This window comes from Hyaena hyaena, unplaced genomic scaffold (genome assembly GCF_003009895.1).
Source record: "Hyaena hyaena isolate Hyena2069 unplaced genomic scaffold, ASM300989v1 scaffold_321, whole genome shotgun sequence".
Classification (NCBI taxonomy): Eukaryota; Metazoa; Chordata; class Mammalia; order Carnivora; family Hyaenidae; genus Hyaena; species Hyaena hyaena.
Genome location: NW_024080953.1, coordinates 982,633 through 1,200,487, shown reverse-complemented (window position 1 = coordinate 1,200,487; position 217,855 = coordinate 982,633). Strand labels below are relative to the sequence as shown.

Genomic DNA, 217,855 nt, shown 5'->3' with positions numbered 1-217,855 from the left:
CTGCGTGAGAATCAGGAGAATAAATAAATGTTAGCTGCTGAGAGCAGAGTCTGATACATGATAAGCATCATCTACTATTGCAATTATTATTACTCACTACCCTCAACACACTTGCATTTTTAAATTTTTGTATCTTTTCTCAGTTACCAGTTTCTGCAATGCTCTTTCAAAGCTTCTCTCCACTCCTGAATTCTACCCATCTTTCAAAGTTCTGATAAGGCTTTTCCTTTTCTACAAGCTTCCCATAACTGTTCAGTTCACAGTGTTTTTTCCTGTGTACAGATTATCTATTCCAGTAATTTTGCAAATGGTCACTTGTTGCTTCATGGTACTTCTTGTACTGCTACCTTATGATATTAACTTTTTTTAAAAAATTAATTAATTAATTATTTTTCTTTATTTCTAGGAGAGAGAGAGAGAGAGACAGCGTGAGCAGGGGAGGGTCAGAGAGAGAGGGAATCATAGACTGAAACAAGCTCCAGGCTCTGAGCTGGCAGTCAGCACAGAGCCCGACGCGGGGCTTGAACCCACGAACTGCGAGATCGTGACCTAAGTGAAAGTTGGACGCTTAACTGAATAAGCCACCCAGGCGCCCCCCTTGTGACATTAACTTAAAATAAAATATCACCTAGTCTTTCCCAGTTAGCTTTTGAGTCCTTTGAACGTAGGGACTCAGGAATATCTTTGTATAGAGCTCAGCACCTCAACATGCCTTTCCAATAATACCTCAATAAATATCTGTTTATTTGACTTAATCTGATCCACGCGTTGAATGCAAGTTTGCTGGATGCTTTTGGAAGTGGTGAACTGGAGGCAGTATAGAAGAGTTGGAACCTTAGTTATTCACTTGTAGGGCATTTATGGGATGTCTGTGCAAGATGCTCAACTTCCACCTTGTGCCTAACAGGGTATCAGTCCCTTTGCTCCAGGAGGAGGAACCAGGACTGTCTGATGGGTAGAGATCCACTAGGATGAGATCAGGTACTGGGTTTGGACAGAGGCGCAGACCTGGCAGCCAGAAGGGCTTTTAGAACAGAAATTGCAGTTCTCTCTCTCCCTGCAGGATGCAGGGAGGCGAGGACAGAGTCCCCAAGGCTGGCTGCAACATAAAATGGTCTCGTAAAGAGCAGGAATTTCCATAAAGAAGTTTTGCAAATTCAGACCTTCCTTCCTTGGTTGCTCAGAGTTGCCCCTGGGTGGAAATCTTTGGCATCTAAAAGGGCCAGGGCAGGTAAGATAGGTGAAGGGCTAGTGTGGTATTGGGTCAAGACTTCTGGGTTCTGGTGCAGATTCTTTCACTTACTTCCTGGTTGGCTTGGACACTGATGTCATTGCCATTCTCCTAAGTCCCCTCATCTGTCAATGAGGGTGTTGGATCACTATGTAATAATCTCTAGGGTCCCAGTTCTTTGTATTATTGTATCACCTGAGAATTGTTCTCATAGCAGAGTCATTGTTATCTACAAAGTACAAAGGAGACCTCCTTTGTTTGAAATTCAGATTCCTCTTCTGACCAGTGAGGCTCAACTGAGTCAGTCCCTAGGGTATGGGATGATCTCATTTATTGGGAGTGGCCCCCGCTTACAACAGTCTTGGAATCCTTTTCCTTCTCCACCGAATCTGGGAAAGTAAGGACTTGAGATGCAGTGCAACAAAGAGATGGCAGGGTAATAATGGGGCAAAGGTCTTAAACTGGGACCATCTCTGTTTGTCTAATCAATTGTCCTTGACTTTGGGTTGTCACTGAGTGTTTCCTCCTTGTACCTCTGGTGAAAGAACTGGAGTCACAATTGCTGATGAGGGTAAAGTTCTAGGGAGGTGAAGCAAGACTGCACTGAGGCTTCGTGCCAAGTGTGCATGGTGGTCAGAGAACCGTCACTGGCCTTGGGCTCCACCTTACTGATGCATTCCCCAGGCATACTTACCCCTCCCACTGCCAGAAGGCACTCTCTCCTTCCAGTCACCCAGATGTCCTCAGCAGGTTTCCTTGGATGCTCTGGCCGCTCCAGCTTCAGTACCACCCCACCCTCTCAATTTAAGCTCATTACAGCCCCTCCCACGGACTCACCTCTACTCTCGGCTAAGACAGCTGGTATGCCTTCTTTATTTACATCAGGATCCAGGATCACTGAGGTCATATCTCTTCATGCTTCTGAACCCATCTTGTGCCTGAAAAATAATGTCAAGGAGGAGGATATTATTGTTGCCACCATGAGAAACTGCTGTATTCTAGGACTTGGGGAATACCGTGGCCGGCAGATGACTGTCTTAGACAGAACATGTGCAAGGATACCATTTCTTGTAGGCCAAGTGGTCAAAAGTGGAAATGGATATCCGTCCTGTTTACTTATTTTGCCTTCTTTACTTTGCCTTACCTCTTCCTGGTAATGCAACAGTCCTGGCTAAGTGCTTGGATCTGTGACAGTTGTGGGAGGGAGAGGGAGGGAAAAGAAAACACACACGCTGAACCTCCAAGGAAATTACAGTCTGATCAGGAAAGCAAGGCATATATACATTTGCAAGAATTCATAAGGGTGTCTGAGAGTATGGGAATTTTACCTGGAGTCTATGTTGAGCTTAAGCATCTAAAAATCCCAAATTTATCTTTCTGGAGAGATGGTCCAGAGTTTTTGGATTTCAAAGGCACACTGGACTACTCACAAGGATGAGAAGCTGAGCTCAAGTTAGAAGACCTGGGTGGAGTTCTGGCTTTCCACTTGCTATCTGTGTGATAGCACATTGTCTAACTGCTCTGATCCTGTTTCTTAATCTCTAAAATGGGGAGAATAATTTGTGCCCTACCTCTCTCATAGCATAATTGTGAGGATCAAATAAGACAAGTGTGTGAAAGTATTTCTTAAACCATCAAGCAGCATACAGGTAAAAGGTGTCATAGCCAAAACCAAAGGACAGCCTCCCCAGGGCCATGCCCCAGAACCACAGGGGAGCCAGGCAGCCAGTGCCCAGCACAGCTCTCTGCCTCTGTGAGCCCTGGGGCCTTGTTTGCTAAAGGCAGGGCCTCTTGCTCCCTCAGCTGCATGGAAAATACTATTCTGGCTAAACCTAGATTTTTTTTTAACCTCTTCACTCTCTTCTATTGCAGTCCCCATTGCCATTCCTTACCACCCAGCCAACCTCTATGAAAATGGTTTCCAAGGGGAATCTGGGTTTCCAGTTACATCACTACCAAATAATTTATTCCCTTCTGGAAGAGACCCAGAGATAAGTTGGGAACAACCTGTGTGGAAAATGAGAGGCCTGGGGACACCTGGGTGGCTCAGTCGGTTAAGCGTCCGACTTCGGCTCAGGTCATGATCTCACGGTTCATGAGTTTGAGCCCCGTGTTGGGCTCTGTGCTGACAGCTAGCTCAGAGCCTGGAGCCTGTTTCAGATTCTGTATCTCCCTCTCCCTCTGACCCTCCCCTGCTCACGCTCGCTCCCTCTCTCTCTCTCTCAGAAATAAATCAAACATAAAAAAAAAAAAAAAAGAAAATGAGAGGCCTGGTAGCCAATCCAAATATCGCAGGCCAATCTAAATACTGTAGACAGAATTTCTGTGAGCAAAGGCTTTCTAAAAAAAACATTTGCCAAAATGGCTCACATCTCTGTAAGCAAAGATCTAGGTACAAGTTCATGAAACAAATGACACAGAGGTGGCTTAATGAAGGGTATCTGGCATATAGGTGAGAGGTGGGCCAGTGGGGACTGTGGGTCTTTCATCTATCCATTTCTCTCTAGCAGCTGCTGAAGGCCTCTAATGCCATATGAGTTTTTTTCTTTCCCACTCTAGAAGAAAATCTGGGGAGCTAGCTCATCCATGACATGCCTCTGTCTCTACCTTGGATGTTATCTGCAGCATTGTAGAACACAAAGGCTCTTGTTCTCTCAATACATACCTCTGGAGGAGAGTCACAGCCATGGTGACAGCCATCCTCTGTGACCCATTCTAGTGTTTAACAGTTGTCACATCTTGAAATGTGGGTCTCACAATGACCTTAAGATTCCATCTTAGCAGTTTTTGTTTATTTCCTGTTTCCTCTGGCTTCTAGTGATTAGAGGTGGGGAACAGCCACTTCTCAAGTTTTCCACTTAAAAGTATGCCTTTAAATACTTGATCAAAGTGGGCCCCCTTAACCTACATTTATCTAGACCTAATAATCTAAAAAACATTTTATGTGCTCACTAACTGGATTATAAACTTCTCCAACTGTTCTGTAATCTCTGCTACCTGACCCCCAGTTCTCCCTCCAAGTACTCCCCTGCAGTGCTCCCCTCCCCTTATTATGCACCCACTTCTCTTCCCTTCCTAAGAACCTTTTCATCTTTAGTTCACCAACATTTGAACAGCTGTACAAGCACAAAATGTTTAATTTGGGAACGGTGTCTGTGGGAAGGAATGCTTTGTTAATTTCCAAAGTAATGCAAAGCTTAATTTAGAAAGTCATATAGCAATTGTTTTGGTTCTGGAAGTCACAGAGATTATAGATTGCACTGCAGAGGCAACCTGCCTGATGATGTTAGCACTTTGCAGTTCTGGGTTTTTCTGCAGCAGTTCATTTTTATTCCCCATCAGAGACACAGTGGGTCACTCCAATAGAAGCATTTGCTCCCTGAGGACAGGGCCTAGGTCTTGTTCAGACTCTCTGTATGGCCTCAGCCTAGCAAGGGCAAGCAAGTGGTAAATGTTTTTAAGTTGCATTGCCTGTCTGTCCCCCAACTCTCTACTTTGGTCTTAAACTTGGTTCCAAACATGTTCTGGAACCAGGAAGTGATGATGGTTACCAAGTATTGAGCAGGGCAGAGACAACTGTGATTTGATCATAGCACCACTACCATCCTTGAATCCAGGAGGCTTAAAGAAAGTTAACGTACGAGGACTGAAGAGTGTCATGTCCTGCCAGATCTAATATTAGAATCCACCTCTCAGGGACACATATTATTGGATCTGAAAAATAATGAGAACCTGGATAGAACAGAATAGATTTGGAGGTTAGGGACCTTAACGAGTAGAAATGAGGAGGGTACATCACTGCCATAGTCACATTACTTAGGGCTGGACCTGAAACAGCTCCTGCGGAGCAGCACTGCCCAGGAGCCATCTGTATGCTGTGCCTGCTCAGGGTCCTCTTTTGGCCTCTCTGGAATCCAGGCAAAGCTGCCTTCCATCAAATGCTTGGGGTACTTGACTGTCATGGGATGTTCTGGAACCTTAAGACATACACTCAGTTGCATTTCTTGATTCTCCAGAGCTCCAAAGCCCAGAAAAAAGATTTCAATCTCTGTTACCCCATGAAGTCAGATATACAGATTGTGTGATAAACTAAAGGTCCCCCAAGGTCAATCTGGAAAGAAAAGCAATGAGGAAGATCCCTGAGAGAAAGTCACCATGAATGAAGATACTGCCGCAGAGTGGGCCAGATCCAGTCCAGCACCTGAATATTAGATAATAAGAGGTTCCATGTAGAGTGCAAAGCTTAGTCCCTCTCTTTCTCCCCTGGAGCCCCTCAACCCCTGATTCCACAGGAATTTCAGTGTGTTCTGGAAATGAGGGAGCTGGGTCTTACTTAAGAAACAAAATACTGTGTCACTAGAGGTTCAACTATTCAGGTGTAGGCATCTTTTCTAAAAGACCTGGATAATCTTGTCCTGCTGGTCAGGGAGGTCAGTGGTTGGGGGAGGTGGGCAGCAGCGTAGCAGTAACCAATTGGCAGGGGAGAGACTATAGGGTAGCAAGGGCAGCCAGCCTGGAGGACAGAGACAAGAGAACAGACATGAAAGACGTGACTGCACAGCTAAGTGGTGTTAGGATTAGCCTATTTTGCTGCACAGGGTACATTTTATTCAAAGCATTAGTTTTTGTAAGATCGAAATCTTTCAGAGCTCAGCCCTTGGGTGGGTTCATCTCCATTTGGTTTTCATTTATGTTACTAGGGGACCTAGGATGATACAGAGAAATAACAAGAAAGAAGCACAAAAAGAAACACAGATTCAGAGAAAACCAGAATTACAGAGATACAAAGGGATATTAGAGAGTTTGAGAAAAGGGATTAGAGGTCGAACAGAACACAGAGGAAATAATTTGGGGGGAGCGAGAGGCAGGGAGACAAAGACCTATTAAATCAGTGTTCTGCGAGATGTTAGCTGAGTCCCCTAGAATGATGATCAGGCCTTTCTGAACTGCGCCTGTCTGGATTAAGAACCCAGGAGAAACCACAAAGGTTCATTGTTTTGTTTGTGCGGAGTTTTGGCTCCAGGCAACCACTGCGTTGGTGTTCTGACACACTGCCTGAGCTCCCCCTGCTGGCCACTCTGCAGAATTTCACCATTTGGGTCCAAGCAGAATCAGATTACGTAAGTCTTCTTGAGCTTTGCACACCCATTTTTTTTCCTTTCCTTTTTTGCAATTAAAAAAATTTTTATAGCCCTAGTTCCTGGTTTCTCCGAAGCCTGCTCTTTGATTCTGGGTCTTAAATGCCCTGGCTTGATTGCCATGGCCCTAAATGCCCAGTGAGGGCAGTCCTCAGAGACCCACCCTAATGAGGGTACAGGCAGGAGGCTGGCTGAGCAAACATATTTAATGAACACATGCCACATACAAAGTGCTGCGGAAAGGCCTGAAGGGAGCTCATTTGGCCTTTAGTCTTCTTGTCTGAAAAATGACTGCTAGAATTAAACTGGTCTTTTGGGGTTGGGGAGAGGGTCCTCCAACTGTACCAGCCTTCTAGAATAAGTCCTGAAAAGAGCCTATTGGGGCAGCAGTGATGGCGCCCTCCTTCTTCTTTTCCTTCTCTCTCTCCCCTTCATCTTCTCAGCACGAGGAAGAGGAATTGCAGTGGCAAAACCCCTGGGGCTGGAAGGAGAAAAACACAAGTCTCCCCAAATGCCAAGCCGATGTGACTGCTAAGAATAGCTTTTATCTCTGGGAGGAAAGGCAGAAGACCTGGTTCTCTCTTCCCTCCAACTGAAGGTTGATTTTAAAGGGGCAGCAGCCAGCCGTGGGAACACAGTAAGCCCTGTCTTTCCTAAAATGATTTGAGTTCCAAGTCATAAAGGCTAGAGAGGGGCGATGTGGGAGGAGAGAACATGAATCCAGAGGACCAGGGAAGGAGGTAAAAGAGGAGGCAAGAGGAAGATGGAAAGGAAGAGACAGAACAGGACACAGGAATATCCATTACACACTGAGCCCGGGCTTCTGCAGTCCCAAGGAGACTGACAGGGACTGTAGGACTTCTGGGGGTGGCCTTCGGATGAGCAGTGGGGGCTCTAGGCAATGCAGTCCCCACTATGGCTGTACTTTGGGGCAGGGGGACAGATTTCCAGACCTCTGGCTAGGATGTATGCTCACCATAATGAATCCCTGTGAGTCCCCTCCCTCCCAGCTACTCAGATGTTAGAAACCCAAAATGTCTCTCTAAAAATTAAGTTTTCTTTCATAAAAATGCCACCTTTCTCTCAGGACAGAAAGTTAAAATGTTTCCAAAACATGAGGTCAGAGGCATAGGGTTATTCTCAAGAACTCTAGATAAAAACATCAGAAAGGATTCCCTCTCCTTTGCTACCTAAAAACTAAACAGATTTTTACAGCTAACTGCATGGCAGAAAGCAGTAATGGTCCTCAGGGAAGCAGTCTCTTCTTTAGTCCCCTGCTCTGTCCTTGTGAAACACCTTCTCTAATCTAGCTTCCTTCCTTGCCTCCTGTCACTGCTTCAGCCTTTTGCTTACACTGTCTCCTGGTCTGTCCAGGCTCTGGCTTCCTTCCCCACTCATCTTTCACGTGTCTCCTGGATCTGCCTCTCTGGCCAGAGTGCCCACTTGGTTGCCGTGTCTGCTTGGGATCCCCAAATATCTGATGCCCTGCAGCTTTCCGACAGGGCAAGTGGGATATCCCACAAAACTTGAGGAGAATCAGTCCCTGAGTCTTTCTTTACTCAAGGCAGTCTACAAACCACCTCTGAAACACTACTAGACAGTTGATAGCCCACACCCTGTATTGTGTTCTATTCAGAATAGCCTTTGCCCACTTCTACCATGAAAGTGACTCATGAGTCAAGAAGTACAGAAGGGCCTTGGCAGGCACTGCATAAATACAAATAATGGTTATTTATCACAAAAGAAAGTGGCTCATAGGTAACTGAAACTTACTTTTGAATAAAAGGGAAAAATCCACAAACATCAAAAAGTAAAAAATAAAAGAGGAATACCCTGCAGAAGATGTCATTTCTCCTTACTGTAAATTGTAGCAAATTCCTAAATGCTCCAGGAGAAGAAATGATTTTGGAAGAAATCTGCTCAGCTGCTCAGGTCAGGGCCGGCTATCACCAGCAGAGGGCAGACTTCAGTTATAAACAAATCTGCAGAGCAGATGGTTGGGAAAGGGCAATTTAGGATTCCAAGGTTATACATTGCTTATTCCAGGCTACGCATAACCCTGAGATCATAGTCCAAGATTATGGATAGGATACAAGAGAATATATTTCAAGGAATCAGTTCTAAGCAGAAAATGGCATGATGATAAATGTTCCTTTGTTTATAAGATTAAAGCCTGGTCAGAAGAGGCTGATTCTGTATACCTTCTCTGGGTGCTACAAGCGGCTGTTTGTTTAATGTGAATCACTGCAGTGACTGGTCCCCATCCTGGGCCTGCCACAGTCACTCAAAGCTGCAGATTATGTTTGGGCTTTGCAACTGATTTGGAAAGGCAGGTACTGTGCCCAGGACTTGGTGAAGAAGTCTTTCTGTTGATCATTCCCTTTTGTTTAGTGAATATAGAGAAACTGTATTTCCTGGGAAACAGATAGGAATAAAGACCATTAGAGATGTTTCCTTAAGATTTTTGCCAGCCTATCAGTTCCACTTCTAGATAGATACCCATGAGAAGTGAAAACATATGTCCACACAAAAACCTGTACATGAATGTTCATAACAGCATTATTCATCTTAACCAAAAAATGGCAACAGTCCAAGTGTCCACTGGCTGACAAATGAATAAACAGAACACAGTCTATTTGTACAATATCATTTAGTCAAAAAGGGATGAAGTACTAATACACTTTACAACCTGGATTAACCTTGAAAGCTTCTTGCTGATTGAGAGAAGTCAGTCACAGAGGACCACATATTGTATGATTCCATTTATACGAAATGTCCAGAAGAGGCAAAGTCACAGAAATAGAAAATAGATTAGCAGTTATCAGGGGGAAGGGGAGATGGGAAGTGACTGTTAATGACTATGGGATTTCTTTTGGGGGTGATGAAAATGTTCTGAAATTAGATAGTGGCAATGTACAGCTCTGAAAATACACTAAAAAGCACTGGACTGTACACTATAAAACTGTCATTAAAAAAGAATATTTTGACCAGGGAAGATGTTCTAGAGGGAAAGTTAGAGCAGGAAATAAGGAGAATATAAAGGGAATGATTGACTTCTGAGAGACCCAGTCCAACCACAAAGCAAATATATATATGTAGTAGTTTAGTGCAGGCTGGAAATAGAGGTAACCGAACCCAGTATAGAAAGCAAGGAGAATTATCCACAAAGCTGAACTGACCCTCTATCTTCTCCAACTGACTGACTTGTAAAGGGTGGACACCTCTCTGATTGTGCAGGCATGGGAGCATGGGTGCTATTTCACTCAAGGCCAGAGGGCTGCATTTGTGTTGATGTCGCTGTGCACCCCTGTGTGGAGGGAAATAAGGGAGAATCACACTCCTCAGGCTATAATAACAGGACAGACTTTCTAAGATCTCAGGAGCTGATGAGGAAGGAAGGTGATAATAATTAAGTCACCAGCTCAGCTCACTGAGGGCCTCGAGGTCACACCTGAGTTCCAGGTATGTAATCAGTAAATGCCCATAAGAGTCTAGAAGCTCATACTCTGTTCTTTATGTAGCTCCCACAGCACCTTGCAGAGGCTAAGCCCATGAGAGCCCTTGGTCGATACTTGGGGAAAGTGGAGGGAGGAAGAAATAGATGAGCACACAACTGAAAAGGCCTAGTGAAGTACCCTCGATGACTGGAGCCATGCCAGGTATAGCCTTGGTCCACACACCAGACAGGAAGTGGCCCTAACTGCGAAGGACAAGAAGATATGACTTTGATCACTCACTCTATCAGAACCACCCACTCACAGATCACTGGGCCTGCCTTGCTAAGTCCTGAAGCATTAATCAGAGCAAGATCCCAGGCACAACTGAGCGTGCCCTTGACATGTCTTTAATTTCTTGACAAGTCTTGATGCTTTGACAAGTCTTTAATTTCCTACCTTCATCCAGTTCCTGGACAGAAACTGTAATATGTGACCATCCTTGTGTACTAGCGAGTCAAACTTTGCTTCATTTCTAAGATGTACTATGAGGAAACTCTATGAAAGTGTGCCTTTTAAAATTTGTGTTCACTGATTAAGAAAAAAAAAAAAGCACCTTTTTGTTCTGTAATTGCTTAAGGTGACCTGGGAGAGCAATGATACTGGGGTATGATAAAATATTTTCCAGTCCTTTGTTTCTCTTCAAGTGTGGTCCTCTGGGTGAATGTTACGCATTTTAGGGAACCTGGGACTATGGCTAACTATGTCTTTAAAAAAAACCTGCTTAATTATAGATTCAGCCAAGAGATGGGAACTCAGTAACAAAGGATGTAGCTAGAGCTTCAAACAGGCATAGAGAAACCAGAGCTCATAACACTTCCAATTACATAGTAAAGAAGGAGTTAAGAACAACTGGCTAAATAACAATTGTTTTTAATCAACTGTATAAGTTCAGTGGTAGTAGGAATTAGATTTGGGAGTTGAGGTGATCTGAATTTAGAGCTTGGCCTTTTCCTTCAGTTATTCCTTTAGTGATGTACACTGATCACTTTTGTACCAGGCACTGTGTTTAGCATTGACGACAGAAGCTCGAACGAGAAGGTCTGTATCCTGAGAGAGCTTACAGTCCCAACAGCTACACAAAATACCTGTTATCTTAAAGGAGTTGCTAAACTTGTCTGCATCTAGATCTGTAAAATGGGGAGAAATCATATAATTTGAAAGTTACAGTAAGTATTAAACTGAATAACAAAATGCGTGGGATATCGCATTTTTTAAAATGTTGCTTTTCGCCCCTTATGAACACTTGGTGTCAGTTTATCATTTGCTACCACATGCTACTATCTTTAATTGAAAATTCCTAGTTTAAAGTGAGACCACATGGCTTAAGACCTCGAATAGAATTCCCAAAGAAAGTCCATTAGGAAACTTTAGAGGACTTCAGGGTAATAGATGTCACATAAATCTCTAGGATGGATGCTGATCAAAATCCAGTCCTCTGATGCGTGAAAGGAGAGCCCTTTGCTTTTCTCTGCATCTGCTTCTCTCCTCCCTCTTTCCTTCCAACCCATAGTGTCTCCATATTGCTGCTTCTCTCTCCTCTACAGTAATTGTATTCCCAGACCCTCTGACTCAGACAGAGGCCTCTGTTGTGCATGAAACCAGCACAGTGTTGGCTGACCCAGCCCTGGGCAGTTCTGTGTCAGGATTCTGTTGAGTATTGACTTTTAATAACTCTAATGATTTCATCATTTTGTAGATTTCTGAAAGAAGATTGAGGTTTAGAGAGGTTGTGACTTGCTCGAGGTCTCACAATAGCCAGAGAGTCAGGAATCTGAAATGGCTTGTGCTCTGCAGTATGAGAGCTTTGGTTTATCTCCACCTGCCATGCATTTTAGATTCCTTTCTTACTATGCCAGTGTATTAAAAATAATTTTTTAAAGCTACTAAGCTGTTGTAGTTTCAGGTTGTTGTTTTCTAGAAGGCACAAACTGTTTAGACTTACCCTGGTTTAAGAGGCCATTAATTTACCAAATCTACTTGAATTTTGTGACTACTATGCTAAAAGTCCTAAAAATAAATGTAATAAGAAGCTGCACTTGGGTCCAGCGGTCAAGAAGATAGAATTGGATTCTTTCCAAAGCCAGTATTTACACTCGGATGCCTCTTTCCCATTTACTTTAACAAGCTATTTCATGAGGTAACTTTATCTTTAAAGATACTTTTCATTTTTTTTTTAAGAGGAGATAGTTTTTAGGAGAGAGCAAGAATTTAAACTCAAGAGGTTTGGACTCTAGTCCCAGTTCTGCTGGGTGACCTTACTGTAATCGCTTCCCCGCTTTGAGCCAAAACTCATTTGTACAACGTATGGGGTGGACTAGTCTAGAGGTTTTCACACCATGGTCAGTGGGGCATAATGATTTGCAGGTTATATTCTGGGCCACATTGGCAGATCTAAAGTGGAGGCTGGGGAGTGGGAGAGGCTGGGGAGTGGGAGAGGCTGGGTCTCCAGAACCACACTGTCCTCTCCTCTCCCCTCCCCTACTCCCAGCAGCATTCCTTTTGTTTGCCTTCCAGGGGGAGAGTCTGCATAAGATTTTACTTGAAAGAAAGGTTCTGCTCTTTCTTTAACATTTAAAAACCATCAGCACAGCTCAATGATCAGAAAGAATCTTTCATGTTCTAACATTCTCTAGTTTCTAAGTTCAAAGATTGGCTCCTGATTTTTCTTTTTAGAGGTTTCTTTGCTGTTACGGACATACTCACCAATCACCCCTTAATTACAAACACTGTCTCTGCTGACCCTAGCTGACTGCTAACTATGTATTATGTGGGCTATAAAGATCCTGGAAATCAGTTTGTCTGGTAATCCTGCCCTAATAGCCTTGCAACCGGCAGGGAGGAACATTAGCAGCAGTGCTCATTTGCTGACCAGGGATTTTATTTATGATTATTATTTTAACTTGCAGGCATTTGTGACAACCACTTTGGAAAAGCAGTTCCAGAATCATCCCCAGCCCTGGCTGGCACAGCAGTGCCTTCATTTGCATGCTACCGCTTTGTCTCTCGAAGGGCATTCTACAACGCCATTCCTCACTGCTCCCCACCGCGCGCAACAGCTATGCAGATGGGGTTTCAATCCTCTCCTGCACATTTCGTTTTTCCGGCTATATGTCTTGACGTTTGCTCACTAAGTCACCTCTAAATGCCAGCGATCTTTGGCTGCCGTAGGTGCTGAGCCAGACTGTGCCAGCCCAGTCCTTCCTGGAGTACCCCAGCCCTTTCTGGTATGGATTTATTTCATACACGATGGGGACGCTTGGCTCAGAATGGAGCAAGAGCAATTTTCCTTTACAAAGAATTGATTCAGATTTTCATCTAAAATCCACTAGTGCTAAAAGGAGAGAAAGCTGAACTTGCTTTATCATAGAAAATCAGCATTTTCTACTCACTGCAGGTCAGTAAGGTTCAAGAACTCTGCCAGATGAGTAAAATCAGGACATAGGATGGGGAAGGTGAACTGTGATGCAGAACCTCTTATGTAGATCACTGAGTGTTCTTTACCTCATTTAATCCTTATAATCACCCCCCCCCCCACCAGGTAGGTATTCTGATCCCCATTTGTTGTTATAGGAAGAAATTGAGGCTTGGAGAGGTAGAATAACTTGTCTAGCACACGGTTAGGAAGTGACAGATGCAGGTATTGAACTTTCTATCTGGCACCAAATGCCATGTTCTTTCCACTGCACCATGCTGCCTTCTTGATGAGCCTGCTGACTCATTTGGGAAGTTATGTAAGCTTGTAAATCACACTGAGATTCCCAGATAATGTGACTGCATAAAGAACAAAGTATTACCACAATAGTTTTGGTGCACTAGTGGAGAGCTAGGCACTCCACTGTCTTGAAAGGGTTATATATAACTGTTCACAGGTAAAGGTCTGCACCACTGGAATCCAAACCAGAGGCAATCATTTGTTACTTCCCCTCACAACCTGTTCTGTAAATAAACAAGGTTTTAACTATAAACATATGAATAAAGCTATCTATTCACTGAACTCACAAATAGTTACTCAAAGTCCAACCCAGACTTTGGCCACCTGCAACAGGTATGCCAAATGTGCTCAGGATCATATGGTTCAGTACCACTCAAGACAGTCACCTCCATTAGGGGAAATAAGAAAGATTGGTCTATAGCATTATCCACATACTCTTTTTACTGAATAGAGAAGTACCTGAATCAGATTTGCACTTGAGAAAGTTATGCCTGCTTCTGTGTAGGAGAGAGTGAGGCGGGAGGCAGTGTAGTGCTCTCAGTGCCTTGCCATTGTGACCTTAATATTCACCGTTATAGACCGAAGGCCCATGACCTTACATGTTCTGGCTGGCAGGAGGCTTAGCCCATGCACAGTGCAGGCCAGAAGTGCTGGGGACTTCTTGTCCCTGAGAGCAGCCATAAGGCAATGATGGGCAGAGATCTGATGGATAAATAAGAGCCCAGCTCGCTTGCCTGTTGGTAGGGATAATGCTGAGGGTTATTCTGTACTGTCTCCCAGACTTGTCCAGTGGGATGGAGCTCCAGTGTCCTTCAGTGCTTAACTGAATATAACCTGCAACACATCCCGTACTGGCTTTTCTCACTTCCCTGTCTCATTACCCAGGTCAGCTTCCAGGTCTCCTGGGATCACCAATAAATTATTTATACTCAAATCCTTGTCTCGGGCTCTGTTTCTGGGAGGAACACAAATGAAAATCTTTCAATAACCTCAGTGTAGAGATAGATAGCAGGGGCCCACAAAGACAAAAGGAGTGGAAGTGGGAATGGAGAGGAGGGGATGGATAGGAGCAATTTTCACCCTGAGTTTTAGGTCTTCAAAACTGGTTAAATGGAGTCCCAAAGCAGGGGTGAGGGCAGGGGGAAACTCTACAAGGACTCTTTCTGCAGCTTGAGCTCCTGGGTGGTTGCAGATGCCTTGAACTGAACTAGGGAATATATTTGGGGGTAAGAAAGTAAATCCAATTATGGATATGTAGGAGAAAGTGGCATCTGGCTCTGTGATGTCATTTGCAAGAGTGAAAGTACCCTCTTTGCTAAAAGCATCTTCCCAAACTGCTTACCATAGTGCTTGAAATTCTATATTACTCATTTCTTTGGCTTGCTTTTTCCAGAATCCTATTTTTAAAATGCTCCTGAGATTATTGACAATTTTGTTACGTGTGATAATAGCATTGTGGTTATGTAGGAAAAAAACCTTCCTTAACTGTTAGAACTACATCCTAAAGTATTTATGGGTAAAATGAAAGAGTCAGGGTTTCTTTAAAACAATCCAATTAAAAGAAAAGTATACATGTAGGGGTATAGATAAAATGACATTGGCAAAATATTTCCAATTGTAAAAGCTCAGGATGAGCATAAGGGGTTTATTGTATCATTTCCTCTACTTTTGTGTAAATTGAAAATTTCCATAAGAGAAATAAAAGCTACCTCAATATTTTAAAAGTGGGATGATATCATTTCCAGAGTAACGAAGACGATTATAGCAATGAAAGAATTTAGAGATATTTACAGTTTCTTGTTGAGAAGGTAACACAATTAGATAGAAAATCTGAGCAAGTGATGGTAAGTTGCATCTTAGCTGTCCTCAGTCAGCCACAGAAACATGAAGCAAACCTCATCACTGGGCTCTACCCTCTTTGCTTGGTCAAGGTACTTGTGACACAGTGAGACATCTGCTCAGCTGAAGATCACAATAATGATAACAGAACACAGACTGCTAGCAATATGTCCCTCTCTAGGCCTCAGCAGCTTAAATTCATATGGCAACATTTTTAGCCATCTCCTTGGCATTTTTAAAAAGTCACATGAGTTAGATTCTAACTCTCTCAGGAGCCCTGATTGTCTTTCAGGGGCCAGACTGTTGCTGCATTTTAGAAAGCCAGAGTCAACCCAAGCAAAGATGTCAATAGTATCTTTTACCTGGAGAGAGACTTTCTCTCCAAATTTGTTAAACCAGAAGCTCTACTATTCCCACCCACAATATGTACAGAGTTTATTCATGGGGAAGGAGTAGTTGCTAGCTGACTCTGAAATTGAAATATTGGATATCAGTAGCTTTCTCAAAGAGGCTTTGACCAAAATCGAATAAAAGAAATACAGAATGTTTTGTTGCAATTCTACCAGCACTGCAGCCTGCAGTGCAGAGAGTCCTGAGCCAGACCCTTCAGACCTTGTAGAGTAAGAAACAGAACTTGTTCTTAAAGGAGAGGGAGAAAAACCAACCCTGGCATAGCTTGTAATACCAAGAAGAATAAAAGAAGTAGTGTGCATTTTTAGAGAAGACCTCAACTTAAGGGTCTTATGGAAAGGTTTCTAGAAGGCGGGGCATTTGAATTGGACCTTACTGGATATAAGATTTTGGTCAGCCACAGACAGCAGGGAGGGCATGGATGGCATTGATGGAGGGAAGACTATCAGCAAGCAGAGGAAAAGATGAACAAAAAGTCAACACTTTTTGTTCCAAATTTTTATAAATGCGAGTGGCCCAAAGAACTAAGTACCCAGGAGTCATGGCTTGGTGGATGGCTGTGCTTGTTTTGCTGAGTACAGATTTGGAAGTAGGGGGAGGAGGAAGTAGTTTGGCTGGAGGGATTCCCAGGGTACACTTGGGGGGGGTGCAGGACACAGGGGGCACAAAAGAAGAAGGATAAGATAACTCAAGCTGCTGTAGAGACAAGGCTGGGGGAAGCAGAGATGTTAAAGGGCTTTGTTAGGGCATTTTACTTTGTAATGTACTCCCTCCTCTGCAACCACACAAAATCTTCAGTAAAAAGCTACATTACTGACTATGCTTTTGGACTTGAATTTTTAATTCCCAGCAGGAGGGGAGTGAAGAGGGGAGGAGTGGGTGAGTACGCAGTATTGCTGGAAGTACACAGGGGATGAAAACAGAGGCAGCAAGGGGGTGCAGGTATATTTGCTTAATATATTCACTTTGAAATGAAGAAAGGAACTGGTCCTGTAGCCTGTAACCACTGCTGAGATGGGCCAGGCACTGTGCTAGGGTCTTCAGAGAGCCTGCATTCTGCTGGGGGGGGGGGGGGGGGGGGGGAGGGAGGGGGGCAGGGATTAACTAAATAATAAAAAATGTAAAATTAGGATTGTAATTAGTGTAAAGGAGAGGTCTACAATGCTACAAAAGCTTGTAGAGGGATTTGACCTTGTTGTTAACCAAGGGGCGATAGAATTGAGTGAATAGGATGAATAGGAGTAGGTATGGTGTGTAATATTTAAGGCAGAATGAAGAGCAAGTGCAAAGGTTCTGTGGAAGGAAGGAACTGAGGAGAGGCAGGGTGGCTGGAGCACAGACGATGATGGGGAACATAGAGCCAAGCCCAGCTGAAGAGGCAGGAAACAGACTTTAGTGGGTCTTGGAGTCATGTAAGAGTTTAAGTAGGGGTGCTAGGATAATGTGTATTTTAAAAGGCCACTCTAGCTGCTGTTTGGAAAAGAGACAGGAGTATGGTAAGGGTGGACGTAGGTAAGAAAACCAACAAAGAGGCTATTGCTCTCCCCAAGCAAAAGATGATGATAGGGCAGCACTTTATACCATAGAAAAAAGCATGACATAGCCTCCACTAAGTGGATCAACCCTCTTTTATGTTAAATTGACAACCTGTAAGAAAATGTCACCGTACACTCTGTAGGAAACTTATTGTTCCTTTCAAGTACAGATACATCCTTATGTAAGTGACTTTAGTAATAAGAACAGATATATGCTAAGACTAGGATGAAAAGACTGTCTCTGAAGGAGAGAAATGCAAAATGTAATATTCATGAGCTTTTGGATATGTCTACATGACAGATGTGTTTCTAAGTGTTCTGTATATTTTAAGCAGAAATCTTTTTTTCCTGGTTGGTTTGTATACAGCACACTAAATGGATGGAATGAGCGAACGATTATGTATGAGTTGCTTTGTCTTTTGGTAAAAACACTTCACAGATGCATGTGCATTAAAATGTTTCCATATCACCTTCAATTCACCCTGTGTATTCTAATCTTGCTCAAGGAGAAATGGACAAACCACAATAGCACTGGGAAATTGTATGCACTTCTATATTGGAAATAGAGCAAGCAGACACAGGTGAATAAAGGAAGATATAAGAGACCTAAACCACCAAATTAAAAAACTTGATCTAACCTTGCACTCAATGACTAAAAAGTATACATTCTTTGTAACCTTACATGGGACTGTGATAAAAATGACTATGTATGACTAGAAGGCTTTGCTCACTTTGTAATAACTCATTGAACAGCATATGTATGAACTTGTGTATTTTTCTTTCTATATGTATGTTAAATTTAAAAAAAATGGTTTGTTAAAAAAAAAAAACAATCAAACAAAAACTGACCATATATGAAGCCAAAAGAAAGTCTCAGTAAATTTCATAGGACTATAATATACAATGATGCAATTAAATTAGAAATTAATAATAAAAAAATAGACAAAACAAAAAAAAACCTTTGTAAACTGAAAAATGTATTTCTAAATAACTTATGAGTTAAGGAAAAAGCATAATAGAAATTATGAAATACTCTGAAATATATAACAATGAAAATACTAATAAAGACTTATGGATATATACCTAAAATTAAATTTACAGAATTATATGCATAAAAAATTTAAAAATGTAAAAATAAAAATGAATGAGGTAAGTACTTTGCTGAAGAAACAAGAAATAGGACATTACAGTAATTTCGAAAAAAAATAAAAGAAATAAGTATAAGTGGAAAAATTGATTAGAGACGATAAAATAAAAAATGGGTTGTCTGGGGGTGCTTGGGTGGCTCAGTTGGTTAAGCGACTGACTTAGGCTTGGGTCATGATCTCACACTTCATGAGTTTGAGCCCAGCATGGGGCTCTGGCTGACACCTCAGAGCCTGGAGACTGCTTCAGATTCTATGCCTCCCTCTCTCTCCCTGCCTCTTGGCCTCCTACATGCACACACACTCTCTCTCTCTGTCTCTCTCTCTCTCAAAAATAAATAAACATTTAAAGACATTTTTTAAATGGTTCCTCTGAAAAAATAAGGTAGACAAACCTCTAGCAGGATGGATGAAGAAAAGGAAAGAAGCAATAAATAAACAACATTGGTGCAGCCATTGTGGAAAACTGTATGGAGGTTCCTCAAAAAATTAAGAATAGAACTATCCTAAGATCTAGGAATCGCACTACTGGGTATTTACCCCCCAAATTCAACACAAATTCAAAGGGATACAGGCACCCCTATGTTTATAGCAGCATTATCTACAATAGGCAAACTATGGATGCAGCCTAAGTGTACTTCCATAGATGAACAGATAAATAAGATGTGAGAAATATATATATATAGTGGTGAGTGAAATAAGTCAGTCAGAGAAAGACAAATACCATACGATCTCATTCATATGTGTAATTTAAGAAACAAAAGGAGCAAAGAAAAAAGAGAAAGAGAGAAAGGCAAACCAAGAAAACACTCTTAACTATAGAGTACAAACTGATAGCTACCAGAGGGGAGGGATAGGGGAAATAGGGGATGGGGATTAATGAGTCATGAAAACAAACAACATTAATGACAAAATGAGGATCATAATTATAAAAAAAGTGGAGACTGAAAAATCAGAAGACGAGATTATAAATTCTATAACACTCTTAAAACTAGATATTTAAGGGGCACCTGGGTGGCTCAGTCAGTTAAGCATCTGACTCTTAATTTCAGCTCAGGTCATGATCTCACGGTTCATGGGATCGAGCCCCATGTTGGGGTCTGCACTAACAGCATGGGGCCTGCTTGGGATTCTCTCTCTCCTCATCTCTCTGCCCCACCCTAGCTCACACATGCCCTCTCTCTCGCTCTCTCTCCCAAAATAAATAAACATTAGAAACAAGAACAAACATACTTAAGAGAGTTTAAATTACCAAAATTCATTCCAAAGGAGAGAGAAAACCTGAAAAAAACTAACAACCATGAAAGAAATTGAATCAATAGCCAAAAGTGTCTCCTGAAAATAAAAAGAGAAGACCCAGACAGCTGACAGTTTTAAAAAGATAATTTACAGAGTCTTCAAGGAAAATAGTTCCTGCCTTAAACAAACCACTTTGGAGAATTAAAAAAAAAAAAGGAAGTCTATTAATTTATCCAATTCTTTTCATAGAAATAAATTATCAAAACTGGACAAGAACAAAATAGGAAAAAGAAAATTATATAGTCAATTCATCAATGAACATAAATGGTAAAGTTCTAAATAAAATGCTAGTAAATTTAATTCAGTTTAATTATTTAACCAATATATTAGAAAAACGTATCATGGCCATGAAATAGTTAATTTCAGAATGCAAAATATTCCACATCAGAACAACCTACTAGCTAACAGACACATGAAAAGATGCTCAACATCATTCATCATCAGCAAAATACAAATCAAACCCACCATGAGACTACCTCACACCTATCAGAATGGCTGAAGTTAACACAGGAAACAACAGATGCTGACAATGATGCAGAGAAAGGGGAAATCCTCTTACACTGCTGTTGGGAATGCAAACTGGTGCAGCAAACAGTACGGAGGTGCCTCAAAAAGTTAGAAATGGAACTACCCTACGATCTAGCAACTGCACTACTAGGTATTTATCCAAAGAATACAAAAATAATGATTTGAAGGGGTACATGCAACTTGATGTTTACAGCAGCACTATCAACAATAGCCAAATTGTGGAAAGAGCCTAAATGTCCATCAACTGATGACTGGATACATTACTCAGCAATCAAAAAGAATGAAATCTTGCCATCTGCAATAACGTGGATGGAGCTAGTATGCTAAGCAAAATATGTCAGTCAGAGAAAGACAGATACCATATGACTTCACTCATATGTGGAATTTAAAAAACAAAACAGATGAGGGGTGCCTGGGTAGCTCAGGTGGTTAAGCAGCTGACTCTTGATTTCGGCTCAGGTCATGACCTTATGGTTTGTGAGAGTGAGTCCCTCATCTGACTCTGTGCTGACAGTGCAGAGCTTGCTTGGGATTCTCTCTCTCCCTCTCTCTTTCTCCCTGCACCACTCACTCATGGTCTCTCTTAAAATAAATAAAGTTAAAAAAAAAAAAAAAGAAACGAAGCAGATGAACATAGGGAGAGAGGGGAAAAGAGAGGAAAGCAAACCATAAAGACTCTTAACTATAGAGAACAAACAGAGGGTTGATGGAGGGGAGGTGAAGTGATGAGTATTAAGGAGGGCACTTGTGATAAGTATTGGGTGTTATATATCAGTGATGAATCGCTAAATTCTACACATGAAACCAATTTTGCCACATATGTTAACCAACTCGAATTTAAATAAAAACTTCAAATTTAAAAAAATCTAGCAAGCTTCTCCATGTTTTTTAAAAAATTAACAAACCATATGACTATAAAAAACAAAAATGTAGAAATAGTATTTTATCAATTATCACTCATTCATGATTAAAAAAACAATGTTTGGCAAAGAATATAAGACAATTTTCTCAACCTGATAAAGGGCTTCTACCAAATGCTATAGCAAACATTTAATGGTGAACAGATTTCCTATTAAGCTGGGAATAAGATAGGAGACTCTCAATATCTGCTACCATAAAACACTGTACTGTAGGTCCTAGCTAATGCAGTGATAGAAAGGGGGGGGGGGACCAAATATGAGACTTTTCTCAAGGTATGGCCAGCTACATAAAACAATCCAAAGGAAGGAATAGAAAAACGATTAGAAGTAATAAACAAGGATACTGGTTCCAAATCAGTATACAAAAATCAGTAATATTACAATACACCAGCAACAGCCGTTTAGAAAATGTAATAGGAAAAGAAATAACTAACAATAGCAATGAAATCTATAATGTAGCAGAATTAATCTAATAGAAGAGACAAGAATTACTTATGGAGACAGTTACAAAACATGATTACAGGACATAAAAGACCCGACTAATAGATTACATATGAGAAGATGCTACATGGTAAGAATGTCTGTTCTCCTCAAATTAAGGTACACTTTTAAGTGCAGTTCCAATCAAAATCCCAATGGATTTTTTTTTCATAGAATTTAACATCTTAATACTAAATTCATCTGAAAAAGAATAGGAACAAAAATAGATAAGACAATTTTGAACTATAATAAAATGGAGAGATTTGCCTCTTGAAATACCAAGACTTATTATAAAGTTATAGTAGTAACAAGTAGATAGTGTTGTATGTTTGTAATGCACAGGCTGTGTAGTCTGAAAGTGCCTGCTAGGTATACCACTTCTGAAGCAAGTATTTCTATGTGAGTCTTCTCTAAGCAAGATAAACTTCTGTGACTTAAGTGTATCTGTTGAGTAAAACCAGTAGAATCTTATTCATGACTGATTTCAACAGTGCCCAAATCAACAGAGCTGCAGATAAGTTGTATACCTTGAAAGCCAACCTCCCATGTGGTTGATGCAATCTAGATTGAATAGTTTCAAACTGATTTAATAATATCTTCTTTTGGAGGGAGAATAAATGCTAGTTAAACAAAGAAAAAGTGATTTACTTGAGCTAAGGTGGGACACTGAAGTCCTAAAATATTATTCTTATTCTCCCTTTGAACTGCTGTTCATTTCAATTTTGGAAGATAAATTCCTTGGGTGGCTACATAACCAAATGAGAGATGACTTTCCTTTCTACATCATATTCTTAGATCTCTTTGCAATTAAATTAATTCACATAGCACTTTGTATCTCTTCCTTGCAGCCTTAACAAGACTGATAAACAGGAAGACCAGGGTTTGATTGGACTTGAAGCTCATGTAATTTTGGAGTGGGGTGCTTTTTAAAGGAAAAATGCCAATGATGACTAGGAGAATTTCCACAGATTAGCTTCTGGTTCTGTATATTTCAAACCTTTTTTCTCCTCCTCTACCCATGTATTTCCAGGGCCAGAATTCCTAGGACAAGTTCATATCACAACCCAAACTTTAATCCTGCACCTTCATGGCACACTGTTTTGTGTTAATGATATCTCTGGAAGCCATTCCTATGCCTGGATGCCTAGCGATCATTTAACTCCACTTGAAATTTATGTGAATCAAATAAATATGCCCCACTAAATTCAAAATTTCATTTGTCAGATCCCCTAAATGCCAGACCACTGAGAAACCACCCACCAGGAGGGAAAATGAAAGAAGGGAAGTCAGGAGAGACACAGCAGTCTTAGGCAATTGAGATTTAAGTATCTTACTTTGTCTGATTTTACAAAAACAGAATGGCCATGTGAACACATTTCTAGGGCCCTTCCCAGGGTTCTGGAGAGAGCCATGTAAGGAGGGGACCCTGCATTAGCTTGAAAGTACATCATTTGCTGATATTCAATGTCAGCACAATATTTTTGAAAACGCTAATAAAGGAAAATCCTCACTAAATGTCCACTGCTGATAATCACTAATTAGTTAAATCTCCGGTCATTGGGTTTATTCTCGACTCAAAGTTGGGAACTTATTCACAAATTTACCTATGATCCTAGCCAATTAAGAGAAAGAATGATCTTCCTATCGCTGCAACTGGAACTCATTTGCTTCTTACAGTTTCTGTATTCACTTGCCCATCTTCTGTTCCCTGAAATTCTGTCCCAGTCTTACACTTGACCACCCCTGCATATTTGTATTTCTCTCCTCTCCCCTTTACCACTTCATCCTTCTTCCAGCCAAATACAGGTACATATGCTTAGTCCTGGTAATCCCTCTCCCAATAAATTCTGATATATTCTATTAGGAGAAGTAAAAGTCTTCAAAATATGAAATATTCATTGGTGAAATGGCCCCTTGTGAAATTGTTCCCCACTAAACACTGTTCGAGCTGCTAACCCTAGTGCCTACATCCACTCCTATCAAAGTCTTAGCCATCCATTTGGAAACATCCAGTCCTCAAAAACAATAGAAATCTACTGCAAATCTTGCAAAGGATGTGGACTTTCATAAAATTCATGAAAGTGATGTTTGCACCAACCTGCAACGTCACTAATAAAGGGGGATCTTAGAGCGTTGTCCCCTTAGCAAAGGGGAAAAAAACAAAATCAGTAAGAATAATGATGACATCAATGCTTCAAAAGGAAAAAAAAAATTAGTTTCAAAGGATTAAGAAAGGACCTTGGGTTGGGGCACCTGGGTGGCTCAGTCGGTTAAGCGTCCGACTTTGGCTCAGGTCATGATCTCACGGTCTGTGGGTTCTAGCCCCACGTCGGGCTCTGTGCTGACAGCTCAGAGCCTGGAGCCTGTTTCCGACTCTGTGTCTCCCTCTCTCTCTGACCTTCCCCTGCTCACGCTCTCTCTCTCTCTCTCTCTCAGAAATAAATTTAAAAAAATTAAAAAAAAAAAAAAAGGACCTTGGGAAAACTGGATAAAGGCCTCCAACATTTCTGCAAATATGACCCTTGCAAAAATCATATGCAAAGTGAAGGATAATGAGCTATATAAAAATAACTGTGCCCACAAATTAACACTTGATTTATCAGAATTAGCACATAGTTTTAATTGTGACCTTAAATGTTAAATATAAGATACATTCATTTTCATAATTTTTTGATTGCATTAATTCAAGATAAAGTCTCAATCAAGTCTTTTTCTTTCACTATAGGATCTGGGTCTTCATCTTAAATAGATTCACTTTGGGAGGACCCTTCCTGGAAAAAGGAAGAGGGAAAGGAAGACCTCTTCTACTCATCTCTGTTTTCCAAACACACAATGACATAAGAATCCCCTCAGGAAACTAAAACGTGCAGACTTTTGGGTCCCCTGCCAGATTAGCTCTGAATCTTTAACAGGATAACAGAATTTAGGACTCTAACTTTTTGACAATCATCTTAAGGGATCCTTGTAATAATTAAGCAGATGTGGAAATAAACACCTTAACTAATCCAAAGGGAAATGATTAAGTTTATTCTCTCTTTCCCTCTCTCTTACCTTTATGAAGTCTTTTTAAAATGTCATCTGTAGTGACTGCATTCCTTTCTTCTTTCTTTTATCCTTTTTGCATGCTCATTTTCCCAGATCTAATCTATAAACAAAAAGTTTTTATAACACCTTTGAAAACAAAAAACAAAAAACAAAACCAGAACTCCTTTTATTCTCATTCCTTTAAAATTGAGTGTAAGTGATTTGTTTCAAATTTCTTTTTCAGCCTGCATTCTCATGAGTGCATTTCGCTCTACATTCATTTGGACATTAAACTGCTTTGCAAATATTATCATATTCTGTCTGCTCTTTCTGTGCTGCCTGATTGTCAGCTCCTCAAAGACAAATACCACGTCCTTCATTGCTTCTGCACTTCCCCCACTGAGCCTAGAAGACGAAGACTGACTAGTGTGCAGTATGCTTCACGCAGTGGGTGCTTAATAAATGTTTTGAAACAATATTAAAATGTTGAATAAATTTGACAGCAGTGCTACTCCTTATCACTTCAAATGCCAACACTTTCTAGGTCCCTTCTCTGCCTAGCAACCATTTCCCAACATATCTATATGTCTCCAGGCGTTTCATCCAAGGTGCAGCTCTCTTTTGATCCAGCTTTCCTTACCTGAGTTATGGAAATATTGTTTACATGTTTTCTCTTGAGGAGTATCTGATCAGCACCCAAAGACTCTATTGTGCACCCTGAAGTTGCCTTTTTTCCCTTGGTGATAGTGGGGAAAAGGAGAAATACAGTAAGGATGAAGGTTTCCTTTTGGGTTCCCTTTTTTCTCCCCAAATCATCTTTCACATTAAGACACAATGCCTCAATGCATATTTTCATACCTTGAAGGATATTTTTCATTGTTAGCACTTGAAAAGTGCTAAGGAATTCAAGTAAGACGTATTTTAGTCACGGTATTGTTTCTTCACTAGTTTTATTATTTCATTTTTTAATGACTTACTAGCCAGGCAGGCAACATTTCTTTTATAACATCATTCTCCTATGAAATATTATTTCGTGCCTATGAAAAACACCCCTCAATTAATATTGTACGGATCTAATGCGGTAACGTAACGAAAAGCCTTCTTTTTTTTTTTTTTTTTTTTGCACAGGGCATTGTGTTTTGCAAAGCACTTTGGCACCCATCCATCAGCTTATATAATCCTCACAAAAGGTTTGCTAGGTAGATGGCATACGGGTCATTATCCAGTATGAGCAAAGGAAATGCAGAGACGTTAAATGACTTGTCCAAAGTCACACAGCTTGGAGGGACCCACAGGGCAACAAGACTCTACCTAGAGCCAGTCCCATTTTCCGTGTCTGCCAGTCTCATACAGTTCAACTTCTCATAAAAACCTCGGCTACGTCAGTTGAGAAAAGAAGGGCTGCTAGGAAACAGCAAGCACCAAGCAATAGATCCTGCGTAGGTAGAAAAAGGAAGCGGGGGTGGGAGAAAGGATCACATTGTGCATGCGCAGATCGCTATTGCGGGCCCCGGACCGCGAGAAAGGTTGAGGAAAGACGCCGAGTTCTTTGTCTCACTCTATCGCCTACCTTCAGCTAACGCGCAAGCGCACTTCCTCAGGCTGAAGGTCACAATAAAGGGGGAGGGCCGCGGAGTCGCGCAGGCGCGCCTCTCCGCCGGATTGCCAAGATGTCGTTCCCGAAGTACCAGCCTTCGCGCCTGTCTACCCTACCCTCCACCTTGGACCCAGCCGAATACGACATATCTCCGGAAGCCCGGAAGGCGCAAGCCGAGCGGTTGGCCATAAGATCCCGACTTAAACGGGAGTACCTGCTTCAGTACAACGACCCCAGCCGCCAAGGGCTCATCGTGAGTCGGGGGCCGGCCGGGCGGGAATCAAGGGCCACAGAGTCCGGGTTGTCCCCTCCGGCCGGGCAGCCCAGACCGGCCAAGGGAGACCCCGCAGCGGGGCGGCCACCGTTCCGATCAGCATCTTAGACTGGCCCTTTTCCAGGCTCAGAGCGCAGGCCAACCCACTAGCCCTTTGACCTTGGGCGGAGAGTTTGGTCATCCACAAGACGCTTCTCCATTCACACCGGGCTGGGTTTGAATCCTGTCTTGTTCACTTCCCGCTTGGGTAATCCTGAGAAAGCGACACAAGTCTCTTGCTTAGCCTCGGTTTTCCTACTTGAAAAATGGGATAATACAGTGTATCCTACTTTATGAGGCTGTTATGAGGATTAAATGAGACAAGGCACACCACCGGCCAACATAGTGCCTGGGCTGTAATGAGTGGTTCAGAAAATATGTGTATTATTTGTTTTTAAAGCAGTTTTCCACCTTTCAGTTCACAATTCATAGCAATACTGCTCTCTCCTGATGGGAATATAGTGATTTTTCAATTTATATCTTTTAAACACCCCCAAAACTCTGCAGCTGTTGAAGTTTTGGTCTTTGGAATCATATGCCAAGGCAGCACATATTGGTAAACTATATGATCTTAGGCAATTTGCCTATTCCTTCCAAACATTAATTTTTTGATCTTATGTGGGAATGGTAGTACACTCTTTATAGAGCCATTGTGAGGGTAAATGAGATAGTTTGTATTAACATTTCAGGCACTTAATATAAAACCAGTAGACTGATAGCTATTATTATTTAATGAATGTGCTTTTTGATAATTTTCTGTCCAAGAGCTGTTTAAATATGAAACAACAACAACAACAAAATCCACTTTTCCCAACAGTTGCATTCGTGTTCTGTAGGACTCTTTAAAAGTTATGAGAATTGAAGGAAATTTAAATTGTGCAGGCACTCTCCAAACCCTTTCTGAATATTATTCAAATGTTACAAGTATTCAGAATTAGGCCCTGTTATTAACCCCATTTTACAGACTAGAAGACAACATGGGAAGGACAAGTAGGTCACAGAGTGATACTCCCTAGCAAGTGATAGAGCAGAATTTAAACCTTGATCTTTGTAACCCAAAACATCTGCTTAACCAGTTGGCTGTACCAACTGTAGTTAGAACTGGAGAAGAAGGTGTTTACTTGAGAAAGTGTGGAGGGAGACGTTTGTTATTTACATACTCACACAGGTGGGTTTGAAGTTTAAACCCCAGATTGTCTTTTTTCCAGTTCTGTGCCCTAGGACAGTTTCAGTTTTGTCATATAAAAGAGACAGTAATACCTGACTCATTGGTTCTGTTAATTAAATGAATGCCTGGCACTTAATCATTTAGTGATCAATATATAGAAATTCCTTGCCTAATCTTTAAGAATGATTGATTGAGTAAATAATTGCTATAATAGGCTAGGCCCTGTGTTAGATGCTGAAATGACAGTGTAGATTCCCGTCCTTGTAGAGCTTTCTTTCCAATGGGGCAGGCAAGTAATAAACAGGTTTAAAAACTAAATAATTTAGGGGGGCAGATGGGTGGCTCAGTCAGTTAGGTGTCTGACTTTTGATCTCGGCTCAGGTCATGATCTCATGGTTTGTAAGTTCAAGCTCCATATCAGAGTCTGCCCTGACATCATGGAGGCTGCTTGAGATTCTTCCTCTCCCTCTGTCTGCCCTTCCCCCATTTGCTCTCTCTGTCTCTCTCTCAAAATAAATATAAACTTAAAAAAGTAAGTCAGCATGTTGGTGATAAGTAGTAAGAAAAATAAAGCAAGGAAGGGGATTAGGAATGTGTGTATATGGTAGGATGTATATGATAGGAGCTGAAATGTTAGATATCCCTAGGGAAGGCCTTCCGTGGAATGTGACATGAAGGAAGTGAGGTGAGGGAGCTAGCCACACAGCTCTTTGGGAAAGTAGCATTTTAGGTAGAGGAGACCGATGTTAAAGTCCTTAGACAGGAGTGTGCCTGATTAGTTTCACAAATACTGAAGAGACCATTGTGACCAAAGTGGAGACAGGTGAGAGCAAAGTAGGAAGAAATGAGGTCAGAAAGGTACTTGGAACTAGATCACACCAAGACTTATAGGCCATTGTAAGGACTTTTACTGAGTAAGTAATGTCCTCTTATACTTTAACATCTCTCTGGTTGCTTACCTGAAAATGCATTATGGAGGACAAGAGCAAGGAGTCTAGTTAGGAGGCTTTTGAGGTAATCAGGGTTTTGGCAGTGGAGGTGGTAAGAAGTGGTGAGTTCTGAGTATGTATTGACAGTAAAGCCAACCAAATTTATTAGCAGATCGGATGTGAGATGTTAGAGAAGGGTGAAGAATGACTCCAAGGTTTTTGACTTAAGTTATCAGAAGAATGAAGCTGCTTTTTACCAAGATAGCAAAGAATGTGAGAGGAGCAGAGATGGAGATGGAGTGGAACATTGGTAAATCAGTTTGGGATACATCACATTTGATGTGCCTGTTAGACAACATGACAGTGTTGAGCAGGTAGTTGGATATTATGTCTAGAGTTCAGGGTAGAGGTCTGTGGATGTAAAATTTTGGGAGTCCTCATCCTACAGATGGATATTTAAAAGCCATGTGACTGGAGGAGATAATCAAGGGAATGAATGTAGATGGTAAAGATGAACAAAGGGGTGCCTTGGTGGCTGAATCAGTTAAGTGTCTGACTCTTGACTTTGGCTCAGGTCATGGTCTCACAGTTAGTGAGTTTGGGCCCCAAATCAGGCTCTGCACTGACAGTACGGAGCCTGCTTGGAATTTTGTCTCTCCTCTCTCTGCCTCACCCTGTTTGCTCTCTATCCCTCTCAAAATAAATAAAAATAAACTTAAAATAAAAGACCAGTAAGGTCTAAGAGCCAATATTAAGAGTTTAGAGATATAAGGAAATAGAGAGCACAAGAGACCAAGAGGGAATGGCCACAGGGTTAGGAGGAAAACCAGGCAGGTGTGTGCCCTGAAAGCCAAAAGAAATGGTTTCAAGGATTGTTCACCATGTTGGGTGCAGCTGATAGTTCTTTGGCCACAGAGTGGTGTCAAAGAAGGAAAACTGTCTCCTATGGAATGTGTTTTGGAACCTCTCTTAACAACAGTACCAGGCTCAATAAACTATGGTCATGGGGCTATTGATATTTTCATGAAATGAAGTATCTGTGTCTGGAAGACAGATCTGGCAGATAAATATGTAGAGACGTGACTGGCAGATTGAGAATTCTGTCATGAGAGAATCATTCAAATACATTAATAGCAGAAGGGATAGATACAAGAATAGATGTATTTATTCTTTCAGGTATTGACCTCAGACATCCCCTTGTACCTATCTATCTTATGTCTTCACCTGTACTGTTTCCCTGCAGACATTTTCATTTAAAAATGGAAGACCAGTTTAATTATTTTAATCTTACCAATCATGACTTCCTTGGTGTTGTATAGGACCTTGAGTTCTTCTTTAGTATTAAAGTTTTAAAGCTAATTTCATTTGCTTATTTTTAATCTGCCCATCAGTTAATTGGAGCAAATAATTTTTATAAAATCATTTGGGGATTTTAGCTAATTAAGTTTAATTATGTGTTTGGGGCAGATTTACTATCTTATATCGTTATTCTAGTATAAATATATTAAAATGGATAATTACTTTTTTCTTAAACCAAGACAGTCTGATTTTTTTAACAACCGTGTCCTCACTATAAATTATTTTAATAGTGTTAAATATAATAGTTTTGCTTGTAAAATATATGCCAAGTCAGCTTAAGGAAATTAAAGTTCAGGGTTAGCCTACCTCAGTTTTCACCTTCCTGCAATTTATATGTTGCCTGGAAAGACAGGGCAGGGTGGGGGGTAGCATTAGGAAGCGTCCTGGAAACAAAGTACAAAGCATGACAGAGCATATGAAATCAGTCCTCATCGGGAATACTGTGGTTCAGTTGGTCACACTTTAAGAAAGAATGAAGTTTTAAAAAAATCCAGAAAAGAAAAAAAATGATCAAAGAGAAAAAGTTGCTTCTTTGACAGCTTAAAAAGATTAGGTTTCTTGGGACACCTGGGTGGCTCAGTAGGTTAAGTGTTCTACTGTGGCTTAGGTCATGTTCTCACCATTTGTGAATTCGAGCCCCATGTCAGGCTCTGTCCTGACAGCTCAGAGCCTTGAGCCTGCTTCTGATTCTGTGTATCCCTCTCTCTCTGCCCGTCCCCCACTCACCCTCTTTCTCCAAAAAAAAAGATTAGGTTTCTTAAATCTCAAATAAATAGAATGATGAAGGGTGACATAAGAATCTTTTAAATTCTGAAGGATTTGACCAGGATCATCAGAGAGCTATTAAAAAATACTAGAAATGAAAGATCTTCCCTGAAGCTATTTAGGAATATTCAGGGTTTACCCTTAACTATGGTGGAGCACAAAAGTCATCTCCTGTGCTGCCCGACAGAAGTTTTAATAAGACTGTTTCAATGTAGGCCTGACTTAAGTTCCTGTAACTTTTTGTTTTCGTGAATTTCAGGAAGATCCTGCCTTGATTCGTTGGACCTATGCAAGATCAGCAAATATCTATCCAAATTTCAGACCCACTCCCAAGACCTCGCTCTTAGGCGCTCTGTTTGGAATTGGGCCCCTTTTCTTCTGGTTTTATGTTTTCAAAACTGACAGAGTAAGTATTGGGGCCTGATGTTTCATTCCGTGTGATTGGTTCCCCCTGTGTTGGCGGCAGCTCTTTCTCTTGGCAGTTGCCACCAGCTTTCCTCCCATCTTGACCCTCTATTCTTTTATCTTTATTCCTTTCCAGCAAGAGTTAAAACAGAAAGTTTCAATTACATGTTTGGTTTTACGGCTTTATCGTTTCAACTCTTATTGAAATAGACTAAAATTCTGAGTCTTTCAAATTTAATTTAATGGCTGCTCTAGAATTATCAAGTAATAAATTGGTCAGTCTAAATTTCTAAGTCTTGAACTTCGCTCATGAAAGAGTTTTCCTGGTGTGTTTTAGATGATGTGAGGAAATTGTGCTGTGAATGTTAAGTGAGAGAATACAGAAGTAACTTTAAAAAGTTAATATAGAAGTTAAACTTTGCTATTTTGATTTACCTTTAGATATTATCTTTGTGAATTTTTTATTTAGTTTTCTTAGTTCATTTGTTTTTTAAAAAAGAGATGTTGGGGCGCCTGGGTGGCTTAGTCGGTTAAGCGTCCGACTTTCGCTTAGGTCATGATCTCGCTGTTCGTGGGTTCGAGCCCCGCATCGGGCTCTGTGCTGACTGCCAGCTCAGAGCCTGGAGCCTGTTTCAGTCTGTGACTCCCTCTCTCTCTGACCCTCCCCTGCTCACGCTGTCTCTCTCTCTCTCTCTCTCCTAGAAATAAATAAAAAAAATTTTAAAAAAAAAGTTTAAAAAAAATAAAAAAGAGATGTTTATTTGGGTTAAATATTAGCAGAATGCATAAACCATTTAGTATGTCCCGATTTGCATGAATTCTAGTTATGTTGGTCACATTTTGTGAATTAATGTTAAAACTTCGTAATACCCTAACAAGAGGAAAGCAGAAGCAGCCTGTGGTGGGACTCTGTCATCGGAGGCCATATGATCTCAGAAAGCCAAGCTCATCTTCTGACAGCTGGTATTAGACCCCTGGCAGGCCATCTGGACTGAAGCCCACTCATCTAGCTCTGCCTTAAGCTGGCCAATCTACTCCTGTTAGACCTTATATATTTTGGTTGTCTGATAAATTAACTGCTTCACAGAAAGGTAGGCCATACTTATCCAGGAGGTGTTTGCATTTTGCTTTTTTTTTTTTTAATGTCTTTATTTTATTTTGAGAGAGAGACAGAGAGTGAGTGGGGGAGGGTCAGAGAGAGAGGGAGACACAGAATCTAAAGCAGCCTCCAGGCTTTGAGCTGTCAGCAGAGAGCCCGACATGGGGCTCAAACCCACAGACTGAGATCATGACCTGAGCCAAAGTTGGACGCTTAACCTACTGAGCCACCCAGGCGCCCCTGCATTTTGCTTTTGACATATGCTTTTTAGTGGGGTAATAAAACTATTCCAACATGTGCATAAGATGTTTTTCTTTCCTTCTTTTTTAAAAAAATCTTTATCTTTTTGAGAGAGAGCGAGCGTAAGTGCAAGCGGGAGAGAATCTGAAGTGTCTCCGTGCTGAGAGCAGAGAGCCTGATGTGGGGCTTGAAATCATGAACTGTGAGATCATAACCTGAGCTGAAGTTGGGTACTTAACTGACTGAGCCCCATCTTTTTTTCTTTTTAATGTTTATTTTTATTTTATTCAGAGAGAGGAAGAGAGAATCCTAAGCAGGCTCAGCACTGTTAGCGCAGAGCCTAACATGGGGCTTGACCTCACAAACTGCAAAATCATGACCTGAGCCAAAACCAAAAGTCAAATGCTTAGTCTACTGAGCCACCTATGTGCCTTGCATAAAGATGTTTTTCAATAGGAGTGGTTTCTCCTTGTCCCTTTATTTCTTCAGTCATATTCCCTAGGCTTTAGACAGTGGGGGATGGGAATTAGGTTTGGAGTATTTCAGTCCCTTTTCAGAGTTGTACCGTGGGTTATACCAGAATACATTGGTCTTTTGTTTGTTTTTGTATCTTCTATTACCTTTTTACTTGTTTATATATTTTGCAAAATGGTCACCAGAGTAAGTCTAGTTAACATCTGTCACCATACATAGTTACAAACAACAATCTTTTTTCTTATAATGAGGGCAACTTTCAAATATTCAATATAGTATTATTAACTATAGTCACCATGCTGTACATTATACCCCCATGACTTACTTAATGATTAGAAATTTGTGCCTTTTGGTCCCCTTCACCCATTTTGCCCACTGTCCACCCCCTGCCTCTGTCAGCTACCAGTGTGTTCTCTATATCTTATATCTTTGAAATTGAAAGATTTCATTCTTTTGTTTTTTTTATGACTGAATAAGATTCCATTTTACATATACTATGTCTTTATCCATTCATCCATTGATAGATACTTAGGTTGTTTCTGTATCTTGGCTATTGTAAATAATGTTGTAATGAATGGAGGTCAGAATGTCTTGTTTCTAATGTGTTTTTTGTTTGTTTGTTTTTTCTATCTCTGCAGGATAGGAAAGAAAAACTGATCCAGGAAGGAAAATTGGATCGAACATATAACATTTCATATTAAGTCTGGGAATGATGATTCTAGGTATTACTGTTTAAATAAATCTATTAATCATTAAATAGTTTCGATTTCTTATTACCTTTATTCAACAAATATTTACCGGACATTGCATTATCCCTACTTTGTAAGAGTTCACAGTTTAGTGAAGAAACAAATTCATGTTCATGCATTCAGTCATTCAGTAAATCAGTGTGGTAAAAATAAAATATGATAGGGATTCAGGAAAGTGATATAGGAACTCATGGAGAAGCAATTCTGTCCAGGGAGATGGTATTTGATCAAGGCTCTGAAGATCACAGTGGCTAATAGGGCAAAATGGAAGTATGAAAGGGCAAGGTGTGTTGAGTATGGCTAGATTGGGGGCCATTGTAGGGTAAGAAGACAGATTAGAGGCCACATTGAGGAAAAGAAGTAAAATGGTTTAGCACATGGGATTTGGAAGTTAGATTGGGGTCAGAATCCTAGCTCAAGTTTAGCAGTTGGAATACAAGGCCTCTTGGTTCCCCATCACTAGCGTGGAGATAGTAATGCCTACTTCCGCATAAGGTTGTGAAAATGAAAATGAAATAACAGAGTATTGCTCAATAAAATAAAGCTGCATGCTTTTTAGTTCAGTCTTATAACAGTAGGGTGACGAGTAAGAAAATGTTATAAGAAGAACATGCTCTTTAGGGCTGATTTACTTTAGTATGTTGGTTTTAACTTCCAGAGCATATTCACAAGTATTCTCAGCTGATTCTTATGAGTCTGGGGTACTCAGAAACACAGAGCCTGAGAGACAGACTTGTGTGCAAGTTATATTAGGGAGTGATATGAGAGAACAATTGGGAGATTGGTAAGAATGAACAGGGATAGGACAGCCCATCAGGTGTGTGTGATTGGCCTTTTGCTTCAGAGTAGCAGGTTTAATTCCATCAGGGATTTTGAAGAGCCCTGCAGAACATACACAGAATGTGTACAAGGGAAAAACAAGTTTCCACCAGCTGGTCTCCGAGTTAGTTGACAGTTGTCTCTTGCAGTTAATTCCATTTCACTTCCGGGTATGGGTGTGCCTCAGAATGGCTGAGGGTTCTTAGAGACTTCTCACATGGAAGGGGAAGGAAGCCTAGGGCAGAAAGCAAGTGATGTGCTGCACAGCTGAGGTGTCCTGATGACAGATCACAGCTACAGGAGCCCGGAGCTGCAGCAGAAATTGGAGTAAAAAGATTGGCCAAGAAGAAACAAGGCAGTTATAAGAAGTAGACGATGTCCTCATCCACTCCATACACTTCTTGGATCTGGGGACACTTTAATCTGTAACATATCATTCAGGGTGGTGGGCTGGTACAATCGCAGCATAGGAGAGTTAGCAGAACAAGCTTCAGTCCTGCAGTCTGGAAATATCTGAAGCTGGAACTGACTTTCGTCATTTCCCTCCACCACACTTCCTAGGTTTTCCTTCCTTGGCCATCACTTTAGAAGGTCTAGAGTCCTTGCTTGATGGAGTCACCGGGACCTATATCTGCAAAGGTTAGAACCTTAGTTACTCCTGTATCATCAGGCCTTGAAGCAATTGCCTATTTACATTTATCACTGGATGTGGAAGCACCAAGAAGCACCAGTAAATCATCTGCATTCCAGACATACCCTTTAGGCCCCCATTGTGTAGCAGCAACCCTAGCTCCTTGTAATGAAGGTCATTTAATGCTGCCAATATGGAAACCTTTTTTTTTTTTTCCCTTTTTGTCCACTATTTCCTAAGCACAAGAGGCCCCAAATGACCAGGAGATAGTCACAGTTTCCGATTAAAGTGAAATCCTGTGATACTGTGGTTTATAATAAGAAATACATATTTGGTCTTTGTCCCCGTTTCTGTCACAGAGCTCCTAAAACCCTGGGGATTTTTTAAGAGATGAGATATGTTAATGAGATGAGTTTTGGACCACACCTAAGGCTGGGGCTGGTTTCCTAGAGAACCAACTGTCTGATCAGAGGGTTGGAACTTGTAGTTCCACATCCTGATCTTGCATTTGTATCCCTGATTTGCCGCTTACTGGTGAAGTAACCTGGAAAGTATTTACATTCTCTGGGACTTGGTTTTATTATCTTTAAAATAGATATACTAGTAATACAAACATTGTTATCAAACTCATTGTTTAAGGGGTTACTACGTACAAAGTATTTAGGGTAGTTAATATTTTTAACTTTTGGAGGAAACTTCATACTGTTTTCCACAGTAGGTACACCACTTTGCATTGCTATCAACAGTGCCGCAGTTGCTTATTTTTCACATCCTCACCAACACCTATTGCTGCTTGTGCTTTTGATTTTCTCTATTCTGATAGGTGTGAGGTGATACCTCACTGTACTTTTGATTTACATTTCCCTGATGATGAGTGACGTTGAGCATCTTTTCATGTGTCTGTTGGCCATCTGGATGTCCTTTTTGGAAAAAATGTCTATTCATGTCTTCTGCCCAGTTTTAAATTGGATTATTCATTTTTTTTGTGTTGAGTTTGGTAAGTTCTTCATAGACTTTGGATACTAACCCTTTATTGGATATTTCATTTGCAAATATCTTCTATTCCATAGGTTGCCTTTTAGTTTTGTTGATTGTAAAACATTTTAACATTGAGAATTATTGAGCAATTTGTTCTTAAGAGTTTAATCAATTTCTAAATATTTTTTATTACCACAAACAATGCCCCAAATCACACCCAGCAGTGGCCTGCTGAGAATACCAGTTGTCACCTCATGTGAGTGCTTAATGTTACCATGTGTCTGACTAATGCAGTTGGCCCTGAGCACCGGGCACAGGAGCCTACACTGGTATTGCTGCCTCTGTAAGCCCAAAAGCTAAAGCTTATGATAGCCACAGCTACCAGAAAAAGTTCCTCAAGGTTCCTATATCTTTCCATCCCTTGCTCCTAAAAAACTTCTAGTTGCAGGGGAGGCTGAAAAAGCAATCATACAGCATGTTCAGTTCAAAAGTGTGAGGCAGATATGGAATTCCCAAACATAAGAAAGTAGTTCAAATACTGAGCCACCAAAAATGACAAGGAACCAGAACCAGATTATAAGGCCTTGATCACAGTTAAAGACTTCATCCTAATGGCAATGGGAACCACTGAAGGTATTAAGCAGGAGTAACCTGATTGGATTTGCATCCCTGGAAGATCATTTTTGATCCTGGAGGAGGAGGATCTCAGGGCAAGAAAGGCTAGAGGATGACCAGTTATCAGGCTATGGTAAGACTAGGCTAGAAATGATTTTCAGTTTTTGAGATAAGCCCTCTCTGCACAACAAAGCAGTCCCTGCTAATTCCAGGATGACTCATTTGGATGTGAACTTGTCGAAAGCTTTATGAAAGTCTAAATATATTATCTCTATTAGATCCCTTTTATGCACATGCTTGAGGAGCCAGTCTTAATAATTCCTTTTCTGTGTATGACATCCCTTCCCCTCTCTGGGACAATATTGCTTCTGTAACAGGCTGGTTTGTTTATGTAGTATGTCTTTTTACCCTTTATTATGGATCCTGCCTGGTGAAAAAGATTACATTCATGCTCTGATTCAAATCCTATTGGGGCCATTCCCTGATTTATTTTCCTTTTTATTTTTTCTCATTCCTGGAGGCACTTGACAGTTTTCTCATAACTTTGGGGGAGCTACAGAATAATGGTTATCACTACATTTTTCAAGATCATTAATAAAGTATTTGAGGAGATTAGAGATCTGTATAAGAAACTATTTTGATCAAAGACACATGATTTAAAAATATGGACAGCACTTTAAAATTAGTAAATATATAATACCATAAATATATTAAAGGATTCTGAACTTCTCAAAGTTTTTGCTGCTGCTTTCTACCTTTTGTGAACAAATAGAATTTTATCATGTTTCTTTAAAATAAAGTCTTTTAGGGGCACCTGGGTGGCTTAGTCGGTTAAGCAGCCAATTTCGGCTCAGGTCATGATCTCACCCCTCCTGGGTTCGAGCCCTGCGTTGGGCTCCGTGCTGACAGTTCAGAGCCTGAAGCCTGCTTTGAATTCTGTGTCTCCCTCTCTCTCTCTGTGCCTCCCCCGCTCGTACTCTGTCTCTCTCTCAGAAATGAATAAATGTCAAAAAAAATTTTTTTTAAAGCTTTTAAAAAATGTCATGTACTAAGCATTGAGGATACTTATATAATAAAGATGCAGCTCCTTCTTGGAGGAATGAACAATGGAGAAAAACAATTATAGCAGCCAACACTTAATTAAACTATTGCTTGTATTCTAGTCACGAAGCTAAAGTAAGAGCTTTACACATCTCACTGCATGCCTTAAAATTCTCCATTATGCAGAGGGGATTTAGAGAGGTTAACTAATTTGCTTGAGTCCTCTAGCTAATAAGAGCTAAATCAGAACTTTAAATCTTGGCAGGCTGACTCCAGGGAGCATATCTTTAACCATTCTTTGGACATGATAAAGACTGATGCTGTGTGGATTCCAGTACTGAGAAGGAATACTAACCCAGCCTGGAGGGTTGAAGAGGTGGCATCTTTAAGAGCAGGGACTGCCACTTGTACCTTTAGATTTTCTAGCACATTCACAGGTATATAAAACATTAGAGCCAGAAAAATCTTTAAAGATCTGCTAGTCTCACAGACTAATTCTATAGGAAAGGTTTGGTCAGGAGAAATGATTTTTCCATTTTTTTCAAGAAATCCTGCTAATTTGAGGAGTAGGAATCTAGGGCTTTCTTTTTCTTTTTAAATTTTTATTTAAATTCTAGTTAGTAAACATACAGTGCAATATTGGTTTCAAGGGGGAATTCAATGATTCGTCACTTATAATACCCAGTGCTCATCACAAGTGCCCTCCTTTGTACTTGTAACCCATCTAGCCCATCTTCACCCTACCTCTCTCCATCAACCCTCAGTTTGTCCTCCATAATTAAGAGACTCTTATGGTTTGTTTCTCTTCTTTCTTTTTCCCCTTCCCATATGTTCATCTGTTTTGTTTCTTAAATTCCACATATGAATGAAATCATAAGGTGTTTGTCTTTCTCTGAGTGACTTATTTTGCTTAGCATAATACATGTTAGCTCTGACCATGTCATTTCAAATGGCAAGACTTCATTCCTTTTTATGGCTGAGTAAGATTCTTATATATATATATTATATATAAAATATATATATATATAAAACAATTATATGTGTGTATATGTGTATATATATGTATATGTATACACACACGCACACACACACTCACACCCTGTATCATCTTTATCCATTCATCAGTTGATGGACGGATGGACGTCCATAATTTGGCTATTGTTGATAATGCTGCTATAAACATTGAGGTGGATGTACCCCATCTAATCTATTTTCATATCCTTTGGGTTACCTAGTAGTGCAATTACTGGATCATAGGGTAGTTCTATTTTTAACTTTTTGAGGAACTCCATACTGTTTTCCAAGTGGCTGTATCAGTTTGTATTCCCACCAGCAGTGTAAGGGGGTTCCCCTTTTCTTCACATCTTTGCCAACACCTGTTGTTTCTTTTGTTGTTAGTTTTAGCCATTCTGACAGGTGTGAGGATTTCTTCTTTGGAAAAATGTCTATTCATGTCTTCTGCCCAGTCCTTAACTGACTTATTTGATTTTTTAGATATGGAGTTTAATAAGTTCTTTATATATTTTGGATACTAACCCTTTCTTAGATATGTCATTTACAAATATCTTCTTCCATTCTGTAGGCTGCCTTTTATTTTTATTGATTGTTTTCTTCATTATACAGAAGTTTTTTTATCTTGATGAGGTCCCAATAGTTCATTTTGCTTTTGTTTCCCTTGCCTTCAGGGACTTGTCTAGTAAGAAGTTGCTCCAGCTGAGGTCAAAGAAGTTGCTGCCTAAGTTCTCCTGTAGGCTTTTGATGGTTTCCTGTCTCACATTTAGGTCTGTTATTTGTTTTGAATTTAATTTTGTGTGTGGTATAAGAAAGTGGTCCAGTTTTATTCTTTTCCGTGTTGCTCTCCAGTTTTCCCAACATTTTATTTGTTGAAGAGACTGGTTTTTTTTTCCTCCATTGGATATTCTTTCCTACTGTGTTGAATGTTAGTTGGCCATATAGTTGTGTGTCCATTTCTGGGTTTTCTATTCTGTTCCATTGATCTATGTGTCTTTTTTTTTTTTTTTTTTTTTTTTTTGCCAGACAGTATGGCACAAAAACAGGAATCCAGGTTTTGATTAAGAACACTGGCTCTGATTGTCCATGTCAGCTGTTTGTGATGAAAAAATGAGACTTGGGATAATTGAAACAATCGCTCACCAACCTCCTTACTTCATACAAACAGAAGACTTGATAGGGCATATTAATAAGGTTGTATTTGGAGGAACCAGGCAGATGTTTGGAGCATTTCCTGTATAAAGCAAGTATTTTCAGGTGTCCCTTGGTGCTGTGAGAGTGAAGATGTTAGATTCAAACCCAAACCTGCTGTATTGTTCTTGCTGGATTCCCACAGGAAAGTAGCCCTGGCAGGCACCAGCTTGCCCACCAACACCCACTAGCCCTCCTTTCCTTCTGATAGAGCCCTGATTTGTACAGAAGGTTGCTGGAAGACCCTTTATGTCAGGCAAGGTGTACATGATCCCAGCTCCAGAGAATGAATTGGGGATTGGTCTAAGTGTGGACATGGGACCCAGTTCTGTGCATAACACATAAGGAGGATCTGCAGGGGAAGGCTTCGTTTCTTGAATAAAAAATTTTTCCAAGGAGAAATCCTTTCTGTTCCTTCCCCCTTTTGCTTTCCTCTTTTCCACTGACCAAGAACATGGATATGAGGCCTAGAAATGGGATGAAGATAAAACAATTTGCCAAAAAGAGTGGAGCAGAAAACCAGAATGAACTTAGGTTCAGGATCACGTGGTGTCCTGACCTGCCAACCTCAGACTTCTTTTATAAGATTAAGTCCTAGTTGCTAAGCTAATGCTAGATTTTCAGTTTTGCAGGGTTTTTTTTCCCCTTTCAGTTGGATGCACTCTTAACTGATACCATGTCTTTTTGTTAAGAAAAGTCATAAACTATACCTGTCCTTCAGGTTTTAATTTTACTCATAGGATCCAAAATAAAGGTAGTAAATGCTTGTGAATGAGCAACACTGCCCCATCTGTTAAATTTCTCTCCCAGGAAATGTACAGAATTGCATACAGTTGGTTTTTATAAGATATCACTGTTGATAGTGCTGTGGTGAGTTGTGTAGAAGCTTCTGGCAGAAGTTTAGATTTATTTATTTATTTATTTGTTTGTTTAATTTGTTTATTTATTTGTAAGTAAGTAATCTCTCCATCCAAGGTGGGGTTCAAACTCACAACCCTGACTGAGATCAAGAGTCTGTGCTTTTCTGACTGAGCCAGCCAGGCACCCTATAATTTTACATTTAAAAAAACTGAGACTAGGCTAATTAGAGTCCCAAAGGCCTACATGATTAGTCAAGATCCCTCCACAAAAAGCTCTGTAGCACGTCATATGCAAACTACTCACATCAAAGTGTAGATTCTGTCTTAACTTTCACTTTAATTGAGCTATTAATATGCACTGTTGAGATCTTAAATTGGGCTTTCATATAATTTTCATGGTTTAAGACCTAAAAAATGTCAAAAAGGAGTAGGTACTTCTAAATTTTCTACACTTTGGGCTTCTGTTACTTATTGCATTAGAATCATCAGCTATATGCTTATTTAGCGACAAGCACCTTGGCATAACCTTCCAGTGTTACCTAGGGCAAGTGGCACAACAGCCTTAGTGAGGCAGGAATGAGTAAGCATTCACCGAGTCACAATAGCAACAATAGACTATAACAACAATAATAGCTAATATTTTCCTATGCTTACTGTGTGCCAGAATTAGTGTGGGCTCCTTCAATGCATGGTTTTATTTCACCCCCACCAAATCATTGTGAAACAGATCATCTCCTTCATTCAAATTAGGAAGGGGAGGCTTAGAGAGGTTAAGTCACTTGCTCAGACATACTCAGCAGTCTTGATTCCAGATTCTTGGATTCCTTAGGGAGTATCTACATCTTATAGCTGAAGAAACAGAGGCTCTGAGAAGTTAAGTAACTTGCTCAGGGTCACACAGCTAGTAAGTGGTAGAGTCTGGATTTGAACCCAGGCAGTCTTGTTCTAGCATTTGTTCTTTTAACTATGCACTACACTGACACACAAAAGGATAAACTTTGGACATGCCTCAGATTTTTGATGCAATTAAATAAAGTTGATTATATGAAATTGAAGGCTAGTTGATCACTTAATGTAATGAAGAAGTTTCTATGTCAGCTCTAAAGCATTTTGTTGTTGTTGTTTAGCAAAGCAGTAGAATTTATTGAGAGAAAGTGTAAAGCTCTCAAGAGTGAGAGGGCTCCCAACTGGGTTGCCTCTTGGGATTTCTGTCCCTCGCTTTTTACTGGGACCTTATCAGAAAGTTTGTGAGAACCTATGCATGGCACTTAGCCCAGGCAGGTCTGGAACACGTTTATCTTATCCTCTTTATTCTCCAGACTCTGCTGTCACTGCTGCTTCTTCAGTCTCCCTCTTGTAGCTGCATTCTGCCTCCCTCAAATTCCCTTATATCCTTTCCTAATAAAACCTTTCCCTAGTCATTCCTCCCCCAGGAATAGGACCTCTAACTGCTGTTAGGGAACAGAGATGATGACTGCCTGGCTTCTTCAAGCTGACGAGGGACTGCGTAGGGGTATGGCAGTCTAAGTCTACCCAAGGATTGATCAGTCGAGTGGCCCACGGTATGGTTCCACAGGAAGGCTGACAGGCATCAGGTGGCACAAACATAGGCAGACACAAAGACTTCTCATTCTATGTTTACTGGAACATTGGGAGGTTTAGGAATTTTTTTCACCTTAATTCTTGAGTTCCTTTCAATCTAGGAAGCCTTGATTCAGACCAGGATGTACGGTTGGAAATAGAAGGTGTTTTAGATACTGATTTTAAAGTAGTTTCCAAAACAGTGGTCCTCAGCCTTGTCTGTGCATTAGAATTGTTTGAGGACTTACAAAAAAAATTCTCATTTGGGGCAAGAATATACAATGGGGGAAAAAAATGATCCCTTCAAGAAATGGTGCTATGAAAATTGGACATACTAAAAAATGAAACTGGACCACTTTCTTATACCATGCACAAAAATAAGCTCAAAATGGATTAAGGACCTAAATGTAAGACCTGAAACCATAAAAATCCTAGAAGAGAGCACAGGCAGTAATTTCTTTGACATCAGCTATAGCACTATGTCTACTGAGGCAAGGGAAACAAAAGCAAAAGTGAACTATTGAGACTACATCAAAATAAAAAACAAAATAAAAAGCTTCTGAACAGCAAAGGAAACAACCAACAAAATTAAGACAACCTATGGAGGGGTATCTGGTTGGCTCAGTGGGGTAAGCTTCTGGCTCTTGACTTTGGCTCAATTCATGATCTCACAGTTTGTGGGATTGAGCCCCATGTTGGGACCTGTGCTGACAGCACAGAGCCTGCTTGGGATTCTCTCCTCTCTTTCCCTCTCTCTCTCTCTCTTTCTCTCTCTCAAAAGGAAATAAATAAACTTTAAAAAAATCACTTGAAAAAAGAAAGGCAACGTATGGGATGGGAAAAGATATTTGCAAATGACTTATCTGATAAAAGGTTAGTACCCAAAATATATAAAGAGCTGATACAGGTCAACACCCAAAAAACAAATGAACCAACAGTCATCTCTCCAAAGAAGACATTCAGATAGCCAATAGACACATGAAAAGATGATTAACATCACTCATCATCAGGGAAATACAAATATATGAGATATCACCTCACACCTGTCAGAATGGCTAAAGTCAACAACACAAGAAACAAGTGTTGGTGAGGATGTAGAGAGAAAGGAACACTGGCTGTTGGTGAGAATGTAAACTGGTGCAACCACTGTGGAAAACAGTATGGAGATTCCTCAGAAAGTTAAAAACAGAGCTACCCTATGATCCAGTAATTGTACTACTCGGTATTTACCTAAAAAATACAAAAACACTAATTTGAAAGGATATAAGCACCTCTATGTTTATTGCAGCATTATTTACAATAGTCAAGATATGAAAGCAGCCCAAGTGTCCAACGATAGATGAATGGATAAAAAAGATGTACTGTATATACAAAATGAAATATTATTCAGCCATAAAAAGGAATGAAGTCTTCCCATTTGCAATGACATGGGTGGAATTAGAGAGTATAATGCTAAGTGAAATAAGTCAGAGAAAGGCAAATCCCATAAGATTTCACTCTTATGTGGAATTTAAGAAACAAAACAAATGAACAAAGAAAAAAAAAAGAGACCCCAAAACATACTCTTAGCTATAGAGAACAAACTGATGGTTACCAGAGGGGAGGACGTGAAATAGGTGATGGGGAGTAAGAGCACATTTATCACGATGACCACTGAGTAATGTACAGAATTGTTGAATCACTTTATCATATACCTGAAACTAATATAACACTGTATGTTAACTATATTGGAATTAAAATAAAAAACCTAAAAAAGAACTTTAAAAAATTCATTGGGGCTCTATCTCCAGCATTCCCAACTTAGTTGATCTGCAGAGTTCCAGAAGCTGCCAGGAGATCCAATGTACAGCTGAAATGAGGACCACTCTGGCTACAGCAGGGTTTCTCTATCTTGGCACAATTGACATTCAGCTCTGGCTAATTCTTTGTTCTGGAAACTGCCCCGTGTACTACAGAATGTTTACCAGTATCCCTAACCTCTTTCTGCTAGATACCAGTAGCACTTTCCCCAGTTGTGACAATCAAAAATGTCTCTAGACTTTGTCAGATATCTTGCAGGAGACAAAATCGCCCCTATTGAGAATCACTGATCTTGAGCCATTGCTAATGTCCAAGGTGTGAGAGAAGTCTCTCCAAAAGAAAAAAAAGGAAGTTTGGCTTCTATTTCACCCTCTCAGACAGGAAAATATATAATAATGCCAAGGAGATAATTCAGAAAACCCTCCTGCCATTTGAGGAAAACTAATCAGGGTGCCTTTTTTTTTTTTTTTTTTAAGAATTTTTCTTTCTCAGTAAAGAGATGGTATATTTCTTCAGAAGCATGGTAGAGGAAGGTATCTTCAAGAATAGGGAGTTAAGGAAAGGGTGCAGATCTTTCTAGCTGATCTGAAGCACAACAGAAGGAACCTAAATCTTTTTTTAATTAGTGTGAACGCCTGACCTGCTGAAATATTGTCTCTTGCTGAGAAGTTGCTGCCAACAAGATAAAGTGGAGGAGATAAAGCACAAGGGCTCGGACTGGATGGATGTAAATGCTGAACGTTTCTTCAGCTCTGGGGAGGCTTGGCCACCAAACTGATGATGGAGTGAACAGAAATAGATGAGAGTCTGGGTTTGTGGTTAAGAGCGGAGTTGGAGCTCATTCTGGAAAGGCTGGAGTTTGGGAATAAACTATTTGAGTGGTTGTCTTAGTGTGGATCATCTGAGAGAAGAGCTCAGGAAGCACCACAGGACAATGGGGAAGGGAGGGGAGGGAAGCTAAAAGAAGGACATTATTGGACTTTGCCACCATGAACAGTAGAACTTAATCCCTCTGGGAGCTGCAGGGACCAGAGCTGAGCACAAGCTTCACAGGTGTGGGGCAATAGAGCTGGTGTTTATCCATGAATTGATAGCTGCATCTAGGGCCATGCAATCCCAGCGCTTTTGCTGGGTTTTGGTTTGGGTCTTGGGCAGAGTTGCCGTTGTGGTACAGGCAACTAGAAGTGACTGGTCAGCACTGGATGGTTCCTGCAGGTGGGATATAGGTGGGTCACTAGCAACTTCTGCCATAGTGGTCAGTTTCAAAAATGTATTTAAAGGTATTAACTGCTTTACTAATGAACAATGTTAAATTAAACGTCTTTATATTAAGGAACATCAGGTAGGTACACTGACCTCTGTCACCCTCAAAGATATCCACCTTACTGTTTGAGACCATGAGATACTACTGCCAGAAGCCTACCCGTCATCTTGGCCCTGTCCTCAACTCTTCCCTCCCTCACCCCTTGCATACAGATCACTAACAAGGTCTTTCAGGTCTGCTCCAGAATACTCAGGATTTTATTCACTTCTGTCTCTGCTGCCACCTCATTAGTCTAGGACAGTGCTGTCTTTTGCTTGGACTATTGCAATGGCCTACTCCTGGGCTTTCCATACTAGCTTTTCTTTTAGTTCCTGAACCCACAAGGCTTTTATTCTGGAATGCTCCTCCCCTCTACCACACCCCAGCCCAACCCTACCCTTCCAATGATTTGCTTCTTCCAATCTTTTAGGTTTGGCTGTCACTTCTTCATTGAAGATCTCCTTTAAAGAATGATCTCCTTTCCCATCTGCTATTCCCATCTCAGTTCCTGTTTGGTTTGTTTTGGCATGTTTCACAATTTGTAATTATTTTGTTTATTTCATCAGTCTCCCTCTTCAGAATGTAACGTCTGTCAGGGCAAGAACCATATCTGTCTCCTGGACCACCATATCCCTCATAGAGTTGCCAGATTTATCAAATAAAAATACAGGTTTCTGGGACACCTGGGTGGCTCAGTCAGTTAAGCATCCCATACTTGATTTCAGCTCAAGTCATAATCTTATGATTTGTGGGATTGAGCCCTGCATTGGGGTCAGCACTGACAGCCTGGAGCCTGCTTGGGATTCTCTTTCTCTTTTTCTCTGCCCCTCCCCCACTCATCTCATTCTCTCTCTCTCTCTCTCTCTCAGTAAATAAATGAACTTTAAAAATACAGGTTTCCATGTCCATTCTTGTACTAAAAATTATTCAGATTTTATCTGAAATTAAACTTTACCTGGGCAGCTTGTGTTTTATTTGGAAACCTTGGTTCCTAGGCCCTTATACATAGCTGACTCTCACTACCAAGTTAACAAAAACTTGGTAGGAGCATATCAAAATTGCTATTTGGGCAACAAAGTGGGGAGAATGTGCCAAAACTACAGAACTAGAGTGGTGAAAATTCACTTGCCATTCTTTTCTGTTCTGATTTGCCTGTATTCTCTTTACAAGAGAACCTAATCAGCTCACCCCAAAAGTCTTGGACAGCCCTGTCCTTGGGAGGGATGCCAGCCACAGGAAGGGAGCTGTTAGATGTAGTGTTTGTACACCGCGCTGCCTCATTTTTGCTGTGTCTCTGTGCTGGAACCTTGATCTTTGCTTCTGATATCCGCAGACTGTAAGCTCGCTAAGGGGAGAGATGACTTTTTCCTTCTCAATCCCTCACCCCCAGGGACTTACTCTAGATGACACATAGCAAGGACTCATTGAATGGTTGCCAAATGGACTGATCAATGAATGAATAGTAGCGGGGGCTAACTACACTGGTTTGACCAGGCCTGAGGGTTTCCTGAGATAAGAGATTTTCAGTGGGAAAAACAGGGCTGATGGTCCCCTCATGAATGATGTTCATCCTTGGTGGCTGGGCTTCTTGTCCACAACCAACTATACTGGTTGCTATGTGACTATCATAATTAGCCTGCTGGCCTGGCTGCCCATCTGTTTTAAAAGATATTGGATGTTTGGAGCTCTGCTGACCCCCTGTGCTTCCCTATGCCTGGGACCTTGGCCTTGGCTTCAGCCTCAGTTCATGGTCCCTATATTGGCTTGTCCTTTCTTGTGCCTTGGTCTTGTGGTCTGTGGTAGATAGCTGGATTTGCACTCATGGAATAAAAGCATTCAGGCTAAACTCATATGAAAGACTCTCGATATTAAGCCGATCTCATGGACTGCCCCCAGTCCTAGCCACTAAAAGTATGTCTCATCATGACCTGTTTACAACCAATTGCTACTTCCACAGAATACCAGCCAAGTATTTATTGAGGAATTAAGCTGACATAAAACTTTTCAAAAACATTTCTACAAATGTCTGAGTTACTTGCCTGTGAAAAGATGAGTTCTCTTTTTAACCAACCCCCTCCCGCATACTGCCAGAGGGCATGAGATTCTAAACAAAACCACACAATCCATTTTCAATTATGATAGCACTGCTTCAGTCTCAGTTAGGTCCTGCTGGGTTCTTAGAATTGGGGGTGAAGTGGCTCTTGAGAGGTTCCCAGCACTTGTAGTAGTTCTCATCCAAACAATTAGAGGTCTTGAGCCCCCACTTGGTGACAGCCATACTTAGAGAAGACTCAAACATAAATGCCTGTAAGAAATGGGGGAGGGGACAAAAAGAAGTAAGGTGGATAATAAAATACATTTGATTAGATGTCAAGAGAAAAGATGTAGGTAGACAGAATCTTTGAATAGTAAATCATGTGTGCTAGCAGGGTGAGGACAACAGGCTCACACCTTGGGTTCTAGTTCCAGCCCTAGCACATATAAGCGAGTGACACCTGATGCAAGACCCTTAACTTCTCCAAGCTCCAAGTTTCAGTCTATACAATGGAATTGGGCATGTAAGCATCACAATGTCCTTGTAGCGTTATGGAGCTAAATATGCTAGATCCAAGGGCAGAGGTGGGAGAGTTTTAGGAGTACCCATCTTAGGAGCCATCACTTACTCTAAGTCCCAGTGGGGAGGCCATAATCCCCATTTTGCAGAGGAGGAAACTATGGCTCAAAGCTGGGAAGTGGCTTGTCTTAAGTGATGGTAACAAGAAGTGGCAGAGCTGGGATTTGAGTTTTCTTTTGAAGGACTCTGACCAGGAGATGGCCTGGGAAAAGGAGAAGGAGGGAAAGAGAAAGGAGGACAAGGAGGAGGAGGAGGAGGGGGGAAGGAGGGGGCTTGTAGCACTTTTAAAAACCCTATCCCAGGAGACTGATTTGTCAATGTCCTGCTGTGTTCAGGAGGCTTTTGTCCCCAACAGAAAGAATATGCAAATGCTCTGTGAAGCTTAGACATTCCAGCTTCACCAATTGCTGATTTTCCTACCATGTGGCTTTTAAAAGTAAAACAAAAACAAAAACAAAACAAAATAAAACCCTACAGTTCTTATGTGTTCACATTATTGGAAATTTTAAAAATATAGATGGACAAAAGGAAGATAAAAGTTGGGTCACAACCCAAAGAACCCATGTTAATGTTTGGTATCTAACATACATTAGTTTCAGGGAGATGATCCTCCCTGCCTGACTTCTTACCACAGTCTTGATGTGAGAACCGTATCAGATCATGTGGAACTACTGTGCACTTTATAAAGCACTATTCAGATAGTGCTCAGATATAAGAGTTGTTATTATGGCTGTTCTTGTCTGCTGTTGCCTCTTTGCTGCCTGCTTCTTAAGAAGCTTGGTGTCTGAACGGAGTAACAAAAAAACCACATCCCAATTGAGTTATGAAGACAGTATTGTACAAAGTTTATTCCAAACTGGAATAAGGATAAGGTGTATAGATAGGCCTGGGTCCAAATTATATAATGGGAAATGGTAATGGAGACCCAAAGTTAGGTCTAGGTAAAGTGCTGGACCCTTCCCTAGGTGGTCTGGGCTTTCTGGCTACCCAGGGCCTCCCCTGCCCTTAATCCCTTACACAGGAGAGTTCTTTCTGGCTAGTGCTCCAGGCACTAGGCATTTCCCAGACTCTTCTTTCTCATAAAAATAGCTCTGCCCTTGCTTCATTGATGTAGAATACTGCTCCCTGATAACACTGACATCCAAAGCCAAGTTGGGCACCAAAGGTTACTGAGTGGCAGGTGTGGGATAGCCCCTGTACCTCAAAGATCCCTTGGCTTATTTTTCATTTTTCTTATTTATTTATTTATTTATTTATTTATTTATTTATTTAGACAGAGAGTGAGAGTGAGAGCAGGGGAGGGGCAGAGGGAGAGAGAATCTCAAGCAGGCTCCATGCTCAGCGCATAGCCTAACATGGGACTCAACTTCACAACCCTGAGATCATGACTTGAGCCAAAATCAAGAGTCAGATGCCCAACTGACTGAGCCACCCAGGCACCCTTGGAAGCAATATCTTAATTGATACTGTCAAACCATGTCTCACAGAGATGTAGAGTTCCACGGATATTCTGCAGAGGCCCTTGGAAAAGGAAAGAGAGCCAAGGTCAAGCAGATGGGACTCTGTACCCTCCCCCTGCAGATCAGCTCCATCAACTCTGGTCCTGGAATTGTTCAATGCAAACTGCATTGGACAGAGAGACAGAGAATACTCTGTTTGCAAGCTGGGCATGGAGTCAGGAAGGCCTATGCTATTGGTTTTAAAGTCAGGTAGCATTGAAGGCATTTGTTTAAAAATGTAAGGCAAATTTGCATATGATTTAGCATAAAATTACTCCTTGTGGCCCATAAACTCCACCTCCAAGAATGCAAAAATAAAATAAAATCAAGTACCGCAGCAAACTGCAATTGTGTTCAGCCTCAATGTTTATAGCCTGACACAGGAAGAATACAAAACAGATTTTAAATCCCATCAATTTCATCCCATGCCAAAGGAGAGCAAAAGAAAATGAGAAAACAGCTGAGGACTACTTCTCACAAGCCCTGACTGTAGTGAGGCAAAGGATTTCTGATCCTCTTTGGCTTGAGAATGCTGCTGAAGGTGACATCCTGCATCCCTGGTTACTGTGGTCCTAGAGGATTACCTCAAAAAGCAGGAGATGATTTTGAGGCACAGCATACATACTCTGGGCTTCTTACAGATAAGAGAAGACCTCTTACATAGCATTAATAATATTCCCTTATATTTGAACAGTGCTGGACAGTCTGTAAGGTTAAATACAGCCAACTGCTGGGGTGAATATACTCATTCTACAGATGGGGAAAATGAAGCACAGAGAAGTTAAGTGCCTTGTTCAGGGTTATGTAGGAACTAAGAACTAGGATTTTTTGTTAAGCTTATATTTATTTATTTTGAGAGAGAGATAGAGAGCAATCAGGGGAAGGGAAGAGAGAGAGGGAGACTGAATTCCAAGCAAGCTCCACACTGTCAGTGCAGAGCCCAGTGTGGGGCTCAGACTCATGACCTGAGCCAAAATCAAGAGTTGGACATTTAACCAACTGAGCCACACAGGCGTCCCCTAAAAGCTAGGATTTGGTCCCAGGTCTGACTCAAGTCCAAATATCTTTCTACCCTACCACATCAGAAGTCTAGTATACACGTAGGGGTGTGTGCATACACACAAGGGCATATACACATACACAGACACACACTCTCCTCTTTTGACTTCTCTGATTTTGGAGAAATACAGAAGTAGCCCCTCCTCTCAACAAGGCTGCCAGAGCCTGGCATTAAACTTGCTTACCATGGTGCCATCAGCAATCCTCTCGGGTGCCAGCTTGGCTTTGCTGGCCTTCTCAAAGCAGTCAGCGTCAGGCCCATGGGGGGTCATTGAGCTGTGTAGGCTGGCTCCCCCTGGCAGAAATCCGCCTTGCTTTGCCTCATAGTGACCTTTGATAAGTCCCATGAATTCACTCATGCAGTTCCCTGGGAAGGTTGAAATAGTATTATTTTAATTATCTAAGGCAAGACCTGTAAAATACCGAGACCTCTCAAGCATTATTTCTGTGGACTGCCAAAAAGATAGGAGGATATGATACATTTTTTAGGATTACTAAAGAATACAGTTCGGGGGGAGGGGAGCCCACAAAAGATTAATTAATGTGGAACTCTTGGTAGGCAAAATTCTACCTGATGGCCACGTGGATTGTCAGAGGTCTTAAGTTCCACTGCCTGAAACAGATGATGCTGGATCTAAAGAAAATCATAGCCCAGACAGGAATTTTAATAATTATAATGAAAGTCATAATAAAGAGTAGATGAACTCTGTCACCTAGGCTTAAGCCCCGTATTAAAATTATCTTCTTTCCCATATCTGATCTGGTTCCCAATCCAGAAAACCGAGATGGAGTGTGTCTGTGTGTGTGTGTTGATAGAAGGGTCATATAATGGAAAGAATGCTGGATGTGGAGTCTATTATCAAATGATAATCTCTGTGATGTAAAAACCAGTCCATAAATGCTATATAGTCTAACAAATATTATCTTCTGGAGCCGAATCTATCATCTTATTTTCTACTCTCTAAAATGCCTCTGAGATTCATTCTTTTCTTTCTATTTCCATTGATATTCTCTTGATAGAATCCTAAAATTGGAAAGGATCACTACTTCTACTCAGTACAGAAGAATATTCTATGTCATTCCTGACACATTACTTCCTGGGGTCTGCCTGCATGCCTCCTGTGAGTGGAAGCTTTCTACTCAACAAAGCAACCTACCATATTATAGAAAAGCTCTGGGTGTTAGAAAGTTCTCTCATATTAAATGAAATTTTGCTTTAATATAAATTAAGTATGTTGATTTTAGTTGTGCTTTCAGGAGTCAACAAAATTTGACAAAAACTCACCATGTTCCTACTATTTCCATTATGTTTCTATTGAAATAAACCTCTTTATTAGAACAGCAACATATTTAGAGCAAGAATTAAAGAAATACAACACCTGAGCAAATTTAAGTGCCTTTCAATCCATTCGCCCATCTACCGATCCATTCCCCACCCCATCTGTCTGCCTAACCATCCATCCCACATATATAATTGGACACTGTGCTAAGTTCTGTGATAGAGTTGAGTAAGAAATAGCCCCTCTAAGTTACTTTCATTGTCCAACCTGTGACTGTGCTGAGAGTGCAGATCATGAATAGAGCAAAGAGCTACGGCATTGACAACACTCGCAAAGCTGGACATTTGGCACAATAAGTTCCTTACATGTGAAGTATAACCAAGTGCCAAAATATTTCTGTCATTGACTAGGCAGTCATTTTTATCCTGCCTAAGAAACAAAATTCTGCTGCAGGCCCCTGTAGAAAAGGTAAGACCTGGATCATAGCTTTGCTCATTTCTCCATGAAGCAGAAATAGAGGAAAAGAAGCACTGTAAGCATAAAGTGTCTATATTTTAAAAGCAGGTCTGTTCATGACTTAAATATGCTGTCACACTCTTCAATCTACTATGTGTCCTCAGGGTCACCTTCATGACTTAATTTTAAAAAGAAAGCAATACAGAATTCAGCTTTGATCTAAATATGAATTTAGGTAGCAATGACTTTGGTGATGACATTTCTATATCATTTTCTATATTTCAAAGGGCAGGGGGAGGGTAGACCTTGCTTCTCTGATTAATGCTGAATCCAGTTGACTAAAGTACATTAAGATGACTGGAGGCAATATTTCTACAGAAATAATTCTTCACTTCTCCTATAAAGTCACATCAAAGTAGCAAAGATTTTGATAATATTGCTAAAGCAATAGTTTTAATATCTCTGGAAAAAATAATTTTTAACTTAGGGTTCTGTGATTTTTCCAGCTAACTCAGGCAACCATACCTTTCTGATATCTCTCTATCCTGGCCAAATGTACTTGAGAGTTTTTCAAAAATTATAAGAGGCATTTCACAAGATCCTTTGTTTCAGGCAGGCTGAACTACAAACCCAAGTCCAGGAGTGGCTGGAGAGCTGTACCACAACAGCAAACTTGTCTAAGTTAGACAGTCCTATTATCCTTCCCCTGTGTGGGGAGATAAACCACAGGCCAGTGTTTTTCAACATGTGACCTGTAGACCTTCTGCATCAGAAAGTCTTGCTGAATTGCTAATTCAAAATGCAGATTCTGAGGTTCTACCTCAGAACCAACTAATTATACTCTCCAAGAGTGGGTGCTGGGGGTAAAAATTTTTTTAGCAGGCATTCTAAGTGATTTTTATATTCCTAATGTTCTCAAAGTGTGGTTCCTGGACCAGCAGCATAAGCATCACATGGGGACCAGTGAGGCAAATTCTCAGACCCCACCCTGGACCTACTAAAACAGAAATTCTGGTGGACCCCAAGAATCTGTTTTAACAAGCCCTCCAAGTGACACTGACATATATGAAAATCTGAAAACTACCACCTTCAGGTACACAGAGCAGCCTCAACACAAGAACTCTGTGAAATAGTGAATAATCAAGGACTAGCATATGAGGTACAGACTAGGCTAAAGCAGTTCTCCTGGACAGCAGGTCTTCTAGGGGACTAACTTCCAGAACAGTCAGGGCCTGTGATGGGCTTGATATTCTTCAGAAAAGATAATAGTTTATTTTGACTCTTTTGACCAAGTATCTGGTATCGGTGTGGTGGTAACTGTATCCTTTTCTCCACCATAATGATGTCACCTGAAAACGGTGGTGCTGGAATTTGACCATAAAATGGCTTTCTTCCATCCTTAGGGCCCTACTTCTCCACCTTCTATAAATTCCTAAATTACCCATTCAGTGCACTGTTATATCTTGCTGGTCTGAGGCACCTGGGAACTGGTACATATAGAAAGGAACCTTATATAGATAGAAGGCCCTGAGGCTGACTAAGGAAAGGGACTTATTTTTAAGAATGTTCCAGCTGGGGCACCTGAGTGGCTCAGTCGGTTAAGGGCCTGATTCTTGACTTCAGCTCAGGTCATGATCTCATAGTTTGTGGGTTAGAGCCCTGTACAGGGCTCTGTTCTGAGGGCGCAGAGCCTGCTTGGGACTCTCTCTCTCTCTCTCTCTCTCTCTGTTCCTCCCCTACTTGCTTGCTCTCTCTCTCTCAAAAATAAATAAATAAACTCTAAAAAAAAAAAAAGAATGTTCTAGCTGAAATGTACCTCAGTGTCTTTCCAGAACTCTATGTACAAAAATGCAATTTCCAGGAAGTAGAATTGTACATTGACCTTTTAGGTTGGATTTACGGCTAGCTATTGCACAATTAAAAATGCCAGCTTCATTAAATATAGCCATGAAATACCTTATGCATTCTTGGTGATGCATTTACTAATTAAATAAATGTTTATTAGATGCATATTTTGTGCCGGGCACTGTGCTAGGCACCCCAGTTACTGGTAATGAGTGTATGTGTGCTCTGGATTCAGATTGCCTTCAATTCAACTCTGACTCCACCACTTAACTAGATGTGGGACCTTGAGCAAGTTATTCAATCTTTCCAAATTACTTAATCCTTCATGTCTCAGTTTTACCTTCTGAAAAGAAGAGGATAATGATATTACCTCCCTCTTGTAACTGTTTTGAGGATTAAGTGGGTTAATACTTATAAGGAACTTACAGCCATGAAAAATGGTTAATAATTGTTAGCTGCTAGTAATAATATTAATAAAATAAAAATAGCGGATTTAGTTAGTTATGTTCTAGGCAACTAATACTCCACAGAAACCACTTTTGAAATGGGGTCCATTCCCTAATGTGGACTGCAGTCTGTTTTATCCCACCAAAATAATTGGAGAAGGCATATTTTACTGGCTTTCAAGCCAGACTTAGATCAAGAGCTTTCCAAAAACAACAAAGTAACCAACAACATCCCACCATTCTCTCTCCCCCCAAAAGAAGGGTCTGAGATGTAAAGAAACTTCTTGCTTCACACTTTATCAGCCTTTCTGTTTCTCCTCAGGGTCCAGGGAACAGAGCTATAGGCATTAATTACTTCCTTCTCAGAGTCAACACATCACTGCCATTTCCACAGACGTCTGTGGTGTTTCAGCAGCTACAATTCTGGGGAGAAGCACTGGGCCTTGGGGGGCAGGATCCCCAAGGCCAGCTGGAGCATGGTGTCTGGAAACATCTCAGTGGTATTCCCAATGGGTAAAGTTCACTGCTTTGCTGTCTCTTTGGTTTCCAATGTGGCTTGGGAAAAGAGAGACTTACTGTGGTAATAAGGAGGCCTGAAGGTCTTATCAGCAACTCCCCATCGAGGTGGGAAGATGACAAAATCAGCGACAGCCACCCCGGGGCGGACAGACTTGGCAGTCAGTACTGTGAAGATGGATGGGTCCTGTGAAAGCACAAGGAGACACTGAGATCATGATGGAAGAGAGGTGACTGGACAATGGCACAGGTGTCCCCCACACTGGAAGGGCTTTCTGAGTTTATGCTCTAATTTCTGATCAAACCACACAGGCCAGGCTAAGAGTTCTGGTCTTGTTGATGAGGTGCAGTAATCACTCATCTGACTTTCCCCTCTTTCTGTGCATGAAGCAAAATGAATTAACACCAGCTAAGAAGATTTGGAGCTGCTTTCTCATCCTGCTGAGCCCCCATTTCATGCAAGTATTACCCCACAGGTCTAAGAACCAGTCGTGCCTGCCTCCCAACCTCAGGTCAGGGTGAAGATCTGGGATGTGCCACAGGGAGTTCTCAGCAGAATAGATGCTCAGAGTGAGGTGGAAATAGAAATAAATAGTATCCAGCTTTTGGTATAGATGTGGAATGCGCTTTTCATTGGAGGCCTCACAGAGATTCCAGATGGTATCCTCATTGCTTTCTTACCCTTATTTGACCCTCAGGTCTAAAATCCACCACTTACATCACTAGTTTGGATGATGGTAGTGTTGAGGAGAACAATATCATGGTTTTAGAAGAACTTTAGAATTTTTCAATGGAAAGATCAAGATTCAATTTAATTGAAATCAATGGTCATGTTTGTTTTCACATGACATTCTAGGGTCTGGGATTCAAAGATGGTTGAGATCTATTCCTTGCCTTTAAGCATTACTAGTGGTGGTAGTGGTGGTGGAGGGGTGCATGAACAACTAATCCTACCAAGATGCCAAGAGCAATCTAACTTTATAAATAGAAATCCAAGGAGATATAGAGAGTGCCTACCTCCCTGAGCGGATCAGGGGAGGCTTCAAAGAAGAGATGATATTTGAGGAACATCCTGAGGAATGAAAGGAGAAAGAAAGAAAAAGGAGGGAGGGAGGAAAGAAAGATGGAAGTAAGGAAAGAGAGGAAAAGACATTTAAAGCACAGAAAACAAGAAAGACACCAAAGTGCACAGAGATTTTGTTAAGAGGCGAGAAATCTAAAGCCCAGGGTGCATTGGCAGAGTGGAGAGGTGCTAACTAAGAATTGGTACTGGAAAGATGAGTCCAGGGCCAGATGGTGGAGAACATCAGATACCATGCTTCAGAGCTCAGATGATCCTAAACCACAGGGAGGCTGCAAAGGTTTTCTAATGTAGTGGTAAAATGACCAGACCTGGATTTTGGAAAAATAACTATGGCAGCAGTACGGAGTTTGAAACTATGCAAAGGCAAGCCAAAAATCCAACCCTATTTCTATGAGACTTAAGACTTCTTCATTCATCATGAGAAATGATCTGAAACTGTTAAAGAAAAGGTAGTGAGGCTCAAATACAGCTCTCTCAGTGTCTCAGGATCCTTTTTCATGCTGTTTTGAGTTTGATGCCTCATTTTCTTTTCCCTTTTGGTTTTGTTATGAGTTGTTGCTCTTCAGTAAGGTAGTTTTGCCCCCCTAGAGATAAGCTGAACTGGCTCAGAGTAATCTTTCTGTCTCTGGTTCTCTGGCTTCTGCTCTAATTATCCCTCCAGCTTGTGGGTTAAGTTAATCTATTATGAACTAGGCTGCAAAATGAACTTTCCCCCAGGATCTCAGAGCTAGCACTTTATCATGAATGTGGGGCCTTGGGGGCTTGCCCTATGGACTAGGGACCTATTTGTGGGCCTCTAATTGAGTGAAAAACAGGACCAAGTTCACACTTTAGAATTTCTTTGGTTTGAATTCAAGCACTGAACATTCTGAGGAACTTTAGAAGAGAGCTGTCTGCTCGATCACTGCTCAAAACAGCCAGGAGTGGAGGCACTGGAATAGGCAACCAGACCAAGCAGACTCAGCATTTGTAAGGAGGACAGAGAACTTTCCAAATCCAGAGATGATCCTTTCTCATCACTGTATCACTAACATTAGCAGGTGGTTTTCTTTTGGGGATATGTTTTCCAAGAAGAAACTAAGTTTATAGCCATCTATGGGAGTTTCTGTGATACTCTGTGTAAGAACCAAGCTGTGTTCAAGGGTGAGTGTTACATGGCAGGCTTGGCTTTCCCACCAGCTTGTTATTTACTCCTTCACCAAAGCAGATGATTCAACTTCCTCTCAGCACAATAATGAATGACTACATCTTGGGCTTCCAAGGGTGACACTGGAAATGTTAAATCTGTGAACATCAGGGACCTACTATGGACCCCTCCCACCCTAGGGCTGCCCTACTGCCAGGCTCCTCCATGGTTCAGACTTACTGCGTGGTCAAAGGCCACTGAGTTAATGACCATGAAGTTCTCCAAGTTGTACTTGTAGGGGGTGTAGTTCCCATGCCAGGCCACAACGTTAAACGGAGAGACATCCTGATCACACACAAAGACAAAAAAAGCAGGAAAGGGTAATCTTAGTACTTAATGCTTTCATAGCTGTGATTCCACAGTTTGTACTTGGCATCACTGTCTCTTCTGATTTGATTCTGTTTGCATAATCTAATAATACCATCCTTTGGGAGAAGCATAACCCTGAATCATGTTGTGGTTGCTTCATATGCCTTCAAACTGTCCCTTGCTTAGTTACTAACCCTATTTTTCCAGTTCATAAGCTGCAGCTGCCTCGGATCACATGTGCAGCAGAAGCACAATGCATTCTCCAAGTAGTGCCTTTTCAACAATTTTTAACACAGTTGTGAGAATGTGTGCATGTCAGCAGTTCTCAGACAATCTGGGCCACCGTCTGGGTTTCCTGGTGCGGAGGGCAGGCAGGCACTTGCTGTGACTGCTCTCCAGGTAATTGCTGCCTAGAGGAGCTTCTGGTACACACAGTGCCTGGGTTGATGAGTGCAGGAGGGTGAGAAGGGTTATAAAAATTCCAGCCACAAGGACTTGAGTTTTCAGAGCAATCCTAAAGTGATGTTCCTGGGGTAGGAGATGATCGGTGCTCTATTACAGAAAGGTAGTCCCACTGCAGTTATGCATCTGTTCTGGAAACAGAATCCAATTCAGAATGTTCTAAAGACTTTACTGAAGAGACTACTCAGAGAGATATGATTAGAGTTAAATGAACTGACTAGAGATGGTGAGGTTTCTGAGTCTAGCAACAGTGGGATGACATTGCCATTCTTAGGCCTGCAGGATATGGGAAGAAGATGTTATAGGATTCCAGCAAGAGCTAGAACCATGGAGAAGGGGCTGCTCAGTGATGTGCTAGTATATATTTAACAACTACCTCTCTGGAAAAAATTAAAAAGCTCTGTTTTACAGCATTTGCTAATTTCTGGGGTATAAATACTCTCACTATGATCATTTTTGAACTACTCACGAGATTTGCTGAACACAAAGCTGGCAAGAATGTGTATATTGGCTCTTGCATGCCAGTATGAATAGGCACCAGCACACCACTGAAGCTACCCATCAGGAGCTGAGATCATGGAGGGATGAAGTCCCAACCAGGGAAGAAGCAGAGGAGGAAAAACCCCAATGTGTTTTTCTTCCTGCCCTCCAATTTCCTGTGAGTAACTCTCACTGGTTGAACCCAACCAAAAGTCAACTAACTGGCTAGGGAGCCCATATAGGTCAACTTCTCAGGTGACAGATTATGGCAGAGAAGGGATAATGGATCAATGTGGGAGCTCACATAGGGAATAACCAGCATAGTCCACTTAGAAAGTAAAAACCTATGGAGCTGCTGGCTGCCTCTAGAATGGTGGTTCTCACAACTATATATCAAATATAATATGGGGAACATGCTTAAAATGACTGTAGGTTTTCACACTCCATTCCCAGATGTTATCATTTTTGCCAGGCTGGAGTAACATCGAAGGATCTGCATTTTAAACAAGCCTCCCTCAGAATTTCTGATGCAATTGATCTCTGAACCACAGCCTGAGAAATCCTGACCCAGACAATATAAAGGTGACAATGTGTCAATAAGGCAGGCAATTAACTCTCAGGAGTTCATTTTAAGTGCCAAACTAGTTGGTTTCTTCTGCTTAGCATACCTTCTGAGTGCTGTCCTAGGAAAATAATATGCCTTGAAAAATATAGGCAATATGTCAAATGGGCAAAAATAATGCTAATAAATAATGATAAACAGAAGAGTTCTTTAGATTATTTTATATTTATATGATTAGCTTCTGCTAATATATATTCAGTATGTTATGTAATAATATATCTAGTATATTATAGATTACATGTTATGTTATTATTTATTAATATATCCCTAAGAAGAGATAAGCCTTTGCTTATCTTCTGAGTTTACAAGGCTAGTGGTATAAACTAAGTCAAGCTAATGAACTGAGTTCTACTTGTTTTGTATCAGTCATGGCTTGTATTTGAAATATGGTGGCCATCGGTAATATAAATCTTGGATGACCTGCTTGTTTACTCATTTCCCTTTTCAGAACAAACTGTCCTGCCTGTATATTATATTTTATACACCATTTATAGAGATATACATATTGTCAGTATTTTTATTGCTTGGTGAGTAGAAGGAGAGTGACCTTTGGAATCAAAGAGATGTAGATACTAATGCTTATTCTGCCATATACTATGACATTAGGTAAATTATTTGTCAATCCTTTTTCATGACTATAAATGAGACAAATAGTACTTTATTTAATATCTTAGTGGTATGGTAAAGATGAAAGTATATAATATATGTCAAGTACTTAACACTGGCCTTAGCAATCAATAGGTGCTTAATATTCCCTTCCTGTCTTCCGACCCTCTTACTTTACCTGTTTAGCAGCAAATAGCTTGCCCTGGTATTTATTAATCACAGTGTAGCCACCTGGCACTTGGCGATCTTCATACCAGGCAACAGGTATCAAAAAATCACGAGGATTGGCCAGGCCGTTGGCTCCTAGAACACAGCAACCCAAAAGTCTTTTAGACACTTGTGAAATCATATAGGAAAGATGCCTACAGTTGCAGAAAGAAAAAGAGCTCTCTTCCATGTCAAAAGCCATTCCATAATTTGTTTTCATTGTCCAAATGCTCATTGGAATCCCAGTCTGGTACCCTTTTACCTCCTAAAAGGAAGATAAAAGATTAGGAAAAAGAATCATGAAAATCATCATCGTCATCATCACCATCATCACCACCTAAAGTTGTAAATATGGCTTATCAACCATGTTACATGCGTTATTGCATCACAACAGGTGAGGGGAGAGGCTGAGGCTAGAAAAGAGGCAAGGGGGAAGTCTGATAGAATACTAGAACTTCTCCCTCAAGAAAACCATGATGATTCTAGAACTCATCTACAGTCCTTGATCTCAGAAAGGAAGGTTACATACTGTTGCCCCAGGCATGCCTCTGCTCCTCAGACAGAATTCAGAATCAATCCAAGTCTGCAGAACTCCTCTCCAGCCTGACAAATCTGTCTGCCACTCAGGAAAAAAGTATTCAGGACTTGCCTGCTTACCTTTGCTTAGGAGTGAGTGTTCCCTCCAGAGAAGGAAAATAAATCAAAAGACCAAAAATAAAAAGTATAAGTGCAAAAACATAATTTAACTCTGAGAGGAGAGACCTGGGGAGTGTTTTATCATTTCCAGTTCCTGGGGTTAAAAAATATAAGCCCCCAGCTGGTTAGTAAATTATATATATTTTCCAGAGGGTACGTGTTCCATGGAACCTGGAGGCTATGCTGGCTGTAGAGCAGCAGGAAGCCAGACTGAAGTGGGAAGAGCTGATGGTGAGCAGGATGACAGACGGCCCACCGTGGCTCCAGCTGCCTCTCTGCTGCCTCCCACCTTCCTCTGACTATTTGGATCTCCCCAGGGGAGTGACCAGAAGGCACATGCTGGCCTGTCCTGTTTTGCTCTAAAAAAGCTGTTGACAAGAAAAGGAAGAACTGGGAGGTGTGGTCACCACCTTCAGCGAACATGCCAAAGATGAAACCAAGGGCCCATTTTCCCAGCCACTCCTTTCACTCCAAGAGATGTTTTGAGAACAACTCCTCCTACCACCTTCACTTCTCTCCTGCATCTTCTGCCTCCAGTTTTCCAGAGGAATCGGGGGTGGGGACCTTGATTCACTTCTGAAAGTTTTAATCTGCCTCATAGAGGCTGTGGTTTCTAGCTCCTTCATAGTTCTGAGTTAACTGTGTAGATCTTGTGGAATGCGCTGAGTAGGAATGTGAGGTTTGTAGACTATCCATCCTTCAGCCTGTGTCCCCTTTCCATAGAGGATAGCCCTTGCTGTTTTTATAGCTTTCCCCTACTTTATCATCTACACACACCCTATTGACTTAAGAAAATGATCTCTCTCCTATTCACAAATCTCATTCCCACATGTATGTTTTTGCTTAAGCTGTTCCTTTTCCTTTTATGTTTCCTCAACTCTTTATCAAGGATTAATCAAGTCTCATCTCTTCTGTAAAGCTGTTCCTGGTGACAATCCCTCAGTAGCCCAAACTTCTACATCCTTCAGGGTATACACTGTGTAACCAGAAATCTATTATATACTGTCTGCTCTCCAATGGTCTATATACTACTCTAGAGAGAGATTTATAATGGATTGGCTTTGGTTGTTCACTTTTATGTATGAAATTTATGAGAAGAGGCTTGTGTTACCCTTGATGAGATTCCTGTCATCACTCTCAGCACAACATAGAGCCAGGACTAGCTGATAGACTGATACACTGATGAGCTAATTAATTATTTTATTTCATCAGTTGGGTCACCCATGGCACAGAATCCCTGAACTTAGAGGCCTGAAAAAAAAATGTCGGGGGATGCTTAGGGAGTTCTGATAGGTTTCTGAAATTCTCAACTACAGTTCGTCTAGAGAAGTTGTCCAGAAAGGAAAGTTGAAATTTGAGTGAGATAATGAGGGGAGAAGGATGTGTAACTCTCATGCGATTATCTGTCCTATCTCTCAAGGGAGCTTAAAAGCTTGTAGTGAAGATTTACCAATCGGTCCCAGGTCAGGCAACTCAAAGTGGTCACCGTAGACCTCCAGGATGTAGCCTCTGGTCTCCTCGAAGACATCTATGCTGAACCGCATTCCTCTCTGGAGCAGGAAGCAGACACTGGTGAGCACTCCCAAATCATACCTGTAGCTATAAAGAAGCTGCCCAAAGCCACAGCCAGCCCCACATGTAAAAAGCAAAGCTATAGTCTGTTGAGGTATGTTTGAGAGGTGACCAGCTCAAAGATGAGTTAAAATGAAACATTTAAGGGCATCTGGGTAGCTCAGTTGGCTAAGCATCTGCCTTCAGCTCAGATTATGACCTCATGGTTCCTGAGTATGAGCCCCCATTGGACTCTCTCCTGTCCTCATGGAGCCCACTTTAGATCCTCTTTCTCTGCCCCTCTCTCCACTTGCACACACTCTTTCTCTCAAAAATAAATATATATAAAATTTTAAAAAATTAAAAATAAATACTTTAAGAAAACCAAAACAAACAGACAAAAAAAAAAAAAGGAAAAATATAACTCCTAATCATATTTGTGACCCAAACCCATTCTAGTGTAATCTCTCATTGGACTCAGAGATCCTAGTGCTCTGATATAGCCACATTTTTAAGAAATTAATCTTCATTGCACCCCCTCCCCTAATCCATGTGAACAGAACCTTGTCTAAAGTACATATAAGTATTTAGGAAAGCAAATTGACAATGCTCTTTGCTTTGTGATTGTGTCTTATTTTAAAACAAATCAGGCACCCAAACCTACTTACCCTTCTGCACAAGAGCCTTCTGCATGACTAAAACTCCCTCCCCTTCCTCAGACACGATCCACCAAGAAATTTTAGAGTTGGAAATAACAGCAGCTGCAACATCTGATTGCTCCCAAATTAGGGAGAGGCAAGGGAGAGGGGACACATCACCAACCTGAATGACGCAGATCTCATTGGGCTGCACAAGCATCTTGCCAAACTCAGTGTAAATGAGAAGTTTCCCTTTCTGGGGAACTAACAAAAAAGACAGGGCAGCAGTGAGCAACTCTTCCCATGTGAGGGCCACTTCATGAAGAGCAAAGGCTCAAGGGCTGCGTTTGATTTTCATTCCAAAAGAAAAGAGCTTTACTGAATCTCATGGAGGGAAATGTATATTCTGACAACTTAGGTTAGCAATTTTACTACCTAGAAGAAAGTGAAAGAAAAAAATGGACTCTGTTTACTTTTGTTTGCCAGGAAAAAAAGCTTATTACGTGCACAGTTTTGTGGATTGACCAAAAAGGGCAGCAGAAATAGGATGGAAAACCACTCATTTCTGATAGTTCCAGCAAGAGTCTGGCATTTGCATATCTAATGTCTACACGAAAATGTTTACTACAAAATATCAATACTGAAACCATCAAATAGAATGGGCAGACCAGAGAAATCTCTAATACACATTCTGTTTTAGATGGCATCGTGAAAATTTCTATTTAAACTGCAGATATCAATGACAGATGGTCTATTATGGGGTGGGTTTGAAGGCAAATAGAGTTATCTTAGTAAGTTAATCACAGGTTGGTATTACTCTTTACTTCCTTTCAGTTACCAGATCTCCCATGTTAGAAAGGCCCAGCAGAGATAGGCAAAGACAGAGAGACCATGAAATGGAGTAGGGGCTTTGAGGTACACCAGGAATCTTTTCCAGACCACCAATGGCCTCTAGACCTCAGTCTGCAGATTGGACTACATAAAACAGACTGGAGGATAAAGGAAAATAATATGTACAAAATAGAAAAGTAGCTTGTGTCTGGGGACCAATTCACAGTGAAATCTTCAGAACTTACCAATCAAGAAGTCGCCATCTGAATTGTAAAAACACCTGAAATATAAAGAATAATTCCTGTGATTTTCAGTTTTAACACTGTCCAGAGAAATTAACTCGCACCGCAAAACTGTTTACTACCCACCATGTGCCAGGCTTAGTGCTGGGTATAAAATGGTGAGTAAAATGACCCAATCTCTGCACTCATGCAGCTTACAGTCCAGTAGGAAGTCAAAGAGCAATCAAATAATTACTGAACTGTATCATTATAAACTGTCATGGCACTATGAAAATGAAGTTCAGGGGAATGGAAGAGTAATGAATCTGATCTAATGTAAGGAGTCAGCAAAAGCTTCCCTGAAGAAGAGATATTTGACCTGAGATTTGGAGGAATTATCTAGGCAAGAGTTTGGAGAGGGGGGAGAACATTCAAGGCAGAAAGAACCGCACATGCAAATAAATGCTCTGAGGCAGGAGAACATACGCAGGTTGAAAGAACTGTATGAAGGCTACTGTGGCTCAAGTGAAAAAAGAGGAGGTGGAATGATATGAGGCTGGACCCAAAGATACATCTGCAGTGCCTTGTCATGGCTCAGGGAATTTAAATGACTTGCCCAAGATTACTCAGCCAGGCAGAGTGGAATTGGGTTTGGATGTAACATTCTGGTTATAGATGCAGTGTGCAAAATGGCCATGAGATTTTGCTTCTCCAAGAAAAGTCAGAATACCATTTATGTATTTTTCTGGCTAAAAAATTCCAATACGTAAGCTCCTTTATCAAGGAACGTTAAGTTTGCACAATTATTAGCTGAAGCCAAAGTCTATCAGCCTGACCCACCACCAACTTGTGGCCCTTAATGGCTTCTCATGCAGTATGACTTTGGACTCAAGAACAGCCCTGGGGAACTTTAAGAAATTAGAGATATTCTGACTCAAACCTGGTTAAAGTCAAGATGCGTCTTGGACTACTCCAGCTTCCCAATGCCCATTGTCTCTTTTCTATTTGCATTGTTATGTGACATTCTTGTTTATGTTACAGGAGTCAGTCAAGATTGGAGTGCTCACTTATTTTTATTAATAAATGTATATCAATATTGCTCTGGGGAATAAACAATAATATAAAACAACAACCTGGCTTTCACCCTCTGGTCAATAGCTCTTAGGGAATGGGGATGTTCTGCCCAAGCACTAAGCTACTTACCTGTTCCCCATGGAGGTGTTACAGAGGAAAATATGGATGGCAAGCCCATTGTTAGACTTTATGTCTCCAGCTCCACACAAAGTGTGCAGGCCCTAGGAGAGACCAAGGAGAAGGAAGGGTGAATATGAGCATTGTCTAAGAGGCCAGCCCTCCTCCTGGTCCCTGAGAGCCACAAGGCAAGGTTCTACTAGGGTCTTCCCTGTGGGACAAGTGAGACATTTGGGGTCCAGCCTGCCTCTGAAGAGCCCAAGATTTACTGTTTTATGTTTGATAGGTAGTGATTCACCCTAGATGCCAGCCATGGCCCTAGATCTGGACTGTCTCTGTGGCTAAGATGACCTTTCTTGGCATTTTATCAGTTTGGTGCTTAAGATCAGCATAGAGGGGAGTTTCTTTTGGAGGTAAAACTAAGCACCTAGGAGACCTAGGGAGGAAGGTTTCCACATTAATGCCCCTCAAATATGCCTTACCATGTAGGCATCCCTGTGCTTATACAAAGGGTCAGCCCTATTTTATCCAGAACAGGGAAGTGGAAGCATTCTGACCAACTGTAATTCTCTCTGCTGATAATCCACAATCCAAGAAACCTTAATGCCTGCGTCTTCTCAAAACTCTCAGCCACAAACCTGCAGATGGGAAGCCTGAAAGGAGGGAGCTCTGCTCCTTCAGATGTCCATAATTCACCCACAGTTGGGGATTTATTTTTGTATTTTAACTCAGTTTCCCAGTTTGGGGTCTATTTAGATGAGTCTACATGTAGCTTGGAGCACTGAATATAGATAAGGAATTTGCATGATCCAAACAATTTGACTTATGGCTGGGCACCTGGGCTCTCCCTAGGTAAGCCATATGCTAAGGTTGCTCTGTAAAGGCCTCCACTGGCCTCTTTGAGCCTCCTCATTGTAGCTCCCTTCCTTTTCCCCTACATATGATTTGCTCTGAGCACAAGTGTTCCAATACTCCCAGCCTTTATAACTACCAAGCAGAACTTGTGATCAGCATTGCACTAACTAGAGGTGTCATCTTGAGTTGATGCTATTCTAGCCCAATGGTCCTTTTCAGAAAGTTCATGAACTTGGATGGGGACAAAATTATATATTTATTTTGACTAATCTCTGAAATGTATCAGTTCCTTCAATTAATATGAATGTAAACAACAAACCACAGAAGTATTAGAAGTGCCTGTAAACTTTTCACCAATAGAAATCATGTTTTTTTAATACCACATTATAGTTGTTACTATAGTATAAAGTTGTTAGCTATTCCAGAATATCATTTATGCTCATATTTCTAACAACCACAGTTATTAGATATTTCATAGATCTTGTGATTTAGTGAATTAATAAGGAAGCATATATGTTACTATAAACCAAACCAAATTTGTTATTTTAATATTTTTATCATTGTATTTCAATATAATCAGCTTCTTTGTAATTTCATGTAATTTATTTTATGCATTTAAAAATACAAGATTTACCAGACTATTAAAGGAGTCCATGGGGGAAAGAAAGGCTAAGAACCCCTGTTCTAGCCAAAACCAAATCTGAGGTGGGTCAATGTTCAATTTCCATTGGCCATTCAGAGATGTTGTAAATAGCTTACCAGTGCCCTTTGGTGTCAGGGCCCATATGGTGCCTGTAAGTAAGACATCGCTTGGCCAGCCCTGGAAGCAGAGGCAGGTGGTTCTGTCTCTGCTGCCTGCCTCTACGTCGGCTTCTGCTTGGCATTCAGCCTGAAAATGGCTGGATCATTCACTGGGCAAGAAAGGAGAGCAGAGGGCAGGTGTGGATGGTATTGACTTACACTCACAAAGTCCACTTTCTTCTGAGATGCTTTTGGAATCTCAAATGGTTTCCATCGAAGCTGCAAAAAGATACAAGTAACAGGACAATTATTTTAGAAGGGGAAACCATAGGCTTTCTAAACAAATAGCATCGACTTCACAGAAAAAGGACAGCTGTTTCTTCTGTGTGGCTCTGACTACTTGTAATTCTATTCTTTTAAAATTAATAATTATCCATTATTTCCCAAAGGATCTCATTTGGGTTCTCTGTGTGGTGTGTGTGTGTGTGTGTGTGTGTGTTTAACCTATATGCATATATATTGTTTTCATTCTTTAGCACTTTAAATTAAAAAAAATAAAAAAAGATCATTGCTTCTTATTTCAGAAGCTGTTTGTTTCCTTTAACATTTTGCTCAGGCACATCAGTGAGTTTTGACTGATGCTGCTTTCTCTGCTATTTATAATCGGCTTCCTTTCCTGGCATGCCAGCCTCTCTGTGTGGGCTCCTGACACTGCAGGGGAAGGTTCTGCTTCTACTTCCAGCCCTGGGAGTTTTGAATTACTTCTTTAAGAAAAAGAAAAAGCACCCAACTGAGGCTGGATTTAGTAAATGCAGTACCAAGGTCCAATTTCTACACCAAACCCCACGTTTGTCTCCAGGTCTCCTGACAGTTCAGTTTAAATCACAACAATCTTTAATTTAATAATGAAATGATCTAAGGAAGTGGGGAAGAAAAATCAGCAGGTCTGGGACCTGCTAGAAGTGTCAGCCCAGGACTTATTAATCAACTTGGCAGCAAGCCTGACCCAGCCAGGCTGGCAGCTGATCAACTGAGCAGCCTCAGGACAATGCATGGGGTGGCCTGTGTCCCAATGGCTGGCTCCACTGGCCACGGCACCTGGTCCATGCAGGCGAGGCAGGGCCTCTGCTAGGTCATGGGGCTCATCTTATTTTGTATTTCAGAAAGGCAGCCAAGTGGGAAAGGAAGCAGCAAGTAGAAAAGTTGGCATTGGGATTATTCTGTCTCTCTGACATACATAGTCGCGCAGGAGTCTTTATTTTTTAAAAGCAAAGCAAGATTATCTCATCTGGGGACTACTTAAAAAGGATGTAAAGTGTTGATTTGAAAGACATTGTTGAAATCATGCCTCAGAGAGAAGGAAAAGGTTTAGGACTAATTCCATTAAAGATGATATTTCCTGTGCAGGAGGGGGAACCTGAGAGCAAGGACCTAGGAAAGGGTTTCTCAACCTTGACACTATTGACATTTTGCATTGGATAATTCCTTGTTGTGGGAGGCTGTCCTGTGTAGTGTGGGATGTGTAGCAGTATCCCTGACCGCTACTCACTAGATAGCATTAGCACTCCCCCAAGTTGTAGCAAACAGAAGTGTCTCCATATGTAGTCACATGTCATCTGGGGGACAAATTTTCCCTGGTTGAAAACCACTGACCTAGGACGATATTCTCCTGACATCAGGAAGGAACACAGATAAGCACCACTAGCTATTTGAGAGGAGGTTCTGATCTACTACTAACCACTACATGCTGCTTCCCCCTACAGTAGCAGTGTGCAGAGTTTGTATGCCCAGGATGACTGTCTGGAAAATTAGACTACTTAGCATGTTTGTCCCAAGAAGAGTTATCATTTCAGATTTCCCAGTGGAAGGGATTTAACCATCAGATCAATGGTTGCCTGGGCAACCTTTAGACCTATCCAGAGATTCTAAACCTGATTACCCATGAGTCACCCAGAAGATCTTTGAGATCTAAGACAAAATTAAATCAGAATCTGTTCAGTATTTTAGAAAAGCTTTATTTTATAAAAGCTCTTCCAATGGGGTGGCTACTGTTTAAGAATTGGCACATCCAGCCAGAGATTCTGTGATTCTTATATTGCTGAACTAAGCATCATGTTCAGAAAAGTCCATGCGGTCAACCAATCAACCAACTAATCAGTCAACTAAGTTGGGGTATCTTTGGCCAGATGTGACAGTAACATGCCAGCTACAAAATAGCAAGAATGTTTAAATAATACAAGTATAAGGATTTACACACCTAAGAAAAAAGAGCAAGAAAAGAGAAATAAATAAGAGAAAAAAGGAGAAAAAGAGAGAGACAGAAGAAAGAAAAAAAGAAAGAAGAAATAAAGAAAAGAGAAAGGAGAGAGAAGAAATTCCAGTAATAGGAGAAGAACTTTCAGATTTGTTGTACTGAAACAACAACTTTGTAGATCTTACTGAAAATGAAATACCTGTGTGGCTAGAAATAAAATCCTGACCCCCAAAGAAGAGGTTTGTCTTTTGTGAGTGGGAAAAACTGAACCAGAGAGGTTGAGAAGTTGGTTGGGTGGTTTGTGCGGGTCAGTTTTTCAGTTTTCTATAGCATATAAGCTCTCAAGTCATGAGGAGAGAGCCAGGGAGGCAGGTGTAAAGGTACCTACATGATGATGTAGGGAGCATGGCTTCAACAGGGCCTGCATACTAGATGAGACAGTAACCTTGCAGAATCTCTAATGCACAAAATGATACCCTTCAAATGATAGAGGTGGTATAAGGAGAGAAGTAATTTATCTGCTAAGTCTGATGGCAGCAGATTGCACAGGATCTATATTCAATGTATTACAAAGGATAATAAAAGCCCAAGCTGGTTCTGATAAACCCAATACCAACAAAAAGAAGCCAGCTTTAGATCTTCAGGCTAGAGATTTATGTCAGGAGCTTCAGTGTGATATGTTGTTGAATGTGAGGAGGGAGATTTGCGGAGAGGATAAACACGAAGAACCCATGAAGTGGAAGGTAGAAATTTCTCATGCTAAAGTCAGATGTTGAGCTTAATTGCATGGTGTGTAAAAGTAACCCACTGATCCTAAGCCAGCCCAAGAGGGCTCTGCATTGGGCTGAGCCAGGGAGGACACCTGCGTCCTGCTACTGCCTCTGTTTCCATTTATTCTGTGGCCTCAGTCAAATCATTTTCTTCCTCTGGATTTTGTATCTCTTTTTGCATATAACAGTGGGGTGCTGGAGGAAACTACAATTCTAGACTTCTCTTCAGAGAGGAGCTTCTGAAAGTGATAAAGGATACGTGTTAATTGATTTAGTCCTATACATTTTTAACAGTTTATTTTGTTCATACCATATATTATTATTAAATACCCCCCCAGAATTTAATTATTAAACATTTTAAAAACAATGAAATCAATTATAGTACCCAATGTAATATCTTGACTACAGAGGATATTAATAAATTTCTGTTGAATGACTGAATCTATGAATAAATAAATATAAGGCACTAAGAACATTGCCAATATGTCAAATAATAAGACTGAAGTATATTTGTGACATTACTTGGGGTCAAATGACATCCAGGCAATAGTTAGTAAATTGGCAAACATTTCTAAAAGTCCAAAGAACTTTTTTCTAGAATGTAAAGCAATTTTTATGTTTAAGAAATGATCTGTTCTTCCACATCCTTTCTCATTTTCTGTCTAGTTGAGAAAGAGAGCTATCAATTGTTGAAAAAAGCTTCTAACTATCATTGTGAATTTATCTATTTCTCCTTTCAGTTATAATATTGCTTCACATATTTTGCAGCTGTATTCTCCAAGTTCTATTGGAAAATAAACTTTTACTTACATGAAATGGGATGGCTAGAAATAATTTGAAAAGCATCAAAGGAATTAAACATTTAGAATTAGGCATTTTAAAAATGGATGATTTTGGGGGCGCCTGGGTGGCTTAGTTGGTTAAGCGTCCGACTTTCGCTTAGGTCATGATCTCGCTGTAGTGGGTTCGAGCCCCGCGTCGGGCACTGTGCTGACTGCCCCCTCAGAGCCTGGAGCCTATTTCGGAGTCTGTGTCTCTCTCTGACCCTCCCCTCTTCACGCTGTCTCTCTCTCTCTTCTAGAAATAAATAAAAATATTTAAAAATAAATAAAAAAAATAAAAATGGATGATTTTTTAAAGTTTATTTATTTATTTGGAGAGAGAGAGAGAGAGTGCAAGTGCCCGAGTGAGGGAGGGGCAGAGAGAAAGAATCCCAAGCAGGCTCTGCAGTGTTATCACAGAGCCTGATGTGGGGCTGTATCTCAAGACTGTGAATCATGACCTGATCTAAAATCAAGAGTTAGATGCTTAACTGACTGAGCGACCCAGGTGCCCCAGAATTAAATATGTTTTAAGGTTACCAAAGGAAAAAACAAAGAATTAGTGGCAACATTTAATGATCAAATTTAAAATGGGGGGGCGCCTGGGTGGCTCAGTTGGTTAAGCCTCCGACTTCAGCTCAGGTCATGATCTTGCAGTTCGTGGGTTCGAGCCCCGTGTCGGGCTTTGTGCTGACAGCCAGCTCAGAGCCTGGAGCCTGTTTCAGATTCTGTATCTCCCTCTCTCTCTGACCCTCCCCTGCTCACGCTCTGTCTCTCTCTCAGAAATAAATAAAACATTAAAAATTTAAAAAAATTTTTAAATGCACACTCAAGAGTGAAAAGAAAATTAGAGAATTGGCCTCAATATTTCTAGAGTCAGAAGATCAGGAGTTGGACTGGATTAGAATGTCTGAGTATCACTTTCAACACTAAGATTCTTTGATTTACTGAAATTCCTTCCAAAATTGCCTGGGACTCAACTAGATTGGATGAGTTTGATACTCTCAACAACAATGGCTGACTAGAGGTAGACATATCTTTAGAAGACTATATCATCTATCTAAGAATGTTGGAATAACTTGTAGATACAAAGTGACCACAATGTATAAGTAATTAGTAGTAGGTATGGGCTGGGAGAGGCCCAGGCTATTATACTACAGTGAGTTTTAGTCCAGACTAGGGAAGGTGTGTATATGTGTGTGGGGAGTGAATAAAATAAAATAGTGGCTCACTGAATTCTTCAGTAAATCTAGCAATTTAAGAGAAAAGCCAACATGATTTATGTGGATATAAATCAGGCTTTGAGTGGCCCACTGGAGTTCTTTGAGATAATAAGCAAGAGCACAAGTAAGAAGGATTCAAGACACTATACTTTAGACTTTCAAAAGTCTTTCATGAAGCCACAAAAATGATGAGACTTCATGGGATTTGAATGACATGTTTTCATAAATAGAAACATGGATTCCCATTTGACCTTGCCCTTGAGTGTAAAACTAAGAGCATTACATCCACTACTCAGCATCTCATGTAGAGCAGGAAACATAGTAGTTACTCAATTAATATTTCTTGGATGATATTTAATTCTTATGACAACCTTCTGAATCACCTATGATTGTCATTATTATTTTAGAAGTGAAAGAATAGATGGTTTAGAAAGGTTTTCTCTGCTAAGAATGGATACCAACATTCTCTCAGTCTCTTTTAGTAACCTACACCCTGAGCCCTTTAATCTCAGCCTACCTTGACTTGCTTCCCAAACTATTCATGATCTGCTTGGCTTCTGAACCCAGGCTTTGTTCCCCTTTAATGTCTTAGACTTGGTCTTCCAACCTTACCCTTATTTACTGCTCCTCCAGTGCTTAAGTTGCCCTGCTCCTCCAGTGCTAAGTTGCCCTGGCCCAATCTGACTCCTGGGACCCAAAACTTGCTAAGGTTCTTTGGTGTTAGTATTCTTGTTCAAGCCCCTTATATTAATTCATTCAAATGATTCATTGGACCTCTATGTGTGCCAGGTTTTATGCTAGGTGCTGGAGATAAACATGACAGTCTCTGCCCTTAGGGAATCTATTACAGAAAACCCTGGAAGTGCGGGCACTTTCTGATAGGAAAACAAGGAAATAGATAAATAGAAATGACTTTGAAAGAGAAATATAAACAGGAATGTTTACTCAGAGATATTTCCTGACACAGAGTCTATTTAACATTCTTATGCATGGAAAATAAAGGATATGCACAATGAAATAATCTGGTTTTCAGAAAGCTCTAACATCTTTCAAGGAATGAAATGTAAGTTGATGCAGATGTACTCTAAACAGAGCCAGCAAGCTGTCCCAAAGGGCTGAATGGAGCAAAGTGCACCGTAATATTGGCAAACACCAGTAAGTGAATTTAGGAAAATGCAGTCTAGTCTGTTTATAGGATGATGGGATCCGAGCTATCAGGGAGTCAATTCAACAAATTCTTGTGATTCTATTATTTGGAATAAAGCATGTGCTGAACAGTTCAGGTCATATGAAGATGATGGAGATGTAGATCCTATTCTCAAATACCCTGGGAAATATTGAAAGGGATCAATGAATAAAGTGGTATTTAAGATGAATCTTAAATTATGGGTGGGATTGGGATGAGTGAATATTTGTGAGGAAAAAAGAGAAAATTCCAGGTAGGTGAAAGAGCATAAAGCACTAAGGAAGAAAAACTTAGGGTATTGCCCTGAAATGGTAAAAGTTACAATATGACTGGTGGGTTGGGGATATTAAAGAAAGTGGAGGGTTTGAAAGATATGATAGTAAATGAGGGCTCTTGATTGCCTATCTTGGGAGCCTGTACAAGAAGAATAGAAGATAGTCAACTGTTTTTGGCTTTGGGACATTGAGGAGACAAGGATTGTACTTAGCCATAATGATTTATAATAGTAAAAATGGAAACACTCTAAATATTTGACAATAGAGGAATTATCTTATAAACATATATTGGATTATGAGGCCACACTAAAAATTATCTGGGTGGCTCAGTCAGTTAAGCATCTGACTTCAGCTCGGGTCATGATCTCATGGTTCATGAGTTGGAGCCCCGCGTTGGGCTCTGTGCTGACAACTCAGAGCCTGGAGCTTGCTTCAGATTCTGTGTCTCCCTCTCTCTCTGACCCTCCCCTGCTCACGCTCTGTCATCTTTCTCTCTCAAAAATAAATAAATATTAAAAAACAAATAGTAAAAAAATTCTCTATACTTGGGACACATGGGTGGTTTAGTTGGTTGAGCTTCTGACCTCGGCTCAGGTCATGATCTCATAGTTCGTGGGTTTGAGCCCTGCTGCATCAAGCTCTCTGCTGCTGGCACGGAGCCTTCTTTGGATCCTCTATCTTATCCCCTCTCTCTCTGCACCCCCCATGCTTGCACATGGGCTCTCTCTTTCTCTCTCTCAAAAATAAATAAATAAATAAAATTTAAAAATTATCTATACTCGAGTTTAAAAAGACATGGGAAAAGGCACAAAATATCATGTTTAAATTAAAAACACAATGTTGAACTGTATTATAGCATGACTTTCATTATAGTAAATATATATGTAGCTGATTTTTAAAAAATTGAAGTATAGTTGACACACATGTTACATTAGTTTCAGGGGCAGAACATAATGATTTGACAAGTCTATATGTTATGCTATGCTCGCCGCAAGTGTAGCTACCATCTGTCACCATATACTATTACAATATCATTGACTATATTCCCCGTGCTGTGCCTTTTATCTCTGTGACTTACTCATTTCATAATTGGGAGCCTGTATCTCCCCCTCCCTTTCCCATTTTGTCCGTTCCCCCCATCTCTTTCCCCTCTGGCAACCATCAGTTTGTTCTCTGTATTTATGGGCCTGTTTCTGCTTTTTGTTTGTTTGTACAACTGAGTTTTTAAACAGCATTAATACAAGATTATTCACAGCCCTTCACCTGCCCTTCCTTGCTCCTTTGGAAAATTCTGATTTGCCCATCCCCACTCTCGCTCTAGTGAACTCCAGCCTTACCATGCAGATCCATCTTTCCCGTGAGAGACTCCTTGGAAAGGGGGCGGGGATCTACACTGTAGGTTCCTGCTCCCGACGCAGAAGGGAGGGAAGGAGGAGGCAGCTGTGAATCAGCGATGGGTGGGGCTGAGGAGGAGCTTGGGGAGCGGTAGAGAAAGGACCCTGGGTGGAGGGGGCTGGAGTGTGGGGAAACTGGGGAAAGAGGAGTTTACCAAGTGTTCTTATAGGTCATATATTGGGTATTCTTTAATGCTCTCCAGAGAAGCAAATGAAGATTGGAATTCTTTTCAATTACTTTTGGCTTCTGGCTGCATAGGACCCCAGATCTTATTTACATGTGCGCGCGTGCACACACACACACACACACACACCCAAAAAACCCAAACTTCAAACCAAAACCAAAACCAAAAAACTGAAAAGAAAGAAACCAAAACATTAGAAGTGGTTAACTCTGTATTGGTGGGATTATTGGGCATTGACACTTTTATGTTAAGTTTAGGGGTGCATTTTTATTGTTTAAAATATATAATACAAGATATATGATATAAATAGTTTCAATCGAGCGGTCTGGGCAAGCTGAACTGCAAAGGGTAAGGACTGAGTGGGGTTGATTAGGTGGGTTTAGATTTCTTTCTCAAGAAGTATGGTGTGAATAGAAGAGACTTGGCCAAAAATGTAAAGATGTGGGAAACTCAAGACATTTTTGGAGAGGGGGGTTTATAGGATGGCGAGATCTGAATAGTTTAACAGTTTAAACAGCAAATACCCTAGAAAGGTATAGTTTTTGGAAACATTTTTGGTAATATGCATGTCTTGGAGGCAAAGGAAATTTTATGGTCTGGTCTTTAATTAGCTATAAGGTGTTTATCACTTGGTCCAAATTATACTGGTTGAGAACTAAGAGCTAATTCCCTCAGCTGAGGCTTAATTGGCTCCAGTCTGGCTCCAAACGTTGAAAGGTTAGAGATGTAGTATTAAGAAAGATAAAATTTAAAGGATTCTGATTTTTAAAGAGGAATGTTGATTCAGGAACATTTAGATTAGTCAGGATCGCTAATCTAAATCTGCAAAATCACAGTTAAATTGGATGCATATTTGTTTGTTAAATATTGAGATTCTCAAAGTTAGAAGGTACACGATGAACAAAATTAGGTATATTTCTTATGGGAGATATTAATGGATTGGATGTGTTATGTCCACAGGCTTAATCTAAGTACACTCAAAAAGAGTTTGCATTAATTCTTAGACAATTGATTAAATAAATGCTAGGGGAAAATAAAGGTTTGAGGTATATAGGCCTCAATCTTCCTGGGTAGGTATCAAAAATGACAGCGATGATAGCATATCCCATGATGCTCTCTTGGAGGAAACATTAGGCAATTCTTAAGTCTTCAAATTCCCGGAGATGACTAATGTGAGGAGTTGGTGAAGCTGATGAATTATTTATTTTGGTCTGACAGGTGAAGACATACCTACAATACAGACTTAAATGGAGAAGGACTGTCAGATGGGTACCTAATTATAATTGTCTCAGACTTTCTTTATGAGTCTTGTGTCCATATTTGGAAGAGGTTATAAGAGGGGAAAAGTGATGAATGCAGATTTCTGTGGTTATTAATGAATCATAAAATTGGAAAGAGATATTAACTTGTCAAGAAGGTGTAAATGGAAAGGCAAAAGGATCAATGTAGCATGAACAGCTAGGATATGTGTATCAGGGCAAAGGAAGCAGGATGGCAGAGGAGGTAAGTCACAGAACAAGAGAATGATAAACCACTTGATGGAGCTGGTGCTCAGAGAGGCATTGTTGAGTTCTGCGGCACAGCTGTCCCACTGTCTGTGAGCACAGGTCATAAATGGGAAAAGAGGAAATACTGGAGAAGAAACTCATTTGGTCTCCACTATAGAGAATGTGTTTGAAGGAATTCAAAACAGGGAAAAAGTAACAAGTTCAAGGAGAAGTGCAAAGGGATGCTAGAATGAGAAACGCAGAGAAAGGAGAGGAAACATATATATGGAGTATCTACTACAGAGTAAGCAGGAACTGTTGCTGAAGCTCTTTTGATGCCTCTATATTAACTCTAACTTTTTAGTGCAGTTGCCTCCAACTTCCCTCTCAAAGCGTTAACCAGTTATAAAACAATAAAATAATATACACAGATGGCATACTTGACGCTCACCTATGATGAGAGACTTCCATTTTCTACTTTGTTAATTTCTACATCAAATGAATTTTTATAAGTATATATTATTTTTTCAACAAGACAAAACCAGAAAAATTCTAACAGAATGCAGTTAGTTACCTGTCATGGATAAGCCACCTGTATCACAAAACAATCACTGCAATGGGGTATATTCATGTTAAAGAAAATGTATCAATAATTGGGGCTCGTAGGTGGCTCAGTTAGTTAAGTGTCTGATTTGGCTCAGGTAATGAGCTCACGGGTTTATGAGTTCAAGTCCCAAGTTGGGCTCTGTACTAATAGCACGGAGCCTGCTTGGGTTTCTGTCTTCCTCTGTCTCTGACCCTCCCCTGCTCTCTCTCTATGCCTCTTTCTCAAAATAAATAAATAAACTTAAAAAGAAAGAAAAAGAAAATGTATTGGTAATAGTTATAGAAATAATAATGTCTAATAAAAGGATGAGAATGTTCCATACCACAGTCACATTTTCCTTAAAGGTTAGGCTTAAAACCTAACCCCTAACCCCTAATAAACTATATAAAATAAGTGTGGCCCACTGTTACCCACACAACCATAAACAAATCTATAAAGATGTATTAAGGTTTCAGAGGCTTTGATGACTGATGTGGATGATATGACTTGTGGGCACTGAAACTTCCCACTTCTCCTTATTTACAGTTATTTGACAGTTATTATAAAGACTCCATGTTTTGAATTCTCAAACCTTTACCTATGGCCTTTTCCTGTAATCCTACTACTCAATTTAGTGTAGTTAGTTCTCAAATTTAGTGTACATAAGAATGACCATACAGGGTGGCATACACGAAACCATATATCCTATAATTTATGGGTGATTCAAAGATTTTTCAGAGATAATTCTATTTGCACTTAATTTTTATCTTACTTGCTAATTCTACAACCACCTTGTTCTTTTGTATAATATGAAATTTGGCTCTACTTGAGAGAACTGTCAGAAACTTAATTGGGTATTCCCTGTGCTGTATGAAGAAAATAATAGGGAAACTTCTTGTGGCCCAAATACCCTCTCAACTTTCTCAAATTCGTACATATTAAATGCTTAATTTATTTAGCCTGATCAGGCATCCTACCAAAGTACAGGCATCTGTCCATTATATTTTCTAACAGAAGATAGAGTTCCATTATTAAGTAATCAGGCCTATTTATTGGTCAGAAACAAACAAGCCTGACCATTGTAATTCTAAGAGAGAAATTAGAAAATTTGAGATGTAACCCACTGAGGAATCAAGTAGACTCCCAGAGAAAGAGCAGTAACTTTCGCTAGGATGATTTCTGGCACTTTCTGAGTGAAGGAACTAGATGGTTAAATGTGTGAGGTAAATGGCTAAATGAGAATGATTTGCCAGATGCATTCCTTTTTTTTTTTAATGTTTTATTTATTTCTAGGAGAGAGAGAGAGAGTGAGCAGGGGAGGGTCAGAGAGGGAGGGAGTCACAGACTGAAACAGGCTCCAGGCTCTGAGCTGGCAGTCAGCACGGAGCCCGATGCGGGCCCCGAACCCATGAACTGCGAGATCATGACCTAAGTGAAAGTCGGACGCTTAACTGACTAAGCCACCCAGGCGCTCCTGCCAGATGCATTCCTAAACTGAGAATGGGAGAGAAGCCGTCAAACGGGATTGGATTAGGAGGCCAGATGAGACTCAACGACGAGGCAGAGATGGGGTCCCCAGGTTGGTTGTGCAAATTGTGTTCTGCACAAGAGTCCTGACCGGAGGAAGCAGAAAGGGGCAGGAGAGGAAAGCCTGGCTTTGGGTCTTGGCAGGGGACTGTGTCTGCATGGATGGGGGTTGGAGCAGGGGCTGACCTTTCCCATATGCTGAGAGGCAAAAATAGGACAATGGTGAACAGGGAGGATATTTACTACATGCATTAAACTTCACACAAGCTTAAGAGTCAGTTATTTAGACAACATATCCTGGTTGCACAATGGCTGTGAGATGGCTAAACTTTTGTTAACTCACATTTTGTTTTCCACTCTGAATGCCTCCCTTTCTGTCCCTGTTGGAGAGGGGTAAGTAGCATTCAAACAGGTACTCAGTTCTCTAAGATTTCCATAATTAGGAAAGACCTGGAGCAGAGCAGGAAACCAGAAGTGATTATGGTTATTCTGGCTTTTGTTCTACAAAAAAAAAATCTAAGCATTTAGGAGAAAGGGATTGGTAGGTACAGACATAATGTTTTGGTAAACCAAGAAGAGGCCACAGATTTCCTAGAGCTGTGGGAAGGAGAGAAAAACAGAGAGAGAGAGAGAGAGAGAGAGAGCAAGTGGTGCAGGGGAAGAGAGAGGGGGAGAGAGAGAATCCCAAGCAGGCTCTGTACTCTCAGGGCAAAGCCCCATGTGAGGCTCAATCTCACAAACTGAACCAAATTGTGAGATCATGACCTGAGCCAAAATCAGGAGTCAGATGCTTAACTGACTAAGCCATCCAGGCAGTGTTAAAATAACATAAAATGAAAAAACTAATTTACCTGAGTATAAAACCTGAGACTTATTATGTACTACTGCTGCCTTTAAGTGAATATATCAAAATGACTGTATCAGAGTCATGGGTCTTGCCTCCTGTGTGCCAGGCAGGTACTGTGTGAAGCATGTTCATACCTGTTCTTTCATGTAACCTTCACAATAGCACTGCATGGCAGATGCTGTGATTACCCCAGTTTACAGGTGCAACACCATGGCTCAAAGGCCCAGCGAGTAAGTAGAGGAGCGGGGAAGCAAACCCAGGTATGTTTTATGTCCTGCATTTATACCTGGTATCAGTGACATGTACCTAAGCTCAGAGACGAAGGGAATATCCTGGAATTCTCAAAGGTTAAAAAACAAAAACAGAGTTCAGTCCACTACAGCACTGGATCTGTCTCATTATTAAAAGCTGAGCATATAAACACACACATACTCATTCATTCATGTGCACAATCAATTCCAAAATTCCCAGCCACGTATGAGCAAAAGATCAGACACATTTTAGCATTTTTTTTTTACAAAGTGTCTAATTTCTTAAAATTATAAAGGTTTGACTTAAATATTTATATTCAAGGCTTTGGATACTTGGTATGCTCCAATTCACAGGACGAGTTTACCTGATTAGGGTCAGGATCAACTTCATCCCAGTCATGAGTAACATGGCCTTGGTTGAAGGACTCAAAGGGCTTGTGGGAAACTGAAGGCAGAATCCTATACAGCCAGCTGGGGGAAAACAAGGACACATAAGCCTTAGGGTGGTGTTATTAGGGATACACAGACTGGCTCAGGAAGTACCATCAGGAAGATGCTCAAGTCAACAACGATCTGTGGGCTTTAATGTGAGAAGCAATGACACAGCATCACTTCTTAATAGCCACTGCCGCCCATAGCCCTGGCCTCTTTCTACCTTCCCACTCTGCCCATTACTCTTCTAATTGAGGCTCTGGCTCTTGGTTGTTCCCATACTGATAAAAAAATAAAGAATTGTCTTTCCCAATAACAACTATTAAGGAAGGGGAAGTATCTTGAGGGATATCTGTACAGGAAAATCCATAGAAAAACATTAGTGTATATACATCATTGGACACTATTTCTTACTCTGGAAGGTGAGGACAATGAATCCTACAGAGACTGAGAGAATGTAGGTAGTTTCTTTGTTATTTTTGAAATATGAATTTTTTCTTTAAAATTATAAAAGCAATACATGACAGTGGTAGAAATAATTCAAGTAATTTGAAAGTCTCTAAGGGTAAATGGCTCCTCCAATTTCTCCTCCAATTTCTTCAGGGCCAATTATCAGAAGCATCAGAGCCTAACAATGTTCTTATATAGTCTCTCAGATATTACCAGTGCACATATAAACAAAATTGCCAAACCACTGCACCACTTTATTCTCACAATACTATGTGAAAGCGACTGATACATCGCGTCGTCACAAATATGATGCATTGTTAAAAATAATTTGGGCCCTATAAGCAAAAAATAGAATCTCATTTTTATTTTGTATTTCCTTTATTATGATTAAGGTCAAAAATCTGTATATTTATTGGTCCCTTGAAATTTTTCTATGAATTACTTGCACAAGTCCTTTATCATTTTTACATTGGGTTATTTATCTTTTTGATACTAATTTGTAAGAGGTTTAGGACATTAACAGTCTGTACTCCAAAATTATAAGATGATCTGTCCATACAGTCTTACAGTACATTAGTAACCTTTCTTTCTTTCTTTCTTTCTTTCTTTCTTTCTTTCTTTCTTTCTTTCTTTCTTTCTTTCTTTCTTTCTTTCTTTCTTTCCTTCCTTCCTTCCTTCCTTCCTTCCTTCCTTCCTTCTTTCCTTCCTTTCCAAGTTTTATTATCTGTATATGTCAAGGTCTGAGCCAAAGATCTACCTGCCAGGACCCAGATCTCAGGCTTCAGAAAGAGAAGACTCTGATGCAGGAATCCTGAAGGATGCCAGGAGAAGAACTGTCCAGAAATTGAGAGGGACACTGGAACTTGCTAAGCGGGACCCAAGTCCTTTCAGAGGCCATTACACTGACAGTGTACAGAACAAAAAGGAATACTACTTCTGACAATGGAAGCCCAGACTAGCTTAAACAGGCTTTGGCCACTTAAGCCCTAGGACAGCCTACTTCAAGGGGTGGAGTTTGCCTGGCCCTACACTGAACCATTTGGGAAATAAAAGGGCTAGATTTGTCCAGGTTCCCTTTGATTCCTCCAGTTCTAAATGATTTTATCTCTGACCTTGGATTTCACACTATGAATAAACCAAGTCTCTTCAGTTTCTAGTAGTTAAGGGCATTTATGTGTTATCTTAGAACCAACTATGTGATCCTGGGCAAGTTATGTTTCTCATCCTTATTTCCTAGGATTATTGTGAGGGTTTAGAGTTTATGTATCTAGAGTGCCTGGAACACAGTAGGTGCTCACTTACTAGATGTGTGTTGAATTGTCTGTCTACCCCTTATCATCTGAGTTTTTATGATGGTCTAAATTTTCCACATTCTCTGTCCTGACTCTCCCTTCCTCAGTACCTGAGGGATCAGCTAACAATCTGATAAAAAGTAACCCTTGATAGGTATAATCTCTGAGAGTTTTGTGAGAGCCCTCTACTCTAATTTAAATGATAAGTGACTCACTGTAAGAATTCCAGGCTTGCTCACCTGGTTCTATCTTTCCACTGGGGATTTTGAGCATTTTCATAAAAATTATTGTGGATACCTTTGGAGAGTTCTAAACAGATGGGTGAGCCATACCTAGTGTCCCTTGTTTTTTAGCTGTTTATAAAACTCCCCAGGCAGCACTACATTGCCCTGGACAGAGATTTAATTCTGATTCAAGGAATGGTGCCAGCTTCTTAATGAAATGCCAACAGCTCCTTTTCAGCCTCCTGGAACAGAGCTAAGCTCCTGCTGGCTGAAGATATCGCTGAATAATGGGGGTAGGCAGCAGAATCTGGAGTCCAGGTGTCCTATTATTGAATGGGCCATAAAGTCAAGAACATAGTCATGGAGGCTAGGTTGTCATAAATTAAAATGGGCAGGAATTGTCAGTATGCTTACCTTACCTTGACTGGGATTGCAGAGAAAGAGAGAGAGAGATGATTAAATAACAATAGAATTAACCCCCAATTTTTGACAAGTATGGGAAATAATCTCTTCTTCCCTCCATGCAGGTATCTATCAAGACAGAAGCAGCATTGATATGTATAGACATGGTAGCATAGCATTTGCCATAGCTCACACTCAGTTCTCTGACAGCCTCCAATACAGCCTCCTGTATTGGAGGGAGAAACACTACTCTGGTGACAGTAATGGTGATTGGAATAATTAATCTTAATTGAGCACTCACCATGTGCCAGGCAATGTGCTACGTACTTTATATGCATTCTTGCCTTTAACCCTCACCACAACTACAAAATAGATACTATCATTATCTCTTTGACAAATGAGGAATCAGAGGCTCTGAGGGGGTAGCTGACCTCCTCAAGGTCACACAGCTGAAAAGAAAAGGAGGAACAATTTAAACTCAGAGGACCTGACTCCAGAGTGGGCATAATTAACCACTAAAGAGAACAACCTATCGTTCGTGTGGTCCATTGTACTCACTACCTCATTTGCTCCCCAGGAGGGTCTGTGGAGGTAAACCCAGTCCCTTCCACTAAGCAGTACCAGACCAACTGCCCTCCTCCCCAAGTCCCCAAAATTAGGAGCACTCCTCTGCACAGATGCCCTAAGCTGATATTCCTATAGTTGGACACTACTTGTTTAAGTCACAACACTTACTGCCTCTCCAATCCACAACATCTATTGCGTTCAACTTGCCCCATGGGAGTCAATCAAGGGAGTGAGTTCATTGACCCAGCTTGTGGGATTAGAGCAAACATGCAATATGACACATTGTGCTAATGAATGTGCCAGTTTCCAGTGAAGGCAAATTCCAAAGAGTAAAAACATTATTAATTTAAAACACAAGGGGCCATAATATACGACCTTTCAACTGCCCAAACTTAGTTATCCAACATTTTCATGCAGAGAACATAATACTTCTGGTCAGCTGAAGAAGATATTATAGTGAATCGTCTGTAATTTTGAGTAACTCATTACTTAAAAAAAAAAAAAAACAAGTGAATCAAAATTGAAAACTCAACTGGACAACCCTTTAGGAATGGCCAGTTTACTGGGGACATTTTATTTTGAAGACAAATGAGAATTTGTAAATGGAGCTGGACATGTGTGTTTTCCAACTCTGTGCAGCTGCTTTTTCACTTTTTTCCACCAGTCACTTGATCCTAGCTGGAGATGAGTTTTCCCCTCGCTACCACCCAGAGCGCAGCCTGTGAAAAGCAGAATCTTGGGCGGCCCTGGGGGGCAATGGCCTAGGTCAAGGAGCCAACTAAGTACTAGTCATAAGCCCCACAGTGTGCAGGTTGGAATTAATTTAATCCTGTACCTTCTCTTATTTGTGCTCCGTGGACAAGTGAAAGCAGATCCTGAGAGCTGCTCAGCATACAGGTTGTAAGGGCAGACTTGAGGATTGTTCTAAAACAAAGGAGGCAACAAAAAACATCACTTCAGTCAGAAAAGCATCCTGCCTTCCTGACAAGCAATTCAGTGAGGGAATTCTGTCCTGGATGGGGATGCTTTGGTCCACTGCACAGGACCATCTCCAACCCATATATACTTTTTGTAACAACTGTTTAGGTGACTTTCCCCCTGTTGAGAAGAGCAATATGTGCGTAATATAGAACATTTATAAAATATAATCCATGATCTCACCATCCAGAAATAACCCAATGTTGTCACACTGGTATATTTCCTTCCATTCTTATCCTTCAAAATGAAGATCCAGTGATGGATGATGTGTGTAGTCCTATAATGATCACGAAATTTTTTGGGGAAGAAACACTATATCAGGAGCAATTTTGTCATGCCATAAAACATTCTTTAAAATTTTTGAAAAAAGTTTTGTTTGCCATATTTTTGTTATTGTAACCAACACCAGAGTAAACATTTTTGTGGATCCATTTTTAGGACTATTATGCCGTTCAAGAGAACTATAAGGAAGTCCTCTTAACCTTGAGCCTAGGGGATGCTCCTGAAAGTCTTACAGTTAGTCTTACTATTTCAGATTGGGTGCTTTGCCATAGGTAACCACCATCTCACTTTAATCTTTGTACTGGCATTGTTGTGTATCCCAACTGTCTTGATTAGTGAAACTCCTAGACAGTTTCCAGGAACAATGGTGGGTAGATGCACTTTGGCCTGAGGGCTGGTTATTCATTCCCACAATTCAGAGATCTCTAAGCTAATATTTTATTCATCCATACCTGTCCTTCAGGCAGGGCACCTGGGCAGCGAGGGTCCTCTGAGGCACATTCATTCCCTAATCCAGAAATGTACTACATATGACAAAGACAAAAAAATGCCATTAACAATATTTAAAGAGCATTTCCGAACTTTGATAGTCTAATGAAGGCAATAATTTCTATATGGACATGTGTTTGTGCATGATGTTCCATATGTAATATGTTTGCTATGTCTTGGCATGTGGGCCATTTAGGAAAGAAAATATGCTCTGTGTGAATTTAAAGACCACCAATTAATTGGGAGATGAGTCCTGAATACTGCATAGACTTTCTACCCTTAGCTATACTTAGTTGACTTGTGGGCTTGTTCTTAATTATTCCACCCCAAGAACAGGTTCTTTAATTCTTTTTCCACCAGGGAGTTCTGGAGAAGAGAGGTAACTCAGGCATCACCTTGACTTCAGATTAGTAGGATCTTGTGGGGCCTAGACTGCAACCTCCCTCTGTGTGAAGCTCCATTCCCCTCCAAGATCTGAAACAAGCAACTAAAAATAGGCATATGGGTCCAGTCTATGGCAAAACTCTTGAGAAAAAGGTCTCCAAACTAGCCTTGCTGAGAGGCAGAAGCCTACGTTTTCTGGTTCATCTATGGAACACTTGTGTATATATTTATATTTTTGTGGATTCTTGGAAACAAAGTCTGAAGATATGGGTGGCTTTCAGGAGAAGTGCCAGACCAAAGTATGTCCACAATGGTACAATGGAGTCTATTTGATTGCCAGCTGTTTACTTTATACCTAGAGGGAAAAAAAATTAAGGGCTTTCTCAACAAAGTAAAGTATGGGAGCCCCTGAATTTATTCTTACAACACTTAGCATACCTGTGAGCTCTTACTCACTGTCTGGCTTCTCTGCTAGTACCAACTATCTAGCCCCATGAAATCTGTGACCATAGCAGTCTTGTTTGCCTGGATGTGCCCTGTGCCTGGTTTACCGGAGGGTATTAAATACCTATCGTTAGATTTAAACTTTCACTTACAGCCTATTCTGAGGGTATGTATGCTGCTGTAAGTGGAGTTAGAACCCCCTTTTCTCTAGCTTAAATACTAAAAATGGGTATGTTCTGCCCATAGTTGTTCCTAATAAACGGACTTAATTTTAGCTCAGGATAATGAAAGTGCAGCCTTGCTCTCTGAGTGAAATGCCACCATCTGAGCACATGTCTTTTAAAGATATAAGAAGGATGCTGGTGGGTGGAGGGTAAGCCCTCCAGAGTTCTCAGCAGCATGAAGCTGAATGCAATATGCCCGCATGTGTGAGCAATGATCAGGCCAATAACTGCTGTGTTTGGAAGGAATATCATATGTGAAATGTTATGACCTAGAAAGCAATGGAAGTGAAATTATTCTTTCTGCTTCCAGACACAGTTTTATTTGTGTATTTGAAAATCTATCAACACTAAAAACACTGAGTTATATCATACACAGGTTAACTGCAGTGGCATGCAGTGTGGACTGATTTCTCTTGGGAAATGGCAGGACACCCAGCATTCCGTGTCTCCACTGAGTACAATTTTCTTCTCTCAGAATGGATTTCACGCTCACCATCAACAGGATTGAATCTGAGCTGCTGAGAAATGGTAATGACCCCAAATTATCTCCAATTCTGTAGAATGGCATTTTAGACCAATCTGTGACTGAAGGCACTGAGCATGACAGCGCCTTTACTTTGTTCAACTGCCGCATTGTTTCTCTCTGCAAGAGAGGCCGGGGAGGTTAAAGTGCTGAGGAATACTGTTGAACCTTTTCCCGGCATGGGTGGGTTTCCTTATTAACCTTTCCCATTCTTTGCAACTGCTGGTCTCAGAACAAAGTCCGAGGGTTATATGTATTTTTGGCACAAGGGAAAAGAGACTTAGTATATGTAGTTCTCAAGCGTTTGCTTCTGACTGCTTTAAAAAATAGAAAAGAAAGTAGAAAGAACAGCTGGTGGTTTGGAAGGGAGCCACCCAGCTCCAAGAGAGGTGTGAGTTCTGAGCCTGTTTCTGCATCTTAGCTGTGGTGCATTGGCTGAAGAGGAGGCGGAAAATGCTGACTCATTCTCTAGTCAGTTGGTTTTCCTAATCCTCGGAGAGAAGAATTATACAGATAAGTTTATTAGAGCTTTCAAATGCCATGTCCCTTACTGCCAAAGGTATCTGACTTGAGGAAGTAGTATTCAGCACCTGCTTTCCCAAGGCGCTGAGATCAAGGGCAGAATCTGAACTCTGCTTATATCAGCTGTGAAAATCCAAGCGTTCACCTCCAGCTGGTTCAGTGACTATGTACAAATATTCCTTATGCAAGAAGAAAATCTAACATTAAGCAAGTGAGTTTCTATGTTTTCTTCATCCCAGGTTTCTGAATAGCTTGATCCAACATAAAGAAGTGATTTCACTTTTTTCCAAGAGAATGATATTAACCCTTTTTAAATGAAAGAACAAATTCCCAGGCTCCATGTAACTTCAGTTGTCTGGCAGCTGCCTTGCATACTGCTTTTTAATCCTCGCCTGGTCCCTGGGACGTGCTCTGTGTCAGAGTAGGTTTATGAGGTGCCTTCTCCCGACTCTGATTCTGGGTAACACCCTGATGGGACAAGCAGATGGTGCACTTCACTGCCTTTCACTGAGCATAAAGGAAGGAGAGAGAAGTCAGCGTAGAGATGGAACAATAGCTGCCTTTTTCCTGCGAAAGAGTCCAGCATTTCTTTTTATTTAAAAAAATTTTTTTTAACACTTATTTATTTTTGAGAGACAGAGACAGAGCAGGAGTGAGGCAGGGTCAGAGAGAGAAGGAGACACAGAATCTAAAGCAGACTCCAGGCTCTGAGCTATCAGCACAGAGCCCACTGTGGGGCTTGAACCCACAAACCTCAACATCATGATCTGAGCCAAAGCCAGAGGCTTAACCAACTGAACCATCTAGGTGCCCCAATAGTCCAGTATTTCTTTTCTTAAAATTTTTTAAAAAATGTTTATTTATTACTGAGACAGAGAGAAACAGAGCATGAATTGGGAAGGGGCAGAGAGAGGGAGAGACACAGAATCTGAAGCAGACTCCAGGCTCTGAGCTGTCAGCACAGAGCCCGATGCGGGGCTTGAACCCACAAACCGTGAGATCATGACCTGAGCCAAAGTCAGACACTTAGCCAACTGAGCCACCCTGATGCCCTGAGTCCAGTGTTTCTAATGAACTGTGCTGGAAAAAGAGAACAGAGATCGTTGGGCACTTGAAGCTTCTTGTGGTAGGGCTGAATAATGACAATGATATCCATGTCTGAATCCCTGGGAACTTCCTACACTCAAAGAGACTTTGCAGATGTGAGTGAAGTAAGAATCTGGAGATGAAGGATTATCCTGGGTCATTTGGGTGAGCCCCAAATGTAATCACAGGGGTCTTAGTCGAGGGAGGTAGAGGGAGATCCAACTACAGAAGAGGAAAAGGCAGCACCGTGACAGGCAGAGGCTGGAGTGATGCATTTTGAAGATGGAGACACAATCATGCAATGAGGGAAGCTTGAGGAAGTTTGGGTTTAGCCCTAGGAAACTGATTTCAGGGTTCTGACCTCCAGAACTTCAGGAGAATAGACACGCATTGTTTTAAGTCACTAGATTTGTGGTAGTTTGTTACAGCAGAAACAGGAAACAAATACAATAATAATATTAGTGGGTCCCATCTCGGGCTGATCATTAGAATCACCCCCAGAAATTTGTCAAACACAGACCCAGACCTAGTGAATGAAATTATTTGGCAGTGGGGCCCAAAATCTGGATATAAAAAGCTCTTCATTTTAGAAATGAGGAAATGAAGACTTGTAGAAGTGAAGGGATTTAAGAATGTGGAGGGGTCTATTTGAAATTTAACTTTATTATCTTTTGAATTTTCTTCCCCCCGTTGTGCTGCTTTTATGTAAATGTGATTTTTTTGGAGGCTTCGTGTTGATATATCTGTTAAAATGAAGAAATAAAAGCTGAGAAGTATATTTTTTAACTTATATAATGTTTATTGATTAGAATGATGCGATCTGGCTTTCTGTGTTTGGATTCCTGATCTCTAGAGCTAACCTTTGCTCGTAGAGATTAGACAGCGGGCAGGGAAGAAAGCTTTTGAAATTGAGAACAAAGACCAGCATGCAATTTGCATTGGTCTGCTGGTGCTGTGCATAATAAGTTGCTAAAAATTTCAGCAGGATAGGATTTTAGATATAATTTATTTATAAATGGTAAGGATGTTTCCAGCCCCTGCTGAACTCGCCCATAAGATTTTCATCGGGAAACAAAGTTCTGCTGCACTCTCTCTTTCCCAAGACTTCAGCTGCCGTTATTGATATGATGACCTTCTGATCTATTCACCTGGTCCTACCCACGCCCCTGAGATCCAGATCCATATATTCCAGGGCCTCCTGGGTATGTCAACTTGGCTGTCCCTGCAGCAGCTCAAATTTAGCTGAAACTCCCTTGGCTCCCAGAACATGCTGGGCTGTGCCCTTGCACTTGCTTTTGCCTCTGGCCTCCACCTCTTTTCACTTAGCCAATTCCAACTTCTCTCTTATGACTCAGCTGAGGAACAGCTTCCTTCAAGAAGTTTCTCTTGACCCTACCCACCCCAGACTCAGTTCCTTTAAGGTATTAATCTGTGGCATCAGTACTAACATATAATAGTTGCTGAATGAAAGAAAGAGAGTTCTTTCTCAGCATTTCCAACTCTTGGTCACGCATGAAGGTAAAGAAACAGACTCATTTACCTCTGTTTTGAGTGTTTTCAGGATCCCTATCAACTGGGGAGATAGTTGATTCTTCAAACTCAGCATCGGTTGAAGGGCATTAGGGAAGTGCTCAAATTCTGCATTCCTGAAAGAGCCTGGAGGGTGGCTCGCCTGGCTTGGTCAAAGTTCTGGAAAGTTCTACTCAGTTCCACATGCATGTGTTGGGCACTGATATAGCCCAGGCTGGACACTAGGTGTGGTTTTAGACACTGGGAAAACAGTCACTTTCCCTGGACTTAAGGCACGCATTCCAGTAGATGCCACTAAATCTCCTTTTGGAACTTGGGATTTGGATTCAGACAAGCCAGATTCTGATCCAGTCTCCGTTGCCTATAAGTGGGCAAGTCACTTAATCTCTCGAAACTTTCTTTTCCTTCCTGGTTAAATAGAAACAAGAGTGCCTACATCCCAGATCCATTTTGAGGATTACAATATGAGTTAGTTCATTAATAGCACATAACCCACACATATTTTTCAATTGCACATTAAATCATAAAAAGGAATTACTTCCTAGAGGAAGTGCTAGGCCAAGAGCCGATTGTGGATCCTCAAAATAACTGAATAGATTAAGCAAATCTAATTGGTCGGCTGGAGGAAGTCCAGGAAGCTGCAGCAACAGGAAGATATCAGGGAGTAGGGGCTGGGAAGCAGGCACTGAGAAATGTGTCTGTCCATGGTACGGAGAGGGCCCTTATGATGTCTACAAATTCCCAAGACAATATTTGAAATGAACAAAGGCAAAAGATGGACAATGAAGGCTTCATCTCTTTTCTTTATCACCTCTCCCTCAACACTCTCAGCTCCAGTCATGCCTGTGGACATCATGACAAGCCTTTTAACACAGAGGTTTAGAACAGGGCCTCTCTAAGACCTTCCTGACTCTGACACTCTGGGGTTCTCAGAAGCTTCCATAAATTCTGGCTGAAGAAGCCACAGCAAACTTGGCAGATAGTCTCTTACCTTCAACTCAGCCATCTTCCCTCTTCTACAGGCGTGATGACTTCAGGAAACACAGGCCCAGAGAAAGTATGAAGCTAAAATGCTTCTGTTTCTCTCTAATTCGCTCTCTGGGTGTTATTCCCACCACTTCACTGTGCTCAGTGATTAGCAGGCAGCTCCAACTAGCCACAAAAATTGCCTAACTGATTAACTAGGGAGAAAGTCCAGCACACTTGTTTTCAAGCTGCTTACACAATTGCCTTTGGTTTTTACTAAATCTAGGCTGTTTCTGGAAGAGTTTGCAGAGCCTGTCTTCTCTTCATCTGAGGTAAAGATAAGCCAATTATGTGTCCCAGTGAAGAGAAGGAGGCTTATTACTAAAGACAGAGACTGTAAAGCTCTCTGGGAAAGGAACTGTGGTAGTTGATGCATGCAGAGGCTTCCCTCCTCAGTCCTGACTCAGGTGTGGAAGGAACAGGGCAGGGTATTCATTCTCTGCAGGGCAGTGACAAAATGAACTGTGCTCTGGCACAGGTGTTTACACACAGTTGCTTGAAACAGGGACTGAGTCCGGACAGCTGAACAGAGGTGCCTCCAAGGCATGAACTGGGTGAAGTGTCCAGAGTCTGAAGCGTTGCACTGAAAGCAAACTGAAATATTTGCTACTATTGCTTTCATTTCTCAAATATATTTAGTGTTTTTTTTAAAATAAATTCTTCAAAGATTTTGTTTTCTAATACCTTTATCCTTCTAAAAGCAGACCAAGAGATTACTTTCCAGCCACCTTTTCCATGACTCCCTTGCCCTTCATCTTGGCTATTCCCCTTAGCCATGGGTAGACATCCACTTTGTGGCTAATTATGTTCAGGAAGAAAGAAATCATATCTCCAGAGTGCCTATTCATGCCAGATTTTTCCACAGAAATTATCTCATTTAATTTCACAAGATCAGTCTTGTAAACTGGCTTTATTATCACAAACTTAAGTGCAATAGACCAGGCAGGAAATGTAGGCTAGGTGGTATTTCAAAATAAGACTTTTATATGAAGCTCCAGTTATTAAACACTGGCAACTAGAAAACACACATGACTGAATGAATGGATGGATGGATTGTAGTGGATTGTGGTAGATTGCAAAAATGTCCATAATTTTCTCCCATCTTTGTATTCATGCTCTTTTGTAATGTTGATTTTGCTGCTTTTCACATGAAGAGATATGTCTTTTTCTTACCTCCTTGAATCTTACTTTGGTTAATAGCGAACACAGCACAAGCAGGGGCTTGAACGGTGCTTCTGCCTTAGGATTTGTCTGTTTCTTACTGCTTGAGATTACCATGCAGAGAAACTGGGCTAGTGTCCTTGAGAATGGGAAACCACATGAAGAGAGAAGTTGGTCTAGCACTAACTTCACCAGACATGTGAACGATGCATTCTGGCTGCCAGATAACTGCAGACACATGAATGATCCCAGGTGAGAATGGCAGAAGAACGACCAGCAAGACCTAGTCCAAATTGCTGACTCACAGAATTGTGGGAAAATAGAATGGTGTGTTTTGTGCTATTAATGGGGTGGTTTGATAAGAGATAACTGATAAAGTGATGTCAAAAAGACGCATGCAGGTTTGAAAAGATTATGGGACTCCAGCTTAGACCCTCTGCTCTCTATAAATGGGTCTAATTTACCGCCAGAGGTCCCCAGGCTCCAACATACTGCAGTAGCAGCAGGATGATTTGCCTGTGTATGAGGTGTTAGCACAGAGAGGGCCAGACTAAAGAAACAAATGACAGGTTGGTAGGAAACCAACCTGTGTGGACTGATGCCCGAGTTTCAGGCAGTTATAGGACATCTCAGCATATGTCAGCATAGACAGATGACATTGTGGTATTATGTAAGCTTGCTTCCCTGGAATTTATACACAAACCTGGGAGGAAGTGGTATGTGTTGGGGGAGGCCCCGGTTTTACTGAGGCTAAGTTTCTGTTACTCCTGCAGTATGTGGACTCAAAATAAAAAATGAATTCCAAAAAAAATATTTCTTACATCTGAGTTTATGAGTACTTTGAGCTTTCAATCTATCTATCCTGGAAGTTAGCCTTTGGCGGTTAGAGGGAAAAAATGAAAGAGGAGTCAATAAAAGACAAGGGAAAAGCTTTACTGCTTTATTTTTCCAGAGACTTCCTATGTTCTTTCCACTGAATCAGCTTTGAAGGCAGATTTAAGAAGTGTTTAAGCTCTTTCCTAGGGTGTGGGAGATTTCTGAAAGAGTAAGAAGTGGTCACAGATCCTTGACTAGATGAAAATTACTTTGAGGGGCTTGAAAATATTTGAAATTGAATAACCTATCATTAAACTTTATAGATTTCTCCTAACTGGCTTAACTATATTTCTTTTTTTATGATTTTATAAATATAATTCAACAAAACAAGTACTTGCTTTGTATAACTACTATGTGCCAGGCACTGTGCTATATACACACAAGGGATAGGAGAATAAATAAAACTCAGCAACAGATCTGATTTGAGGTCTGATGGTTTTCCACTTTAATTAATGTAATCACACACTCATTTCTTTATCTTACAATTATTGAGGACTTGCTACATGCCAGACCCTGTGAGATTCAGGGGTTACAAAGAGACTCAGTCCAGATCTCTATTAGGGCAGAACACTGGAGAAGGCTGAAATAAACAGGCCATTACAACAGAGGACCATACCTGCTGTGACAGGGATGAGCACAGGGTGCTACAGGAAGGATTGAAGGGCACCTAGTCCTGAGGAGGAGGGCAGGGAAGGCTTCCCAAAGGAGGTGATAACTAAGCCAAGCTGCACAGAATGAGTTGGATAGGGCATTGAGCAGAGGAAAGAATGTGTGCAAACACAGAGAAGTGGAAGGGCAGTGCATTCAAAGAGCCGTGTTTAGGGCAGAGTGGAGGGGTCTATTGAGGGAAGACTGGGAAGGGAACGTTTTGGCAGACATCTGAAGCAGCGGAAGAGGGATGCCGTCTGGGCAGGTGTCAAAGACACGCAGTGGAGGGAGCAGATTGTGTAGGGACAAGGCAAACATACACTGCATCAGAACAGAGTCACGATATCAAAGTTGTGAGCAATGAGAGCAAAGATGCTAAAAACCAGACAGGGGTGGATCGATTCAGTGAACGAATATAGGGAACACGTGAGGGGGAGAATTTGAAAAGGACCAGGAAGTGGAGATAGCAGGTTATCTGCTTCTCCCAGATTCTAGTAGAAAATAGGTTTACTCTCTGCAGAAGCTCCAGAAGAAAAGTCAGAGGAGTTCCAGACTCACAAACACCAGATTGTGGACAGCAGGACCAAAACCAAGTATAAGTAAGTGCTGAAACCTCTAGCCTCCTTCTTCCACTGCACTTCCTGAGAATGCTATCGGGAAGTGTTTCACCCTCCAGATAGGAGACTGGAAGATTCTTCTCTAGGACAGTAATCCACACGTACTGGATATTTTGATAAATGTTAAATACAAAAGGTAGTTTTTCTGGAAATGCTTCTTTTAATAATTGTTATTATTAAATTTATAAATTAATATTTAAAATTTAATTTATAAATTAAATAATAATTTAATAATGGTGGATGCCCTCCCCCATTAGTTCATATATCCATGGATTAGTAATTCTCATTTATGGTTCTTATTTCCAGAATGAGACATGATTCAACATCATTTACTCTCACTTTTTGGTTTAAAGATGTTAAGAAACTTTGTTCACATAGATAAGTAGATATGAATGGAAGGGATATGATTACATCACTCTTCTGAATCAAATATCAAAAATCACATAGTGATCTATCATTAAACATTACTTTGAGTAACCTATTGACAACTCAGGTTCTCCTTTAATTTTGTTGAAAGTAAGTAATTGGGGACCTGACTGAAAAAGGCTTGGTTATCCAGCTTTTGGAATCACTGACTTTAATTAAATGTTATCTTTTCACTTAGATGTGCCTTTTCTAACTCATTTAGTCAGAAAGGATTGAGAAAATAAATGTTAATTTTATATTCATTTGCCTGTATAATTATTTTTCACAAAAATGTTATTTTGATATTTTGATAGACCAAGCAAGAAGACTTGCCATGAAAGAATGTGCCACAGCCTTGGTTATTTCTTACCAAAACTCTCTTTGCTGTATCCTCAGGAACTCAGGAGCCTCTTCCTTGAGAGGTCTACATTTTTTTTTCTTTTTAAATAATTGTGTGAGAGGAACAAAGTCCTTAAATAAAACTAATATTTAGAACTGTCCTTTTGTTGGCATCCTAACACATTTACACCTGGGGCAATATACCACATTCCTACATAAGCAAGATGTTCCTTTTCCGTTGTGGGAAAAGGACAATTGTGAAAGAAAGCACAGGTGGGAAGTAAGAACTAGCACTGAGCTGCATTCACAAGAACAATTTTAACATACATAATGGAGATGGATGAGCTGGAAAAGGATTCTCCTAAAATTATCTGTGCCCATGCACCTCTTGGAGGGGACATGTGTACCCATCCCCATTGGAAGACCATCGATCCACATCGAGAAATTGGCAAACATTTCATTCTGGGAGCTGGGGACTGTTACAGGGTAATGTGAAGGAGCGTGACAGGTCTGGAGAGCAATCACTCAGGATGGAATTAGAGGAGTTACAGTTAGAGGGTTTCAAAAAAAAAAAAAAAAAAGATGGAACTGATAAATGTACTTGCTGGTACTGAGCAGGATTTTATGTCTTTGCTGGACTGCAGGGGTTTCGTCCTTCACCAATACTTACTGATGACTTTGGTAAGGCTTAGTGATTAGCCAGCTGAGACAACAAATATGGTATAAGAGAGGGACCATGTATGAGATGGCAAGCATCTTATTAGAAATAGATACACCTGGAATGTAGAACGTGGTCGTAATAAAAATGATAGTAGTACATGAAAAACAAACATCTCCTGTTTTCCCAAGAGAGGATGGGACTCTCATATCATGATTGCTGTCGCGTGTATAACCTTGAGAGGAAAGACTGGCTCACTTCATGAAGTTGAGATCAATTAAAGGAAGCCGAAGAGGAACTCTGATGAACTATAATGGTGCCACTAAGTACAGAGTCTATGTATTCTCTATGATAGGAGTTTATTATCTTTCTCAAAGTGTGGATCCCAGACCACTTGAATCAGAATCACGTGGTTTGTCTGTTAAAAATACAAAATCCTGGCTCTATCCTATATACATAGAATTGAGCAAGGAAGGGGGGGGCAGATAAAATCCCCGAATCTGCAATTTTAAGCACTTCAGGGGATTTTTATGCACAGTGGAGTCTGAAAGCCATTGCTTCAAGTCCTTAAATGGAGGTACTAATAGTAACTGGAAGCCAGACCCCCTTCATACTCTATGGAGCAGCCCTGGTAGGCTTCAGCTCCAATGTTGCATCAGGCAAACATACTGTGGCATATTTGAGGCTCAAGGTTCTCTTACGGCTGGATTGCCTGGAACATTTCCTCTCCTACCACACTGATTTAACTCAGTCAGGGGACTAGAGAGGAATCAATTTTTTATTTCCTTCTCCTCCTTCCCCGCAAACAGTATCCTCCTCTGAATTTTAACAGATATTAAATCAATGCAGACATCCTGTTAGACCTTCAAACTTCTTAAAATAGATGCTACCTGTGCTTTAAAATTTTCAATTAAACTAACATTTATTAAAAACCCATACAAGGTCCTCCCTAGGGGTGCTATGGCATATACTATTGAAACGGACACTCAAAACCTCGGTCATGGCAGCAATTAGGAGCTCTTCAGCTCCTTCTGATGGCCCGGAAAATCAGTTCCACACAGCCCATTTTCAAAATGGACAGAAAAACAGCAGAATCAAGGTACTGTCAAGGATTATGTTATGGATGCCTCAAGCTTAGGGACTTCTTAGTACCTGAGATAAAGTGATATGAATCAGCCCCTTTGGAAGCAGCAACTGTTTTCAGAGCACAGAAGTCGAGAGGCCATCCTAAATCTCAAGCTGGATTTCAACAAAGGGCCCTGCCACCTGACGGACAGATGAGTGACCGTATGCCTTCACGTCTGGTTGCCTCCCCGATGGGTAACAACACTGCTGAGACATCTAAATCACAACAGGAAGAAAACCTCTATTGCTAGTTACTTGTTCCATCTAGAAAATTAAAGATTTAATTAATACTTTTTAGGAAGTATTTTGGTATTTACATTTGTTGATTATCCAAAAGCAATTTTTGGGGCGCCTGGGTGGCTTAGTCAGTTAAACATCCGACTTTCGCTTAGGTCATGATTTCGCGGTTCTTGGGTTCGAGCCCTGACTGTGCTGACTGCCAGCTCAGAGCCTGGAGCCTGTTTCAGTCTGTGACTCCCTCCCTCTCTCTGACCCTCCCCTGCTCACGCTGTCTCTCTCTCTCTCCTAGAAAAAATAAATTAAAAAAAAAAAAACAAAAGCAATTTTGATGAGCGGGTCTCAGGAAATCTTAGCAAAAACTATTCTTCAAAACATTCATTTTCAAGAACTTTGGCTAATAACATTCATCTTGGCAAACAGCCTTGTTTTGCTGCTAATACTTGCAACAAATTTACCTAAGATTATTAAAAATTAATTTTTCTCAGAAAACTATAATTCAGGGAGTCAAGCCTCACAACAAGAAGAAATGGAATTGAGGGGTACTGTTAAGTTTTCAAGGCTGACCCTGAAGCCATCAGTGATGGGTTACTTTTATTTTTTAGTAAGGGAGAAAATAAAGAAGTTGAGATAGGTTTTTTAATTAAGGGAAAGAAGGAGGAAGAAAGGGGAGATAAGGAAAGGGTTATATATATTTTCACTTCTGTGTTGTATTATTTTTTCATAATGTATGCATATATGTATTTTTTAATTTATTGTTTAAAAGAGGAAAGTAATTTATTGTTTACAAAGAGCTTTAGTTGGGTCAGTTCTTTGCGTCTGCGTCTGCATAGCCTCTGTCACAACACACTTGAGCCAAACTCCACGCACAGATCCTGACTTGCATAGCTCTCCTTTGTGTCAAAAAAGGAATCAGGCCTCAGTCTTGTGGTTGAGAATGCAGACAGACTGCAGAATATTCTAGCTGATCAAAAGTGCTTTAAAAATCCTTCCCCAAATTCCTACAACTTCCTTTCTAAACGCACTGCCTAACCTTATTTTAAGATCCTCTTTTAGCATACCTTGATTTCCAGAGTACTTCTGAAATTTAATTAAAATGGAATAGAAAGTGAATTTCGTGTTTTTTGCGTAGTTTTAAAATGAGGAGCTGAAACTGTATACCTACTATTTTTTTCTAATATGGAGCAAAATCAGGAATGCAAAGACCTGCCTCAGAGCCAGAGAGTGGTTATGAGTAAAAAGGTGGTGCTGAATAAGGCAGCAAATTGCAGTTTTTGGAAACCAGGTCTATATATTAAAGAAGAACCAGGGCAGAGAGAATTAAACGAGCAAACAAGATGGGTAAAAAAAGGAACGATGAACAATTATGCATATGCACACATACACCACCACCCTCAAAAAACGTTGGATTATGAAATCTAAGAATCCTAGTCCATAATTCATGTAAATGTGTTGCTGTAGAACTTATTTTTACTTCTCTCCATAAATACATTGTTGACACAGAGAATTACATTCTTAGTTTACTGACTACAGTTAAGAGACATTTCAGGAGTTGACTTTTCCTTTAAAAAAATAAAAACAGTAGAGGCAGTAAATCTCTCTTATTGCCCTTGAACAGGTCTTAGATTTCACCCTGCCTATTTCCAAAGAGAAAACAATAAGACAGTGCAGACATCCGTAACCCAGAGTGAAGGATTTAGTGAGCTGTCAATTTCTCAGGGAATTCTCCTTTTCTGGTACTGCTGTTCTCTATGTATTATTAATCTATTTATATTTAACTCCAGCTATTAGTCCGCCTCTTCTAGCCACTGAACCATTTGCAAAGGAGAGGAGAGGGAGACAAGGGCTGCTATTATTAGGCCTCCTTGTGTGTGATGAGAGTGGAGACAATTAAATAACACCATTTTGCTTCTTTGAAAATGACAGAGATTGTTTGGGGTGGACAACCCAGGGCTGGTTAACATAACCTTTCCCCTCAAGAAGGTAAAACAACAGAGGTACATTTTTGAAGTCCTTAATTAAACCTTCAGCAAGGAGTGTGGGAAAATTACAGACCCATAAGAAACCTTCCAGTTCTGGGAAGATTAAATTTTTCCTGCAGCACTCTGTCACTGCTCATTTACTGCATCATTTTGACAACATCTCATATTTCCACAAGGCTTTTACATAATCTATAAACAGGGACAGAAAGGTGAGGAACAGAGAGAATAGGGACAAAGTTTGGACCTCCCACGCTGTCACTTCCTTTCAGCTTTCCATTAAAGGGTGAGGCTGAAGGGTGGCATTTTAGGATGATTCTGTTAAAAGGCTGAAATATTAACAATCAACACAACAAGAAGAAAGCTGTGCAAAACTGCCACTGCTTGCTCAGTCTTCCAGGATGGGTGTAATTCAGTCATAATGAAGGCTCTTTAACGTTCCTCCCCCAAACCTCTTTCGATCAGGAAAGCCTGGAATCTGTAGGCAAGAAAGATAATCACGTTAAGTCTCAAACAAGCAGAGTTCAAACGCTAAGAGTCCTTAAATATTTTTCCTTATTTTCTGTTTCTGTATGTCACCCTGTTGTTCCTTAAAAAAATCATCTCTCTGAGGTTTTACTCAAATAATAAAATAAATTCTACCAAACTGGAAAGCAATTGCCAACAAATTGGTGACAGTGTCATCTAAATCAGGGAAGATGAAGGTGAATCTCATAACACCCACCTATTGGACTTTTACATGAATTGTCTGCATTGTGATAAGTTTGTGACATATACCCTCTGGAGTCTTAAGCAAATGATCTTCTCCTATTACTTTATAATATAACCTTATCCCTATATTCTTTTTGTTTCTTAGAACCTTATTTTCCCTTGATCTGATATTTTTGCTTTTGTATTTAGCAGGACAGAAGAAAATGCTTTTGCCTACAAAGGACTTCCCTACCCTCCCACCCCGCCCTTTTTTAAACCACTTCTGAAAATAAATTTAGAAATCACCTCTATCCAAATTTAAGAGCCCACTTTATCAAGAATAGATACAGACCTGATTACCTTCCCTTAGAAAGTATCTCTTCTCTATGACCTGTGAGAAACAGAGATTTTAATAGCTTAGCAAACATCCTCAGGTAAGTAGTTCATGGCCGTAACCACTAATGGGACTAAAAGGCATATATCCAAATTAAGTCTTTTCAACAGCTATGGACATCTAGTTAAATAAGTTAAATCTAGTGCTAATATTATCAGGATTGTGGGCGTATTTCCATAAAAGCTTGCCTCATTACCAAAAGCATTAATAATAGATTAAAAATTAAGTGAATAAACAAAAATGGCTAAATCATCAGAGAATGCGATAATAACCCATGCAGCTCCCAGTGTACAGAAACAAATCTGGCTCAAAGTTTCCTAGCAGTCAGCTCAAAGATACAAAACAGAACCCGTAAGATAAAAGCGGAGCACTTTTACTACAATAGTATAGCTATTCCTTACAGACGAGTCTGTGTAATGTAGTGAACTGCCACATCCTTTGAGTAAACAGTGATAAATTTGGTAGGTCCTCAATGCAGACAGATGATACAACATCAAAGGCATTCAATTAGCTTCTTTCTATGCACTTAAACTGCACCCTTAATTCAGTAGCTTCAGAACTGTATTTGGTCAGCAGGAGAAATGAGGTAATGCAGTGGCTGTATCTGCACAAACCTATCACTACTATTGAAAAAAAACCTCTCAAAATACATGCCCTAATATAGTAAGTTTAAGAGCACCATGTTTCAGATGATAGAAAATAATTTTTAAAAATAATGAATTCTGTTCTAACACTTGAGAAACTGCACTGTTTGCAAAGGTAGTATGCTTTTCTTTTAGAGAGAGCTGTTGTGATTAAGAAAAGCCAATTGGAAAAGAATACAGATTAGGTGCAGATTAACTCTGCACTGGAATCCAGAATTATGAAGCTAAGAATTCCCCTGAATAAGAGCATGGCGTCTCCTTCCAGGACTGTGCCACCTTGATCTCACTAGCTTGACAGCCAAATCATCTGGATTTTTTCTACTTTTGAGGCTATGGGTTACTTTTAGCCACAAGAGACCCAGTGTAAGGTTGCATTCACTGGCCGCAGGGGTAGAAAACCTGGTTTGTGATTAGCATATATCTCAAAATACTTGATTCCATAAAACTCAAGAAGGGGCTGACTTTCTTTCCCTCCACAGCAGGTCAGGAAAACCCTGACCCAACTATATGGTTGATATAGTCGTTTCAGATGTACAACATAGTGATCTGACAAATATATATATTACAAAATGCTCACTACAATAAGTATAGTTACCATCTGTCACCATACAAAACTATTATAATATTATTGACTGTATTCTTTATGCTGTTCTTTTCATCCTTGTGACTTATTTATAACTTAAAGTTTGTACCTTTCTATCCCCTTCATCAATTTTTAAAAAATTAAAAAAATTGTTTTTAATGTTTATTTTTGAGAGAGAGAGAGAGAGCAGGTGAGGAGTAGAGAGAGAGAGAGACACAGGATCCAAAGCAGGCTCCAGGCTCTGACCTGTCAGCACAGAGCCTGACACGGGGCTTGAACTCATGAACCGTGCAATCATGACCTGAGCTGAAGCCAGACACTCAACCGACTGAGTCACCCAGGCACCCCCTTTCATAAATTTTCAAATTAATAAATTATTAACAAATTAAGCAATATATTGTGGGATCTTTCTGTGTCAGACAAAGATCTATAAGTTGCTCTCAGGGAGCAGAACAGTGTATCAGATGGAGGCCATGGATTTAAACTAAATGGAAGTTCTTATGTTTGAAGCTTGAAAATAATATGAAAGGAAAATCCAGTTCCTTGCACTGCTTCCCAACATTTTTCATGTTATGGCACATTTAGAAAATGCTATTTGTACAGCACACTGGGTGAAATGAAAGAGGCTGCTTATCAGTTAGCCTGGAGGGCTCTGGCTGCTTCAACTGAGGGCGTCACTATCTCGGCCCATGGATACTGTATTTGCCACACTCCAGTTGGGAAGTTCTGCAACAAAGCAAACATTTCCCAGTGGTCTCATATTAAATGGGGATGGGTGTGGGGCTTATCTTGTTATGACATAATGGACAAATGGGCCAAATATTAGATCCCTAAATAGGTAAAAGACACATGATTCACAAAGAAGAGCTATGAGGAGAGAAATGTTATTCTTGTCCCCTTAAAAGGAAATGTAATACAAGAATCAATCTTTTTCAATAATACATACAGAAATACATTCTCTTTTACTTTACTATGCAATGTCAACATTAGGCAAACAACTTAAACTTGGTCAATACTACGTGCAATGCAGCCCCATGGCCTTGTGAAGGAAAGACAAACAGTGCTCTAAATTATCAGTATGCTGAGTCATTCTACATTTTTATTCCAGTTCAGGACAATAAGATGATGCTAGCAAGAGTCAATATTTGGAATGCAAAGGTTTCTGATAGGGAAAATCAGGGAATCAAAAAGATGACATAATCCTAAAAGTAATAATAACATTTATGCGGAGAATAACAAGAGCTGGGAGAGCAAAAAGAACGCAGGGCTTTAAGCAGAATCTCCTGGGTTCAGTGCCTTTTGTGGGGGGTGAGAGCATGTGAATAAATATGAGAAGAGATGGAAAACAGGAAAACATAATTTGCTTTAAGAAGGGAAATTAGGTTTCTTTTAAAATAACTCATTTAAATCCAGTAGCTTTCATCCTTTGCTTAGAGAACACTGGTGATAAAATAAATACGTCAGCAGGCCTTGAGCAATTATACCAACAGATAAGAGAGATCGAAACAAGTGTTCAGGCTATGAAGTTCAGGATGAAGGAATAAAAGGACAAAGCATTCTACAAAAACTTTAAACTCTCATAATATATAAATTAAGTTTAAATATAACTTAATTGAAGCCATTACCTTATCAAAAAACCTACTGAGCTTGACGGCATTGGAAGACCCTGCAGCTAGGTACCGGGGATTTGTGCAGTCCTAGAGGATAAAACATAAGATCCACAATGAAAAGTTAGGAAACATAAGCTTCTTGTCAGTCATTCCTGTTCCTGTCGCACTTTTCTATAGTGACACGTCAGGCATAATACTCTCATAAAACATTCAAGTAATTTTCTTTTTTAAAAAAATTTTGATGTTTATTTATTTTTGAGAGAGAGATAGAGCACAAGCAGGGGAGGGGCAGAGAGAGAGAGGGAGACACAGAATCCGAAGCAGGCTCCAGGCTCTGAGCCGTTAGCACAGAGCCCGACGTGAGGCTCGAACTCAAGAACTGGGAGATACTGACTTCAGCCGAAGACAGATGCCTGACTGACTGACCCACCCAGGTGCCCCTCAAGTAATTTTCCAATGACGATGCACAAAGCAAGGAGGAAAGTGCTAAAGGAAGATAAGGGTGCTTTTGGTCATTTATGCTATGATAGAGCACACTGAACCAATGTATTCATCATCACATAATTCATAAAGGAAAAGAGGATTGCTAATCTTCCTAATAAGAAAATCAAGACACTAATCATGTGACCTACCTACCCTAAAAGCAGAAATAGAGCCAATAAAATCTTAAAACTTCACTTTTTAGTACAAGGTACTCAACAGCATCATCTAATTAAGTAGTATGCAGTTCATACGAAAAGCAGGAATCATGAAAATAAGGAGTTAGAAGACCAAAGAACAAACAAAACAGTTGCCAGGGATTGCTCACTCATTGAATGCAAAGTATCACATCTCTTGGTAGGCCATCAAGATAATAATAAACAATAAATATATTTTTTGATAATAATAAACAGTAGGTTTATTACTAAGTAACAATCTATTACTATTAAATAGGATTTTGAAAAATAGGGGAGGAAATGTGGCCAGAAAAGACAAAACAATTTGGAACATTACAATGAAGTAACTAGTAAATTACAATAATCAGTAAAGATCTCGAAAGGTTTATTATTCTTTTCCTGGAATTCCAGTGTTAAGTTGCCTTTGCTTGTCATCATTAATTTGCCACCTTAAGAGACAGAGCACTTTGATTTTTACCTCAAAAGCCACCTAAGTCCAAACTATGAGGGTATCACATAGGCTCCTTTACAAAGATGGTATTTGTCTTTCAGTTGTAGGTGGTCTATGTCCCTTGGGCAATTACTGAAATCACTGTTGCATTTATTTTGTTTTGTATGTAATCTCTAAGCTCACATGATTCCTTTGCAGTAAATTGTGTAATAATCACCTCTTTTACCCATATATAACACTTCAAGGCTCACATTTTTAATTTTGTCCGGAAACTATAACACATTTTCCAAAATCACACAAAAAAAGGGACTACAACAAACTTTTAAAAAAATCAGAGAGTACTAGAAAAATCAGTAAATTAGCCAGCAAGTTTTGAATCTGAGTATCTGTCCCAACATCTCTGGATTGTGTGACATTGGTTAGGTTACTAAGCCTTTTGAGCTTAGTAATTTGTGAAATGAGGATAACATAACAATACTTACCTCACAGGATTTTTGTGAAAGTTATATAAGATAATGCATGTTTGGCACATACATAGCAGATACTGAAATATTAATTCTCTTCTCTCTTCATTCTAAGAAAATGCTATCAGATTGAACTTTCAGGTACAAAAGCACCTAACATAATAAAAGTTAATTCCATGTATGGAGTAAATAGATGGAAACATCATTGTGGAAACTGCTGTACCTGAAATAACGTATGAACACATTTATATAGCAGTTGGGGCACATAAGAGACAAACCTTAGGTAGACTTATGTTAGACATGTTTTACAAAATGGATATTGATTACATAGTTATCACAGTGTCAAAAATCTTCAGATGATTCCAAATAGATCTGTAGTGCTAAATACAAAAACTAAAGCAAACAGCAAACAAGCAGAACCTCCCGAGACTGAATTCCAAGGCTCATGGTTTTATTGTTGACCAGGCTAGAGAAACCCTGTGATTTTAGGATGTGGATTTTAGAGTTGAAAGAGCCATCCGTCATTGATCATGGCTGAGGGCAAAGATGGAAGATTAATAGCTTTAAAATAGCTTGTCAAAGCTTGAGAAAGGAATATTAACTAGGGAAGATGCTTCAATATAATCACTTTGAAGTAAACAGAGAACAGAGAAAAATCTGCCCTACACACAATAAGCCTAACAGGATTTTAAAAAATAAGTAATCATCTTTCTTTTTATAATGTAAGCCAGTTTGCTTTTTTCAGTCACAAGATGGTAACTTTGATTCCATCGTTGATACATACATTTATGTTGATTTTTACTTTTAAAAATAGTTTTAAGTGAATTCATACAGTAACCCGAGATGCGAGCACTAATATTGTTCCATTACATTTTTACTTGAGGCTTTATATCTACTTGCTGAGTCTTTCTGACTGCTTTCTCTTTTTGAAACTCTTATCGAATTTTCCTCCTCACTTTTTCTTCCCTGCATCCTGAAAACCTTCTTGCTGTTTCTTCTGTATTCTTGAAGTTGTACATTGATAACCGGCCAAAAATATGCTGTATGTGAACTCTGTGGAGATCATGTGTGCCCAAGTACCACCATTTGAGTACCTTTACAGCTTGTTAACAATTAAAAGATGGTGCTGCCTTTGCAAGTAAAATAGGAAAAATACATATTTGGGTGACTGTCACAGAAACCCAGGCACGACAAACAGATACATTCCAAAATATGTGGAAAGTAATTGCTGGAACAAATTAAATATATTCAAAGGCAAATTTTCCACTGGAAACAATGTTGGAACAAAGTAACTTCAACACTTCTTCAACAAGGACATTATATATACTCTGTAACAGGAATCTTCTGAAAAATCATGGTCTAGTGCAACTAGGGACGACACTGACAGTGAATATGCCATGGTGGCAGGGGAGAAAAATAAGGCACCCCCACTGCAAAGCAGAATGTAAAAAAACAACAGAATGACAGGCAGAAGTGGATTCAATTATGGAGTAGAGATTGTTTGAACCAACCAGTGTTCATAACTGTGGATTCACTGAGTAAGGGCATCAGAATGACCCGAGTCATTAGCTAAAATTACAGAGCTCTGGTCCTCCTGTCAGACATTATGAATAAAAAGCTCCAGCGGTGGGGCACTTATTCAAATTTTTTCACAGCTACATTGATAATATAAATATGTAGTCAGGTTTGGATAACTAGTGATCTAGAGGATTTCTAAGAGTTCTTTCAGTTCCAAGATTCTAAATATTAGTTGGAGAATATTAAGTGGAAAATAGGCTTAATTGTAGACCACTGGCTCTGGAGTCAGGGTGCCTGGTTTGACCTCTATGTATAATCATGGCCTAGTTACCTCTCTCTGGCTCTATCCTCAGCTTAAAATGGAGTTACTTACTATACCTACCTTACAGTATTCATGTGAAGACAAATGTGAGATAAGGCACATAAAATACTAAATAGTGTGTAGTATACAATAAGTGCTCAGTAAATGACAGTCATTAGTAGAATTAAAAAAATTTTAATGTTTATTTTTGAGAGAGACAGACAGACAGAAAGTGAGTGGGGGAGGGGCAGAGAGAGAGGGAGACAGTATCCAAAGCAGGCTCCAGGCTCTGAGCTATCAGCACAGAGCCCAATGTGGGGCTTGACCTCCTGAATTGCGAGATTATGACCTGATCTGAAGTCAGACGCTTAACCAACTGAGCCACTTAGGTGCCCTAGTCATTAGTATTATTAAAGTACCACTAGCACCATATGTCTGGAATTGCCAATGCACTGAATTTGTTGCAGAAATCCTACTTGTGAACAATGACATATAAACCATGACTAAAGTTGCTGCCCAGGATCCTTCTCTGGGCAACACTACCTGGCTTATGTGAAAACTTCTCTAAACCTTTTTAGCATCCAGTTCAAATTTTCTCAGGAAGAAACTCAGTGCTCTGTTTGCATACAAATTTGTATTAACTACTGCTCACAAAGCACTCCTAGTTTACACAGTTTGTAGTTTTCTCATTTATTAATTTCTTTGCTCTTTAACTTAAATTCTGTAGTTTAAGAAGCTGAGAGGCTTTTCCTTTTTTTTTAAATATAATTTATTGTCAAATTGGTTTCCATATAACACCCATTGCTCATCCTAACAAATGCCCTCCTCAATGCCCATTACCCACTTTTCCCTCTCCCCCACCCCCATCCACCATCAGTTTGTTCTCAGTTTTTAAGAGTCTCTTATGGTTTGGCTCCCTCCCTGTCTGTAACTTCCCTCTCCCCCTCATAATGTTCTGTTAAGTTTCTCCAGTTCCGCATATGAGTGAATACATATGGTTATCTGTCTTTCTCTGCCTGACTTATTTCACTTAGCATAATACTCTCCAGATCCATCCACATCACTACAAATGGCCAGATTGCATTCTTTCTCATTGCCATGTAGTATTCCATTGTATATATAAACCACATCTTTATCCATTCGTCAGTTGATGGACATTTAAGCTCTCTCCATGTTTTGGCTATTTTGAAAGTGCTGCTATGAACATTGGGGGACATGTGCTCCTATGCAGCTGAGAGGCTTTTCTAAAGCAAGAACAATCAAGATATCAGTGACCCTTGTTACCTTAATTTATTTTGATTTTGGTGTGATCTTAAAAAGATCTTTTCAAGAAAAAGCCCAGGATTTACATTTTTCATAGAACAAAGTTTGAACATTCCCACAGATCAGCATATAAGAAGGTTGAATTGACTGTTTCCTATCTGACAGTCTATGTTGATTCCAATCTTCACTACATATTGTACCAGAACCCAAATGCCTGATTTTAAGTATAGAGCTTCTTTCATGAGACTATATGACTTACGTCTTCAGTTTTGGCATTACCTAATGATAACACAAATATGCATGAGTGAAAAATACATACCAAATTAATTTCTTCTGCATTGAAATCCTCAGCTAGGAAAGCAGTCCTAGTTAAAACTTCATGGCGCTTGGTTTCATGAATCTGATCCAGTTTAGTTCCTATTACCAACAGTGGGATTTGGTTATCAGCAAACTGTTCCCGGTCATAATCCCTATAATAAATAATAATGAAGAGGTGAATAGAATTTACCTTTCTGATGTAGATGTATAACGTTTAAATGTAAGTAGCTTATACTATTTTACTGAGACTCACTGACTTTTGCTTACCTACCACCTATAAACCTACTTTTCTCCTGATTTCTTCCCATCCTCACCATCTATTAGAGTTCCAACTATTCATCTAACTACTCAAATTTCATTTTCATCAATCTTTATGGACTACTTGAATAACTGAATGCGCACCAGGTATATGAAGATAGGTTAACTTGACCTCTCCCAAAGCTCTGTCCTCTCAGGCTAACAGCTCAGGAATTCTAGCTAGATGCACAGAGCAGATTCAAACCTCAATGGAGCAAAAACACAAGAACCTAGCACGGCACTCAAACCTTTTGCCAGAGGGGAAAATGACAAGCTTCTGGCTATGCATAAGCTCTATACCTACCATACATATTTTTGTCTATGAATAGTAAAGGAAAATAGATCATTTCAGGAAATTAAGAAACAAGGATGCTGAAGGCCAGAAAAACTGACCATAGATGATGCTATTGCCTGGGAAAAGATGGATTCAACAAATGGAAAAGAAGCGGCTAAAATGCAAAATGAATACTAAAAGGAAAGATTAAGTGCCAAATAGTTGTTTGTGCTGACACAAGAGCCATGGGAGAGACATTATGCATCACTTATGGTTAGTGGTCTTGGGTCACTAGCTATAACAGCCTCTTTTTTTTTTTTCCTATTTTTACCCAAAGGACAGAGTGGTGTTCCTTCTATTACTGAAAGGAATATGGAGCCAACGTTGTTCAACTAATTCAAATTCTATTCACATATGAGAAATAAAACAGATTTGGATTCCTGACGTTATAAGCTCAATTAACAGTAGTCAGCAAAATCTGACTGCAAACACCTTATGACAGCAAATCAATACTGCACAATATAATCAATACAACCCAGGTGAGCCTAGCTTTTCTTCTTCCTTTGACATTATCTTTTTTTCTCTTTAAATAATCCATACTGGGGGTGTGTAAGTGTGTTAGTGCAAAATTACCACATCTTTTCGCCCTTTGCAATAATCTTACAGAGTCTCAGTTACTGCCTAGCCTTGGAACACAAGTGTTTTGAACTATGTAACCCACCGTTCCTTAAAAATACTGTATTTATTGCATCAAGCCAATAATAGCTTGAGTTCCAGGCCTTTGATTCTTCTTATCAGCATCAACATTGATGTAGGAATGAAGTGAAAATCTGCTTTATTAGAGAATAAAATTTTGAGAGTGTCCTCCTTTAGAAATATTTCCAATACTAACTGGTTCACATACAAATTTTTGTTTGTGAACAAACAAAACAAACAGATATTTTATCAGCCATCATCTATGATAGACATCTATATCTGTCACTTGTAGTCTTGTGTAATCTCTTATATATGAACAAATATATGTATTGTAGATATAACATATACATTGCACATAATGGATATGTTGTGCATCAACATACACATGTATTATATATGTAACATAACAGATATATGGTGCCATACACATTTAATTTATTCTATTGTTTCTTTTTTTAGCTTTCCTTTTTATTCACTTTTTCAATGAATCTTATATCCAGTTTGAAATTTGATCTTGAAATCCCTATTTTAAAAAAAACATTAGATGAAAAACTGATGGGGAATTTTATCACGGATGAATAGGGCTGGTAACAAGTCAACATTACAAAGAGACAGACAGTCAGGTATAACACCACTTGGGCAAAAACAAAAAACAAAAACCCTGCATCTTTTAGACTATCTTTTTATATTTAACTATCATTTTAGAGAACATTTAGGATTTAGAGAAACAAGGTAAATAGGCACTATAGGGATACAGTCAGCAAAATCCAGAATACAAGAAACTCTATTGGACAAGCAAGCCATCTTTCACAGACAAACTGCCAGAGAGCAAAAGAAAAAAAAAGGGGGTGGGGAGAGGAACGGGAATGTAAGATTAAAAGGCACTTAACAAACTAAATACAATGAATAGATCTTATCTAGATATTATTTTGAGCAAACCAACATTTATGAGACATTTGGGAAATTAAAATAACATTTAATAGTAAGGAATTATTGTTAAATTTTAAGTGTGACAATTATATTTTGGTTATATTAAAAAAGTCCTTATCATTTAAAATTATACACAGAAGTATATATAGATGATATACAATGTCTAGAATTTGCTTTGAAAAATAAATGGATAAACATACTGTGTTCATGGATTGGAACACGCAACAAAAATTCTTCCCAATTTGATTTATAGATTTAATGCAATTCAATCAAAATCCAAGATGAATTTCTGTCAATATAGAAGACTGGTTTCAAATTTATATGGAAAAGCAAATGAACTAAAATAGCTAACCAATTCTGAAAAGGAAGGAACCACACTGTCTAATTTGAAGACTTACTATGCTACAATAATGAAGAGTGTTTTAGGAGTGAAGGGACAAACACACAGACCAACTGTACAGAATCAGAGAGTCTTGAAATAGAACCATATAAATATGGCCAACTGATTTTTGGCAAGAGAGTAAAAGCAATTCAATGGAGAAAGGATAATCTTTTTAACCAATGGTGTTGGAACAACTGGACATTCATATACAAAAGTCAACCTCAATCAAAACCCCACACCTCATATCTCACTCAAACCAGATCACAGATCTAAAGGTAAACTTTCAACAATAAAGTTTCTAAAAGAAACAGCAGAAAACCTGTATGATCTGAGATTAGGCAGAGAGTTGTTAGATTTGATACCTAAAGCACAATGCATAAAGGAAAATGTTGAGAAATCAGACGGCATCAAGATGAAAAACTAATGCTTGAAAGACAACTGGTAAGAGAATGAAAAGACAATCTTTAGATGGGGAGAAAAAAATTTCAGATCAAACATCTTACAAAGTGTTATTGTGTTCGGTATATTCCTGTGATTGCTGTAACATTTCACACTAAAAGTGAAGTAGTCTGGGCTTACCCATTTGTTACCAACACTCCAGTTGGCACCAAATCCCTGTTGAGAGCTTCCAATGACCAACGATACAAGTTTTGGGATGACTTCTTATTTGTTAAGTCATGTACTAAAATAATACCTAAAATAACCAAAGAAAATAATGTCAATACTGCAACAATTTCTCTTCACAACTGGCAAAGTGAGGCTAAGTAAATACAAGGTTGCTGAAAAAACCTAGCATTCTAGGATGATTAACAAACTCAGAAACAATTAACATAAAATTTCCTCTACAAATTCCTACAAATCATTAATTACAAAATTTTCTTTGTCAGTTATATAACTCTTTTTAATTGTATAAGGGCTGGCAAAATGTCATTGAACTTTTAGAATATCTTTCTGTTTTTCTTTATTCAATACTTAATGAGTGCCTCCTCTGCCTAGTCCTAATTGTAGAACCACCTCATCAGGGTCACCTGGGTGGCTCAGTCAGTTAAGCATCCAACTTCAGCTCAGGTCATGATCTCACAGTTTGTGAGTTTGAGCCCCATGTCAGACTCAGTGCTGACAGCTCAGAGCCTGGAGCCTGCTTTGGATTCTGTCTCTCTTTCTCTCTGCCCCTCCCCGGCTCATGCTCGTCTCTCTCTGTCTCTCAATAATCAATAAATGTTAAAAAATTTTTTTTTAAAACAAATAAAAAAAGAACTACCTCATCAATAAAAGGAATCAAAACCACTTCAAGTATTTAAGAAATTATATTCTTACAAAAGTTAATTATGTCATCACTGTGCATAGTACTGTCATAGATATCATACATACACTACTACTTATACTCAATAAAATATTAATAAAAATTTATTAAAATTATATTGATTTCATTTGCTATAATTGCTATTTTACAGCTGGCAAAATGTAAATCACCTGAGCCTAATTAACTCAAAAGCCTAATCTTTTAGTTTTTTGAATTAATGACTAGCTAGGAAAGCTTGATACCTATAAGAGATTTAGTTAATAGAGCAAAAGAACTATGTTGCTAAAAGATAGGAAAAGCCAGTCAAAAAGTATGAACAGTAGAAAATAGATGGGTTTTTGAGAGACTCAGAAAAATAATAAAATGTAATGAGGCTCAGAAATACAATGAAATAGATTCAGGTATAACAGACAAAAATGGAAATCAGGTAAAGAAACACAACGAAACGGATTCAGGTATAACAGACAAAAATGCGAAGCAGGTAAACAAAAGAGGAAAAGCTTTAATGCCTATTAGAGTTAGAGTATCATGTGGTCAGAAGACTACAAGAGTTTCAAATCCTCAACCATTTCCTATGTTACCTAGAATCTACCAAGAAGAGATGATGTGAAAATGATGATTCCTTTGCCTTCAAGATGTGAGATATGTCAATTTGAAAAAGAAGGGCAGAAAGTTAGAATTATTTGGCTCCTCTGGTTTTTAGAGACGTTTGTCCAAATAAGGTGCTTGTGCAAGTTATAGTTGTCTTGTTCTAGCTAGCCCAGATAAATCTGTATCCTCCTGGCATTTGGAACAAATAGAGAAATACAGATCTGAGACTTGCCCCATCTTCAATTGTACTCACTCTACCTCCTTCAATAAAGGGTTCTATTAGGCATTTAGGATGCATGATATAGGACAGATTTTTAAAAAGAATAAAGAGCTACCATTAAAGAATATAGCTAATATCTCTTTAGCACTTATGGGCTACACATTGTGCCTTATATGTGTTCTCTAATTGTGACTTTCAGAACATTCCTTATGAGGTAAGAATTATCATCTTCATTTTATATGTGTGGAAACTAAAGCTCAGAGAGGTTGAGCAACTTGCCCTAAATCACATGGTAAGTGAACTAGGCAGAATTTGAACTCAGGTAATCTAACAGCAAAAGACTGGGGAAAGCAAAACTAAGTCAAAGGAGCGGTAGATATTTTCTCCTTCTTCTCTTACTTCCCAGATATAAATATCAAAAAATTATGGGTGAGACTCTTGGTTGGGAGATGCAAGGATTACAGAGGCCTAGATGAGCTATTAGCTGGATATGGAGGAGTTTATTTTTTAAGGCTCTCTCTTTAAGGCTCTGGAGCTTTTAAGGGCATTTGAGCACTCTTTTTCCTTATTTTCCAATGAGCTGAGACTTCTTCCTTTGTAGACAATGGGCTAGAAGAGCCACCATGGGGCCCTAAGGAAAGAAGTCAGTGTGACAACTGGTCAGAACATGTTCTCACCTTCCAAAGGGGTACAGGCACTTTACAAGGTTTCCTTTAGGGACTGTCAGCCTAGTTCATCACAGTGGGAGGAAGGTAGGGTTTGAGGGAAGAAAGTTACTGATAAGAATAAAGACTGTGCATTTGAATGGAGTGATCCTTCTGCTCTGTTTCTTAAGAAACCAAGGATGGTAGATGGAGTAAAGACACTTCAGTGCTTCTACCAAGAGAAATGTTCCAGAGCTAAGGTGAAAAAACATCAAAATTGGCCTTTCTTAACAGGGATTTCTTTTTAAACTTTAAGAAACAGGAATACATCTCAGTCTTATCTGTAACATTAACATAGGTCATATGCAATTATTTCAATAATATTCAAGGAAAAGACAAATCACTAATGAATAGTAGGTATAAAAATATAAATAAATATGAATTTAGATGGACTTCATCACTTAATCAGTTCACAACTCAGAACTCCATAAAATTTCTAGGATTTAAATGGTCTTTATTGTCTATTTATAATTTTGATTTTAACTCTTTCTCATAAAGCTCTAAATGGCAAAAGTGTTGTATATCCAAACTTCTCTTTGCCAGATCAGATTGGTAGCAACTGTGTCAAGTCATTTGACTGATATAATCCAAGTTTATCACTTGATTCTAGATCCAAGCCAGGCTTCATTTCTTTCTCTTCTGTTCTCTAAGAAGTCACCAAACACTATTCCAATCTTCCCTTACAGTTTTTCTCATTTATATACATTCTATTAATATATGCCATTATCATGTATTTTCTTGCATGACAATGTCATATATTAGTGTCACCATCTTACAACTGTTTTGTTTCATTTATGAATGTTTTGTTTTTCAAACAGATTGTGATACTTTCAGATAGAATTCTGAGCTAAATGGGACACGGGTCTGAACTAACCCATCTGAACTAACAACTCATCCTGTATTTTATAGTATGTATTCAATGGCAAGTACCTTCTCTACTTCTTGTAGTAGTATCCACAACACCTTGTGATATGATATTGAAAGAGGAATATAAGAAATGAAGATGGTACTAAATAATTACAATGTTTACCTAATATTGAATGTGATTTAAGCATAATATATATGCAGCACAATTAAAAGCTAAGCATCTACCAGAAGGAAAAGGGTGAGATGCCAAATCTTGTACATCAATCAAAAACAAATTGAGATTGGGGCGCCTGGGTGGCTTAGTCGGTTAAGCATCCGACTTTCACTTAGGTCATGATCTCGCGGTTCGTGGGTTCGAGCCCCGCGTCAGGCTCTGTGCTGACTGCCAGCTCAGAGCCTGGAGCCTGTTTCAGAGCCTGTGTCTCCCTCTCTCTCTGACCCTCCCCTGCTCATGCTGTCTCTCTCCTAGAAATAAATAAAAAACATTAAAAAAAATTTAAAACAAAAACAAAAACAAAAACAAATTGAGATTTCACAGTAAAAAAAAAGGCTTTTTAAAAAATGAACTAAAAAAGGGACAGAAGATTAAAGAAAAGACTCTATAGGTAAATTATAACTCTCAGTGGTTTAGTCCCTTGACATAGTAGGTACTTTGTGGTTCCAATTATGTCCTCGATTATACACCTCCATCTGGAAGTCTACTCCAGGTATCTCTCTCTCTCTCTCTCAAAAATAAACATTAAGAAAAAAATAAAATGTGATATGAAGATTTAAAGAGCTATGAATACATTATCTTTCTTAAAATGTGTCTAGCATACCACAGCATATTCTATATCTGATTATCTGTACTCCTAGAGCATTAATATATAGTAGAAATTTTAAAATGCTTTACCATTTACAGAGTTGTAGAACACTGCTCTTGTGCTTTTCACACTGCTGGCACTGCCCACAGAGCCTCCAACATCCCATAATTCTATATAGTAGGTCTTCTCTTCTGGGGTTCCTTCTTTGTAGTCATGAACCTAACAAATCAATCCATCAAAATAATTATTATAACCACTAAGAATACTGGAAGCATCCTCATTCCAGTTTAAAGTGCTGGGCATTCCATATTAGCATGACTCTTTCATATCATTCTCATACCACCTCTCTCGGATCACCTCCTGTCTTTCAAGTGTCCTCCCTCTAATACTTTCTCATATGATAATCCTAATACCATTTACAGCTCCTCCTCCACTTCCAAATCCTCTCTTCCTAAATGTAAATGCCATAAATCATCACTTCATTCACTCCTTTGCCCCTCTCTCACACTGTATTCATCTGACCAAATCCCAATCTTGACTATATCCACCTTTTCTCCAATTCCATGTCTGTAACCCAGCTTAGCTGAATGTGAAGCTCAGAAAAATACACATTCAAACTGACTGGATTCATTTAAATTCAAGTCTACCTTCGGGGCTGTCCTTTAATTAAAATTTCAAAGTCCATTTCCTCTCCTAGATAACTATTTCACATTTTCTCTTCTTTTTAAAATTTCCAATGTCTCTTCCCTGTCCTTAAAAACAGGTAAGAACCTTGCTTCCTGAGACAGAAGCAATTGGAAGAGAATTTCGACAACCTGTTCTTCACATATCTATCCACATTCCCACGTCTGTGCCCATATAATCTGCTTTCCCTCCAGCCATTATAGATAAACTTTCTGTGTCCCCAAGGCCAAATCCCCTTCTTATGCCTGACATCCCATCTCCCTTTTCTTATCAAAGGTATAGCTCTATCAATTCTCATTTTTATCAAAAAAATATTCCCTCTCTGTTAAATAAGTCCTGTCAGCATACAAACATGCCATGATTTTTTCCCATCTTAAAATAAACTTCCCTTGAACTCAAGTCCTCTTCCAGCTACCATACCACTTTTCCATTCCTTTTTACAGCAAAAGCTCTCCAGATAGGTGTCTATTCTCTAGTCTCTAATTCTTTCCCTTACATTCATTCTTTTTTGAACTCATTCCTGTCACACTTCTGCCCTAATCACTCTACTTAAATATTCCTTATCAAGGTCACCAATGGCTTCCACATTGCTAAGTCCAATGATCAATGAATGAGGAGTTTTCATCTTACCCTACCATCTGATAGAAACAATTACTCCCCTGACTTGCAGTACATAGCTTCCAGGTTATCATACTCTCCTCGTTTTCTTCCCATTTCACTGGCTAATCCTTTTTTTCAGTCTCCATTGGGGCTATCTTTACCTCCCTGACTTCTAATTGTTGGAGTGTCTCAAGGTTTAGTTCTTGGATCTCTTTTCTTTATCAATACTGGCTTTCTTGACAACTTCATTTAATCTTATGATTTTAACTGTCATCATTGTGTTGCTGAATTCCAAGTTTACATCCATCCTGGACTAATCCCTTGAGCTTCAGGCTACCATATCCACTAGACCACAATTTGGATGTCTAACAGGCATCTCAAATTTAACATATCTGAAAATAATTTCCTGATCTTCCTCTTGAGACTATTCTTCTCCCAGTAAAAGGCAATTCCATCCTTCTAATTACTTAAAGAGCCAAAAACTTAAGAGTGATCCTTATCTCCTTTCATACTGCATATCTTATTTGTCAGCAAACACTATTGCTTTTTCCTTAAAAACATATCAAAAATCAGTTCATTTCTCACCATATCCACTATTAGCATCCAGGTCAAGGCCTTGATCCATCTCTTTGCCTGATCAATGCAATTATCTCCTAAATGATCTTCCCACTACAGCCTTGACTACTCATTTCTCCCCCTTTCACACTCCTCTCCCCATTTGTTTATCATATAGTAACTAGCAATGATCCTTTTAAAATGCAAATTAGATCACATCCCCTTCTGCTCAAAATCCTCTAGGAGGCATTCTTAGTCAGAGAAAACTCTAAAGTCTCTCCCTTTCTCAGGGGCACCAGGGTGGCTTAGTTGGTTAAGTGTCTGACTGGCTCAGGTCATGATCTCACAGTTTGTGATTTTGAGCCCCACGTTGGGCTCTGTGCTGACAGCTCAGAGCCTCGAGGTTGCTTCAGATTCTGTGTCTCCCTCTCTCTATGCCTCCCCTGCTCACTCTCTTTCTCTCAAAAATAAACATTAATTCAAAACAATAAAGTCTTTCCCTTTCTCATGATTTAGACTCTACAGCCATTTATTGACTGTACTATGTAACTATTCAGAAATGGATTCTGATATATGACAACCATATGTATTAGAATATAGCTAAGAACCAGATTATAGTGTGGTGGGTGAGAGGTAAGCATCAGAATCTTCCAAGAATTTTTTAAAAATTTATGTCTCAACAAAAGCAAAAATAAGCAAGTGAGACTACATCAAATGAAAGAGCTTCTACATACCAAAGGAAGCCATTAAAAAAGTGAAAAGGCAATCTATGGAATGGGAGAAAATATTTGCCAATCATATTTCTGAGAGGGGTTAATGTCCAAAATATATAAGAACTCACACAGCTAAATAGCAAAAAACCAAGCAATCTGATTTAAATATGAGCAAAGGAACTGAAGAGACATTTTTCAAAAAAAAAAAAAGACATACCAATGGCTAACAAGTACATGAATAAGTGCTCAACATCACTAATCAGGGAAATGCAAATCAAAACTACAATGAGATATCACTTCATACCTGTTAAAATGGCTGTCATAAAAAAGATAAGAGATTAGGCTCAATCAGCTAAGTGTCTGACTCTTGACTGGGCTAGGTCATGATCTCACAGTTCGTAGGTTCGAGCCCCAGGTTGGACTTTGTGCTGACAGTGTGGAGCCTGCTTGGGATTCTCTCTCTCTCTCTCTCTCTCTCTCTCTCTCCCTCTCTCTCTCTGCCCCTCCTCCCTTGCTCTTTTTCCCTCTTAAAATAAGTAAAAATAATTAAAAACAAAAAAGACAAGAGATAACAAGTGCAGGCAAGGATGTGGACGAAAAAGCGCTGCTGGGGGGAATGTATATTGGTACGGCCACTCTAGAAAACAGTATGGAAGTTCCTTAAAAACTTGAAAATAAAACTAAACTACCAGAGAGTCCAGTAATCCCCCTTCTGGGGATTGAAGAGATATCTGCACTTTCATGTTCACTGCACAATAGCCAAGAGAAGAGAACAATCTAAGTACATGTCAATCAATAGATGAATGATAAAGAAGATATGGTGTGTGTATACACACACACACACACACACACACACACACACACACACAGGAATATTATTCAGCCAGGAGAAAGGGAAATGCAGCTATTTGCAAACACAAGGATGGGCCTCGAGGGAATTACACGAAGTGAAAAGGGCCAGATAAAGACAAATAGTGCACGGCACTACTTACATGTGGAATCTAAATAAAAAGTCAAACTTCTAGAAACAGAGAGTAGAAAAGTTGCCAGGAGTTGGGAATGGGTAAAGGTTGGTAAAAAGGTACAGACTTTATAAGATGAATATAGGTCTTAGCATCTAATTTAAAAGATGGTAATTACAATTGATAACTTTGTATTGTATAACTGAAATAAGGTAAGGGAGTAGAACTTAAATGTTCCAAATAAATAAGTAAGTAAGTGAGTAAGTGATGGATGTGTTAGCTACGTGGATGAGAGGAATCTTTTCATGATGTCTTTCAAATCATCAGAACATATACTTTAAATATCTCACAATCTTATGTGTTAATTATACCTTAGTAAAGAAGAAAAAAAAGAAGAAAGCGAAAAAAATCCTTTGAGGAAAAAAAGGAAATAAATACGCCAGATTTACTGAATCAGGACCTTTGGGATTTAGCTCCTGGCATGCATAATTTGAACCACTCTCCAAATGATTTTGCTAAAACTCTTAGTTAAAAACTGCTGATTTTATAAAATGGAACTATTTTGGTTATCAGGAGGCCTAGATTATACTCTTAATTGCCACTGATTATCCCTGATATTTTTGATCCTCAGTTTCTTTGCCTATAAAATGAAGTTGTATTATATACACTTAGTGGCTCTGAAATAATAAAAAGCAAGATAGCTAAGTAGTTAAAATAGATGACATAAAATGTACTAAAACTCATATATTTAACAGAATGCATCACACTTTGTACTTATTCACATATTTTTGTCTGTATACTTTTAAGGAAAAATTTAAGTAAGATACTCTATAGACCACCACATTGACAAGAGAAGACAATTATCAGACTGACAACAAAGAGGATAGGACAAAAAAATGAGAATAGCAAAATCACAGATGTTGAGCAACACTGTGGATAATGAAAATTACTCCTGTATACTGTGATAAAAAGTATCACTATTTTGCTGTATAGCGAAAGAACTGATAATATGTGATCATGCTAAGTCATCAATAAAAAAGTTAAAGTAGAGGTGCCTGCGTGGATTAGCCAGTTAAGCATTTGACTCTTGATTTTGGCTCAGGTCATGATCTCATGGTTCGTGGGACTGAGCCCTACACTGGGCTCCGCACTGACAATGAGGAGTCTGTTTGGTATTCTCTCCCTCTCTCTCTGCCCCTCATTCCCCACTCACCCTCAAAACAAACATTAAAAAATAAGTTAAACTATATGAATTTTGTTTGAAAACACAGGGAAATGTATAATATATTTTATAAAGATTTCCAAGCTAAGCCACTGGAATGACTAATACAAGGTAATACAAAGAGTCAATTATCTGTTATTGAAAAGCTCAGCTACTTTAGTGAAGCTTTCTGGATTCTGCCTCCTTTCCCTGTCCAAAACCAACGAGAGCCTGTTAGATACTAGTATTTGCTCCCATAACATCCTAATAAGAGGTTAATACCCATCTGTCTTTTCACTAACCATATTGTGTAATTTATCTGCTGATGTATATTAGACTGTAAGCATAAGGGGAAAAGCCATGCATTATTCATATTAGTAGACCTAGAAAATAGCATAATACCTAGCACATATTAGATGCTTGGATATGTTTAAATCAGTGAATGAATTCAGGATATTTCATCTTCCAAGGTTTTATTACATTGAGTTTCTCATTTCTCAGGGCTTCTCAAGTACAATTCTGAGAACAAACTAAATCAGAAATAGAAAGCTTGTTAAAAAATAGATTCAAGTTGCATTTTTGATTTCTTAAACAAAAACTTAGTTCTTAGACCACCCCTGAAGCTTCTGGGATGGGACTCAAATATCTGTACTTTTACAGAAAGATCCCTAGGTGATTCTGACATATAATTAAGTTGGCAATCAATGCAGGACATCACTTTTTTGTCTAAAATTATTTCAAATGTCTAATGTTGCCTCCCCTAAAAGACTGTACAGTGACTTCCAAGAACAGCCATCATGTAATATACAAGGTAGCATGCTCTCTTAGTCTCACAAAGTACTAGTCTGTTAGCCAGCTTGCTCTGGCTGTATATACTCCCAAGCCAGATGGACCTCCTCATCTATACTCTTTCCTACCACAAAACACCTTCTCTAATCAATTCTTTCATTGTCTCTTCCAAGAATTACAAGAAAAGATGTCCTTCTTCCTTTCCAACTTGCTCAATTAATATGTAGCTTAATTCAAGTAGAATGAGTCCTAAGAATTTTAAACTGGTGGCTTAGAGTTTCTGGCTATGACATTATATCTCTCATATGGGTTATTGATTTTCAAGGGAAAACTTGACATTACAACAAGTATTGCTCTGGATACAGTAACTTGGTGCAATGCTAAGAGGCCAACATGATTGAGAGTAATGGCAAATTATAAGAAATGTGTTTTATATTTAAATCAGGTCATCAAGGATCTGATACTTTAAGTCATTAAAGACCTGACAGCTGTACAAGCAAGGATTTTCTCTAAAGATAGCAGTATTATATGCTGCTCATTAAGCTGGAAAAGGAACCACAATCCTCAATGCTGCTGTCACTTTGTACTTCTCATTTACACACATCTTGACTTTTTATTGGACACTAAAACAAGACTAAGTACAAAAGGTTTTGCCTCATGTGAGGAGTTTATCTATTATTGTAACTTTTAAAAAAGCATGAAGAGGCTCTCTGCTCTTCCTCCACCCTTTTACACCAAAAAAAAATTTTTTAAGTTTTAAATTTTTTAATTTGTTTAATGTTTATTTATTTATTTTTTTTTGAGAGAGAGCACGCGTGTGACACAGCATGAGCGGGGGAGGGTCAGAGAGAGAGACACACACACACACACAGAGTCTGAAGTAGGCTCCTGGCTCTGAGCTGTCAGCATAGAGTCAGATGTGGGGCTCGAACTCACAGACTGTGGGATCATGACCTGGGCTGAAGTCGGATGTTTAACTGATTGAGCCACCCAGGCACCCCTAAAATTTTTTTTTTAAGTTTTTTTATTTATTTGAGAGGGAGAGAGAGCATGAGCAGGGGAGGTGCACAGAGAGGGAGAGAGAGAGAATCCCAGTGCAGAGCCTGATGCAGGGCTCAAACTTACAAACTGTGAGATCATGACCTGAGTCAAAATCAGGAGTTGGGTGCTTAACTAGCTAAGCCACTCAGGTGCCTCTGCTCTTCCCCCTTTGACAGGCAGTCGCATCTTCTGGTGCACATCCCTGAGACACAATGGTGAAGGATGGAGTAAATGGATTTGGCCATATTGGGCATCTGGTCACCAGTGTTGCTTTTAAGTCTGGCAAAGTGGATACTGTTGTCATCAATGACCTCTTCATTGACCTTAACTACATGGTTTACATGTTCCAGTATGATTCCACCCATGGCAAATTCAATAGCACAGTCAAGGCTGAGAATGGGAAACTTGCCATCAATGGAAAGCCTAATTCCATCTTCCAGGAGCATGATCTCACGAACATCAAATGGAGTAATGCTGGTGCTGAGTATGTTGCACAGTCCACTGGGTCTTCACCACCATGGAAAAGGCTGGGGCTCACTTGAAGGATAGGGCCATCATCTCTGCCCCTTCTGCTGATGCCCCCATATTTGTGATGGGCATGATCCATGAGAAGTCTGACAACTCCCTCAAGATTGTTAGCAATGCCTCCTGTATCACCTACTACTTGGCACCTCAGGCCAAAGTCATCTATGACAACTGTGGCATCATGGAGGGACACATGACCACAGTGCATGCCATCACTGCCACTCAGAAGATCATGGGTAGTCCCTCTGAGAAGCTGTGGCATGATGGCTACGGGGCTGCCCAGAGAATATCATCACTGCTTCTACTGGCACCGCCAAGGCTATAGGCAACGTCATCCCTGAACTGAATGGGAAACTCACTGGCATGGCCTTCCATGTCCCTAGTGTGTCAGTTGTGATCTAACCTGTCGCCTAGAGAAAGCTGCTAAATATGATGACATCAAGAAGGTGGTGAAGCAGGGATTAGAAGACCCCTCAAGCACATCTGGAGCTACACCAAGGACCAGGTTGTCTTCTACAACTTTAATAGTGACACCCACTCTTCCAATGCTGGGGCTGGCATTTCCCTCAATCACCACTTTGTCAAGCTCATTTCTTGGTATGACAATGAATTTAGCTATGGCAGTGGGTGGTAGACTTTATGGTCCATATGGCCTCTAAGGAGTAAGAGCTCCCTGGACGACTAGCACCAACGAGAGCAAGAAGAGAGAGAGGCTCTCAGCTGCTGGGGAGTCCTTGCCCCAACTTATCCCCCAACACACTGAGAATCTCCTGACCTCTATACAGTTTCCATTCCAGACCCCCTGAAGAAGGGGAGGAATTTGGGGAGCCAAAAATGTCAGGTACCACCAATAAAGTATACTGTAACCACCTACTGCCCCGAAAAAAATAAAAAGCAGAAATTTAGTAAAGAAAATGATACACATTAAGAAAGAACACTGGACTCTGTGTAGATGCTAATAGTATGTATGCCTGTAGCGTTGTTAAAGTGAGGCAGGAAGGTAGAAGGTCTTAGGAGACAGCTGGGAGAAAAGACAGAAGGATAAAAAAGAGAAACTAGACAAAATGTGCTAGGGGAACAGGAATTGAACTTGTCTAACTTGCTGCTACACTTCCAATTCTTTGCAGTATCTGATACCCGGGAGGCATGCAATATATGTACTAAAGGAACAAACGGATGAATGAATAATATAAAGGTTACTGCTAATTGCCTTTTCCTTTCTAGTAATTTTATTTTGCCATTAGCCAAGCTCATTTCCCCTATTTTAAAAAAAAAAAGACTGTCACTTTTCCCTTCTATTCTGTACCCATTCACTCCTTTATTTAACCTCTAAACTTCGTGAAAGATGGATTTAATCTTGTTTCAATTTCCTCTCTGCCTACTCACATCATTTGTTTTCTGCTACTAACATTCCATTGCAAGGTCAAAGATCAGCAGTGACTTCATCATCACCATTTTCTCCCCTCTCTCTCAGTTCTTATACCTCTATAGCATTTCATTTCAAAACTCAATCTCTCCTTCTGAAATGCACATCTCCATTTACTCTTGTGGTATTTCATCATTTTGGCTATCCTCTTACCTCTTTGACTAATCTTTCTCTGACCTCTCATCTCATCTTCAACTCTTCAAATATACCCCAAGGTTTTCCCTCAGCTCTTCTCTTTCTAAATTTGCTTTTTGGAAAAACTCCTCATCTCTCATGGTCTGGGATTATTTCTATATACATGAGTCCAATTTAGAATTCTCTCTTGAGCTTCCCTACCTCATCTCTGAATGCCTTCTGGACAGTTTCAGTTGGATAGCTCACAGATATCTCCCTTCATCATGTCCAGAAGTGAATTTATTTACTTCTCTTTTGCCTATAATATATATCCCCCTTCTTGAGGAATAGTCCATCCATACATTGTCCAGGTCACCTATTCAATCATTAACATCCAAAATAATTTTCCATTCTTTACAAACACTTCAACTTTTTCTCCTGAACTGCTATAACACTTATATTCTCTATAAATGCTGTCTATCAGTGCTGTCTCAGAATGTTCTGCAATGATGGAAATGTCCAATATAGTACTCACTGGCAACATGTTACTATTGGGCAGTTCAAATGTCCTTAATTTGTTTAACTGAGGAACCAAATTTTTCATTTCAGTTAATTTAAATTTAAATTGCCACATTAGTCTAGTGGTTACTGTGTTTAACAGCAGTAGAATACTTTTTTCTTAATGCCATTCTGGAACATGAAGTCCAGAATAGGGCTCAAGAGCACAGGCTCTTGAAGCAGACCACCTGGGTTTGAATCCCAGCCCTATCATTAACTAGCAATGTGACCTTGGACAAGACATTTAATACTTCTGTGCCTCTACCCCTTCATGTATCAAATAGCGGCACTAATAGCACCTACCTGGAAGGGTTGTTGTGGGAGTTACTTGAATTAGCTTGTAAAATAGGTGCTTAGGCAAAGTAAGCACTAAGAAATATCAGCCATCATTCAGTATTATCATTTTTAAAATCATTCATTTATATGAATTTTGTCTCATCTACTAGATCCTACTTCACATTCTTAGTGAGGATAGAGATTGTCTTTTCTTTTTTAATTTCTCCCCAGTGCTTGCACATTATTATGCTGCCCAAAGAGGAAGTCAATAAATATTGATTGCATGCAATGTGTAAATGAGAGAGTTAAAATCCCATTAAAATGAACTGGAAATGACAAGTCAATTTCCTTATTTATAATTTGTGAAAAGATTAAATTCTGTAAGTCTTGTTTTCATAATTAAGAGTAGCCATGCATTTATATTAGTCCCATTAGACTTGGGACAACAAAATTAGAAGACATTCATGAGTGAAAGAATAGTGTAAAATAAAACTTTTCTCTTTTTTCCCTTCAATTCAGTTATGAATTCCTCTCCAATGCGTGCTAAATCCAAAATGTTAGTAATTACTGAGTACATACACTAAGCTCCTTAGTTTCACCCAGTACTTGAAATTAAACAATTACATTATCACCTTTATCATCTCTATTTTTAGTAGGCTCTTAGATGTGAAATGAGCTAAAACAGGCAATTGTTTCTAAGAGTTTTGTTTTTTTTTGTTTTTTTTTTTAACAAATAGTTTATTGTCAAATTAGTTTCTACATAACACTCAGTGCTCATCCCCAAAGTGCCCTCCTCCATGCCCATCCCCCCCTCCCCCCCACATCCATCAGTCCTCAGTTTTTGTCAGCATTCAAGAGTCTCTCATGGTTTGCCTCTCTCCCTTTCCCCCACCATTTCCCCCCTTCTTCTCCCCCTTGTTCCTCCGTCAAGTTCCTCCTAATCCTCCTATACGTGCAAACATATGATATTTGTCCTTCTCTGAAAAGAGTATATTGATGGATCTACGTGGATTCTGGGGATACCCTTTTTCTGGTTTCAATAATATAGAACCTGTAACTGCAATATAAAAGTTGCTACAGAAGAAAGCGTTCCAAGCTATCTAGGTACGGGTTTTATCAGATTTAATCATTCTTGCTAGAGGGAAGAACTGTTCACTTTATTACAACAATAGTAAAAACAATTTACATGTCTATGACAACTTTTCTTAAGATTATCATTTACAAATGCCTTTTACTTATGTTGTCATTCTAGAAATGCATTCTTCTCAAAGATGAAAGATAGAGACCTACCAGCCCAAGACCCAGTAACGAGTAATAAAAGCAAGGTAACTTTCACCTCCACATGCCCCATTCTTCAACAACAACACAATTCAGGCCAGCCTGGCTTTATAGGAGTCAATTAGTACCAGACTCATTCTAGTAAAATCAGTCACACTATAACACAACCTACAAACCTGTAGGCTAGCTAAAACAGGTTTTATTTACCTATATTCTGTAGAAGATAAACTAAGGCACAGAGAGTAAATGAATTAATCTAAGGTCACACTTGAGGAAGCAAAGGGCAATATGGGAACTCACCCAGGAAGTAGGAATTTAAATCTAAGTTTCTTTTCAATGTTACGTTTGCTCACATAAAGGGATTTAGAAAAGTCCAAAAGGAAATTCTGTCTGGAACTTGCTATTGGCAAGTTGCCAACTGAACTCATTATCTAGTATTTGCTTTTCTCCTATATCCAAGAATTTGGGAACACTGCAGACTGAAATGACACACACAAGTCTCCTCTGACTTCAACTTCACAGAAATGCCATAAAAATATTTTTATAAAATAAAGATGACAAGCTCAAGAAAAAAAAAGGGAAATCCTGAGATGCTAGAAATGAAGAACTTAAAATCAGAATGAGAAGTGAGAGCTGACCCAGATTCAGAGATAGCTTCAGGGGCTGGTCCCTGGAGTTTTAGTGTCCATCCAGGAATAGAGATTTGTTTTCTGGCTTTTTTTTTTTTTTTAATGTTTATTTATTTTTGAGAGAGAAAGAAAGAGAGAGGCTGAGAGAGGCAGAGAAAGAGGGAGACAAAGAATCTGAAGCAGACTCTATGCTGTCAGTGCAGAGCCTGATAAGAGTCTCGATCTCACAAACCGTCAGATCATGACCCAAGCTGAAGTTGGATGCTTAACTGACTGAGCTAGCCAGGTACTGGCTTTTTTGGCTTTTCTGGCTTTTAGGACAGAATATATATGGGTGAGTGACAAAGACCAGACTACAGTTCCCTTCATGAAATCTGGACCCTTGATTGAGCTGCCCAGTCAGTGAAAGAGAGTAGGAAGTACTATCCACTGGCTCAGGAAAGTAGGAAAAACTTTCTGACAGGGACCTCAGGTAGGGGTAGTACAGAAGAGATAGGGGGTCCACAAAAAATGAAAACCAGACGCCTGTACTATAATCGGAAATTTGGAGAATATATATTATCTAGGTGGCATGGAGACTCCTAGCTGTAAAATTATAAGTACCATTGAAATCCCTAGGGGCCTGGCAGCAACAGAAATGAAAAAGTACTGTACTTTCACAACACAGCACACAGAATTTCCACAAGGAAGAGGGGAAAAAAATATCCTACTGAAGATGTAATCATCTTCAAAGAATTATAAACCATACAAAGATATACATTTTCATGAGGTATAGTCAGCAACCACAGCAAGTCGAATATCTATCACCCACTCAGAAAAAAATGAAAAAATCCAAAAGAAACCACAAAATACTATGTTAATAAAAATAAAAAGTAAAACCATAATGAAAGGTCAGGATATTTTTAAACATTTTGATATTTGAAAAGGAACCAAAAGGACTATCTAGAAATAAAAAAATTATAGTTACTAAGATGAAAAACTTGGTGAATATATTAAAAAGCAGATTAGACATAGTTGAAGAGATTCTTTTTTTAAAAATAATTTTAATATTTATTCATTTTCTGAGAGAGAGATGTAGACAGAGTGCGAGTGGGGGAGGGGCAGAGAGAGAGGGAGACACAGAATTGGAAGCAGGCTCCAGGGTCTGAGATGTCAACACAGAGCCTTACGCAGGGCTCAAACTCAAGAATTTGAGATCATGACCTGAGCTGAAGTCGGATGCTTAACCGATTGAGCCACCCATGCTCCCCAAGAGATTCTTAATTAACTGGAAGGCAGATATGAGTACATGATCCAGAATACACAAAGGAGAAAAAAAGAATAGAAAACCTGGAAGTACAATGAAAAGATACAGAGAACAAAAATCTAACAGAAGTTCAAAAGGGGAAGATAGAGGGAATGAGGGAAGGCAATAGGTAGTGGCTAAAATTTTTGAAAAATAAAGATAGACAGGAGAGGCACAACCTCTGACAAAATGACTAAAAATGAACCCATATCTAGACATAAATTAGTAGAACTACAGAACATCAAAAACAATCTTTTAAAAGCAACTATAGAGAAGAAATTACCTTAAAAAAGAATAATAATTAGGCTGATAAAAGATTTCCAATTAGTACCAATATAAGTCATAGTCTGTGGGACAACAACTTCAAAGAACTGAAGGAAAATAACTGTCAATTGAGCTAATTACCATTCCTTCCCAATTTTTTTTCTTTAAAAAAATTTTTTTTAATGTTTTTATTTATTTCTGAGAGACAGACAGCATGAGCAGGGGAGGGTCAGAGAGAGAGGGAGATACAGAATCCTAAACAGGCTCCAGGCTTTGAGCTAGCTGTCAGCACAGAGCCTGACGCAGGGCTCAAACCCATGAACCGTGAGATCATGACCTGAGCCGAAGTCAGACACTTAACCGACTGAGCCACCCAGGCGCCCCCGCCCCGCCATTTCTTTCTTAAGCCAATGGAGAGATGTATGCCAGCAGAAGAGACACCTGGACAGGACTAGCTGGGATTAGCAAAGACCAGCAATATATGGAAAGATAGTTAATTTGGTGGAATCTGTACACAAGTTTCCTAACTGTGAGGTGGAAGAGAAGATCTAGACATAAGACTCTAGAAGCTTTTGACTTTACATTTTTATTTCTAGCCAAAAGTTGTCAGTCTTAGTGCCAAAGGATTAAATAGAATTATTTATGGAGCATGTTAAGTGAACTCTGGGTATATAACATAGTAATTAACCCTGAAGTCTCTGGATTAAGACGATTTAGACAGATTGAGATCAGGTGCACCCAGGGTGGTATGACCATAGACTTCATTAAGACCAGGATCTAATCTTAACTCTTTATTTTGCACTGAGTAAATTTGATCAAGGTACTTTACTTCTCCATGCCTTAGTTTCTGCAGTTATGTCTCAGTTTAAAAAAAGATTAAATAAGAAAAGACATACAAAGCCTTTGGCATAGTATCTAGTGCAGAGTAGGTAGTTAATATAAAGCCTAGCTATTAGTATTAGTTTTGACTACAGCACTGTAATTTGATCATGTAGTTTGAAGGACTGATCTTTAATATGACTAAAGAAAAACTAAAATATCAGAAACACATACTCTGACATCTACTGAGCAGCCCACAGTCCACGATGGATTTCCCAGTACTTGATTTTGGCACAGAAGATGAACCAGTGAAGATTTCCCAACACCTGTAAAAGATTTAAGAACTCTAGTCATGTAAGAGACATGCTGAAATATCTAAAAGTAAGACTGACCATATGCAGTAATAATGATAGGTAAGGTACAGTTGGCTAAAGGGTGGTCGTACCATACCAACCATTTAATAAGCTTTATGATAAAGAGAAGATGGTTAAAACAGTGGTTCTCTCAAATTGTGCTTGAATATTGTGACAGGGATTCACCATTTCACAATTCTGTATTTAGACACTCTAGTTCTCCCATATAGTGATTTGTAAAAGGCAGCCAATAACTTGGCTCAGACTTGACCCTTTGGAAAAAGAGAACTACTCTATTCCCTCTTCTACATCATGGTCCTTTACCTTAAGGCAGCACTTTATTTTCTTGTAGACCCTTTGGGTTCAAGGTAACATAGTTATTAATGCTAGAATTAGCATTTGGAGATCTAGATGAAGAGGAAAGAGAATGAGTTCTTCTGTATACCTGTATGTAGAGTCTCTCATTCAATTAACAGCATTTGGGGATGCCATTGTAACACACATAGTTGGTGAATCTTTATGTAACACTAGTTGTATCAAAAATGCAGACCATCTCTTTGTGTGCATTACTGTGTATGGACCTATTATGTTTATTTTTTATTATAAAAAGTTATATTTACAGACAATCTGGAATGAAATTTAAAGAAGCAAAAATAGCCTGAAGAGCACTATAAGCAATGTAGGTTTCTTTAATACCATTAGCAGGGGTTTTCTAAAAGTAGGTTGTTATTGTGTATATATGGTGAACTTAAAACAATACACGCCTTTGCTTACACAGCTGGTTTGGTCTGAAATATCCTCCCCATTCTCCCCATTCATTTCCCCTCCCCCATTGGCCTGGTAAATTAATCTTTCAAGACTCTTTCTAGTTATAAAGTCTTTTTGAACTACACAGTGGTAGAACTAAGCACACTATCCACCATCCTCTGGGTCTCCTCTGTACCCTGTACATTTTTCTACAAAGCACTTAAAACACATTATTACATTTCTTTGTTTACAGTTTTTATTCATTCAGTTTAAGTTCTTTGAGGGTTGGGACTAGGTTTTACACATTGTTTTTATCTCCAGTCTCCAGAACAGGGCCTTTATTTAGTGGTTAAAATTTTCCATGTTATTACAGAATCTTCATGAACATTTAAAAATATATATTTATTTATTTTTGAGAGAGCACAAGTGCAGGGAGAGGGGAACAGAGGATCCGAAGTACGCTCTGCGCTGACAGGCTGCTAGCCAGCCAGATGTGGGACTTGAACTCACGAACCTGAAATCACAACTTGAGCTGAAGTCAGATGTTCAACTGACTGAGCCACCCAGGTGTCCCTTCATAAACATTTTCAATATCTCCATAGTAGTTCAGAGAGTAGACATAACAATTTACTTATCCATTCCCTCATTATTAGATATTCAGAGTATTTTGAACTTTTCATTATGCTAAGAAAAGACTTGTTTAAATTTTTGTTTCAAATTAAAAATGATTTCCTTATTATATCTTTCCAGAAGTGAAATGAACATTTAAAGTTCTTGATATGTTGAGAACTTTCATCTGGCTACTCTGCCACCAGCCATACATATAAGCCTGCAAATCCTGTTGCACCTCAACAGTACATATATTGTTGCTTTTTCATCTATGTTTGAGAAGAGAAAAAAATGACATCTTGCTTTGGTCTGCATTTCTTTACCTTCCGGTAAAGATATCCATTACAATCTCCTTTGTTAATTAGTTGTCTTTCCTCTCTTATGAAATTATCTGTTGATGTTCTCTGCCCTTTTATCTAATGGGTTTTAGGGTTATCAATTTACAAAACCTCTTTTTATATTAGCTGTCTTGTGCAGTTGAATCAAATATTTTCCCAGGTTTCCCTTTAATTCTTTTTATTTTTTTCAATGCAGACATTTTAGATTTTTGAGTACTCAAATTTGGCTCTGTCTTTGTATTTCACTGCACTGCATCTGGTATCTGTGACCTTTAGGGCATATTGTTTGTTTCTGTGTTTGCATGTAGGTTGTCTATGTTGGAGACATTTATCTACTTAGTTATCAGCCTGATGCAAAGCTTAAGCTTCTAGTTAAGTTTAGCTGTGTCAGTAAACATCTCTATGCAGTTAATATTGTATAGCTCTCCAAGAATTAACTGTTTTGGGTGATAAGAGTTGACTAACCCTGGATAGACTGCCAACAGTAAGAACTATTGAAGTGCCATGAAAATTGGCTAACTATTAACTTCTTTAAGAATTTAGGGAGGTACTAATTCTATGCTTTTACCATTAGAATCGAATTAGATCAGAAGAATGCCCTTGATTTGCTTGGGAGAAAAAGTGCAATATAATTAAATAAATGCCAATTCCAAATACAGTTGTTGGTAATGTGTTAAGCTTATCCCTTATCTCTGAAAGAACAAAGAGGAAAAAATGTATGTGTGTTATTGGTGAGACTTGCAGGATTTCTTACTAAATTATCAACTATCTCTAGGGGATATAAAACAAATCTCTAAATTTCCAGTGATTCTTTCATATATTTGTGAAATCCTCAACATTTCACAGGAGATATAAGCCTTTATTCAAAAATACAAAGGCTGATGAAACGTAAAAAGCATATCCTTACCTGACTGTTAGTAAATCAGTATTAAAAGGGAATTGACAAAAAGGCAATAACCCATTTTACACACATAGCCTAATATCCATGAATGTGTTACAAGATCAATCAAGTAGGCATGACTGTGTCTTCTGTTTTACAACCAGACTATCAGGAAAAAGAAAAGCTTACTAATTGCCTGATCATTTTTCCATATTTAATGCAGCAGCCAATTCAACCGTGTTATGTAATGCACTGATTTCACAGTTACAGCCTCGGCACTTACTGTAGTGCCTGCTGTGTAGCAGGTACTTAAGTATTTTTGTGAAAAACAAAAAAATGGACTAATTCCAACAATATGGAACACGAAGTGTTGGTTAGATGCGATAGAAAAGCGAATTAAAAATGAGAGAGAAAGCCTACTTTATACATCACGAACCGTGTTAGCTCTAGATTTGTCTCAAATTCTACTTGGTGATACTCTTGACAAGTCCCGTTAGAACATCATTACTGAGTGACTTCATTAACTTCAGCACCACTTCAAGCTAAAGAACTGGAGTTGATAAATTGGATTATATTAATAGAATTTCATAATGCAACTTCCTTAAGGGAATATTAAATAATGCTATTTATAAAACATTCTGGAATACAAATAATCTTCAGGTAATGTGGAAATGTTCTTAACTTCCTCCTTTCCACCACAACTGTATACAGTCTGTAAGGCTAGTTTTCAAAGTGTTTGGGGGGTATCCTCTTCATGGTTTATCCTCCATGCATCCTGCATAATGTCTTTGCTCACAAGCACACAATCAGAGATAAACTCCAGAAAGTTCATCTATGAAATGCAAGGTTAGTATTTATTCCAAGTTCTTAAGAAGCACAGGGCTGGAAGTTATGGTAAGAAAGATAAGGGCAGTAAGGTGACAGGGGGAAATGCAGACTTCAATTCTAGTTCTCAAAAGTCAAACGTGCCAAAAGAAGAATTTTAATTCTTAATGCTTAATTCTTAATGCTTAAATAGAGCTCAGCATTAAATCCTAGCAGTTTCATAATATGGCCTTATCTTAATTGCTCTATTTCTTACAACCTAGTACATAATAGGTTTTCAATTAGGATTAAAGAGAACAAAGAAATCAAGAAGCCCAGCTGAGAGTAAAACAAGGCTAAAACAGGACTACCACCCAATATTTCATTTCATAACATGGATTCATGTTTATGTGTGTAGACTCTGGGTTCAAACAGGTTCTGTCATTTACATCTCTCTTCTTCACTTTTCTCATCTGTAAAATGGGTTTAATACGGCTGATCTCACAGGTTAAATGAGTTAATATATGTAAAGCAGTTGGAACAGTCCTTCTTCTTAGTGCATGTCTGAATTCCGTAATGAACAAAATCTCTTGAAGGTACGATCCCAGGATCTGTATCTTTCGCATAGCGCCCAGTACAATACTCAATGTCTGCATATCTCTTAAAACAAAGGAATCGACAATACAGGTAGGATGCGGTCGCCCGGGAGACCAGCTTGGAAAGCTGCGAGGGCGGAGAAAGGTCGGGGCTCCGCGCCCCCCACCTGCAACGCCACCTTCGTCAGATAGAGCAAAGTCCTCTGGGAAGTGTAGTTTTTAGACCTTGAAAGGGCTTTCAACCACGGTCAGAGCCAGTTCGCTGGAGAAGCGGGGGAGTAGGAAGGAAGAGGTTATCAGAAAACTCAGAAGTGTCGGGAACCCTAGAGGTGGATTGAGCCGCTCACCTGAGTCTCCCAATACGAGTACCTTCACCCGATCCAGGGACGCCATCTTGCCACAGCCCGGAGTTAACGCCTGTTCCGGGATGGTAGGCCAACCAGAGCTGGGTATGGAAGAGAGAGCCTTCAATTTCATTGGCTAATCAGGGGTGTCACTGTCTTGATCGGAGACCTCACTGTGCTGATTGGCCAGTACGGTTAAAAGTTGTGGGTGGGTTCCAAAGCTGGTCGCAGGAATAAGGAGTTGTCTTTGTCGCACAAGTGGCGTGCCTCGTTTAAGCCGGTAGTTGAGGCGCTGAGGGAAGCTGTAGTGGGAGTGTTCGAGGATTCGTTTTGGTAAACCTTGCTCCCTGTTTCTTGTTCTCGATTCCCTTGTCCGGCGTCGCATTTCAGGGTTTCTCCCCCTTTTCTCTCCTTTCTCCTTAGCTACCCGCATCCCCTTAGCTATTCCCTTGACGTGGTCCTCCAAAGAACCATTGACCCCGGAGCGGCCCGTGTGCGACCTCGGGTAGGACGGGCTTGGCTGCGCCGAGTGTGACCCCAGCACTCACCTGGCACAGTCCGAGGGAATTTAGGGGTTCGGGGGCTCTCTGGGGAGGAGTGAACATTACAGAACCGAGCTCAGAACCGAGCTCGTGGAGGGCAGCTGGTTGCAGGTTTTGCGGTGATATGCCGCTTTATCTACGAAGGTATGGAAAGTGCCATGAAACATGGTAACTGAAGAAAACACAAACGTATAGGATCCAAGTTCTTCTAGAACCGGAATAGTGGTACGCTGAAATAATCTAACTCGATTCCCACAACCGCTCCTTTCTCCTTTGTTTTACATCCTGTAGCATAATCTTTTAAAACAGAGAGTTTCAATCCTGTCACCGCCTGCTTAAAGTCATTTGAAGTTTAAGGAGAGGATTTTCAGTAGCCTTTTTCTACTCTGGAAAGAGCAGTGGAGGAAGTGATTTGGGGGAAGCTGGCAAGGTGGGCATTTTGAACACGTGCTTAGGAGACTTCCTGGAAGTTTTATGAAAGTGCTTGACTATCTGTGATGGGGTCTAGAAAGTGGTGAACAAGATTAAGGCCCTGGTCTCAGAGACAGACTTGAACAAAGTACAAATCTACTCACTGCAAAGAGGAAACGGGAAGCGCTGTGTGTGGAAGGGGAACATTTAAGCTACTAAGGGGGATCTGTTGGAAGGTCTCCCTGAGAAATGTCATTTTATATGTGAAAGATGGTTAGGAGAAGGGAGTTTGAGTTTAGCTTTGTGGGCAGAATGAACAGCATGTGCAAAGGCCTGGAAGTGGAGAAAGCATGTGTGCCTTATGGAATTGGGAGAATGCCAGTGTGGCTGGGGATGAGGCTGACAGGGGTAAATTGTACAGAGAACGGATGCATTTCAACTTTGTTTCTCCAACTCTGTGCCTGGTGCCTGACTAAATGTTTGTATGATGAGAATACATTGTTCAAAGAAAGCCAGATTGCTCTTGGGGGTCTGGACTGAGTTAGGGAGGTAGGTGAGGCTGGGAGGCGACTGATGGACTGGGAGGCTAAAAAGAAGAAACAGGTGCTGAAAGGTCGCACATTCAAAAGTCTCCAGAGGCCCACCAAGCTCCTTCCCTGTTTAAAACCATCAACTGTTCTTCAGCTTCAGGTTATTGTTTCCCTGTGGTAACATGGTCTCATTTTTTTTCCTCAGATACTTCCAACTTTGAAGCTCAAAATTGAAATTTATGTGAAATTTCATGATTTTTAAATGTTGACAACTAACTCGGAAAATGTTCAAACCGTTCTTTGGGTCAAACAGTGTGACAGAGGTTGCCAGTTTGAGACCTCTGACTTAGTAACATAGTAAGTCCAAAGACTGTGTAGGAGATACAGCAAAAGTGGGAAGTAGAAGTGATAGAGGAGAGAACAAAATGGTCAGGAAGGATGATTTTAGAATGTAGAGATTTTGCATAAGCTGGAAGAGCGTGGCTTCTTTCCTGAGCCCCAGTTTCATTTATTCAGTTACCTCCTGGACTTCTTCACAGAATATTCTGTGGTATGTCCTCAAAGACAAGCATCTAAAAGTGAATGCCTCGTTTCTTCCAAACCTGTACCTCTTTCAGGTGTTAATTCATTTTTCATAGTAGTAGTAGTGTTCTCTTCCTAGCTATACTGGCTCAAAACAAATAGCTATATGTCATTATTTAATAATATTGAGTGTTATTGTTTAATGGGTGCAAGTGTTTCAGTTTTTTACAAAATGCAAAGAGCTATGGAGATGGGTGGTGGTGATAGCTGTACAACAGTATAATTATATTTAATACCACTGAACTGTATACTTAAAAATGGTTAATTGCTAAATTTTGTGCTAATTGTATTTTACTACAATAAAAATGTTATTTTAAAAACCCATAGCTATTTAAAATTTTCATACTCTGTAAACTCATTTCCAATAAATTATCAGATTCCTTTAATTTTGTTTTTGTAGTAAGTTTCATTCATCCTGACCTCTCTTCCTTAGTTTAGGTTTGGTTACCATGGCTCCTAATAGTTCTGCAGTGGCTCCGTCTTCAGTACTTCTGGCCATTTCTCATACTGTTACAAGAGTCACTTTTCTAAATAGAGGGTCTTATTATCAATGCCTGTATTTAATGATATTTTCTGTTTCCAGCCCTGAAAGCAGAATACTTTCCATGAATTATCTCATGTAATCCATACATCAAATCTATGAGGAGGGTGCTGTCAGTCACTTTTATATATGAGGAAACTGAGAACTTTCTAAGGACACAGGCTAGGAAATGATGGAACTGGGATTCAAAACCCTAAACTATTGTACTGCAGGGTCCCTCATATCACTCCCTGCTTAAATCTGTAGGGCTTACTAAGGTGTTTCAGGCAAAGGAAACAGGCGAAATGATAATGTGCACTGTTAGGACATGTAATAGCCACCCACCAAATTTGTCAGGAACAGTGGTCAAAGACTTTCTGTGTTTTGGAATCACAGAATAAATAACATTATGCCTAACCTGGCTTTCCCAGACCAGCTGAAACAAAATATCTGGGAATGGGGCCCAGGATGGGCATTTTTAAATGCTCCCCAGACGATTCTGCTTTACATCCAGGGTTGAGAATCATTGGTCTAGAATATGGAGTGTATGGAGTGGGAGGTCAGGGAGGGCAATAGAACAGTAGGACATAATATTGGAAAAGTCACTTATCTTGACATTTGTCTGCCATTTTTGGTCTGTTGGATGCTTCAGACGCTATATGTTCTGCCAACTGTTGAGCATGTAAAGCAAAGCAAAAAAATGAGTCAAATTGGAAAGGAGAACAAAATGCATCTGGTAGTATGCTATGTTAGATACTACTTTGGTGTTCAACTCAGCTACTTGCTCAGCATCCTTACGCCTTGGGATGACAGGAATGGTCTAGGACTAGAGTAGGTTTAGATCTAGGTCCTGCTTTGTCTTTTATATATAGTCATGTCCTGCCTGATTATTTACAGCCTGAAATATTATAACTGACTTTCCTTTTATCTTTCCTTTATTACACATATAGCATTATATTTCCCCCCCAAAACATGTGTATAGATTGGTTGTTTAGGAATATCTTGATGATATCATACTGTGGATATAAAAATATTTCTTCTAAAAAGTATTAAATCTGATTGTGTTGCTAACCACGGATTATAAATAAAAGGTTCAATAGAAACTACTATTAATAAAAGAATATAATTCTCTATTGAAATAGTTCAGTAGTCTCTGTTAGAAACTTCCCTATAGTGTAGGGAAATGTAACTTGACGTAGTCTGTGTGGATAGCCTGGCTGTCACATACCAATTTAATGATCAAATCAACATGGGAGCTATCCTTATCAACAGTTGCTTCCTAATACACCTATTGCTTCACATTCTCATTTGTTCACCACAATAACCTCACTGAGGTAATTAATATTATCCTTAGTTCTCAGAGAGTAAAGTGTGGCTTAGAGTTGTTTTAAGGAATTTGCTCAGGATCACATAGCTACTAAAACTCAGGCTAACTGAATTCCAACGTCCAGGCTTTTTAACAGCCACATGAAAGTCTACCCATGCCAGTTTGGGCTTGTGGAAGATAGCCTTCTGGGTCATGATGAAAACTAGGTACGGTTAGCTTCTGCTTTGTCCTGCAAGAAGGGATCCAGTATTTAAAGATATCTTGAGCTTTCTTTTTTTTCCTTTTCCTTTTTCTTTCTTTCTTTCTTTCTTTCTTTCTTTCTTTCTTTCTTTCTTTCTTCTTTCTTTCTTTCTTTCTTTCTTTCTTTCTTTCTTTTAGGACTATTTATTTAATTGGTCATCAGATTTAACTTTGCAAGGTTGGTAAAGCTATCCAGATCTAAGTGTTCATTTCTTTTAGATTTATAACAGTAATTTTGCCAAACACCCATCTGGTCATGACTTATGTGTTTATTAGTTTATTGTAATTTTATTGTGAGAGCATGACCATGTAAAATCTCCCAGAATAGATTTTGGTAGGAAAATTTTATTCCAGAAAAGAAATAGAGACACTTCAAGGATATGCTAACTGATAGTTTTTCAGGGGTTTTCCAGCATTCCCAAAGATCTATAGTATTGAGTAGTGAGGCTTCGTTTATCTTTTTTGTTTCTCTTTCTGAAATAAAGTGGGCTTGATATAATATATCATTGCTATAAGTAATAAGTTACTTTTTAGAAACAAGCACAGTAGATCATGAATTTTAACATTTAAGGCATATGTAAAGCTTTTAAAGTATAATCTGTGTACTTTAGAGGAAAATTTTGTTTTCTGTTCAATGCTTAGGTATTAGAAGTCTTAAAACATTGTCTTGAGTACCTTCGTGACACTTCAAAGGGTGGTAGCTGCCAGCTCCCCATTGGGTTGATAATTCTAGATTTAAAATGATTACTATGTCCTTCTAATCCCTTTTTTTTTCTGAATTTAGTTTATTTAAAGTTGAAGTTTACTGCTAAAGATGGCAGATCCAGATGTCCTCACCGAGGTTCCTGCAGCATTGAAGAGGTTAGCCAAGTACGTGATCCGGGGGTTTTATGGCATTGAGCATGCTTTGGCCTTGGACATCTTGATCCGGAACCCCTGTGTGAAAGAGGAGGATATGCTGGAGCTGCTCAAGTTTGATCGGAAGCAACTTCGATCAGTTTTGAATAATTTAAAGGGAGATAAGTTCATCAAATGCAGAATGAGGGTAGAGACTGCTGCAGATGGGAAAACCACTCGCCATAACTACTACTTTATTAATTATCGTACTCTTGTTAATGTGGTAAAATACAAATTGGACCACATGAGGAGGAGGATTGAAACTGATGAGAGAGATTCCACCAACCGGGCTTCCTTCAAATGTCCTGTCTGTAGTAGTACTTTTACGGACTTAGAAGCTAATCAGCTCTTTGATCCCATGACAGGTGAGATTTTTTCCAATTTATGAATCTTATAAGTAACTTTAAAAAATAAAATATGTATTTCTTAAACTGGTTTATCTAATTTTTTTAAAAAGCTTATTTATTTTGAGAGAGAGTGAGAGTGCATGCAAATTGGGGAGGGGTAGAGAGAGAGGGAGAGAGAGAATTCCAACAGGCTCCGCACTGAGAGTGTGGAGCCCAATGTGGAGCTCAATTCCATGAACCGTGAGATGACCTGAGCCGAAATCAAGAGTCAGATGCTTAACCAACTCAGCCACCCAGGCGTCCCTGGTTTGTTTAATTTTTAAATCGATCAGGCATATCATTATAAAATTGAATGGATTCATAAGTCCATTATGGTCATTCTTAGTCTTACTTGTTTGACTTACTTTCTTGTTCATACTACTTTTAGAAGCTTTTGCAAAGCCTTTTTCATTCACAAGGAAGTGTTCTCTACCACTCATGGCCCTCCTACCTCTGCTCCCACCCTCACCCCCTTTTTGCAGCTGCAGCCTAATCTGAAGGGTTGGCTTCTCTACCACTTTGAAGCCGTTTGGACATCTTTGACTTCTCTGTTGAACATTTATTTGAATGCCTGCTTGTATGAGTCACTGCTAGAAAGTTATAATACAATGTTTCTAAATGCTTTGTTAATGGAAGTACAAAGTGCTATCAGGAGTATGTAACTAGGGCATCTAATCTACATTTGGGGAAGGCCTCTGAAAGAAGTACTGACTGAGACCTAAAAGATAAGGCTTAGCTAGATGATATAAGAGGGGCACATTTTTGCAGGTTTACAAGTGGATAGATATTTAGTCTCTTAGCCATTTATTAGTGGCAGAGAATTGTCAGCATGATCTGGAATTTGCTTCATCCAAGTAAATGCTTTAGTTTTAATGATTTTTTTCTTATCAACATAGGATTGTAAAACGTGCATTTTCTAAAAGTACAGTATGCCTAGTGTTAACATCAGAAACTTAAAAAAAATTTTTTAATGTTTATTTTTGAGAGAGAGATACCACAACCAGGGGAGGGGCAGAGAGAGAGAGAAAGAGAGAGAGAGAATATCTGAAACAAGCTCCAGGCTCTGAGCTGTCAGCACAGAGTCCAGTGTGGGCCTTGAACTCTTGAATGGTGAGATCATGACCTGAGCCAAAGTCAGACACTTGACCGACTTAGCCACTCAGGCTCCCCAACATCAGAAACTTTAAAGTGCTGGGATGTATAGTTATTTTGTCTTGTCATTTGTAATCTGGAAAAGAGACTATAATTTTGCTAATTATTTGGTGGATTAATTTTGTATTATTTTCTAGAGGTTAAAGTCTATAAAGAGAGCTTGTGTTGGTAAGTTAGATTGTCGCCTTGTTATGGCAGAACTCAGGAGTATAGGGTATTTTTAGTTCATAGATCTGCTTTTTAAAAAGCTATCTGTGGACACCTGGGTGGTTCAGTCAGTTAGGCGTCCAACTTCTGCTCAGGTCATGATCTCACGGTTTGTGGGTTCGAGCCCCGTGTCGGGCTCTGTGCAGACAGCTAGCTCAGAGCCTGGAGCCTGTTTCAGATTCTGTATCTCCCTCTCTCTCTGACCCTCCCCTGTTCACACTGTCTCTCTCTCTCAGAAATAAATAAAACATTAAAAAAATTTTAAAAACTATCTGAAAAATGTAATTTAAACTTTCACACATGAAATGTTCTGTTGCAAAAAAAATAAAGGTTTATGTAGGTTTAATTTTCTAATTTTTGTATATGTTATCTGTTTAAGAGAATTTTGCAATTATTTTTTAATGGGAAATAATCCAAATTTCAACTAAGATTATTAACCTATAGAATTAGAAATAGCCTGTGACTTTTCTTATTTATTGTGAAGCAGTCATTTTAGATGAAAAATAATTTAAAGAAGCCACGTTTGTATTAAATGTTTAATTTGTCAGAGCCTGCTTACCTTGAAAGGGCTTAACTAGGAAGAGATCTTGGTTGTAAGAAAATTTTAACCATCCTGAATAAGAATTGTGTAAGTGTGCTATAGAGGAATGTTATAGAATATATCTGGAACTCTTTCAGAATGGACTAGAAAATTCTCATCACTTTGGCCACTCTCTCCAACATTTCTTAAAGGAACACTGGGCTTTGGTTTTGTGATTCTCTGAAGATATTGGTGTTACAGTGGTTGTCATTGTCACTCTTGACTACAGTGGTGTGTGTAATCCAGTCCCTCAGAGAGGGTAATCTAAAGTAATGTGCTTCTACATTTACTCATAGGATTCTTACTTAATTTCATGAGACTTTCTAAAAGGAAGTATTTCCACTACTTATAAACCAGTTTTTGGAGATTGATCCATAATGCTCTTTGTATTTCACTTAGGTTAGTGTCTGAATGAAACTAGTTGTCATCGATAGTTGGGCTGTGTAGGAGATACCCTAACATGAAAACGTAGTCAGGATTGTTTGAATCAAAGATATTGAGTCACTGATCAGCCAACACTAATAGTCAACTCAATTGTCATTTATATTCTTATAGTGAAGCTATCTTGAAGGTATCATGATTGAAAATTCTTAGTCATAGGGAAACTTCATTCTGAAAATATACCTGCTTTTTTATTATAATTTGGCTTTTCATGTGTACTTTTCCTTTAAGGAGAGAATGTGTTGATTGGGTGATATTAGGCCCCAGTTTCCGTGTCCGTTCTAGTGTTTTGTTTTTTCACTATTGATGCCTTGACATCATCCCTTGGTGGTTATACATTCCCTTTAGAAACCTTGGTCTTTTTCTCTCTGCTCCCTTACTCTGTTTTATTCATGCCCCACTCCCGTTTTAAAGAAGATGGGAAATAAACATTTGGTATGTGTATCAGAGAAGAAAGAGAGTGAACTTTTTCTGCTGTAATATTTATGCTGTCTTTAAATTGATAGAATTATAGTTTTCATTCTAAGTCTAGTCTTGTACAAATCTATTCTGTTTCTTCCTGGTTGTTATTGGAGATTGATGATATTTCTGACTCTGCCCTCATGGGGGCATCTGATGGGCATTTATCTCCATTTCCATCTCAACAATTATTAGGTTGAACTGTGGTTTATATCAGAAATTAGGGAGCATTCAGGAAATAGATTTGAAGCTTTGTAGACTTCATTGTTTCCGTGAAAAAAGTTTTTAACTCAAGTGTATGGGCAGCTCTCTGCCACTGGGCAAAGGATAATGACTCCTCGATGAGCATCCAGAAGTTCTGGGCTCAGGAAATTCTGAGTTCAGCAAGAATTGTTTTGCCATTGTTAATTCACATAGGCTAGTGATCCTTCTACTTCGGTTTGTAGCCTTTCCTTACCCCATTTCTCTTTTCCCTAAAGATTCTGGATTCTTTCCATACTTTCCATTCAGACTTTGCCATTGGTGTTCTTGGGTTGAACTCTCTCCAAATGTTTGATGCTTGGTATGTGTGAGACCTCTGTCCCCAGTTCCTTGTACAGAGCTCCTAAAACTCTTGTAATTTCCTAAATGATAAAGCACAAATAGCATATTTTATTCTAATATTTGACTTTTGACCCCCATTTCTGACAGAGGGCTCCTGAAACCCTTGTGATTTCCTGGGTTATAAGAATGTCTTTTGTTCTAGTGAGGTCACTCTGGGTGGGTCCTGGATGGCTCCTGGATGAGGGCTGCTCCCAGACCAGGCTTGGAATTTAGTCCCCCCACCCCCCATCCCCAATTCTCTTGGGGGAAGGGCAGAAAATGGAGTTAATGAGTGATCATCCCTACATGAGGAAGCCTTCATAAAAATCCCAATAGTATGGGATTCAGGGAGCTTTCAGGTTAGTGAACATGTGGAGGTGCAGGAAGAGTGGTGCACTCAGAGAGGTTAGGGAAGCCCTGTACCCTTTCCTGAAAGTTGGCCCTACACATCTTTTCCATCTGGATAATTCTTCTGTATCCTTTATCATATCCTTTAATAAACTGGTAAACATAAGTAAGTATATCCCTGAATTCTGTATGCTGCTCTAGCAAATTAGCTGAATCCAAGTAGGAGCTGGTTCATTGGAACCTTCTATCTATATAGCTTGTTGGTAAGAAACACCCATGATAACTTGGGCTTGTGACTGGCATCTGAAATTGGGGCGAGGGGACAGTCTAGTAGGCCTAAGTCCTCAGCCTGTGGGATCTGATGTTATCTCCAGGTGGCCATAACTGAGTTGATTGTTAGGACATCCAGCTGATGTCACTGGGAATTACTTGGGGTAAAATCTCCACACATTTGGTGATGAAAAGTGTCAGAAGTGAAGTGCTATATGTAACTAGTAAAGGAGACACAGGGAAGAACTGAGCTTTTTGCTGCATGGAAGGAAAAAAGGCCAAGGCTTTTCCATTACAGTAGGTATAGATACTTTATTTCGTTAAAATGGAATGGCTTAGCCTTTGCCCACTAGTCTCTGGTTTCAGAAATTTAATCAGGCAAAATCAGGTGTTTTACTGAAGTATGGGACTTACAGGTAATCAAAACAAAGACCATATGACTGTCATGAAATCCTTCAAATTAGCAAAATAGCATCTTCTAGATTTAGCAAGCTTCGTGGCCATGTAGATAGACTTAGCATTCCCGTTTATACTTTAGTCTCAACTACGGGTGATTTAGCTAATGGCACTTGTTTTTTAAGTTTACTTATTTATTTTGAGAGAGAAAGGGTGCACGCTCATGCACAGTGGAGGGGCACAGAGTGAGGGAGACAGAGAATCCTAAGCAGGCTCCTCACCCATCAGTGTAGAGCCTGATGCAGGGCTCCATCTCACAAACTGTGAGCCAAAATCAAGAGTCATATGCTTAACCAACTGTGCCACCCAGGCACCTCAGTTAATGGCCCTTCCAAGTTAAATTCAGCAGCAAGTTTCCCCCAAAAGGAAGGGGAAGATTGTATTCTCCTTTAAGGTTAGATGATATGGAAGTAGTTTTATATTTTTCATTTAAAAATTATGCAGTCATAATGCCAGAGAAAATTTTGAGGAGAAAACAACTTACAAACCACTATCCTTTTGCATATTACCTATAATTATAATCATAGCCAAGAATAGTTTGTGATCTCTTGGTTCCTTAATGTACCAAACTCTCCTATTTCTATCTAGTGTTTAAAATATGTTTTAATAGGTGTGATGTTCCCCCCCCTCATTTTCCTTTCCACCCATTTTGGGCACTTGGATTTTTTCTATATTTTGTTAGTATGGATATGATGCTTTGAACACGTTTATGTATATACCATTTTATGTTTAAGTTTTTCCTTGAGAAGAATTCTCAGTAGTGGGAATAGTGAGTGCAACTATCATTTTTATACTTCTTTTTTAAAAAAGTATTTTTAACGTTTATTTATTTTTGAGAGAGAGAGAGCACGAGTGGGGGAGGGGCAGAGAGAGAAGGGGAGACACAGAATTGGAAGCAGGCTCCAGGCTCTGAGCTGTCAGCACAGAGCCTGGCTGGAGCTCGAACCCACAAACCCACTAACCGTGAGACCTGAGTGGAAATCAGAGGCGGATGCTTAACTGACTAAGCCACCCAGGAGCCACTAGTTTTTGTATTTCTTTAAACGCATATGTGGCACTGTAGTTTTGTTGGGGGCCTGGAGGAGACGAATTTTTTTAAAAAATTTAATGTTTATTTAATTTTGAGAGAGAGACAGAGAACAAACAGTCAGGGGAGGGACAGAGAGAGAGAGAGGGGCAGAGGATCCAAAGCAGGCTCTGTTGAAGGCAGACAGCCTGAAGGAAGGGCACTGTTAGGTGCCCCAAGGAAATAAATTGTTAAGTGTTTGAATTACAAATAATTTGGAAGCCCCTATTACTGAATTTACCTAAAAACTGAAAATCACATTTTAAATAAACTTTTAAATAAGTTAAATTAAAAAAAGAATCTTATAGCTATGTATTTAATAAGTTTTTAGAAATAGGAATTTAGAGATTATTTTTTCTAGTTCAATGAATCAAATGATGTGTGTGGGTACACTTACACATGCCTGTGTTGTACTCTGGGGTTTGGAGGATCTTATGACGTAATGAATCTGGGGCTGTATAGATTTCTAGGATGTTTTAGATTGAATATCAGGAAAGAATATTTAGCTTGTTTTACTGAGTGTTATGTGGAAACTAATTTGACAATAAACTATTTGTAAAAAAATAAAAAATAAAAAATAAAATAAAATAAAATTCTCATGCCCGAAAAAAAAAAAAAAGAATATTTAGCTTGTTTTGTGTGGTTCCATGAAAACAGAGACAGATTTTAGGATTAGTATGAAAGAAATCTTTAATAACTAACCATAAAGGAAAATGTATCTAGTAAACAACTCTTAAAAACAGCTACAATGTTCCACTGGTTCTGAGTCACTTGGAATATCAAGTAAACTCTATATCTACTACTTGGGATCTTCATATTATAAATTTGGGGTTAAATCATGAGTCCTTTTTGCCTTGTGACTGCAGGTAAAGCTTTTTGGTTTATAAGCAGATCAGTTTATTGATCCCCATATCATTAAAATTCTTCAATTTCCTTAACCTAATATTTTTTCAACTGTTATGGTCCTGTATTCCTGAGACTCCTAAAGATTCGTTAATGATGTTTACATTCATACAGCAGGCTACTTTTCCTGTCCTTATCTCTTTCTACTTAGGACAGGAGATGTCTTACAAGCAGTATTTTCGATTCCTGAAATGCTAATAACACAACCCCACACACACACACACACACACACACACACACAAATATTTCTAGGATTATTTTACTCATTTGCTGATTTGGAATCTTGCCCAGGATAGGTTCAGTAGAAAATCATACTGGAAAGCTCTGAAGTGTGGATTTGTTTTGGGTGGGGGGAGGTGATTATTAAAGTAAGTTAAAAAATAAAAGCAACTTACAGAAAGTTACAGAAAGATAGTAAAGGAACAAGTGTCTTCCCTCTTTTACACTTCCCACTTCTTCAAAACCTTTAGGTCTGATTTAAAAAAAAATTGTGTTGCTTTGATCATGAGGATTTGAGGGCTTTTTATTTTTTTTTAAATAAAACTTTTTGTGAGTTTTATCCTTTTTGTATTTTGATGCTGATTACATGGAAACTAATTTGTGAAAAGTTGCATTTTAGTTTGGTGCTGGCATATAATATCCTGTTGATTATGGTCTTTGAAAGAGTCGGATCAAAACCACAGATTTTTTGCCTGCTCATTGCATGTTAAGATGGATTTGATTTAGGCCTGATTTAGAGAATTTATTGCAGGCTTTAGTACTTATGTAAGTACTACAATTTGTTGTTTTTCCCCCCAGGCATTGTATATTTTTTACCCTTCATAGCGAGTTCCAGAATCTGAGAATGTTGTATGATTATACCAAATCTAGAAGTGTCCATTTAAGGAAGGAAAGAAGCCAGTTTCATTGATAAGTTGAGTTATAGAATGTGGGGTTTTACTGTGTACATCACAAATATATTTGAGATCTTCTGACTTAAAAAATTTGTTAAAGCCACTTTTGTTTCTTTTACCTGCAAAGGAATGAGTATTTTACAGTGTTCATACGTGTTCTGTGGTAAATTGTTAAAGGATAGTTTTTTAAGTACCATTTTATTATAGGTGAAATAATTTTAGGGAATATATAACCCTGTTCTTGTCATGTCTATTACTATTTTATAATAGCAGTTCCTTTTTCCACACATTTCCCCTTGCTCAATTACACTGAAGAAATTTGCTTTATGAAAGAAAGTTTAGAAATTAGAATAAAAGGTGACTTTTGAAACTAGCATTTTGATACATATGCCTTTGAATATTTTGAGTTATAAAACTTATAACAAAGGACTTGATGATGCTTTCAAAGAATAACCCAAGAGTGTGTGACTTTTGGATACTAGTTAAGAGAGAGTTGAGTGCTTTGGAGGATTAAAAATAACATGTTTCGGGGCGCCTGGGTGGCTTAGTCGGTTAAGCGTCCGACTTTCGCTTAGGTCATGATCTCGCGGTTCGTGGGTTCGAGCCCCGCGTCGGGCTCTGTGCTGACTGCCAGCTCAGAGCCTGGAGCCTGTTTCAGTCTGTGACTCCCTCTCTCTCTGACCCTCCCCTGCTCACACTGTCTCTCTCTCTCCTAGAAATAAATAAAACATTAAAAAAAAAATTAAAAAAAAAAATAACATGTTTCTTTTCTTCTAAACACACATAAGTAATACATTAAACATATTAAGGACTCAAATAGTAGACAAATATGTCAAATAAAATGGCAAATCTAGGTTTTCCACTCTGTGCTCTACCATTCAACCCAGTCGTCACTCTCATCACCTGTCACTATGTTAATAACTATTGTTTTGTGGTTATCCTTCCATTTCTTCTCCCTCACACCCCCAGCCGCTTTGAAGTCTAAGTGGTTTTTTTAAGTGATTATTAATTATATTGTTGTTTTAACAGCTTATGGTTATTAAATATTGGTCAACTTCTGACAGTATTGTTAGGGTTTTTTAGGATACTTACTACGTTGGGTCCTTCTGCATAATTGCTGTGTTCAGTTGCGATGTCATTTTCAGAAGTTTTGTTTCCTTTCTTTAAGCAATGACTATTAAATAGTAAAACAACAATGGATTAGGGTTACAGAGTCTTGAGTTCTAGTCTTGGATTATGTTAGTAATTATTACCTTGGGTGAATCCTATAATCATTCTAGGCCTTTTTTAGCATGTATAAAATGATAAGTTCAGTCTTTTCTATACTGTATATGGTTTCTCTCAACTCTTAATTTCAGAGCACCCTTTGGTTTGGAGAATAGTTGATATTTCAAAAGAGATTTTTTTTTAATGTTTATTTATTTTTGAGAGAGAGGGAGACTGAGTGCAGAGAGAGTGGGAGACACAGAATCCGAAGCAGACTTCAGACTCTAAGCTGTCAGCACGGAGCTGGATGCGGGGCTCAAACGCATGGACTGTGAGATGATGACCTGAACCAAAGTTGGACACTCAGTCGACAGAGCCACCCAGGTGCCCTGAAGAGTTGACATTAAAGTATATAGAGGCTAGGGTTTTATCATTGCTTTTAGAGATAATGTTAGTCACTTTGGGTTAATTTGAAAGCCCTTGGGTAAGAAATGAGACTATTGGTCATAGTAATGTTCATATAGAAAATATGCTTTGTTTATGCCATCTTCAGAAACACTTTGTGGCATAATGGAGAGTAGTATTTACATTTTTTTTGTCAGTTTTATTTTCCCAAGCTTCCAATTCACTCCCTTTCTCCGTGTATACATAATCCATAAAATATTCAGTGGGAAGGGAAACTGTCCAAATATGCTTCCTAAGCTGTATGGTGGTTGGATTTTTGTACTGTGGTAAAATTAATCCCTTATCTTAGTGATATGTCTTGAAGTTTTATAGTTTCCTTTTTATCTCACTAAAAACCTAAGTGTTCTGGTCCTAGTTACTTGATTTTAACATGGAACTGTTAATTGCCCCTTGTTCTGTTTTGTTTTTCCTCGAAGTTTTTTAAGTGAGAGAGGAGTTTAGTTTTTTCACAAGACTGTCCAGAAAGGTTATCCTAGCCATTATCTCTTGCTTCGATTTCACACCATTGTCTTAGCTAGTCTTCTTCCTTCCAGTCTTGCTGCCCATGTAGACTGTTTGTCCCAGTAGCCAATGATCCTTCTTAAAAAGCATTTTAGGCTCTATCTGTCACTCTTCTGTTCAAAACCCTCCAAAGGCTTTCCCCCTCATTCAGAAAAATCTCAGTCCTTAACAGAACTTACAAGGTTTTTTATCTGTCCCCCAATTTTGGAGACACTATTTCTACCACTCTCTTGTGAGTTCACTGCACGGCAGTTGTGCTGGCCATCTTGTTTGTGCTTTGCCTGCACCAGGCATACTTCCCTTCACTTTACTTGCCTTTTTCATGTTGTTTCCTCTTGCCCACATTGTCTGCATGACTGGCTGGCTCCATTACATGTTTCAAATCTCATCTCACTTGCTCTATCAGAGGGGCCTTCCCCAAGTTTCCTGTGTAATAGAGCATACCCTTTTCCATTGCTCTCCTTTTTCTTTATCCTCTTTTCCTGCTTTGTTTTTCTTTATTGTACTATCAACACCTCATGTTATTTATTTATTTATTGTTTGTTTGTTTGTTTGTTTGTCTTGACTAATTCCCCACTAGAATGTGAGCTCTACAAAAGCAGCTTCGTAGTCTTAGGAATGCCTAAAGGTGGGAAGTCCTTAGGACATCAATCCCACTGTGCTGGGGTGAGGGCTGTGCGGCAGCAGACATCTGATCTTCTGTTTCCTTGGCTAGCCTTGAGGATTTGGGCTGCCACATGACTCCTGCTTCAATACTGCAGCAACTGTGCCTTATCAAGGCAATTGGGCTTATTTTAATATTTTTAATAGAAAAATGACTGAATAATATTCCAGTTGTAGTTAATACTATGGCAGATCTTTGGCAGTGAATTCTGGGCATTAGCTGATGATGACCTATTCATTGAGTCCTAAAAAATGAATGAAGAGGAAAAAACCTAAACCTAAATAATTTCTAATTGTTAAGGGAGTTGACTCCTATCTTCCGCCCTTTTCCTCAATTATGATAAATTTCCAAAACATTTTCCTTTTTTCATACTAAAGAAGATAAACATTTTTCCCCCTTTGGCTTTATTTATTTACTCTTCCCTTAGCTGAATACTCACATGATTAAAATAAGTATGATGTTTGCTAAAATGAGTAACATGTTGGAAACAGTTAAGTGGAAGACCTTGGCCAGCATAATAAGTTTTCTCCTGGGTTGAGCAAAAGAAAAATGTTGTTTGAATTTTATTGAACTTTACTGTTTTTTCTTTTGTTTCCAGCCCTTGTCTCCCAACCCCTTTCCCCTGCCCTCAATTCATTTTTGTTTTTACATTTTTTTAAATTTGGGGAGAAAGTTAAAATGGTATAAACTACTTCTTTCCCTTCTTCCTCCCTCCTCTTCTCTGTCATGACCACAGTTAGGTCTCCATTTCTTTTCTCATTTTGAAGTGACAACTTACCTTCATTAGAAGAGCCCTGAGTCATAGGATTGAGGCATTCCTGTACTATGAAATAGACAACCCTAAAATATAGTTTTGAGATATCTATTTGTAAAAGAACTTTTTCCTCCCTACTTTCGATACCTATTATTTATCTACAACTGGATATATTTTGATCCTCTGGTCAAACTGACACATTAAGTAAGACTCATCTGAGTAGGGGCACCTGGGTGGCTCAGTCAGGTTAAGTGTCTGTCTGACTTTGGCTCACGTCATGATCTCACCGCTCTTGAGTTCAAGCCCCGCGTGGGGCTCAGATTCTGTGTCTCTGGCTCTCTCTCTCCCTCCCCTACTCGCGCTTTTTCTGTCTCTCTCTCAAAAATAAATAAACATTAAAAAAAAAAAAAAAAGACTTAGCTGAGTAAATGCTTAGCATGTGATAGGCACTTAATGTTTGTTAAATAAATTCTTTGTTACAAATCTTCTCTCCTTCTGTTTTACATTTTAAGAAATTAGAGCCTATGTATATACCTGGAGGAAGTTTGCTAAATTGTAGCTGGTGGGGATGATAGGAGGTAGGGAAAGGGACATGTAAATCAGGATGGTGAAGTGCATTTAGTCTTTTGAGTCAGAGATTTATATTTGAATCCAAGCTTAGTGATTTTTGTTTTTAAGTTATGATCTGGTAAACTTAAGACTCTGAGTCTTTATTCCCTCCTATGTTAGATTTGGATAATACTGTTGTCACAGACTTAGCTGTGATGAACACATGTGAATATTTGTGAATAGCTTTCCTTGTTCTTTTGTGGTTTCTAAGAGTAGATGATCAAATGTGTTATCACTGAACTCTTATTTTTCTCCTAATCCCATCATTTGTCATGCTTTCCCTAAGAGTCTTTGAGGACTCATTTTCTCCCTCCTGCCACATCTTTAAATCTTGCTTGCGTGTTCTCCCTTATGTAGCTTGGATTCTCTGTTGCCAATTTTTGCCCTGGTCTTGAAAGGAAAGGTGGTACAGAGCTCCGAGTTTCAGCTTGTTTCTTCTCTCGTGCTTAAGTAGTACCTTCTGTACACACTACACAGTGCAGAGTGGTCCAGTTACAAGAAGAGTTGGGATATTTATCGTATTGATTACTTAACATCAGTTCTCCACCAGAAGTATGTGTTAAAATTTCTTGTGGAACTTTTAAAATTCATATTTCTGAGCCTACTCCAGACCTATTGAGTCAGCATCTCTTGGTAGAGCCTGAGTATTATTTTAAAATAATTATTATTTAAAAATAATTTCTATGTTAACAGTTAAGAACTGGCTGCTTATTGGAAGACCATTTCAGGCCACTAAGACAAATCGATATTTATAAATGTTAGTTTTGATGACCTCATGTTCTTTCCCAAAATCTTTTAATCATTTTCCTATTACTTAAGAATAAAGTCAGAATGAAGCTTGACGTTCAAGACTCACTATGACCATCGTAGTTTATCCTGTTAGTTCTGTTTTTTACCATTCTTTTTGTTACCTCTATTCTTATTATACTGAAACTACAGTTAAGTATTATTTTCAACTACCCGATTCTCTTATGATAATATAGAATGTGTTGTTCTCCTCCCCCTTCCCTTGATCTCTGTAACAATTGCTTTTCTTCTAAATTCTACCTTAAAAGGCACACCTTCCATTGTGCTCTCAGCTAGAAGTCAGAATTCTTTGATCTCCCGAACACTTAGGCGCTTTATTCTTGCACTGATCCCAGATGTTTATCTCCAGATATCTTTCATCTCTACTAAACTTGAAGCTTCTTGAGGATAGATTTTGTGTCAGTGTGTGATTACCACCACCCACTCAGGAGTTTCCTTCTACTAATTGTATTAAATACCCCTACCAACCTCCTCCACCACCACCTCTGATTTTTGGAAGGTTGATTTGCCTTTTTTAATGTGTCCTGAAATTTATAAAAAATGCTGCTGGGATGTTAAGGTAGTCTTAAGTCTTTTCCCATAAAATGCAGAATTTCTTATTTTTCTTGGTGGATGCTAGATCTGGCTTTTGACAGGCTGGTTCTTGTTTACAACTGTGTTTTTGTGGTAAACATAGGACTCAAGGTATCAGGCTAACTTTTCCTCTTGTGATGTTTGCCAGACATGATAATTGTTGGGAGACAGTACTTCATGACTTTGTCATGATATGCATGTCTTGCAAGCAGATACCAATTGCCTTTTTTTGAGGGGACTTTCTTTTTCATGGGTGTTTATATAGTGAGCAACCTTGGAATATATATTGTTTCTCTCCTTAGCTAAGGGCAAGTTTGCCTGTTGTTCAGAATAATAAAAATAGAGTCTTTCTCCAGACAATGTTTTCTTAGTGTCCAAGATAGTAAAGATAACATCACCCTCTAGAGCAGAGGACAGGCTTGTTTTTGCCCATTATAAAATAGCTGAGTTCCTTAACTTCAGAGTCTCCTGTAACACAGCCTACAGCATGTACAGTTGTCACCTGGCCCTCTCTGTGTCACCAGGTGGGAATTGGGGCTCAGAGATTTGGCACAAAAGCTGAAACTGGCTACTCCTATTGCCATGAGTAATATAGTTCTTTATTTCTGACCTAGAAATTGTATGTCTTTCTCCAGAATCCATGAAACCACAGGGTAACTTGTTCGTTTACAAGTAGGGTAAAAATCACAGATCTTCCACAGTTCCTAATAGTAATATAAAAGCCACTCTTTTCAGAACTGCAAAATAGGCCTTGCTGTAAATAACTCTTGTTAAATCTTAGACTCAATTAAGCATGGCTCTGGAAACTTACTTGGATGAGGCTGGAATTCCTCATGATTACCTACCATCTTCTCTTCCCCCCCATTTGGGGGGTGGGGGGGGTTAATAGACTGTTATTCTGAGATTTCCTGCTGTAACAGTAATCTTTTTCTCTTTCTCTTTTCCCAAAACAAAAGCATTGCTATTTTATATGGAGGAGCTACACTGACAAGCCTGTTGATTTGTTTACTTAAAGCTGAAGTTTGGAATATATACTGTCTTTAAAAGAAATGGGACATTTGTGAGGATTTTTTTAAAACTTTGGTTGTAACATGACAATTTTAATGACAATTTAATAAACTAGATAAATAATATGTGTTGGATGGTGACAGATGTTAAGGGGAGGTAAAGGACAGTACAGTGGTGAAATGTTAGATATTATTGGCTAAGGAAGGCCTCACTGAGGTGACATTTGAGTAAAGACCTGAAGTAAGTTAGGAGACAGCCATTTGAGTATGTGGAGGGAAAATAGTCCCAGCAGAGCGAACAGTAAGTTCAAAGGCTCTACAGCAAAGTGTGTCTGGTGCCAGACCTTAGGGAGGCTGGGTAGTGATGATTTGAAGAAATACATTGAAAGGAGTTCTAGTGTTACTGTTTGTCTTAGCTGTCTTTCTGCACCTAACCAGAGCACTTGCTTTTAGGTTTATCTGTTAGGTACTTCACTTGCAGAAGAGGATTCTTTCCTTAAAAAATATTTTTGAAAACTACTGAATTAGATAATTTTTCTGCATTATTCTCTAGTTCTCAGTGGTGGTCTCTATAAGTGCCAGTCTTTCAACAGTGAACCCAAGTCCTGCATCAGTGTTTTATTTTGTTTTTAACTTTCAAAAAAAGTTTGTATATTTTTGAAAGAGAGAGAGAGGGAGACACAGAATCCAAAGTGGGGTCCAGGCTCTGAGCTGTCAGCACAGAGCCCAGTTGTGGAGCTTGAACTCATGGACTGCAAGATCATGACCTGAGCCCAAGTGGGACACCCAACTTGTGTGTATGTGTGTTTTTAATTCAGCAGGTATTTGAGAACTGATTTTAGACCTCACTTGAATGATTTATTTTTTCTCTTTCACATAGTTTCTATGCTTTATATTTCTGTTGAAGAGAAGAGGCTGAAGCAGCCAGGAATAGTCAGAGAATAAGGGAGCATACCAACTAAAACCTCTCTAGCTAAAGGTTACCAATTATCCTTTGTTACTAAACTTAAAATCTGGTTTTCTATTTTTGTTGACCTTGAAAAATTAACACTGTACCACTTCCTCCTTGAAACATTGTCCTGTCCCTCTGGTTGTACCATTTGTCTCGAGGCTGCTTCTTTCCTTGGGTTTATACCTTGACTTCCTATGCTCTCTTCTCTTAGCCTCTTTGACTACTCTGATCTACTTAGTGGCTTTAGTTACCTCCATGTTGTTGATTCATCTGTCGAAATTTCCAACCCCCTATTCTTGAGCTCTAAACAGTTATAATAAGTTGGCTTCTAACATACCATTTTGATGGCCGGTGGTTTATATGGACTCAGATATTAAAGGCAACTTTTAATCTTTTCCCTACAAAGCAAAAAGAACTTGTTCTTTTTCTCTTTCTTTATTTTGGTAGATAGTATCCTTGTCTAGTTACTTAAGCTAGAGTCTTTATGCTGGTGTCCATTAGTCAAAGACCATCAGGTACGCACCCATAGGTAAACAAAGTTGGGTTTATTGATGCTTTCTGTAGCAAGGGAAGCCATACACCATGAGGAAACTTGGAGTGTCTCAGTAAGATCAGGGTGGACAGACGTAGAGAATTTGGGCTTTTGTTAGGTAATTTGAGGAAGGATTATGGAAATGGTGGAGGTTTGCTGTGTTTGGGTGCTGTTAAAGAGAGGGGATAATTCTATGATTGAGTGTCTTAAATCTTTTATAGGAGATGAGAAGGACAGGGTGAGGCTAGAACTCTAATTCGTAAAGAAGCATCAGTCACTGATGTTAACTGGGGGTTTTTTGTGGTTGTACAGAGACCTTGCTTTTATCTGCACTCAGACTCAGACTCTGACAGGCTTGGTTTTGCCCCAGTTCCATCATGCACATAGAAGACCTACCTCATCTGATGTTGGTGATCTGTGAGATTCTGTCTGACAGAAAAATATCACAACCTAGCTATGAGTGCTAGGCCACCTCCCAGCTGTGAAGAGCTGCTTTCCTTTCTCTTTCTCACTTATTTGGAATAGATGTAAAAGATTAGGTACCACTCGGCCAGCAGGAAGAGGGACGAAAAGTATTTTAGAAAGGGTATGAACAAAGAATTTACATGCTATTGGCTGTTTGGTGTGAGAAGCAGCAAAGAAACTTATTCTACTTGAAATATGTCAGTAAGATCAATCTAATGTTATGTTGAGGCAGAGATGCCTAGTTTACTTATTCCTTACCAGGAAAAGAGGGGTTGGAGGGGGTTATGTATCAATCACATATAGAGCTTTTTAAAGCTAAAAGTTTGCATGCTTACTGTGTGCCAGGCACGAAGGACATAGGTGATCTCTTTTAATCCCTCAGGTAAATTGGGTTAGAAATGAAGGATGCATATCTCTGGCTTTGGGAATAAGAACCAAACTGGAGATCCAAGTGGGACTATTGGTGTGAACTGTTAAGTAATGTAAGAGTATAAGTTTCAGTATAATAGTTTGGGTTTGAATCCTGCCCCCACATGCAATTAGTAGTTGTATGACCTTGAGCGAGTTACTTAACCCCTTAGAACCTCTGAATTTTACAGATTTAAATGGGCAATAATTATACTAACCTTACAGGGTTGACAATAACTTAGTAAGTACAAGGTATACAACAGTGCTGTAACTACTTTTTTTCTTTTTTTTTTTTTTACAGCCTTGAGGTCTTTTATTTTATTTTTTTACATTTATCATGCCATGAATTCATAAGGAATGGGCTCCAGCAGCTCAGTCTCCTTTCCATTGGTTCTCACGAAGTGTGCTTCTCTGGGCGGGGCAGGCTGGCGCTTCAGCTGAACCCAAGTACCCTTCTCCCTGGCTTCCTTCTTTTTCTGACATTTTCTTTCACACGCTTCAGGAAGCTGTCTCGGCTCTTTGAGTGCTTAACATGCTCGTATTGTACATTAATTCTCTTAGCAAGAATCTTTCCCTTAACTTGCTTGTTTACGACGATGCCAACAGCATGCTGGGTAACATTGTAGTTATTCCAGTTTTGCCTGGGGCATCCCTTTTTGAACAGTGCCCATTCCCTTGATGTCCACAATATCACCTTTCTTGCAGACTCGCATGTATGTTGCCAAAGGAACAACTCCATGTTTCCTAAAAGGCCTAGAGAACATGTAGCGTGTGCCCCTCCTCTTTCCCTTTGTGTTGGTCATTTTGGCGAATTACTGGAAGATGGCGGTTCCGGCCGAAAGGTTGTAACTACTTTTATTGGCTGTGTGACTTCGGACCAGTCACAAAACTCCTCAGAGCCTCAGTTCTGATGTCACTTTACAGAATTGGTATAAGGATCAAAAAAGTGTACCTGAAAGCATTTTATACACAGGAAGCACTATACAAATAAAATAAATATTAATGTCTAGGATATCATCTCTCAAGTGTTTGGAATTTACTTGGCAGGTCAAGGACTGTGGTTGGGTTATGATGTTTTGGGGTCAAATTATACAGGGTTTGAGTATTAGGATGAGAAATTTAGATGCTATTGACTTTAGAAATTCAGCCACTGGATAGAATTTAAGAAGAGCAGGGAGATGAGAGGACAAAAGTGGTGGCAGAGGAAGATTGGAGTTGGAGAGTGAGAACGTAGGGGTTCAAAGACCAGATCAGGGCAGCTATTTCAGTCTAAGTAGTGGGGGCCTAGATTAGTGAAATGACAGCAGAAATGAAAAATCTAAGCTGTTCTAAGGAACTCTAAGGAATTATTACTAATTTAGTTACAAGTTGAGTGTCAGGGATATAGAAATGAGAACAATAAAGACTTCTTGAACTTTAACTTGGGAAGAGATTGGTTAAATTTGTTTAGATATAAATGGTTAATAAGTTTAAAGAAATAGCCTGTGACAATGTACAGGATGCCTAGAGACTTGGCTTTAGGTATTTACTTGGTTTTCCTCATAATGCAGGCCCCAATTTGTAATGTGCAAAAGGAAGGCTATTGGAGAAGGGTACAGGTTTGAGTGGTAAGTTGTAAAGATTTTGGTTTTAAGTTAAAATAAGTATAAACATGTTAGAAATATGATTAATAACTTTGTTGTGCTGCATTTAGAGGTGAAATTACTTTAAAATGTATAAAAAATGATAGATGGAAGGATATATGATAAATGTTGATTGTAGAATCTCATTGGTGGGCATGTGGATGTTCACTGTAAAATTCTTTCAACTTCTCTGTATTTGAAAGTTTTAATAATAACATGTTAGAGGAGGATGGAGATATAAACTGTTTGCTAAAGGCTAGTCTTAAGAATTTCTCTTGCCTGACCTGAGACTTTTGTTTTCTCCGTAGGAACTTTCCGCTGTACATTTTGCCATACAGAGGTAGAAGAAGATGAATCAGCAATGCCCAAAAAAGATGCACGCACACTTTTGGCAAGATTTAATGAACAAATTGAGCCCATTTATGCTTTGCTTCGGGAAACAGAGGATGTGAACTTGGCCTATGAAATACTTGAGCCAGAACCCACAGAAATACCAGCCTTGAAACAAAGGTGAGTGAGTGTAGGTACTATGCTCTTACGAAGAACACTTTTAAGCTTGCCCTTGTTTTAACCACCTGTACTTTGGAGAGCAGGAGTGAGTAAGTTATCTACCCAGGAGACAAAAGATGAATGTTTACATAGATTCTCAGCTCTACCATGTTTGTCTTATTAGCTTGTGCCCATGATGAAAGTTGTTTGTACTGAATGCAGAGCAGTGTGGGCCTTAGGCAAAATCTTTAAATAGTCAAGTTTGACTTCAGCTATTCACTCTGTTTGGACCTGCTGCAACGCAGTCGGTTGTTAGCTAATCCTAAATTGGTAGTGTCTCTTGGGGGATATTTGAATTTTCCTAGCCAAATTTTGCTTTAAGGAATACAGCATTTACATATGAGATAATACTTTCTTTTTAATGGCTTAATACTTTTTTACTATGTCTCCCTGTTTTTATTAGTATACCCTAATGTTTGAATTACAGAAGCAGCCTTAGTTTTGGCATACTACAGAAAGTAGTTTATATTCTTTCAAGAAAATCATAAATGTGAACTGGGGTCAGGGACTGTCTCCTACTCTATCCCTTTTCTTTCTCCTTTCTAGCGTCCAGCTGAGGGTTTGGAGTTTATATCCTTGCGTAGCACCCAGTATTGTAACTATGCTTTTCAGGAGCTCTCTCAGTATTTTGTATGCTCTGGTACTAATGTTATAGAAAAGTCAGTTCTGGGAGTCCTGAGCAAATTGAGTTTCTTTTGGATAGTTAAAAACAATTTAATTGTGCAGAAACTTTTGTATCTATATGTTATTATGAATTTTCTAGTCTGGCATCATGGATCAGTTAGGATGCCTTTACCTGTGATAACGGAAAACCAAACGAGAAGTAGCTTGAACAATAAGAAAAACCTGTCTAGTATGACCAGAAGTGCTGAGGTGGTACGGTTCAATTAATTTCACAGCTCCATTACATCCTCAAGGATCTAGATTTGTTTCATATTTATACTCTGCTGCACTCAGCCTGTGGGTTGTCCTCTTGGGACCATGAGGGGAGCTAGCCTAAGATGGCTGTGTCTTTCTAGGTATCACATGCAGAAGAAATGTCCAAATGTAGAACTGTTTCTTCCTGGTGTTTTTATTTAAGATTGAAGATTGAAGAAGGCTTTCCCAGAGGACAACCTTCATCCTGCTCTATCCTGTATGTCTCACTAGCCAGAATTGTTTATATGTTTATTTCTAACCCAGCATCTGGCAAAGGAAGTGAGATCACATGATTGGTACTTAGATTAGTTGAGGTTTACCTCCTAGGGCTGAGGAAGGTCCCTGAATCCTTTGGAGCAAACAGCCATCTGTATTTGAATAAGGCCAATAAGCAAAGAGAGAAACCGCAGTTGGTAGGCAACTAATACCATCCACATCACAGATAGCCTTCAATTTTTATTACTGGTCATTGGTCTCTTATCAAGAGTTTATTTTGTATATCTTTTTCTGTTGACGTGAGTAATACTGTAACTCTGACGTAGAAGCCTATGAGGAAAATTGATTTTACAAAAACATAAAATTTTCTAAGCCTCTGGTTTATTTCAGGTTGCAATATGCCTCAACATTCTCTTAATTGTTTTTACCACAATGTAATACTATCTGCGAATTATTCTTTTGTTTCCACCTCTGACTACAGTTATTTTCCCGTTTATGAAGATGCTTTCCCACTACAATAGCATTCATTCACCACCACCACTGACATCTTGCTTCTAATATTCCCTTCCTACCATAATTCATCTCCCATTCCAGGACCCTTATTTAGATATCCCTCACTTCATGCCAGAGACAAGTCTTAGTGGTACAGTGATGCTAGAGGCCCAACAGCAGCTCTGTTTCTAGTCACTTGGTTTCTACTTAGAAATGATAGTAACTTCAGGGATGAAGAAGGATCAGGAAATAGAGGAAATAAACAACCAGGAAAGGCTATCCAACAGGTTGGTCACTAGGGAAGAAAGGCAGAAATAGAGGCAGGCAAGAGAGGATGGGATACCTGGAGCTGCCAGCCAAATCAAAGTCCAGTTGTTTCCATGTGGTCAGGAGAAGGATTATTGGAACTAGGTTAGAAGGTGTTACCCTGGTGGAGATGGCCTCACCAAGCATTTGACAAGCTCCACTGCCTGGATATGTATGACATCTTGAAAGTGGTATGGAGTTAGCCTTTCTGTACTGTACAATCTGTTTCAGAGGATAATGGTTCTGTAATAGCTATTTTGCCTTAGGCATAAGAAAAGAAATATCAGTGGAGTGGCATGAGAGCTCAGAGATAATACTAATTCATTGATTTTTAAAAAAGTGACTTCACTTAGTTTGGTTAATGATCTGTAACCAACTAAATTCTAGCTTATCCCCAGGTTAGAAAACCAAAGGCTAAAACCTAAGAGCTGATGGATAGTCACAGCCTTTCAGCAAGTCAACCCATTGGTGATATTTAAAGTCTTTCTGTCTTTCTTAAGTGGAATTCTTTTCAGTAATCTCTCCTTTTTTTTTGTCATCTGTTACCTAACATTCACCTTAAAGATCTTTAAATTTTTAATTTGAGTAATAGTTCTCCCTCACCCCTGAGTGAGTTATATGTCTTGAAAGTTCTAAAATTTCTTAAATAATGTAAAAAGATTCAAAACTGAATTGTCACTTTTGTCATCTTTAAGTAGAATGTGTACATTTTTTTCCATAGAAGAAATTTAAATATACAGAAGAGGTGAACCTACCTGTCTCTCATCTGGATTATCTTCAGTGTCACTTTGCTGATAATTTAGATTTGTCTGTAACTGTGGTGAAGGTCGAGATAAAAATCTGTGCAATTAATTCTCCCTGGTTAAAAATACCTTACAAAAAATTCTTCCAAATTAAAAAATTTGTTTAACTTGTGGTCAAATACCTCCTGCTTCAAACTGGAGTGAGTTTCCATGATGAAGTACTGAAAAAAAAAAAAAAAAGACTTTTTAAAAGTAATCTCCTGCTAACATTTGTATTAAATGTCCTGTTCTTTTTCTTCACTCTTCTTGTTCTTCTCTACTCAAGTACTGAATACTTGCTGACCTTCAGAAGATAGTCTTCAGACATGATGCTAAAGATATAGCATAGATGAATACTATGTGTTGTAGATTTTATAGAGAGAAACAGTAGCTTCAGCAAGAGTGAATCATTTAAGAGTCTGGATGAAGGAGAGACAGATAAGGACAAGGATATAGTTGACTAGAGAAAAATAAGGAATGATCATGCCTGGAACAGGCTAAAAAGATCATAGGTGGCAGAGGTAAAAAGCAAAACAAAATAGACTGAGAAATAGATCATGATTACTGCAGGGTAGAAATAATGGTTGGGGATAGATACGAGAGTCAGCATAGGTACAGAAATGGAAAGATACAGCTCAGTAGAAAAGAGGTTAATTGTGCATAATGATATGCCTTATTTGGTGAATACCAGGAGAGGAACATTAATTCTAAGGTAAGGCTGGTTTTGTAGAATACTTTGCTAGCTTCTTAGCACACAAAGAGAAAAACACCCAGAACCACTCTGAATCATTTTTGGTTCAGGTGAGAGAGTTTTTAAAAATGTAATCTGTTTTGTTTGTTTAGGGTTTTTTTGTTTTTAAACACAGTACTCATGAAAGGTGTAACGGGGGCATTTTTGCCAGATTTGTGTCTTTAATAAGTGAATTATGTCACTTTTATTACTTTCCCCTCTCCTTAAGTAGATTTACTGAAACATTTTAAATTATGAGACCTCATTAATTTATATATACACCAGGTGATCCACTGTTTGAGGAAGTTAAATACAAATATGATACCCTGAATTGTAAGGAGGTTTCTCCGAATTGTTTAATTAAGCATGTGTGCATGATTGCTAGACAGCTCTTACTTCCAGTGTTTGAGGAAGTTAAATACAAATATGATACCCTGAGTTGTAAGGAAGTTTCTCAGAATTGTTTAAGCATGTGTGCATGATTGCTAGACAGCTCTTACTTGTAATTCTTCAGTAACTACCCCCCAGCTGCACTTGTTTCCCAGCACTAAGACTTTACTTTTTCTTCCAATCTTTTTTATAGCAAGGACCGTGCAGCAACTACTGCTGGAGCCGCTGGCCTGGCAGCTGGGCACCACCGGGAAGCGTGGGCCACCAAAGGTCCCTCCTATGAGGACTTATACACTCAGAATGTTGTCATTAACATGGATGACCAAGAAGATCATCGAGCCTCACTAGAGGGGAAATCTGCCAAAGAGAGACCTATTTGGTTGAGAGAGAGCACTGTCCAAGGAGCATATAATTCTGAAGAGATGAAAGAAGGTAAGAGTAGAAGTCAGTAAAACGAATGTATTGGGTTCAGTAGAAAATGAACTTGCCTTAGTGGGCAGTTCTTAGTTTTATTGGTAACTCAATTATGTTTGTTTTATAAAACGTGCATTATAGCAGGAAGTAAGAAATTAAGCAATAAACATTAAAACCAACGATATATATATTTGTATTACCCTTCCAGTTGGTTGAAATAATAAAACATTTTTAAAATCTCCATTCTTAGCTTTAAGAAATTGCCATTTCATTGTCTTATTTTTGTGGGAAAGTGCTATATTACATTCCAAGTGGCCAAATTCACCTCTTCTTTGTTCTTTTGTTGCCCTAACTTTTATGCCTTTTTATTTCTCTGAGTTAGGAGCCAAAACTGTATACTAGTCTAAACTTCTATATGTTGTCTCCTCATGAACACTAAGGAGTTTGTGCTATCTGAAATATATAAAAGAAGTACCTGAGTAAAGGCTTAAGGATTCTTTCCATCCAAGAAGATTGACAGAACTCCATATTGATTTTAGAAATCTCAGTGATCCATAAAGGGTTGAGAATTACATAATAACCAGCAGTTTGAGAACTACAGCATTTTGCTTATTAAAACTTTAAGGATTCAAAGACTTTGGGTGGTGATCTTTGGGAGTATATCAAAAATACGAGACTCAGGCTGAATGAGATTACTTAGAAACTGGGAAGCAGAGATGAAAGGGAGTCTGTTCCTCTGGTTATGTTTCATTCGCATTAGAATCTATGTGGTTCTATTCCCAGATTATGTATCATTTCTAACATATCACTTGAGTATTGTTCTGGAACAGTAAAGAATGATCAGTAACTGAAAACCACTTGTTTTTTTTTGGTATTTCTCTAACCATTTTTCCCTTTATGATTAGCATTTCTTTACTAATTTTAGCATACTGTGTATGCTAGTAATTAAAAAGTAGTGTGGAGTTGGGTGGTGATGGTAAAATCAAGTAATGCTCTACTGTGATTCTGTTTGGTGTTTGAAATCCAGTCGGAAAAAGAGTTTTTCTTGGTAACAATACTGCACTCTCCTTCCTGCTGATTAGCTTGGCTCTAATGTTTAGTTATTTTGATTCAAATTGTTTTAGATTATATAGGAATGAGGCTGTCAACTATTGAGGAGGCTTGTTTTCTCCAACTTGGCCTCTTGCCTGTTCTTAAAGCTACCAAACATTTTCTTTGAACTTAGAAACAAAATCAAATAAAATAAAACAATCGTTAGCCCATATCATATGTAATTAGGCTCATAAGCTTAACATTCGATGTTTTCAGTTCCTAGAATGATAGAATTTGAATCCTAAGGGCCTTTAAAAAGTCATAGTCCACCCAATTCAGATCTGTGAATATTTCTTTCTATATAAATTAGGATACAAGATGTCTAAATTTGTCTTCTTTAAGTTTTAATGATAGAATAGGCTCTATCTAGTGAATGTGTAAAGTGAGTCTTATTTGTCCAACACTTTCGTTTTCTAATGTTTATTTATCTTTGAGAGAGAGAGAGAGACGGAGTGTGATGGGGGAGGGGCAGAGGGAGAGGGAGAGACAGAATCAGAAGCAGGCTCCAGGCCTCAGAATTTTATAGACTTTATCATATGCTCTTTACTATACTAAAAGCTGCTTTCCTTACAAAGAGTCCTCTTCCCCCAAGCCACCTCCATCTACATTTTTTGTTTTATTTAATTCTTTTTCTGGACCTTTTCCCACCATGATATTACTTGAGATCCAGTAACCAGAACAAAACATGTTGTCCATGCATAGATTCATCATTAATGACTTGAGTTTTACCTCCAGTATCCTGGTTTTTACCTGATGCTTTACTTGTTGCTCTGGGTCTAAAAGCATATTAAGACCAACAACTTCAGAAACACGTGCAGGGATTTTTAAAGACCCTCTCCTGCCCTGTGTCAGATAGCTTGGACCTGGTCTTTCAATATATTTTAGATTATTGTTCTGTAGGCAGATTTTCTTACACTTGCCAGTATAGAAAGAAATCTGCCAGTTTTCTGCTCACTTATACAACTTTCAGCTCTTCCTATGTATTTTTATATTTTATTTTTTTTGCCACCAGGTTGGCCTTTAAGCGTCCAGAATTACTTACATCATCAGTGAACTTGACAGTTTCTTGTTAATATATGTCTTCTTTGTAATTTATAACTCTATTAAATAAGACTGTGCCTAGAACTAGTGTTTCTACTTTACCATCCAGAAATTTGCTCATTTATCCTTATTTTCTTTCTGTCTTCATCTGTAACAGAATGGTTCCTTTTTTCCTCAAACCTCTCAAGACACTTGTCATATATCTTTTAGATATGACTATTTGGTTTACAAAAATTAAGTGCTTTACCCCTAATTTCATATTTACTTTAAATATTAATCAAAATGCTGTGTCAGTAAGATTAAGCTTATTGGAAAGTTCTTATCAAAGCAATGATTGCCTGAGGGACAGTTCCTTGTCTTTTTCTCCCCTGTTGAAATACTGCAATAGGGGGAGCCTCGGCCTTCAGCAGTATTTTAAAGTAGTGAAGTTTGTCTTTAATTCTCATTTTTACATCCATGTTATCAAAAGCCTATTTTCTCTAACTTGAACTTTTTTTTTTAAGTTTTATTTATTTTTGAGAGAGAAATAGAGACAGTGTGAACAGGGGAGGGTGAGAGAGAGGGAGACACAGAATGCAAAATAGGCTCCAGGCACTGAGCTAGCTGTCAGCACAGAGCCTGATGTGGGGCTCGAACCCCCAAATCGTGAGATCATCACCTGAGCTGAAGTCAGACACTTAACCAACTGAGCCACCCAGGTGCCCCTAACTTGAACTTTTAACTTCTCAGTTCCTGTTTCCCTTTCTGTCTCTTAGTTGCCCAATCTCTTCTCTCAGGAATTCTACACTTTCTAAATTGTCTAGGATTACACTAAGCCATTCTGATGTGTTAATGAGAAGATGCTTTCACCTCATTCATGGACAGAATTGGTCATTTCTGGTTTTTTTGTTTTTAAGTTTATTTACTTGTTTTGAGAGAGAGAGCATGCGCCTGTGCATGATTGGGGGAGGGGCAGAAAGAAGGAGACAGAGAATCCCAAGCAGGCTCTGCACTGTCTGTGTGGAGCCCAGTAAATGTGAGATCATGACCTAAGGCCAAGACAGACACTTAACTGACTGAGCCACCCACGTGCCCCATTTCTGGGCTTCTTATTATTGATGATGATAATAGATAACACTAATCAAAGTGCCAGGTTTATTCTAAGCACTTCACAGATATTCACTTAGTCCCTACAATTATCCAGTGAGGTGTGTACTATTGTTTTTTCCCTTTCTATACTTGAGAAAATTGAAGCAGAGAGAGATGAAGTAACTTGGCCAAAATCATACAGCTAATAAGTGTTAAGAATCAAGATTTGAATCAGAGAGTTTGGTTCCAAAGAATAGTTTTAATCTTCTATGTTTTATTATTTAAAAAAATTTTTTAATGTTTATTTTATTTTTGAGAGAGACAGAGACAGAGTGTGACCAGGGGAAGGGCAGAGAGAGGAGGAGACCCAGAATCTGAAACAAGTCTAGTCTCTGAGCTGTCAGCACAGAGCCCAATGTCAGGCTTGATCCTACAGACTGTGAGATCATGACCTTAGCTGAAGTCGGACACTTAACCAACTGAGCCACCCAGGTGCCCCATGTTTTTTTAAAAAATTTTTAATGTTCATTTATTTATTTTTAAAGAGAGGGAGTGCACACACAAACAGGGGAATGGGGCAGAGAGAAAAAAGAGACAAAATCCCAAGCGGGCTCTGCGACATGGGGTTCAATCCTGCAAACCATGAGATCTCCACCATAGCCAAAATCAAGAGTTGGATACTCAACCAACTGAGCCACCCAGGTGTCCCCAATTCTTTTATATATTTTTTAATGGTGGTGTATTTGGTGTTCAGAATACAGAATACAAATGATTTTATTTTTTTGTTTGTAGTTTTTCAGGCATGGTGTGTACACAAAATGATAGGAGGTGTGTGGTGAGAGAAGCTTCATTCTTCATACTAGATTCCTTGTTATAAAGAGTTCAAAGTATCCTTAGTTTGTTTCAGAAAAATAAAGCTGCATTTATTCACTCATTCATCAAATATTCATTCAGTGCCTAATAAGTGATGGCCCCTATTTGGGGTGCAGGGAATATATCATTGAATAAAAAAAATAAATATATGTTTGTGGAGAACCTACATCCTGGGAAAGGAGATGACAAAGACAATAGACATAAATTATTATGTTGAAAGATAAGTGTTATGGGGAAAAGAAGAGAGCATTGGGAGTATAGGATGGGGTGAATTAAAAGAAGGCAACATTTGAATGAAAACATAAAAGATGTGAAAGATTCAGCTATGTGGATACATAGAGGAAAAATATCCCAAGTAGAGGAAATGGGCAGTACAAAGGCCCTAAGGTAGGAGTGAGTGTGGTATATGCAGGGCATATCATGGGGGCTACTACGACTGCAGCAGAATGAGCAAAGGGAAAGAGAAGAGGTAAGTAAGTGAGCAGGAGGGGTTCCAGATAATGTAGGACTTTATAGACTATTGCAAAGCTTTGGCCTTTTACTTTCTAAGCAAGATGAGAAGCCATGTTTGTGATTTCCTATCTTGCCTGCTACTGTACTTGGTCCTTCATGGACATAATTACATTTGTTCTTATCCAGATAGATGTTTTTATCACTCCATTTTACAAGAAAAGGTGCCAAAGTTGAGAGACTAAAAACTTGCCCAAAGCAGTGTAGCTTGCATGTAAAAGAACCAGGATTCGAATCCAGACTATTTGAATGCAGACCCATGCACTAAAACCATACTACTTAAATTCCAGTTTGTGAGAAACATTTTGAATCTCTTGATGGACAGTTACTCAAAAACTGGAACCAGTGAAGTCTGTGTTACTTTATAATATACCATACTTAAATATTATATATTTTATTATAAAAGAATGCCTTTTATATTTAAGGATGTTGATTTTCTGGGTTTTCACTTCCAGGTGGCATAGATATAGATGCGTTTCAGGAGCGTGAGGAGGGCCGTGCAGGGCCAGATGATAACGAGGAGGTCATGCGAGCACTGCTCATTCATGAGAAGAAGACCCCCTCTGCCGCAGCAGGCTCAGTGGGGGCGGCTGCTCCCGTCACCGCTGCCAATGGCAGTGACTCGGAGAGCGAGACCAGTGAGTCAGACGATGACTCCCCACCTCGACCAGCAGCTGTGGCAGCACATCATCGGGACGAGGATGAGGAGGAGGACGATGAGTTTGAGGAAGTAGCAGATGACCCTGTTGTTATGGTGGCTGGCCGACCATTCTCCTACAGCGAAGTGAGCCAGCGGCCAGAGCTAGTGGCCCAGATGACACCAGAGGAGAAGGAAGCGTACATAGCAATGGGACAACGCATGTTTGAGGACCTCTTTGAGTGAATTTTCCCTACCTTTTCTTCCTTTCTCGATTGCTAATTTCAAAAAGAAATTTCCTACTTTTGAAGAGAAGTGTTGTGTTCTGCCCTTCTTGAAGTAAAGCAGCTCAAGAATAATGGGAGAGAAAGTTTGATTTTTATGCTGGAAGCTTCCCCAAAGGTAGGTTGGCAGTCAGAATTTCCTTCCCTGCTATTACTACAGTATTAATACCTTACTGTATTTCAAATTTACCTAATGTTTTTCCTTTCCTTTTTAAGCCCCACTTTTCTCCCCTTCTGAAATGAATGCAGGAGATCTGTGAGGCAGTCTTCCTGTCTACCTGTAGAAGCCCACTATGATAGGTTATACTAATTCACTGATCACCTCCTTTTTGTTCTGACCAAGCATTCGTAACAATTCCTGACATTGCTGCCAAGAAGTTTGGCAACAGGCAAATCATTGATGAGTGACAGAAAAAAAATCTTAAAACTTCTTATTGCCACACAGTTGAGGATCGGAATCAATATGTAAAGGTCCAGTGAAGAGGGAGGATATATCTAAATGTCACGATTAATATCTAAACCAAAACTTGTGTCTTTCAAGCTGACTTGACTTATAGTCTGTTGTTTTGCTTAATGCCTTTTGGTTTGGATGTTGGATGATAGAAAACAGAATGTATACTTGGTAAATCCTTGTGAAGAAATTAGATATGGATATAGGACAAAGAGTTTCTGTACAGAGTTGAAGAGTGGAGAGTATTGGGTACAGTGCCTTTTAGAATTGCCTGAATTTGTGCTGATTGGGACATCCTTTATGGAAAGCTGAGACTGGTTCCCTTCTTTTTCCTATCTTCCACAGTGGTATAAATTGTTGAATGAGGCCGTTCTAGCAGAAATCAGCATACAAAAATTATTACTCCTCTCTTTTTTCCTCTCTCAACATCATTGAAGGCCTTCTTTGTCCCTCTTTTGATTCTTGTCTGACATAGTATTTTAGAGTGCATCTAGTGTATTGTTGAACATTGTAACCTCAAGGAACGTAGTTTACTTTTGTCAGTATAGCATGGTATTATTTCCTAAGGCAGAACTTTAAAAACAAAGAACATTCATGCAAGGGTCTATAGCAATTGTATTTTTTTGTAGTATTTTTCCTTGCATTATAATTTTTAATATTTATCATATTGTAGTACATGTGTGAAGATAGATTTTAGAGTATCTGAGCCTTGTATGAAGTGATGTTTCATTTACTTGGGTTGTATTAATGATTGAATATTGATAATCTATTTTATAACAACTGAAATTTGTTAATTTCTAGCTCTGTAACATCTTGAAGCATAATTAAAATGAATGCTCTTCCCATTAAAACAGTGTCTCAGACTTTTTTCTCTTAATATTTCTCTTTCAAATAACAGATGCAGTTGTATGTGGTCTAAACTTTTTCTGGCAATAAGCTGCCTTAAGAATGACCTTTATGTATGTATCTTGTATGTATGGGCCTATTCAACTTTTAAACATTGTTTTTAAACTTTCATAGTTCTAGGAATGAGTTCATTTAAGTAAAATATTAATCAGGTTATTTATTTATTTATTATTTACTTATTTAAGTAATTTCTACACCCACTGTGGGACTTGAACTCACAGACCCCAAGATCAAGAGTCACTCACTCTTCCAACTGAGCCAGCCAGGCTCCCCTAATCAGATGTTTTAAAATGTAGTTGTAGGTGAACTGTCAGCTCTTTATCTCAATGAATGTTTCTTGCTATTTTTTCTTGACTTTAACTTGCATGTTCTACTTCTGAGAGCTACTGTTCTAGTTTTTCTTTCCTGTTATGTATCAACTTCTTAAAGAATCATACAGACTAGTTGCATATTTCTTTCCTCTCCTTTTTACAGTCTGTGTCTTGCCCAATTACTACACTGAAATGGCTTTCTCCACTCCTAATTGTCCAATGTAACAGCCCTTTATTCCTCAGTGTTTGTGATTGCTCTTCAGTATTTGATGCTATCAATCCATCTTTCTCCTTGAAACATTTTCACTTGATATCCTAGCCATTATGCTGTCTTGGATCTCCTTACTTAATTGACTATTCCCTCTCAGTCTTCAGACTTTATTTCCTCCTCTGCTGTATCTATGCTGTATCTTTAAGCATAACTCAAGGCCTAGTTCTTTGTGTGTGTGTGTGTGTGTGTGTGTGTGTGTAATTTGTGTTACAGAAGATTGTCACAAGTGAAGACACAAGTATGAAGAAGTATATAGTGCAGCAGTGTTTGAAATAGAATATAGATACATAGATATATTAAATATGCATTGATCAGGAATTAAATCATTTTACCATGAAGTTCTGTAGCCATTAAAAAGAATGTATCGACTCTACATAGAAAACCCGACAGACTCCACCAGAAGCCTACTAGAACTGATCCAAGAATTCAGCCAAGTTGCAGGGTACAAAATCAACGTACAGAAATCGGTTGCATTTTTATACACCAACAATGAAGCAACAGAAAATCAAGAAACTGATCCCCTTCACAATTGCACAAAAAACCATAAAATACCTCGGAATAAACCTAACCAAGGATACAAGAGATCTGTATGATGAAAACTATAGAAAACTTATGAAGGAAATTGAAGAAGACACAAAGAAATGGAAAAACATTCCATGCTCATGGATAGGAAGAATAAATATAGTTAAGATGTCATTACTACCTAAAGCACTCTACACATTCAATGCAATTCCAATCAAAATTGCACCAGCATACTTCTCAAAACTAGAACAAACTATCCAAAAATTTGTATGGAACCACAAAAGACCCCGAATAGCCAAAGTAATACTGAAAAATAAAACCAAAACGGGAGGTATCACCATCCCAGACTTCAGCCTCTACTACAAAGCTGTCATCCTCAAGACAGTATGGTATTGGCACAAAAACAGACACATAGACCAATGGAACAGAATTGAGAACTCAGAAGTGGACCCAAAAGTATACAGCCAACTGATCTTTGACAAAGCAGGAAAGAATATCCAATGGAAAAAAGACAGCCTTTTTAACAGATGGTGTTGGGAGAACTGGACAGCAACATGCAGAAGAATGAAACTAGATCATTTTCTCACACCATGCACAAAAATCAACTCAAAATGGATAAAGGACCTGAACGTGAGACAGGAAACTATCAACACCCTAGAGGAGAAAGCAGGAAACAACCTCCTTGACCTCCACCGCAGCAACTTCTTACTTGACACATCCCCAAAAGCAAGGGAATCAAGAGCAAAAATAAACTGTTGGGACCTCATCAAGATTAAAAGCTTCTGCACAGCCAAGGAAACAACCCAGAAAATTAATAGGCAACCAACGGAATGGGAAAAGATAGTTGCAAATGACATATCAGATAAAGGGTTAATATCCAGAATCTATAAGGAACTCACCAAACTACACGCCCGAAAAACAAACAACCCAGTGAAGAAATGGGCAGAAGACATGAACAGACACTTCTCCAAAGAGGACATCCAGATGGCCAACAGACACATGAAACGATGCTCAGCATCCCTCCTCATCAGGGAAATACAAATCAAAACCACACTGAGATACCACCTCACGCCAGTCAGAGTGGCTAAAATGAGCAAATCAGAGAACTCTAGATGCTGGCGAGGATGTGGAGAAACGGGCACCCTCCTACACTGTTGGTGGGAATGTAAACTGGTACAGCCCCTCTGGAAAACAGTGTGGAGGTTCCTCAGGAAACTAACAATAGAACTCCCTTATGACCCAGCAATAGCACTGCTAGGAATTTACCCAAGGGATACAGAAATGCTGAGGCATAGGAGCACATGTACCCCAATGTTCATAGCAGCACTCTCCACAATAGCTAAAACATGGAAAGAGCCTAAGTGTCCATCAACAGACGAATGGATCAAGAAGATGTGGTTTATCTATACCATGGAATACTACATGGCAATGAGAAACAATGAAATCTGGCCATGTGTAGCAACATGGATGGACCTTGAGGGTGTTATGCTGAGCGAAATAAGTCAGGCAGAGAAGGACAAATATCATATGTTTGCACGTATAGGAGGATTAAGAGGAACTTGACGGAGGACCAAGGGGGAGAAGAAGGGCGGAAATGGTGGGGGAAAGGGAGAGAGGCAAACCATGAGAGACTCTTGAATGCTGACAAAAACTGAGGACTGATGGATGTGGGGGGGAGGGGGGGATGGGCATGGAGGAGGGCACTTTGGGGATGAGCACTGAGTGTTATGTAGAAACTAATTTGACAATAAACTATTTGTAAAAAAAAAAAAATTAAATTAAATGAAGGTGGTATAAAAGCCACTATTACAGAAAAAAAAAAAAAGAATGTATCGATAGGCAAAGATATCCATTATGTGTTTAGTATAGAAGGATTCATGTAGAAATGTGTATGTGTAAAGAAGAAAGTATCTAACATATAGTACTTACTATGTGTCTTTACATCTGTTAACTCATTTAATCCTTTATAACAAACCTGTGAGATAGATATTTGTATTTAAAGATATATATAATTAGGGATTCCAGTAACAGTGGTTTTAATGGATTATAGTTAACAGTGGTTTTAATGGATTATAGTAGAAAAGATATTCCCGTTTTGTAAAAAGAATCAAGTGGACATTTAAAGAAGCTGTTGTAGAAAATATGCAGTAGAATTAAAGAAATAGGGTAACAAAAGCAAACTTTATGTTAGACTAGGATTTTTAGGTATGACTTCCTTTTTTTAAATCCTGGGTTTATCATTTCCTTAGAGAAATATCTCTGATTTTATGCCCAAAATTAATAGGAAAATATGATTTAATGTGTAAAATTTTGGACATTACCCCCATATTTCAATAATATACCTAGAGATTCAATAGAGTTTGATATTACTTCATTGGACAGATTTATGTCAGAATTGCACAATAATCTCGTGAGAAAAGCCAGACAGTGACAGCATGACCCAAAACGGGAGGCCTGCCAATTATCAGCCTCTGAAGCTCTAGTAAGGGCAGGCTCACCAGCAAAGTTGGTCGATACATGCAGTCAGTTTCTGTTGATCTCAGGATGGCTGGAATTGTTACACTCACAGCCTGTTATAAGGATCGGCTAGGAACTTGTTGTCTGTGAGTAAGTTATTATAACTCAAACATCAGCTGCCCGGGTGTCCCAACCTTTCACTGCCCATTAAGATTTAAATAAAGAACACTTTTATCCTAATATCATAGGATACTTCTTACAATATCGTTTCTCTTTTTCTGGTGGGGAGAGTTGTGGAAGGGGCTAGTGTGGTTTATATTCTGCTCTGCCTCCCTGGTTTCCTGGCTTCTCCACATCTCCTCCCCACCACCTATACCAACTCCCACAGCGCCATCAACACAAGTTCATGTAGCAGATACTCAATGAAGTTTTTGCAGCAGCGGACAGGAGATGGGCAATGAGAGAGGGTTTTATCTCAGCATTGCAGTGTCTAATGTAAGAGTAGATCATATATATCCTTGTTCTTAAAGAGTCTCTGCCATCCTCACATGTCTCATCCCAAGTCCTGTGTTCAAATCTTGCTAAAAGTTCAGCCTCCTATTTTCCTCTCTTCATCATGCCTTTTTCCCCAAATGCCTTGGAAAGTTATAAATGTATTCGAGAAAATAACTTATTTATTTTATTCCTATTTCAAGTAGTGCCTTGAAAGCTCTTATTTATATCTGAAGTAGCCTATCCAAGATGGTTCCCTAACCAACGAGCCATATTCCCACTGTTAAGAGTCAGCATGAGAGGTTAATTGGCTCTAAAAAGAATTTTTTTCTCTTTCCACTACACTAAAAAATAATATTCATTATACTTTGCCAAAAGTCAAATGAACAACAATGATGAATAACAATCTTGGCCTTTAGGTGATCCATAACCTTATATATGGTAAATCTGGTTTAAAAAAAAAAAAAACTGCTTTAATTCTGGCTGCCCTTGAAGTTGAAGCCTTTTTCTCATTTACTTGCCCCTTTTTCCCAAAATAGTACGTATGGAGTATTGCTAATACTTAAGGAGTATTAAGTTTTAAATTATTAAAAAAAATATCCAGGGGTACCTGGGTGGCTCAGCCAGTTAAGCATCCGACTCTTGGTTTTGGCTCAAGTCATGATCTCACGATTTTGTGAGTTTGAGTCCCGCCCTGGGCTCTGCTCTGAGAGTGCGGAGCCTGCTTGGGAATCTGTCTCCCCTCTCTCTGCCCCTCTCCTACTTGTGCTGTCTCTGTCAAAATAGATAAATAAACTTTTAAAAAAATTAAAATAAAAAACATCCAATTTTACTTGCCTGGAACTCAGAAGACTAGGTTCTACTCCCAGCTCCAATTAAACAGATACTTACACAGTGACATTGTTACCTGAGGCAGTTTTTCTGGGCAAATTTCTCAGCTATCAATAGTGAGAGGATTATGCTAGGATCACAGTGATTCCTTTCTGCTCTGATTTCTTATGGAGGTAAGTGGTAGGTAATAGAGTTTTATTTTTTTATTTTTTTTTTATTTTTTTTATTTTTTTTTTTTTATTTCTAGGAGAGAGAGAGAGACAGCATGAGCAGGGGAGGGTCAGAGAGAGAGAGGGAGTCACAGACTGAAACAGGCTCCAGGCTCCGAGCTGGCAGTCAGCACAGAGCCCGACGCGGGGCTCGAACCCACGAACCGCGAGATCATGACCGAAGCGAAAGTCGGACGCTTAACCGACTAAGCCACCCAGGCGCCCCAATAGAGTTTTAAATGAGGCCTAGTAACAACAAAAACCAAAAAGCCTTCTGAGGAGCAACAGCAATTCAAACCAGGTGAAGGATATTTCAAATGAGGGACTGGTGTAGTTGGCAGGTTTAATATTTAAAATGTAGTCAACTTCATCCTAAACAATTGCTAATTAGGTTTCTCTTTTCCTATCTTGCCAAGGTACTTCACTTCTAATCATCTGGATGACTGAGGAGGAAATAATTGAATATTTCATAACTCTTTTTGGTATTGTTTTGAGAGAATTGGACACTGAATGGAACAAGACTGGGAAGAGCAGTTCATTCTGTTTTGTACCAGTTGGCTCAATGGCTAGATTCCCAGCCAGAACAACAATAGAAAGACTTAACTATGAACCTTCTTGCTCTCGTTATTCCTGAGCTTAAAATAAGTAATTAAGAAGTGGAAATCAAAAAACAAAATATGAAAATCTTTAGAGTTTAGAAATTGGTCCTATCCCACCTTCTATTTATTTAGCATTTTGTTTCCACCAAAGCTGTTATATCTAGCAGATCTCTAGCTGGGCTACTATCACTTTGTTTTTCTTTAAATACCTAAAAGTATCTTGGGGAATGAGGAAGATTTTCAGAAAGGAGTCTATTATGTTGACTTTTAATATAAAAGAAGCAAACTGAACAAGATAAGTACAGGTACTCTGAAGCTATGTAAAGCCAAATGGGTTGAGAAAAGAGTCATGAAATTTTTTTTCTTCCTTCAAAGAGCTAAAGGAATGAACTAACCGTGGTGTGTCCTGAAGGAATGAAACGAGTCCTTTAACTTCTCTTTAGAAAGAGCTTCCCATCCTTCTGAGTACTAGAGGATGCCTTTCTTCTTCCATTTGCAAAGCTGATAGGCTGAGTACACAACCCAGTTTCAACAATCAATCCACATTTCCCATCACACAAAAGTCCATTATTACCCACCTAATGTAAATAGGTCTGAGAAGCGAGTCTGAAAAGAAGGCTGGTGCCAGGTCCTAAAGTGCCTTGCATCATGTTAAGGTTATAATCATGTTAATGGTTGTACAGTTTTGTTGTTGTTATATAAATATATTAATTATTTAAAAATTTATCCGATAATAAATATATATAGTTTTTAAAAAAGAACCTCCTCCCACCCCATCCTGATCTCACTACCCTGAGGTCAACATATTGATAGTTTAATGTGTGTATCCCAGACCTTCTTTAGGCCTTTAGAAACAACATATACATGATACCCCCTGACACACTGTAATGCTTTTTAAATAAATGCAACCACATACATGCTGCCAGTTGCTTTTGAAGTATCTTCGGTATCTTTTCATATCAATATATTTAGCTCTGCTTCATTTTTAAAAATAAGGTCTAGATAGAACTTTATAATACAGTTTTACGATGGTTTATGTAACAGGTTCCTTACTGAATGGCATTTAGGTAGTATCTAGTTTTTCCCTATTAAAATAACCTTATTCTTTTCATTTTTTGAGTATTTCTGTAGGGTGGAATCATAAAGGAGAACCAACCAAAGGGCATGTCCATTTTAAACTTTGATAGGTAATGCCAAATTTCTCTTCAGAAAGATTGTTGGAGACTTGTAAGCAGGGGAACAATTTGTATATTTGACGTTAGGTTAGAGTTTCAAACTGGAGATTATTGAGGCAATTTCAATAGTCTTGGTGAGTAATTTGGTCTCGCAAACTGCCCAAGTCAGTGGGGATGGAAAGGAGGGGACAGATTTGGTCCCCAGTCAGGGTAGGGCAGTAGAAACTCGGATGGAAGTCAGGTTTCTGACTGCGTGGTGGTTCTATTTACTAAGATTGTAAATCCAGAAGGAGAGGCAGCCTTTGCTCCTGTTTCGGCTCCCCATCTCCGTAACTGGCACCACCATTTCGACTACGTATTCAACTATGTGCTCTAGAGTTAGATGAACTATAGTTCAGATGAACTATATGAATGAAAATGAACTTTCTTTTTTTCATCTCACCTGCAATTCATCAGCATGTCCTGGATTCAAAGTGTAATCTAATTTATATAATCTAATATTGAAGGTAGAGCTGACAGGAATCGGTGACAAATCGAAAGTATCTTCTAAATCTGACTCCTCACTACTTCTACCCCTACTAACCTACTCTCTGCCACGTCAACTCTCCCCCTTGTCCGCTGCAGCAGCCTGCCAACTGGTCTCCCCACTTCCACTCTTAAACCACTCCCCAAAACATGCAAGGATTTGACCATTCCCCACACACATACTTTTTAAATTGTAAATCAGATGATCCTCCCCCCCTTAGAACCCTTATTGATTTTTTCTTAGAATAACGTCCAAACTCTTTGCCCTTTTCCTTAGGCCTTAAGTGGTCTGGCCCCTGGCTACTTTTATGACCACATCTCCTACTCTTCTCTTTGTTAACTACTCTCCAACCACACTGACATTCTCTGTTTTGCAAATATGCCAGGCTTCTTTCTACATTAGGTGTTTGCCCTGTTTTCTCCACATGAAACATTCTTCTCTACCCTTGTCCTCCTTACTTTATTTTAGGCTTAAATGCCGCCTTCTCAGAGAAGCCTCTGCCCTCTTAGCTAAAGTAGACCTTTCTTCCACTTAACGGTATTTTCCTATTTTATTTTCTTCATAGCAAAACTGCTATTTTAAATGAACTTATTTATTTTTTATTTAATTAACTTATGTGTCTCCACTTCTCACCTAAAAGACTATACACTCCCTGAAGGCAGGATAGTAGCATATAGAATTCTGGCACATTCTAGGCCCAATAAGTGTTGAATGGATGGATGGACAGATGACTTGGCATAAGGCAAACATAGCCCTTTTCCCACCAAGACTGATCATTTTGTTTCTGCCTGAATTGCATATATATATATAATATATATATATATATTCTCTTACTCAGTTAATTATGTTCACTTGTGGTTCATTGTACCTAGAGCTGTGTCTCTAGGACTAACAATGAAGGGTGCGGGGAATATAGCTTCTTGGGCACAGCCATTGAGACATCTAGAAGTTTCAATTCTGGGGAACCATTAGCTCTAATGTACACAGAAAAGGTAATTTAGTGAGTATTTTTTTCTAGGGCTGCACTGTCCAGTAAGGTAGCCCCCAGCCACATGCGGCTACTGAATACTTGAAATATATGTAGTCCAGATTGAGACGTGCTATAAATATAAAATACATATATTTTGTATATGTATTTTGAAGAGTCAGTATGGGAATAAAGAATGTAAAATACCTTATTAATAATGTTTATTTTGGTTATGTGTTGAAAAAATAATACTGTCGATAGGTTAGAGGAAATGCACTATTAAACTAATTGCATCTGTGTTACTTAAACATTTTTTTAAATGTTTATTTTTGAGAGAAAGAGTGGGGGGTGGGTCAGAGAGAGAGGGAGACCATCTAAAGCAGGCTTCAGGCTCTGAGCTGTCAGCACAGAGCCTGACACAAGGTTCAAACTCACAAATCATGAGATCATGATCTGAACTGAGGTCAGACGCTTAATTGAGCCACCCAGGTGCTCGGCACCTGTTTTAGGTTTTATGGGCTGTTAGAAGATTTAAAATGGCAAAAAAGATTCACATTTGTAGCTTGCATTGTATTTCTAATGGACAGCACTGATAAAGGGCATTTTCTTTCGGGTGCTAGAGTTTCATATATTGTACTTCGTGATTATTTGCATTTTTCCTTATGTACAAGTCTTTGATCTGAATGCTGTGCCCACCCTACTTTCTTCCCTGGCCCTCTACCAGAAAGGTAGGCATTGTTTTGTTCGTAAGCTCTTTGTTCTTGGGAACAGTAATGGATTTTGCTTCTGGTTTCATTTATCCCCTTTTAAGGGTGGGATTGGTTGGGGGTGAGGTAGGGGCTATTTTATTTGAATTTCCCTGAAGTAGGATGAAATGTGGGGATAATGTCAGCAGTGGTGGTGAGGAACTGAGACACTTTTGACTACCGAAACCAAGGCTGTGGTGTTGAACATGCTGCTGACTCCTGGGAGATTGAATGGTCTGAGGACCCTGCGAAGCTGTGCCAGAGATGGAGGAGCTAAGAGCCAGTCCTAACTCAGGAGGGTTGGAAGCCCAATGTGTTTCTCTCTATGCATTCTGTTAATACATATACAGTGTTTGCAAAATTGCTTATGTGCTTATTGTCTGTATCTCCTTCTTGCCAGAATGTAAGCTCCATGAAGGCAGAGACTGTTTCTTGTTCACCGAAGTGTTCTGGCTCATATCTCTGACTCAGTGTCTGGCACATAGTAAGTAGTCATCAATACGTATTGAATGACTACACAATTATTGTTTATTCAGGCCAAGAGTCAACTATGTAAGAGACAGTTACTTTCAGTTTCTGTTGTTAACTTGTGTACCTAATGTTTATGATGCTGTTTTGTATTATCTTCCCCTTTGGAATGCTTACAGATGGTGAGTGCTGATCTGCATCGCAAAGTGCTTCTTCCCAGCAACTGGTGAACCCATCTAACCAAAAATACATTAACAGATAAATCTAACCCGAGGCTTACGTGTGAATTTGTTCACTTAGTCTGTGTTACAGTCATTTTTTAAAGAGGAAATTTGTAAGAACAAAGATTGTGCTGTTTCTTCAGCTAGCGGTTTTGTCTGTCTCATAATAAAATTGATGTTACCGTAGTTTCCTTCATGCTGTCAAAGACCCAACTTTCTTTTATCCTACTGCTTGGCCATTCTTGGCAAATGTTTGTTGCTTCATGGCCACATGATGGCTGATCCACCCACACCTTCAGGAATAAAGAAGGGGAGGATAAGGGGATGAAGTATATGCCACCTGAGTCGGCATCCCCTCCTCCCTTTTTTATGGGATTTCTTTATGGTGGTAAAATTCACACAACATAAAATTAACCATTTTAAAATGTACAGTTCATTGACATTTAATACATTCACAATATTGTGCAACCGCAATCTCTACCTAGTTCCAAAACGTTTTTGTCATAACAAAAGAAAACCCTGTATCCATTAGGCCGTTGCGACCTATTCTCCCCTCCTCCCAGCCCTTGGCAACAACCAACCTTCTGTCTATGGACTTACTTACTGTGGATATTTTGTATAAATGAAATTGTACATACAGTATGTGATCTTTTGTGTCTGGCTTCTTTCACTTCTTGAAAGCATAATGTTTTCAAGGTTTATCCCTGCAGCACATTATCAGTACTTCATTCCTCTCTATGGCTGAATAGTATTCCATTATGTGTATAAACTGCAATTTGTTTATCCATCCAGCTGTTGATGGACATTTAGATTGTTTCCACATTTTGGCTATTGTGAAAAAAGCTACCATCAACATTTGCGTACAGGTATTTGAGTACCTATTTTCAGTTTGGAGGGGTATATACTTAGGATGAAATTGCTGGGTAGTATGATAATTCTACGTTTGTATGCTATTTGTTTTTAAAGTAATACATCTGCCGGAACTGTGTGCAGTAATTACTGACATTCATTGTGGGAATAGAGAGAGGCTCACAACCCAGATGCCTATTTTGGATCTGAGAGTCAGTAGAGAATACCAGAACTCTAATATCAGAATATCAGAAACCCTTTCCTGGCAACAGTTACAGAGGACAGAGTAATAGGAGGCCTGCCTATGAGGTAAGAATTCAAGAGTCCTGGATTTTCCTTCCTGGAGGAATTGCTTCTGAGTTCCTCTTTACATCCATTACTGGAATTCAGACTAAGTCAGAACAGGGACTTACCCTGGCCTCTTAGAACCCTCACTTGGAACTGTGACCTCTATGCTCCTATTCTCTGTCACGTAGTCAAGCCTTTAAGTCCAAGGGTCAGATGTGGGCCAGTGTCTTCATTCGGTTAAGCATGACATGAAGCCCTTCTGTTGAACATGCTTGAAAGTGTTCCAGTCAGGGGTGATGGTGAGGGCAATTGTTAAGATCCAGAGGATGGATCTGGAACTAAACTGCCTTTCACAACTATTTGCTCAGTATGAAGTCAGCTTTAATCAGCCCTCTTCCACCAGCTTCAAAAACAGGAGGCTGGCAGCTTTTCATCTCAGGGTAGTGACCTACCACGGAGGTCTAAAGAATGATTCTAACAGCGTTCCAAGAGAATCCTTCCCTGCTGTTACATGCCTGTGTGCAGGTGTGAGGTGTATGTAGGAGGGTAGAAAAAAGGCAAAAGAGGGTGGGTCTTTATGTTTGGTGGGTGGGTGGAGAGGACCTACCGCGCTATGTATGTCAGTCACATTTCACTTGTCTTTGACAGGCTGTACGTACCTTCTAGTACATTTAGTGATACTTTTTTTTTTTTGCTGCTTTTCCTTCTGAGCTATACAGGGGCAGTGTTATAGGTATCTATCCATGCCTCCTGCATTAGTCTGTATCCTTCAAGACGGACACTGTCTTCCCTCCCCTGTCCCTAATGGGACAAAAACACCTACCACGCGAAAAATGAACTGAGTCTCTGTAACAGTGGCTACTTTTGCCTCCTAAACTACTTTTCTCAAAGAGTGCATTGGGCCACTTTAGGAATTCTTAAATACGTACTTTTGACTGATGGTCTGTTTCAGCAGCTGTCTCTATACCACCTCCCCATTTCCTGAGTGCACTTCGTGAGTCCCTTATTAAATTTGCCTTTCTCTAGGGGCGCCTGGGTGGCTTAGTCGGTTAAGCGTCCGACTTTCGCTTGGGTCATGATCTTGCGGTTCGTGGGTTTGAGCCCCGCGTCGGGCTCTGTGCTGACTGCCAGCTCAGAGCCTGGAGCCTGTTTCAATCTGTGACTCCCTCTCTCTCTGACCCTCCCCTGCTCGCGCGCTCTCTCTCTCTCTCTCTCTCCTAGAAATAAATAAAACATTAAAAAAAAAAAATTTGCCTTTCTCCAATAAGTGCTACTCTCCCTCTGCCTCCAATTTCCCCTTGATTTTCTTCCTTCCTCTGTCCTGTGTCTCCACAATCATCACTTCTAGAACAAGCCTTGTAGCCTGTTTCCTATGGTGAGCGCGGGCGGTTTTCATTTACTCCCCCATGTTCCATCCATGTGATTCAGCTGGGGTTGATGCCAGTCATAGTGACGGATTCAGAGAAGAGCATATGATCGGGCCAGACAATGAGTTACCTCAGGATTTTTGTTAAGATAAGAAAAAGTCACTCTTCTTTTCTGCTAGAGTTACTTAACTGGTAGAGCATAACCAGTGGCTGCTGGGGACAATCTTTGTCACTAATTGAGAGCATACTGTCTGAAAATGAAGCCAGCACAGAGGAAGGCAGGCCACTGAAATGGAAAGAGACAGATCTCCAACCACAATACTGAGTCCTGCCGTGCTGGAAGCCATGCTGGAAGCTATTTTACCATCGCAATTATTTCTAGTATGTGAGTTTTATTCTTATTTTATTCTTTATTCTTTTCTTCTTCTTTTATTCATTTTATTCTTTGGCCAGTTTGAGTAGGGTTTCTGTCCCTTGCAATTAAAAGTCTTAGCTTAGATTGGGGCGCCTAGGTGGCTTAGTCGGTTGAGCGTCCGACTTTCGCTTAGGTCACGATCTCGCGGTTCGTGGGTTCGAGCCCCGCGTCGGGCTCTGTGCTGACTGCCAGCTCGGAGCCTGGAGCCTGTTTCAGTCTGTGACTCCCTCTCTCTCTGACCCTCCCCTGCTCACGCTGTCTCTCTCTCTCTCTCTCTCTCCTAGAAATAAATAAAAAAATATATATTAGAAAAAAAAGTTTAAAAAAAAGTCTTAGCTTAGACAATGCCTATCAGCTCATTGATATCTCCACTTCATCTTCACTCTGTACTTCCCTTTGGGCCCTATTCACTTGGAGATGGCATTTCAGCTAAATTCAACCTCCTCAACTCTTCCTATCGATCCTTATCGCTACTACAGTCCCTTACATACATACACTTATCCAGGGCTTTTTAGCCTGCCATAGCACTTTCTCATCTCATTTGATCTTCACTTAAAGCTCTTGAGGAAAGTGGAGGAGGGATCATTAATCTTCTTTCCTCAGCTGAGGAAACAAGTTGAAAGAATTAATGGTGATTTACCAATGTTGTATTTATCGTCACTGTTGGGCCTCAAACCCAGGTTTCCTGACTGCCGATCTAGAAGAGTTCTTTCTTTTATATTGTATTGCCTCCCGTGGGTAGAAACATGGCTCTAATATTAACTCACACTTCCCTTCCATGGAGACCTTCTTTCTCGAATACCTGTAGGCCCAAAGGGACAGAAGGCCTCATCTTGATTTCAGTATCTCTTTCAGATTGGTTGTCCTCCATTTTCCATCATTTGGATTCCATTTCATCTGTACCATCTGCCAAAAGTCTTTGTTACTGTTAGAGGTTACTTCTCAAAGACTTAACCTAGTTTAAGAATGTGACTGGTTCTAGGTTGTATTATGATTTGGCCCCACTGCACATTTGAGAGCACCTTGACTTCACCAACACTCCAACTTCTTTAACAAGTGAAGATCTCCCACAAAGTCCCTCAAATCATCCACCATCCCTGCATATCTTCCTGATCAGCTTTTGCTTTTATGCTCTTGTGCCTGGGCTGGGGAGTGTCCCAGCAGCAAAGATACTAACTTGTGGGCTATAGGCTATGCTGTTTATTTTCATCTGGCCCCTTCCTGCCGTGCAGATCTTTAGATGGCTACATTACTACTATTGTTGCTTCTCTCCTTGACCTTTGCCAAACTGTTCATGATCTTACTTTCTCTATATCTTTGAGGTCTGAGATCAGTTTGCCTTTGTATAACTTCTATAATAAACATTATTGGTTGCCTATTCAACATCCATTGCTCCCTTCCTAGTAGTATCTGATTTTTGCTAAAGGATCCCCTTTCCAACAAAGTACCTGTGCTTCAGGAGAAGCTAACTCTGTAATCAGCCATACAGTTGGTTCTGACTGAACGAAGAGTAATTGTAGTAATAATTGGGGCTACTCATAAATATTCTAGTTCTCCTAGATCATATTTCCTAGCTTAAGTTTAGTTGTGTCCATGTGACTTGCCTTGGCCAATAAAATGTGAATAAAGGTGATCTATATCATTTCCAAGCAAAAGACTTTAAGAGCCAATGTAGGATTCATGATGTGTTTCCCCCTGCTGCAGTGATTGCTAAATCATTTGTCAAGATGAAGCCTCCATCAGCCATAGTCCCAATGACCATAATGGTAGAGCTCCCCCTGCCGACGTAAACTGGCATGTAGCTAGCAAGAGAGCAAGAAATAAATTTTTGCTATATTAAGCCATTGAGATTTGGGAGTTGGCTATTAACTGCAGTATAAGCAGGCCATCCTAACTGACAGTAATCTCATCCTCTTACCATTGTCTGTGCCAGGAAACTAACTTTAGCCAAGCAGTCCATGACAGTCCTTGATCAAGGAATTGGTTAAGAAAAGGCTTGTGACCCACTTGGTACACTGAGATAAGAAGTGAGGTTTGCTGGAAACTTGAGGAAAGGAGTTTCCTTACTTTTAAGAAAACCACGAAGAGATGAATTCTTCCTTCCTCTAGATGTTATGTGTAAACATGAAGTCTTGAGTTACTACAGTCATCTTGCAACCAGCCTGAGGATAAAGCCAGCATATGAAGAAATAATACCAGAAAGAGTTATAAAGAAATGAAGCCAAAGCCCTGACTGAATCATAACCAATCATTATTGTACCTCTGGTCTTTTTCAGTTAGAAAAGCCAATAAATTCCCTTTACTGCTTAAACCATTTGATTTGGGTTTTCTGTAACGTACCTCTAAACCAAACAGTGGTAGCTTCCTTTCTCAGTTCTTAAGTCTACTTTCCACTCTTCCATCCAGTGTCAGCAAAATAACTAATAATGGTGTCCATTTTTAGAAGACTTACTATGTGACACAATGCTAAGTGCTTTCCAAAAGGAGATTCTGATTCCATTTCAGAGTGCCAAATATATATGAGTTACTTCAGAGCAGGAATCTTTTCTTATTTATATTTGTTTCTCCTACTGGTAATTTGGTACAAAGTAGCTGCTCAACAAATATTATGATTAAATAAATCTAAACTGAGGTTTACCCTCAAAGAGCTTACAATATTTATCTGAGTCTCACAACCTTGAAAGATTAGAGACCAATACAAGACAGAATAAGGTGTTAGGTACTGGATTGAAAGCACGTTACTAACAATAAGGGCAGTGAAGAAGATATACCATTATTGCCTGAAAGTTAAAGGAGTAAAAGGTTTTGGGAGAAGGTAAGATTTGGTCTAAACAAAAAACAAAAACAAAAACAAAAACAAAAGATCACATTTGGATAAGCATACCAGAGTGGGAAAATGGATATCACTTAGGGCAGTAATGGGTATCTAACTGGCTCAGTTGGTGGAGGGTACAACTCTTGATCTCAAGGTTATGAGTTGAAGCTCTACGTTGAGTGTAGAGATTACTTAAAAAAATAAAATCTTTTAAAAATAAAAAAGTTAGGGCAGTAAAAGCAACAACATAGTCTCAAGAAGGAACATGATACATTGAAGAACATTCAATACGTTCAGTTTAAGTGCTCGATAAATGTGGGGTTTTTTTTTTTTCATTTTTCTCATCATGACACAAGAGAACTGTTTCCCCTTGAAATATTTTTTATATTCTTGATATAAAAGAGGTGTAACCACTACCCCACTTAGCTGCTTACCTGCATAAATCTCTTGCACATAGTAGGCAAATATATTTATAAAATTACAAAGACATTCATGCATCCATTTCTTCCCAGAGAAAGAAGCTTTCCAGGGCCTGTCTGCCAAGCCTTCTACTTCTTTTCTGGATTAACTCAATGCTGGGCACACCCTGGGACACAGTAGGCCCTTAGTTAAGTACTTGATTGAATTGGTTTAAATTATCTGGTTTGAGAAGAAGTTATTTGCCTGGTGAGCCTGGTTTCTTAGCACATCAACACTTCATCAAACCTCTGTCAGATCAGATTCTCAATAGGGTATCTTAAATACATGCTATTAAAATACCTAAATAGAAGTCCCATCTGTTTGAATAGACTGAGCCTGATGAATCAGCCAGAGAGGTGGGAGGCTGATCCAGCCAGACGTGAACCGATCGGGTGGGGAACAGACAGCTCTCTCTCCCTTTGCCACCCCAGAGTGCTCACACTAGAACGTACAGATTTATAAAGAGAAAACTGGATCAACCAGTTAGTAACACATGAGGACTGAAGCAAGCCACAGGGCAGTATTTCTGGGCTAATTAAAAGAGGTCTGGCTGCAGCCCCTTGTCCCAGCTGTGCATCATGCTGAAACACATGCCAGTGAAGGAGAAAAAAGAGCCCAGGGACTTGCCCCTTTCATAATTCCTGTGCCTCTGAAATCTAGATTTTGTTTTCATGCCATCATAAAAAGTATTTTAAAAAACGGTATTTATTTCGGGAACTGTCACTGGTGAAGTTACCAAGGACTTCAAGACCTAAGATAAAATACAATGATGGAAAAGTGTCGAGGAAGCTGCATCCTTTTTCTCCCCCAAGTGTTTTGCACAAGCATCCATTCCTGATGAGATGTTATCAAGCCTGTGTTTTCAAATGGTCTTGGCTGCCAGAGTCCTAATCACAGTCAGTCTCTCAACTACCACAATCTCCCCTTTCCCACCTCCCTTTAAATACCCTGGGTGTGGCTTGTATTCTTTGAGGCTACTACCATAAAGAAGGAAAAAGACTTGGGAGTCATTCTTCACCACACCAAAGTACATGTTTAAAAAATGTTCTTTCCTAACTTCTGCTCCCATTTGTAGCACTTAGTGCAAGAGGACTTGCACACAATAGGGGCTCAATAAATAATGTGTTCAAGGGGTGCCTGGGTGGCTTAGTCGGTTAAGCGTCCGACTTTCGCTTAGGTCATGATCTCGCGGTTCGTGGGTTCGAGCCCCGCGTCGGGCTCTGTGCTGACTGCCAGCTCAGAGCCTGGAGCCTGTTTCAGTCTGTGACTCCCTCTCTCTCTGACCCTCCCCTGCTCACGCTTTCTCTCTCTCTCTCTCCTAGAAATAAATATTTTAAAAAAATAAATAAATAAATAAATAAATAATGTGTTCAATTAAATTGAATGGTGTCTCGGGGCGCCCGGGTGGCTTAGTCGGTTAAGCGTCCGACTTTCGCTCAGGTCGTGATCTCACGGTTCGTGGGTTCGAGCCCCGCGTCGGGCTCTGTGCTGACTGCCAGCTCAGAGCCTGGAGCCTGTTTCAGAGTCTGTGACTCCCTCTCTCTCTCTGACCCTCCCCTGCTCACGCTGTCTCTCTCTCTCTCCTAGAAATAAATAAAACAGTTAAAATAAATTTAAATAAATAAATAAATAAATAAATTGAATGATGTCTCGATTCTCTTAGCTAGAAAAAATTTTTATATGCTTTCTTACCACTACTGACCTGATTTCTCTTCTGCTCAACTTGCCCCAATATCTGTGTCCTTAAACCAGCCCCCATACACATAGGTAAACACAGTCCTACTCTATCTAGGGACTAGTACTAGTACTAGTATTTAGTACTAGATCCTAGTACTCCTTTAGGGTTCTATTTAGAGTATTCTCTTTATTAAACGAGAGGAGAAGTGAGAAAAATGTGAGTCAAAAGATCCAAATTCTGGCCCTAGCTGTACCATTTGTTTTGGGTCTGAGATAAGTGACTGTGTTCAGATTCCTCATCTTCGAAATAAGAGTAATAATAATATATGCCTGACTTACTGCCCTAGGGCTAGTGCAAGCGTCAAATGATCAATATACATGAAATCCCTTTGACAACAGAAAAAGCATTCTAAATGACTTTTATTATTGTAAGAACCTACCCCTTCTTTCAAATTCATGTAACAGTAAAGCACGTACAGTATCAACAAAGTCTTCCATAGTGTGTTTCCCTGGGAAATGGGCACCTTTTCACCTCCTTTCCCCAGGAGAGGCTAACTGGCTGGTTTCCTGGGTCCTGAATGGGATGCTTTTACATTTATGAATTCCCCAGGGTCCCGGTTCAGGCCCTCAGCTTTGCAGCATCAGAAACTTGATCTTGGCAGAAGCTCTGAGTTGATCAAACTCAGGATGCTGACTCATACTAACTCACAAGAGACTGATACGTAACCAGAATGCCAGTTTATTAATTTACAGTTGGAAACATTTGACCTGAACTGCTCCTTTTCTCCTTATAGGCCAGCGGCAAGGGAATAGAGATCATCAGAAGGTTGCTCAATGAGCAAGGAACTTTGACATGGGGAGTTAGATAATTCAAATATATTCAATTATGTCAGGCTCTACTCAACAGGAATCTATCCTCCGGGTGGTCTAGATGTTTCTGACAGGGGACCCAATTCCAGAGTCTTGCTTCCCTTTGTTAGAGTATGCAAAGTGTGCCCTTCCCTCTCAGTTCCTTTGCTGAACAACCCTCTTCTTACCTACACATTGCTTGTTATATTTGTTAATCCTTTTCAGACCTCTTGGAGTGGAACTATGGTTCCCAAAGCCATTCTGCTGCCTAGGGTGAGACTGATTGCCCCAAAAGCACCTGGAGGACTTATAAAGAAATAAAGACTTTTGGCTCTGCTAGAAATTCTGATTTATTGGGTCTGTGGAAAGGTTTAGAGATCTGAATGTTTAGTGACATTCAGACATTCAGAGTCCCAAGTGACTCTGATCATTAACCAGGTTGGGGGACAACAGTCATAAAAATTTTATTTGTCTAAGAATCTAGACTGTTGCTTTAAGATGACTTTGCATATTCTGATCTGATCCATTATGGATTGATTGTATAGATTAACACTCAAAACAAAACATGATTTCCTAGTTCCCAAGGACCAGTCATCATTGCATCCTTGAAACAACCTTTCTTCCTTCCTTTCCTTCCTTCCTTCTTTCTTTCTTCCATAAATATTTATAAATACTTAACACATAAGGAGGTTTACCAAGAGAAGGTTTTGGCAATCAGCACTTCAAGTGCCAAAAGCAAAAGCAGCTTTTAGGTGATAATAGACTTGAGGATTAGAATACATATAATCCTTGTGCAGGTGGCTCTAAGGACAACCAACAAAGCCATGGCCCAGCATTGTACAATCTAGAGACAATATCCTCATGGTAAGTAACCCCAAGTCTTGTCATACTGCCTGAGCTGACGTCCTCTAGGAAATAACCTTATGTTCACAAGTGGACTTGGGGGGTAGCTCCAAGTACCGTGTTCCCACTCCACTCATGGCAAAGAACACGGATCACTGTCTTTCCTTTCAAACATGGTTACCATCTCACAAGCACCCAACAGTATCTTGCTTCCAGCAGAGCACCAAAATCAGGGGAAACAAGAGAATCACCTAAGGAGGTGCGCCAATGTATGATGGGCATCTCAATATACCAGGCATTGTGCCCCCATACATGATATGCCACATGCATCACAAAAAACACTGATAGAGGTTAATATCCCCATTTTCCAGATGAAGAAACTAAAATTCAGAGGGGTTGAATCAATTGCTAAAGGTCATGCAAGCAGTAAGCAGGAGAACTGGGATTTGAATCTAAGCCTACTCAGTTCCAAGTTCTATGTTCTTTCCATGATTCCACACTGCTTAGTAAATAGGGGGTTTTGAAGTGAAAGTTTTGAGCATTAGATTCACTGGGCTAGACATATGCTAAAGTGTTATAGATAATACTTTAAATTTCTCTATACAGAATTATATATATTATATGACATATATACTATTATCTAAGTCTGTAATTGGTTATACAGCTAATTCTGATTCCTTTCTGGAACAAAAAAAGCTATAATTGGGGACAGGATTGGGAGTCAGGGAGACAGGATACCTGGCTTAGAGTCCTAGCTCTGCCATTCATTGACTGCATGCCTTGGAAAATTCCTTTTTCCTACCTGGGCCTCAGTTTCTTCATCTGCAAAAGGGTCATGCTAGATCTCTAATATGCTAGGATTCTAAGCACTGGTGACAACTGTTACCATGTTTCTTAATTGTTTTAGATGAAAGCATAGCAACTAAATACTAGGAAAAAGCAAACTGAATATATATATGAAAACTATTTGAAAAAAATTAATATTTGTTAAGCACTTCATAGATGCCAAGGACTGCACTAATTTATAAACTTTTGAATAAGTCCTATCAACTCTATTTTTATTTATGTGTCTCTGAGGAACAGAGAAATAGGTAATCTGCCCAGGATCCCATGGCTGGTCAATAGAGAAGCTGGTACTGAAATCTAGGCTGGATTCTGGGGCCAGCTCCCAAATATGGTCCTGTCCTCTCTACACCCTTGTTTTATGGCTCCCATCACAATGACTGTGTAGGACATTTGAGATTATCTGATTTTGGAATATGAGGGAAAAAGACCCATATCAGCTCAGGTAAGGGAGCTTCCTAGAGGTGATTTTTATGGTTCTCTCTCTTTGGGAGGGGAGTAAAAGTCAGATTGAATATGTTCAGGTTCAGAGTATGTTTTCATTTCAATGGTATCAGAGGAAACATTATACTGGTCATCAGATCTCGGCCATAAAATGGCTTCTATTTGTTAGTTTTATTAGTATACTTTGTTTTCCTAACAGTAAGCTGATAAAAGTTAGGCTCCAGTTCCTCTGACTGGGTCTAATTAAGAGGAAATAAATCAACAAAGGAAAAATCCTTTTCTGTCTGGTATTGATCTCATGGAGGTGAAGGGAAGAGGGAGGAAGTGATGATTGCTTTCCAGAAGATGAGAACTATCAGAGGGCTGAATCTTGTACAGACTGGGGCTGCTGCATTTACATCCGTACTGTTCAAATGATGCCTGATACCAGTCTGTTGTCTGATCTTCCTGTACAGAGAAATGGGGTAGCTAGGCTGAGCCCTGGTCTAGGAGGAGCTACGAACACATCATTAGCTTCATATACCTGGATAAGACCACAAGAGTATCCAATCTTGAGGCCAAAAGTGGGAGAATAGTGAGGAAGGTGCAGATAGTGTCACTACTTTCTGTTTTCTTCCTTGCTAACTACCCACACTACAGAGGCCTCTTTTTCATCTTTGCATGCCTTGTATTATATGTCATGCAGGTGGGTAGGAGAGAATTGAAAAGGGATGTCTATAAATTGCTCAAGCTAATTTAGAAGTCATTCTGCACCGTGTACCCAAGCCTACACTTTCAATAATGTCAGAAAAGTTTGCTTTACTTTTGCAATGCATCGACACATTATGGCTTTTTACACAAAACTGTATAGTCACAGAAGTAAATCAGAATTCAAAATTGTCTATATAGGAGTGTCTTGCCTATCTCAATAAGATGAAGTGTACCAGAAATATTGCAGAATTTTATATTTAGGGTAAAAAAAAGAAAACCAGCTATTCAGGATGGAGGTTACCTGGACAGTGTTCATATGAAAGAACTGGGAACTTTAACCACAAATTGAATACTTGCCAGCACTGTGATGTGTCTGCTGGAAAAAAAACAACCCAATCTTTGACTGCATGAAGGGAAGTGAAGTGGAGATAACAGGCACACTGGTCCTATTGCAGTGGGCTGTGGTCAGACCACACTGAAGCCCTGGGTTACGTGGTAGGTACCACAATTCTTGGGGGATATTGACCAACTAGAGCAAGGCAAATAGAATGATGAGAGTCAGGAAATCAGAGATAATTGATAGAAATAGTGACTTTCAGCATGGAGAAAACAAAAAGTTAACTGAAAAAATACCACATCATTTGTCTGCAGATATTTCAAGAGCTTTTCTGTGACAGTCAGAATAAATGTGTTCTTCTCTGTCAAGATGTGCAGCTAGACCAAGGAGTAAAAGTTAAGCAGGCAGATTACATTTTGGAAAAGGAACTGTTCAACAGTTGAGTCATTGTCCCAAAGAGAGAGAGCTCCCAGATTCTAGAAGTACTATGGCTAAGACTATGAGGGATGTGACTTTACTTACACTGGTTGGAGGTGAGGTGAGAAGTGAGGAAGCATTATTTGTTTAATTTATATTCCCTAGACCAAGGGAGCCACCATTTTCTCTGTTTTTACCCAGTTGAATTCATTTCTTTGACTTCACCTCATATTTCATATTTTTCTTGGGCCTCAATGTGGAAGCCACTGACATCAGCTGGAGGACCAGGCCTGAGGATTCAAGGCCTGTGACTTTCTAGGCAGGGACCACCAGTTTGGAAAGCGTGAGCCCCTTAGCTGTACTCCCCATAGTGAAACTCAAGCTCTTGTACCCATACATTTGCTTAAAAAGAGACTCACTTTACTTTTTGAATGTACATAAGACAATTATTATTTTTGCTGCATAAATATTTTTATTATTTCATATATAGTTCTTTTAGTTCTTTGAGTTTAATTTGATAATTCCTAGAAACTTTCTTCCCTGCTTTTAAAAATGATGAACATTGGTGCCTGGATGGATCAGTTGGTTAAGTGTCTGACTCTTGGTTTTAGGTCAGGTCATGATCTCACTATTATGAGATCAAGCTCCTCACTGAGCTCCATGCTAAGTGTGGAGCCTGCTTAAGATCCATTCTCTCTCTCCTTCTGCCCCTTCCCTGCACATGTACAAGCTCTCTGCCTCCTCCAATGAACAGACCTTTGATGATACGATACTTTTATAATAATTACATTAAAAGATTAACAGGAAGTTTCTGCTCTGAGGCTTGACTGTGCAGTGAAATGATGCTAGGAGACTTGCAAGATGCTTTCATTCAGCCCTCAAAAGAGACTGATTACCATGCCCCCATCATTGCTTATCTTATAGTTATCCCACAAGGAAAGGCAGGCAGTCTCATTCTTAAAAGGCTTGATCCAGAAGCTTGAGAATTATAGCCCAAATTTCTTTTTGGGAGAATACAAGCCTGGCTTCAAAATATCTTGGGGAAAAAATACCAGTAATAACAAACAACAACACGAATAACAACAGTAACAAATACTTTCCATAGCACTTACTATGTGCCAGGCACTATGTAAGCATTTTACAAATAGAATTAATTTAAATTTCACAATAACCCTGTGGTAGGTGCTATTATTATCTTCACTCAGTAGATGGAGAAAATATGGTATGGATAAGTTATGTAACTTGCTCAGGGTCATAGAACTAGCAAGATGGGAAGCTGGGAGTTCATGAGTTCTCTCTCCAGAATCCCACTCTTTTTTTTTTTTTAATTTTTTTTTTATGTTTGTTTGTTTTGTTTTTTTTCTAGGAGAGAGAAAGAGAGACAGTGTGAGCAGGGGAGGGTCAGGGAGAGAGGGAGTCACAGACTGAAACAGGCTCCAGGCTCTGAGCTGGCAGTCAGCACAGAGCCCGATGCGGGGCGCGAACCCACGAACCGCGATATCATGACCCAAGCGGAAGTCGGACGCTTAACCGACTAAGCCACCCAGGCGCCCCCAGAATCCACACTCTTAACCACCATACTATGTACACTACAAAACCTTAAGATAAATCCATGACTAAAGTTTCCAGTTTCGACATCTTACAATGTCTTAAAAAAAAAAAAAAAAGGTGTGCTTTTTCTGTTATAAAATGTAATAGTGCAGGAACTAAGGGACCTGACTTCAATGTCAGATAAATCTAGATTCAGATGTAGGCTCCCCACTGATAAATTACTTCATTTCTTTAGTTTCTTTACATGTAAACCCATAGATTTGTAAAGAAGAGTAAATGAAATAAAATACATAATGTGCTTAGCGGAGGTCCTGGCCTGGAGTCAGTGCTCAGGAACTATTAGTGCTCATTAATATGTATTATAGTCAAAGAAAATATGGAAAAATTGGAAGTAGAAAGATGAAAGAAAAAAAGAAACCACCAATAATTCTACCACCTGACTGATTTGGAAACAATTTTCATCTTGTCTTTTATCCATGTGTCAGAGAAAGTAACGTTCAGCTATTTACAATTGAGTGAGGGTCCTGGTAGCTAGAATGCTCTCTGCTTGCCAAGTGCACTACCATGATTGGTGGTGACTATAAAAGTTCAGGTACGTGTGTGTGCAGAATTGCTCTGCCTAATACAGGGTGGTCAATAACATTCCCTAGGGGAAAAATAATTAAATTTTGAATTAGATCTTCTGAGCAGTCCCTGTTAAATAGAGAAGGAGGGCCCTAAGTTTTAGAATTGCTCGTGTTAGAATGGACTACCTTTGTGATGTCTTTTATTCCAGTTCTCAATTCATTGAGAGTAATGATAAGTCTCTAAGAGCCCAACCTGGGACACTTTTGTTAAGAGCCACTCCTCTAGTCCTCCTTCTCCTCCAAGCCAGTCTTTTCTGACCCGCTCCTCCAAGGAACAGTCAGCAAGTCTCTTACTTTTTCCCTTATCTCAAGTCGGGCGCTTAAAGATGTAGGAGCACACATGAGCCAACTTAAATCACATTAGTTAATTGTCCTGTGGATGCTTTATTAGTAGGAAAACTTGGATCAAACAGATGATTTCCCTGAGGGCTTGGGATATGGATGGCCACCAGAATCCAAGGAAACAATACTTGACCAGAATAATCTATAATCATAAGCTGATGTAGTTGAATGATAGTCCAGGGAGGAATTTTACTTACCACTAAAATCCTGGTGTCTATATTACTGCTTACTTTTTTTTTGCTTTACATTGCTTATTTCCCACAAGTTTTAAAGTTATCATTATCCATTAAGTTAACCTGGACCCCAAGGTTTGCAAATCTTGTGGTATCAGAATCATAACTGAATGAAAAAAAGTAAGGGGTAAAATAATAAAAAAAAATAAGGGTCTCCCTATTTCTACGGCTAACCTTTGGGAACAAATTGCATAGAACCAGAAGCTTCTTAATTAGCCCTGTATGCATAGATTTTCAGCTGGGTTTAATCAGCCATGATCACCCCTTGTTTGAACTATTTGGGAATGAGTCAGTTTGATGGAGACTCTTAGAAGGGGAAAAATAAGTCTGGAAATTCTAGATAAAATTTAAGCAGACCATAGAGGATGTTCTTAAAAAAAAAAAAAAAAGACTATGGTGTAAATCTTCTGTTAAGCATTTAGTGGAAAGTTGGTCAGAATGACCTGTAGCAGGTGCACAAACTAAATTGAAAAGAGAGTAGGAGTGGGGGTGGGGTGGGGAGTGGGTTAAAAGGAACAGCAACTCCCCAGGTAAAGCCAAGCCCTTTCAGGGAATGCAACTTGAAACAGTAAAGGCAAGAGGGGAAGAGTCAGATCCAAAGAGTAAAAGGTGTGAAGCTCTGGCCTTCCCAAGGCACCGGTGTGAGAGGTAGGGATGCAAAGAGAGGACTGTGAAATCCCAAGTAACCGGAAGTTCCAGACATAGAGGAATCATTAGGGCATCCAAAAAAAGGCATGCAGGGGGAAGCTCTCTCTGAAAGCATTTCAGGGTTGTTTGGCCCCTGTACAGTTAGTGCTTTTTAGCTGCAAGTAAAAGAAAAAGAAAAAAAGAAATCTGCTGAAAGTGTGACTTAAACCAGATGGACATTTACTTTCTTTCAACATAAAGTTGGGAAGTTGGTAGTCCAGAGCAGGTGTAGTAGCACTACAATGTCACTGAGGTCCCAGCATTATTCTTCCAGATGCCAACATTCTTAGCCTGTAGTTTCCATCCTCAAGATTGCCTCATGGTCACAGTCGATTTCTGAAGCTCCGGCCATCACATCTACAATGTAGGAAGGAGGAAGAGGGGAGAGCACGCACACATATTGGTGACTCAGCCAGTCCTCTTTAAAGAGCATTCCCTATTCTACCCTGTGATTTCTGCTGACATCTTTTCACCAAATCTGTTTCATATGACCAATCCTGACTCAAAGAGTGTCTGTAGAAATAGAATTTTTAAGCTCAGCATTTGGTTGCCTTAAATGAAATTGGTGTAAGGTAAAAGGGAATTACAGATATTAAATAAAAAGTAGCTGTCTCTGCCACAATTCCCCCCCACCATAAAATGACAGAAAAAAATTATTTTCAACTCCTAATTATGTTTTGGGTGGGGTTCTAGATGTATTGGTATTCTCTGGATGTTCTTTCACTGGTTCTGGGGAAGAGCAAGATAGCTTATAGAGAGTTTATTCCAACACTTGAATGAGCTATGTCAGGTTGAAGATTGAATAACAAGGATATTAAAAATGGATGCCTACGAGAATAACCTGGAGGAAATACATCATAACGATTCTTTATAGCAATGGGTGAAGTAATGGTTTCATGACATTTTTGTGTTCTGTTGTTTTATTTTAAATTTTCTTTTAAAAGATAGAGGATTTTCTTTTGAGTTCCTTTTTCCTATTTTAAGACTCCTTGTAGAAGGAAAGCATTTGGGCCAGCCTACTTAAAGTGAGACATATGCCCAATGTGCAAAGTAGGCCAAAAGGCCACAAAATGTGTTTAGGAAACAAATCAGGGCATTTGAGATTGCCCTTGCATAAACATATTGTGTGTGTGTGTGTGTGTGTGTGTGTGTGTGATAGTGAGTTCTCTGTCAAGGGGGAAACATAATGAGCTGGCAAAGGCCCCCAAGAGGGAAAATTAGAAGATGAGAGAGCTGCCCCAGGAAAGGTACTGAAGAGCAGGTAGCACAGCAGGAGGTCCGTGGGAGGGGGCCCAGGCTTCTAGGGCTTTCACCACTCCTGCCTTTAACCAGCTGCACAATCCTGGGGAAATTCACCTGTTTTATCCTGCTTTTCTTAACCCATAAAATGAGAGAATAGGACAAGATGACCATTACTATTCTTTGCAATCCTGGTTTTATTTTCTCTGTTGAACAAAGAGAGAACTATGAAGTATGTTTCAAGGTAAGGATAAAGGAGGATGAAAGTAGGTTTAAGTAGCCTAACCTATGAAGAGGTTTAGCCAAGAGTAAAAACACTTGGAAGAGGCATATGAAAACAAGAAAACCCTTTGGGAGTGATTTGAGGTGCACAGTAGCTATATGGAACCCCTTTGGATTAGGGGATTTACCATACCCTGTTGCTAAATTGAACATACTGATTGCAATCCTAGCACCAGGAGAGGATCCCCACTTGTATCTGATCGTGGCCACCCAATTAAAATTCCTAAAATAAGGAATTACTTTTATAATTACCTAGTCAATGAAATGGACTAATTCCTTGAGAAAGATTTTTAACACAATTATTTTTAAATAGCATTAATTCCATAATTTTCTTAACCTTGCCATATAGCTTTCCCTAATGTCTTTTCCTCCAAACTCCCAGTCCTTTTCTCTTTTAACCCCCCACAAGTCTTTCCCTCTTTAAATTTAGGAACATCTAGTAATCAGTGTATCTTACTTTCTGAATGCTTTTTAATTGAAAAATTATGTATAGTATGTACTTTTAATTGGAAAGTTGAGAATGTGCATCTCTGTGTGTGTATGCACACATGCAAGAGATTACTGTGGTTGTTCTGAAATATTTTCCTGGAAAATATCTTATAATCTAATATACTGCTCTAATGACTTTTTTCAAATGTAAATAAGACCCTAAATTCTGCAGAAAAAATGGTTTCTCTCCCTGTACTATCACCCAAATTACAATTATTTAGTTATAATAGCTCTTCTTTGAGCAAAGCTTTGTTCATTCTTCCCACCACCAGCAATTTGAGGATAAAGAGGTAAAGTCTGTTTTCTGGATTGGGAGGAAAGTCAATAAGAAGAATGTTAAGAGAGAGGAAGCAGAACAGTGCAGAGTTAGCCCCAATTTCGTGGAAATTTAGGCTCTTCACCTTCACTGGCTTAGTGCAGCCTCTATTTCTTGGTCTCCCTAACCCTTCAGGACTGCTTTGATAAAGCTGGAGGTTCTAAGGCTTCTGCTCTAAGTCTCTGCTTTCATTTTTAGCACATGGCACTGACATTATTCCATGAAACAGCTTTTTCAAAATCTTCCTTCAGTGTGCATAGAGAAGACCCTTTCCATCCTTGTTTCCTCACCTAATTATACAGATCCAGGGAAAGAGGTGCCTCTCTGCCTAGTTAATTTCTGTAATGTTCTTAGAAAGTTCTTAGAGAACTTACCTCTTGATAAATCTGAAAGAATGGGGCTCTCTAGCTCTCAACAATGCCAGACTCAGCACATTAGTGGAGACTAAAGAAAACCTGAGGCAGAAAATTCAAAAGAGCAATGCAGATCTTCACTAAATTTTCTTAAGGAGATGGAGAAGGGATAGGCAAAACTACCTCAAAATATCTTGCAACTGTTCTTCTTTCCAAATACTACTTCTTTATATCTGCATTTCCTTCCTGTACGTCCCATTACCCCATCTTTCCCTCTGTGAGTCAACTTTAGTCTCTGAAGCCATTTGGCTTCCCTTAGCATTTCCAATGACCCTCTCCCTTCCACGCCACATGGTACAACTAAGACTCAAAAACTATCAGCTGAAGAAAAATTTATTTTCTTTAGAGTTCAGGGTCCTGGGTAATCTTCATCATTTGACATTATAAATAGGGACAAGAAATATACTTGTGAGTATTAAATGAGATAATATATCCAAAGTTCTTGGAATAGTGACTGGTACAAGGCAAGTGCTAAATACATTTTAGCTTCTATTATTAGCTTTTTTCCCCCTGGCATGTCACATTTACTTTTTCCTTTTCTAGCAGTTTTTATTTCCCATTTGCTCCTATTCTCTATTCCAAACAATCTACATTGACCATTTGCAACTATTCTTCCCTTAAAAATTAAATGATAAGCTTCTTGGAAAGATAAGATATTCTACATTTTCTTATTCTGAATGCCTAAAATCTCCTAAAGTCTTTGGTTTCTAAGAGTTCAAAAGAAGTGAAAATAATATGAAAGGAACACCTTGAAATACAAACCATAGCTTCACAGAGAGCTCTGTTAATGGCAGAAGGATGGTGCAATGGAAAGAATATCAAGCTAGGCAGAGTGTGTTGGGAAGACGTTATCAGAGTTTGGGAATAGAAGAAAATAATTTTTGGTAGAGATGGGGAAGGGCATTCAGATGAGCATGAACTGTGGTTTGGAGCAAAAATGTGTTAAGTTGTGTTCAGGGAATAGTAAAGTCATTATAATGAAGCAAATGTCTAAACCCGCAATAAAATGTGAGTTTATTGAACAGTATACCTTGGGATGAACAAAGAATAGGCTGAGGTTAATAGATACAGTGCTTAAAGCAAATGCAAAACTGTCTAGATTTAATTCAGAGAGCAAGAGTAAGATTATGCCATTCAGGCTTATATTTATTAATGATGATGATAAGTCTTATTTTTTGAGGGCTTACTATGTACACGGAATTACACAAGAACCTCTTAAATTGTCTACCTGTATTTCCTCTTGTTCTTCTACAAACCCTCTCCTCAACGTAGCAGCCACAGTAATTTTTCTAAATGCAAATCTGATCATGTTATTGACTCCTCCACTACCCTTCCTAAAATCTTTCACCAGCTTTTCTTTGCTCTTATGTTAGAGACCAAATCCTTAACATGGCCTTTTAGGTCCTACCAAATCTGGCTCCAACCTCCTGAGCTTCAAGTCTTATTCTCTTTTGGTCTCTCTCTTTTTTTTTAAATGTTTTATTTATTTCTAAGAGAGAGAGAGAGAGAGAGAGACAGCGTGAGCAGGGGAGGGTCAGAGAGAGGGGGAGACACAGACTGAAACAGGCTCCAGGCTCTGAGCTGGCAGTCAGCACAGAGCCCGACGCAGGGCTGGAACCCACGAACCGCGAGATCATGACCTAAGCGAAAGTCGGACGCTTAACCGACTAAGCCACCCAGGCGCCCCTCTCTTTTGGTCTCTTAACACAAGTCCTGCCCTCTCAGGACTTGGGTGCTTCACAGATGCTCTTTCTTACCCTGGACAGCTCCTGCCTGCCTGTCTTGGTCTGGCTAATACTGACAGTCCTAAACATCTCCTTATGAATAACACTGTCAAGGAAACCTAGATTAGGTTCTGCATTAACCTCTCTTATAGCTTTCCTTCATAGATGGACACCCATAGAGGCACACCAAGTGGATCTCCCTTCAAGAATTTGCTATTCAGCTGCAAAGAGTGCAGGTGACTGACTGCCTTCTCTTAGTGCCTTCAGGTCCTGCCTCAGCTTTCTAGCCAAGGCCACATTCTTCTGGAGCATCCCCAACCTAATGACTGTACATACTTGGTGGTCCTAGTGGCTGGTCATTTCTATCCAATGTAGGATTCCTCTAAGGGGAAATCTGTACTCCTGAATTCCTCTTGAACCGTCCAAGAATTTGACTGATCTGCATTGCAGTCTGAAGCTCTTCCTGCCCAATTCTGCTTTTTCTGCTCTTAGTGATTCTTAGGCATTAACCCCCCCAAAATCTCTTATGCTTCTAATTCGATATTCTTATCTCCCTAGAGGACCCAAATGGTGCATAGCATGTATCACAATTTAAACATAAATATTTATTTGCATAGTATCTAATTAGTTTGCGCTATACTGAAAAATTTATGAGGAGAGGGGGGCCACTTCTTCACTTGAAATTATATTCTTAGTTATCTTTCAAAGTAAAGAAAAGTCCTCAAGAATTATTTGTGGCAAGATAGTGAAGAACTTTTATATGCATCATCTCACTAATCCTATGAGAGAGGTTTTATTATTGTCTTTCTTTGAAGAATGAGGATATTGAATGACAGAAATTAAGTTGCTCATATTTGAATCCAGGTGTGTCTGATGTCAAAGACCTTCTGTACCTCAACTTAATTCCTTTCCTGAGCAGATGAAAAAGAAGATCAGAATGATTCTTCCACCAGCTCTCTTGAATTTTTACCTTCTTGGGTCCTTGCTCTTAGCGAATATCATAGCTTGATTTAAAAAGGGATCTTACCTAATTAATTTTTGCATTTCTAATAATGCCTGGCACATAAAAATGCTCACTCCATGTGTAGTAAATGGGATGGTCAGTGGAAGATTAGGGATGATGCTTAAAAAGGAAGATTCTTGCTGCCTCTGTAGATGTTAGCAGAAGAGGGTGAGTCAATGCTACAGATTCTCAAGAGGCATTGCTGTCCAGTGCCTCCAGAGCAAAAGTTCATTTAATCACAACTCTCCTCCCCCATATCTACAGCTACCTGGGAATGTCTTCTGTAAGGCTTCCATTTGTATTTAAAAGAGAAATCGGTGCATCTGAGAGCCATTTTTCTCTTGCCTTCAGAGTTGTGATTACTTGATGCAGCTATGAATGAATTATTGCAGCAGAACCTAAGAGGAAACTTAGAGAAAAAGTTAGCTTACTTATTTTGTAAGGAGAAGAAATTGAGACTCAGAGAGATAAAGCAACTGGCCCAAGTAGCTGAGGTAAAACTGATACCAGTTTTTCACATGTCTTTTCATTCTTGACTTTCAGCCTGCAGAGGAAACTAAGAATCTCCATTTTGTTTCCTAGCAGTAAGGCTAAACTTTGTTTCAGAGAGTCACTCTGCCACCTTTTGATGGGGTGTGGGCCTGGTGGGGGCGGGGGGAGAAGAAATGGGCTATGGGGATGCATAGAAGTTTCTAGAATAACAGTAGTGTGCAAGAATCTGTATTTCTTAGATAAGCCAGACTTCTGAAAATATACTCAGCTGGAAAGAGGAGCATTATTACTTGATTACAAAGTTACCTAATCTAGTTTGGACCTTATTGTTGGAAAGTCTGACCAAATTTGAGTGCTCTTGCACTATTTTCTCAAATCTTTAATAGTTCTAGCCCAGAGCAATCAATCACTGCTTTTTTCCCAAGGAGCTCTTGCTACTGCTCTGACATTGACTGCCTCTGTGTGAATATTTGTGCTTTCCTGGTGTTATTTTCATCTTATACATAAATGAAGAGACAAAAATAGGTCCCGCCAAAGGTCACACCACCTTGATAGTAGGACCAGTCTCTCTTTGTTTACAAGAGCCAAAGAGATTCTCAGACTAGGAGAGGTGGACCAGGTAGCCTTCATTCTTTCCCAGCCACTGGTCCTCCCTGGTGCCTGTCAGCCTGCCAAGAGGCAGTGCTGCAGCTCTCTTAGTGCCCATTATTGTCCTGGTTGGCGAGGAGGCCCTGCTGGGTTTGGAGAGGGTCAGGGAACAGGGCCAGCTAAGACGAGAGGCCACAAAGAAGAAGGGAAAAAAAATCCTGGGGAAATGCATCAAAATACTGCTGAGAGCAAAACTCTGGCTATTTACCAAGAATTGGCCAAAAAGTGAAATAGCCATGTGTCAAGGTCAGAGCAGTGAGGACATTCTCAAGTTGGAAATTGAAATCAATTCTTCTTTCCTTTCAGCCTGGCACTGCATCTGGTGGGTGCCTAAGAATATGGGGCACTAAGAGACAGCCCTGGCAGCAGCACCAGTAGAAGGCCAAAGGCCTACCAACACTAGACAAAGCCAGAAATGAATTCTTTTACCCTGTCATGGGCATCTTTCTATACAGACAGAGCCACTCCATCATGGCCTATGGAGACCATCATGACAGTAGCTCTCTTCTTGTGGATTCCTATTTTCATCATGATTAGTTTTTCATAAGTTTGTTTTTAAAGCATAGGAATTATATGCCCTTGTAGCAAAAGCCATGTTTTGACGAAGTGGGAGTAAAAAGAGATGCTTCCTCTATTATGAAGCTTAAAATTCAGGGCAGGGAAGTTGCTGCACTTCTTACCAGAGTCAGTTTTTGCCAAGAGAGGTCCAAGTATTTCAATCAAAGCAAGAGGAAGGGAGGTGGGGAATATAGGAAAATAAAGCCCCTTCTTTCTCTTCTGTTTCACTGCTTGGTAGAGTGCATAAGGATGAATGTAATTTAAGGATAGAGAAAGGGGTGAGGCAAAATACTGTCCAGAGAAGAAAAGTATCACAGAGTGGGAATTTCTAGAGATAGAAGAAAAGCCATATTTTGAAAATTTCAGTGTGAAAATCACATTTTCACAGATATATAGTTTATGTAGAATGATAAATGAGCCAATAAACTTAGAAGTGTAAAAGAGAGAATATAATGGCCCAAACAATGTGGCCTGGAGGCAGATCTGACAGCCTTTACAATGGAGAAGAAAGAAAAGAGATATAGTGGAGGCTAATGGCTCTTTTCACATTTCGACTCAACCAACATTTATTGAGGACCTGTTGGGTATGAGCCATTGACCAGGCATTTGGGCATTTGAGCTAATGAGATAAAAGTTAAACCACTAAGGAGTTCACATCTAGAGGAGAAGCTAGATTTTTGACAATCTCAAAACAAAGCATAATGTGACCTATTTAATAGAAGTACAGGCTACATGCCAGAGAAGACCGAGAAGGGTGAGATTAATTCCACCTAGCTGACCATGAAATCCTCATGGAGGAGGTGACATTTGTTCTGGAATTTGAAAGATGATTTTGGGGGTGCCTGGATGGCTTAGTTGGTTGAACATCTGACTCTTGATTTTGGCTCAGATTATGATTTCCAGTGTCATGGGATTGAGCCCTGCATGGGGGCTGCTTGGGATTCTCTCTGGTACCCTTTTTCTCTATCTTCCTCTGCCCCTCTTCCCTGCTTGTCCTCTCTCTCCAAAATGAAAAAAAAATAAGATGATTTTCTTTTCTTTAACTTTGTTCTGTGCATTGATTTTTGCTTCTTTGAACAGGTAAATTTATTAGCTTAAGAAAATTAAATATCTCCATTTTATATTAAAGCAACAGCAGCAACAATATATGTGATGACTCTTGGGGATATTATCATTATAAGAGCTAAGGTCCACATTCAATTGCTCTAATAGCCATGTGAAATGTCTAATGGAAACAAAAGAAATCACAGTCTAGAGAGAATGCCACAAACTATAATCAGAAACAGAAACTTCTCCAGGGCAAACAACACATTATTTTTAAAAAGCAATATTGCCCATTCTCCAATGGTATGCAACTATTGTCTCCTTCTGATCACCATTTATTTATAATCCATCATCATTTTTTAAAGTGAAATTGCTTTAAAAGCATAGCAAGTATAATGGGGCACCTGGGTGTCTTAGTTGGTTAAGCGTCTGACTCTTGATCTCAGCTCGGGTCTTGATATCAGGATCATAAGTTCAAGTTCAAGCCCCATGTTGGGCTATATCCTGGGTGTGGATCCTACTTCAAAAAACCAAAAAACAAAAGAAAACAACAACTGTTGGAGGCCGGCTCCGACAGGTCCAGGGGTCCCTGAAGGATGGACAGTGTCATCGAGAGGAGAGAGTGAGAGAGCCCCGAGATTCTTTCTGATCACCAGGTAGGCATCTCTGTCCTGTCGGTTTTGGTGTCTTTATTTAAAAGTTCAGCAACAACATGAAGTCAGAGAAAAGAATTTCTTACAATGGGAGGCCTTTTGTGATATCAATTGCAGAATAACAGAATGTTCTTAGTGAAAAACAGGATAACATATAAGTTAAATTGTACATAGATAAGCTAGGAGTCATTCTGTCTGGCTCTCAAGAGGATGAATGTTTCTGAATTGGTTTGTTTGTGGAAACTATCATGGGGCCCTAAATATGTCAGTCTTTCCATCTGGACTTATGTTTTAGCTACTCTTATCTATCCTCATCCCAGCTGCCTGTGTAAGGGAGGGTGTTTGTGGAATGTAGGCCTTGAGGAAGGGACTGCCATGCTTCACCAATTAGCAAAGACATATGTAGTAACTATATTCGGCCCTTAACCCCAAAATAGGCTCTTTGTCTCGGGGCCAGGCTCAATTGTAACCCTTGTGTTCTTAACCCCTTTTATTATCTAAGTCTTGGGTCTGGAAGGCCCATAGGAAGAGCCTTTTGACAATCGCCCATAGAGCTTTCATCTAAAGTCTCTTTTGTAAAGGCAGGAATATGCTTTTCCTTATGAGGTATCTGTGTTCAGAATATTGGTCTGATATGGAATATTGTGAGGCCTGGTCAATACCAGCAGGCTCATTTCCAACATGAGCCAGTAGTAGCAGAAGGAGATACCAGTTTTCATTTCTCATGGCAGGAGCTGTACAAACACTGCCATTTCCTTGCTGTGACTGCCATCCAGAGAGGTCGGTGCGGCTCCCGGCAAACAACAAAAAACCCTAGCGAGTATTAAAATTAGAGATTAAGCTGCCTCACTCAGGTATTTTAACCAGAGGTCAGCAAACTTCTTCTGTAAGGGCCCAGACAGTAAATGTTTTTTGTTTTTTTTTTATGTTTTAATGTTTTATTTATTTTTGAGAGAGAGATAGAGATACCATGAGCAGGGGAGAGTCAGAGAGAGAGGAAGACACAGAATCTGAAGACAGGCTCCAGGCTCTGAGCTGTATATATACCAACAAACTGAACAACCAATAAGTGGATAAATACCTAGAAATGTATAATCTTTCAAAACTGAGTCAGGAAGAAAGAAAATTTGAAAAGCTTGATTACTTGCAATGAAATTCAATTGGTAAAAAAAAAAATCACACACACCCACAAATCCCAACAAATGAAAGTCCAGGACCAGATGGCTTCACAGGTGAATTCTACCAAATATTTTTGGGGCTAATACCTATTTTTCTCAAATTATTCCAAAAAATAGAAGAGGAAGGAAAGCTCCAAATTACCTGATACCAAGACCAAATAAAGACAATACCAACCCCCCAAAAACAAAAGACCAGAAGCCAATATCTCTGATGAACACAGATGCATAAATCCTTAACAAAACCAAATCCAACAATAAACTGAAAAACTATTCACCACAATCAAGTGGGATTCATTCTAGAGATAAATGTTTGGTTCAGTTTTTGCAAATCAATGTGATACATCACATTAACAAGAGAAAGGATAAAAACCATACGATCATCTTAATACACACAGAAAAAAACATCTGACAAAGTACAATATCCATTTATGATAAACTCTCAACAAAATGGGCTTAGAGGGAACATACCTCAAGTATAATTACATAAATTATATATATACTTATATATAATTATATATAAAACTATAATAATAAAGGCCATATGTGAAAAACCCACAGCCAACATCATACTCATTAATGAAATACTGAGAGTTTTTCCCCTAAGACCAACAATAGGACAAGAATGTCCACTCGTGCCACTTTGTTCAACATAGTACTGGCAGTCCAGCTGTAGGAATCAAGACAAGAAAAAGAAATAAAAAGCATCTAAATTGATAAGGAAGAAATAAAACTTTCCCTATTTGCAGATGATATGATATTATATAGAAAACCCCAAAGACTCTACTAAAAAGCTACCAGAATTAATAAATGAATTCAGTAAAGTTGCAGGATATGAGATACACAGAAATCAGTTGCCTTTCTATACACTAATAATGAAAGAAAGAAATTAAGAATCCATTTACAACTGCACTGAAAAGAATAAAATACCTAGAAATAAACTTAACCAAGAAGGTGGAAGACTTGTCCTCTGAAAACTATAAAACATTGATGAAAGAAATTGAAGATGACACAAACAAATGGAAAGATATTTCATGCTCATGGATTGCAAGAGCAAATATTGTTAAAATGTCCACACTACTCCAAATGACCTACAGATTTAATGCAATCCCTATCAAAATACCAACAGCATTTTTCACAGAAATAGAACAAATAATACTAAAATTCGTATGGAACCATAAAAAACCATGACTAGCCAAAGCAATCTTAACAAAGAAGAACAAAGCTGGAAATATCACAATTCCAGATTTCAGGATATACTACAAAGCTATAGTAATCAAAAGAGTTTGGTACTGGCACAAAAATAGACACATAGATCAATGGAACAAAATCAAGAGCCTGGAAAGAAACTCACACTTACATGGTCAATTAATCTATGACAAAGGAGGCAAGAATATACGATGGGGAAAAGGTAGTCTCATCAACAAATGTTGCTGGGAAAACTGAACCACTTTCTTACACCATACATAGGTTGTTGGAGGGGTATTGTGGAGGGGGATGGGCTAAATAGGGGATGGGCATTAAGGAGGGTACTTTGGATGAGCACTGGGTGTTATATGTAAGTGATGAATAACTAAATTTTATTCCTGAAACCATTAAAAAAAATACCCAGAATGGATTAAAGACCTCAAAGTAGACCTGAAGCCACAATAGTTCTAGAAGAAAACATAGGTAATAATTTCTTTGATATCAACCATAGAACATTTTTCTAGATATATCTCCTCAGGAAGGGGGGAAAAACTATTGGGACTACACCAAAATAAAAAGCTTTTGCACAGTCAACTAAATCATCAAGAAAACAAAATGATAACCCACTGAATGGCAAAAGATATTTGCAAATAACATATCTGATAAGGAGTTAATATCCAAAAAATCCTACCACTGAAAAAAACAAATACTCTAATTAAAAAATGGGCAGAGGTCCTGAATAGACTTTTTTTTTTTAAAAAAAGGCATACAGATGGCCAACAGACACATGAAAAGATGCTCAACATTATTCATCATCAGGGAAATGCAAGTCAAAACCCCAATGAGATATGGCCTCACACTTCTCAGAATGGCTAGAATCAAAAAGACAAGAAATAATGTGTTAGCAAGGATGTGGAGAAAAAGAAATCCTCAAGCACCACTGGTGAGAATGTAAATTGGTACAGTCACTGTGGAAAACAGTATGGAAGTTCCTCAAAAACTTAAAAATAGAATTACCATATGATCCAGTAATTTCTGTACTGGTTATTTATCCAAAGAAAATGAAAATACTAATTCAAAAAGATATATACACCCCTATACTTATTGCAGCATTAATTTACAATAGTCAACATATAGAAGCAACCCAAGTGTCCAACCATAGATGAATGGATAAAGAAGATGTAATATATATACAGTAAACCTTGGATTGCAAGTAACTTGTTCTGTGAGTGTTCTGTGAGGTGAACAAACATTTCTAATAAATTTTAACTTGATAAACAAGTGATGTCTTGCAATACGAGTAGTATGTGACACCAAACGTGACATGTCACAACTGAGCCAATGGTTCTTCTCTCTCTCTCTTTCACTGCAGGACTGTGGGTGATCTTCATTGCAATGTCACATTTCTGTAAAATCCTTAAAGGGAAGCAAAAGCAAGTGTCATTGAATAGGTCCTTATTAAAGTTGCACGACGAGAAAAAAGATTACACAGTGATAGTGAAAGTCATCCTACACAATAATCCTCCTCTCTTTTGTCTCCCTCATAGCAGCCATGAAGTAAGCCACTTACTTTTCTAAAGTAAGTGCAGGTTAATTTATTTTTCTTTATATTTTGTATTTTCTTTATTATTTTGTATTATAGTATTGTAATCATTTTTATATGAATGTTTTAGGGTTGTGGAACAAATCATCTGAGTTTCTATCATTTCTTTTTTTTTTTTAAATCATATTTCACACTTGTTTCCACGTACATTGCTTCGCAAATGGAATGTAGGCATTGTGATATTACACAAAAACGATTCTGATCAAAATATTCCTTTCCATGGATTCACTGTGAAAGCAGAGGACACCTCTGAAGTCAATATCAAGAAATCATAATTATGTTCCTGAAAGTGGTATCAATAAGGCAAATAGGTTTGGGTTTGTGCCACTCAATGTCAGGTACTATATAGTAAATGAATTCTTAAAAGTGGCACCTTCAGCCCATAACCAGTAAAGAAGTTGAATTAGTAATCAAAAAATAGAAATGGAAGGGAAAACTTCCAAACTCATTCTATGAAGCCATCCTTACCTTGATTCTAAAAGAAGACAGAGACCTGACTGAAAAAGGAGAGCTGCAGACCCATTTCCCTGATGAACATGGTCGCAAAAATCTTCAGCAAGATACTAGCCAACCAGATCCAATGATACAGTAAAAGGAGTATTTACCATGACTCAGTGGGATTTACACCTGGGATGCAGGGCTGGTTCAAAATCCACAGAACAACGTGAAACATACGTCCATAAAAGAAAGGACAAGAATCATACGATCCTCTTGATAGATGTAGAGAAACCACTGGACATAATACAGCATCCTTTCTTTTTTTTTTTTTTTTACTTTTATTTATTTTTAAAAAAATTTTTTATGTTTATTTATTATTGAGACAGAGAGAAACGGAGCGTAAGTGGGGGAGAGGCAGAGAGAGAAGGAGACACAGAATCAGAAGCAGGCTCCAGGCTCTGAGTTGGCAGTCAGCACAGAGCCTGACGTGGGGCTCGAACCCAGAAACTGTGAGATCATGACCTGAGTGGAAGTCAGACACTCAACCAACTGAGCCACCCAGGTGCCCCTTATAGCATCCTTTCTTGATGAAAAGTCTCAAAGAAGTAGGGATGGAAAGACCATACCTCAGGATTCTAAAAGCCATCTATGAAAGATCTACCACTAATGTTATCCTCAACGGGGAAATCCGAGAGCTTTCCCCCTAAGGTCAGGAACACGACAGAGATGTCCACTCTTGCCACTGTTATTCAACACTGTATTGGAAATCTTAGCCTCAGCGGTCAGACAACACAAAGGAATAAAAGGCATCCGGATCAGCAGGGAGGAAGTCAAAGTTTCACTCTTCACAGACCACATGATAATCTGTATGGAAAACCCAAAAGATCCCACCAAAAAACTGCTAGCATGGATCCATGAACTCAGCACACTCACAGGACATAAAGTCAATGCACAGACATCGATTGCGTTCCTATACACTAATCATGAAGCAACAGCATGAGAAACCAAGGAATCAATCTGAGTTTCTATCATTTCTTATGGGGAAATTCGCTTTAATATACAAGTGCTTTAATATACAAGCATGTTTCTGGAATGAATTATGCTCACAAGCCAAGATTTTACTGTATATATATATGTATGTATATATATACATATACATACATACATATATACACACACACAATGGAATGTCATTCAGGCATAGAAAAGTAAAATCTTGCTATTTGCAACAACATAGATGAATCTGGAGGATACAACGCTAAGTGAAATAAGTCAGAAAAAAACAAATACCATGCAATTTCACTCATATGTGGGATTTAAGAAACAAAACAAATGGACAAAGGAAAAAAGAGACAAACAAAAAACCAGACTCTTAAATACAGAAAACAAACAAACTCCCCTCTGGTGGTTGCCAGAGGGGAGTTTGGTGGGGAAATAGGTAATTTAGGTAAAGAGGATTAGGATCACTTATTGTGATGAACTGAATAATGTACAGAATTGCTAATTTTTTTAATGTTTATTTATTTTTGAGAGACAGAGAGACCTAGTGTGAGTGGGAGAGGGGGAGGGAGAGAGAAAGACACAGAATCTGAAACAGGCTCCAGGCTCTGAGCTGTCAGCACAGAGCTCAATGTGGGGCTTGAACTCAAGAACTGTGAGATCATGACCTGGGCTGAAGTTGGACACTTAACAGACTGAGCCACCCAGGTGCCCCTAGAATTGTTGAATCATTATATTGTATACCTGAAACTACTGTAACACTGCATATTAATTATACTTCAATAGAAAAAGAAAAGATAAAAAAGAAAAGTAGCCATAGGCAATATGCAAATGATGAGTATGGTTATGTTTTGATAACTTTATTTATAAAGACAGTGAAGTGGATTTGGTCCCAGGGTCATAGTTTGTCAAACCCTGATTTCAACCATCATTTTAACATAACTCTTCCTTGACCCTGCTACTCTCCCATTTCTGTAACATGAAGGGCAGTCAAGGTGTTCATTAAGAGCATAGCCCCCCTGGGGCGCCTGGGTGGCTTAGTCGGTTAAGCCTCCGACTTTCGCTTAGGTCATGATCTCGCGGTTCGTGGGTTCGAGCCCCGCGTCGGGCTCTGNAAATTAAAAATATAAAATAATCAGAGATGTAGTACAAGATTTAATGACAAGATACAGCCTTTGAAAAAAAAGATGAATAGTTTGAAATAAATCACCTCATGGGGCGCCTGGGTGGCTTAGTCGGTTAAGCATCCGACTTTCGCTTAGGTCGTGATCTCGCGGTTCGTGGGTTCGAGCCCCGCGTCGGGCTCTGTGCTGACTGCCAGCTCAGAGCCTGGAGCCTGTTTCAGTCTGTGACTCCCTCTCTCTCTCTGACCGTCCCCTGCTCACGCTCTCTCTCTCTCTCTCTCTCTCTCTCCTAGAAAGAAAAAAGAAAAAAAAATTAAAAAAAAAAAGCATAGCCCCCCTTTCAACATCCATTTGTGTTTTTTTAATCAATAATTTCTTTTTTATATTTTAAACTCAAAACATTCTATCCCTGCTTTCTCAGGTAAATGCTCACCTCCATTCTTTTTCTACCTCAGCGAGGCATACATATCTTAATTACATGGATTAATCTTATCCTTAGCAACAACTGTGGCTTAACCTGCTCTTGAAACAAAATTTCCAGAGCTCTATCCTGAAGTGTGGCCTAGATTCCTAGTTATTAACCCCAATATTTATTCTTTTCTCTTTTTTAATAATATAACTCTCCATATTTATTAAGGTATATAGCCACTCAGAATATTAGACATTTTCTAGTCTCCTTCTAGCTGGGATGACTAGGTGATTAGGTTCTAGCTAATGTGAAAAAACAGAAATATTGTATAGCACCTTCCAAGAAACCATTTTGAAAAGGCACCTGGTGAGTGCCTCTCCTTCTTCATTCCTTTCCCCATCATGCAATCTGAAAAAATGATGTAATGACTGAACTCTAGCTACTGTCTTGTACTTTGAAGACAAAGACTTTGTTATGAGGATGTCAAAACAGTGAGCCGGAAAGAAAATTAATACCTGAGGATTGTGGATTCTCATAGCAGCCTGGGCCACTTTACTTTTACCAGATAGAGAAATACACTTCTTTGCTACTTACACCCATACCTAATGCTAATGAATACATTCAATATTCAATTTTTAAATATGAAAAGTTTTGAAACAAAGATGGAGATGAGCTTCATTGTTTTTAAAATGAATTTTTTAAAAAATAATGATCATTTTAAGATTTAGATCATTGAATATTCATGATTGTTAAATGTGGCAGAAGAGAGCACAGGTGTCTATTTGAATTTATTGAAGTTTGTACTGTCCCTTGTAAACTTTCATTGCTTCTTATAAATGCAAATAACAAATAGAGGCAACTGGGAAACATTTACTAACACATTAAGTGATCCTGGCATCTGGAGCCTGCCTGGTTCTCTCAGCAACAATTGTTAAAGCAAAGGGCAAAGGTTATGCTATATAACCAGGTTAAATTGGCACCATCTGGGTATGTGAACAGAATAGTACCTCTAGGAAGAACCCTGCAGGTATACATATTCTACAGTTCACCCATTGCCTACTTGCCCTCCAGGCTTGCAGTCTATAGCAAAGCCTGTCCCCTCCTCACAAGCCTGCATTCTAAGGCCAGATTTGTGTGGATGGTAGGATATACAATAAGGACCAGGGGACCCCCCATAGGTATCGGCTTACACTCTTGATTCTCTGGAAAGGAGCTTGCCCTTGGTCACCACACTGCCTGAATTCTCACACTGTTGTAGGAGTTCCCTATGAGGGAAGACTCTGAGAGCAATCCCGTTCTGCCTGATACTCAAATTCTGAGCAGTATAATTTATCTCTTCTTTGCATTTGGTATGAGTGATCCCTGCCATGTTGATTCGTAAGACATAGAACAGAGGCAAAAAGATTACACGCTGCTCCTGTTTTTCTCTATCTGCAGCTAACTGGGCAACCTGGAAACTAAGATTGCTCCTTTCCTGTTGCACTTTACTTAAGAAAGTGAATAGTAATAAACTACTATTCTTTTTTTTTTTAATGTTTATTTATTTTTGAGAGAGAGAGAGAGAGAGAGAAAGTGCAAGCAGGGTTGGGGCAGAGAGAGACACAGAATCTGAAGCAGGCTCCAGGCTCCAAGCTGTCAGCACAGAGCCTGATATGGGGCTTGAACCCACGAACTATGAGATCATGACATGAGCCAAAGTCGGAAGCACAACCAACTGAGCTACACAGGTGCCCCATACTATTCTTTACTTTCATGCCTCAGGAATGCTCTAAGGCAGTGACCACAAAGTTCCTGAGAACTGTGTCTTTCTGGGGACCAAGATATCCCAGGGTATGGCTTATTTTTCCAGCCTTACCTCCTCAAACTCTACTCTTATATCTTCTCGTCCTGAGGTAAAGAGATGCTACTGTTCCTCACCCTGATAATAGGCCAGAGCCAAACTTTCTTCATGCCTATTATTTGACACCCTAATCCTGGTAACAATTGCAGGTTAAGTTCTTTCAATTGCAAGGAACAGAGAAAAATGAGGAGGAGGGGTGGCTATTCTAAGGATATACTTGGACTATAACAGAGCCTGGAAATCTGGTGGGAGCCAAAGCTGTCCTGGAGACTGGCTGCTTTCTCCAATTCTCTTAGAGACATATGGCTTCTCTAAATAATATTGTCTTTGCTACTTTCTTTTTGCTCTCCTAGTTGGCTTTTTCTTCCTTCATTTGCCAAATATATGTTGATTACTTACTGTGTGCTAGTTACTGCTCTAGGCACCAAGAATGCAACAGTGAACAAGACAGAAAATCATGGAGTTTAAACTTGAATGGGAAGAAACAGATAATAAACAAATGTTAAATGTGCAGTGCCAAGTAGCAATAATCCTATGACAAAAAATAAATCAGGATAAAAAGATAAAGTAGAAGGGCCCTATTTTAAATTTTTTAATGTTTTTTTATTTATTTCTGAGAGAGAGAGAGACAGCGTGAGTAGGGGAGGGTCGGAGAGAGCGGGAGACACAGAATCCAAAGCAGGCTTTAGGCTCTGAGCTAGCCATCAGCACAGAGCCCGACACGGAGCTCGAACCCGCGAACCGAGATCATGGCCTGAGCCGAAGTCGGACACCTAACCGACTGAGCCACCCGGGCGCCCCAGAAGGGCCTTATTTTAGATAGAATGTTCAGAGAGAGCCTCTCTGAGGGGGTAGAATTTAAACGCAGACCTGAGTGAAAAAGAGACCCATGAAGAAAGGCTGTTCCTGCAGAGGAAACAGCGTGTACAAAGACCCTAAGATAAGAATATCCTGTCATGTTAGAGGATCAACACAGAAATCAACTGTGGCTGAAGTGCTAGAAGCAAGGGAAAAGTTCATAGAAGACGGAAGTCACAGAAGTATCCAGGGAACAGATTATGCAGGTAAAAGACGGTAAAAAACAGTGAGATCTGATTTAGAATTTAAACATGTGATTCTGGTTGTTGTGGGGAGCCTTGCATATATGGAAGCAGGGATGGAGCAAAGAATTCAGTCAGGAGGCTAGCACAGTAGTTCAGAAGAAAGATGAGGACAGCTTGGACTAACATGCTACTGCTGCACAGGTAGGAAGTGGATGAATTGGGATGATTTCTCAAGAATTTGCTTGTACATTGAATATTGAATATGAGTGAGAATAAAAAGAAATCAAAGATATTTAAAATTCTTTTTGGCCTGAGAAACTGTATGGTGTCAGTTTCTGAGAAGACAAACATTTGAAGAAGAGTAGGTTTAAGTAGGGGATATCAGGATTTTGATTTTAGAAATTTTTTCTCATATTGATGACTTTATTTTAATCTCTGAAAGCATTTGTTAATACTCAGTAGCATTCCTTTTTTAAAAACTTGATATAAACTAAGAAAAACAAAAACAATGCACCCATTTCTCCTACCCCAACCCCCTGCATCTGGCAACCACCAATCTGTTCTCTGTCGCTATGAGCTTGGACACACACACACACACACACACACACACACACACACACACACCCCTACCTAAATTTAGATTCCGCATAGAAGAGAGACCATAAGGTATTTGTCTTTCTCTGTCTGACCTACTCACTTAGCATAATGCCCTTCAGAACCTTCAATTTTGTCATAAATAACAAGATTTCATTATTTTGATAGCTTTTTGATGACTTTTTGATGGACACTTAGATTGTTTCCAAATTTTGGCTATTGTAAATAATGCTGCGACAAACATGGGGATACACAAATCTTTTCAAATTAGTGGTTTTGTTTTCTTGAAATAAATACTCAGAAGTGGAATTGCTGGAATATATAATAGTTCTGTTTATTAACTTTTTGAGGAACTTCCATTCTATTTTCCATAACGTCTGTACCAATCTACATTCTTTTTTAAAATTATTATTATTATTTTAAATATTGTTTATGTTTATTTTTGAGAGAGAGAGAGAGAGAGAGCATAGGCGGGGCAGGACAGAGAGACCCAGAATCTGAAGCAGGCTATAGGCTTTGAGCTGTCAGTACAGAGCCTGATGCAGGGCTCAAACTCATGAACTGCGAGATCATGACCTGAGCTGAAGTCAGATGCTTAACCAACTGAGCCACCAAGTCACCCCCCAATCTACATTCTTACCAACAGTGCAGAGGTGTTCCCTCTTTTCTATATCCTCACTAGTACTCATTATTTCTAGTCTTTTAAAAAAATTATTTTATTTGAGAAAGAGAAAGAGAGAGAATCCCAAGCAGGTTCTACACTCAACCTGGAACCCAATGTGGGGCTTAATCCCACATCCCTGGGACCATGACCTAGCCAAAATCAATAGTTGGATGCCTAACCAACCAAGCCACATTTAAAAGATGTGGTTTTGATTTGCATTTCTCTGATTATTAATGATGTAGAACATCTTTTTATATACCTGTTGACCATCTGTATGTTTTCTTTGGAAAAATGTCTATTCAGATATTCTTTCTATTTTTAATTGGATTTTGTTGTTTTGTTCTTGAGTTGAATGAGTTCTTTATATATTTTGGATATTAGCTTCTTATCAGGTATATGATTTGCAAATATTTTTCCCACTTGGTAGATTGCCTATTGATGGTTTCCTTTGCTCTGCAGAAGCTTTTTAGTTTGAGGTAGTCCCACTTGTTTGTTTTTGCTTTTTTTGCTTTTGGTTTAGTGTCAGATTAAAAAAATAATTGCTAAGACCCATGTCAAGGAACTTACTGCCTGTGTTTTCTTCTAGGTGTTTTATTCTTTCAGGTCTTATGTTCAAGTCTTAAATCCATTTTAAAAAATGTTAATGTTTATTTATTTTTGACAGTGAGAAAGATCATGAACAGGGGAGGGGCAGAGAGAGAGAGAGAGAGAGAGAATCTGAAGCAGGCTCCAGACTCTGAACTGTCAGGACAGAGCCCCACTTGGGGCTTGAACTCATGAACTGCAAAATCATGATCTGAGCTGACATCAAATGCTCAAACGACTGAGCCACCCAGGCACCCCAAGTCTTTAATTTATTTTTAAGTTAATTTTTGTATACAGTGTAAGATAATTGTCCAGCTTCATTCTTTTACATGAAGCTATATGATTTTCTCAGCACCATTTAATGAAGAGATTCCTTTCCCCATTGTATATTCTTGGCTTTTGTGTTGAAGGTTAATTGGCCATGTATGTGTGGGTTATTTCTGTCCTCTTTATTCTATTCCACTGATCTGTGTGTCTGCTTTTATGCCAGTACCACACTGTATTAATTACAATATTAATTAATAATAATTATTAATTAATCACCATAGCTTTGAAATATAGTCTCAAATCAGAGATCATGATGTCTCCAACTTTGTTCTTTCTCAGGATTACTTAGGCTAATTGGGGTCTCATATGGTTCCATACAAATTTATAGGCCCATTTGTCCTACTTCTGTGGAAAATACAATTAGAATTTTGATCGGAATTGCACTGAATCTGTATATTGATTTGGGTAGTATGGACATTTTAACAATATCAATTTTTCTAATCAATGAGCACAGAATATCTTTCCATTTACTTGTGTCTTCTTCAACCTCTTTCACTAATGTCTTATAATTTTCAATATACAGGCCTTTCACCTCTTTGGCTAAATTTATTTCTAGGTGTTTTACTTTTTTTGATGCAATTGTAAATGAGATTATTTTTAATTTCTCTTTCTGATAGTTCATTATTAGTATATATAAAAACAACAGATTTTTATGCATGGATTTTTGTATCCTGCAACTTTAACTCAATTCCTTTATTAGTTCTAACAGTTTTCTGATCGTCTTTATGGTTTCTATGTATAATATCATGTTGTCTGCAAATAGTTTTACTTCTCCCTTTCCAATTTGGACAGCCTTTCTTCCTTCTCTCTCTCTCTCTTTCTTTCTTTCTTTCTTTCTTTCTTTCTTTCTTTCTTTCTTTCTTTCTTTCTATATTTTTCCTGTCTAATTGCTCTGACTAGGATTTCAAATATTATGTTGAATAAAAGTGGCAAATATGAACATCCTTGTCTTGTTCCTGATCTTAGAGTAAGTTTAAGCTTTGTACCATTAAGTACGATGTTAGCTGGGGACTTGTCACATATTGGCCTTTATTGTGTTGAGGTACACTCACTTTACACTCACTCTGTTAAGAGTTTTTATCATAAATAGATGTTGAGTTTTGTTAAATGCTTTCCAACATCTATTAAGATGATCATATGATTTCAATTCTTCATTTTGTTAATATGATGTATCACACTGACTGATTTGTGGATCTTGAAACATCCTTGCATCACTGGAATAAATCTCACTTTATCATGATGCATAACTTTTTTCTTTTTCACTGTTTATTTTTGTAAGAGAGAGAGAGCAAGTGGGGAGGGGCATAGAGAGAGGGAGACAGAGGATCTGAAATGGGCTCCACTGTGACAGCAGAGAAACTGATGTGGGGCTTGAACTCATGAACCATGAGATTACAACCCAAGCTGAAGTAGGACACTTAACCAACTGCACCACCCAGGTACCCCAGTGCATCATCTTTTTAATATATTGTTGAATTTGGTTTACTACTATTTTGTTGAGGATTTTTGGATCTATATTCTTCAGAATATATATTCTGCAGTTTTTTTTTATCTTGTGCAATTGTGGTTGTTTTTGGTATCAGGGTAATGCTGGTATTGTAAAATGAATTTGGAAACTTTCCCTCCTCTTCTCTTTTTTGGAAGAGTATGAGAAGGATTGGTATTAATTCTCCTTTGAATGTTTAGTATAATTCACCAGTGAAGTCATCTGGTCTAAGACTTGTTTGTTAGGAGATTTTTTGTTTGTTTGTTTTGTGTTTGTTTTGTTTTTTAATTACTGATTCAATCTCCTTACTTGTAATTGGTCTGTTCATATTTTCCATTTATATATTTTACTTGGCAAACAGTTGTTCATAGTATTGCCATGTAACCTTTTATCTTTGTGTGAGGTCAGTAAATAATGCCCCCTTTTTTATTCTTGATTTTAGTAATATAGATATTCTCTCCTTTTCTTTTCTTGGTCAAACAGATTTATCAGTTGATGAATTTTTCAAAGAATCAGCTTTTGATTTTTTCTTAATTTTCTATGTTTTTCTATTTTGTTTCATTTATTCTATAATATTTATTATTTTCTTCCTACTGCTTGTTTAAGGTGGAGTTTTTTCTAGTTTCCTAGGGTAGGTGATTAGATTACTGATTTATGATTTTTTTTACCCTCCTGTCAGTTTTATTGATATATAATTGGGAAATAGAATTGTATTATATTTAAAGTGCACAACATGATAATTTGATATATGTATACATTGTGAAAGAATTCCTACAATCAAGTTAATTAACACATCCATCACTTTGTTTCGTTTCTGCAGAAGTTGTGATGGTCTTTTTTTTTTTTTAGATTCAAGTATAATAAACATACAATGTTATATTAGTTTCAGGTGTACCATATCATGATTTAACAATTGTATACATTACTCAGTGCTCATCGCAACAAGCACACTTGTTTTTTTAAACATTTATATATTTAAATTCAAGTTAGTTAACATACAGTGTAGTATTGGTTTCAGGAGTAGAATCCAGTGATTCATCACTTATATATAATACCCAGTGCTCATCCCAACAAGTGCCCTCCCTAATTCTCATCACCCACTTAGCCCCTCCCCCAACTACCTTTCTTCTGAGAAGCCTCAGTTTGTTCTCTATACTTAAGAGTCTCTTGTGGTTTGCCTCCCTCTCTGTTTTTATCTTATTTTTCCTTCCCTTCCCCTATATTCATCTGTTTTATTTCTTAAATTCCACATATGACTGAAATCATATATTTGTCTTTCTCTTACTGACTTATTTCACATAGCATAATGCACTCTAGTTCCATCCACATTGTTGCAAATTGCAAGATTTCATTCATTTTCATCGCTGAGTAGTATTCCATTGTGTATACATACCACATCTTCATCCATTTATCAGTTGATGGACATCTGGGCTCTTTCCATAATTTGGTTATTGTTGATAATGTTGCTATAAACATTGGGGTGCATGTGCCCTTTCAAATCAGCATTTTTTGTATCTTTTGGATAAATAGCTAGTAGTGCAATTGCTGGGTCATAGAGTAATTCTACTTTTAATTTTTTGAGGAACCCTATACTCTTTTCTGAAGTGGTTGCGTCTATTTGCATTCCCACCATCATTGCAAAAGGGTTCACCTTTTCTCTCCATCCTCACCAATATCTGTTGTTTCCTGAGTTGTTAATTTTATCCATTCTGAAAGGTGTGAAGTGCTATCTCATTGTTGTTTTGATTTTAGTTTCTCTGATGATGAGTGATGTTGAGCATCTTTTCATGTATCTATTAGCCATCTGGATGTCTTCTTTTTTTTTTTTTTTTTTTTTTT

At 39.3% G+C, this 217,855-nt stretch overlaps 4 protein-coding genes, 1 long non-coding RNA gene and 2 pseudogenes across 7 annotated transcripts in view; 3 read left to right on the top strand and 4 right to left on the bottom strand.

Moving 5' to 3' along the window:
* The window catches only part of LOC120242910, a 27,829-nt gene extending 2,340 nt beyond the window's left edge, over window positions 1–25,489 (bottom strand). Inside the window, exons 1-3 of the long non-coding RNA XR_005531180.1 lie at window positions 25,400–25,489; window positions 24,787–24,880; window positions 2,069–2,169 (exon numbers count right to left, since the gene is read on the bottom strand). This is a non-coding gene — a long non-coding RNA (uncharacterized LOC120242910). The remainder of the gene's footprint in view (window positions 1–2,068; window positions 2,170–24,786; window positions 24,881–25,399) is intronic.
* Window positions 25,490–26,237: 748 nt separating this feature from the next.
* On the top strand, window positions 26,238–33,867 carry NDUFB4 (NADH:ubiquinone oxidoreductase subunit B4). Its single transcript, XM_039248891.1, has 3 exons — window positions 26,238–26,609; window positions 31,150–31,296; window positions 33,747–33,867. The coding sequence occupies exons 1-3, from the start codon at window positions 26,430–26,432 to the stop codon at window positions 33,807–33,809; spliced, it is 390 nt and encodes a 129-aa protein (XP_039104822.1). The 5' UTR covers window positions 26,238–26,429; the 3' UTR covers window positions 33,810–33,867.
* A 13,762-nt stretch (window positions 33,868–47,629) lies between these two features.
* On the bottom strand, window positions 47,630–90,736 carry HGD (homogentisate 1,2-dioxygenase). The gene is made up of 14 exons (XM_039248882.1): window positions 90,709–90,736; window positions 84,968–85,039; window positions 84,091–84,179; window positions 80,254–80,359; window positions 67,302–67,361; window positions 65,499–65,590; window positions 64,320–64,354; window positions 63,428–63,507; window positions 62,505–62,604; window positions 60,330–60,454; window positions 57,853–57,957; window positions 55,463–55,589; window positions 51,045–51,226; window positions 47,630–47,992 (listed from the first exon to the last, which is right to left on the bottom strand). Exons 1-14 carry the CDS (start codon window positions 90,721–90,723, stop codon window positions 47,843–47,845), a joined length of 1,338 nt encoding a protein of 445 aa, XP_039104813.1. The 5' UTR covers window positions 90,724–90,736; the 3' UTR covers window positions 47,630–47,842.
* A 6,808-nt stretch (window positions 90,737–97,544) lies between these two features.
* Window positions 97,545–133,213, bottom strand: RABL3 (RAB, member of RAS oncogene family like 3). 2 transcript variants are annotated; one of them, XM_039248908.1, is made up of 8 exons: window positions 133,141–133,213; window positions 128,701–128,792; window positions 114,837–114,966; window positions 110,839–110,953; window positions 107,682–107,832; window positions 102,725–102,796; window positions 99,831–99,869; window positions 97,545–99,266 (listed from the first exon to the last, which is right to left on the bottom strand). In XM_039248908.1, the coding sequence occupies exons 1-8, from the start codon at window positions 133,184–133,186 to the stop codon at window positions 99,201–99,203; spliced, it is 711 nt and encodes a 236-aa protein (XP_039104839.1). In that variant the 5' UTR covers window positions 133,187–133,213; the 3' UTR covers window positions 97,545–99,200. The 2 variants fall into 2 exon arrangements, with proteins under 2 accessions (XP_039104839.1, XP_039104840.1); XM_039248909.1 differs by lacking the exon at window positions 102,725–102,796.
* On the top strand, window positions 121,505–122,483 carry LOC120242920 (annotated as a pseudogene).
* A 171-nt stretch (window positions 133,214–133,384) lies between the features above and the next one.
* On the top strand, window positions 133,385–168,092 carry GTF2E1 (general transcription factor IIE subunit 1). 2 transcript variants are annotated; one of them, XM_039248893.1, is made up of 5 exons: window positions 133,385–133,470; window positions 138,085–138,551; window positions 156,803–157,004; window positions 161,071–161,309; window positions 166,331–168,092. In XM_039248893.1, exons 2-5 carry the CDS (start codon window positions 138,104–138,106, stop codon window positions 166,756–166,758), a joined length of 1,317 nt encoding a protein of 438 aa, XP_039104824.1. In that variant the 5' UTR covers window positions 133,385–133,470; window positions 138,085–138,103; the 3' UTR covers window positions 166,759–168,092. The 2 variants fall into 2 exon arrangements, with proteins under 2 accessions (XP_039104824.1, XP_039104825.1); XM_039248894.1 differs by lacking the exon at window positions 133,385–133,470 and adding an exon at window positions 133,486–133,904.
* LOC120242913 lies at window positions 155,181–155,701 on the bottom strand (annotated as a pseudogene).
* Window positions 168,093–217,855: the final 49,763 nt, after the last annotated feature.

What these genes read in the sequence shown, in the direction of transcription:
- NDUFB4 (XM_039248891.1), top strand. Translation starts at nt 26,430, where the DNA reads ATGTCGTTCCCGAAGTACCAGCCTTCGCGCCTGTCTACCCTACCCTCC. An exon ending in CCAGCCGCCAAGGGCTCATC is followed by an intron (nt 26,610 to 31,149) that starts GTGAGTCGGGGG and finishes CGTGAATTTCAG; the next exon opens with GAAGATCCTGCCTTGATTCG. An exon ending in ATGTTTTCAAAACTGACAGA is followed by an intron (nt 31,297 to 33,746) that starts GTAAGTATTGGG and finishes CTATCTCTGCAG; the next exon opens with GATAGGAAAGAAAAACTGAT.
- HGD (XM_039248882.1), bottom strand. An exon ending in CGGAGCACAAATAAGAGAAG is followed by an intron (nt 80,360 to 84,090) that starts GTACAGGATTAA and finishes GTTTTCCCCCAG; the next exon opens with CTGGCTGTATAGGATTCTGC. An exon ending in AGCTATTTGCTGCTAAACAG is followed by an intron (nt 57,958 to 60,329) that starts GTAAAGTAAGAG and finishes GTGTGTGATCAG; the next exon opens with GATGTCTCTCCGTTTAACGT.
- RABL3 (XM_039248908.1), bottom strand. Translation starts at nt 133,186, where the DNA reads ATGGCGTCCCTGGATCGGGTGAAGGTACTCGTATTGGGAGACTCAG. An exon ending in GGAGTGTTGGTAACAAATGG is followed by an intron (nt 107,833 to 110,838) that starts GTAAGCCCAGAC and finishes TATTTATTATAG; the next exon opens with GGATTATGACCGGGAACAGT. An exon ending in ATGCAGAAGAAATTAATTTG is followed by an intron (nt 102,797 to 107,681) that starts GTATGTATTTTT and finishes TTTATCCTCTAG; the next exon opens with GACTGCACAAATCCCCGGTA.
- GTF2E1 (XM_039248893.1), top strand. Translation starts at nt 138,104, where the DNA reads ATGGCAGATCCAGATGTCCTCACCGAGGTTCCTGCAGCATTGAAGAGG. An exon ending in GCTCTTTGATCCCATGACAG is followed by an intron (nt 138,552 to 156,802) that starts GTGAGATTTTTT and finishes TTTTCTCCGTAG; the next exon opens with GAACTTTCCGCTGTACATTT. An exon ending in TTCTGAAGAGATGAAAGAAG is followed by an intron (nt 161,310 to 166,330) that starts GTAAGAGTAGAA and finishes TTTCACTTCCAG; the next exon opens with GTGGCATAGATATAGATGCG.